We start from the raw sequence: 288,358 nt of genomic DNA on the forward strand, positions 1-288,358 counted from the left end.
AATCCTGAGTTCCACCCGGGCAGAGACGGCGGGAGGGGCAAACGCAAGAACCAAAGAAATCTGGTTGCCGGCAGCCTCAGGTCAGATTCTAAGGTGCCCCAGTCTCAAGACGCAGTTTGCCTTTTACCGAATTCAATAGGCCGGGTTTTCCCCGAGCGCGCAATCAGGTGGGCTGATCACAGCCCTTTACCGCCTCCCCACACTCCGCACTCCAGTTGGTTCCCCGCCCCCGACCGGTCGCTATCCTCAATTATCCTGTCGCCGTAGACCTCCTCCCCGGCCCCGAGAAGGGCCGCGGGAATCTACAGCACCTCTGACACCCCGAGCCGCCCAGGCTTTGCCCCTGCGCGGCGCGAACCGGCAAGCACCCGGACCCTGCCTTTCGGCCGGCCACACAGTGACACAGTCACACCCCAGCATCTGCTGGAAAAATCCTTCCCCGCAGCGGAGGAGCTTCCCAGTCCCACGCGCCCGGAGTCACACCGACTCCACAGTCACCCGCGGGGGGCCACAGCCGCGCGCCCCAGCTGCAACCCCGCGCGCGTCCCTCTGGGTCGCTGGGTCCGTCTCCAGCCATCAAATAAAATCAGCTAAGTCCCCACGTGTGACCGCCGGGCTCTCTTTACACCCGGGGAGGCCGCGGCCCCCACGCTCTGGGGCAGTCCCCAGCTGCTCTAATTCTCCAGCGGGGGCGTCCTCCTCTTCCTCTCAAGCAGACGGTGGTTGGGAGTCCGCGGCAGCAGCTACTACGGCCGCTTCCTCTACGTCGTGGTCCCCCACCCGGCCTCGCGCTTCAGTGACAGCGTCCAGCCGCCGCCGGCCTTTCAGTTTCTCCCTTCAGAAGAGAACTGTGTAGGGGCAACTCTTCCCTAGTTGGGGTCGGCCCAGCCCCCACCTCAGTCGCCCACCGCTCTCCCTGATGGCCCGCACCCCTTTCAAGCCGGTTCGTCCGGGTGGGGCGTACTTGCCCGGGGCTGACTTTCCGCGAGATGCTGTCCCCGCGGACCTGTGTTGCCCCCGTGTCTCTTACTCCTCCAGCCGCTCGCTTCGCGGAGCGCGTGGCGGGACCCGGGACTGGGTCCTCCGCGCCCCGGCTTTTACTTGGACTGCAGTACGTGGTGGAGCTGGGGGTGGCGGGCAGCGCGTAGGCCGGGGGCGTCTCGATGGCACCGCAGAGGGTCGCGGAGGGGCCGACAGCCACGTTCCGGGAGGACAAGCCCTGAGGCCTGAGCCTGCTGACCCTGGCTGGAGGCCCACCCACCATCCTCCCTCCCACCGCCTCAGCTCTGGCGCGCAGTCTCACACCCCTTTCTGGGGAAGCAAATGGTCCCTTCCAGGCGGGAGGCCATGTTGCTCTAATAAAGCTGGAGGGGCGGTGGCGTGGGGGGTAGCAGATGCCGCTGGCGGCGTGCGGGAGCCGGGTGCGAGCAGAGCGCAGCCGCTAGGGAGGCGCGGGGGAGGCGAGCCGGGGCCGGAGCCGGAGCCGGGGCCGGGGCCGGAGCAGGAGCCAGTGGTGGCGGAGAGCACACGCGCGCAGCCAAAGCCGGAGCCGCAGCCGCGATGGCCGTGGCCGTGGGGAGACCGTCTGTGAGTGCTGGGGCCTCGCTTCCCTCGCCCGCTGCTCCTCCGGCGCTGGGTGGTTCCCCACTTTCGGGCGGGTGCCGGGGGAGAGTCTGGGGGACCCGGGCGGGGGCTCCGGACTGTGACGGCTGTGGGTGTGGGTGTGGGTGTGTGCATGAATTTGGGCGCGCGTCTGGGACTGGGGAAGGCGAGGAACCCCCAGGGTCGGCTATTCCGTGATGCTACAGTGTATCGCCGCCTCGTTGCGCCCCGATTCCAGGGATGTGGGAGAAAAAGGACCCCTCTCCTATTTTCCCTTTAAAAGGATTCTTTTAGCCACGGTGTTTCTCGGCTGCTTCTCTTCCCCGCGCACACCTTTTCTCTCGTGACAGTCGGGAGAGGCGCCGGGTGCGGGGCTTTCCTCCCGGCTCCCGCGTGCAAGGGGCGACTGGGGCATGGGAATGGTTAGCCCAAACCCTGTGTGTCTCTCGGTTGTAGGAGCGGGTCAAACAGAAAGGGGTGGGATTTCCGTGGTGGTTTCCCGGGGCATTGTGAGATCCCGGACACCCTCAGGCACCCACTCGGGGGACCGGGCCCTGCCCAGGATGTGGACAAAGTTTTCAAAAGGCCCCCTTGTCGGGGTGGGTGGAGGTATTAAAATGCTCTGTGGCTGGAAGGCCGGGGGCGGCGTGCCGAGGGGGCGGGGACGGTAGGAAGAGGAAGGGAGGGCGGTGCGTGGAGAATCGGCGGCCCCTGCCCGGAGCGAGGGAGAGAGGCCGGGCGGTGCTCCCGCCCTGAGCTTGCGGGCGGGGCCGGGGCCGCGCCTCCCGGGGTGCGAGGCTGTGCGCTTCTCAGACCCGGCGGGACTGCCCGGCTGCGGTTTCAGTGCGGGCTCCGCGCGCCGCGGTGGGAGGCGGAGGGGAGGGAGGCGGCGGCGTTTCCTTTTGAGTGAAAGGACTAGAGCCGGGTGGGAAAGGCGGAGTCCTCTTTCTTTCTCTTTCCCCATTTCTTTGTCGAAGTTCAAAGTCCACTTTCGCCCCATCGGCTTTGGGGGCGCCTCCAGCGAGGTTCTTCTCGCTCTACCCACTCTTTTTCCTTTTCCTTTTCTTCCCCTTCCCACAACTGTATAGCTGCAGGTGGTGGCTTGAGAGATTTTATAGATATAGACGAAAGTCCTTCGGAGATACTGGAAGCACGGAACCCCCAGAAGTGCGGGCTGTGCTCGCAGCCTCCCGGCTCTTCCTCCTCACTCCTCCCCAGATACGGCCGCGGGCCCGCTCCCCCCGCTCCCCCCGCCCCCGCCGCCCCCGAGCAGTTCGCAGGGTTTCCCCGGGGGTTCTAACTCAGTTTGGTGCTTTGCAGCCGAGGTGTTTTCAGAGACCGTCTCCGTGGTCAGAAAATGTGCAGTGGTCATATTGAAGTCTAACTGTGGGTCTTTCCGGCGTTTTAAACTCTAATATTTAATGACATACTCAAGAATTCAGATCTCCTCTCGCACACAAATTATGCTCGTGATAATTAGTGGTCAGAGAGTGTTGTTACTGAGGGAATTTGTAGTCTCTGGGCTAAATTTCTTTTCTTTTTTTTTCTGGTGAGAAAATTGAGGTCCCGAGAGGTCAAGTTTATCTGGTTAAATCACCCCCCAAAATACTTATTTCCAGGGTACAGACTCAGATAACTGAAATAACATCTACTTTAGATAACTGGAGAGCATCTGGGAATGCAAATGTTGTGTGTGTGTGGGGGGGGGGTGTCTTTTTCAGGAATACCTATGGCTGGTACATTCTTGAGGCATGGGGGAGGTGGAAGAAATAATTTGCTGCACATTTTCTATAAATTAGTTAGTTCATATATGTCGGTTAAATAGGAACAGTATGTGGATTTAAGATTTAGTTGTGTGGTCATAATCATATCCAACACCAGGTCTGCCAACCAGATGTGAGCTTAATCCCACAGAATTCTTGTCTAAGACCTCTCATTCAAATAACAGGGGAGATTTTTTAAAGGGTGTGTACAGAAGAGGTAACTGCTTTCTCTGCACATTCCCTGTTGTCCCTGGAATTAAAATTAAATTACTTACAGTTGAAAAACAGAAGACTTTCTTTGAGTTGTGGTATGGGTAATCAGGAATTGACTACAAAGTTGAAAAGTCTTTTCATACATTTCCAAGGAATTGCTGCATTGTTTCACTTTGTTCACTGGGTTACTGCCTCAAGTGTGGTGTCTGCAATTTGTCTTCAAAACAATTCCAGTAAATGCAGATTCTCCAAACATAGCTCCAAAGGATCTCTGCTGCATCCTTCACAGTTAGAATTCTCTGCTCCTCCTGTTACCGTATCTACTGATTCGAACAAAAGAAAGAAAGGGTGTGGAGAGAAGAGAATCACTTCAAGGTTGATTTATGTGTGAGTGGAGTTTCCCTAGTTATTCCTTTAGCGTTGGATTTTTTAAAACATTGTTTAGGGAAACATGAGCACGTCTCCTTTCCCTACAAAAGGAGGGATGCTTCTCCCATCCAGACTGAAGGACAGTTCAATCAAGATAATTTGCCTTCAATTTTAGACGTTCTTGAGTTTGAACATCTTAATGTGATATTCCAGGTAAATATGATATGTTACTGGGCAAAAATCTTTACATGTCAAATGCAGTATTTACTATTTTATGAAGTGGTGATAGTAGTCCTCCCTTATCCACAGTTTCACTTTCTGAGATTTCAGTTACCCATGGTCAATCTCTGAAATGATTAAATGGAAAATTCCAGAAATAAACAATACATTTTAAATTACTCGCCATTCTGAGTAGCATGATGATGAGCCATTTGCTTAGTCCCACCCTGGGATGTGAATCATTCCTTTGTCCCCCTTTGTCTAGCGTATCTAGACTGTATATGCTCCTGCCCATTCAGTCACTTAGCAGCCTTGGGGGTTATCAGATCAACTGTTGGTAGCACAGGGCTTGCATGGAAGTCACCCTCATTTTGCTTAATAATGGCCTTCAAGCTCAAGATTAGTGATGCTGGCAATTGGGATATGCCAAAGAGAAACAATAAAGTAATTCCTTTAAGTGGAAAGGTAAAAATTCTTGACTTAATAAGGAAAAGACAAAAATCTTATGCGGAGGTTGCTAAGATTTATGGTAAGAATGAATCTTCTATCCGTGAAACTGTGAAGAAGGAAAGAGAAATTCATGCTAGTTTGCTGGGAGACCATATTTACATAACTTTTATCATAGTATATTCTTAGTCTATTTTATTATCAGTTATTATTGTTCATCTCTTCCTGTGTCTAATTTATAAATTAACCTGTATCATAGGCATATATGTATTACCCGAGGTTTCAGGCACCAAGGGTGTCTCGGAGGGTAACCCCTCAGAGAAGGGGGCGCCTAGTACATATCAGTTATTACCATTTAAACCTCAAGGCTAAATTCAGATGCTTCTTAAAAGGATTTGTTGTTGACTGGAAAACAAAAGCTTCCGTTTAGTGTGATACTGTTTATTTCCATTTAATCTCGAACCTCAGCATCTCCATTTTCCCATGGTTTTGGGGATTGGCTCTGAGAAGACCGTGAAGCGCATCTGCGGTTTCCAGAGTATAACTGGTGATCGGCAAGAGCATGTCTCCCCTAGGGATGTGTCCACATTTTGGATTGAGTTAGTATTTTTGCGTCCAAGTCCCAGGGTAGCTATTATCTTTATTTTAAAAGAGGATGATACTTTACTCTACCTGGGAATGAGGCTTTCTGTGGCTGATCCGCACTCTCTTAAAGTGTGGTGTTCCTCCAATCATGGAATTTAGGAGTTGAAAGAGACTTAGAGTTCATTTGGTTCAGTCTCTTCCTCTCTGCAGAAATCTTTCCTACTTTATCCCGGAGAAGGTATGGGTTTAAACTTTTCCAGTGGTGGAGATTCCTCTGTGATACGTCAAGAAGCACGTTTAATTGTTCTGTCTGTTGAGCCAAAAGAAATGGAAAACCAAGTTCATTCATTCGCTCAGTTAACACTATGGAGCACCTCCCACGTGCCAGGTGCTGGGGGTGTATCTGTGCACAAGAGAGAAATTCCCTTCTTACCTGGAGGTTTTATTTTCTGAGAGATTTACTGTCCGTGTGTATTAAAGTGACACACTTCAGTGGCATATGTAAGCCACTTAGGGATAAAGGGAATTAGGTCCCTATTGCTGAGTCGACAGTTATGATGCTGGTAAAGGATCTTATCTGTCTGAGGATCATTGTAGACTGTTCCTGAAGATGTGGTTTGTATTCAGCAGGAGTCAAGTAGGGACTGACAGTGAAATGTTATTTTCCTTTGTTGTGAAAGTGCCATGTCTCGAATTGAGGATGTGGCCCCCACCCGAAGGGTTCTGGCTGTTGTATCTGGAGAAAGATTAGTGGAGCTTAAAAAGGTCCAGGAGATGGCCATCCAAATGATAAAGCGGCTGCCATCTAGGGGAGACTGTTAAAGCTTAAAACTCCTTAATCGGTGATATAAATTATATGCACTGGGGCTCTATAAGCGTTTATTAAGGAATCCGAGAAGTGTGTGACGGGCAGTAATCTCTGCTTTTTAAATCATTTGAAAGCTGCAGATTATTTTTTTTATCTTTTAAAATATCTTCTTTAAAAATGAGGTGTCTACATCACAGTGAAATATAGACCTTAAAATTGATTAAAAGAATAAAACTACCCATATCACTAGCCTGATATAACAGCTCTTAGATTGCTAGTGTATTTTCATCAACTTTAGGAGGTTTACACCAGCGAGCTTAACCCATCTCAAATAAACTGCTACTTAGAAACCAAACTGTGTGCCTGGGTGGACCCTGTCTGACTGTTTGGACACTCATATAATGAAGGAAACAGAATCGAAGGGACCACTCTGTGTCTGTCCAGACAATGGAACAAATGATTTGGATGGCCTACTTTGATCGATTGCCGAAAGACCCAGTGTTTATACCCACTGATGATGCTACAGCTGATAATGACCTTAGAGCTTAGACTCCCCGTGGAGCAGGCTACAATCAGAGGTTTTTGTCTGTGTTTCTCTTTCTAGGACCTTAAACTTGGTTGGGGCAGCGGTGGGGGGTAGCAGCTGCTCTTGGAGTTTATCATTTATTGGGAACTGTCTTTCATAGCCACAGCCAGACCTGTCTCCATTGGGGTAAGGGAAGCCGAACCATGATTTAAACAAAGACCCAGCAGATCTGCAGCTTCTATCCTTTTCCCCAAGGAGACCTACTTTACAATATAATTGATACCCCCCTTTTTAAAATCCAGATTGACAGAAAACTCCCTTCCAGCTGAACAATACCTCTCCTGACCCACTCAGGCCTGCTGGCAGCCCATCAATGCAGCTGCTGTTGAACATAAAAACAGTACTTGGGCTAAGGTGACACAGACAGGCTTCTAAAAAGAATTTGCTGGGTGATCTAAAATCCAATTTGCATCTGTGGCATGGCCTGTGGTGAAAATCAGGCGTCTGTTCCCTGGTATAACCAGAGCCACGGCATTAGAGCCACCTTTTAAGGATCTGGGCCAATGAGTGTGTACTTGGCTCATGTCACAGGACTCAGGAAGGTGAGTTGTGTGGATGAATTCTGTCCACCTGCTGAGCTGTGACCATGTGGACAGTGTGATATGTTGATGGAAGGACGGGCCGCGGTGGAGAGGTGGGCTTCATGCTCCAAAAAGTATGTCTTTGGTACCCAAGAGGGAGCTTTGCTCCTGCCTTTCTTTTTCTTTGCATTTCGAAAATTGTAATAAAAATATATATAACATAAAATGTATTTCCCTGTTTTTGATAATTAAGTAACATTCCTTTGGGAAGAATTTGATTTTTTGACTTTTCTATTTTTTTTTCTTATAGACGAATCATAATGTAGGTAGTTTAGAAATTTAAGAAGAAAACAACCCTCAATAGCTTTATACATCGATCATCATTCTTGACTTTTTAATCCATCTGCTTTATCAGATATTTCTGTGCACTGTCTCTGTGCAGGTGCGGAGGTTATGAGGTTGAGTATTTGAGCTGCCATCACTGCTGCTGTCATCAGATTTCTCTGAAGGATGTGTAAGCAATAGAACTTAGGAAGGAAAGTAAGGTGGAAAAGTGTTCCAAGTCAAGGGAACAGCATATGCACAGCTCTGGAAGTGAGGCCGAGCCTCTGGAGGAAATCTGGTGTGGCTGTAACGTCGTGTTCAGGAGGGGGAGAGAGAGTGGACAGACATGCGGTGGGACGTGTGGGGAGAGAGCAGAATGTGGCGCGTTCTTTAAGATATACGCATATTTACCACACAGCTCTTTACACATTTTATATTCTGTCCCCCTTGTCCTTCAACTTAGGCTATGTCAGATTCTTGCAACTGATTGATAGAAAACCCTGAAAATCTGTCTAACATAATTCTTCAGGATTCAGGAGAGTAGAGGGGCGATGACAAAGGATAAGAGGAGTTGATTCCTTTCGTGGCCAAATGGGGCCCTTGAAGGATGGGGGAAGTGAAGACCGAGGATCTACACAGAGAGAAGGAGGACGGGTCCAGTGACGGCATCCCCAGCCAAGGTCTTCCTCTGCCAGGCTTCTGTGTTGAGTGCTGCCTCAAGATGTAGAACTAGAAGTTCTTGTGTTCTTAGACACTGAAGCAACAGATCCTCAAGGTTGGGGGTGAGGGGGAGAATGGCTGGATTCCTCCCACCTTGGACTGCAAATGCTAGTCATTATTGTCTATAAAGAAAATTTTAAATTCATTGGCTTCTATGAAAGTAGGAGAAAAGTCTGTTATAAGCCAGGGTTCTCTTAAGACTTAACACCTTTTTTATTTGTCTCATCCCTTTGTGTACTGTTACCAGGCCAATATAAATTTCAGCGGTCTTATGAAGGGTGCACATTAAATTTCCTCAGACCTGCTGTTGGAAGCCTTGACCAAAAACCTGTAGGTACGGGAAGTCTGCTCAGCGTCTTGGTTTTACATTTTTTTCTATGTCAGTTACTATCAAGACAATTATTTCAGTTTATCCTCAAAACATTCCTGAGAAGGAAATAACATAGAGAAGGAAACTGAGACACAAAAATGTTGTCACCTACCTACTTTGGTACAGCCAGTTAGTGGGAGAGATAGGCTTTAGAAGCAATGGCTCTGGAACTAGTTACATACAGACCTACCATCTGTATCTGTCAGTTGGTATAAGTTACGCTGAGGTAACAGATTGGCCCCAAGTTTTGGTGGCTTACACAGCAGTTTATTTCTCACTCAGTCCTCTGAGCTCTTTTCCATGCTGTATTGGCCTCATGACCCAGGCTGAGGGCACATCCTCTCTCTGGACATTGACAGTCTAGTGGCAGAGGAAAAAGAGACATGCTAAACCCTGAGCTGACTTTTCCAGCTTCTGTGGGTCACTTCCATACAAACTTCACTGGCCAAAGCAAATGGTCACTCAAATTCAAGAGGATGGAGGTGGATAATCAGTCTTCTACAAAGAGTGGCTCTGCCAGTCGCTTGGCCAAGCTTGAGGGCCATAGGATTGGGAAGTAAATCCTTCGCTAGGGAGGGGTAGGGAATATGTTGAATAGTAAGAGTTCACCATACCTTCCTAGTCAGTCTACCTACTATAGAGCCAGAGGTCTTTACTATTTTTTAAAATTGTCTCCCTGTTTGTAATGATTTTTCTCACTCTATTTGTCCTATTCTGATTTCAGCTAGACGTGGTAGAATGAGAGACAGAGAGACAGAGAGCGAGAGAGCGAGAGAGCGAGAGAGCGAGAGAGAGAGAGAGAGAGAGAGAGAGAGAGAGACTGAATGAATAGAAGGCAGAGTATGATTATTCCTGTTGTTTACTCACAATGAGCTTGCAGTAGCATCAGCACCAAGTAAGTGATGGGTGGTGACCTTCGGGAAGACCTTCTGTGCTGCTCGCTTTGGCCCCAGCTCTGGGACTGTACTCTCTGGGAAATGGTTTTGAGGCCATTAGGACTTCCAGCTGCGTGACAGAATTATTTCCCTTGGGATGTTTCCAAATCAGTGCTTTCCCAGCCCGTCTGTTCCTAAAGGCAGACGCATCAGATGGTACCCTTCTTTTCCGTGCTTTGTTTTCTCTCTACTGAGAGTCTGTAATATATAGCATTTTGGTCAAGAATGTGGGCTCTGGAGCCAGACTGCTGGGGTTCTAGGGTATCAGCTCTGCCATTTAAGCTCCTTTGGGGCCTTAGGCAAGTGACTTAACCTTGTGGACCTCACATTCCTCATCTGTAAAATAATAACAGTACCTTCCTCAAAGATTCACTGGATTAAATGAGTTAGGATACAAAGTGCTTACAATGATGCAGGAAATATTTGTCCTCCGTGACAGGGAAACAAATACTGATATACTAACGGCATTCTACCAAAGACAGGGCTCAAAACAGAACTGCCATCGCACCACACCCAGGAGGAAGTTAGCATTTGCCCCTTCTCCCCTCCCACATGTGAAATGCAGTCTTCCCTTTTTCTAGTCGCAGACCAAATATACTCTCTTCTCAAAGCCTCCACTCTTCAATTTTTTGAATTCCTGTTTTTGAATTCCTATAGCGGTGATATCCCCACCCCTGTCTTTTTCTTTAAGTTAATTTGGTTTTTAAATGAAAAGGGATCATCAAATATAATTGTGAATGTCATTTCCATCCGCAGTGCGAGTATGTTCTGCTAGCCTTGCACACATTCGTGTGTCCTCGGCCTCTATCACAGACTTCAGGGAGGGGACTGTTGTGTACCCCCTACTGATAAACATTTGGTTGGATGGATGGAAATTGATCCTTGGGATCAGTTGGATAAGACTTGTGCTGGCCCACATCTTCTCAGTCTACCTTTTGGTCTAGGTATTGCCATGCACATTTTAGGTCGGTGTCTACAGTTTTCTGCACCAGGCGTCTCTTCTGTCGCCACTTGGGTTCTGCTTCGCTCTTCTGACCTATGTGGATATCTGGATGTCCAAGGGAGTTACCATCCCGAGGGCCAACCCTAGACGGATGAGCTGGAAGCTGGTGGATAAATACTTCTCTCTTTGGTCACACAGTAGGAGACTTGCGATGCAGAGTCTGTATGGCTCCTCAGAGGGTCCCAAATGGGCTCCAGCCCCCAGGGGGGTAGCGCTGTAGCTACCATTAGGATGTCTGTGTGTCCTTTTCTGGTTCACGGGGCCCAGTCCCCACTCCCCACTCCCATCCCTCTGGATCGATTCCCAAAGTAGCTACACGCGTGCATGTCCTTGTCTCAGGCCCCTGCATGTTGGGGGACTGTAGGTGAGAACACCTCGTTTCCTGGTTTGGGACTCTTCTTTTACCTTATGCAAATAAGGGAGCATGAATGTAACTTTTGTAACATACCAAGTTTCTCTGGACATTAAAAAAATATGCTCAGAACAAACTGACCTTTTATCAGGTTTTTACAACTTACTGGAAGGCAGACTTAAATTGTTGTAAAAATTAGACTCAGAAAAGAAAAAGCTGGACACATCACCTAAACTTTTCAATAATTTTCATTTCTAGTTCTGTGGCATGGGACTCTCACATTCTCTCAGGATGGAAGTGCTTATTACTGAGTGCCTAGTGCCTAGTGCCTAGTTTGTTCTAGAACTTATTTAACTTACCCATTTCAAGTCAGTTATGTATTATATATCTTAGAAACTAGATGCAGAGAATATGGGGGGAAATATGTTTTTGATACATGAGCTATGAACTTGGGCCAAAGCTTAAAACTGTTTTGAGAAAAATCGGAGAAATTTTGGGACATACACTGTCTGCATAGATTAGAAAAAATGAGGTAATAAGTCTTGAAACAATATTAATTAACTAATAATAGTAAGCAATTTTAAGGGCCCAGATTAATTTAAATATTTGCCGGAGAGTTTTTAGGATAATTGTTCAAATCATCTGTTCACTTTGCATGAGCCTAGCCCAGAGGCAGCTTCTAATAGTGTAGCAGGGAACCTCAGAAACTGCATAAACCAAACTGATTCATTTGTCCAGTTCTCTCCAAATTTGTCACCTTTGCTCTACCCCTGAAAGTTTGGCTTGACTTTTTGTGGGGGTGGGTAATTTAAGACTATACCTCCGCCTGCTGGAATGATTTAATTGCTTATCTATTACATACCTCGTCCCTTTCAAATACTTTCCCATCCTTAGTCAACCTCTTAATCACTTCTCCCCTGGGGAATGTTGAATGGTCCTCAGTTGAAGCCCAGTTTTATCTCCGAGCCCTCTAAGCAAATCTTTTAGTTGTTGGTAATCAAATTTGCCCCATTCAGAAACCAAAATTCTAAGGTATTTTATGACCTTAAGGCTGACAAATTAATTCAGATAAGGTTTCAGCTATTGAAATGACTAAGAATTCATTTGCTGCCGCTAGCTGCTGTTCCAATGCTGGCTTTTAAACTGTGTGGAAGAGACCTGGCGTCTCAGTTGGATTTTATAACCCAGTCAAGGCTGTGGGTGATGAGGACTTTCGGGGACTTCGTGTAGGCATATTGTGGAGTTAGAGACACGGCTAAATACTGCTAAATCTCTTTCTTGAAGAATTTGTATTCTTAGTCCTGAAAGTGTTTTCCTCTTTCCCTTTCTTTAACTCAACAAGCATTGGGCGCTAGCCAGCACCATGCATGTGTGAAGATGTCTAAACCATAAGCCTTCTCCTTTGCCACCAAACCAAACTAGAACCAAATCTACTTTTGGGCACATGGATCTCCTTCTCACTAAGGTTCAAACTCTTGGAATAAGTCTTGAGTTCAGGCGTGAGTTACCAAGCCATGTTTGTCATTCTCACCGTGAGCCTAGCAGCCTTGTTCAAGATGGCGCATAATCAACCCATTGGATATTTTAGGGCCTTCAGTGTTTCTAGTGTGCTCCGTGTTGTTGGAATTACATAAGTATCAGACCTAGCTCCTCCTGTTAAGAAGCCGACAATTTAGGTGCGGAGAGAGGTCTGAGATTCAGATAATGCTCCACTGCTATGATGGAGAGGGTCTGGTCAGGCAGGCTCTTCTAACCACTGTTCTGCCCTCCCCTTTTTCTTAGTCAATATCGGGAACTTAATTCAGAATTTGGAGAGTAGGACCCATTTTATTTCCATTCTCTTCCTTTTTTACAATGTTATTTGAAGAGTACTATAAAGATAACCCCACTTTCTTTCCTCCTAAACTACAGTTAAAAAACGTATCCTTTTGGCTTACGGCTGGGATAAAAAGGGCACACAAAAGGAAATTGAAAAATTTTATCAGAATCTGGAGGGAATGTTTTCGAAATCTCTGCCAGATTAATATGTGCACTCCATTCCCTCTTCAAAGCATACGACGGCCCACAATATGCCAAATGCTTTTGACGAGAGAACTAGGACACATGCATTTCTGTACCCACCATGCTTACTGGATCAGTAAGCAAGTACCGGTGCTTATTGGGTCATTTGTTTCCAAACCTGCTTATGCCAGTTGTAGTAATCATCATAATTGCATAATTTAATATAATGTTATGTAAATTTATGAAATAGATGTACAAAAATAAAGTTGCTTCTAAATTAGATGCTTTGGAAAGATTTAATAAAGGTGAAAATTTTGCTACAATGAAACTGCTGTAAATATGGTAAGATAATTGTTAAAAGTTGGAGAAAATTTTTTGCAATGAAATTCTTTTAAATTCTGGCTCCACTTGAAAGAAACAAACTGGACATCATGGGTGATGCCTATGGGTTTCTGCTAGAAAGACACCTCCAATTGGAATTCCTCTGATCCATTACAATGAAAATAACATTGGACCTTTGTCAAAAAAGTGGTGAATGAATGTATGTTTATATGTTTTAAGGTGAAATAAAATGTGTAGGTTATACTATTGTTTTTAAAATCCCAGTCTTTAAATGCCTTTTTAGATAAATTATTCAACACCTGTTCCTAATAGCCTTGGGTAAAGGGACTTTGTCACAAAACAACCCTTCACGCCAATTTCTGCTCCCTTATTCCCATATTCTAATAATACATGGGTTCTCTGCCTGAGAAGCATTGTGTATAGATAGCTATCCCACACAGGTAGATGGGGAAAAAGAGGTTGAGAATTAACTGCTTTTTCCTGAATTGAGATACAAATGTTTCTGGGAGAGTTAACTCACTTGACATATTTAACTTATTTTATACCTGCTGTAAATGGTTATTAGGTGTTGTTCCCCCCCCACACACCGATTTCAAAGAGATGAAAGGATGCTAGAAACATTGCGTATTTCATCAGTTTCTCTTAGTCCAGAATATGATTTTGTATAGCAAAATAATCTCATTTTGGAAAGTCAAGGTTATTTTGTGATCTTTTACATTCTCTCTGAGGTATACACAAGGACACACACACACACACACACACACACACACACACACACTCACGAGGTGTTATTCAAGGATGGACTCAGTCGGTCTGGGAAAGAGAAACTGTTTCATTAGATGTAGATGAAAACTTGGGCCACAGCTTTCATAGTCAGCCTGCCTGGATATTTGTATTCATGTGCTTTGACTTTTTGGCTCAAGTGGTTCATTCCAGCTATCCTTAGATAATCTCCCATCAGCAATTGCATTTAATTTTTAATCCCAACTGTGAGAAAATTGAGTGTTAAAAAAAATAAGTAGAAAGTTGTTTTTCTATTCCAAAATAAAAGGAGTGGGAGGAGAAAACTTAACAAATTGGAAGCTGAAATGTGTGACTTCTCCATTTCTCAAACTAAAACTGGAATTATTTTTGAGGAGTTTTTTCTTGTCTTTAAATATATAGTTGGTACGTTCCTGCTAATTTGCACATTGGTTTGGCCCCTAAACTCATGGCACACCCTGCAGTGATGTCCTCACCGAAGTTGTGCGATCCACATACTTCCCGTGATTAGACTTCGGGGGGTGAAGTTGATCTTCACAATAACCGAGGTGCTTTGATTAGATGTTCTTCTTCACCCAACCCCTTCAGCACTTATTTGATCACCCACACTCAAGACTTGCCCAAGATGAAAAGTGCAGATCTCAGGCCAAGTCTTCTGACTATTGGGTATATCCTCTTCTGACCAAATGGAGAACAGCACTGTCAGATAGAACTTTTTGTGGTGACAGAAATGTTTTACTACTGCATTGCCACCAGCTGTATGTGGCTATTGAACACTTGAAATGTGGCTGATGCAACTATAGAATTAAGTGTTTTATCTTCTTTAATTTTAATTAATTTGTATTTAAATTTAAATAGTCACATGTGGCTGGGGGCTACCATATTGTATAGTGAAGCTTTAGGGATATAGTCTGGAAGTAGGTATAATCTGATCTCCTTCTTTCTCTCTCTCTCTCTCTCACTCTCTCTCTCTCTCTCATTTTTTAGACAAACTTTTTTTATTAAGGAAAATTCCAAACATACACAAGAGTAGAGAGAAGAAGGTATAGTGAACACTTCTATCATATGACCTAGTCCAATCTTTTAAAAAATGATTTTAGAAAAATTATTTTTCAATTACAGTTGACATACAATATTATATTAGTTTCAGGGTTACAACATAGTGATTAGACATTTATATTCTATACAGACTAATCACCTGGGAAGTCTAGTACCCATCTGACACATTACGTAGTTCTTACAGTATTATTAACTGTATTCCCTATGCTATATCCTACATTCCCACCCAACCCAAAGTTACGTCTTCTATTTCCCTTCTCTCCAACCTCCTGTCTTCACTTCCCCCTCTCCCCTCCATATTATTTTGAAGTAAATCCCGGGCACATTCTTATCTTACTTTGTTTTAAGAGCTAAGCTGGGGAGCTGGGGGAGGGAGCGGAATGGCATGAGGGAGAGGTACTCAGGGATCTTCAAATGTATTTGTGATTAAAATAAAGACTTGAAGTATAGTATATGGATGGTAAAAGATACGGTTTGACCATAAGTAGTGAGTACATAGATGAGTGATATTCTGTGTGCTTGAAATAGTTCATCGCCATCATCCTCATAATAAAAAGTCCAGCTTTTTATTATGTCCAGAGATGTAACGGTTACTGTGCCAGGCTTTGTTTATTTGTGCTTATATTGAATTTTGGGTTCATGGATAATTTAAACATTTAAACATTATCCATATGCAGTATTTATCATCGAGCTTTACTGAATGCCAGCAGTGCTATAGAGTTGTAGGAATTTTAAAGAGTAGAAAGCAAGCTGAGGATCATTTTTAGTCCAATCTCCTTGGAACACTTATTTCTGGAGAGTAGTAGCTGGATTTGAGCAGACACTGAGTTGCCCCGTGGTTTCTGCTCTACCGTCCGTGCCAGGTTGACGGACTGGCTGAGTTAAAACTTGGAGCTCTACGTCACTCCTACCTAGGTTTTAAAATGGCAGATTCTCATGACCTCTTTTAGAGCAGCGATGTTATTTCTAAGTCTACTTGTGGTATTATAAATATTCATGTTGGAGAGAAATGTTTTTATAATTAACCAGGATAAAGAAGTCATTTATGAAATGTTATCTTTTGGGCTGAGAATTTATGCCTGTTACTGGTGTAAATTATTATGGGAAATGCCTGTTTGTTTTCTGGATTTCTTTTTATAAAAGAAACTTTTGTAAGCACATTTTGGTCATGTGGACACACTGAGGGAAATAATGCTTGCACCATGATATTTAAAAATACTTTTAAAAATTTTTTTCATAACATAAAGCAAAATGGTTGCTGTGCTTTTGTGGTTGAATTTAGGAGCTAATAATGATTTTCTTCCTTATGATAGAGTGCAGAATACGTATATTCTAAATTTGGGACCCTATACTTAGGATCTCGGGTTCTAAGGGGAATGAATTTGTGATGGTAAAAGGATCTTGTATCATCAGAAAAGCTCCCAGGCCTTGGCTCAGCTATTTTATTGATGGAAAAGATAATATGCTTTAGAAGAAGAGCTATTACAAATTTCAGCAACATTCTGAACAATGGCAAACCTATAGTTGCAACAGGATGTTGTTTCTTTTCCGTGGCCAAATCTCCAGTAGTGTCTGCCCTTTGTGTTCCCTTGTCTTCTGTTAGCCGCAGTCCGAGGAGCCAGGGAAGAGCTCTGTGTAATCTTCTCACCTACATTGCAGTTTAGTTCCATTTGCTTTTATTCCATGGACCATGGAGATAGTGTACAGCTGGGTAACACCCTCCCTGTTAATACTACCAGGACTCAAGATTTATGCCAGTTTTGCTAATAATACTCCCTTGAAATGAGCCTTCTTAACTCCACTTGACAAGCAGTGTTTAAATCCATGGTGGGGCTGAGAACAAGATTTAGGAAGGTGTTTTGTCAAATCAGTTGCTCAGCCCTTTTTATACAGGGTACAGACAAGATACTATTAAGGCTTTTGAAATGACTATGACCTTATTAGGCAATGACAGCAATTCTTTTCAGCAAAGAGGGTACAAGATTAGTAAGAGTACCGTGTTTCTCCGGAAATAAGACCGGGTCTTATATTAAGTTTTGCTTCAAAAGACGCATTAGGGCTTATGTTCAGGGGATGTCATCCTGAAAAATCATGCTAGGGCTTATTTTCTGATTAGGTCTTATTTTCGGGGAAACATGGTAGCTGGGTTTTTCAATGTATTAAGCTTACAGATTTAGACAAAATTTAAATTTAGCCATAACATCTTGAAAACGAAAATAAAAAATTCATATCATCTAGATCTCAATTAATGCTTCCACTTTACTGCAGTTAGAAAAATGCTTAACTTGGTATAGCCATAACGTTAATAAGAGATAGAAGTTTCCCTTATGTAATCGCTTTAAGATAGTTCATGGTCGATGGTTTCTCACACGGCTTTGGAAGGCTTCAGCTGGGTTCTGGGTCTAACGAATTTTGGCATGGTAAGAGTTAGGAAGAGAAATCCAGAAACCATCTTTGACTTGGGTGAGCTTCATCATTTCGCTTATATATTTGAGGGAGAAAAATACCAAAAGGGACAGTGCTTAGATCTTCAAACTGCTGTAAATGGGCAAGCACAGGCCACATCTTGGCTCTTACTGGTGAAACGAGGACCTTCATGGTGCCATCGTTTTTAGTTTTTCAGGAGAAGATGGACATTTAGAGTTTGAAGTGAAATTTCCCCATCTGAAAATGCTGGCAACCAGATCAAATATTTTTAAAATACTGTGTGGGCCACATAAACATGTTTGTGGGTCGAGACTGCCAATTTGCAATCTGATTTCCATTGGAAATAATTCATTTATTTTTCTTGTATTTGAATAAAGAAACCATTAAAGGGTTTTTTGTTATTGTTTTTTTTGTATGCCTTTTAGAATGCTTTGACATTTGAACATTTAAAAGCTCTTTTTGTGCAAAATGTGCTTGTTTTTAAAATAGAAGTGAAGCAATTGCTTGAATTCTGAGATGAGAGTGTATAGATTGTTTAAGGGCAGCACCCAAACTTTTCAGTTGTTTCCTTTAACAGTACATCTCCAAACAGATTTGCGCTGTAGGAGATCAAACTGGGAGAAGTAGAACCAAAGTTGACTGTTGTATGGTGTGACTAGGACCCACAGAAGAGGAGCAGAGGAATTTTTGAGTGTGTGCTAGCCCGTGCAAATGTCCCTCTCCAAAAACATGTGCTATGTATATTGAAGGGGGCTGGATTTTTGTCTTTTTGGTTGAGGTCCAATAACAGTTAATGGCTATTCCTTACAGGCTGTGAAATTATTTATGAGCTGGCAGTAGGATGATATAAAATGCAAGTGGATATAGGTAGAATATGGTCTGTTACCCCAAATTGCAATAAATTGTTAGTGCTGGAGCTAGAGATCACCTGATCAAGGGCCTTCCTTTGCAATGAGGAAGCTGAGGCCTGAGGAGTTGAGCAAGGCTTAAATTTCTCATTAACCTTTTCCTGTCCAGCAGGAGCCCAGCACTCTCCTTTTTTTTCCTATTTTCTTCCTGTCTATAGAAAAATGTATTTTCTAGGAAAAATTCGTGATGTTTAGAGAGTCTTGGGAAAACAATAAAAGCAGATATTTAGTAAACAGACTATTTAGAAAACATCTTCCTAGGAGGTTGATTTAGCATTTTTCTAATTGTTAGAACATTTTTTATAGGTTAAATTTCTGTTTTTGTTTTTGTATGAGTTTTGATACCTTTTTTTCCAAAAGCCTACTCTTCCATAATGTTTTTAAGAAGCAAATACTGGTTAGATCTTCAACAGAAAAAATGTGGCAAAATTACCTTTAATTCTGCAGAATTTCCAAGTGGTAGGTTGAATTACACAAAGTAGTTGATTTCCACTGTTTCTGAACTACAAAAATGGTAGTTTTATGATTCAAAATACTAGCTTGAGCAAAAGGGTAGTAAGGAGTATTGGGGTTTCTTCCTATTCTTCTAAAGACATCCTTGGCATTTTATTTTATGTGGTCATTTGATCACTCAGGCTTTCTCAATTTATCCTGCTCAAACACTGTTATGCTGGAGCATTTTTACTGAGAAATGCGCACGTGGAACAGTCTTCCTTCCACGTGTTATGTTTGGCTTCAGAAGCCTAGCCTGGAAGAAAAGGAAGGCTACCGCCAAAGTCCAATGCTGGATTTGTTTCTACTTTTTCAGGCCAACAGAAGCAAGTCGGAATGGAAGTCTTGGTCAAAGCCCAATAGTTTGATATGCAGTTATATTAATATTACACCTTGTAATGAGAATCTGAAACTCTTGAAAACATTACCCTGTCATTGTAATTGAATCCTAATTCTGGTTTGGTAGTGGTGGCGGTGGTGATGGGGCACATGGGCCCACAGAAAGCAGTGTCGTAAACTTGAGATCTTTTCTTCTGCTAGTTTTCTAAATTGAACCTACTGAATATTGGCTTTGTCAAACAAACTTTTGTAGACGTGGCGTTTTCGTATTTTGGGGATTATAAAAATAAGAGACATTTGAGCTCAACTCTGACAGGGAAATGTTCATTTGAGAGATGTTATGACCTCCGAATCGTATTTCAGACCCCTAATCAAATAGAATACATCTTTTGACTTTAGGCATCAAGGGAATTCATAATAAAAATATGCATTCTCATTTTTCCTACAAAATTAGAAAAAAGAAATCTACCCAAAATCCAATTCATAGAAGAAAGCGAAACCCTACCAACTACGTGGTTCGTAAAGATCAGATTGTACTCCAGCTGAATAAATACAATTAAAGAGCCATCACAAACAGCTACTTGGCAATGGGAGCTTTCTGTACTACCTTGAACCAGAGGGTTAGTTAGAAATTCACTTCCGATATTTCAGGTCCCTTTTAACTATTAGTTTAAAATTCCAGTGCTTACTCCAGTTCTTAAGAAGCATTTCATAGTATTTGTGTACAAACTGTAGAACTAAAGGGCCTTTTTATTGGGCTAAAAGGCTTTCCAAAGGAGAAAAGTATTGGAGAGGCTGAATCTGTCTCCCCTCCCACTTAATATATTTCTGCAAAAATGTCCTTCCATCATCTGTTCTCTTCAAGATCAAAGCACACTTCTCCAATTCTCGCCATTCCCTGACTTGACACCTTTCTTTCCATAATGGCCATTCTGCTCCTTGCACGACCTGTGCTCGTCACAGTCACACTTCCGTTTCTGCACATCACTTTCTCCTGGCTTCTTCTCACTCTACACCTCCTCATCCTTCAACACTCTCCAGGTCTCTTAGCTTTCTCCTCACCAAAGCAGTTAGGAGGACTAGATTTCTGAATTCCCATTTATCTTAGGTTCCTGTAATGAACAGATATTTTGTTGTACCATGTTAGTTTTCATGCCTTATTCACTTTTGTTTCTTAAGTACAATAAAGAATAGTTCCTGGCAGCAAGGAGTTTCTCAATAAATGCTTCAAAAATAACTGCAGTTACAGGCCAAGGTTTCCGTCTATGTACTTAATCAGTAAAAATGACTGTGGCATAACATCCTAGAAGGAGAGTATGGAACAAACAAGAACTTAACAATCTGCTAAATTTTCCCCAGGATTTTTCAGTTATCATAATAGAATGGCTGAGCACATGACAGAGGGAGCTTTGGACAGCTGAGAAGTGACCACAACTGCCATGGGCTGAAGATTTCAGTGTTTTATTTCACCTGTTTCTTGTCTCAGCCCTGGGTTGCTCAGACCATTCCAACTAGAGTTGACAGGGCATAATGTAATTTACTCCTGCCCATGAGAAATACCGCAGTGTGACGGGGTCAGGCAGCTTCAGTCGTGGTATAGGTAATTAGTTCTCTCTGATGCTGTATTCAGGGCCTTCTTCTGGGCTTATTTTTCCTAATTATTGAAATTATATATATAGCAATGATTCCTGAAGCTATTCTGTGTGAAAATTAGGGTTGTGCTTTCAGTATTTTCATTTTCATTACTTATTACCTTTCACATAGCTGACATGCTTGGAGAAGGTTCTAGAAATAATAGTGTGAGAAGTGGTTATTCAAAGACATCTATGTCCTGTGGAAGTGAGGCTTTAGGATTCATGGGAAGACTAAGTTATTTACATTTTAAAAGTTAATATATGATATCTATATGTATATATTATGCAAACATACATAAATGCCTAGCAGAACTGACATTGAATTGATAGAGAGAAAATTAAAACATAAAATATTGTCTATTATGAAATTGCTTGATGTGGGAAATACCACACCAGGTGCTTTCTATTATCTCAGTTGAAACTGTAACAAACCTATGCTAGAGATATTATCCGCCCTTTACAATTGAAAAAAAGAGAGAGACTTAGAAGTAACCTGCCCCAAAGTTATTCAGCTCAAAAGCAGAGCTGAAATTTTTACTCCTGACTAACTTGTAGCCAGTGCTTACAATACTATTCCATGCTACTTTATTTTTTGTATTAATTACAGAGGGATTTTTTTCAAGTCTATCACTTAAGATATTGATATTTAAATATAAAATTTAAAAACAGCACCACAGATTTCATGCAGATCTGTCTGAAATGTGTGTTGGTGAACGGTAACACTAATTATTTTTAAAATTTAAATCACTATATGCAGTGTTCTGGAACAGAATATTATAGTGGTTGTTTTAGCTAAATATGTCTTAATTATGATCTTTGAATCTTGTCTGGAAAATTGTGTAACACAACTCTTGCGAATATGCCAAGACTTTTATGAGCTTCTTGGAAGTGGGTAGTTAGTGTTCACTTGAGAAAGTGGGGAAAGGAAACTACCTTAAAATGGACACAACGTTGGGGCTATTCAGTGATGTACTGGTCATTGTAAAAGATCAGAATGAACCAGTGAGAGGCTGCTTATGAAATGCCAGGTGATTGTCCCAGTGACTTTTCTGTTCAGCTTTTGAAATATGGGAACAGAAATTACTTTTCTAAAGTAATTCTGAAGTAAAGATGGCCGATGGCTCCACAAGATACAACTTCTATGTGGTTAAGATACCCAACTTACTGTAATTATAGTGAGGTTGGACATCTTTTCATATGGTTACTGGCAATTTGTATTTATTTCTCTGTGAGTAACCTACTCACATCCCTGCTCTCCCTCCCTCTACTCCCAGCTGGACTACTTCTTTCTATCTTATTGACATTCATTCTTCTCTCAGTCTGCTGTGTATCTCTACTTTTGTCTTTGGTGTCTTGCTATAGAGAAGCTTTAAATGTGCCATCTTAGTTCTGGTGTCTTTTTTTTGGAAAAGTAGTTCACTCTTCACTGCAGTTCATTTCATTAAGTTTTACAGCTGTTTTGTCTTTTGGTCAGTGATTTAAAGGAGACAAAGAATGTAGCAACTATTATGAAACAGAGTCCATTTCTCCTGTGGAAGATGTCCTGAACTAATAAATTTTGAAACAACTCAAAGAGGAGAAAGAAAGGAAAGAGCTTGGAACCCAGGACATGAAAAGGAACAGAGCTTAAAAATCCAGCCGTTTAGTGGGCCACAGGCATTTAATGCTTTGTGATCTGAAGAAACTTTTATGAGATAATTAACACCTAACTTGTAATCAGCATATGAGTACACACTGTGCTGGATGGAAGATAAACAAAGCGTTCCTTGGATTAGCAATTGGGTCTTTAACTGAGTTAGACATTTATTGTTTGGGGTTAGAGATCCCATTTTAACACTCATTTCAATTGGGTTATTTCCAGGTTTATAGATCAAAATAATGTTCTTTTATTGATAATAATAAGTGATAACGTTGAATGCTCACTATACAGCAGGTGCTGTGCCTAAGCGCTTTTTTTTTTTTTTTTTTTTTTTTTGCCTAAGCGCTTTATATGCATTCTGTCAACAAACTTAGGGGTAGGTGGTATTATTATGTCATTTTACAAATGAAAAACAGGCTCAATAAGATTAAATAACATGCGCAAAGTCACACACATAGTAAGTAAATGATACCAGGATTTCAATTTTTTCTGACCTCAGAGCCACCTAAATGTGACTGTTACACATTTTAAAAAATAAAATGTATCTGAGACGGTCCTGAGTGATGAGTTCTTGAAATCAGTGCCTATTCTGCTTTAAAATTAAGCATCTGCGGACATGCCCTGAGTTAGTTGGTCTTAATGGAAGTGAGAAGTTTTTGCAAGACTTTAGAGTTGAAATCCTTAAAACAAACAAACAAACAAACAAACAAACAAACAAAATCCTCTTCCCTCCTGGGGTCCTTGCTTTTCTACTCTGGCTTTGCTTCAGTCTGCCGGGCTGAGGAATGGGTCAGCCTCTTCTTCCAAGCTCTGGCCTTGCTCTCCAGCAGCCCTTCCTTCGGTCAGGTCACAGGTAATCCTGCATGTTGCTGTGTGGTGAGGGGATTAGATGGACCTTGTCAGTGAGTGTGTACATGAGACACACATGCGTGTGAGTATGAGACGGCCACACAAGCATGCATGAGGGAAGCAGCCTGCTTGCCTATGCTCAGAGCGGGACATCTCTCCAGGGCTCTGCCATCAACAGTGCAACTCCCCATCTCAGCACGTATTGTATTTCATCAGACCATCCCACACCTACCCTTCCACTTTAGTGAAAATGTGACACATGGCAAGCAAACAGGACAGAAACTAAAATGTGTTCATATGGAAAAAATGCTGAGGTGAATCACTGACATCGTGTTACAGTGGGTTAAAAGTCCAGGTTTTGTTACTTCCTTGCTCTGAGACCTTGGGCAAGTTTCTTTATATCTCTGTGACTTAATTTCTACATCTGTAAAATGAGGGTGATACTACCTATCTTGCAGGGTTGTGAGGGTGTAAACTTTAAGGCATGCAAAGCACTTAGAATACTGCCTGGCATATGAGTAGAAGCTTACGAATGTGAGCTAGTTCTGTATACATTTAAAGCGATAAGCTACTGTTCCGGATGGTGGTCCTGGTACTATTTCAGTGCACTTCACGGGCCTTTTTATATCATTATCTCTAACAGTTTTGGTGAATTGATATCACTTTTAGCTGCCTTTGTACATGAAGGCATTTCTGTGGTCTGTAGAGGAGTAGGGTTTGTTTGAGCCCCAGGATTACTGCTTCTGGGCTTTGGGTCTGTCCTTTTTCACCCTGGCCACCTTTCCTTTGATCACTCAGCTGTAGGCCTGTCCTTTAAACCTAAAGAATTAGGTTCTCTCTCTTTTCATGTTGGTGGTGTTCATAAGTTTTACCTGTGGCCGCTGAAATCTGGACTAACACATCCTGGGTGTCCTGTGTTGGACTTTTCTACTTCCTCTTCCTGTTCCCCTCTTCCTCCTTAGTTACCTTGTAGCTGTGGTGCTTGTTGACTGTTTACAGCTCAGGAACCCGTGGTGATACTCTGCCATGCCCTGTATGAGATACTTTGGAGGCGAAGTGAACGCCACTTGTGGTTTTTGTTGCTTGGGGTTTTCATAGATTGTCGAGAAGGAAAGACTTAAAGAAATCATGTCCTCCATCTAGCTCTTTCATTTTACAGAGAAGGAAGCCAAGACCCAGGAGAGTAAGTGACCTGCTTACATCCCACAGACTCAGACCTGGTGCCAAATCCCCTGACTTTTGCTTCTACCACCAATCCAAGGACAGCGGGCCTGAAACGGTCCGGATAGGTGGTTTGTCGGCACATCTTTGGTGGTTTCCCATTGCCCACCGGAGAAAACCCCAACTCCCCTGCCAGTCGCTTAGCTTATGTTTAGGACCCTAGTCACTGACTAATTTATGGTGAAAAACATCTTTTAACAGTTTTGGAGGTGGGTTATAGACGGAATGAATCAAGTTTAACAGGTTCTCAGGACAGGTGGATATTTATATGAGCCCCCCCTTTGCATAAAATATAAGCTCTTGTTCAAGGTTACTGTTGGTGCCGGCTGTGTGTGCACCTCTCGCCTGTGGACTAAAGAATGACCGTCGCCTTACAGACAAAACAGAAGACCATGTGAAAGCCCTCTGTGCCATCCCAAAGTGTTTACTATCACAGTGTCAGTTTGGGACATTTTTTGGTAGTTGGTAAACTTTATACCAACACAAAGTACTTCCCATAGCCATTGCCGTGGATTTTTTGTTGTAATTTAAATCCACTTCTATTATGAAGTTTTAAAAATACTTCCTTATTGACTCATTAAAAATATCAGTGATCTCATTACATGTCAATATAAATAACAGTTTTATGAAATATAACTACACTTTTCAAAATAAAAAAGTCAGGGAGATGAGATGCATTGTTTTACATTTTCACGAGTCTTTTTAAATGTCTGACTTAAGAGAAGATCGCTGGGTCTTCAGAGCTGCTTCTCATTCGCTCTGATGCTGATCCAGCCTCCCAGGTCGGTGGTTGGAAAAGGAGGGACTTGTGCAGCCCTGAAAGCTTCCCCAGGAGGTCCCAGGGAACCTCTGAGCTCACTTGAGAACTCCTTTAAAGTAACTCCTCGCGTTTGAATCCCCACTCATTTCCCCCACGGAGGAGCATTGAGTTTCCAGATAGATGACGTGGAGACAGACAGAAGCACTTGTTATTTTGATGTTAGAATTCTTAGTGACTGTGTGCTGACGGCAGTTTATAAGGTAACACTATAAAGACAAACAGGAAGATGATTTAATGCAAATTTGGGCTAGTGTTTGCCTCTGGTGGTGGGGTGGGCCTGAGGGAAAGGGATGCCATCAGGCAGGGTACTCGGGGCTTCAGAGCGTTCGGTAGTGTTCCGTTTCTTGGGCTGCGTGGTAGGTATGGTATATGGGTGTTTGTGCTGTTTTCTTTACATGGTAAAGGACATTACGACACTCATGGTTACAGAGAGCTCTGGTTTCTCCTATTAGGAGAAATAGTGAATCTTTTTCTATCCTCATTCAATCTTTTCTGCTTTTTTGGCTTGGAGCTCTTGAATCTTTTTAGGATTCAAATCCAAAACACCTGTTTGGATACATGAGTTACGGCTATATCCATCACAGTCATGTACTTGTGTTAGTATATAATCTAAGACTTGTGATTCTCTCACTGTTGCACGAAAAACCAAAATAGGAGACTCTCAAGCTCAAGGAAGGGGCTAGAATCATGAGATCTCTTGGGGTGGGGATGGCCTGGTGACAGTGACCTCCCACGGCTCTGAGCTTTCTGTGTCACATTGGTTCAGGCCCAGATGGGCTGGTTGGTTGTTTTGCTTTCTGCTAGACAATAGGCTGGTTTTGTGGTCTCAAAACTACATTAAGTAGTGCTTCTTGGACAGGGTAACCCACAATTTGATTTGCATTTGGATCCGGTCCTCTGTTGTGTCTTCTCATTTGGCTTAAGTATTTTATACTTCTGCTTTGATGACTGAATACTTCTGGTAAGGTTTTAGTTGAAGTCTGCTAGCCATTCCAATGTAGGTGCTGGCAACATGTCTTCTCTTCCCCCTTTGTGAGTGATGGAATCCCATCATTTAAGAGCTAGAGATTATTCATGTACCCTTCCTCCACCACCCCTCTCCTCTCATCTGTGTTACAGATGGTGAAATAAGCCCAACGAAATGGTAGTGCCTGTCATTTAAAGAAGAAATAGGGTTGGAAGCCCTGGAGGATTTTTAGCTATGGAATGTGATGGCTAAAGGAGCTTCGTATGTGTGTGTGCTTATTTGTTTTAAGGTGGATTAGTCCAGCTACACAATATAATATGGAATAAGGTGGAGGAAAGAGTATAGTACTCTTTAAAAAAATTATATTTGGTGGGAAGGAAATTTAGACCCTAGGAAGAAGCTCAGAAGGAAGCAACTACCAATTTTTATTAGAGGAGGAGAAAATGGTATTAAATAATATGTGACTTTAAATTTATTAAAGTTTGATTTTAGAATGCTTTGCCATTTGTTGCACTTGCAGAAATATTATTGCCTAGATAGATGACACTTGAATATGTTTTCCACATGCCTGAGTAAACTATTTGTAAGTGCCTCCTGGATTGTTAGGAAACCCAAAAACAAAAACAAAAAAATAAACAGGTATTTTGTGTTGGTGCCACAGAAGCTGGTGGTTTGAACGTCTGTTCCAAGTATCACGCTACAGAGAAGTACATGGAAAGGGACGTGAGTCCAATTCAAATGCCGTCAGAGATGCATTAAGTGAAACAACGTAGTGAGACAGCGAATTCCTCGCTCAGGGCAGGCTTCAGAAATTATGCATGTTAGTTTCCCTGAAGGTGAAAATATCACCAGCTTTAAAAGGTTCATTTTTTAATATGAGCTCAAAGAAAAGTGGATAATCACTAAATCAATAACTATTTTCTCTTTAGTTTAAACTTAAATATCTATAGTGCTAAACCTCTTTAGCCTTCTCTCCTAGGTAGGCTGAGGGAATGAAGCGAGGTGTTCTCTCATCCCAAAAGATGCATTTTTTATTTTAGAATAATTGAGTTGATAAAATGGCTTGCCAGATCCTTGCACATAATACTAGTAGAGAGAGGTACAGAAAATATTTCTTCTTCCCTAGCCCTTACTACCAAAAGTTTTTGTTTGTTTCTTTATTTTGGAATGCAGCCATATTGCTCCTCAGTGATCTATGAGAAGCAGAGGAGGAAGTGATAGGAATTTCTGATGTGGTAAGTCATGTGGTTTTAAGCAGTCAGGGCCGCTAACTGCGCCCTGTCTTCTCTCTGATGCATTTTCTTTCCATCTTCTGTGTGAGCTTTGGTTGATTTTTCTCTGCAACTGGTTTTCATAGCTTTGCCAGAGAGAACCAAGAAAGGAGGCTTGATCATCTTTTTACATGAGTGAATGTAGGCTGTAGGCTTCTCAACTTGAACCTGCAATCTGTAGGTTAGACTTGTTACTTCGGGGTGAGAAATACAAGAAATCCACTCCAGCAGTTGGTGATGGAAATGGATCTCTTCTCAGATTCTGCCTCCTCATGCTTTCTGCTTTCCCCACTCCCCGTATCACCCACCTTACTTTCCTTATGTGTTCCCACATGGTGGTGTAGGGCCTGTGTGCCTGGCAGCGCTGCCTCTCCTACTGTTTCTGACATGGGGAGACGGTGACCTCTGTACAGTAATGCACTCGTGTGGGTGTGTGGATGTCCCATGGTGGCCAACACACGATCACTTGGTAGTTTGTACAAGATTGGCTAGAAGTAGCTTTTTAGGCTCTCAGGCCTTCCGAATGTGCTGACAAGGGCTTTGAAGGCTGCCTGCCTGGCTTTGAATCACTGCTTATTTGCTGCATGGCTCTGAGCAGCTCAGTTTCTGAGTTTCAGTTACCTTGAACTATACAGTGGGAGTAATAATACACATCTCAGAGGTGGTGGTGAAAGATAAGTGAGTTCAATGTAAAGCACCCAGGATAGTGCCTGGAATGAATCTCTCTCTCTCTCTCTCTCTCTCTCTCTCTCTCTCTCTCTCTCTCTCTCTCTCTCTCTTCTCTCTCTCTCTCTCTCTCAGCCATGTGCAGCTTAGTGATGGGGATGGGTTCTGAGAAATACATCGTGAGGTGATTTCATTGCTGAGTAAACATCATAGATGCACTTACACAAAGCTAAATGGTATAGCCCACTGCACACCGAGGCCGTACGGTGTAGCTTACTGCTCTGCAGGCCAGGAAAAATCATTTTCCCTTTATCCTTCTGGGTTCTTAGCTGAGACATCCCTGTAACAAAAGATTAACAGGAGAAAAACGAAAGTTTAATAACATGTATACCTCTTGTGTACAAGGGAGAGATGCAGGAAAACTGAGGAACTCGTTAAAATGGCTGAAGCCAACCCCTTAAATACCATCTTTAGCTGAAGGCTAAAGAAGATGTTGGGGTGGGGAGTTCGGGGGGGTCAGTTATGGGAGGTTACCAGGAAAAGCAATAAGGGGAAGGTTGTTATGGAGATAAATGGTTGGCTTCGGCGCTGGTGAGTTTCTAGAGACAAGGTCATCCCTCCTTCTCCATGATACCAGGAGGGAGACACCCTCACAAGTGGAGATTTCTCATATAAATAGACATGTCTTCTACAAAGGGTAACTTCTGCTCGGTTTTTGGAACTTCTCCCGGGTCTGCTTTTTCCTGTTTTTTAATCAACCTAAAATAATCCTTATGACAAAGAGACATATTTGGGGGTGATAGCTTCTGTTCCCCTACAGCTCCTAGGCTACAAACCTGTACAGTACGTTACCATACTGAATATTGTAGGCGCTAAGACAGTGCAATGTCTATGACATCACTAGGCGGTGGGAATTTTCCGGTTCCATGATAATAGTATGGGACCACTGTCGTATACGCTGTCCGTCGTTGACTGAGGTGTTGTGTGGTACATGACTGTAAATTCATTAATACACACAACTGTCAGACTTCACACGTATGAATACATACGTACATACATTCATATGTATACAAATAACATCAGCAGAATAATTATTTCCTGGGATGTTTGACCTCTAACTAGGCACAGCTGGTTACCGCTAAGTATTGGGACAGGCTCATACCAAAGCGTGTGGCTAGAACATTCACGGCTCCATCTTTTCTATGTTACGAGCGCCCTCTTACACCTCATCTCCTCCATCAAGGTGTGTTTACACGTTGGACAGTTTAGCTCATAATGAATTCTCTCTCCGTATGGCACTTGTTTCTCACTGCGGGAGGAAGCGGGGAGACTTCACTCTGTGAGAACTGAGTCTCTCATTCATTCATCCTAAACATACAGCACTGGCTACCTGTGACATTACGGTAAGTGAAGTTCAAAGTAAGATGAGTAGGTAGGATTTGAGGAATAGAGTGAAGAAATAAAATGGAGTCGTTATCGTCAAGCTACTCAATTACTAAAATCAGGTAGGTTGAGGTATGAGGAAATGATTCTATTCTTGTTTTAACTAGCTTGAGAACTGGGTGAATGTCTGGATATGCATTCGATCTCCAGATAACCCTCCAATTACCCCCTGAAGGACGCACGTGTCCAGACCATCTGACATGACCAGATGTCTGGGTGGCCGTCCTCCAGACCACCTGGCACCTGTCACCCATACTGCCTGAGGTATGACTGACAACTGTCCTGGGCCAACCCTAGGACTAAGAATGCAGGACTGATTATTCTCAGAATGCGCTTTTTGCTATAAGAATTCTTAACTTTTCTTTCTTCTTTGGAACACTTCTGGGTTTTTGCCTAGGTGTGTTTGTTTCCCGTTTGCAAACCCGAAGACCCTTGAATTAATCTTTATCATTTCTAACCAAAACCTCCAGACTCTCTTTGAGTTTATTTGACAGGTTTCTGTCCTCAAGAAATTTACATTCTTCTAGGGACCTAAGTGTACTACTAGGTGCAGGATGTGACAAGTGGCCCAAATACTACAGTGAACATTTATAAAATAGAGAGCAATGGTGTCTAATTTTAGGGACTAGGGAAGGCTTAATGAAGAAGGTAGTATTTTGCCTGGAATTGTAAGAATGAGTAGGATTTAACAGGGAGAGTTGACGATGAAGGCATTCTCTGTGCAGAGGTGGGTGTACTTTGAAAAGTCAATTGTCCAGCTTAAGGTATGGGTGGTGATGGACTGGAATCTGGCAAAACTGGTTTGAATGCTGGCTCTGCCATTTAATTAGGCTTTGGTTTCTTCATCTATAAAATGGAGCCAATAATACCTACTTCACAGGGTTATAAGACTTCAATAGGAAGATATTTTAAAGGTCCAGGTATGGTGCTTGGCACAGAAGTGCCCAGTAAACTATTATTTATGTGATGGTTGTGGTGGAAGGAGTCAAGTATTGAAAGGCTTGAAGGGCAGACCAAGCATGGCGGTCTTGGGAAATCTTGTTCGTTTTTGCTAAACTGCACTTGGCACTGTGGTCTTCACATAAATGTTCAGTGATTGCTTTTTGGTTGAGTGATCAAGGGAAACATTCGATCCCTCTCTTTTTATTTCTATGGCTAAAGAAATGGTAGAGCCTGTTCCTACTTTTCCCTGCTCTAAAGAGTTTAACCTTCATTATTCAGGTACCCCAGGCAACTTTGAGTTGATGCTTTTAAAAGATACCAATTTACTTTCCACCTTGATTCCAGAGAAAGAGGTGAAATAGGAGGAATACTTGTTAATGTACTAGTCTCCATGAGGAGTGACCCTTCACTAATTTCTCTGTCCAAATATACCTGGTTTTACAGGGATTGTTCCTTGAATATTTGTGTAAGCGAGCAGTCAGATGACTCGCGACCGTCACACTGCCCTCCGAATTATTAATATCTGGGCTAAAGAGTGTGTCGGAAGTTGGACTGAGCAGGAATCCGGGGGGATAGTTGCCAAGCCTTATTTCCTTACATCGGTGGTTGCAGTTGCCACATTGCACAAAACCCACTCCTGGTAATAAGCAACCTAGTCTGTCGAGTTGGTGCAATTGTGGCCAAAGGGGTTTAACTCCGCGTAGCCATGATTACAGTAAGATATATGGTCTGACCCTCTGTATGTGGGACGGATTTGAGGCTTGGATTTTTCTCAAATCCAAATGGCCAAAGTTGTTCTTGTTTTTGCCAACGCAATTATCACTTATTTCCTCCTGCCCGTCCTTCATTTTTTCACTGGGGGAATGATAATTAGTCTAACGAACCATTTGGCTTTGGGAGAGTTAAATGGCAGCTCCTTGGGTCATTGCCTAAGACTTGCTAATTCTGTTCTTTCTTTCACCCTGGGTCTCACTTAGCTTTCTCAGTTTCTCCTTCCTACAAATGTATGAATTATAACAAAATCTCTTGCCAAGCTATATAATCTTTCAAATTTCAATTTCAGCTTAATGCTTCCCTGTAATCATGCTGTCAAAGGCTGTCAGGAACATATTCCCATTCACATAGCCCATAACTCTAAGCTAGGAGCATGGAGGTAGAACTGAACTCCATCTTATGAGAAGTCTGGGCTGCTGATCAAACCCCTTTGTGTTTTGTGGAAACGACATGCATGAAAATGTAACCTCTCTTGTTTGTTGCACATATTTCATCATCTATTTTTGAGAGCTGATGGGATTTTATCACAGATTGTTGTATATTACAGAGGTTTCCCAGTGTCCTACTTGGGCCCTACTTGATTATGCAGAAATACCAATGATAATAATGATACTGCCTCTTTAAGAGACAGTGGAAGGGTGGAGGGGACTGTGGGAACATTCTTTTGTGACAGCATGTGAAAAGAAGGTTTGTTTTGCATTAGCTGATCTAGAAAAGAAAGCCAGCGTCTAAAATCACCCATCAATAGGAAACATTTGAGAATAGAGGGAACTTGTAATATAGTCTCGGGTCTGCTTTCCTAAGCACACCAATGTATGTGAGAAAACCCCTACCCCAATTTTCTCTTACAGTTAGATGGAGGGTTCTGTGATGGGCAATTAATCTTCTGTAAGACAGAAAGTTGTCTGTTCTGCTAGTGGGAGCATTTCCTTTTTCTTTTTTTTTTTATAAGGGTTAACTGGTTCTATTTTTTGAGAAGAATGAGGTAAGGAAGAAATAAGAAAGCTGTAGCTTGATTAGAACGGCAGAAATTGTAGCCACAACTAATGGAGTCAGTCTATTAGGTTCTCTGCAAGATATGCATTTTTTGTTTTTTTTAATGCTGTGAAGAAAGTTTGCATCAAATAGCTTACCGTTTGGATTGTTGCCCAGGCTGGTAATCTGGGTTAAAACCTCGGCTGGAAAGCAATTCTATACGCTAGATCCTTTGGGCTGCTGCTCTGGTGGGGAGAGCTGTTCATGAGAGCACTGGGTAGTAGGACACAGAAAACTCTATCCTGACGTGACTGCACAGGGATTGCTCCTACATCTTGGCCTCTCTCAGCACTGCAGCACCCAGGGGCAAAGTCTGGGCTTGTGAGTGTTTAGTTGTGTATTGCTCTGCTTATATGGGTCATTGTCCCGCTTCACTTTACGGATTATTTCCAGTAAATTGAAATGTGAATCAGTTTTAAAGTCATATCTTCCACCCTTAATTATTCTTCAGTTTTTCCAGTCCATTGACTTCCGTGCCCTTTGGACCTCCTTCTTTTCCTGCTGTCTCTCTTGACAGACTCTCCTTCTTTCTCTCCTCCCATCAATATTCCTCCTCAGCAGCTACCCAAATCTGTTTCACCTTATCATGACCTGGCTCAGATCTGACTCCCTCTGAGAAAACCTTGCTTTTTTGCTATGGTCCCATTGTCTCACCCTGATCACCTCTGTACTATATTTCATCATCGAACATTTTGCATTTGTCTTCTGTTTTATCTCAGTGACTTTTCTCCCTAATAAGGCATGAGTTCCTCAAGAAGCTTTTGCATTTCCTAGAATTCTTGTTCCACAGGAGGCACCTAAATATTTGCAATTTACTTTATTGGAAGACTTCCAAAGGCAAAGTGACCTTTAGCTAGTTAAATTGTTAGCTGCCATATCAAATTTGGTATAAAACGAGGTACAAATGCCTTGGTAACTTGAGAGAGACCTTGTTTACTATGCTTTTATTAATTTCTGTCTTTTTTTTTTTTACCTGGAGACTTAGTCTTATTTGAGTTAAAAAATGCTAATATTGTATTCTAGCCTAAAGTTACCCAGGAGATTATAGCAATATTATAGTGTAAACTGTGGCGGGCAGAATCCTAATATGGCCAGAAGTATTAGCCCCCAGTACCCTAGCGCTTTATATCCTCTGAACTTGTGAATATGATGGGACAGTCACTCCTTGATTAGATTCTGTTCTGGCACAGTTGACTTCAGGATAGGATTATCCTGGCTGGATCTGGCCTCTTCAGTCCTTTAAAAGAGACTAGACTCTTCCTGAAGAAGAGATTTGATATGTGGGAGGGTCATGAGGGATTCTCGGCTTCCTTTGAAGATGAGGTGGCCATATAGCTAGGAACTGTGCATGACCTTTTGGAGCTGAGTGCAGCCTCTGGCTGACAGCCAGCAAGGAGAGGCAGACCTCAGTCCTGCAACTGCAAGGAATGAAATTCGGCCAACTACCTGAGTGAGCTTGAAGCAGAATTTTCCGCCAGAGCTTTCCGGTGAGAACTCAGCCTGGCCAGCGCCTTGGTCTCAGCCTTGCGATATCCTGAGTGCAGAACCCAGCCCTGCCCTGCCCAGACTTCTGACCTGTAGAACCAAGAAGAGCTAATGAATAGGTGTTGCAGCCACCTAGTTTATGGTCATTGGTTACGTGGCAATAGAAAATTAAAACATACCCCAAATTTATGTGTTTAACCTCTATTCTGTCATGATAGTGTCTCATCCAGGGCTGAGAGTAAGAGGCAGTGCAACTCTCATCTTAGGAAGGCTTGGTTATTTTGTCAGGATTGTTTAGTGGTATTTACAGAGTGATGTCAAATGTTAATTGGTATGTTTATTTCCTAAGAATGTATTTCCCAATGGCTTTGGCATTTGGGGTGTAGTCCTCCAATTTTCAGGTGCGAGAAATGTACCCCTGTACTCAAAGCTGTTCTCGATCGGTCTGGCTGAGGAACTGAATATGGTTCCGGGGGAGAAAGTGGCTGGTTGTGAGAGCAGCGTCCCTGGTACTTTTGTTTACGGCTGCCTTACAGCTAGTTGGGATTTTTTTCTTCTTTCTCAGAGATTATCATTACAAGTTTATTGCAGTCACTGAAAGCCCCTTCCATTTTCAGAAACGGACAGAAATAAACAGTATCTTTCAAAAAGGAAGTGGCTAATTTATATCCTGTGATAGAAATGGTGGCATAGGGAAGGAAATATCCCATCCATGTTTCATTATTTGCTGATTAATGCATTCGGTGAATAGAAATACATGAACTGAGCCCCAATATTTCTCAGACAGGAAGCACTGAGGAATTGATGTGTGACTGTGAGGAGGAGACTTACATAAAAAGTCGAGGAAAAGACTTCCAGCTGACAGAGGCTTTGACCACCTCCTATTCATCACTTTCGAAACAGCTTGTCTGAAAAATATACCGCACCATAAAGGCAGGGCAAAAAGGGATCAAAATGACCCAAATGAGCAACTGTGAGAATTTGGGTGGTTTTCTCCTGCAAGATAGGTGATATGTTTGAAATGGAGTCGAGTTCTTTGGGAGCCCACTGGCAACAGGTTTTTTAACTCATTAGTGACCTTCCTTCATGGCTGTGTCATTAGTTCTCCGAGGTGGCTGGCCCAGTGAAGGGCTTTCTCCATCCCCGTGATGTGGCGTGGTGTGGTGTGAGAGCCGCGGTAGGGTCTGTTTCTAATCGGATTGTGCCTTCATAAAGATTTCTTGCCTATTTGTCACATTGCTTCCCTCCCACCCCTGTCTTCTTCTGAGTACTGCAAAATTTGTAAGAGTCCCTGGAATGTACATGTGGGCCTTGTCATTCCCAAACATGAGAGTTCCTGCTCATCAGCACTTTGTAACATTAGGCTGTTACAGACATTAGTTGCTTGGACTCAAATAAAAAGACTGGTCTTTGGAAACTTAAGAAAATGTCTTTTGTGTTGTTGTTGTTGTTGTTGTTCATTCGTAGCATCCAATTAGATTTCACTTCTCAGTATTTATACTGACTGTTAGAAAAACATTCCGTCTGTTAGAAAAAAGTACTCCCACTTTTTTACAATTTTTGGATGTCATTCTTGGTATGGTGATTTGCTGAAAAGCTGTTTTACTAATAACCCCAAACCCTCCTCCTGCCTCCCCCACCCCCCAGGATCCGGGGTTGTAAGCAGCAGCTGGGGCACTGTTCACTTCAGATACCCATTTCTGGGGACTCCTTTTAAACAGTATGTTTTCCTCAGCGTTATGTGAGGAATCTAGTATCTGGTGGGACAAAGGTGAACTTGGATCAGACAAACCAGTGAGTTCTTGGAGGAAGTGTGGGCAGTTACTGTTTTCTGTGAAAGTGGGATGTAAAAAAGACGGAAGACAAAGCTAGGGGCATGGTTGGAAGAACAAAAACTGAAGCAGCAAGGTGTTTTCAGGCCTTGGGTATCAGGCTTCACTCAGAAGCCAATAGGAATTCTTATCTTCAAGGCCGGCCATGGGGAATGGGGGGGAATGGGGGGTAATGGAGAGACGGCGGGACCAGGCCCCTAGGTGCTGGGTGTTCGCGGTGGCTGTCTCTCCCTGCTCTGCACCGGGAAAGCAAGCCAGCCACTGCACCTGCCTCCTTAGCTGAGAACGGGGAGGTTGGAGACAAATTGACTTCTGGGAAACCATCACACTGGATATAAATTTTGGTGAGGTCTCATGAGGATAGTGTTAGGAAAAGAGGAATATACCCAACTTATGGGTTTTCCAGGCTCAGTAATATGGAAAGCAGCCGTTAGACTGGATGCACTTAGTATGTCAATTAAAAAGGTTGGATGGGAAAGGCAACTGAAAAAAGGTGTGCTGGACTGTCATTACATCTGGGCGCAGAGGAGAAAAGCTAACCCGGTACGGATGTCATCAAGAGCTCCTCACTGTCCGATTCAGACCACAGTGGCGGGAGTGAGATGATTAAACAGTGCGCCTCTTTTCCTTCGGCCAGAGGGCAGAGGTCTGTAAGTTTACGCAGAGTTTTAGCAATCTGAATGTAAATTGATGCTGTCCTACGGGACTCCAATACCTTGAAGTAAGTGCTGTTGCCATTTCACATAAGAAAATGGGAGGAAGGACAGATTTGCATTGAGAATGGGTGGGTTCCACTAAGGAGATGTTGGCTGAGAGCTCGCGCCATGGATGCAGGGAGCGGGGAGGGCTGCAGGTTATGACTGAGGGTTGTTAGCTGGGGGCTGGGCACGGAAGTCCTGGGCACAGATCCAGTCATTTAAGAAAAGTGTCACATGCACCGGGGATAGAGAACGATGCTGATTCTTGCAGCAGCACTGTGAGATAGTTTCTTTTCAAATGGACAGAACTGATGCTGAGTGTTACCTGACTTCTTTGGCCACACAGCTAAATAATGATAGAGCTGCCCGGAGTTCTCTGACTTTCTGTGTCAAGCACTCTCCACTCTACTCTTTTTTACTACTCTTACCACCATGACTTGGTTCTGTTGTTAGAAAAACTCATATTTTACTCATATATTTTATACTATCACTCACCTATTAACTGCAATAAAAATTGCTGGCTTCCCTCCTTTAAAACATTTATTAGTATTTATTTACTATTATTGTTATTAGCATTCCCTGATTTTTAAAATCTTTTATTTTCTATTAAAAAGTATGTGTGTTTTTTTTGGGGGGGCGGTAATAATTCAAAATTACAGAAATATAACAGTTAGGAAGTAAAATTTTCCAGTGAATGCCTAAGAAAACCCCCATACCACATTATTTTTGCAAGGATCTGGAAAAATAAAATTTTTTCTTTTGCTGGGAGTGTTTTGGAAAGAGTTACTGAGAGATGGCACTTGAAATTGGGGCAGTTACACAATATTAATCAAGATCTTTTCTGATTGTTTGGTGGTGTTTACGAGGGTGGCTCCCTGGGTTTGGCAGTCAGAGCTGATGTCCCTCGCTTTGTGATGTGGGGGCTGGCCCCGGGATACCCGTTCTTCTCCGTCCCAGCCTCCAGCTGGGCTGCACTCAAGTTCTTTCCTCATATGGTTTTCCTCCTAACTGTTCTCCTCTTCTTCCTGGCTCTCTCTATTCTGTTGCTTATGTGAGACAATTTCCTTGGGGGGTTTTCTTGGCTTCAGTCTTGGGATTTCATGGTATAGATGACAAGCAGAGTAGCAGATGCTGTCCAAGTCATCCTTAAAGACCATGATCCTCATTGGTAATGAGATGCTTCAGACATTTATGTTATGAAAGTTACCCCAGCAATGCCTAGCCTTGAAAACATTCTGATGCAGGCTTCATAGTTGTGGTTTGGGTTGATACTTTGCATTCCAGTGTTTTCCCTTTTGCATGGGAGCTAAGGGCGTTTCCCATCTTCCCACCAACTTAACTTTCTTTAAAAGAGAATGTGAAACCAGTAATACTCTCTAAAGATGTAGTTAGATAAGAGTATGTGTTTACAAAAATGATCAATCAGGCACTTGGGTAAAACTTACTTCTTGGACATTTTGTGAATCTAGAATTTCTCCAAATACTGGGAAGTGGCCAGTGGTCAGTTAAGGATTTCGTGTGAGAAATAGTGTATTCTTCTCTTTGCCTCTTTTCAGCATCTGAATTACTGAAAAAAGACCTCAAATAAAGACACAACCTAAGATAAAGCAGGGATATGTACCTCTTCTCCAAGTGGGCATCTTCTTTATGGGGAAAAGACAGAGAGCAAAGCGAGTATGCCCCATGGTTCCATCTCAGCTCCATTAAAATTGGACATTTGTTTTCTTAAGACTTGTGTTTTACTCATTTCTGTCTCCTCCCATCAGGCAGTGCTGCTGCTCAGAAAGACTCTTTGTTTTAATCTGAATATATAAAACCTGCGTATCACCTGTGCACAGAGCTATCTACTAAACTAATATCTGACAATGCTGCAGACTAATACACGTTTTTACATACTAGATAGGCTGGCAAATTCCCTGGCAGGATGGCCAGTTAATCACATGACTTATAAGGCTGCATTGCGTCCTGTACTTTGGATAGCTTATGATTACGCATATATACAGAGGGTGCCCAAAAAAGTGTACACATGTTAAGAAAGGAAAACTATTAAAACTGTAATACTCAATACATACCGATAACAAAAGATGAATACAAGTCACGTGTGAGTTCTGCAATTACAAGACGTGCTCACAGTGGTTACCATCAGCGTCCAGACCCTTCTGGTTACGGCGAACTACTGCTTGAGCAGCGCTGACCAATGTCAACTTGTGTACATTTTTTGGCCCCCCTGGGGTGTGTGACTACTTGATTAACATCTGTGTGTCCCACTAGACTATATGCTCCATAACTTAGTCGTGCTTTGTTTTCTCACCATCATCTCTTCAGCATTTATCCAGCACATGTTGGTATTCAATAAATATTTGTCGAATGAATGAAAGCATGAATATTTGCTTTTCTTCGTGAAGACAGATGATTAACTTACACAGAGGAGTTATTTCCTGTTTTGTTTTGAGGCTGTAAGTCCACTTTTCAAAAATCTTGTGGAAGGCTGCAGATAGAGAGGAAGGGAAAAGAATGTTTTTTTTTAAGCAGGGCGGTTGTCGAGGGTGGTTCATACCTTTTTTTTTCCTAACCAAGTCCTATTTGTTATAGTTAAGCAAAAATGAAAAGATCAGGTGTGCACACAGATTTCTATTAGGTTTGGAGTTTCCCAGGATAACTGATAGAAACTCCCTTTCATGGGTCATTGAAAAATTGAGCCATCTTGATCTGGCAAGAGAAAATACTACCAGGAATTTTGCACCCGTGTTGCCTTTCCTCAAGCAAAATGACAGATTTAGATTTATGCATCTCTGACTTCCAGATTCGGAAAACTTTGAATTAGCATTCGAACCAAAGACTTTGCTTAGAGGTCATTTGGTTAAATCTCCTCATTTTACAGATGAGAAAACATAAGCCTGGGAAGTAAGTGATTTGGATCGATATACTTATAAAATGAGGAGTTGAAGAGCATGTAATCACCACCTCTTGTCAACAAAAATGTCCAACTCTCTAAACGAATGCACAAAAGAAATTATCTTTTAAATTAAAAGATAATTAAAAATTTAAAGGGGCAAAAATCTTTCTAAAATTAAGTTGTAATGTCTGTCATTAAAGGTAAAAATTAAGTCCGATTGTTTTCAGCATATGTTAAAACACACGTCAACTTGGTAACACGCTCTGGCTTCCCCTGGCTGGTAAGTACGAGCTAACCGCACCTACTGAGGCCTCAGTTTTCAAAGTAAAGAAATGGGGTGGCGCTTTACTTTTGAGTGTGGTAAATAGAATCTATCTGGGTTCCATTGAAATTAGCCAGTGGGTTAATTTCAAGAGGCTATGTGGTGGATTAAAATAGAAGCAAAAGTGGAGATGGGGAATCCAGACTGGTTTCCGGCCAGGGAGGGGAGGATTCTTAGGCCTGCCAGCAGGAATGGGATTCTATGACTTTTCCCCCAGCTTTGTAAATGAGTTTCCTGTTTAGGGTGGATTTTCTTAGGCTAGAATCCTCATTCACTCTTCCACTTCCTTTTTGTTTCATTCTGTTCTTCCCTTTGTGATTTTTCTTTCTTGGCTACTCCCAGGGCTTTGCTGCTCAGCAGCTTCTCCTGGCATGTTCAGCAGCCATTGGAGAGCTCCTCATTCATTTCAGATTTTGAAGTTCTCGTTCAAAAGAACTTATTCTCTCTTCCTCCCACCTACCTTAGGGAAAGGAACCCCAGGTTTCCCGATGACCTGTTGAATGCTAGGCACTCTCACACATGCCATTTCCTTAGCTCCCCCCAACCACCCTGCCAAGTGTTCCATTTGTACTGATGGAGGAGCAGAGACCAAAGCAAGTAGGAAGCAAAATTGGGGTTTATACTCATGGCTGTCTGAGTGCAGGCCTTTTGCCAGCCTGCTTCTGGCTAAGCAAGAGTTGGAATTGTGGAATATATTTTAAAGCAGCATTCAGAATGTGGGTATGGGTACTCATTCTTTATATAACTTGTTTGATCATTATTTCAATAATGAAGTCAACTAGGCAGCTGGTGAAAAACTTGTTGATTATAAACTTCGGAGTATAAACATTCATAATAAAGTGACCCTTTGGGCATAGATGGCATTTATCTAAAAGGCTTCTGCGAGCTGGACTTTTGTTACCCTGGTAGATGGGGGGAGCTCCGGCCTTCCTAAATGGTGCTCCACTGAACTTCCCTAGACAGAAGGTACTTCTCCTCCATATCCTCCCAGGGTTCAAATCATGATGTTTATCACTTTTATCCTTAGTAGTAGTACATTTGCTTATGTCCTGTCTCTAGTGCTACACTGTAAATCTCCTAAGGGCAGAAAGAGTGTTTACAGACGAGGAACAAAAATAATGTATCTTGTTCCCTTAGTGTTTTGATCGGTGAGTATTTTTGAATGAACAGAAAAATAAATGTATCCATGTGGAGATGTCCTGGAAAGAGAAAAATGAGATTGTCAAGTTAAAGACTGGTTATCTTATACCGCAGAATTTAGTCATAACCCATTTCTAGATAGAGGGGGCCTAGAAATCATCTAAGTACAAACCCTAGAATAGACTGGCAAGTGGGAGACTAACTCAGATGAGGTCTTCTTACTTAGTGGCTCCATATTAACACGTTCATCTCAAAAAAGGGTGAAAACTAAGGCTTATGTTACTGCCTTCACGTGACATAGCTGCAAAAATCAGCGTCTTTTCATTGCCAGGACCAAGGAAAATATGTTTGGATCAACTTTGCCAGTTCTAATTCTTGACGTCCACCTTTTAGGGCTGCCAAGCAATTACAATTTTAGAGAATTCTTTTCTTTCTCTTTTAACATACTGGATTTTTATAATGCTGACCTCATGGTATGATCTGGGAATTTCGATTTTCACGAGGTCGCAGTGACTGCTCTGAGGGCCTCAGACTTGGTTGGACCCGACTTCCTAGGTTCCCGTTTCAGCTCCTCATCTAAGGAGCTGTGTGCCTTTGGGCAAGTTACCAAACTTCCGTGCCTCTGGTTTCTCATCTGTAAGTTGAAATTGGGTAAGACTAGGAACTACCTCATATAATTGTTAGGATAAGTGAACTAGTCCATTCATGTGGAGGGCTTTTCCAGAACATTGGAAAATGGTCAATTAATGTTAGCTATTGTGATGATGGTCGTGGAATACCAAATAGCTTTATCCAATTATTTCCTTTTATTGGTAAGAGGAATGCTTACTGAAACTTTCCCTGAGATTTTTATAATAAAGTCAATGATGGAGATACAATTTCAGTGGGATCTGGAAGGTTTGGATAGGTATACATTGGCCCTTCCAGATAAAGGAAATAGTATAAGTCAACTCTGATGGGGAGAATCCTGGGATTGCCCCAGGAAAGGTAAGTAACTCCGTTGAACTGCAGTGTAAGGTGCTCCCTGGGGACAAGAGGGTGATCCAGCAAGATTGGAGGTTTGGGTTTAGCCCAGAGCGGTTCTGAGATGGCAGGCTGGGGGTAGGGGATTAGGGCCTTGAAGTACCAACATCCCTTTGGCAGCCAGGTGGGGAGATGATGAGAGGGAATGGGATCGAGGCAAGGACACCATCTGCAAGGCCGTCGCGTTGTAGAAACAGAGAAGAGGATGTGGCATTGCCAGGGCATTAGAATCTGTGCAGGGACTTGTTGGGTCTCAAGCACAAAGTGCCATTAACAGGAGAATGGGGAACTCTGGAGTAGGGGGGAGTTTAGGATAAAGGGATATGGTTTCAGTTTGGTGAATGTCAGTTTGAGGTACAGATAGGACAACCCAAGAGAACTACCCGTTTGATAGAAATTCAGAACTGGAACGCAGGCAGAGGTCAGTTTCCGAGGTAAAGTTTCAGTCGATTCTGAGAGTGGTAAAGACGTGAGGACATATGAGATTCCCTGAGCCCACGCCTATAAACTCAAAAGAGACCCCACATTCTTCGGCTAGAGACAGCTAAGGACTGAAGCAATAAACATGGGACTATAAAATGCTGGAGGCTAGGAACTCGATTCAGCGGTTATTGTGAGTTAGAGCCTCTCCTCCCATTTTCTTTAGTGCTTCCCAGTTTTTAAGCCTGTTCATGGACCCAACGAGAAATTTCCTATGTCCCTTTTTCCCCCCGTCACATACTAACAGGCAATAACTCTCAGGATTCCTTTAATTCTGGGCAGAGAATTAGGCTAAGATTGTGAAATTTGAAAATGGCATTATAAAATTTACATATTTTATATTACAAAGTTAGAAGACAGTCTCGAAAGACGTAACTTCAAATTAAAAACATTTCAAGACCAAACTGTTTTATAACCCTTCATTTTGTATGTGGTTTTCAGTGGGTATAAAAATACTCAGTGGGTGTGTGGGTGGTTTCTCGTGTTTTGGAAATGGTGAGAATATGAGATGCTGAGCATTGGGTACTGGGATGAGAGCTGTAATTACCAACTTTGATTCTTTACCAGGATTGGCTCATGGGTAGATATCTGACTCTAAAAACCCAACAATCCAGAGCCCAAAGCAATAAATCTCGAGCCCCCTCCTGCCCTTGCCACCCCCCCCCCCCGAAATTAAAAGAATTGTTGTGGTAGAGAAGAGAGGGAACGTGCGATGATGGTCCTTTCGTGTCTTGTCTCCTTTCATGCCCATCGCTGACTGTTTAAGTCAGTGATGCGACTGAAATGAAGGCTGGTGTGGCTTCTCCTACCCTGCTACACAACAGCCACTGCACAGCTGTGATGGAAAGACTTCTAAATATAACCCAGACTCATTTCAAATCCTCCTCCCCCAAGTCTACCCGGATGTGGTAAACACCCTAAAAATACCTGCTCTCTGAGCCTTTGAGGTATCTGAAGAGGAAGGGGCAGGTAGTAGAAATAGGGCCCTGTGGTGTTTTGGGAGCCCTGGCCCGCTACCAGGACCGCGGCCCACCCGGGTCTGCTCCGGAAGCTGTTTGGTGAGCTGTCGACCGTGCCATCCTGTTCAAGGATAAGTGCCTCCTCTTGAGGCTCATATTCCCTGTTGGCAGGTTTCAAGGAAACTATTCATAGACGAGGCATCTGTTCTCTGTCCCATTGACCTCAAACCTGCAGCTGCCACCATGGTATTCAGGCAGTGTGATGATTTTTAGTCTTCTTTCACAGAATCAGAATTCTAGAGCTGGCAAGGACCTTAGACATTGTATTGTTCATAAAACATTCCGTTAAAATCACTGCACGTAGGGAGTCGCATTTCTCCGCCTATATAGTAACCATAGTGATTTGAAATGAAGTCTCAGTCCTCGCTTAAAAGAAATCACTCTCCTCATTATATAACACAGATAGGAGAATAATGAAAACAAGTATTTAAAAAAATAAGGAAGTGTTCCTGTGCAAAGTCGTTTTCTTTTTTATGAAAAAAAAAAGTAACTTTGAGGCTTTTTGTCTCACCCAGTCTTCAGTATTTTGAATAGAAAGTTCATTGGCAACATAGATAGCCAGAACGCCAGCAGTCTTGTTTTCAAGAAGGCTTTCAATATCTGGTTTCTGGAATCCCAAACCATAACTGTGGTACTGTAATTGAAGGACCGCAGGTGACCTCTGTTTTCCTGGGGGGAAAAATGTTTCACAGATTATTTCCAACACCCATCGGATGCCTTCAAAGTCATGGAGGCAGTCAGCACCATCTTATAAAGCAGCACGAATCACCCAACTTCTGAAATGTCTGATAACTACCTAACCCAGTCTCCTTCAGTAATCCTGAGAGGCTGGGCGAAGGGCCTGTGCCAGGAGCTGTGTAGGGCAGAGCAAGAAAGCCCCAAGAAGCCTGGACGGCTAATGGAGCAGATGGGACCAACTGATGTGCTGAGTCATTTTAAATATGTTACATTATGGTGGTTACAGAATTTCCATAATTGTTAACAAGTATGTATCCTCCACTGGGAGCTTCTCAAAGCTCCTTCCTGTATCTAGAAGAGTATTGTTTATTTATACTCTGGGTTGAAAGTAATTTGAAAGTTTTTCTTGAGTGTTCAAAGCTATCAGTGGTTGGCGTTTTTTTTGTCTCTTAATGCGTATCTGAACTAGCCACCTCTAGAAGCTCCATTTTCCCTGTGTCAGTACATGTATAACAAGGAATGAGGTACCTTGGGAGATAGTGTACTTTGGGACTCAGTGTGATGCTGTGGAAAGAGTGAGGCTTTGGAGTTGTTGTGTAGAACCTTCAGTTGTATAGAAGCCGAGGAGGGTGTGGGTACATGTTAAGAAGACCGGAAGGGAGAGAGTAATGTGCGTAACGTGTGATACCCAGGTGGCATAGTTCACGGATTCTCAAATGTTCTCCCTCTGAAATTCCAGAATGAAGAGCTTCGAAACTTGTCCCTTTCTGGCCATGTTGGATTTGACAGTCTTCCTGACCAGTTGGTCAACAAGTCTACTTCTCAAGGATTCTGTTTCAACATCCTGTGTGTTGGTAAGTGACTCGTCACTTGCTGCTGAGCAAGGAATCTGACCCTTAATTGGCAGGTGACGATCAGAGGGGGCACATTTTCAGAAAATAAGGGGAGTAGTATTTTTACTCTTTTTTCTTCTTCTTCTTTTTAATCAGTAAAGCAGGGCAGTAATACCCACTTTGGCACACAGTTACAAAGATTGAGACTTGTATTTGGGTAAATGCTTTGTTATATTTGTGGTGTTACTCAAATTGTTATTTTTATTTGTGTCACACAGTCAAGTAAATGGTCAGTTTAATACTGCTATTAAAACATGTATTTTAATTTTTGATGGGCGTAGTGATTTAGACCCTAAGTAGATTATAGAAGGTGAAAGAAGGAACTATGTGCACATGTAGTAGGATCACTCAAAAGCCTTTTAAGAATTTGTTTCTGGGGTCTCTGACTACAATGCAATAATAACCTCTATTGAAATCTTTTAAAAGAAGTTCTAGCCACAGTAAGTGAAATCTGAAATTAGTCTAACTATTTTAATAAACTTATAATGTCTTAAATTTTTGCTTTTAGAGCACAGAAGACAATTTTAAAATTCTGTTTCATGTTTGAAATCAATTTTTTGCCTGATTTGACAAATTAACCTTTTGTCCTTAAGTTGGAATCTAATATTGTCCTTAGTTTATTCCTGGCAGATAAATGGCAAAGGCCAAAGAGAGCTTTCTTTTTTGTGTCCTCAGTGTGTTTTATTCATGTCCTTTAAACATTACACATTAGCCTAGGCCGCTGGCATAGACATTTTTGTTCTCTCTACTCATATACCTTTCAAACTAACAGGAGGAAGGTAGAAAAGAAGGTAGAAAAAGAGGAAAATAGAAATTGAAATCCTTTGGTTTGGAGCAGCCTTGTCCCTGGAACAGATAATGGCCTTTCCATCACCCTCGCTGGCCCTCCTGATGAATGACCAGCTGACAGCAGTGAAGTGGTTTGGGCTGCATTGTTTTGTTGCCATTGCCCCCTGGGCATATACTTCTGAGACATCACTCTGAGATAGACCAAAAGAATTCTGTATTTCTGTATGTAGTCAAATGGACTATCCTTCCCCGAGGCTTGGTAGAATGTAGCAGACTAATGTCCGAGTAAAAATTAAATAAATTTAGAAAAGGTGTGTGTTCAATGTAAGAACTACCATTTTATTTGTTAGCTATTGGGGGGAGGGGCAGACATTTTCCTTTTTAAAAGTATTTGAATATACTGAATGTAGCTGCTGCACTGGACATTCATTAGCAGAAAGCCACAGTTGACTTGCACAGTAGACCAGCTCCTCTCTGGCATTACGTCTTTAGCAGTAGATAAGAGAGAAACATGACCAGGGCAGCCAGCTCTCATTCTTTCTGCTATTCCCTGCATGAAGCCATTTAAAATTCAGCAGGGGACCTCCTGAATGGCTGCTAGTTCTACAGAGTGGCATAAATAAGTTGTTTTTTTTCTCTTCCAGTAAGTGCTCATTGCAGAGCAGGGCAATTCTTCATTAGCGTAGCGATTTGTTGGCAATTTGTTGATTTTTCTATTGAAAAATGTGCTAAATTGTAGGCTAATTACTATTCTGGCTTCTCTTCCCTGCTTCTCCCAGCCCTGTCTCTAAAATGAACTTCAAGAATACGTGTGAGAGTTATGTCCTGGCCCCTGCCAGTAGGGGAAAGCTTTCCAGGGGGACTGGGCTGCTGGACCAGGGGTGTGCTGTGAAGTGGGTTACGTTGGCTCATTGGCTGACCCCTTGTATTAAATAGCACAGTTATGATGCTAGTTGTAATTCCTCACAAGCCACATCCATGCTGCCCTGTTGGATTTTAACAGCTACTATTCTGACTCTCCTGGGTAGGTGATGAGACATATGGTTCTTAGGTTTTTATTGTGGTTCCATTCTTAAACATTTAAAGTCACTGTTTCAAACTGACGAAAATAATACATATTTATGTTTATAAAAGGTATCCCCTCCCTTTTCCTATCTCACCCTCATTTCCATTCCACAGAAATAACACTGCAGAATCCTAGAAATGGTCTACATCTTTCTGTATCTGGAAATTATTTTTGGTGGCTTAAAACAACACCAATTTATTACCTTGCAGTCCTGTAGAAGTGTGTCTCACTGGGCAAAAATTAAGGCATCCACAGAGCTATGTTCCTTTCCAGAACCTCTAGGGGAATCTGTTTCCTTGCCTTTTCTAGCTGCTAGAGGCTGCCTGCCTTCCTTGGTTCTTGGACTCTTTCCTCCATCTTCCAAGCCAGCAACACTATCTGTCTCTGACTGTTCTTGTATTAGGAAATTTTCCACAGATAATTGGTGAAATCAAGTTTCAACTCCATTAAGACTCTTCCTCAACCCCCGAATACACTAAAAAATAACTATACTGAATCGTGTAATTAAGAGCAGCTGACCCTAGGAATTCAAAGAGTGTCTTCAGGGCTCTGTCTCTGCTTCTTGATCCTGCTTGCTTCTGCTTGGCTTCATGATCAGGCTTTTTCTTCATGGACGTAGTGCTGTCAATTTAGCAATCCCAAAGGAAAGAAGAAGCCGTTTCTGACAAATCTCACTGACTAGTCACAAGATGTGTCTGGTTGACCAGGCCTAAGTCATATGCCCACTCAGGTTTTCCGTGGGAGATTCCTTCTAAGAAAGAAGACTTGATCAGAAAGGAGCCTGGACATGGGAGAAGCACACACTGGACAGACCATAGCAGCTCTCTCACAGTTATATAAGTACTTTTTTGTTTTCAGTATAGCAAGCCAACAGGTTCTTTCCCATAACTCTTTGGAACTCTGGCTGGAGCCCGCATTAGCTCTTTGGGAGATGGGTATCAGCATTAAGTATTATGCATACTTATCCTTAGATGGTAGAGCACATCAAATCTTTTTACCATAAATATTTTACAGCAAAACATGTGTATAAGAAAACAACTCTCACTGTCAATTATTGGTCCATCTATTTCTAAACTAAGAGTCTATGAAAAAGCCTTCTAATTGATCAAAACATTTTGACAGCCAGTTAGAGGAGTAGGTGTCGTATTTAGCTTAAAACTATCCATGGTACTTGCTTTTCTCCTTGTCATCCTACTGTCCATTTGTAGTTTTTTACACAGTATGCATATGTGTGGTGTTTATAGCATCATTAATATATTTTCACGTGATAAACATGGAGGGAATTGAGGATTAAAAACTGTTATGATCCTAGTAAGGAAGCAGATGATGTTTATCAAAAAGGTCTTAGAATTATAATTTTTGTTTGTGGCTAGGCACATAGGTTGCAAACAGAGGGAACAAACCAGGGCAGAAACTAATCCTAGCATGAGCTTAGTCTAGTTTTAGAAGCACTGCAGTAAATGTCTGGTATTAGAACCCATCTCTGTTGAGTCCTGGAAAGAAAAGAAATAAAGAGTGAGACAGTAGTGTTCACTTAACCCGGAAGAGAATTCTTGATGCTAAATTGGGTACCAGAACACCCAGGAGTTTATAGTTCCCCCATTCTCCATCTTGTTTACAACACACTAAATCACCCCAAAGCTGCACTTTAGTTTAAATAAAGCCTTTTCTGTCTTGCCCATGCTGTATTTCTCCAGAGAATCTAAATTAGTATTCAGCCTTTCTTCACAATTTTCAATTTAAATATCTTTTTCATCCATTTCCCAAAATGACACTAGCTCTGCGAGAAACTTCAGCACTGATACAGCTGTACGTTGGTGCTTTGTGCACATGCAAAGATGGAAGAAATACTGCAACACCCCTGCTTCTGAAGAGGAACCTGTTCAATAATAGTGTTAAAGTACATTAATAATACATTTTGAAAAACAGAGATTTTAAAAATAACTCCGCCATAATTGTTTTGAGATGACAGAAGAGGAACAGAAGATAGACAAGTGTAAAAATCATTTTAGCCAAGCCTGTCATGTCAATAGAGACTGTAGGATTTTACAGTCAAATCTTAAACGTTGTTATCCCATCTTACTTTTCTAGGAAAGGATATAAAGTGGTTTACAAGGTGAAATGAATGAGTAAAGGAATAAAGATAAAATTAACCCCCAAAAATAAAGTGAATCCAGGGATAGAGTCAGAACTCAGAGCCATCAGGCAGGCCTGCCTGAAGCAATCAGTTCTATCAGGAATACATTGGTCTTTCAGCCAGGGGCTGGAGGGAATCCATTCATTCAACAGATATTTACTGAGCACATATTATATGCCAATTACAAGTTAAAAGTTTAATAATGACAGATTTATAGTATCTATAAAGTAGAAACAAAATAGTTGCTCCAGATGAAACACAGTTTCACCTAGATTTTCTGCCATGATTTTCCGGGATGAGATAAGGGTGAATGTCCCCACATCTAGGTCGAGGTTCCTGAGCATTTCCTAAGTCAGTGCAGTGAATCCATGCAATACCAGGTGTCACGTGCTGTTCTTTGAAGTCCTTCATGCATGCCGGTGGGATTCGCCAAAGCATGTTTCATCACAGGAATTCTCTGAGGAGTTAAAACAACACAGCTTAGGCACGTAGCTCTGTGGTTCTCTGGCTCCTTCCAAGAATAAAATCTCAAGTATTTAGAGGAGGGAGGCAGACGTTCCTACACAGTTACTTGGGTAATCATTCAACTAGTCAGTCTTAGAAATCAGGGTAAACGGTGCTGAATCATAGATCAGCTATTTGAGCAATCTACAGTTACCTTCTGATTAATAATAGTTTCTGTTTGCTTGTTGGTTTAATGTCCAACTTAGAGCTTGCAGATTAAATAAGCCTGAGAATAGAATGGAAGAGGTAGGACTGCTTTCCGGCTTTCCGGTGTGATGTGGGTGTCATGGTCACCAGCGCTGGCAGGAGCAAGACAAACAGAAGCCACAGACCACGCTTCAAGAGCAATTCTCTAATGATTCTAACAACCAAGGGTTAGGCAGGTGAATTTATAATAGAATAAACAACAAACTGAAAAACGAACTGAAATGGCAAATCTCAGTATAAATAGTCATCAGGATCATTTTCCTTCTCAATAAAGTTTTAATAAATGCCTACTCTGGGTCTGGCACTCTGCGAGGGCGTTCCGAAGGGCTTCAGAATTAGTGGTAGTCATTCATTTTCTCAAAATATTGTTATAGTTGTTTAGTTGGAATTGGAACCTATGGCTTTCAGTTACTCGGTTAGAAAGCAGCCCTTTTATTCTTATGGGTCCTCAAAAGTATAAAAAATACCCTTCTTTCTTTAGCCTCTTTCTGAGGCTAAACAGAGACCTCAAAAGCTAATGCATCAAAAAACTCCCCTAGTTCTATCATGACTTTTATTCCAAAAGCTGTTATTTTTACTGAACTGCTTTTGGTGAATCACACTGCTACTAGAGTAGCTGTGTCTAATTATGGCTCTTAAAAGCACAGAGTATAGAAAAGAAAAGTAAAGAACTCCAAAATTTAGAGGAACAGTGGTTTTTCCTACCCATTGATTAACCCTGTGCTATAAGTAGGGCCTGGAATGCTAATTGTTCATAATTTCCACCTTAATGTAAATGATAATTAAAATTACCTTGCCTTTAAAAAACCAAAAACCAAAAAACATGGTGTTCCTGATTCACATGTGCTTAACTAATTCTCAACTTAGCAAGATGAGATGGTAATTTCAGTCCAATACAGGTAACCTGGAATTCTTGCGAGGGACATTGAAGTCTTTATTGCTGTTTTTTGGGGGGGGAAGATGAAAGCTGAATGGATACAGAGAGACCTTTATAAGGTAATTCTGCTGTCATTCTTTGTCCATGGTCTGAAAATACATAAATCCTGAAAAGAAGTCTGCTGTACTTGAGAAAGTTACATATGTAGCAGGTACTTAAAATGACTGGAGTACTTACAGAATTGAATTGCCTATCAGATTCTAAGTATCTTGAGAACCCTGTTTTGTTTCTATATCCATTACATAGTAACTTTGTTTTGTTTAAAGTGTTTCTATATCCATTACATAGTAACTTTGTTTAAAGTTATTTTTATGTGAGCTTGTTGAGCTCTATTATGTTAGGAAGCAAAGACTAGTTGATTGATGGGCCTTTTTTTGGTAATATTCAGGAAGGAAGGAAGATAGGAAATAGTCTCAACTGCCACAGCCAGACTTCATGGAGATCTGCAATGATGTTCAGTATATTACAGAAGTTCAAGCTGTGTCTGTTGTCTGTTTTTATTCATCATTTTATCCCCAGCACCTGCGCTTGTCACATAAGAAATACTCAAGTATTATTAGTGAATGAATTTCAAATAGTAAGCTGTACTGTATATCTGTTCTGTTTCTACTATATTCCCTGCTAATGGTCTGTCAACAGCATGTCTGCGATTTACCTGAAGCCTTTGCTGCCTCATAGCTTCTGCTTATTCCCTTCTCTCTGTATATCTTTTTTTTTAATGCCATCACCTTGTGTGCAGACTGTATGTCTCTTTATTGAAACTCCTGAAGAGAGAAGTTCTGATTGGACATACAGGTCACTGTCCAGTATGGAGCACTTTCTCTGAGCATAGTAATCAGGCTTCCATGGGTGCCTTTCTCAGAGGCCAGCCCTGGTCAAGTTACCTGTGGTCACTAGCAAGGTCACAGGTATAAAGTATGGTCTTGCTCTTAAGAGGAGTGTGGTTATGTCAGGAGCTTAAAATATCATCCCTATAATAATAAGTTAGAGTCTGATTGGTCGTGTTCTAGGTCAGATTCTAGGTTATGGGAGAATACCACAGCAGGCTAGTTCATTGTTGTATTCCCAGAACTTGGCACCGAGTTTGGTACATGCCCTGTTTCCCCGAAAATAAGACCTAGCCAGACAATCAGTTCTAACGCATCTTTTGGAACAAAAATTAATATAAGACCTGGTATTATATTATTATATTATATTATGTTATTTTAGATTATGTTATTTTATATTATATTAGACTATTTACTGTAACACAAGACCAGGTCTAATATTATTTTACTATAAGACTTATTTTACTATAACCCTGAGTCTAATATTAATTTTTGCTCCAAAAGATGCATTAGAGCTGATTGTCTGGGTAGGTCTTATCTTTGGGGAAACACAGTAGTAGACACTTGAAAAATACTGGCTGAATGAAGGCTGATGAAAGGAAATTCTTTGATCTGAGAAGTATCAGAGGCCCAATGGGAAAGGTTAAAGAGTAAGGCAAACATACTTGAATAACTCTTCTCCTCTGAGTGAATCATTGTAAAGCATGTAAGGCTTCCGATTAGAGAAAGCTCAACTCCAAAAAGACTCCATCCCACTTCACTTTTGTACTATGTTGGAAAGCAATGAGTAATACAGACCTTCTAATTAGTAAGTGGATTTTGTCATTACAGAGGGAGAGTTGCCCTAAGGCTACAAATCCCAGAGCTGTTTTTTCCCCCCATGGAATTGTCACCATCCTAAAAGTCATTATACCAATCCTCTAGAAGAGAAACTGTTCCTGGGATTTGTTAAAAGGGCTGTAACATATTGATATGTTTAAATTAGCTGGAAATCTATTTGGGAAATTTTCCAGATTAAAAAAAAAAAAAGACATTCCTATGGGTGATCTTTGATTTCTACTCCCCTCTTTTCACCGTCACACATTCAATCAGTACCACTCCCACCACCAGGGACAAGGCTGGGTTCTTTTTCATTAGCAACTATTTTTGATTCAACATAAGAATTACAGTTAAGGAGAGTTTTGCTTGGCTTTTGAAGGTCTGGCTGAAGTTCTTTGTGGCTCCATATTTGGGTCTTACCATTTGAGGAATACAGTGATACTAGGTACCTGCTGCTCTGCTGTGCACTAATTGGGGCCTCAGTAAACATGTATTGACTTGAATTATCAACGTGAATTAATAAGTGTTGCAGGTCATTTAACGGGATTCAGTTGCATTGTCATAGACATCACCCTGAAACTGGGAAAACCAACAAGTGTTTGCCATCTTGACTCCAGATGAATAGGGAAAGAACATGGGGATACTATGGAAGATTTGCACAAATTCATAACTATAACTAAATGGAAAATGTTGGGCAGTTGGTTTTTTTCTGTAATAGTCAAGTCAGGACGCTTTGTTGGTTGAGTGTAGGTGTTAGAATCACACAAACTTGGGTTGGAACCCTGGGTCTGCCTCTTAACAGCATGACTTTAGCCAAGTTCCTTAACTTATCTAAGCCTCAGTGCACCACCTGTAAAATGGAGGCAACAGGAGCCCCTGTTTGTTTCTTGGAGGGGAGGAATAGGGTTGAAATGAGGTGATGCTCAGTGGAAGCTCTTGCCCCCGGGCCGGGCGCATAGTACGTACTCAGTAACATCAGCGGGTTTGTTATTATTGCTGTTACTGTCAAGAGTGTTGTTTTGAAAAAAGTAATTCTTTTTGACAACATTAGATATCAGCTAATTCAGTATAAATGGAATAAGTCTTTCTTTTTTTCCTAGTAATAGAAACTTAGTGATATACTTTAAGTAATGTACTTTCATACATCAACAATTAGGAGAGGAAGGGATACACTTTGTCTTTGTGATGTACACACTGACCCTAGGCAAGCTTACACGTTCTGTGTCTCTCACCGGAGGGAAAGGAGAGTATCTTGATCTGTACGTTCAAGATCTATTCTGCAAAATAGTTTCTGAAGTTCATTAAGACACTAACAGGGAGGTATTCGATAGATCACACATAGAAAAAAATTGACTCGTTCTCCTTTTGTGGAGGGACTTCTGGTGATGACTTTGTAAACAATTCTACAAAGGTGATTTTGCAAAGCTGCTGACGAAGTGCGCTGATAACTAAGAGGCATTGACACGTTCTCTGATTTCTCTCTTGTGGTCATGTAGGTGAGACGGGCATCGGCAAATCCACGTTAATGGACACTTTATTCAACACCAAATTTGAAAGTGACCCAGCTACTCATAATGAACCAGGGGTCCGGTTAAAAGCCAGAAGTTATGAGCTTCAGGAAAGCAATGTCCGGCTGAAGCTCACCATTGTGGACACTGTGGGATTTGGAGATCAGATCAATAAAGATGACAGGTATATCTTGGGATTCTGAGGGCATGTAAATGGATGAAGAGCTAGCAGGACTCATCCCCAGGAAATTCAAAGACTTCGTGTTCACTGGTGATGGGCGTGGTCCAACTCTATCGCTTAAATGATAAGACATTCTTGTTCTCTGAGAAATCTCCTTCAGGTCAGAATCAGCTAGTGTAATTGATTCCAGCTAGTGTGAGCAGAAAAGGAATTTGTTATGAGGAATAAGCTCAGGGATGGCATTTTTCCAGGATGGCCATGGAACCAGGTTTGGGGCTTTCCCATCAGGAAAATCTATCTAGAGAAACATACCTTCCCCCTCCCCCCATACTGCACAGTTAGCAGAAACCCCTGCCACCAACCACCTTATGTAGTTTTGGTATCTGTGACCCTGGGGGCAGGTCTCTATCTAGAACCTCCACCACCTCTGTCCCATGTAACTGACTGCCTTCACCATGGCTTGTGAGAAGAGCCCTTTTCCTTGTGTGGCTTTTGCCTTGTGTTGCTCCTAAAACCCCAAAGTGAAGAAAACTGTTATGAAAGATCTGTTGGAAAAATATTAGCTAATTTCTGGCTATTTTAAATATTACATTCATTCTTAAAATAAGTTTGATAAAGTGAAAATAAAACTATCACAGGCCCAAAGGTGATTTCCGAACGGGGCTTCCAGATACGTTTTTGAGCTGTGACAGCAATATGGGAATAAAACACCAAGTCAATAAATTATGGTGTTTGCTTAGGGTTCAGAAATGCCGTTAGTACCAGCGTTTTTTGTCTGTGTTTTCATTTGCCTCAAAACTGTGTATATTATATGCATGTGTTTTATAAAGAGGAGCTTGAACTATTTTTATCTAGAAATGTGTGTTGCCTATATATATATTTTAACCCTCTCAGATACATATGAGCACCATAGTAACGACAGAGAAATACTTAGTTCATTATGTAGCTGAGCACTGAGCTCTGTTTTATCTATAGAGCAATTTAAATGCTCTTTAATAAACATTGTCCTCTAATAACAGGAGCAATTGTTAGACCTAGTGAGAAAGATTTTATTTTGCATCTGGTCAAAATGCACTATCTGTACATTGTGTTGGGGTGGGGGACAGCTGAGCTCACACCCTGCAGCTGAGCAGTTGCTCTTAATTTCTGACCTCAATGCCAAGGAATGATGGAGAGGCTGTTTGTAATGCCAAGTAGAGTGGATGAAGAGAAAGCCCTGGTGATAAGAAAAAGTGCACAGGTGCATTGTGGGATACTGGGAGAGAGCTGGGGGCTCCACCATCGCCTGGTTATAGTACACACTTAGGGCAGGACGTGTCTCCATCTCTCTGACCCGCACAGGTTTCTCCCTGGGGTTATAGAAAGTCATGCTTAGATATTCCATGATTGGAGGGCAGCACCCGGACCTTTTAGGATCTCTTCCTTCAGGAATGAGAATCATCTTCCAGCATCTTGCCTCTCAGATTCCATGTGCTGTTCCAGCCCAGAGTCGTTGCCTGAGCACTGCCACTGACTTCTTGCCTGTCCCCTAAACGGGACTTTCCCTCAGGCTGGTGGGTTTGCACTTGCCAGCACTGGGCAAAGTGGCTAGTACACTGTTGAGCCTCCTCTTTGCAGCTGGAGGCTTCTTTAAGAAGTTATCTGACTCATTTGGGTCAGATAATAGTTTCCAAGGAGATTTAGAAGAGAGGAAGTGTGATACTAACCTAACCTAGATACCAAATATTTTTTTCTTCTGAAATTTCTTGACAGCTGTTGCATAAGCTCTTTAAATGGCATTTAGAACTCTGTGGCCCAGAAGGTCTGAGTGCCACTGTTGATTATAAACCCAAATGACTATTGTTTAAAATAGTTATTCGGATAGGCCCTGCATCCATCAAGAAATTGGAAGTGGGATATGCATTTTTGCATTGGTATGTAACCATATGGGAAGAGAGGGATGTGCTGTTTCTCTAAACCCATGATTATTTTACTACTTTGGGGATTAGGCAAACCTTTCTGCCATCGATGTAAGACTTTAAGAATGTCCCAGTTTGTTTATGTAGGCTTCGGACGTGTCAGCATTCCCACATCACTATCTGCCTGGGACCAGGCTAGCTAGAAGGAGGCAGGAAGAGAGATCTAGTAAGGTTTCCTGTTATGGTTAATAGCATGATTAACTCTTTGTGGTTTCCTTGTTTAGTTGTCTGTACTCTTCGGTGAAGAAAGAAAGGGGTCTGAAGAAGGGAAACTCAGTTTTACTATATAGAACTGGAAATTGAAGAATTAGTTAGCCCTACCCTTGGGAGGTGGGAGTTAGACTGTCAATGGCATATTATTAACTAACCTGATAATCAGCCCTGAAAAGCACAGATGATTGAAATCCACTGAGAGAGAATCCTCCAACTCACCAAATCTTCACCAAAATTATAAAAACGGAATTGAAGTGGACTGTTTTGTCTTTAAATTATAAGGTTTTTTTTTCACATTTTCTGGTAGAGGTAGTTGAGGCATAAGGAAAATTGACTTTGGCTAACAGTATAGAGAAGAATACGTGATAGGCATCTAGTCATGTGTAAAATGGAGAGTCAGTCCCTGAATGATGGCATTGGCTATTTTGCAAAAATAATCAGTGGGTAGCTTGAGTAGATAGAAAACATTGTATAAAATATTTTTTCCGTCAGTTTTAGGGTCAACCTTTGTCATTTTATTGTGTTATTGTTGTTTTAATGGCTGGAGATATATGAAAAAAAAATGAGTTGTGAGTAAAAGAGAATATCCCCATGCCTTAAAAGGAAATTATGTGAAAATGTAAGGGCTAGATATGATTCATTCCCCCCCCCACACCATTTATATGGCTACAATCCAGAGAAGTTTGAATTGGCTAAATAGAATATAAATAGGTGTCCTTTTCTTTAAGACTGGAAACTAGCAAAAGACAAAACAGGGATTAAGCACCCTTATCTTTATGCCTGTGAATATAGATAACAGGAAGTGGAAAGGAGTGGGAGTGAGGGACAGAGAATTTGTTTGAAAGATTGTGAAAGGGAGTACAAAGCCACTTGCTTGGTTTGTTATGCATTAAAAGGAAACTATTTCATCAACATAATCCAATCTTCCACATAGGCGATAGTGACTTTGGTGAAGAGTTCTCCTGGAATACAGTTTTTAATCAGTTTATAATAATACACAAAATGGATGGGATTTCATGTGTGAGAGGTACGGGGGAAGGAGATTTCTGGATTGAATCCCAGGTTTCTGTCTTGGCCAGCGGTGTGGATGGAGGTGCCATTCACTATGCTGATGAATCTGGGAATTTATGGGCTTGGGGGCAAGATGAAGAGTTTGATTTTGGACATATTTAGTTAGAAGAGCGAATGGAAATATCTGGTGAGCAGTTGGATGGAGGAATCTGAAGCTCAGGTGAAGGAAGTAGAGATCTGTGAATCATCATCAGGTAGATGGCAAGTGAAACAGGAATGAATGTGATTTTTTTTTTCAGGGAGACCACATACAGGGCAAAGAATGAGATCAAAAGATTGGCCAGGACTCCGTAACAGAGGCAGGAGGCCTGAGATGTAAGAGGAGAACGGTAGACTTCTTTGAATACATTGAACCCAGGGCCAAAAGCATTCTCACTTGGAGAAGGAGAGATGTCCTATCTCTTATAATCTTGGAGGGTCAGAATCCAAACTAGAGGCTGAAAGGGAAATTAATAGAAAGCGGAACATGCTTGGACTCCTGTTGGGGAGAAGGTGCTGGGAAGTTAAACACCAGGAACTAGGGAGAAAGGAATAACTGCTTGTGAGCTGCTTTTCCTCTCCCTGGGGCTCAGAGGGCTCTTGGGGAGGATGCGGATTCCCAAAACACATGCTCTGGTGTCAGGAGACGGAAGGACCAAGCCCCGATCAGGGCCTAGTGGCTTCATGGGAAGGGTCTGGTCCACTTCCCCACCTGGCGTGAGCTCAGGAGCAGAACAGTTGCCCTGGAATTGGGTGAGGGTAAAATTCCCTGTTTTGTTATTTTCTTCCTGTCTTTTAAAAAAGTCAGGATTGCTTATCTATTATTTGTTTATTATATTATATATTACTTTTATCTTCTAGGCCTTTACATATATTAGCTCACTTATTTGTCACAACAGCTCTCTGATATCGGTACTATTTTTGTTCTAGATTTACCTATGAGGAAACTGAGACACAGAGAGGTTTAGTAACTTGTCCAAAGTCACACGTCTAGTAAGTTGTAGAGCTAGATTTTGGTTTTAAGTGGTCTAGTTTGAATCTATGCTTCTAACCCATATCCTATATAACTATCCTATGATAATAATAATGATTGTTACTATTGTTATGTAATACCTGCCTATATTTTTAAATGGGAAAACAGCGAAGAATCTTATCACTTTCTCATCCTTTTCATTGGAATTTTGCTTGTCATGTTTTAGAACTTTATTATTGCTGAAGTACATTGTACTTTTTCTTTAAACCTTTAGAGATTTTGTCTGCTTTAAGTGAACCAATGGTGTGTCATAAATTACCAAGGAAAAATATCAAAAAACTTTTATCTGATGGCTTCGGTTTTAGTCATAAATTTTTTTTTTTGCTTTATTTTTATTTTGTCTTTTTGTTTGTTTTTTTCTCTTACAGTGTCAGCTGTCATCCTCCTTATGAAAGATTTGTAGTTCCCTTTCAAAGATTTTAGTTAATTTTATGGGCCTGGGAGTTGGATATTGGAAGGTTTTCGTTTTTCTTAATCATTCCTCAGCAAGGTAGTAAGTTTGGGGAGAATTAACCCATTGTATTCCTAATAGACCAGTCTCATTGCTGCTGACTCTAACTTCTCCTGAGCTGTCCCCTTGGAGACCTGTAAGAGTTCATGTCTTTTCCACAGTGACCTCATGTACTTAATCTCCAGAGAACATATGGTTTATTGAATATGTGTTCCCAATATGCTACTAATGATTGTGCTTAGGGTCAGTTAATAGAATTATGCATAATTATCCAAAAGAGATTTGAACTATGATTTAGTGAGAAGAGAGGATTATAAAGTTTACCTTCAAATCACAACATTTTGGAGTTGGAAAGAATCTTGAAGCTCCTACCGGTCCAGGCACTTCAGTTTATAGCTGAAGTTATGGGATGTGCTCAGGGCACGGAGAACCCCTAACACTGTGGAGGAATGGGGCAAAGGACACAGGAAGAGCTCCCAGCAGGATGTGCTGCCGTACCTTGAAATCACACACCAGTTTTATTCTGTGCACCAATGCCAATCAGTTGGTAGAAGCTGTCAAAATCATTTTGTTAGGATAGATTTTGAGGCTCAGCTTTGGCCCAGTAGGAAAGAGTCGTTTGAGAATATCCTCATGGGTGCCACGGGGAAGGGGCAGCGTGCTGCACATGTTTCTACTCTCCGTGTTGAAGGAAGAATGTTAGCCAGGAGAAGAGTAGGAAGAAGACTGCCTGGGTAGAGGGGCTAGCATGAGCTGAGGACTGGAGGCAGAGCTTGTTGTGCGTGGCGGGGACGGAAAGCGAAGGTGAGCCCGGGGCATGGGAGAGCGGAGCCTGGGGAAATGTTCTGGGACCTGAAGATGGAAGGCCTAGGATGCCGAGCAGCTTGGGCTTTGGCTCTTAGAGGAGAGGGCACGAATGAAATCTTCTTGGAAGATGGTACCATGCTGAACTGAGAAAGAGGTTTGAGACTAGGAACACGCTGACTTGAAAATGTGTTTCAGAGAACGTTCTTCCGCATTCTAGCTATAAGCCGATAGTGGAATATATCGACGCCCAGTTTGAGGCCTACTTGCAAGAGGAATTGAAGATCAAACGTTCTCTCTTCAACTACCACGACACCAGGATCCATGCGTGCCTCTACTTCATTGCACCTACTGGACATTCACTGAAGTCCCTGGACCTGGTCACCATGAAAAAGCTGGACAGTAAGGTACTCACTGTCACTCTGGTTACCCGCCACTCTCCTTGTGGAGCCTCTGTATCCAAAGGCCCCAATTTAGTCTCTGCTTTCAGTGTAATTTGGTGTTGTTTTGTTTTAAAGAGTGTTTTTTAGACCAGTATTAGATTCACAGCAAAATTAAGAGGAAGGTACAGAGAGTTCCCGTTATCCCCTGCCCCCACTCGTGTAGCTGCCCCAGTGACCACCATCCCCACCGGCGTAGTATGTTTGTTAGAGCTGATGAACCGACACTGACACGCCGTTATCCCCCAAAGTCAATAGTTTACAGTAGGGCTCACTCTGGTGGTGTACGTTCTGTGGGTTTGAATCGAGTGCAATGACATGTATCCATCGTAGCATCATGCAGAGTTTTTTCACTGCCCTAAAAATCTTCTCTGCTTTGCCTGTTCATCTCTCTATCCCTCCCCCCCAACCCTGTAATTTGTGTTTTCTGGTTTACAGAACCATAGGGTTTTAGCAATGTGAGAAAAATGCTTCAAAACCTCTCTGGATGTTAGGAGAAAATGAAACAAAACAGACAAACAAAACCATGCAGCTTCGTTACAAAGTATGTTTATTTCTTAAATTAGTATCAGTGTATGCTCTGATGAGGGTTAGGAATTATATAATGGAGACACCAGAACAGTCATCGGAAGGGTTAAATTTAGGGAGATTGAAATATAAATTCATGATTTGTTTATTTTCTTAAAAAGCTTTCTCTAAATCCTTTAAAAGGTTTGTCTTTAATTTGAAGTTTAGAATGAAAAAACATTAATTTTTTTTCTATGTGACAAGGATGGTCCAGCTTCTTAGATTTTACTATACCTGTATGTTCAAAAGAAGTAAAAAAGTCTTGTCTCAGTTTGACCTTTCCATATTGATAACCTCTGTTTCACCACATTGGAAGGAAGGGACTGATAAGTTTGATCACATTAGGTGATCTATTTTACAATTAATTTTATTTTCTAATTTGAGATAAATGGAAGATCATACGTTCTGAAATAGAGCAGCAGCAAATGGCAATGAGAACAACCACAAAACGAAGCTATGGTATTTTCTCCTAGATTCTAACCTCCTCTTGAGTTCAATAAAAAGTCTTATCCTTGGATGGCTTTGGTAGGTGTTATTTTTTGTCCGTACACCACTGTTTGAAAGATGCTTTCTCTCCAGAGGGACATAAAAGTGAAAGAACGCTGAGAAGCTCAGCCTGTCCCCAAGGCCTGTCTGATCCCGCACACAAAACACCTGCAGTGGGAGAAGCTGGGCCAGGCTCCTTGGGCTTCTAGCCCTGGTTTACAGAAAAATATTCTAACAGCCTGAAAGGATTACTGCCGCTACAGTACTGTGGGGAGAATACATAGAAACCCTTCTTCATCTCACTTGTTTCAGCCGCAGTTAGCCATCAGCGGAGGGGGTATCCTGGGCAGTGAGGCCCCTTCTCTGTGCTGTCATGTGCTGGAACGCAGAGCTGGGGAAGAGTGGAGAGGGAGGTGGCGTCCTCACCGAGGCCAAGTGTACAGACCAAGGCAGGCTAACTTCCATCATAGGATTCTGTTTAGTGCGGTTGATCGAAAAAGCAAAAGAAAATAAGGCCAAACGAACAGCTTTAAAAAAAAAAAAAAAGAAGTTGCCGCAAAGCAGGTTAAACTGCTTTCAAAGAACTGGGCTTGTTGTTGTTAGTGTTAGATAGCGTCTGACCACAGTTTTGTCAAAGGTTTGTTTATACAAGTACAGTGAAAAGTTAAGGCAAACATAATAATAATTTCAGAAAAGATTTGCAAGTACCTGCCACTGAGGAAACATAGACTTTAAATCTTAATTGCCTGGTTTGTCTATGGCTCTGGTCAAACTGGCCAAGAAATGATGACCCCCTGCCATTTTGTCTATGTGAATATTAACTGAATACTAAATGTGTACGAGAGGTAGGCAATCTAAACAAACTGGGAAGTTTTCTGTTCCTCAGGCCCTGATCCAAACATTTCCCCCCACCATCAGTGATGTGTTTTCAGTCTGCCACTTGCTGAAGGAAACCCAGGCATGAGGAGATTAGGAGTTGGTCAAGGAATAGATTTTTCTGTCAGGATGTCATCTCATTCTGGTTTATCAGGGGTTTTTGATTTGAATTTTGGGATAAAAGGAGAAGCAAAGGAATGCAGATGTGACCTGGAAAACCTCCCTAAAAACTCCTCTTTGGCTAAGACTGAGTTGTTCCCTTTTCACCTGAACTATGTAGAGAGTGTGGTCCCAGGTATTGAATGTCAGTAGCATCTTATGGAAACCTCTGTACCTACTAGGGAGTGGAAGAAAGTTGATCTTAAAAATGAATTTTAGGGTGGCCGGTTAGCTCAGTTGGTTAGAGTGTGGTGCTCTTAACAGCAAGGTTGCCAGTTTGATCCCCACATGGGCCACTGTGAGCTGCACCCTCCACAACTAGATTGAAACAACTACTTGACTTGGAGCTGATGGGTCCTGGAAACACACACTTAAATAAATAAAAGTTTAAAAAAAAAAAAAAAAGCAAGTCCCAAAGAAAGGGGACAGAAATGTCTTAAAAGAAACACAAAAAAAAACACAAAGAATTTTTAAAAATGTGTCCTGTGGACCACGCTGGTGGAAGCTGAGAGAAGAATGCCTGGCCTCAGGGTCTGGGGCCTGTGCTGGAGGACATCCTTGGCTCTCCTGGGCTTTCTGCCATTGTTACCAAACTCTGAGGGCTCCCTGCTGCTTGTAACCATGCTCTGAAAGTGAGCCTGGCCTTTGGCACTAGGTCTCGTTCTGGCACAAAGGAGTAATGTGATAGAAGCTGACTTTCAAAAGAATTAGTTGGTGTGATTGTGAAAAATTAGAAAGTAGGCGAAACCATTTTTGTTTTGGTTAATACTTAGATTCTTCACTTCTAGCAGTTTTCAGGTTTTCAGAAGAAAGAAAGGATGCTATCCTGTGTAGAGCTGAATATTCCTCTATTCCAACTAACAAATACTTCATTATTACAATGTTTGGAGCATGCAAAAATCAAGTTCCTAAAGTAGCTGGGAGGGGCATAAAAAGGAGTGGTTGGTTATTCAAAGAACACTCTTCATTGTTATTGCTATTTGTCATAGAGTAGGCACTTCCTTTTGCTCTGTGAAGAAAAACGAGGTAGCACAGGAGAGGAAACTACAAGTATGCTTTCAGTGCCAGATGGGAGGAAGTAGAAGTGTTCACAGATGGAACTAAAAGATTATCCCATGTCTTCTTAATTCTGCATCTTGGTAGAAAGCCCTATTTTTTAATATCATCTCAATTTTTAAGTGAAGTTTTACAATTTTTATTAGTCTGTCTGCTACATTCTATTCATTTGTCTAATTATTTTTCTTAATGTTGGAATTGTGTAAAAATGGAGGTGTTTGTTTTGTAGGTGAACATCATTCCAATAATTGCAAAAGCTGACACTATCGCCAAGAACGAGTTGCACAAATTCAAGAGTAAGATCATGAGTGAACTTGTCAGCAATGGAGTCCAGATATATCAGTTCCCCACAGATGAAGAAACAGTGGCGGAGATTAACGCAACAATGAGTGTAAGTCATCAAGTAAGAAAGGACCGTCAGTGATTTTCCTGAAAGCTTTTGTTAGTAGCAGCATTGTAGAGTGGCTAGAACACTGGACGGGGAATCTGACGTCGTCAGTGGAGTCACTATTTCAAGTCTCTTAAACACCCTACTCCTTAGTTTCCCCATCTATCAAATGGGAGAATTAACTAAGATGATTTCAAAGTTCCTTCCCACTCTAACAGTGATGATTTCTATAGCAAACCTTGTGGGAAGGGAATGCCATCCCAGCACTTTTTCATATAAAGCGGCTTAATGGAATTAGGTCTCTGCTTCTGTCAGTGTTGGCAGAAATATGTCTACCTGTCTCACTTTTGCTTAGGTGATTAGTTCCTGCCTTTTCCTTTTTAAAATTTTTCTCACCCTTTACTAAATCATTAGGTAAATTGGCAGTTGAGTGTATAATTTCCAATTTACAGGGAGGAACTGGTCAGGAGATAAATGATTAAAGCTTCAGCAGACTAAGCGTGCCTGTGATAGAAGCCTCCATCCAGCCAGTTGATATCCGAATCGTCCCCGCCGCTCCTTTTTGTATCTCAGAGCCGTGGCTCATCTCTGGGCCACAATAACTACATATCTTTTTTCATTTGGGAATGCACAACTTCTGTAAAAGCAGCCTTCTTTGCCCATAGTGGATGCCCAATGATGGTTTTTTGGAATTCCTAAAATTGTAAGTTGAGCTTCAGTGAAATGTAATTAGAAGTTATTCAATAGCTTGACCTTACCTGAATACATGCAAAAAAATGATTCAGAAGTGTGCTAGTGGTAGCAGAAATCAGTCTAAATTTTTTAATTTGTAGTAGGTTGAAGTATATTCTACTTTTGTTAGAAGATCTGATCATGAAAAGTTGTGTCTAATAAGCTATTGTTAAATGCACTGACACTTTAAAATTTAACAGCTTTCTTGAGATACAGTTGATATACTGACAATTCAGTGATTTCTAGTATATTCACAAAGTTGCACAACCATGGTCACAATCAATTGTAGAACATTTTCATCATCCCGTATGATGAAAAAAGAAAAGAAAAAAGAAAAGAAATCGTACACCTGTTAGCTGTTAATTCTCAAATCATCCCAGCCATAGGCAACCACTAATATACTTTCTTGTTTGTAGATATGCCAGTTCTGGACATTTCATATAAAGGGAGTCATACTGAGGTTCATCCACATAATTAAATAAATTGGTCAAAGCCATCTAGTTAATAGCAGCACTGAGATTTCAACCCAGCCCACTGGTCCCCAGTCTTATGTTGTTTGCTATCTAAATTTAGGAGATCAGAGTTACGCCACAAAACTGCTTCTGGTTTTTTCAGTCCAGCCTATGGACCTTGCTGTATAGGCTCTTTCCGTGTAGGGAGGAAATTAATCCCAATATGACTACGATTTTGGAAGCAAATGTAGCTTTCCCTCTCTTTAGGGCTGCTATTGTATGAATTTAAAATTTAGGGATCTCCATAATGCAGCGATAGTCCAGCTCCACTCTGCCTGGTCTGGTCATACTCTGAGCTGTGTGACCCAGTCTAGCTGTCATCCTCCTGTGGCTGGGACAGTAAACTGGAAGAAAGTGGAGAGCAGATTCTTCTTGGGAACTAGGCATTGAGGGGGTGTGAAAGGTTGCCTTAAAGGAGAGTGATGGAACTTTTTCAAAAGACAGAATGAAAACTAATGGGCAAAAGAGCAATGAGGGGTTTGGCCCAGTACTTACAACTTTGACCTCGGCTCCACCACAGCACAACGAATCCCTTACTGAAGTAATGAAAGGTGGACAACAGATTCTGTTTCAGCTCACTTAAGCGAGATACCGTGGAGGGATTCCCTATCCAGGACTGAACTGGATAATATGTAAGGTTTCTTCTACTTCTATAATTATCTGGTTCTGGGTATTGAAGGCTTCATAATAATAGTAGCACCTTCCATTTTTGACATTTAACGGAGCATTTACTGTGCACCAGGCACGGTTTGAGGCTTTATACTTAATCTTCACAATACTCCTGTGGGGAAGTACTATTGTTTCTACCTCACATGTGTGGAAACTGCAGCCTGGCACCTACGTAAGGTTGCGGCTGTTGGTAGTGGAGGTAGGATTTGAACACAGGCCCCTGGCTCAGCCGACACTCTCAGCTTCGTGCTCACTGCTCCCAAAGCAGAGCAGGGTGCTTATTCATCTAATTGTCAAAGACTCAGGCTCAGATGACATTTGTTTATTCTGCTGTAGCACTGCAATTTGGGTGTCAGTGTGGGATTCAGGAAGTACCATGACTGAATGTCGTCTAATTTTCTCTTTATGTCCCTTTCTATCCTTCTAAATCATTTTGCATCATCATGAAACTAAATTTGTGTTAACTTTCTTGGGAAGAAAATACCCATGAACCTTTGCTCTTTCTCTCTTTAACAGATTTATAAAACTGAAGATCTTTGACATTCCCAAATTAATCTTGCTCTTTATCAAGAAATTTTCTTTGCAGACAGTTCCTGGTGATTAAATTCCACATGATATGTGAAAAACAGACTTCACTAGTAGTTGCTTTTGTTACCCAGTTTGAGAGGAGAAAGCAGTTTCCTTGGTTGTTACCCCAAAAGGTTGGCTGGAAGGGCCTGTTGCACCTCAACTTCAGGAAACACATTTCAGTTCTAGACTTAGACTTTGAGAAAGAGATGTGCTTTCTATCCTTCCTGTGGAGTGTGAGATGAACTAGAAAATATGAATATCTTGAGTAACAGACAGCCTTGATCAGCCTAGGCTAAGAGTTATGCCAAGGTCTCTGTGGGAGGGGATTTGGCTTCAAAACATTCTCGTCTTTCTCGGCTTATCTGTAGTGGAAGAACACTGGACCAGGGAACCCTGAATAATAATTCTCAGAGCAGCCATTTCAAATCTTCATGTTCTTATATGTTATAGAAAAAAGATAGAATTACTGATACCCCCCAGAATGTAGCCATAGCTACCAAATAAACCAACGTGGAACAGTCAGTTGTCTTGAACACCATCTCTGTTTGAGATAAGTCTGGTGCATGGCTTGGGCCAGTAATATGGGCTACAGTGTATTTCTGCAATGATCAACTGTCTAAAGCAGTTGAATAGAAATATAATATGAATTCCATAAATAATTTAAAATTTTCTAGTAGCCACATTTAAAAAAATGAAAAGAAACATGAAGTTAATTTTAAGAACTTATTTGGCCCAATATATTCAATACATTATCATCATATCATAATCAATATAAAATTTGTTAATGAGATATTTTCATGGTAAGTCTTTGAAATCCAAAGTATATTTATAATTATAGCATATCCCAACTTGGGCGGGTACCAGTTACTCTGAACATACTTGAAAATCTTTCAATATAAAATAAGTATCAAAAAGATAATTTTACTTTTGCATCTACATTGACAAAACTGGTTCTCCTCTTTTTAGAAGATCTGACCTCGAGCAAAGTGAAATTCAGTTTCTTGATCCCACAAGCCCCACTTCAAGTTCTCTAGAGCCATATATCTTAGTGGCTATTGTATTTGCAGCCAAACCTCACTGTGTAGTTGCAAAGACCCATACAGTTTCCCCTGGTGTGTAACTCATACCAAATACTCAGAATTTGGTTGTGGGAGGGATAGAATACACGGAGCCCACCCCCACTGGACTGCCGAGACGCCTCCCTCTTCTCCCATTGCTGTTTTCTCTTGCCACTCAGTAGAGGCCCGCAGAAGTAGGGGAAGTACAGAGGCAGGTAGAGAACCAGTCTTTGCCAGAGCTGGAGAAGATAACTACAGCAGGTCTGCAAATGATTTCGTTCTGTTCAATGTCGTTTCCTTATAACATTGATTGGTTTCTGGCTGGGGTCACTGTCTGTGTGGAGTTTACATGTTCTCCCCATGTCTCCCGTGGGTTTTCTCTAGGAACTCTGTCCGGTTTCCTCTCATATCCCAAAGATGTGCCCATGAGGTGAATTGGTATGTCTGATTGTCTTAGTCTCAGTGTGGGTGGTGGTATGATGTGCCCTCCGATGGAAGGGTGTCCTGTCCAGGGTGGGGTCCACCTGGTGCTCTGAGCTGCGGGGAGGGGCTCTGGCCACCCTCGACCACGAGCTGGAATCAGCGGGTTAGAAAGTAATGATCTGACTTGTATTAATCTTTCTTAAATGTATGTATAGCTCTCATGTATTTTCATGTTTAATATTAGAAGTGTTTGGGGTCTTGAGAAGTTTGGTGATGTTTTTGTGACCAGAAATATGCCATAGGAACTTAACTCTTGGTTATATCGATTAGACTATAATTAAATGATTTCATTCTACAGTCGTTTCACTTAATGTTGCAGTTTCCAAGAACCTGTCATCAACGTTAAGTGAGGACTTATTGTACTCTCTGCCCTTGTTACTTGGCAGGTCCACCTGCCATTTGCAGTGGTCGGCAGCACTGAAGAGGTGAAGATTGGCAACAAGATGGCCAAGGCCAGGCAGTACCCCTGGGGTGTGGTGCAGGGTATGTGCACATCTTGGGGAAGGGAGTGGATCTTCGCCTTGAACCCCCGTGGTGACCAGCCATGTTTCCTCCCTCTACACCACGTTTGGGAGTCCGCAGTCATGGGCGGGCAGGTGGAAGGGAGCAGCGGGGTTGTAGCTCTGACAGTCGTGGATGTGGAGGAGAAACGGTGAGCAGGTAGGTAGGCAACAGAGAGAAGTGGCTGCAAAGCCCTAGTGCCAGCGAGGCAGCCCCTCCAGAATGTTGGCTTGTGCGGGAAATTCAGTCTAAATTCCTGATAGAAAAGAGTTCTTCCCTAGGAGTCTGAACCTGTTTCATCAGCAAAGTCTAAGAAAGCTGAAAAGAGTTTCTTGCAAACAAGAGGATATGTTTCTCCATTATCTCTTGAAAATTAGTTTTCCAATTAAATGTTACCTCAGTTGATATCTGAGAATTATGAGGATATCTGACCTATACTTAGCACTGTGGGACATGACCACAGTTGCTAACCTGAGAAGCTTTCCCTGTGCCACTTTGACCCTATTACCTGCCCTCACATGTTCTGAAGGCGGGTGTCCAATGCTATAGATTAAGTAGGATGGGTCCAGAAAATTCCTTCATTGGTTTGAGATACATCCGTCCTCCTTTTCCTTTGTTCTGACTAAAGGCAGTCAATCTGAAAAGTGAGAAGGAACAGTATCTTTGAGATGCCTAGGAAAATTATCATTTTTATGAATCTTAACCAATTTCTCTACAACAAGATGTTCTTTATCGTGGTGTTGACAAAATCGAAGGTGGTAGGATAACTCATATAAAAACTGCCTTGTACAGCTCCAGACAGCAGAAGCAGGCCTGGCTTTGGAGCCAGATGTCACTGTGTTGGAATGTAGCCTCTGCTCCCTCTGTGTGGGCAAAGCCATGATTCTGTGTGTACAGAGCCGGAGTCACGATGCCTGCTCGGCAGAATTACCATGCAGGCTGAAGACAGTGTTATGGAAGCTCCTCCCACAGTCCCCTGCGCTGAGCTGGCCATGGGCATTCATCAGCATCAGGGCAGTGGTGTCAGGAATCTGTCTTCATTAGGCAAGTAAAGTGAACCCAGTAAAGGGCGTTCAGATGGCATTCAGATTTCAGGAGCGATGTTGACAACATCTTGGAAACATCACTTCAGATTTTCAGGGACATGATTGCTGTTAGCCCTCCTCCCACTCCCCCCACCCCCAACTGCCCACCTCATCTCTTGCAGTTGAGAATGAAAACCACTGTGATTTTGTGAAACTTCGGGAGATGCTGATTCGTGTGAACATGGAAGATTTGCGAGAGCAGACTCACACCCGCCATTACGAATTGTATCGGCGCTGTAAGCTCGAGGAGATGGGGTTCAAGGACACTGACCCTGACAGCAAGCCCTTCAGGTATGAAGCCACCTAGCCATCAGGTGTTCCCCAGACAGCGGCAAGGGTGGTGTGTTGGTGCACCACAGAAATAAATGCCTGTTGGATTGGCGGGATCGGGAGAGAGGCAGCTGTTGGGGGGCCGGTAGTAACATATACGCGATAACCACTTTATTTGCCTTTATCTCAACTAGCCAGTGTAGTTCCTGCCATTATCATCATCCTCATTTTACAGATGAGGAAACTAATGCACTGAAAGTGCAAACAACCTGCCTAAGGTCCTACAAGTAGGAAGCGATGGGGGTGAGTTTGGAACCCCCTCAGAGGCACAGAACCTGGTCCAGGCATTTACAAAGGTGTGGCTGCTCCTTACAGTTTGCCTCATTCATTTTTGCCAAATAAGTTGGACTTCCCAAAGCTCTTCCTTTTTGAAGCACTCTTACTAGCTTCCAGTGGTTCAGTATTATTCTAACAACGAATGAATAGGAAAGGGGATAACTTATAGAAACTTTTTAATGGATTTTCCCACATCATTGATAAATAGAGATGAAGAGGCAAAATGTGAAGGGGAAAATATCAAAATTAATGTAGAATTAATGACCTAGCAAAGGCCCAGGCCCTCAGAGCCAGTGGTGGGAAAGGGTCGGCCAGGGCAGGGTACTTGACCTGTGAGCCGGAAGTGGTATGAGAGAGGATCGCTTTGCCCAGACAGCCCTCGCAGTTTCTTAATACAGATGTGAGGTGTGTCTGGGCTCAGTGCCTCTGTTGACTAGAGGCCACGGGTCCTTGGAAGATCCTGTTTTCCTCTTTTGTGGCTAGCCCTCTAACTCACTGAGGTGTGGGAGCTGCCAGGTCCTAACGCCTGAGGCGACCTGTGCGTGATGCAGCAGACTCTGACCCCTGGATCTGAGCTGCCATTGGGGTGGTAGGGGGTTTATTTTCTTAGAATTGCTTTAGAGATAGTTTGGTATAAAGTCTGGGCTGGTTTCCTGGTTACAGTACTACTGGGGAGTGCTGTGAGCATGTGTGAGAACATTGGTGAGCACAAATGGAGAACCTAACAGAAGCCTTCTAACCAAGAAGTTAACTTCTAGCTAAGTTCGCATCATTTAGCCCTGCCCTGGGGGCTTGTAAAACTGGCCCTCTTCATCCACATGAAATGCCACTTTCTGAGGCAAGGCAGGGATGCCTTTTTGTGCACACAGGTTTAACCAACTGAACCTTGAAATGCATTGATCAAAAAACAGTCCCTACAAAATCAGACCTACTCTGTGGTTATTAAACCTGATAAAAATAGTTTTTTTGCATGGGAGAGGCTATCTTTATTTTTCTCTTAGAGTTTGTTTTTTTTCTTTCTTTCATGCATAGAGATGGAACAAAAACACTGCAGTAAAATCAAACTCACTTGGCTCTCTCCCTCATTCAGCTCAGGCAGTGTTGAAGAGCACTGGGCAAGAGTCAGCAGTCTGGGTTGAGGCGTGGTGCTGCCATTACTCAACTCCTCAGCCTTCCTGGGCCTCAGTTTCTTCATCTGTAAAACGAGGAGTGGGGCTAGATCAGGGGACAGTCAGATTTAATACAAGGACTTTTTGTTTAATGGGCCAGATAGTAACCCAGCCAGAGCGCTATGCCTTCCTTGGACCCATTCCCTCACTATGCCCCTTTCTGGCTGGTCTTTGGGGTAGAAGAGGGGAGGGATATAGGGCATGAGTGGGCACTGGTCTTGGCCCTGCTTTTCTCCTCAGACACCATTGCCCTTTGCCCAACAGTCCCTGTCTGAACCGCTCCTACATCTCAGAATACCACCTTCTAGACTCTACCTGTGAGATGACAGAAAGTGCAGTTACCACTATTCTCTCAAGATCACACAGTTTTCAGGCCCATGAGGCTCATGTGTTTTTAGGAGCGTGTAGGCTTCGGTTCACCAGCCATGCAGAGCATGGCAGGGCAGTGGGAAGAGCTCCCATCTGAGCTAGATGGCCTGGGACCAAATCCCAGCTCTGTCACATCTTCATTATGTGAACTGAACAGATTACTAAGCACCTCTGTGTCCAAATTTCTCCATCTATAAAGTGGGAGGTGATGCTAATACCTACCTTATCAGGTTGTTGTAAGAATTAATGAATTCTCACCTGTAAATTGCTCCATAGACTCTGGTGTTATACTCTGGTGTGCCCTCCGCTGGTTGGTTCCAGGAGATTGTAGCAGAGAGAATTATGCTGCGTGAATTACCAGAATGAAGGGTGAACTAGACTCGTTTCCCTTCCCTTGACTTCCATGAGCAAAACCTGCCTTTACTAAGGAGGCTGTTCGGAGAAAATAAGAGATACTATCCTTAGTTTCAAACCATCCTAAAGCCTCATGAAAAACTGCATTTCTCACTTAGAAAAAGTTGTTAATAACTACAATTAAAAATTAAGTTGGCAAAATGAAAAGTAACAAAAGACAGCATCACTTTAGGTGTCTTTGAGTGGACAGTATGGAGTCAGTTCCTTCTGGACTGCTGTTCACTGACGGGAAGCATTAGCAAGGGTTTCTGGTGTCCCGTTTACAACTTGATTGGCAGCGGTGCCTGGGGTCCATGGTGCTGTGACTGCTGTGGTGGTTCTGAGTCATTTCTAAGGCGCTTACTGTAGTTGCGACTCCTTGGAATAAGGTTTTATTATTTCTTCCCTATACGTTGCTTATCATTTCCAGTGTCAGTTCAAAAGCTGGTTCACATCCTAGCTTTTTTTTTTGTGCACACAGTGATCTAATAAGGAGTAGTAGTAGTTGAGCCCCTTTTCCTGTTCTGGCCCAGGGTGTCAAACTGCTACCAGACTCCTGGCTGACGCCGCCTGGCCAGTGGCAATGCTGGTCCTCAGTCTTTCTCTAGGACGTGGGCTTTCCAACTTTGGGCTGCAGCCTTCACCATAAAGTATGTTCTACGTCATGATCTAGTGTACACATTTCATGAAGTAATACTTAACTCATATTGTTTGCACTGCACTATCTTATTGTCTGTCCTATTCTCTTACACTTTTTCTTTTAACATATTCGTTAAGACCCTTGATGGGGTCGTGACCCATTGTTTGAAAACATAGCTCCAGAAACTGGAGCCCAAGCCACGTGGTAGCTGGGACTAGAGATAGAAGAGCCATCTTGGGCGTTCCCAGTATGGTGGGAAGCATTACCCAAAGTACACTCTCTCTGGGGTTTTTTTTTTTTTTTTTTAAATTTCCATGATTAAAAAAATTGGGGGAGCTCTCAGTCAGTCAACTTAAACAGGCTCTTCAGTGAAGGACTTCTCTCAGCATTTGAGACAAGCAGTGGATGGCAAACCAGTTACAGCAAATCACCTGGGAAGCATTTAAAAAATACAGATTATCTTGCCTGAACCTTAATCAGCATCTCCAGGAGTGACGTTAGGAAATGTATTTAGTATCAAATCCACTGACACGTGCCCAGGCAGTCCTGATGTGCTGTTGGCTTTGGGAGCCACTGTGCACTGGGTCTCTCCTGAAGGGAGGTCTCACATGGCATTTTTCCCTTTACTCTTTGGACTCAGGAACCCCTTTTTTTGAAGATCTCGTGAACTAAGGATCTCTGAAACACATTTTGGGGAGTGTTTCTTGGTAATCTTTCTATAACGTGTTCCACTGCTTATTAGAAAGAAAAGGGAGATGTATTCATTATCCTGAAATGCTCAGAAACCGAATTTCCCCCCAAATTTCATAGAAGGGACAAGTCGTCTTCTGCCTTTGGCAATTCTGACCCAAATAATTGGTGATGGAGAGTGTGTTGGGAGTTAACAAGCAAAATAAAATTCATGAATTATTTTATCATTCGATTTGCAACATATTTCTGTATCTCTGTGGCTATATAGCTTAAATTTTCAAGTCCAAATATTGCTATTAATATTAGCCAACATTAACATTGGCCAAGCTTCTTTTAGTGTCATAATGTGAAAGCTAAATACACCTCTGGAAACTCAAAACACGTGATGTTTATGAACAGGTAGTGCTGATGCTTGTGAGGGCAGGAGAGCTTACTTTCAACCAACCAATAAAGGCGTTGATTATAAAAGTAGAAACAATCCTAATTAAGACACTTTCTCATTGTTTAGTTCTTTGTATACCTACATGCACATGCACTCCTACCACCTGAATGTCCCTTTTCTCCTCCTAAAAGGACAAGTCCGAATGTTGGGGGTGGTTCCATAGGTGCCATCCACCTGAGAGTCAGCAGTTCAGATGAATTTGGTCCACGAGTAAAGGTGGATAACCCTGCAGACTCGTGTTACTGAGACAACTCTCGTTCTAGGGAAACTGCAAGAGAGAAATAGAAATAGCACCTCATACGATATCCCCAAATGTGTCTCTCTTTGTATGGGTGTGGGTGTGTGTGTTCTTCAGTTGTGCTACCAAAGGTGATATTTTTGTAAATGTATTTGTTCTGATTTAGAGATGCTGAGTTGTGGCGTTTGATTAAGCTTTATAGACAATTAGGAGTAGAATGGGGTTTAAAATAAATATAAAACTCCTCCTTGCTCTACTTACAGGTCATAATAGAACTTGAAAAGTAGCAATTTTCTGTAACATCTTTATATGCACTGTTGTCTCTAGCTGGTTCACTGAGTGTGTTTTCTGAATTGGGGTCTGAGGGAACATGAGTGGGGGAGGGTAACATTTGATTAGCACTGAGTGCTTTTACTCACTTCGCCCCCATTTATTTCCCATACTCATTTCCCTAGAAGGTAAGTGTTACTGTACCCACATCCTCTCCGAAAGCACTGACGCTCAGCGGTGCCCTTGCCAAGATCAGTAAGTCAGTTGCTGGGGCCAGAATCCGAAGCCTGATCTGTCTGGCTCCAGTACCTATGCATTTTTCTCCCTACACAATACCACCTCTATCTGGACTGAGTCCGAGTTGTTCCGAGATTTGTGCCTACGAAGTCTAAAGTCCAAAGAACACACCAGGTGGCTGAGTGGGAGACATAGGTTTATTGAGACTTACAGACTGGGGAGACTGACCCGTGGCGGCCGGCTGAGTTGTAGATCCATACTTGGGCAGAGAAGAATCACGGTTCGATCGGTCCAGCAAGACAGAGCATTCCGTGGGAGCCATCATCCAGTAGGCCCTGCGGGCCTGCTGTCATACACAAGTGTCCCTAGGAGCCAGGAGACCTTGACTGTCTGCCGCGCATCTGCCTGTGGGCCCGCCCGGGCCCTACAACCTCCATCTTCTGAACTTCTGAATCGTATGTTCCGTGTCCGCCTGGTGTGCTGAGCTGGAGGATACCAGGCAGCCCAGCCCAGGCTTTCCCTGTGTGAATACGCACAGCCTAGAACGTGGCCCATAAGAGACATCCTGTCCCGGTAGTGCTGCTCTCTGCTCATTGCCTCATCTCTGGTTTTTGATGCTCTTGTCTTTCTGATCACTGCATAGCTAAAAAGAAGATGGTGCCATTTTATGTGTCTTTTAATATGGTAAGTGGCGGCCTTATCTGTTTTTTTGGAAGAGGATGTGTAGAAATTCTGTGAATTAGAATTTCTTATCATGCAACTTCATGACCCTGTCCTTGTTTGTGGCTTTTGAATAGCCTTCAGGAGACGTATGAAGCAAAAAGGAATGAATTTCTGGGAGAACTTCAGAAGAAAGAAGAAGAAATGAGACAAATGTTTGTGATGAGAGTGAAGGAGAAAGAAGCTGAACTTAAAGAGGCAGAGAAAGAGGTGAGCCATCTATCTGTCCTCCTTCAAGGAAGAGAAATAAGCAAGATGTTTTATTAATGCTTCACATTGTGTAGGACTCCATGCTGTCCTACATACTGTCTCCATACATTTACTCACATGTGTGGCATACTCACCTGGCAAGAAAAGTAGGTCATATATTTGTATCCCCATTTTATAGATGATAAAACTGAAAGTCATAAAGGTTAAGTGATTAATGCAGTCACATGCCTAGTTAGTAGCAAAGCTGAGACTGAAAACTAAATCTTAGGTCTCCAGAGCTGGTCCTATGTTCTTTGTAGCTCTGTATTTCCTTAATATACAAGTCTTAAAATGTGAGATTTGGGATTCTGGGACTATTATTATCTTAGTCTATCGGCCAACTCAGTGAGCTAAACAGTGGAGGGCTCGTCAGCACCATCTGATGGGCGGTGGTCTCTACGCCAGGTCTATGCTCACACTGCCGCCTTCGAGGCCATGCAATCTCTGCTCCATCATCCCTCCGACTCCGTCTTGTTCCCTATGGCCTGGCCAAGTTAACCGCTTCTTAGCAGTTCACGTGGATTTCCTCTATAACACTCATGCAGTTGAGAGAGAGTGTGTGTGTAATGTTTGCCTCTGAGGTAGATAATGGGTAACTCAAGTGCTTGACCTATAGCACAATACATTTCCAAGTGAAATGGTCTAAATAATTTCCTCACCATCCCCTTTTAATTTATCTGTATAATGACTACTGGAACTGAGAGGTTATTTAAATAGCTAAGCATTCAATACAGTTTTGCTGCAATGAAAGGAAAGTTGAGCCTTATTTGCTGTTGGCTTTAAGTACCAAGTGAATGCTGGGTAAAAATCTAGAATTACCTAGTAAGAATATTTTCCTTCCTCCCTTCTTTTCAGTTTTTGTTTCTGCATTGTGATAATTTTCTAAATTCAATTTATCAAGGGCCAGAAATTTCTTAACATATTATTTAAATACACACACATACACACACACACAGTCACTATGCATGTCTCTAAATAAATGTATATTATACATTTTATAAAGAACTACTCTTACCACTAGGCAGAATTTCTTATTAGAAACGTGGATGATTTTTATTTTCTTGTTTGAGCTTTTTGCAATGCATATGTATTTTATTATCAGAAAAAGTGTGCAAGGCTCTCCCTTTAGTCCCAAGGGGTCCAAGTCCCAAAGGAGTATGGGGTTGAAAACGACAGTCTTCCCATCTCTGCTTGGCTCCTCCAGGAGCACCAGACACCGCTACACTTCTGTGCTGGAAGCGCGTGGAGCAGCACGGCTCAGGTTTTGTTTTGAACAGATCCAAATAAGCCAATGCCCGGACACTTTTCATTGCTTTCACCAAGGTTGTTCTCTTCTTTTTCTCTCCAGCTCCACGAGAAGTTTGACCTCCTAAAGCGGACACACCAAGAGGAGAAGAAGAAAGTGGAAGACAAGAAGAAGGAGCTGGAGGAGGAGGTGAACAATTTCCAGAAGAAGAAAGCAGCGGCTCAGCTACTACAGTCCCAGGCCCAGCAGTCCGGGGCCCAGCAAACCAAGAAAGACAAGGATAAGAAAAAGTAAGCGGGTGTCAGCCCCATGGATGGGGGCCTTCTAACAATTTATTCCTCTTGCATGTATGTCTCTACTTTTCCCATTTACAGACTGGAAACTGGTCTGTTACCAGAAGGATAAAACCAAGTATTTCCTCTACAGTGCAGGGAAGATGCTAAAGGTTTTTGAAGTATTTCTAAAGGGTACACTAACATTAATTTATAAAACTTGACCACACGATCAAGCAGTCAGGACTGGAGTAACCTGTCGTCTCCAGTAGCGTCTTCTGCACCAGTACTAGGACTTTCGAGAAGAAAGTTTATTTCTCTTCACTACTCTTTGGAGACAGTCCTCATAACTCCTGGTAAAGAGCATCCTAAAATGATGATTGTTAAAATTATTTTTCTACTCTGTGTTATAATAAGCCTTATGATAAGCCAGTCATTGTTCCCAAATGAAAGATGTGAAAGAAGTGCCACTAGTTGTCCTCTAAATTCAACAAGAGGATGAATTGTTTTATTGTGAAAATGGAATCACAATCCCATCCAGTAAAGACACCCCTACGACTCTCCAGACACACCTATACATCTCCACCCCCCCCCACACACACACACTCACAAATACCACTTTAAAATATGGCCTTGATTTAATGTGCTGAAGGGTCAGGTTCTGCTCCTGTGTTGGTCACTTCCGATGTGGCTCCCCTGGCAGTTGCCTGAATCCATTGGGAGACTTGGGTTTCCATTAACATTCTCCTGGTAGCACTCCTGGTGCTGTGTCAAAGCACCGTAAAGACTAGAGAGCGCAGTTTTAGACAATTGCTGTTGGTTTGACAGGAAGCACAGTGGTGGGTAAGACACCTTTGAGGAAAGAAAACCTCTGTGGTGACCACATGGGGAGCTCACCGAGGCTGCACTCCTCTGTCTGTTGAACATGTCATGCTCTTAGGGTAGCAATAAGGCAGCTGAACATGACTCATCCTGAGGTGCTAAGGTTCTAGGGGGAAAACTGACAACTCAGTAAACAATGAAAATGTTGGTACTCAAGCAGGCAAAGAGTTGCATTCTTAAAAAACATAGCCGACAGGATTGCATCTGCACAGTAACTGAGACCTGTCACAGGGAAGTGAGCCCCAGTGTGGCATTCGCTTCGTCTGAGGGAACGCACAGGCTCACCCCTGAGGAATCCTGTTACATTGCCTGTGGGAGAAACCAAAATGCACTGCTACAGTGACACAGGGAGAAGAGGGTTAAATGATACTTTACGAACTTTACAAGCTCCAAGACAGCAGAAAATGTGTCAGAAAATGAGAGGCAAGGAACAGGCACATTTTCTAGGCAATCGAAAGTAGTTGGTGGAGGTGAGATGTGATTTTAATGGGGTTAGTCCAGACCCAAGTGATCAAAGGACTACAAGTGCTGAAAATGTAGTTATTCTGGATTAATTTTGAGAGTAACAATTTCTGAGATTATAACCTAGTTCAAGAAAACACTTTGTAGCTGCACAGGTTGGGAAAGCATCGGTCACTACTGGTGACGTTCTCCACGCAGAGATTCAGAGTGAGTGACTCCCCCACTGAAGACAAAATGAAAGCCATTTGGCATCAGACTCTTGTTGACATAAACTCACCCAAGATAAAAACAGGTGTGTGTGCGTGCGTGGGCACATCTCTAGGCATCAATGACACAGAAAAGGCTGCTGACTCACAGCGGAGGAAACCCAGAGTCAAGTTTTTCTTACCCGCAAGCGCTCGAATACATAAAGGTACATATTTTAGAACTGAAAATGTTGATAGAAGACCAGCAATGTTCCCAGGAGATTTCTTGTTGCTGGATGTGCCTTTAAGCAATAAAAATTCCCAGAGCCAATCAGTACTGTGCCTCCATTTTACAAAGTCTCTCTAGTGACAGATGTTCCTGTGGAGGGATGTTTTTCCTCGCCTGTTTGAACATTTTAGGTTATTTTCTTCCCTACTTTGGGCCTTAGCAATGTATAATGCTTTTCAAGTTATGTCAAGTATGTGTGAGTTCTGTTATAGCCTTATTTATACCTTCTCATTTTTTTATTAATGGAATTAGACTGAATTTGGTGCATAGTCACCTGGTTTTGTGCCTGGCAATGGCACATATTTTTTGGCAACTTCTTTTCCACACTTTCCCATTTGAACAGTGAAAACAATTGCCAGTTGGAGTCCTGAAGTATAAAAGTAAACAAAACAAAACAAACAAACAAAAAATCCCGCCACTCCTCTTACAGCCAGGGGAGTTTTGGTTAGAGAGGACCACAGAAAGACAGTAACCAGGGTAACCAGAACAGCACTTTGAAAATAAATGGGAGACTCTTCCCTCCTCACGTAGCTGGAGGAGATGCTGGAGTCACCATACATGCCACGTAGGCCTTGTTCTAGAGAGAAAATTAAAAAAAAAAAAAGACAGAGAGAGAAAGAGAGAGAGATGCTTATTTATTCGTCTGCTATGTTTCCACATCAGAGCTTAACTTAGTTTTTCTAATGGTTTTAAATTTTGTTTTTTTCTATTTTAATGACATGCTCTTTTTCTAATGTAGGTAAGGCTTTTATACTTCTCCTTGACCGGTAGTGTGGCATGAGAACATATAACATTTCCTAAGATTACAAAGTAGAACTAACCCTGGCACTGCCATTAGCTGGACCCCACCTCCTGCCATCTCTGGCCACCAAGTCACTTTCCTTGTTTGCGGCTACACCCCAGTGGAGGGAATGCCTGAGGGTGACTCGTTCCGTGGACAGCATTCATCTTTTTTGAACACTTTGCACAACTGCCAGCCAGCATTTGCTGGTTAAGATGCATCTATCCCAGAAGAAAGTTTTAAAAATCCAGCATTTAAAATTGTACCTGTCATCTGATAACTATAGTTTACACAATCATCCACTCATCTTTGAAAAAAAAATAAGTCTGTTTTTTGCTAAAGAATGAAGTTGCATATTTTGGACTTGTCTCCAGTTAGACATGTGGATGTCGGATTTGGCTCGGCCTTGAACCTAAAAGAGGGGGAAAGCTCCTGGCATTACTATAGCGATAACCACGTAATGATTGTCCTTTTTTCCCCTCCCCAAATAGATTAATAGCATGTCCTCCATCTGTATTCCAATCCCCAAGTTCATGGTTCCAAGTCATTTATCGTATATTTATTCTCTGACTCCGGCAGCTCAGAAATGGAAGATGCAACCCCTATTCAGTACCAATGAGATGACCAAATCTAATACAGAATGGTTTTGTGCTTTTGGAGAAAATAAAAATCAAACCAGAAATCCTTCCACTAGAACATGCAGTGGTTTCAAGAAGTCACTTGTGAATTCTCAGTTCCATGCAAACAGAAACTAACCACGTGTTCTTTAATTCAGTATTAAATAATGTTGCTTTTGCTTGTCATGTAGAAGAGCTTACTCAAATTTTTGGTTTTAATTTCTGTCAATTCCATAATCATTGCATGAGCATTTACCATCACCGAATGCTGGTGCTGGCGCTCCTAATTTTCCTTTCTTTTTTATTTATTATTATTTCTAACTTTTTTGTTTTGTTTTTTAACTTGCAGTGCAAGCTTCACATAAAGCCTGGCAAGCCAAGGATGGTTCCGCATTCACCTGCTTTTGCAGTAATATTGTATCTCTGCCATCTGTGTCCTTTTGTTTGGTTGGTTTTTTTACCCTCCCCCAGACACCAATAACTATTAACTCATTTTGCTGAATGTTGTTGGATGGTGGAAAATGATAGAACAAGGGAATAACAGCAAATGCTGTGTGCAGCTGGACTTTGTTTCTGGAAAGTAAATGGTTTGCCTTTTGTGCCTGTTCCTAGTGGCAGCAGGAAGCATGCCTGTTACTTGTATGTTGCTTTGGACTGAGGGAAGGAGGGGAAATTGCTACATGTATGTTTGACAGGAAAACTTCTCACCACCTCAGCAACTAAACTATAAACCCGAATAGTCATGACAACAACTTGCTTTTCTTGATTATTCATCTCCGTGATGGCAAGAGCCCTGAACTCACTCTATCTCTTCTCCACACCTGCCCCAAACCCAACGTAGCTCTCTATGTAGGCAGAACAGTAGGTAAGCTTTATATGATTTTTATACATGCATGGATCTATTATTATAACAACATTATTTGGCCTGGGTTGTAGGTCTATTCAGACTGACTGTCTCCTCTTATGGCTTTAAAAATGTTTCTGAATCCCTATCTCAAATTCTGGCCAAGTTGGATGTAATAAGAAAACTATGGTCGCCTTCACTTTTATCATTGCGACCTTGATCCTCTCACAGATACAAGTCTCAAAGGTTGAATAATACAACATTGCTTGGTAGAAAAATCTACTAAGGAGGATGGGCTTTCCATAATCTCCTTACTACTGACAATTAGCAATCTTTCAAAAACACCGAAATTTGCTCTCAGTGGGCTGAGAGGAAGGAGCTCATGACTGGTGCCAGGATATCAGTACTTCTAATAATATCTTTCAATAATCATGAGAAAAATTTTCAGAAATCCTTCAAATAGAGAATTGGTTGTAAAGTGTGCAGCACAAATTTGAGGGGACCATGTCAATTTCAGGTGAAAATGGGAAGGAACGTAACACAAACCCAAGTCTACGAAAACAGAAATGGAGCTTCACATCCAGCCTCCATGCATAGAGTCCTTTCAATACTGGCAATAAAGGAAAGAAGAAATAGAGTAATCCATTTTTCAAATCCAGTTGTCCTGAAGGAATTTCCTCACCTTTCCTCTCAACAGAGCTAGCTCCACCTGTCCTTTCTGTCCAAGGCCCGTCGCTCGAACAATGCAGATTAGGCTAACCCATACGTCAGGGCATAGACTACACCCCAATCTACGTGGGAAGGAGCGTATTTAATCTCTTTTCTGTACTCTTCTTTTGTGAGGCTTATTGACGTTCATCTTGATTTCCCCCCCCTCTACTAACAAGGTCTTCCTTGTTTCCTCTCTAACTCTGTAGTCTCTTGTTTCTTACACATACTTGAAAGACTGACATTTCTCATGGACCTGATACTTCTGCATTTCCTTCTGGCCTTCACTAGTCATACATGAAGTAAATGGGATAGAATACCTGTACCTCCCAACACACACAAACACATTTTTACAAAAATTAATAAATCTGTAGATGATTCCAGTAAAGATTTTTTTTTTTCCTTCACTTCATCCTCAAACATACTCTTACAGGAAAGAAGGAATGGTCTTCCATGAGCTAATTTAGGCTTAATTAGGCGAAGTAAGAAATCAGTTTCATTGAAGCTCAAACTAAGCCAAAACAGAAACAGCAAACGAAGAGCAGCGATAGTGGTATAAGGACAAGTTCAGTAACGGGACCAGGGTTTTTGTTTTTGCTGTTGTGTTTTGAATGATTCTAGTGTGACGCTAGCCATCAGCAGCCGAGTATGGCATGCTGATTTCTAACCACGGGCTAGGTTTGCTCAGACGCTGTGCACCATACAGAGCTTGAGTGCGTGTTGTGTGCTTATCCCAACCACTGCCTGTGTCAGCATTTTTGTGCCTTGAAACAGACAAGACTTTTAAATTCTAAAAACGCATCACTTTAAAATGTTCATTTTTAATGATTCCTAAAGCCTCTTTAAAGTGAGCTGAGCCATGAAAGGCATCCAGCTGACTTTCTGGTTCCAAGATTATTGATTAATTGGATTGATCTTTTTTCCATTAAATCTTTCACCGTCAAATAAATCGTATGGAGAGTCAGGGAATAAAACATCCAAAGAAATATCAAGCATATAGAAGCTTTTTTCAAATGCGTTGCTTCTGAACTTTTTTCTACCCCTGCTCCCGGCCCCGTTTAGTTTGTTATTGCTGCCCTTCTTTCTGTATCTGTGCCTTTTTTCACAGTAGTCCTTGGCTCTGCACGGAATAAATGATACCCTCCAATCTAATTGGATATGCTTTCGCCTTTGCATGTAAGTACGCTAGTAAGAAACCTTTGAGATCTTTGACTTTTTAAAATTAGAGAAATAACTGGGATAGATGGATTTGGTTTTTTTTTTTTTTGGAGGGGGGTAAGGAGGTAATGGTTTGAGTAGCTTTTGGTTTAAAAATAAAAATTACATATATTTAAAATGGCCACATTTATATCTTTTTCACAAGAAACACGTAAATTCAATTTTTCCTTGATCTCAGTGTGGAAGTGAAAAATTACCAACCCCAGTCTGTGTCCACACCACGTCATGGGTTTCACTGGGTGTTACAGAGGGTCCTTGGTTCTGACTGCTTCAATAAAGCTCGAATGAGAAACTACTATCTTCCACTGGATAAACTCAAGAGGAAAATCTTTTTATGCTAGGCTGCCTCTAGACTGCCGGATTTTTGTGGTCATCTTGGTTTAATGGGCTTGCGCTGGTGCTAACTGCTGGCAGTGATCTTTTTTTTTTCTTTGTTTTTCTTTTTGTGAGACAGCTCTAGCTGGCCTGGCCTCTCCCCACATTTTCGTTCAACCATAATGACCATCTTTTTGCTTCTTCCAGACTTAGATACCCATAACCCTTGTACTTGTACATGCAGTAGGATGTGATGGAAAAACATCGATGAGCAGTTATTGGCAGTTCAGAAACTATGTTTTCCAGCTTAGGCTCTTAATAAATTGGCCAAGGTTTTGTCCAGAAACGGCATCTCAACCAGGGGAACATTAATGTAAAACTAGACACAGGTTACTCATTATCTTCCTCCTCTGCTTTGTAATCTCCCCAGCAGTAACATGCTTCCTAACAAACAGACTTGGTTTCCTCACTGTCTTGACATATCCATAAGTGTTTCACATACGAACTGTTGAGTCAGATTTTTCAGCTGTTCCCAACCCACATCGTACTGTCTCTGTATGGTCCTGCCGAAACCGTCCATTCAGATCCCTTTGCTTTGCCATTTGCAAGTGTCTGAAATTGTTGAGTCTCCGCTGCCAGAAGTCTTGGTTCCATTGACAGGATACATACATGATAACCCGTTAGTGGAAATCATGGCCTACAAAGCCTAGATTATATGTAGGTATGAAGGGAATTTTTAAAATAAATTGAAAACGTAAGCTGTGAACAGCATTAGAACTTTGTCTATTTCTTAATTTCAAAATATGCTGATTTGCCTTAAACTGTAGTTGTAGATCATTGTCATTTTGCTGTTTGAAAATAACTAATGTGTTTCTAAAACTGTTGTGTAATCTACTTTTAGTAATGCAGAATTGTCATATATGTAAGCTGCATGTTAGACACGTGTCTTTTTTTAAAAACGAAAATAATTGTATTGATCTAAAGCATACCATTTTTTTTATTTTCAAGTATGAAAGTAATCACTGAGCAAACATGCTCAGTAATTTGGTGTCTGTTCAGGTAGGAAAGTGGTGGACAGGTAATCTATGCATATGTCACTAGTGCCAAGACAAAGTGGGGGAAAATATATTTTTACCCAAACATTGTGTGCCCTTTTGTGAGTTCTTTTTAATCACTGTTTGATATGCATATGTGCCCATGCTGATTATACTGGATAAAAGAATTAGGGAAGAAAGAGTCTCATGCTTTCCTGCCTTGTCTGGTAGTCTTGGAATGCTACCCTCTGGGCAGCACCAGTTTCTCCAAGATACTTACTTTGTGGCGTCCTGTACTTCACAGACTGTCTCTGCCACCTTTCTCCCCCACCCATTCCGATACCCTCTGTCCTGATTGGTGTCCCCGGCACCCCACTGCCCTACGTCCAGCCGAGGCGTCGTCGTCGTCTTCCCCAGACGCTGCTGCTGAGGAGTCAGCCCTGTAACTGACACACTGCTGTTCTTTCCCAGTTCGTTGTAGAAAAGCTACGTTTTTTTTTTCTTTTTTAAGCCTTTAAGAATCCAATTTGAATCTGAACCTTTCTTTTTTTCTCTTCTGTAGCTTCTTCTTTATGTAACCATCCTGTTGACAAGCCCTACTCTCTCCTAATGGACATAAAGCATTAGAAGAGCAGGAGCTGTCTGTTCACACGTGTTGGGGAAGAGTTACCTCATTTCCACCATCGCCTCCTTTTCTTTTACAGTCTGGGTCAAATATTGCACTGCTGTTTGTATCTGTTAATGTCTGTTTACAAACCACTCCCCATTTGTGGTTATTAACATAACTTATCACTACCAAAAAGAGTAGTATTTAGTACTACTACAAAGGAAATTGAGTGAAACAGAGAACTTGGGCCAAGACCCAAGATAGCCAGCCATGTGTTGGGATCCAAGAACTCCCAGACTGAAGACAGCACGTACCCTAATCTGAGGTGGCACCAACCACCCCCAGGGTCCACAAACTTGATGTCATGTTAACTCCAGACCTCTCTGTCCTATGAGTGACATTCTGAGCAGCCCCCTCAGGACCTTCAACCATCAATCAGGTCATAAGATCTGGGCAACATTTTCCTTCCTTTTTGTTAATTTTTGGGGTTGTTTTGGAGTTTGGGAATTTTTTTTTAAACATTTGGTATTGCATGAACAGAGATGGCTACATTTTTTATTTATTTGGAGTGTTCTATTGATACAATGTTTTTATTTTTCAGCTGACCATCTGCCTCTTGAGAGAGAGAAGTGGGCATCCTTCCTTTAAATTCAGGAACCATTGTTGTTTTGACTCTTTTTCTGTTACCTGCATCCTTTATATAGTTGTTTGGGGTTGTGGATTGTTTTGGAAAAAAGATATTTCCAGTTAGCCAGTTCTGTTTTATGTATTGGTTATTCAAACGTAATTTTGGTTATCAAAATTAAGCCAGTTTTAAGCTCAAGTGGAAGCTCAATGAAGTTTTAAGTCACAATTCTGTTTAAAATGCTCTCGTCATCTCAGACAGACACAACCAAAAAAATCCCTTTCCTGTCACTGGGGTTTTGACCTACCAGTCTTAAATCATGTTTAAAATGTGCCAGTTTTGGATAGATGACTTTTCTGCCTCTGGGACTCAATTTATATTTAAAGGTATCTTCAAATAACTTTCTGACCCATCCCTGCCTTTTTATTTATTGTGAAGCTCTGCTTTAGTTTGTGTCCAGAGTCGTGCTTAGACCATGGGAAACAAACCTCAAACAAGTACACATCCTGTGCCAGATAACAGGGTCATTAGCAATGGTTCTGTCCACACGGTCTTCTCAGGGTTACCACGTGGCTTTCTCCACTATGTCTGCAAAAATATCTAGGAATCACTTAACATACACCCACATACAAACACACACACTTCTGCCACTGGAGTTTGTGATTTCTAATGGGTCTGAAGGTTAATTTGGAGACTGGTTTTTGACAGGCTAGATTACTTTATCAGCAGTCACGTCTTAGGGGTGGTTTTCATAGTTAAGGGAGAGTTTTCAATTTCATTTCTATTTTAGAGCATGAACATGCATTTTAAGTTACCTTTTAATTTCATTACTTGTCTAGTCTTTGCTTATTTCCATCGTTTTTCAGCCACATAGAAGGTAGGTCACAAAAAAACTTCTGGTGGCATGAGTTGCATTTGGTGAAGATCCTTAGGAGTGTCCCCTCTATTTCATAATCGTCACATAGGCTTCTGTCAAAAGGTGAAATGATAAAGCAACCGTCCGTGCTTCTTGAATCATTTTTTTTCTCCCCCTGTCTTCCTCCTTCCTTCCCCCTTCCCCACCACTCTGGTTCAAGCCGTTGTTTCTCAATCTAGTTGTAGGACCCAGCTCCCTGGCCCATGCTGATATTATGAGCCTTGCGCTCCTCTCGCTGGCTGCCGGCCACTCACACTGGCCACCGGCCACTCATAGCGGCACACAGTAGCCCACGGCAGGTCATGCCAACCTCTGGCTGCTCACGGCAGCCCCGTTCCAGGGAGAGCTGTTTTTCACAATTTTAACTGTAGAGGGTGCAGCTCACTGGCCCATGTGGGAATCGAACTGACAGCCTTCGGCGTTAGGAGCACGGAGCTCCAACCGCCTGAGCCTCTGGGCCAGCCTGCCTCTTGAATCATTTGATTCTTGGAAAGAGGTTGTTTAGAGCATTTGGGCGAGCAAACTGGCAAGAGGCGTTCTTTACTTAGATACTGATTAAATGCAATGGTAAGTTTCATCTGAGCCATTAAATGATCAAAATATGGGTCATGAACCATCCCTTCCAGTATAGTATGTAAGGACAGAAATCTGCTAGTGATGTGACCAGTGTGGTTTGGGGAGCATGGGGGGAGTGGTTGAGTACTGACTCCTTAACTGATGCCACAGCGTGACAAATTATATCAATTAACCTATTGTGTGTGAAACTACTGTAATCATTAAGTATAATTGGATTTATTTTTAAACTCATTTTTAATATCAACTTTACCCTGTCACTCATTTTAAAAACAAATTCTGGATCAGGTCGTAGACATTTTTGGAGCAGTATTCAAAATGAAATTAGGCAGAATTATTTTCAGTAGATAAGGATGTAGTCTATTGCTGCTATTCCATTTCTTCCCCTTATTAGTCCCCAGGTCAGAGAAAGTGTAGCAGTAATCTGAATGGGGGGGACAGGCTGTTTTAAATAAGTGGGCCTCTGTTCAGGTACCTGGGGAAAGCTGACTGCGGTCAAATGCTCTGCCATCTCTGTTGACTCGGCATTTTACTTCAAGTGGTTCTCCTTTTCTCAAGTGTTGATAAAACTGGTAGGTTCTCAGGTTCTCCTGGCTGATCAACTAAGATATGAAAACATCCCAGGGCTAATTATCATCAATAATAAAAAATGACTTTTCCCAAGGCAGACTGGAAAAGAAAAGCAAGGAGAATTGAGCCATCTGAACCTCTTTCCATGGGTAACAGGCAACAGGCTTTTTATTTTGCATTCATTTAAAAAAAAATTACTTGATTTCAGATACAGACGCTGCCTTATTGCCACAGGTGTAGTCTAGATGATCTACTTGATTCTGGCACAGCGCTCGTAGGAAGGGAAGGTCCCATCTGCTCAGTGTGCACTGAGCTGGAGCAGATACAATTAGGTCCTCTTCCCATCAACTGTCTCTATGAAATGAAACTTCCTTCTTAGTTATGTTAGTTACGTATTTTTACCTATCATTGGCCCAGCTTATGGATAATTCTGGATATCTGAAAAACTAAGTACAGAATTTTACTGTCTTCACGTGACGTTTCTATATAAAGCCTTCTGCTTTGCTGATGACTGGCATCTTTCCACCCTGGAGACTGACAGTGCTGGCAACATGGCTCGCTTTGAATATCCTCGTACTTGAATTCTTAAGAGAGCGTGGCATTTAGTCCTTGTGACACCATCTGGCTTTCAGATCAATCTCTAACAAGCAACTGGCATCCGCGGGGCTGGTGAAAGGATTGACTGTTAATTCGGAGACTAACTGAGTCTAGGTGTGCACTCACCTCCCCTTCCAGCCTTCCGACTCTGACAGGTAGCTGTACAGGTATGTAAATGAGAGTATGCAGGTGAGTTACAGACGATTTCCCATCTGGCTCACGTCAGTTATATACTTGTAGTGTGGAGTTGAATGGCATTTCAGTTCACTGTGGAAACTGAAAATCATGGCACCTAGAGAAGAGGTAGAGGCTATTATAACGAGGTTGGGCCCTGTCCCACAAAGTATGTACGGGGCGAGGGTGCAGAATAACGTCCTACAAAGCTTGGTTCAACCGTGCATTCTCTGCACAAGGCTTTAGACCTCTGAAGAGTTGCAGTTCTAGCGCTCTTGTCCTTCATATCCATCCATCCACCTTCTCTCACTCACCCTTTCCTGCTCTTTCCCAATAAAAAAGTATTCACCAGGGCACGTACTTCACCAGGCCAACATGAGGCGCTGGTGACATAGCCATGAACTGTGAATTGCAATTGTCTTTGTGTGTATAACTCATAAGCACAGCACATTTTTGGAGTAAATGAAAAGGTAAGCCCTTTCTATGCTCAATTGCTGTAGATTGTAACCTGCAAAGCAGTCATCCCCCCCCCCCCCCCGCAAATTACTTTTCAGTGGTGGCTTATTTAAGGTTGCTTTTCATTCTGCAGTGTCCTCTTGCCTAACAAACTAAGCTGTTTCTGAGGAATGAGAAGCCAATCCACTGGGCCTGTGCTTTTCTACTGCCCTACTGTTGTGTAACACAATGAGGTCAACAATCTAGCAATTGATCTGCTATGGAAGTTGTACTTTTTAAGTCAGGACAAAGGGAGAGATTCTCATTTCATCCTTAACTCAGAAGCTCCCGGGAACTAGAGTTGTGAGCTCTTCTCAAATTTCTCAGATAAATACACTCTAGGTTACCTCTTATTACTCCTTTTCAATAATCAAGAGATGTCAAAGGGAGAGTTGTGCCTCTTACACATGGGTGTTGCATATTAGTATGTCGTAAAAACCACCACACTCAATGTGGCGGTGAGGGAAAGCTTTTAATTCTTTGACATTAAGCACTTCATCGTTTTTGACCTAATGACTGGTAAAATCCAACTAAAAGTGAAAGTGTCGAGGTTTTAATTTGTAATACTGCTTTGTTGTTTTTGGTGTGAATGAGACCACCTGCGCCATAACATGGCAGATCCTGCTCATTTTCCCAGTCCCGCATGCAGACCTCCTGTGCCTGACGTGAACCTGTAACTACAAATGATGCTGATGTATTGCTTAGCAACGAGATGAGCGTTCAACTCTTCATTCCCATAGAGTAAGCCCAAACCACCCAATTTTTCCCTGAAACTTAAAAAGATGCTTCATTTTCCTAGAAGCACCATCTAGTGGCCAAAGCTAAAAACAGTAACAAGCATAGGAGACATTCTATTAACAGTTTAAAAGCTAACTTCAAGAATTTTGGTGGCTTTAGAGTAACAATTACTTGTTAGGCAAAACTTCGAGATATCAAATATAAAGGGTAAAGATTTGAGATGAGGTAGAATTTGAACCTTGTTAAAAATTCGTTAACTATATGGCATTGGACAATCCTCTAACCCTCAACTTGTTAATGTATGCCAGGCTTGCTATCTCCCAGGGTGGCTGTGTGAACATTTGGCATGCACAGTATTTTCCTTTCCAGTTGAAAATGTACAAACTACCTTAAGGATGAAGATAAGCTCTCTCCCACGTTGGGCAAGCATCAGTAACTTAATCACATTTGAATTGAAAGGCCCTGTGCTGCTTTGGGTAGTAATGCTCAAGCACAGTTTACCATGTTTCCCCGTAAATAAGACCTAGCTGGACCATCAGTTCTAATGCGTCTTTTGGAGCAAAAATTAATATAAGATCCGGTCTTGGGGCAGCCAGGTGGCTGTTTATTAGACCATGAGCTCTGGACAACAAGGTTGCTGGTTTGATTCCCACATGGGCCAGTGAGCTGTACCCTCCACAACTAGATTGAAGGACGACTTGGAGCTGATGGGCCCTGGAAAAATACACCGTCTCCCAATAAAATTAAAAAAATAGTAATTGCGGTTTAAAAGGTTAAAAATAATTGCAAAAAAACTGCAATTACTAAAAAAATAAAATAGTAAAATAAGACCCAGTATTATATAAGACCGGGTCTTATGTTAATTTTTGCTCCAAAAGACGCATTAGAGTTGGTCCAGTTAGGTCTTATTTTCGGGGAAACACGGTAGTTTCAAAGTAAATTAAAAAGCTTGAAAATCCAGGCATGTAAAGAACGAGTACAGAGGACACACTTATGTGTAGGTTCTAACATAGAAAAGAAATAGGTTTTGGGAGGTGGGGGCAGGCACCAGTATCTTAATCCCCTCAATGGCGGGAGATGGAGGTTCAGATTCTCATCAGCTTGGCTGAGTGAAGAGCTACAGTCTAGCTTCCTTCAGAGCCAAAGGCATAGTGTCAGGAACATTGCTGATAAGTGTTGTAGCTGACATTTGGGGGCACTCCCTGTTCTAGACTACCCCCCCCCCCACTTTAAGACATCTGTAGAAAAATATTCAAGTCTCCAGATAACCAACTTCACACCAATCTTGCAGAGAATGAAGTTAGTATTTAGCTTTTAGTCTAATCTGCAAGATTTAGCGCGTGCATGGTCACCTTTTCTGTTGAATGGCTTAGGATAATTTAGGCCCTTGCCTTTGTGGGGCGCTTCATGGAATGACAGGTTGTCTAACCACCAGGAGGAAACAGACAATTGGGATCCTTGAAAGTCAAGTTTCCAAACCTTGAATAGTTTGTGATATGATGCCAAGATTTAAGTCAAGTAACTTGGGACAGGCTACTGAGAAGAGTTTCAGGCAAAGCAGGATCTAACTGAACAGCAGGCACATCCTTCATGAAAAGGTGCGCACTGTTCAAGAATTACTGTGCTTTCTGTTTCAGCCCGAGTTCAGGCTCCTCAGAGCCAAAGTTCTCCAAGAGCCCCAGTTAGCCCAGGCCCCAGGGCAGCGCTCAGGTCTGGTCTCCCAAAGTGCTATCACGTCACTGAACTGTGCGTTAAATGAGCTTTACTGAGGCGGGACTGCCAGCAGCCCAACCACCTCAATTCAGTTTCCCATGAAAAGAACACTATATTCCCAACTGGAAAGTTCAGAAAAACCTCAAGATCAATGAATTCAAATCCCTGTCCTAACTTCTGTTCACTCTGTAGCTCCTGAACTACAGATGAAGTATTCTGGCCCTAGACTCAATTGTATCACCAGCTTTTCACATAACAAAACTGTTCCTCATCTGCTAAATGGGTGGGAAGCAAGTGCCATTTACTTTATGGAAATGAACATACGGACTCCCTGAAGCTCCCACAACTGAGAATTAAGAAACAGAACCAGAGGAAGATTAGGATAAGCGGGATTTTTAAATATGTGTCTACAAAGCTAGTCTGCTACCCTCACTGTAAAACAGTTCATTATTTTCTCTTCCTTCTTCCCTTCACTTGTATGTAAGTAAAGGTTTTCCTTTTGATTGGATTGTTAGGTTGTAGGCAGGTAAAGGGAGCCAACTCTATCAAGAATTTCAAGAAAACTGACCTGAGAATACTCCGTTACAGCGGAACGAAACCAGTAAGTTAAAAATGCCAAGTTACCTGTGCCTGCACTCACACCGTTCCATTTAGATGAGAATTTACTGTTTGGAAGGTCCACAGTCCACCAGTGAGAAAACAAAGGAACAATCCGACTATGTCAAAACCTGCATCCCTCACATTTAATTCCATTCCTTTGTCTTCATGTTTTATTTTCTGTAAAGCACGTTCTTAGGATTTTTATCATTTCCCACAATTTAAACAGCAGTGCCTAAGCAATCAGGAACTTGCACCTCTTCACAAGCAGAAAAAAATGAGACACACAACAGTTCAGGACAACGTTTATTGCTACCAGAGGCTTTTATCATTAGCACATGGTTGGTTCTGATTGCAATACCTTATTCAGATGGCACAGGAAGCTCAGGATCGAGAAGTCAGTAAGAGAAATACAGACAGGCTCGGGAGACAGAGGGAATGACTTTTATCGAGAAAATCCTAATAGCTTAACATAAAACGAGGGCACTGAATTAAGTTATTACATGTTAGAGACCCAGATCATAGAGCTGCCCTAACATCTAGACCGGCCCTCCTACTGATTATAGTGTGAAAAGGAGCTGAGCAGTTACCCAAACAATAAAAAAATCAAATTTCACTTGTTACATGTTTCTTTGGTGAGCACCTGGATATATTAACTTTATCACAAATTTTAGTATAAATGCCAAAAATGCTTTCAAAAAATCTGAGTGTCCTAATTACATGCCACTTTTAACATTCAGTTCAAGATAAAAACAATTTTGTTTCCAAACTCTAGATATTGAAATAAGACAAACACAAAAATCAACGTGGTAATGTGAGTCCTTTTTATATTAACCACCTCTAATTCATATGGGGCAATTTTGAAGTACCCTTTCAGATTAATTTGAATTTGAATCATGGATTAAAACATGGCTGTCAAACTGAAATAATATGTTCACTAAATTGCTAAAAAACAATTTGAAGGGTTTCTTAATCAGTGGAAGTCAGGCTATAGATTGACATGCATAAAATTCATTTAAGTATTCAATGAAGAAGCGAAAGCAAGAGGAAAATTAAGTCAGGACACTGGGATTGGGTTTGCTAGCTAAGAATTTTCGGGGTTTTTTTGTTTTAAAAAGCACTGAATTTTTGACTTGGGGGCAATCTACCTTACATTTTAGCAGAGAAGTGTGGAACTGAAAAATATACAAAAAATTTTTTACTTTAAAAAAATTGTTGGATCTTTTGAATTTTACACTCTTTTGGTCTTTTAAGTGCTTAAATAATGTTGAATTATAATTAGCCACACAAGTAAATGGTTTTTCTATTCCTGGCTCACTTCACATCAGCCCGATAAGGTATATACCTTTATACAGCCTTCCCTGGTTTTCCACGTTCCCATCGCAGAGTAGTAACACCTGAAGCTACATGACAGACACAGGCTGCAAAGGTGGACACGGGGACGCATGCCCCTCCTGCCTTGATAAATCAGTGCCACACACAGAACCCACATTTTCTGAAGCATTATCTTCATTATAGAGCCGTTTGATTCCATCATAGAAGTCATCCACTTCCATTTCCTCTACTTTGCGTTTAGCAGAGGTGTGTTTGCACCCACTGGCAGCTGGGAGATGATGACAGAAGGCTGCTGTACTTCTGACTGGCACTTCTGGTTTGCTGTTGTCCTTGGAGAAATCTGGGCCTGGGACAGAGGAGGGATGTAATCTGAACACTCCTTTGTCACAGGTCACCAGGGTGTGCTTGAGGGGACGGTAGACATAAACGGAATTTAGAGGCAGGGAAGACTGCAGAGTAGAAAGGTGATGTGCCACAAGCTCCCGACAGTGGATCAACTGGGAGCTATCCATCTGGGCAGGGGAAAAAAGGGATGATTACTGTGGGCTGCTCTGTCATCCGCTGGCCATTTTCCCTCCCTGTGCCCCTTTTCTTTTTATCCACCCCCTATCGTCTACCTCAAACTCATCTATTCCTCCAGCCTTAGGAGTTATGTCCAAATCTGTATTGCTAATATAAATCTCTTTGGAACTTGAATTCTGTATTTGCATTTGTATGCCGAACATCTTCATGCAGGCAGAAACTCTTGTTCACTGCTACATACATGTCCAACGTTTGCTTTTGTTCCGTCTAGTCCCCCTGTGTAGGAGGACCTCCACCCCACGTATTCTGCCTCTTCTATCTAGTCTCTTCAGTGAAGACCAAAGTACAGATAAACACAAACTTCACTAAGAATTTAAGGAAGAAGCCAGAGGCAAGAAAAAATTTAAATAAGGGATGGGGAAGGCTGTCTGGCCTTTAGAATAAAACGGAAAATGAGAACTTTTGATAAATCCGGTTTTTGTAGAAGACAGAGGCCTGACAACACGAGGAAGAAATGTTTTTGCTTCATGGGGGTCACACTAATTCCATGTTATCCTTTACACTAGTTCAGTGCCCATCCTTTCTAAAGCCACCCTGCTCTCCTGCACACCCGAAGTCCAGGGTCAGCTGTTTCTGTATGAACTGGTCGTCAAACTTACCACGTTGTATTAGAACAATCTAGTTAAACATTTAGCTTTTCCATTATGGACTACAAGATCCTAAGAGGTAGGATTATTTCACATTCATTTTTATTCCTTAGGTTTCTAGCATAATCACTGTGCATGGAAGGCCTTTCAAATCTTACCTCTGGTAAAGAGTCTAATTATTCTAGTCTCTCTCTTCTCTCCCTGTAATTATAGCTGCAGTCAAAATACTCTTACTCTAGCGACACAGATTTCTCCCTTATTCAAATTTCTTAGTGCACCCCAATGCCTACCAGCAATAAGCTAGCTAACCTTGATAATAAGGCTCCACAATCTCACCCCAACCATCGTTTCCAGCCTTATCTCTAGCATATCTCAATTTGTGCTCCACATTGCTGCCAAATGGGCCTGCTCTCTATTCTGTACAATCCTTGCCCTTTCTCCTTTATCCTCGCTCACCCTTTTTCTACTTATTGAAGTTGTATTAACTATTCCTTCCCAGTTGGACTAACCGCCACCACCCTCCAGGAAACCTATCTTGACTGTTTAACTGTACAGGGATCACTTTCTAGTCTTGTGTATTTCATAAGCATTTTTGAACATTTCTTAACCAAGTCTTATTCACACGTATATAACCTGCAGCACACAGCATGACTATTTGCAATACCACAGAGAAAATAAAGGAAAACAACATGCTCTGCAAAAATACATTTGGTCACAAAATTATTTTTATCTCTAAATATATTCATTCTTGTAACTCAAAAAAACAGTGGAACAAAGCACACCGAAGAGGGATAGGGCTTCACAGTTAAGACGATTGATACCCTAGCCAGTACACTTCAAAAAGCCTACAAAAGAGGTAACAGAAATGAAAGACAGAAACTGGGAAGTGAAAAGAAGGCTATTATTTTAGGCAACTACAGAAGGCTATTAAAATTATATCTAAAAAGTACCTAATTTAATAAACTGTTCTTTAGCAAATGAATGATACTTAGTGACCTAGAAAAACAAAAGTATCACCACAAATATTCTAATGCCTTGGTCATTAGGCATAATACCACAGCAGAATCCTGGGAGAGAGGGGGGAAGGCATGTATTTCAAGTAAAAGATTATTTATGTCACTATAATCTTTCTCTGTGAAAAAAGTAAGTAAACAGGGAGTTAGTATTTTAGAGGTGAGGACTAGTGAAAAATGACAGAGCTAGAAAGACACTGGAGATTAAACACTGAAAGTTTAAAAGGAAGACATTCAAATAGGTTACTGATGGGAAGGGGGAACAGAATACAATGACGTAAGTGATAGGTTCAGATGGACCCACGTTCACTGGACAGCATGAAGCACTGAGAAAACCTCCCTCAGTAGACTGACCTTAGGCACCTTCAAGAAGAACTGGGAGACCCTGGTGAGCTGGGGCTGCTTCTCTAACTCCCTACTCTAATTTTAAGCGACACCACAGCAGGGATCATCAAATGTGACCACTGCCTGGCTAGTGACTAGCGAGCCCACTGCACTCATTTGGGCAGGGTTAGCATCCTGAGGTTATCAAGGTGGGCCACAGCAGCCAAAAAGAGGACGCCAGGAGTATAGCCACGGAAGTAGAGCAATGAGAGAAGGGGTAAGAAAAGGGTTTAGCTGTCCCAGAATCGTGGCCAACAGGCAGCACAAGAACAAGTAGGGTTGGGGGATGGTGGTGGGGAACTAGGAAGGCCAAGAGGAAGTTACCTTTCAAACCAGGGGACACTCGCTGTCCTGTACTTTGAAGTCCAGAGGGCATAGAGGCAGAGCTAGTGACAGTGGCCCCCTCACAGAATCAGGAACTCAAGAGGTTTAGAGAACTGCTAAGACCAAAAATCTCTAGTTTTGTAAACTTCCTTGTTTTTAACTATCTTCCCCATTATAACTGGAATACTACATGGGGCAGAGACCTTTTTTTTTTTTTTTGAATTACTGTCTCCTGGTGCCTAGATCACAGATTTCTCAATAAATGTTTCTGAATATAACTATTTATATATTATTTAAGAGAATGGAACAGTGGTTTTCAAACTATGTCCAAACAGCTTACGGAAGGAAAAAGGCCATGTTGAGCAGGACTCTGTACCCAACAGGTCTCTGCCCCAAGTATCCGGGATCGTGTGTGTACAAGGTTTTGTCGGGGGTGAGGGAGGGTTCTAGTTTTAAAAGAAACTCCGAAAAACACTGACTAGAAGCTTTCAAGTTGGTATGGAAAAAGCACTGGTTCTCTTTTGTTTTCTTACTACTAAGTAGTCCTGTGTGTCTCTGGGAAAGCCTCGAGTTCCCTGGACTGCAGGTATAAAATAAAGGAGTTGAATGAAATGATTTCTAAGATTCCTTCAAATTCCAAGTTTGTGATACTCCTTCAGTAAAGGGAGAAACACGTTTCAGTGAACATTTTCTTCTTAGTGAACACTTTCTTCTTCTAGCACCGGAAGACTTATGAGAGATCATCAGGTTCTCCAGCGTTTTTCTATAGAGAACAAGCCCTCAAAGCTACAGAATACACACGCTATTTACAACATTCTTATTACTGATGCTTCACAGTCTGTCCTTTCTCTGTAACAGTGATACTTTATATAGCAAGTTTTTTGTGTTCTAGCTTGGGAATAGGCATAGAGACCAAGTCAGGAGGCATTTAGAGATATGTCATCTGTACCAATAAGAAAATGAAAGATATAATGTAGGAAGTTTTCTATTAATGTCCCTTCCCCCACTTCCGGTCTAATGTAATGTAATGATTAATACTCAACTTCATTTTCCAAGACTCTAGGTGGGCAAAACAATACTAGCGACTATCTCCTAGGATTTGTTTTCATTATAGCACTTATTTCAATGGAAAGAAACACCTCTCAATTATTTCAACCTAAGATATGCTATTAAAAGAACATATATCTCTTACAAAGGAGAAATGACTGTGTTACATTAATGTCATATGTCCCAGGGATGTAGAAGAAACTGAACCACGCTAAAAACAGTGGACTAAAGCACAAAGAAGAGGGATGGGGCTCCATCTACCATGTTTCCATGAAAATAAGACCTAGCCAGGGCCAGCCCAGTGGCTCAGGTGGTTGGAGTGCTGTGCTCCTAACGCCAAGGTCACTGGTTTGATTCCCACATGGGCCAGTGAACTGCGCCTTCTACAGCTAAGATCGTGAACAACGGCTCTCTCTGGAGCTGGGCTGCCGTGAGCTGCTCTGGGCTGCTGTGGGATACCATGAGTGGCCGGCAACTGGTGAGAGCTGCCATGTCAGGACGACTGGTGACCAACTGCCTCAGCAGGGGGGAGCACAAGGCTCATAATAGCAGCATGGGCCGGGGAGCTGTGTCCTACAAAACGAGACTGAGAAACAACGGCTTGAACCAGAGTGGGGGAGGGGGAGTGGAAGAATGGGGGGTAAAAAAGACCTAACCGAACAATCAGCTCTAATGCGTCTTTTGGGGCAAAAATTAATATAAGGCTGGTCTTATATACATAAGACCGGGTCTTATATAACACAAGACCAAGTTTTATATTAATTTTTGCTCCAAAAGATGCATTAGAGCTGATTGTCCGGCTAAGTCTTATTTTAGGGGAAACAGTAATATATTGCCTTGATCATTATCCTTTTTATAAAAAGTCTCTCAGCCCTTTTCTGTTCACAAACGAGGGTATAAAATTCTCAGAGCTGAGAGGTATAGCACTAAGGTACTTCTTGTATGTCTGCTAACTATTATAGGCCGCATCTATAAGATCATCAATTATAACTATCTTACAAAACACCAAATTCAAGTATTATTCTCATTTTTCTTTCATAGTATTCTTTTATAAGTTTTATTAATTCAAACTGCAGCTCTTTGCTAAAATTAGTTCTTTTTATGTTACAAAATGTTTTAAGCTCAGAATTTAAGCCTTTTCTCTAAAATCCAATGAAACAAATCAGAATCACTAATGACAAATGAGAATAAACAGAGACAGATAAAGGGAAAGTAAATCCATAAATCTTCTATGGATTCAGATGGCAAAGTACAGTTTGCAGATTTAAACTTTTAAGTTCTATTTGCTGACAAGAACCAACAAGAATTCTCTCAAAGTAGTTGCTATCATATAATACCATTACTAACTTTCCATCTGAATGAGAATTTTTTCCTCTAAACCCTTATATATTATATAGATAGTTGATAAAAATTCAACTGACCCATAACATTTTACATCAATTTGCAAATACAAGTTATGGACTAATCTCAGGCAACTATAGGAACTACCAGGACCAAAACCTCTTTCAGAAAGATAGCTTCTACTTGCCAAATTCTGATACAAATACTTCACTTTCTAGTCAACACTAAATGACTGCTTATCTGAAAAGCAACTTCTTGCAATTTGTGTTTTTGACTTATCTTCTACATAATGAGTGAAGTATAGAAGTACTATAATGAAACCTACAAATGTAGCTAGGAAGGTTGTTCATACAAAACTAAAGAATATATTATTGAGAATCATACTAATTTTTCAAGATTCTTAAAGGTTTTAAGTAATATAAAAGGGTTGGAAAGAATCAAGAAAATATCTAAGCTTTACAAGAGAAAGGACAACTAGCCCGTAAATTTAAAGTGTACATTTACTTTACTCTTTACTTTTAAAAAGTTTGCCATTACAAGATTAGAAATGTGTCTTTTTTTATATTTATTTATTTTATTAGTTGAAATGTGTCTTAATTTTATAACTATCTGGTGAATCCTATGTATCTAATAAGAGATACACTTAAAATGAACACTAATTAAACTGACACCTACCTGTGCTTTCTGAAGCAGTTCAATTGTAAAAGGAAGCCAATCAGGAATGAGTTTCTCCATTTCCAAACTAACCATGGCCAAAGCCAGCATGGATCCTTTGAATTGCAGAAGTTGGTTGCAGGCCATACAGTGAAGTAGTTGCTTGGTGAGGACTGCCAAATGTTGAGATGGGCTCGCTTTGTGCAGACTAAACAGTAACTGAGGCCTAGTTGACACTGCAATGGCATGGAACTGGGGGGAGGGAAAGAAAAAAAAAATCACAAGATCATTCTGGTTTTACTGATTTGTTTACGCAAAGTATGTAACCTCAGGTATTACTCAATTTTTTAAGTTTGCAATTTGAGCTTCAGTGATTTGACATATATCCTAATTTCTCATTTTTCCTTGGCTAATTGCAGTAATTTCCCTTTTCCTAAAAATCAGAACGAAACAAATGAGCAGGCAATCTACTTTCCAAGTTAGGAAATAAGGAATAAATTTGGTATATTTGGTGAAAAGGACTACTTTTCAAATAAGACTTCAGGTATATTTACAATGTGAAGAAAATCCAATGGTGTGGCTGTGTGAAGATCCCAATTCAACTTATCCAGAATAATTCTCTCCATCCTCAGAATTTCAGATGAAGAACATCCACAGAAACTGTCTCTTGCCAACACCTTCAGTACTGGGATTCTCTATCCAAAGCAAAGGATAAGGGGGCAGGGAAGAAAGCACAGAAAAAAATAAACTCATTTTTAATTTTTGCTTTGGTAAACAAAAAGCAAATTAATGGAGAGAAATTCTCAAAAAGGAGACGTAACTAATCTTTAAAGGAAAATATTTACCTCATCCTCCTCCACAGTCTTGGCGGCTAGGAAAAAACAGCTGATTGCAATACAACTCAAGTATTTTGGGTGGGCCTAAAATTTTGAAGAGGGGGAAAAAGCAACTTCAGTAATTCTTCAAAAAGTTAAAAGTTTATTTTAAAAAACCAGATATGCAGATGACACAAGTATGCATACATTCAACAGAATTCAATTAATCAGATTCCCACCCATTGCTTTCTAAAATCAGAGCTAACTTTTAACTTTACAACCCTAACCATATTCTATGGAAATACTAGGATCATTCCATTACTGGAAGTTCAACCAATGCTAAGTAGCCAAAGATCATTTCTATCCAGCAGAGAAGAGCTTGATACTAGAAAACAATTTTTAATTTAATAAATAAAATCCCCCAAATAAAAAATGTGTGTATGTGTATTTTTTATTTTTAAGCTAGTTTTATTCCCTTTACATATCATATCAGTAAGATTAACATACTAGGTATTAGGGGAATTAAACAGAAAGAAGAGATATAAAAAGATTATTAATATATCTAAAATGCTTTAGAAATTATAGGATGAAAGCAGATGAGTAGAAATTTTCTAATTAAGTGTCCCACACACAAAAAATTATTTATTAAAGTTCCATGGTAAAAACAAAATGCTCCTAAATATATACAGAATCAATTAATGGAGAAAAAAGTTCTTAAGTTTGACACCCACAGGAGGGTTTGAATTTATTTACCCCTTTATCTACAAGACTGGCCCACTTTCTACCTTACTGATAGAATAAGGGTTTGCCAATCCAGCATCAGCATCCAGTTTTAAATAATCAGAACAATTTAGTCCAATTATATTGAGTGACATAGAGGTTAAGTTACGTAACACAGAGAAAACCTGTTCCAACATTTATTTTCTATTTAAATATTACATTCATTCCTGTGAAACTGGAGAAGCCTTCTGATAACTACAGTCCAGTATTGATTAATTAACTTATTTAGTAAACATGCCAAAGATCACTGCCGCAGTATAAGTGGCACACTGTCTAGGAATCTTACAATCCTCTATTTGTATGAGATAATAAAAGCTGGCTCAAGACTATTAATTTTAAAATAATCATTAATGCTAATAAAAACATTACAGTTTAGAAAGTACTTCCATAAATATCGTCATGTCTATTATGTCTTCCTTTTACAGCTGAGAAAAGTCTCAGAAGTTAAGGGACACCACACAAGTAATCTAGGAAGTGAGTCAGACTTGTTGCTAAGCTAGTTTTCTAGGCTCCCTTATTTCCCCAGGAATATAACACATCAAACCCAAAATCCAGAGGTAATCAGATTTCCTTACAAAGAACAGAGCCCAAGTGTTAACAACTTTGGGTAGGCAATAACCCCTAAATCAGGGGCACCAATAATAAATTTAGTAAAAAGAATCCCAATAGCAAGTGTGCGATGTTTTTTTAAAAAAAACAAACAGTAGTTCTCAGTCCTGAATATACATCAGGATGTATTCTTTAAATACAGACGCCCAGATATCACCTCCTAGAGATTCAGATTCATTGGGTCTGGGACAGGGCTCAGAGTCAACACTTTGAAAGAGCTTCATAGCACTTTATTGTGCAGTTAGGAGTGAGGCTCCATTCACTGTTGGAGCTCTTTCATGGTCCTCTTGAAGTGTCTTTATTTAAACTATGACTACATTCTGTGTTTCAATACAGACTATGCCTAAGTAAGAGTATCTGATGCTAATAACACGACAGGACCCATTAAGTAAGAAATATGAAAAAATGAGATTATACTTGGCTAAATTCTCTAACTGTTTTAGAAACTTGCCCTAATCTGAAATGTTTAGTATTAAGGTAAGTAACAATCTTTTTTGATAGAAGCTATAATAAGTTCATTAATAATTATTGAACAACATATAACCCGAGAAGGACTGACCTTAAACGCATCTTTATCTTTCTCTGTGAAAGGAAGGCTAGCTGTCGTAGGGGGCTAGAGAGGAGGGGGGGACTTGACACTGAGATAAAAGTGGGCATCTCAAATAACCCAGATTTCAGGCAATCAGTATCATTATAATGAAGGGTTCTTTAGGTCTCCTAAAAGCAGAAGTTTGAAACATAAAAAGGTAACTGAACAGCCATCCAAATTTTATGGCTTCTATTTTTTATACTGAATAACAAAGAGCAGAGCACCCTCAGCATTGAATTCATAGTTCTCCCAGTTTACATATTCCTAGATGTACAAAATGACAACTGAATTGCTTTTCTACTTTTTCATGCCTTGCCATTAAATAAATGCTGACTTTCTGTTTGCAATCTGTTGAAGGCCTACTGTGACTCATCTTGCATAATATAACCAATGATATACCAACAGGAATAATATAAAACTTATTCACATATTTGTATGCTACCAAATATACCAGTTAGTTTATGACAGTTCAGTTCATTTTGTTATGCTCCAAACGTAGATCTCTAGAAAGTATTTATACATTGTCCAGAAAAACCACACAATATTCAATAAATAGGAAGTGACAGAGAAAAATGTGCAATAGCTTATACTTCTCTAGCCTGATTGTCCACATCTAGAAGATGACTAAACAATGCTATATGGCTTGTACTAAAATCAGATAAAAAACTTCACAGGTTAAGTATAAAGTTACGAATACCTGTAGCAAAAAAATAAATAACAGACTACAATTAGAAACATTTCTGAAGATTTGAAGCAGTTGAAGACATCATGTCTTCTTGTAGATATATATATCATGTCCACGAAGATTTTCCACTTCTTTCCATTTTATAGAATGTTTACTAAGGGCACCTGGTTTAGCACATAAACCCTCACACAAGAGATTATGTTTAAGTGTATCCTGAAATAGTTACCTTTACGGTAGCTAAAAACCTGTCCAATAGACTGCTAGCCAGAGCAAACGTTTCTGGGTAAAGGTTGAACTGATACTTGAGTTTGGCCAGCCATTGAATTACTTCATCTCTTTGGGACGGAGAAACATTCTATAAGAGAACAATTGAAAGATAAAATTAAAAGAGAACAAGTAAAGTTTCAAGTTATCATCAAGAATATGGTTAGAACTCTCTCTTATAAAAGGTTAGTAAATGCTATGGAATACATGTTCATATGGTAAAAAATGTTTTAATGTTTACTCAAAACATATCAAATGAGATATATGAAGATAAAACTTTATGTACTGGTGTTAGTTAGCATTTAATATCAATATCCAATATTCTCATTCTTTATCAAATAAAACCTTCACTATGTGATCTCACCATTTATTTATACTTTAAATTGAGGTATTCAGGAAATATACCATTTTAAAGTTTATGTTACACTGTTATCAACTGATAGTAATTTTGGAATTAAGTTTTCCTAATTCTTGTGTATAAGAAAATATTGTGACTTTCTAAGGCAGCAAATAGCCATTAAACAATCTTAGGAAATATAAATAGACTATGATAACAAAATGAAAGCCCATTAAAAACAAAACTGAAGTCAACAGGAATAAACAAAAGACAAATTACACATTTAAAGAATACTGAAAGGGAAAATTCATCTGAACTAACTTAACCACTGGCGAGATTATTACACAAAAATAAAACGTTATTGTTGTTTTAATCTTGCTACATATTATTTTTAACTGCTGAGTGGAGGCTTAATTTTCAGAAGGTACACACTTTAAAGCAAGGATGATTCTGATACCTTTACTCTTGAGTTTCGCAGGCACCATAAAAATAAAACAAAACAAACCTAATAATACTTAATCTACTAATAGTAAATGAAACAGAGCCACATGAGTACTACCAGTACTTCTGTCAGGTAAACACAACAAAGTACAGAAATTACTCTGAGCAGTGGAAGAATATTTTCAGTGAAGGCTCTAAACAAGTAAAGGTTTAATCCAAGGTCTGCACTCAGAACCATTTATGTAAAACTTAAAAAATATATGACTTAGACCATTCTTTAGAAAATAGTGACCATAGTTTAAACCTTTTTCCTGATCAGTCAGGATCAACTTTATGAAATTATTAACAGTTCCTATCACAGAGGAGGGCATTAAGAGATATTAAAGCATGAAGTGCTATGGATCCTGACAATATATCTCCGCAAACAGGTATTTCAGTTGGAATTTCTTCTCTCCTTCCTTTTGGATTTTTTTAGTGTTGTGAGGAATACGACTTGCTCATTATAATCTCTGCCATTCCATGGGCTAATTTGTCTTCTCTTATTTTATTCCAAGTCTTCTGTCACTTTTTAGCTTTGGCACAACAAAGTAAAGTGTTTCTTTATATTGGCCAAACCAAATAATCACACGTATAATTTTTACATCTAACCCTAAACTCAGTTATAACTGGTATTTTATAGATTAACTGCCACACATTCACCTTCTGGTCAGTTCCTTTTGTCAAATAAAGACTGACCCTAGAATACTGCACAAGAAACACTGAGAAGAAAATGAGATAAAGATGGTTTACAACCTCTTAGGTTAACATCTCACCATTAAGCTAGTGTTAAGACTATGAACAACAATCTGAAAACATCTGGCAATCAACATTTAATTCAGTTCACATTAATAAACATTAAGTGCCTATCATATGACAGGTCCTGGGAATACAATGATGCATGAAAACTCCCCGTTTAAACTTCAAAACTTAAAGTCTCATGGTGAGGCAAACAACCAGAAAATGTGAAAAGCACTACAGGAAATGTTAAAACAGAGGTATGCACTGGGCGCTCGGGATATACCCTGGAAGAGCACTTGGCCCAGTGTTGGGAGTAGAGTGAAAGCTTAGAGGAGACAGCAACTAACTTGAATCCTAAAGTGAAACAGGGGAGGGAATAATAATTTGCACAGCAAGGAAAAGAACCACATTTTTGAGTCTGAACTTTACTCTGAAGGATAGGAATGATATCAACCTGGAGGCAATAAATAACCTATTGTTAAACTCCTCCAACTTCCAACTAAAACTAAGGTGGGTGGAAAAGATGCTAGAAACCATACTCTGAAACTCAGTGATACAATTCCACGAATCAAAAAGAAACATAGAGCGGTTCATGGGACTGAAGTTGTGAGCCTAACAGGTTCTGGGTGCAGAGGGTAGCAGGGAAATTTATGTCCTGCAGAGACTATTGTTCAGCATGACAGAGGACACTGGAGTTAGGCTACTATAGCCAGGAGTTGGATACTCCCTCTACAAAGAGTCTGAAAAAGGCAGTAAAACACTGCTACTTGAAGCTATGGCCTCTCCAGGAAGGTGACAGGAAGCAGACGCAGCCCTGCGGGTAGGCCCTGGGTAAAGCAGCTGTTAGTTAGCATGGTCATTGGTTCTACAATATCCCATTTTCCATATAGCCCTGTGCTGCTACTTTAAGATCTAGTACTTGACTAAGGGTCTCTAAAGGCCCCAAGTGAAGGCAGTCACAAAACTTCTAGATGAAGAAAGTTAAGCATTCAAGAGAAATAAAATTCCTACCAAGACGAGTTTATATCTAAAATGCCAAAACAAGTAAGAAAAATGTGAACTGAGCCATCCAAACAAATCAATGCAAGAAAATAAATTCACAAAAGGAGAGGTAGATGGTGATATAATCTAATGAAACTAGAGAGGCTTTTAGGGAGGCGAGAGAACAATGATCTAGAGCAGCAATGAGGAGCAAGAACACCATTAATTCCACCTTTAAGTCAGATGGGTATACGAACACAAACACCCCTAAATGACAGATTGTATTACATAATGTGACTATTTGGTGTCTCATTAAACAAAAACATAAACACAGAATTGTAAGAAGTGTCACAAAAGATGGGCGTAATGTGCTGTAAGTGTATATAACACAAGGGAACAGAGTTATATAGAGATTTCCATATTATAGTTATAACTAAGTGGTGTAAGTTACGTAAATCGCAAACAGAATACAAAAGGTACTCAAATGTTAGTATTGTCTTTTTCCACCTCTAAATGCTCTAATAATGCCAGAAAAAACAAATTTAAGAAATATTACATATAAATAATTCTTTTAAACCAATTCAATTAGTTACGAAAGAGATCATGACAATATCTTTGAACTTTAATATACCTGATGTTAAAATTTGAGAATAGGGACAAGAAAGCATTCCTGCATGGCTAGTATTATCATCAGTAGCCCACACTAACAATAACAAAAAAAAACATGCAAAAGCTAATAGTTTGAGAAGACTCACTCTTAGTAAAGTGATAATGATTGTAAGATCACTTTTTCAAATCAATTCAAACATGTACTAAAAAAGCAGTAGTATTTTCAGAATCGATTTATGAAAGTTGAATTCTGTGCCTAAGCAATGCCCTTCAGGAGGAAGGCAGGGAAGGAGGCCAGGTGGCCTACCTGCCTACCCACCTGCTAACGCCGACAGTATGACACGTCCTGGTCAGGGGATCTGTTTTCTCTTACAATGGATTGCTCAAATAGGGTTAGGATGGTTCATTGAACATTCACAACTATTCCCAAACAGAATCGATTCAACATGGGAAACCCCGGGTTTTATATTCTAAATGCTATTCTTCTGATCATTAAAAGACAAATCTTCTCCAACTTTAAACACTACAATGTTCACCATCACCTGAAAGAGGAAGTACAATCCCCCAGGTGTGGCATGTAAGTCCCTCTACGACCTAACGCCAGCGTCCCTCACCTTCCATCACTTTTGGCGCTGAAATTCATACTGGAAGAGTAGTACTTGTATTTATGGTTCTTCCTTGCTCCTACCATGCTATTTTACGTCACTGTTCCTTTGCTCATACTGTTCCCTCTGATTGGAATGTACTTCCCTCTCTCTTTTACCTGCCTTATTATGCATCCTTCATTATTTCAATGGTCACTCGCCACCAGATACTTTCCCTGATAACTCAAGTTAGGCTAAGTACCTCTCCCTGTGTCCCCACAGATCTCTTGTCACACCTGTTAAGTTCAACATTTTTTTTCTTAAATTACATTTCTGCTTTTGTCTATGATGGAGTAGGTAGCAGCAAACTTACACTCCAGCTGAAAACAACTAGAATAACTATTAACAACAAAAATCAAAACCTGTTTTAAAGGCACCAGAACCACTAGAACAACCAGACCTTAAGGAGCCAAGATTCTGGAGAGGAGGTAACGAGAACAGATGAGTCCACATTCTGCAGCAGCTTTTCCTTTAGGGCATTTGCCCATCCTGTGAGTATGGCAACAGGCTGAAGACGGGCAAAGAAACTAATAGGGCTTTTGGGAGTCTTACAAGGCTAGAGACAAAATCTGGAGACTTGAGGAGTCAAGAACCTAGTAGGGAGGATTAGGGCCAGAGATCTGAATGAATGTGACACTCAGTAGATTTTCCCCTTAACACATTTTCTGAGTGAACTTTTGAGGTTGGGAAGGATACAGATCTAAGAAGCTAAGCAGAAAACCTCTGAAAAACAAGAATGAGTTCAGCGCCTTTCAGGAACAAGGGGTCCTAGTGAGGACTTCGGCTCTCAGCTGGAATCCTTGGCTGCACTCTAGGAGTTGAGGCAAGCCCAAAGGTAGATGAAGTCAGACCCAACTGCAAACCAGCCTCCAATCAGCACAATCCCTCACTGGATTAGAGGTATTAATATCCTACTCAGTTTGCCCACTAGAGGGAACACTGAACCTTCCTGCGGAAAGGTAACTCTAGAGCAGGGTGTCCAAATTTTTTTCAACGTTTTTTACCAAGGGCCCTATGTGGTAAAATACACAAACAGCCGGGCCACTCACTCGAGGTGAAGTAAGGTACGTTTTGCCTCACCTGGTTTATTTAAGTGAACTAAATATATTTTTGGAATTTGCTGCGGGCCAATTAACAATGGATTGCAGACCGCAGTTGACCCGCGGGCCGCAGTTTTGACACCCCTGCTCTAGAGCCTCTACAATTTTCCATAATGTCCAGCATCCAATCAATAATTAGCAGGCATGACAAGAGAAAAAACTGAAATGATCGAAATCAAGAGAAAAAACGGAGGGGGACAAAAAGGTCTAGATCTTTGAGTTATCAGAAAAAGACTTAATATACAAGAAAATACAGGAAAAGAAGAAAAATAAAAACATGAAGAACTTCACTAGAGTAATGAAACCTATAAAAAAAATACAAAGGGAAATTCTAGAACTGAAAACAGCAAATTACACAAACAACAGAAGCAAATAATGAAAAAAATTAGAAAAGTTGGAAAAGACATGTATAGTTTAGAGACAACTGTGTTTCTCTTCCGCAAGGAATCAAGAAGAAAGGAAATCATGGTTAGAAGCAATAGTGGAAAGAGAGGCAGAGAAGCCCGTCCCTGAGAATGGCAGAAGAAAACAAAGGAATTAGAACTAGAATACAGAAATGTCGGCGGGGGTTACGCTAGCAAACAGCTCAAGCCCCTATAGCTCTTTAGTCCCATCCCTATCTTATTATCTCCTACCCCACCAGGCCAAGCCCACCCACATTTCGCAAGAATTAAGTATGGCTTCTAAAGGCAAATCCTTAAGTAGATCCCTCTTAGAAGTTGATACTGTTCTGTTTCCTGGTATCACCTCAGTAATATTTGTTAAATCACCTACAGAAACAGGCCAGATTAAATGACAATATAGCAATAACATGCTACAAACTTCTTAGAATATCACCTTCAAAGACCATGCTGTAAAAATACGTCATTGCTGGTTACATGCTGACTCAGGAGAAGGAGGAAAGGAATGGTTCTTAAGGGCAGCTGTTATAAAGCTTTGCAGCTTACTAGAATGTTGGAACATAAGGGCAGGAATTTCTGTTTTTCTGTTTTCCCCAATGCCTAGAATAGTGTATGGAATGTAGCACATACATAATAAACATGTACTGACTGAACAACTGAATCCCTAACTAAAAATGACACAAGCACATAAAAATAAAAAATGGAAAACAAAGAATAATGGGAAGAAAACTGCCTCAGGCCCCAAGTATAATTCTACTGGTACTTATTAGCTAGTCTTGAGCAAATTGGGACTACTGCCTATTTCAAAGGATAAAGTGAGATATTAAGTGTGATAGCACACATAAATGCTCCTAGCATAAAAGGTATTCATTCAAGTTAACAAATCCTCAATTTGCTAAAAGACAAATAAGTAACAGTACATGGAAAATATTTCTTCAGCTTGTGGGATAGAATGAAAGAAGCAGGCTAGAATTAGAAAAAGCAATAACCTATGAACAAAGGTTAACCTAAACCAGCACAGGAGGAACTTAGATATTTGCTATTCATTCACCTACACATATCAAAAATTTCTTGGCCACATTCTTTATCCCAAGCACAGTGCTAGGTAATAGGGATAAAAATATGTGGAAGACATCTTATACAGTAAGCTTTTGGAGTGAATAAACCTCATAGTTATTTGTAAAAAATAACTGATATAATAATAGAAGTATAAAAATTCCTAAAAGGCATATGACCAACAGTAATGGAGAGGTCAGTGGCTATCTTCCTAGAAGCTTCCAACACTGGCATTACCTTAGTAGTTTAAACTCCTTATATTCAAGAAAGATAGATCAATTTTTGTTCCCTAAAGACAATGATTTATGTAGAAATAAAAGTGACTTACTACTATTAGTACTGGATTATGAGGAAAGAAAACAGATATGTATTTTCCTAAAGCTATAACTTAGAAAACAAACAAACAAAAAAACAAGCAAACAATAACAGTTCATTCCTAGTTTCAATAAAAACAAGATGTTTCTCTAATAAAGAATACAGCATGCCTTCTATGGTATGTTTCTCCAGTACCTATCAAGATACTACTATATATTACAGTAGTACACACTTATTTCTAATAAAAGTCGTCTATCTAAAGTGAAGAGAAAAATCATTACCTGGTTTGTGGGCATTTTCGGCACATTTACCTTCCACATCTGGGCTTCCCTAGAGATTGCCATTTCCAACAGGAAATACAACCTCTGGTTTTCCAAAGGCCCTAGAAACTTCATGATATCCTTTGGATCTGCCTGCCTCCCAGCTTGATGTAGCTACCTACAAAATCAAATATAAAACAGTGTTCTTTATTTAATTATAGAATAAGTGTCACATTGCATAAATATGTTGGTTCTTATTAAGCAATTCATAAAACAAAGTAAGAATGTTACAAGGCAGTATAGGATTTTATAGCTCTTTAAAATACATATTAAAATGTTATAATAAGTTATCTAAAACATTCTCACTTTAAATTTGAAACTCAGTTATAAAGAGAACAAAAACACGGCCATATAACTGATAGAATATTTGGACTTTGATCAAAATGTTATTATATAAAAAAATTTTAAGTCATGAGTTTTTTATACTAGGAATTTTTAGAAGTAGTCCCAAATATTCCCCTTAAAATCTAATCAGTATGGGCTGTTAATCTTTTTCTTCATTAAAAAGTTACATCAATTATATTAAATCCTACCCATTCCCACTTAATCAGTATGAAACCATACCCCTAAGTATGAAATCATCTTTTTTCCATTTTAAAAGTTTATTTGGTTTTTTCATTAATACATTCTCATGGTTCAAAAATATGCATAACAAGCATAGAGTAAACAGAATCAAAGCATCTTGAAATGAGCTTCCAATACAGTGTCTGTCCACTAGCCTCACATGTGGCCATTTATATGAGAATTGAGTAAAGTTAAAATATTCAACGTGTTGTGTCCTCAGTCACAACAGCTCCTTTCAAGTGCTCAGCAGCTACGTGTAGCTAGTGGATGTTGCATTGGACAGTGCAGAAAAGGAACATTTGTATCAATGCAGAAGTTCTATTGAACAGCGTGATAAGAAAGCTCAACAGTAAGGTGACCAGCACTCCAATAGGAGCACAGGTCTAAAGAGCCACAGTCTAGATCTGTGAAAGGCAACTGCGAGTCCCAGAGAAATATCTCTGAGTTTTAAAAAAAGGAAATTACAGATTTGAGAGTTACAACTATGTGCAGAAAATTGGATCAAACTTATATAGAATCTGAAAAGGCTTAACTAGATTTGATGAAAGCTAAGGAACTGAAAAGGTAATTAACTTCAGAAAGTTTATGCAAGAAGGTAAATATAAAAACCACAGTATTTACATAGCAATAATAATGAAAATACTAAATAGGGATTTCAACAAATATTGGGACATGAAGGGTGTTGGGAGACCGTAGAATGAGAGCACATTTACATTCATAGTAGGAAAATCATAATTAGTATCTAAAACTAAAACATCAACAACAAAAAAGCAGTAAAGCAAGTTGTTTGAAAATATGACCTTGAATAACAAAAGAAACAGGGTATGAGCTGAGAGTAGTTAACCTCTAGGGAGTGAGAAAAGAGTAAGGAAGCCCTGCAGCAGGGGAATACTGTTTTTCATTATAAACTTCATATAACTATTTCACTTTTACAACTGTGTACCTGCATGTGTATGTGCTTCAGATTCATGGGCTTAAAAAAAATTAAATGTCTACAATTAACATGGGGAAAGTTCCAAATTTTTGATAAAAATGTAAAACTTGGTAAAAAAATAACAAACCTCTTCTTCAATTTCCACATCCTCCTACTCTAGCTACTTATCTTCTTTCCTGTACTATTCACATACTTCACCTACTTGCTACTCTATCTACTGCAGACTACCTCTAGTTAACTGGATTATGATTGATTTTTTTTTCTTCTTTAAACTTCTGAGTTTTTGCAAATTTTCTATGAGCACAGTGTACTTTGCATACTAAGCAGGAAAAAAGTAAATAACTTACAGAGGGGAAAAAAATAACTACCCTGACAGGCCCATTTCAAGTATTAATAATTTCTTCCAACTCTTGATTCTCTAATCTGGTGTGATTTCTCTCCCTCCTGAGAAAGCAGCTGCCCACTATCTCCCCTACTATAAATTCCTTTGTAGTCACATCTACCAATGTCATCTTTTTATCTATCACTCACTGTGCTCACAGCACAGTATCCTGATGAAATAGGGACTCAACCAATGGTTCCTTTCAATCTTTGGGGCCAAAAACAACCCAAAACAGAAGAAAACAAAACAAACCCAAATTTAATCTATCTTTAGCAAGCCAATCCTTCAAATGTTTGAAGGCTGCTAATGATAACACCAATTCGTCTTTTCTATAGCTGAAAAACTGTTCAAGGTTCCTCACATGACACAATTTTTGCTCTTCTAAATTAGCACCAGTTTAACTATTAATGGAGTCTAAGATCATTAGCTATATTTTTGGAGACCACACCACACTATCAATTCAGGTAGAATTTATGGTCAACTAAAAAACTCTTAAGGCTTTCTAAGTTACACTCTTAGGCAAACACCCCCTCCACCTGTCCCACCCAACTGTGTGTGGGGTTTTGATGCCTTTTTCATATATTCTTGTTTAGGATCTTAAATGTATTCTTTCTTTAAAAAGAAAAGTTATCTTATTAGATTTCATCTACTGTTACATTCTGCTGAGATGTTCTAAGATTCCAATTTTGTTGCCTTGGTACTTTTCTCAGATTCTCCACAATTAAATGAACAGACTCACTATAATTTCACCTAAAGCAGATATAAATATTAACCTTAGAAATAAATAATAACCTTAGAAATGAAGTATAAAATAGATGACCATCTGTCAAGAGATATTTAGAAGAAACACCTATATTGGATGAAGACTGAACTTCACATATTCTACGTTCTTCTAAACCTAACTTTAGCTTGTAATTTATTAACTTTTTTTGTCAGAACTTCAACCTTACTTCACTAATTATCTCTCTCTAACTGCATTAGCTAGCTACACCCAAGGTAGCTCACCAGGATTTCAGTCTTCTCAACACACTCCAATGGCTGGCTGCCCCAAGTGATGACTCTTTCCCTGCAAGGTTTTCTTTGAAGATTACTTTTAGGGGGAACAGAAGAGGAGATATAGGATACAATCATGTAAAGAAGAGTAATCTCAGGTTTAAAGGATTCCTGTTCTCCAATCTCCTACAATTAGCAGACTTTCAAATATTTAGATCCTTTATCAACCTTTTTAAAACAAAGAAATCTGGGTCAAAGAAGAAATCACAAGAGAAATGAGAAAATACTTTCAGATGAATGAAAAATACAACCTAACATACCAAAACATATTGGATGCAATGAAAGCAGTGTTTAGAGGGAAATTAAAACCTGTAAATGCTTATATTAAAAAAAGAGTTCAAATCAATGCCTTAATGTTCTACCTTAAGACACTGGAAAAAATAGAGCAAACTCTACCCAAAGCAAGCCAGAAGAAAACAATATTCGAGAGGAGATTAACAGAGAATAGAAAAATACAGAAAAATCTATAAAACCAAAAGTTGGTTCTTTGAAAAGATCAACAAAATTATCAAACCATTAGCTACACTGACCAAGAAAAAACAGAGGCTAAACTACTAAAATCAGGAATAAAAAGGGGACATGACTACCTATGTTACAGAAACAAAAGGGATTATAAAGGAATTTTATGAACTGTATACAAATAAACTGCACAACTGAGATGAAATAAACACCTAGAACCACAAACTACCAAAACTGACTTAAGAAACAGAAAAGCTGAATTACCCATGTAACTAAAAAGATTGAATTTGAATTAGTACACAAACTGTTATCAAAGAAAAGCCCATGCCCAAATGGCTTGCTTCACTGCTAAATTAACAGAAAAAGTAATACAAATTCTTCACAAACTCTTCCAAAAAGTAAAGAGGAGGAACACTTCTCAACTCATTTTATGTGGCCAGTTAGTAACCTGCTACCAAAACCAAACAAAGCAACAGCACTAGAAAACTATGCTCAGTATCTCTTCCAAATATAGACGCAGAACTCAACAAAATACTGGCAAATTGAATCCTGCAACATAAAAAGAATTATACACCATAGCCAAATGTGATTTAGCCCGGGAATGTAAAGATGGTTTAACATTCAGAAATGAATTAATATATAATGTACCATATCAACAGAAGAAAACAAAGGAATCATTCTTTGCTCACACTAGGGAAATGTAGGGAAATGTAGCATAGGAAAAAGTTCAAATTCTCTTAAATTTTAAAAGTTGAGATATAAATAATGCAAGTGAAAGACACTGTGGGGATATTCCAGATTAAATGAGGCTAGAGAAAAATGAAAGTGCAATATCTGACCCTAGACTGGATCCTGTACTGGAGGAGATAAATGCTATAAAGGTCATTAAATGGGTCGATTGACATAAAGGGAACATGGACAAAGGACAGAGGACAGGTTAAAGTAAATGCATCAATGTTAAATTTACTAACGTTGATAACTTTACTGTGATTCTGTAAGAGAATATCCCTATTCTTAGGAAATACACACTAAGAAATTTAGAAGGGTCATAATGTATGCAACTTATACACACACATATATGTATATATGGGGTGGGGAGGAATGACAAATGATTATATTATCAGAGTATTTTTTTACATTCCTTTTTTATGTTTCTAATAAGACACATATGACACACTGGAGAAAGCATTGGCTTGAGTTTTACTTCTTTTATTGACAGAACACAAGCCTATTTTCTAATGTATAAAACAGAATATTTAAGTTAGATGAATAATGAATCCTGCTAAGGAATAAAATACAAACACTTAAAATATAACTTTACTGTTTTAAATAGAAAGTTATAGTCGTATCTTGTTACTTTATGCCAATTGTTGATTACAGCCAGAATTTTGAGTGCACAGACAGAAAAGTCTTTAGGAACTAAAAACAAAAAAACTGTATTTTGGTTGGCATATTTCACACACTTCTAACTATGATAGTTCCACATTTCTCCTCTCATCCTTTCAATTGCTACTTCTACTTGTTTATCAAATAGCTTACTGTCTGAGTGAAGCTTATAAAATGCTTATTGTACAGCATAAACTATATTATAAATCTACAGACAGCTTTCTGGTCCTCTGAGGAAGTGTTGAAGTGCTAGGTATACAACAGAAAAAAACTTCATTAATATATTACCTCCTTGACTAAATTTATGCCCCTAAGCTAACAATGAACTACAGATACTTGTAATTCCAAAACAGGCTGCTCTTTTCCAATCTGTATGCCTTTCCATACACTGTTCTTTCAACTTGAAATGTCTTCTCTAGCTCACCTGTCCCTTCCTACAGAGTTGTCATTTACATCAATCTGAGAATGGTACCCTGCCTTCCTATATCTGTACTTGGACGTAAGTCTACTTTTGCATTTAATCGCTCAGTGATAATTATTTGTAGATGGCAAACACTCTGAGTTAACACTAGGCCTAATAAATAATAATAATAGCTCACACTTGTCAAGTGCCTAACAAAAGCAATGAGTGTTTTCTACTTGGCCAGGTATTGTTCAGAGTACTATGCCATGTTAACTCACTGAATCCTCATACAACCTTATGAAGTTGGTATTAGTATTATTAAGCCCGTTTTAAAAATGAAGAAACATGCACAGAAAAGTGAATATTTTTCATTTTCAAAGAATTATAAAATCAGAATAAAACATATACATACACTCTTAGCTTCCAATCTTGACCGAGAAACATTCTGGAGTTCCATCCTAACCTCCTGGAGTGTCACACTGCCACATAAAGTCAATTAACTGTGATGGCAAACCACCTCTGCTGCACCTTCCCAACGCCCGCTGAGTCTGCCAGTCTGCTCTCTACCAGTACTTAAGACAGCTTTCCTAGTCTGGAAGCTCAGGATGTCTCACCCACGTGCACCCGGATTAGAGAAGCTAAACCCTGTCCATTCCCTTCTACGTCGTCTGCCACCAAATGGCCTGGAAAAGCTAGGAAGCAGGTAACACCACCGTTACTCTTTCCAACAAATACGTTTTGGGGACAAAGACTGTACACACAGCGTGGGCACACAGTGCTAGGGTTTGACTTCTGGCCAGCGGACTCTGGGTTACCTAAGGAAGAAACTACTTCCTTTGGCGGAGCCTGTTTTCCTCGTCCGCACAGCGAGACTCCTGGACTACGTGCTGCGCTGAGTCCTTGAGGGTTCAACGAGTTGCGGACCCCTTAGAACACCAGCTGCCAGATAAGGCTCGACAGGCACCATTACCGTCCTGGGGCCCCACTGTGCTCCTCCAACGTCGCGTCCCCCACTACCAGAACAAAGGTGCTGAGCGCGGCAGGCCGGAATCTTCAGTCCGACGCCACCCTAGCTCCCCGACAGACGCCCGCCACTATTCTGCCGCCCAGCTGTGACTCCCGCCGGAACGACCTGCAACGGGACCTCGAGCTCGGCAGACGCCCTCGTGCCCTTCACAAAATCTCGCTCTTTTCCAACCCGCCCGTCAGGCGGCAACCCCGATCTCACCTCCCGTCCAGCCTCCCCACCCCTGGATAACGCGCCCCTTCGCCGAGTCCCCGCCGCGCTGGCGGGCCACCCCGGTCAGGCGGCGTCCCCTCCGTGTGGCCGAGCGACTCATCTTCCTGTCGCTCCCGCAGGCGCGCTCAAGCCTACGGGTGGGAGCGTGTCCCCTTCTTTGTGCGGGACACCGGCTCGGTGTGCTGGTCCCACAAAAAAGTCAGTCGCACACACAGAAACACGGGACCGACAGGGAAGTCGGCTGAGCCCCCTCCAACCGGGCAGGTGCGCGGCGGCACCGCGCGGAGGGGAAGCGCGGGCGGCAGGAAGGTTCCCCTCCGGGGCGGCCGCGCGGGGCGCGGATGCGCGGGGCGGGCCCGGGAGCGCGCGGCCCCGGCGCTTCCCCGTGGGCGGCGCGCGCGGGTCGCGGGGACGCGCGAGCCCCCCGCCCCGCTCGCTCACCTTCCCCTCCTCCTCCTCCTCCTCCTCCTCCTCCTCCTCCTCCTCCTCCTCCTCCTCCTCCTCCTCCTCCTCCTCCTCCTCCCAGGCAGAGCAGTAGGCTTCACAGCGGTGACGCGGGGTCATCCGGGAGCCCGTTACCACCTCATCCTCCTCAGCGCGCGGCGGCGGGGCGCGCAGGACGAGGACCGGGCCGACTGAGGAGGGAGAAGAGGGGAAAGCGGGCCGGGAGGCGCGGGCGCGGGACGCACGGCTGCAGCCGGGGGGTCAGCGAACTAGTTCCATGACGCCTGTGCAGCTGAGGCCGCCACCGCCAGTCCCGCTCCTCCAACCACCGCCACTTGTGCCCGGGTGGGGAGGGGGCTCCCTTTCGCCATAGGGCGGCGGGGGCCGGGGAGAGGCGGGGGGTGAGACCGGCTCTGCCCCTGCCCGGGGGATGCACCTCCGAGGGGAAATGGTGGAAGGGAGGAAGGGGGAAAAAGGAAAAAAGAAAAAAAAAAAAAAGGAAGGGGAAAGGGGAGAAAATAAGAAAAAGCGAGACAGAGGCGCTGCCGCGTCCGCTCGCGGGGAAGTCTAGGGAGGAGGGAGGAGGAACAAGTGCCGGCTTCCTCGGCTCCGCCCTCGCGGACCGATTCCTAGAGTAGTCAGCCTTGTAAACAACGCTGAGTCCGTCTCTCGCTCCGTTTCCTCCCCTCTGCCTTCCCCGGCCAGCGAACGTGCAGGGAGGTCCGGCCGAAAGGTGGGCTATGGGAGACGGGCTGGAGAAGCCTTTGACATTGGGGCGGAAGCACAGAGGACGTTTTCTGGGGGTTAGGAAAAGCCAAGGTGCGTGGACTCATTTCCTTGGTGGAGCGGAAGTGTCCGTGTGACTCGCGCGGTGACGTAAGCGCCCCGTCAGCTCCCGGGAAGAGGCGTGCGGCGGCCGGAGAGTGCGCTGCGCATGCGTGCCGGGGCCGACGGGCGGCTGAGCGGTTGGCTCGGGGGTGCTGGGCTGTCAGGATGCTGCTCCTCTGGCCGAAATCTAGAGCTACCTGCCCGGTTTTATCCAACCTACTTGTCTCTAGGGCTGGTAGGAGGATTTATTGGGAAAGGGCTGGTGATCTGCTGTGTAAAATCTTGTATCCTTTGTTGACCTCGCAAGAAATTAGGTGTTCTCTTCTTACCATTGACGTGTAAAAAGAATTGCGGTGTTTTCGCTGCCACGTCCTGGGTGCAGGGAGATTCCAAAGCGCTTTTAAAATAGGGAAATTGGGGGCTTGTATCCTTGAGCACCTTTTTGCTTAAGGCCTCTTTTAAAACGGTAAATTATACTGCTGACGGCCAGGAACCTGCTTGGTAACGCGCCAAGGGAATTGTATCCACGTAACCAACACATCTGAGTATTTCCGACCAGATTTTATTGCCAAGTCTTTAACGAGTGTGTGGTGATATATAAATGCGTTTTATTTGGGGGCTCTTTTACTCACCTATAGTAATTTTTGCTCGTCTTTTAATTGTTTTAATTATAAACACGTAGAATTACGGAAAGTTAAGAAATGTGTTGAGCTTTATTCGGGGGGGCCAGACCCAGTGCTAAGCTCTCCCGAACTGGAAGTAACCGAACTGGAAGTAACCGAGACAGAAATGACTCCTATCTTCATGGTATTTACAATCCAAACAGAGAATAAACATTCAGCTAATTATCACTATCTAAAATTACCCCATATATTGATTTGTTTACTTGTACATTGTATTCCCTCCATAGCATATAAAGGCTAGGATTGCACGGATCTTCCATGTTTTGTTTCACCCTGTCTCCCTACATGTAAAAGGCTCTCAGTATTTCATTACTGACTGAATAAACAATTATCAGTATCAAAAGTATTAAGATGGGACATTGCAGGCTGCTATGGAAACCTTAACCCCAGGTAGTTAGGGGTATCAGAGAAGGTTTCTTTGAGGAAGTGACATTTAAGATGAGATTTGAAACCACTGGGCAAAGAAGCAGGGAAGGAGTGATACAGGCATAGGAAACAACATGTGCAAAGGCTCTGAAGGTGACTCGGTCTAAAAATCTCTGAAAGAACTTGAGGGGGTGAGAGCGGAGGTCCCTAGAACCATAGGACAGAGCAGGGTATGAGAAGCCCAAGAAGGATTTTCAGTGGGTTGGTTGTATTCTGCTTTTTTTCACTTCGTGTAGCCTTTTTCCGTATTGCTATGTGGTCTTCTATATAACCAACATTCCTGCATAATACTCTTGAAAGTGTGGCATTTCTGCATACTGGTTTTGAGAGTATAGCATAATTACATAATTGGACCATGATTTTCAATCCAATAATAATATAAATGCCACTCCTAGATATGTAGCCAAGAGAAATGAAAACATGTCCACGCAAAAACTTGTACATGAATGTTTACAACAGCATTATTCATAATAGTCAAAGGGTGAAACAACACAAATATCCACCAACCGATGAATGCATAAATTAAATATGGTATATCTGTCTACATAATGGGATATTATTTGGCCATTTAAAAGGAGGTACTGATACGTGGGGTGACATGGATGAAACCTGACACCATATAATGTGCCGTCTTTGTTACTGGTTTCTTTTACTTACCATAATGATTTCATTTATATGAAATGTTCAGAATAGGCAAATCTGTAGAGACAGAAAGTAGATTAGTGGTTGTTTAGGACTGGGGGCAGAGATGGGATGGGGGATGATAGTTAAAGGGTGTTTGTTGGGTTTCTTTTGGAAGAAAATGTTCTAAAATCAATTGTGGTGATGGTTGCACAATTCTAAATACACTAAAATCCACTGAGTTGTACACTTCAAATGTTACCCAAAAAATGAAAAAAATACAATTAATATCTTCATGCATAACCTTTCTGGATTATTCCTGGGTGTAATGGTATTTACAGTTTTAAGGCTTTTGGTGACTACCAATTTACCAAATTGTTAGGCAGAGGGGTTGAACCAATTAAAATGTAACTGGGAATATTTAAGAGCTCCTACTTCATTATATACTTATCATGTTTGAAGTTTAGGTTTATTAAAACTGTCTTACTGCCTCTGAGATTGCCAGTGACAATTTAATCTACAATACTATAAGTATAATTACAAGCAATTAATAGGTGATAAGGAACAAGTTCCAGTTGTCCTAAAAAAAAAAAAAGGACATTCTTTTTCTTCACTATTCACTTATAAGACCTTACTTTTGATCGATATCTCTTTTTTCTTAGTAACTGTAATATTGCTTTTACAATGAATTGTAGTTGTAAACAATGGAAAGCCTTTGAAATTCCCTTGGAAGAAAATGAGGCATATAAAGAAAACATATTAATATCCATATATTGGTAAGGCATTCATATTTCTTCATTTAAAAAATTTTAGGAATGTTTCCCTTATGTCCTAATGAGTAAAAATAAACTACTTTTCTACATGGCATTTGAGAATAATAAGAACTAAAATATGTTTTTTATTCACTATGTACCATGTGTTACACTTCTATTGCATTCTTTCATTTTTATCCCCACAGCACTTTTCTACAGAAGGTATTTTTGTTGTCTCCATTTTGCAGAAGATAAACAGGTCAAGTAAATCCACAAGATTGGTCACACAGCTTGGAGAGGCACAGCCAGGATTCAAGCCCAGCTTGTCTGCCTCCAGAGTCAGGTGCGCTTTCAATCACTATCCTTTACTGCCTCACCCGGTGGGTATTTCTGGCTTGCGTTAAATCTTCGAACAAAAATACACATCCTAAGGTTATTTTTGGCCTGTCTTTAATCTTGGAACAAAAATTTTTTTAAAGGCATTTTTAACAAGTAGTTTATATTCGTTTCTAGAGAGTTGATTTTTGCTTGAAAAGAGGTTATTAGAATTTTTTAGACTGATTTTATTTCATGACTGGAATATTGAGTCTTGAAATATAAACATGCCTTGCTTCAGGTGCAGAATGGCAGAGTGAGGAAGCACCTGAGAAACAATGTGCTGTGATAATAAAGGCTCTGTTCTGAAATGCAAAAAAGGACAAATTGAGACCCCCTCCAGGAGTCTAAAACAAAAGAAAGGGAATCAAGTTGATGAGCACAAAGTCGTTCGTTTGCTTGCCTTAATCTTTCAAGAAAAATAATTAGAAATGTACTGCTTATATTTTTATGAGTATAGAAGACCAGGCTATTTAATCTTTAATAACAGAAATTTCTAGTCTTGTCTTAAATGGAATTTTTAGGGTAATGTTCCCAGCAGACAATTTATGAAGGTACTTGCAGGAGAAAAACTAAGGCCTACCGAAACAAAGGAAGTCATTTATTATCATTAAAATCATTTATCTTTCATATCTGCCAACACCTAAGGATCCTTCTTACAGCTCCCAAAATATATTTGTTTTCATTAGTTTCTACAGAGACAGAATGTAAGAGGATAAACGTCTCAAATACCTAGATATCAAGAGAAAAGGAGTCTCCATTCGCCAAATAATATAAAGACCTCCTACTTACTGAGTGGGGAGGAAGCACTCAGAGATAACAATTCAAAAATTCTAAAATAGGAAGTCTCAGCTACTTTCTAGACTTTGGCCAACTCCAAAAGAAAACTGGCTTTATGCTTCTCATATTTAGGTACTTACTTAGAAAAACCGTCACCAGGAGGGATCATTGGTCGCATGCTTTATTAAGAGGAGGCTCAGAAATCAAATAGCAGCTACCTACTGGAAATTTGTAAATCAAAAGTAGAAACATTTTGTTCCTTTTTTGGTGGTGTTAGAAGAAAAATATACCATTAAAAGAATACCGTTTACTCTTTCACAAACTTTTGCATCTTGAACCGTGAAATTTAGTAAATTCAGAAAAAAAAAATTCTTTTTATACATCTTATGTGATCAAACTACCGAACTATTTCTTGTCAAGCGTTTGTGGGGAAGGTGTGGAGAGAAATGTAAACATCTTCCGAAGTGTATTTTTAGTCTCTTCGCAACATACGTTTACTGTAGCCATTATTTCTTCTCAGTAAAGGAAAAGAATTATGTTTTGGGAATCAATTTAAATTATCCACAGTCAGGGTTTCCAAGACTTCCTTCTCACATAACTAAGCTGCTTTTATTACCAGTCAGTGATTTAGTAAATACGGAGCGTGCCAAAAAATATACATACACATTTTAAGAAAGGAAAACTGTGTTAAAATTGTAATACTCAATATATACCGATAACAAAAGATGAACTCAAGTCACATTTGACTTCTGCAATTACAAGAGGTGCTCAAAGTGGTTACCATCAGGGTCCACACACTTCTGATTACGGCGAACTACTGCTTGAGCAACATTGACAAAAGTGTCCACTTGTATCCATTTTTTTGGCATCCCCAGTATTTGACCCAGTGCCATGCTGGACTAGGCACTGTAAAGAGATTCTAAAGTGAATCATATATAGTCCTGTTTATAAGACACTTTCATTCATTCTTTAATTCAGCAACATTTACTAATTGTGTGACCATGAGCAATTTAATCAGCTTCCCTATAACCTGAACTCAGTTTCATCATCTGTAAAATGAGGGTAATAATATAGCTCCTAGGTTTTTATGAGGATTAAATAGGATAATATTTGCAAAAGGCTTAGAACAACATACAACACATAAGAAACACTAATTGTCACCTTAACTGTTATAAGAGTCCTTTATGTGCCAGGCTTACTTTGATTATTTTATTCCCACTTAATGCAGTTAAAGATGGGCCACCCTCAAGAAGCTCTCAGTCTTGCAAGTGAGACAAAACAAGCAAACATTGTTAATATAACATGAAAAGTTTTATAATACTAATGCTGAATGTTTTGGAGAAACCGAGAAAGGAGACGTTCTATGTGTTGGTCACAGAAGTCTTTTGTAGACTTGAACTAAATGTGGCGTTAATAATTTGCTGTATAACATATTGCCTCAAAACTTAGCTGTATAAGACAAGTTTTTAGTATCGCACAGTTTCTGAGGCTCAAGAACTGGAACTCAGCTAGGTGGTTCTGGTTCAGGGTCTCATGAGGTTAAAGTGAAGTTGTTGGCTGGAGCTGAAATCGTGAAGGAACTGGAGGAGCTGCTTCCAAGTTCAGTCATGTGGCTGTAGGCAGGAGGCTTCAGTTCCTTGCCTCTGGGACTTTCCATAGGGCTGCTGATGACCAGGCAGTTGGCTTTTCCATAACAAGTAATGAAAGAGCGAGAGAGAGAAACACCAGGATGGAAGTTGCAAGTCATTGAATCTGGGAAATGATGTACTCTCATTTCTGCCATATTTTATTCATTTTAAGCAACTCACTGAGTCCAGCCTATACTGAAGGGAGGAGAATTAAACTTGAAGGGAAGAACGTCAAAGATTTTTGTGAACATATTTTTAAAACCACCACAGGTATGAAAGGAAAAGTGAGGTTTAACTAAGTAGAAAGGAACAAATTTATGACAGGCAAGGGAGGAGCAGAAGCAGGAATTAGAGATACTAAATTACATGGCATATAATCTAGCATGGCTAGACAATTGGGGGGATTATTGTTAAAGCCCTTTTAAAGATGAGGAAACTGAGGCTTAGGGAGGTAAAGTAACTTTCCCGACATATATTATACAGTTAGGAAATGGCAGATCCAGGTCCTGAACCTATATTTCTGATTATAGAATCATGATCTTATCCCTACCTGTATTAGGCATGGTTTTCCAGAAAAATAGAAAAGGATGTGTCTATACATATCTATATCCATAGCTACATCTATATGGAGAGATGGAGGGAGATTTCTTTTAAGGAATTGACTCACATGATTATGGAGGCTTGGCAAGTCCAAAATCTGCAGAGTAGATTGACAGACTGGAGATGAAGGGAAGATTTGCAGTTTGCATCCAAAGGATATGTGCTGGCAGAATTCCTTCTTGCTTAGGGGAAGTCAATCTTTGTTAAGGCCTTCAACTGACTGGATGAGGCCCATCCACATGAAGGGTAATCTACTCAAAGTCCACCACTATAAATGTTAATTCTCATCTAATAGAACAGCTTCACAGAAACATGCAAAATAATTATAGACCAAATATCTGGGCACCATGGCCTAGCCAAGATAACATAAAATTAACCATCATACTACCTTATACAGTAGTGATCATTTGGGGTTCAGATTGCAAAGGTCTCTGAATGCCAGACTAAGCAGTTTGTAAATTGACGGAAGTTGACCAGTGGCTCTAAGAGACATGATTTTGAACATCTGATATTGGTCTTTCCATAGAATATTGTAACTCCTTTAAAGAATGTATCTTGGAATATTTGCCTATTGTGCTTGATCATCAATCCTGTTTTGACAAATAACAAATCTGGTTTTTATTAACATATTTTCTGCTTTCAATATTTTCCTTTGCAAGTTAACATATTTTTAGCAATTAGCCTTTCACATATTTCAAAACAGTGACTTTCACTACAAAAATGTTTTTCCCTATTGTTTATTCTCTCCTATTTGGATCTTTTTCTCTTAACTTTTTCTTTCACTTTGGTGCCTTATTTCAAGGCTTTCTATTAGCCATGCCTCCTACCAGTGTGAAATATGAAATTAAGAAGGAAGACAAAAATGTAAGTGGGAATTAAATAACCCAGTTTCTACAAACTGGACTTGTGGAAACAGCTGGACTTGGTGATTCCAAAGTAATAATTATTGTTTAGGCATCATTTCTTTGCAGATGGTACATAAAAGAAAAGCTGTTTCAACCTTCCTACTTCTCTTGGTAGCTTAAATAAATCAGGAAACTTTTAACATATTTCTTGGAGCCTCATAATTTAACTTTTAACATATTTCTTGGAGCCTCATAATTTAAAGTTGCTAGGGTTCCACCACCATCTGGGTCCCCACCGAGGACAAGACACAGTTAAGAGACAGCTGGAGTGTGTTGTGAGGCCGTTCAAAAGTGATCTGGATAAAAGTCTGTGAATACACCCTACCAGGAGAGAGAAGGAAGCAAAATCTAGAAAACCATACCACAAAAGGTACAACAAGGTGGAAAGGAAAGGAGAACTGGACTTGTAGCATAAATAGGAGCTGAGACATGATGGTAAAGCATAGATGAGTTTGGGAGCCAGTTCTATGGATATAGCCCATCTTCAGCTTTCCCTCTTAAGAACAGCAAGATATAATTTGTGAGTTTCAAAGCACCCGTGGGAGGGGTAACACCACTAGGTGGTTTAGTGAGTTCTATTAGGTGAGCAGATTTTGTGGGTGAAAGAAGACATCAGTGCAATGCAAAGGAAATGCTAGTTTCCTAAAAGGACATTTAATGTGTCTGTGCTACTCTGTGTTCCTTTCTCTCTTCAGTCCCGTCCCCCCCCCCCCCCCCCCCCGTGCGTTCCTTCTCCTCCCCCTCCCCCTACCCCCCGCTGATATATCTGTCATCCTACAAGCTCACTTTAGTGTGATTTCCATCTTTAGTGCCATAGGCAAAGGGCTTCATTAATAGCATGAAGGAATAAATGAAGGTTTTACCAAAACTAGCTTCTTTCATTTTCTAACATCAACACAAATATTATGTCAATGATATGGAGAAGATTTTGATAGTTTATCTTTTTGTCTTTAATAAAATTAAACCTAAATCATGTTGGAAAAATTGTTTCCCCATTTTATCTTGAAAGATTGCCTATGGAGGTATTCTATAAATTCTTGAAGTAATCCATTCCAAAGGAAAAAAATCTCCTTTTTTAGATTATGTTCCTTTGCATATTTCACAAAGCTATTCTTAATATGTTATTCATTTGAACTGTGTGACAGCACATACTAAGACCCAAAGATCCAACCATACAAAATACTCTTTGGATCAACGACAGAGAAAATGATCAGCTAATTTTGACTTAAATCTCACTTATACTTATAATCACTTACATTTAAAAGCAAAAAAAAACCCCAAAACCCAAAATCCACTACTCTGAAGTATATGATAATTTCCATTTTTGAACCCAATATGTCTTCTCCTGAATGCTTTAAGGATAAGGTTAGGTAAAGTGGAAAAATAATGTTGGAGAAATACTGTGAAAGGAATCAACCTATATGCTAAAGAATGCAGTATTCTACGGGACCACCCCTTCCTCCCTCAATATCAGATACTCTCCATCCTGCCTCTTAGAGAGGGCCACTGACCAATTTTTATAGGACCATTGAAACTTGCCCTCCTGACCACTATCAGGAATTTATCATATACATATAAATAATGAATATTAAAAGGCTGATCTGAATGCTAAGTTAGGTTTTTTTCACCCAAAGAATTGTTGACTAGAACAGGCTTCCTTTGACAGCTACTCCTACATACATTATAATACATGCACCATATTCCTTATTGTAGGAAGTTACGGCGAAGGTCATTGAAACTGGATCTTATCCATATGAATAAAACAAGGCTATCTATGTTACTAATATTGCTTTCATAGTTATACATAGTATTTTGCTATTTGTTTTTGCCTTTAAAATATATTACTGCTTTTGTTCCTAAAACTGTTCAAAAGCCAAATAGTTATTCACTAAGTACTCATAGTCACTGAATTCAAACTGAATTTATAAAAATGATAATGTCAAGTGGTATATGTTGACTTTTATTAGTTTGATATACATTAAACAGAACCAAGACAAAATGTAATTTCCTCTGCTAACAAAGCCAGGATCCTTTATCATAATCTTGAAATTATGCCTAATGTTAGAGGAGTTAAATTAGAGTAAAAGCAAACATTAGGAAAGATTTTCAGAAGATTTTTTTTGAGTAGAGGGCCTTCTTTGTATTGAGCCAACCATTTTACATTTAAAAATTCAGTGAAGTTTGCTGCAATCAATACATATTCTCATTTTCCACAGCGTGAGGGATATAAGCCAACAGGTAAGTGTTAATGACAATAGGAATTTCTGGCACTGAGCCCCCCCCCTTGTATAAATGCTGGCACCCCCAATCCTCCCAGCAGTCAAAGTTCCTCCTTTCCTTCTGTGGGTCCTAGAAGAGTTGACTCAATCTCTTTGATAGCCATTAAAAAATTCCATCTCTTTGTTCTCTGCCTGGTTGCTTTGCACAGCTGCCCTGCTGGCACTCTTCAGATGTTACTGACTTTGTCATGACACTGGGGGGTCACTGCCTCATTTGTACCTACCAGTCATCACTGTCCCCATTGCTGATGTTCAATTAGGTCCCTGACTGTCAATGTCTATGATGTTTTAGATAAAAGGGGAGTGGAGAGAAATGGGGAACCCTCTCTCTGCTGGTGTTACAATCCTTTCAATGAATTCCTAAACAGGGCAGTCTTGCTTTCTATTTTTATAAAGCTCACAGTGTTAAATCTTATGTTTAACACATAAGATTTAACACTTACGACATATTTCTTTATTGTTCTTAGCTCTTATGCTCTCGTCAACTTCTGTGGGACTGGGTCAGGTAATATTTAATGTGACACTACTTAACCAACCCCTGAAGTGTCTGGACGCTTTAACTTGTACCTACTCAGAGTTCCCTGCCTACTCTAGGTCACCCCAAAGAAATTAGGGGGCAGCCTCTGTCCCTCCCCTGTTTCCTTCCTATGGAGACTATTGTGAGTTCCAAAGTAATTTCTCTCTCTCTCTCTCTCTCTCTCTCTCTCTCTCTCTCTCGCTCTCTCTCTCGCTCTCGCTCTCGCTCTCGCTCTCGCTCTCGCTCTCGCTCTTTCTCTTTCTCTTTCTGTCTTTCTCTATCTCTCTTCCCCCCATTAGAGCCTCTAGTGGCCTTCTTTCTAAAGTGCGTAAGTAAAGAAAGCCCCCATGTTAAATGTAAGTTTTACTTTTTGAGAGAAAAATTCTGCCGGAAAAGAAGTACGAACATAAGATTTTATTCATAATTGACTTATAATTATTCATTAATAGAATTACTAATATAAATAATAATACAACTCTTCATTTAATATGGTTAAGAGATAAGGAAAAAGCATTACACCTGAAGATTACATTTGAAATCAGTCTTTATTATTTCATTTTCTAAGTTTTATTTTTCTTATCAGAAACGCTTCTGTATTTAGATCAACCAAATCAGTTTTCAGAATTAACTGGGTTTTTATAAACAGTTACTCAGTATCATTCAGTAGCTTTTTTTGTCAAGCCTCTTTTCTGAATAGAATCCTCAGAGAAGCTGCTGGGAAGAATCATTAACTGGGGTGAAGTATTCTGGCCATAGCAACATCATTCCATGTTGTATTTGTCAGTAAGTTCATGAAATTATGCCTTTTGAATAGGGTCTACTGAATAGGGAAGAATCCAAGAGGAGGCATTTTAAAAAGTGAATTTTAAGTAACTTTGAAATTCTTTATGACTCAGAGTGCAATCAATTCTCGAAGGCAATCAATTCTTTAAGCACAACATGGTACATTGTGTAGTACAGACAGACAGTGATAATATCAATTGGTTTGCAAGCCACCTTTGCTAGTAAAAGCTGGAGTTACGTGAGACTCTTTCTGATTCAACAAATACTTATTGAGCATTGACTGAGTACAAGTCCTTGGGCTGAATTATAATATCAAGACGACCACAAAACCAGGAGATAATGTTATAAACACAAGTACTCCTATTGGGAAATAAACAGTGATCAAAATTTTAAAGGAAAATTGGGAAAAACTATGCAAATATGTTGTGTAACAAAATTATAAATTTCTGTATACATCTGGAATGAAAATATTCATAAAGTCATAGAGTTCTAAATTCGGAGGACTTTTTCTTTTTTTAAAAATCTATTCCAATGTCAGACTGTGCTTGTGCTTAAAATTCTCCAGGATTGGACTAGACCAGATGGAAAGGAAGCAAATGCCCAATAGCACATAGGCTAATCTACCATTTTCCAGTGGTCTGGTATGAAATTTTTCTGACATAAGTAGAGCAAATGCTTTCTACTGCTTTTCTAATAACTAGGATCTTGGCCTTTCAGCTTTACTAGGTTTTATGTTCTTGGAGACCCCAAATTACGTCTTCCCCAAGGGAAAAACCAAAATGCTATCATCATCGAGAAACTCTTGTCTCTTGTCAACTATTTTGTGTTTTTATTCTCCTTATTTCCCCTTACATCAAATTTACAATTGTACCTCTCCTCACACTTTCCTAGGTATTCTTAGGAAATATTTAGAGTTTCCACTTTCCTAAGTATTCTTTAATGCTCTCCTTTATTCGAAGATCCTATTAAGATATTAGTGGATCTATCTCACCTCGCAGTCCTCTGTTGATTGCCCCTGGTATAGGTTCATTGTGCAGTGGTGTATCTATTGTCTAAACATGTTCTGTGCTCTTCTCCTATATTTATGTCAGATTCCGATAAACATGGAGAGTATCATCTGAAAGGTCTGCATAATGATGGCTTTGTTTAGGATACTGGCTAGGTGGCTGAAAGGATAGCCTGAAAAATACAGATACCAGAGTGGTGGCTCTATAACAGAGAACCCAGCTCTGTGCTTCTTGTTGCTTCCCATCCTTAGGGAGTTGGCTCCATTTTTGTGTCTGAAAATGGCTCCCCACCACATCCTGATTCCAGGCCCACTTGAAGGGAAAATAGTGAAGGAAGCGCCTGACCCATAAGTTGCATATATTACATCTGCTTACATTCCATTTATTATGCCATATTTGGATCTAGCTTAAACCATTATTAGTCTGGGAGATAACGGATATTTTGTGGACAATTCGCAAACTCTGCCACACACTTATACGATCCAGATCTCTTTAACAAAATGTTTTTGAAAAGCAACCGCTAGCAATTGGTGCTTTGGCTGATGCATTACTTCCATCCTAGTTCCCTTGAGATTCTTACTGGTATTTGGAGCAAGGGGTAGAAGTAGTAAGAACGCAAAAAAAAGCTTTTAGACCTGTCTCAGTCCATTGTACAGTGGTATACCTGCGCTGTCACAGCAAAAAGTGTAACCTCAGCATGGAGTGTCACAAAGAGCCAAATGATGACTCTGACCACCATACCCTGAATGTATAGTAACACTATAACATATTAAAGATTTAACTAATACAAGTAAAACTATGAAGCGGAATGTACCCCTTTCCTAGGTAGCTAAAATCTCAATAATTTGAATGCCCTTTATACTTTGCAGTGGAAAGTCTTCCTGTTTGGGGTCTTCATCAGCCTAGTTTCATGCCCTGTTGACCCTCAGATTCCTGCTTCTTTGATGCCCACCAGGCTGAGCTTCAACACTCTAATTGCATCCCACGGGAAGCCCTGCAGTCTTATGCACGTTCCACAGGATGTGTTTCCTTCCTTAACTGCTCGGAATGCTGTGACTGATAAGTACATCATTGTCTTGGTAGGGTTCTCTGCTGATGGGAACAGAAACACCCTCAACTCATCTCTATGCATGTAGGTGGAAGGATATTTATTGAAGGGATTTGGGGGATATCAGGGAATATAATTTCAGAATATAGAGTCCTATTTCGCAGAAAAGTGGAAAGTCATTCAAGAGCTACGCTTTCTAGGATCAGACGATCTCTCATCTCTGCTTCTCTGGGTATGTCCATTTGTTCCATCTCTAGCCCATCTATTTTTTGATCTTTCCAAGGCTTTTGAGGTTCACTCAATTCTCACCTAAGCCTTTGATTTGCCATGGTGTCATATTTGTCCCAATGCTTCCATAGCTGAGAGCTCCTCTGCACAGTGTGAACTGCCTCAATCTCTGTATTTTGGTCCAACCTCTGAAATGAGAAAATCTAATTGGCTTAGCCTGAGTCTGGGGTTTACCCCTGGTTCAATCAGTTGTAGCCAGGAAAGTGGAGTCACCTGAAACAAGCATGACCAAAGAGTAGAAGGCAGATTCTCTTAGAATAGGTTGTGAGTGGAAGATGACTGATATACCTAGTATAGACATAATCTTTGTATATTTTTAACCCCAGTCCAAATTTGGGCTGAGCAGAGTTAGCCCTGGAATAGTGTTACAGTTAAACATCTAGTTAGTTACAAAATACCATCTGACCAAATACCATAACTGGTACCAGGGGTGGATTCCCCAAAGGGCACTATAGGTCAGCCCCTCTCATGACCAGATAACTTGCTGCCTCTTGCATTCATCCACTCACGCTCAAGAATTGGCAGCTTCAGACTCTTCTACAGCAGTATTAGCTTCTGGAAATCTGGTGTATCTAAACCCCTGGATTCCTTCTTATTGTGGACATAGCTTCTTTACATCTCTTTTTGAAATCTTTCATGTTTTTCATCATATTCTTTTGAATTATGTGATCTGTGGGTATTATTTAGAAACAAAAATGTACATTACAAATTAACCTACAGCAGAAGTAGATTGAGGTTTCTGTGGAGCTTGAAGCTCATACAGTTTTAGAGACATTTTTAAAGCAAAAAAGAATATAAAATTATCAAGACAAACTTAAGGGGAAGTTGAGTCTCTATTTCAAATGAGAAAAGAAACACAACAGGTATCTTTTTAATAAATGGTTCTTAAATTTCATTGGGCAAAAAAATAGCATGGCAATCATATTAAAATACAGATTCTTAGACAAGGAGGCTTATTCTCACTACTTTTATGCAACATAGCACTGGAAGTTCTATCCAGAGCAGTTAGGCAAGAAAAAGAAATAAAAGGCATCCACATCATAAAGGAGGAAGTAAAATGGTCTCTATTTGCAGATGACATGATATTATATATAGAAAACCTAAAGACTCCACTAAAATCCCTGCTATCACTAATAAATTCAGTAAAGTTTTAAGATACAAAATCAATATACAAAAGTCAGTTGCATTTCTATACACTAACAATGAACTATTAGAGAAATTAAGAAAACAATCCCATTTATAATAGCATCAAAAAGAAAAAAATAATTAGGAATAAATTTAAATAAGAAGTGAAAGATCTATGCACTGAAAACTTTTAAAACATTGATGAAAGAAATTGAAGAAGACACAAGTAAATGGAAAGATATTCTGTATTGGACTACTGGAATAATTAATATTGTTAAAATCCCCATACTACCCAAAGCGATATACAAATTGAATGCAATCTCTATCAAAATTCCAAAGGTATTTTTCATTGAAATAGAACAAACAATCCTAAAATTTGTATAGAACCACAAAAAAAATCCCCGAATAGCCAAAGCAATTTTGAGAAAGAACAAAGCTGGAGACATCACACTTCCTGATTTCAAAATATATTACAAAGCTATAGTAATCAAAACAGTATGGTATTGGCATAAAAACAGGCACATAGATCAATGGAACAGAATGGAGAGCCCAGAAATAAACCTATGCATATATGGTTAATTCTTTTACAAAGGTGCCAAGAATATATGATGGGTAAAGGATAGTCTCTTCAATAAATGGTGTTGGAAAAACTGGATATTCACATGCAAAAGAATGAAACCAGACTCCTATCTAACACCATACACAAATGGATTAAATGGATCTATCAAAATGGATTAAAGACTTGAATGTAAGACCTGAAACTGTAAGAAGAAAATATAGAGGAAAATCTCTTTGACATTGGTCTTGGCAATGATTGTTTTGGCTCTGACACCAAAAGCAAAGGCAACAAAAGCAAAAATAAACAAGTGGAACTACATCAAATTAAAAAGCTGCACAGCAAAAAACCATCACCAAAATGAAAAGGCAACCTATGGAATGGGAGAAAATACTTGCAAAACACATATCTGATAAGAGGTTAATATACAAAATACAAAAGGAACTCAATAGCAGAACAAAACAAAACAAAACAACCACCTAATCCAATTGAAAAAATGAGCAAAGGACCTAAATAGACATTTTTCCTAAGAAGATGTACATATGGGCAACAGATACATGGAAAGGTGCCCAACATCGCTAATCACCAGGAGAATGCAAATCAAAACCACATGAGATATCACCTCATACCTGTTATGATATCTGTTATCAAAAAGACAAGATAACAAATGCTGGTGAGATGTGGAGAAAAGGGAACGCTTGTATGCTGTTAGTGAAAATGCAAATTGGTACAGCCACTATGGAAAGCAAAACGGAGGTTCCTCAAGAATTAAAAAAATATAATGACCATATGAGCTAGCAATCCCACTTCTGGGTATATATCCAAAGGAAACAAAATCATTATCTCGAACAGATATGTGTTCATTGCAGCATTATTCACAATAGCCACAGTATGGAAACAGCATAGTGTCCATCAACAGATGATGGTAAAGAAAATTATACCTACATATGTGTGTGTGTGTGTGTGTGTGTGTATACACAAAAAAAGTATACACATTTTTAGAAAGGAAAACTATTAAAATTGTAATGCTCAATATATACCAATAACAAAAGATAAATACAAGTCACGTTTGACTTCTGCAACCACAAGAGGTGCTCACAGTGGTTACCATCAGTGTAATTTTAATACAGTTTTTTCCTTTCTTAAAATATGTATACATTTTTTTTGCACCCTCTTTATATGGGAACGTTATTCAGTCTTAAAAATAAAGGAAATCCTGCCATTTGCAATAACATGGATGAACCTGGAGGGCCTTATGCTAAGTGAAATAAGCCAGACAGAGAACACAAACACTGCATGATGCCACTTATATGTGGAATCTTAAAAAAAAAAAAAAAAAAAAAAGTCCAAACCCGTAGAAACAGAAAGTAGAATGGTGGTTACCAGAGGCTAGGGTATGGGGGAAATGGGGAGAGGTTGGTAAAAGTATATAAACTTACAGTTATAAAATGGATAAGCTCTGAAGATCTAACATGTAACATGTTCACTATAGTTAATAATATTGTACTGTATAATTGAAATTTGCTGAGAGAGGAGTGTTCTCACCAAAAAAAAGTAAATATACGAGGTGATGGATGTGTGAATTAACTCGAGTGTGGGAATCTTTTCACAATGTATACATATACCAAATCACATTATATTTTAAATATATTACAATTTTGTCAATTATATCTCAAAAAGCTGGAAAAAAACCCACACGTAAAAAAAACGTGTTTGTAGGAGTGTTATTTGCTTCCGACATTGGGGGGGAAAAAGTCAGATTTCTGAATCTACTCCCAACCTAGTGAATCAGAATTTTTGAGGTGAGGTCTTGAATCTACCTTTTAGCACCTGCATTCTCAAGTAGATTGAATACCACATTTTGAGATAATATAAGTGACCACTATAGTGAATTAGTAAGACTTTATTGATTTTTTTGGTACATTAACTAAGGACTCCAATTATTATCAATGTATGAAAAAAAGAATACAGATTTTGTATGCAACGTTTAAGGGGAATTTGTCATCAACTTCTATTATTATTTACCTGTTTTACAACCAGAAAGAATAAGCCATTGAAGAGAAGGAAAATCAGAGGCTGCAAAAGATAATAATGACTATCATTATATTTCCCAGGATATTTACATTATTTGGGGGAGAAAATGCCCATGAATGTCATTTTTCTGTATCGTAAAATAAAAAATAAGCACATGAATATAAACATAATTTTTAAATGAGATTTACTTTTAAAAATTACTACAAATACCACAATGATTGTATTTTATAACAATTCTATATTTGTTTCACAAGTGCCTACGATGCATGTATAATGCATGCACACACACACAGATTTAATAATAGTGTAAATACACTTTGGTCAATCTTATTAGTTAAGAATACTATTTTGAGTGAGTTAATGGTCTTATCACATTAACTTATTGCTAATATAAAGTTCAAAACATACATATCCGAAGTAATTACCTACATATTTATTTGTGATAGAAAAAGCCAGTTAATGGAGTTTACTAAATTAAATCATAAAACTAATTTAACAGCCTAAATTGCTGTACCCAAGCAAAATCTCTGTGGAATTCACATTTACAATTAAAACATTCCTGAGTTACGAAAAAAAAAAAAAAGCCTGATTTTATAGCGTCAGGGAAATGCTGGTAAATAAATTTAGGGGACTTCCAGAGGTACTAGCTAGGTGGGGAAAACCATAGAATTATCCCCCTTTTCTCCTAATTGGAGCATAAAGTCTTGGGACATAGCCATACAATTTCTACTGCAGAAACTGTTTCCTCCTGAGGGTCCAGGTCCTGCTGGACATTGAAAATAAAGGGCAAAGGTATCACCTCAAGAGTTGGGAATCAGAAATCAGATTCTAAGGGGATTGGGAAGCATACGTCAGCCAAGGATACAGAGTTCTCTGGAACACAGCTTTCTTGGGACATGAGTCATGTTTATCTTAGAAACAAAACTTTCTAGCTCCAAACGGAAAGAAAAAAAATCGTTCTTACTTTATAAAAAAATGTCTCTCTGCCAGAATGTTAGGAAACAGCTGTGTTGGCCAAGCCCTGAGGCTCTGTGGCTCGCTTGCCAAGTTTCCCTGCTCCATCTGCTATCGGTGCCTCCCTGAGCCTGAGCCAGGCCCAGGTTCTCAGTTCCACCTTTGTGCTCACGAGGAGCACGTCTGGAGTGTAGGCTGCATTCTCCAGTGCGTTTGGTTACCTCCTCCAGGTAAATCAGTAGTCCCAAGAGAATCCTGGGGACACAGAAAGCATATTGTGCCAGATGAATGCAGCCCTGTTGTAGGTCTGCTTCAGAACCTGTCATTAGACAATGCCATAGCTCTCTGCTTCCTGGAAAGGTTGCTGAATGAGTTTTAAAGCTGTAACATGATTTACAACCTTATTAATTTTAGCTGCAAACTTGAGTACATACAGAATGCTCTGTTTAAACCACTAATAAACCTGTGCTGCACTGAGTGGGGTTGTGTTCATTTGTGCAGTTGCACTTTTCCATAGTGTTGTAAAGTTAAAATCTAGGCTCTCAGACAAAAATGTCCAAATGTGGTGCCTATTCCTGCAGGGCTTCTTTTGGACAGTACCCATATATTTGCCACTATCACTTTTAAAATTGGTTTCCAATAGAGTCTGAGGCTCTGGATCTAGAGTACTCTGAGACGTAGAAATGGAAGCACACAGCAGCCTTCATATAGAGCAGGGTTTCACAGCTTCAGCACTATTGATGTTTTGGGCTAATTCTTTGTTGAAAGAGTTGTCTTGCGTTTTGAAGGATGTTTAGCAGCATCTCTGGTTTCCTCTAGGCCTGAAGTTTGCTAAATGCTATAGCCCAGGCAGCAGTTGAGAACGGTTTTGTTTTGTTTTATATCCACTTTCAAGCAGAAAGCTGTCCCCTTCCCTTACATAGAATGCTTTGAGCCCATTTGCCCTTTAGGAGTTCTGATCTAATCACTGGCAACTTCTGAACCTGAGCTCTCAGCAGGATGGGAGATTCAACCCACCCGTTTACATTTCTACTTTTTATTCTATTCTGAGAGCCAACCCATATCCTTCTAATGAATTCATTTTACATTATTGATCTTCCCCGCCCTCCCCACCCAGTTCAGTAAATAGCACCTCCATTCTTCCAGTTACTCAGACCTGAAACTTTGCAGTCCTCTTTGATCCCTCATTGTTTTCACATCCTGTGCCACTGCGGATCCAGACAGACAGCACACCGAAGAAGTATGTGAGAAAAATTCAATATATGATTTACAAACGTGGTAAGGTTAAGGGAAACTAATAAGAAATGGTGAAGCACCAAGAGGTAGTCAGTGGCAAGCCATAACTACCTGTAATCTGGAAGAAGCCCCAGGAGGGGAGGTGTGGGGACAGAGCCAGGAGTGCAGTTTCCAGGCTCTGGCCTCACGTAGAAAGGTGCTGGCTCGGGTAGTAAATGGCCATCAACTGTGATCAGATGCCAGCAGCTGTGGCTAGTTGGCCGTCAGCTGTAACCAGTGAGCCATTGGCCACTGATATAACTGCTGTGGCTACGCTAGCAGGAAAGGAATGGGGGCTAGCGAGAAGATGGTGGCTGGCAAGCGTGGACTGCTGTTAGGCAGATTATGTAGATCCGGCTTCCTGTGTCTCCAGCCCAGCCGCCAGCGAGAATATATTAGGCTGACTCCTTTATCTATGGCTCCGCGGGTGTTCCCTTTTGGCCTCACCGTGTCCTGCGTTCTCATGTGGGGAGCCGGAGCTGAGACCCCGCAGGCCACCCTGCATGACAAATGGTGCAGCGAGCAGGATACGATGCTGGCCAAAGCTCTCCGAAGGGCAGTGGAGCAGTTTGTGCGTATCAAAGCTCAGTCTGAGGAAGACCAGGAGGAGCAGCTGCTGGAGAGCTCGATCCCCATGGAGGGGTGGAAAGATGTGGATGGTTCCCCAACCAGCAAAGGCCGGAGAAAGCGAAGGACATTACGGCCATGTGGGCTGAGAAGTGCTTGCTGAGGCAGCCCGGATGCAGGACTTAACAGTCCCAGGAGGAAACGCTTGCTGAGTCCTCCTTGGGAGATAAGGGTGAGGTCAAGGTTGTCCCTCACCCCCAGGACAGCCCTGGCAAATGACTATGGACTATGGGGAATTGCCTTCAATCCCTAATTTAATGGACCACGTGACTGGGAACATGCCACCATGTAGTAGAACTGGGGGATGTTTGCTTTTGTGTCTTGACTGGCCCCCATCGAGAATATGTAAGCACCTTGACTGAGCCGCTGTTGTTCCAGCACGGTACCCTGAGAGGCCCAGGAGAGTGTCAGTGACCTGAGAGGCGCTGGCTGTGCCCAGGAAGTCTGGCTGTGCCCAGAGAGAGTGGCAGTGCCCTGAGAGGCCCTGGCTGAGTCCAGGAAGTCTGGCTGTGCCCAGAGAGAGTGGCAGTGCCCTGAGAAACCCTGGCTGTGCCCGGGGAGACTGGTGGTACCCTAAGAAGCCCAGGAAGTCTGGCTGTGCCCAGAAGTACTGGTGGTGCCCTGAGAAACCCTGGCTGTGTCCGGGGAGACTGGTGGTACCCTAAGAAGCCCAGGAAGTCTGGCTGTGCCCAGAAGTACTGGTGGTGCCCTGAGAAACCCTGGCTGTACTCAAAAGAGCCTGGCTGTGTCCAGGATATTGCATTCACCTCCAGGCTCCTTGCACAGGGACTGTCGCGGAAGACGTTTGTCACGTAGATTGTGAGGCGAGACCCTGTAGGGGTGGAGTGTGGGGACAGAGCCCCAAAAAGCAGTTTCCAGGCTCTCGGCCTCACATAGAAAGGTGCTGGCTCGGGTAGTAAATGGCCATCAACTGTGATCAGATGGCCATCAGCTGTGGCTAGTTGGCTGTCAGCTGAAACCAGTGAGTCACTGGCCACTAATATACCTGCCATGGCTATGTTAGCAGAAAATGGGGGCTAGCAAGAAGATGGTGGCTGGCAAGCGCGGACTGCTGTTAGGACGGCGGGTTGCAGATTATGTAGGTCCTGCTTCCTTTTTCTCTAGCTCAGCTGCCAGCGAGAATATATTGGTTTGACTCCCCTATCTATGGCTCCATGGGTGTTCCCTTTTGGCCTCACAGTGTCCTGCGTTCTTATGTGGGGAGCAGGACCAGAGACCCCGCAGGAGACCCCGCACGACAGGAAGGTTTACCAGAACCAGCAAGAGCTGTAGTTACAGTAGAGAAGGGCAGCCATAGGCAAACTGTACCCTGGCAGGGAAGGAGTCAGGAGAACACACATGCTGGGCTTATTCTCCTCAGCCCTCCAATCTCCTTGTAGTTCCTTTCATTGTCTGAACTCAGCTAAAGGAGGACAGGAGAGTCCTCAGACTTCCGACCAGGCCGGCAGTGGGAAGTGGCAAAGAATGGGAAGTGGATCAAAGGGGCAATCAGAGAATCCTGAGGCACCTGCTTCAGCAAATCTGTCGGCTCCACCTTGAAATACGAGTTACATCCAGAATTCAACTCTCACTCACTACCTCCCTCATTAGCCTCTTCATCCAAACCACTGTTTCTCACCTGGACAATTGCATTAGCCTCCCGCCTCTATCCCTTTACCTACCTTTATTTTTTTAAAGCACTACGACTCCCTAAAATATATGATTTGTTTATTTGCTTATCATCTCTATTTCTCCACTGGCATGTAAATTCCATGAAACCATAAACGTAATCTGTTTCATTAATGCTATAAAATTCGTTATACATTGTAGGCAGTCAAGAAATATTGAATTAATTAATACATAAATTAATCTGATTTGGTTTCTGTTACTTATATGCAAAGAACCTTAGATGATTCAGGTACAATGTAATCTCATTTTGGTTTTTAAAACATTTATTTGTGCATGTTCAAAAATAGTAAAAGTAATTAGCACTGGAGAGTGGGATTTTGGGTCATTTTAATTTTCTCCTTTGATTTTAATACTTCTGAAATGTTCTACAATGACTATCTATGATCCTTGTAAGCAGATAAAATAAACACTTGTATTTTAAAGTACTAACATCTTCTAGAGAAGCTCGGCACTTCTTTTCCATCTTTTGGCGACCCTTCACTTTTCTCACAATGACATTCCCAAACGGTATTCAAACTCTTCTTAAACACTCCTGCTGGATCCATTCTCCATCTTCTCTAACCTGCTCTGTGCTCTAGGAAGCAGGTCCATGAGATCGCAACAGTATGGCTCCCTTGCTCGGCACCTTCCAGTTGGGTTCAGCTAATTGCTTTAGGTGAAATCTCGAGGGCAAGAGGAGAGTGAGTTCAGATTACTTATCCCCCCAGCTCCTTCTTTACCAGCTCCCTGCAGGTTGGTTCTGTCCCCTTCCCTAAAAGTGGTCCTCTCCAAACAGCTTTCCCTGTGTTCCAGAAAGTGCTCCTTTCGCTTCGTCAAGCCTATCGATGGTAATAGTTCTCCTATTACTAGTCCTGGGGAAATGTAACGTATGTTGTTCTTCCCAATCCTTGCTCACAACTCTATAAACTCTTCTTAAATTACCCAATTCAAGGGCTCCATATCTTTGCTCCCAAGGCCCCGTGCTAAGCACACAACCCCATCCTCTTCCATTCAATTTCCCTGTGCTTCGTTGTCGTGTTTCTGTAGTCTCCTTCAGTTTAGGACAGTTCCTCACCCTTCCTTGACTTCCATCTCCTTGATCCTTTTAAAGATTGTAAGTTAGTTCTTTTGTAAAATACCCCACACTGTGGATTTGTTGGATGTTTCCTCATGGATGGATTCAAGTCATGCATCTTTGATAGGTTACAGAGCAATGCTGTGTTCTCATTGTCTCCTATCAGGTAATTCGTGATTCTAATTTGTCCCATCGTTGGTGATGTTAACTTGGATCACTCGCTTATGGTGGTGTCTGCCAGGCTTTTCCACTGCACAGTTACTCTTTTCCCGCCTTATAATTAAAACAATAATACATGCATACATTCATAAATAAATATTTTGTAGGGAGATACTTGGAGACTACATAAGTGTCATTCCTTTTCAAATGGTCAGTTAATCTATTTGTTTATATCATGTGGGTGAATATGGACTAATGCTCTTCTAGTTCAGTCAATGACTTATATGTCCTCTTTGAGATGTTCCCATTATTCTCTAAAGTTACCCTTACTTTCTGGCATAAGATGCTCCAACCTTATCGTACATTCTTAACCCTAACCCTGGAATCAGCTATTTCTTCAAAGAGCTCTGGTTTTAGCAGAGAAAAATATTTATAAACCAACATCTGGGCACTAGTGGGCTCATTTCTATTTGGGTGACACTGCTCCCAGGTCCTCAGAATGGACATGTGTACATATAATACTTACATTTATATCTATGCTTATTTTTATCTTCTCTATTTCTTTGTATTGAAAGCCACACCGATACCCGCAATTCTAAGCCAATACCTCATTCTTATTGTCTCCCTTTCTGCAATTTTAACTTGTTTTTTTCACAGTGAGAAAGCTGACTCCCCTGTCCTCAATATATTTCCTTATTTGATCAATTCCTCGTATGTAACCAGTTCTAACTGCCACTACTCTCTCACCCTTGCCCTCCTCACCTTGATTGGGCTATGACACCCAGCCCTGGGCTACTCCTCTACCTGCCCAGATGCTTTCCTCTCATTGCTGGGCTCTTGCATCCTGAGCTGAGAAGCTCCCCTGCAGAGATGCCTCTAGCACTCCAGTGAGAGTCTGCCATCCCATGTGAGCTCCCATGGCTCTTCCCTTACCCATGGGGACACCTATCTAGCTGAGCCCCAGTCTAATGGGATTTGGATTGAATTGCTCAGGAAGTAAACAACTGAATGAAAGAGAGCAAGAGGAGGAAAGGGAAAGAGAAGGAGAAGAGCATTTCTAATTTTTTAAAAATATATATTATCAACAACATTCCTTTTTGTACTTGAATCTTCATCATTAATTCAGATTATTTTCTGGGATAGATTCCCAGAAATGGAGTTCCTGGGTCAAATGTTATAAACCAAATAATGTGTCTTAATTTTTACTCCCACCAGCAGTACATGACAGTGTTTTATCCGAGACAGCTTTGGATATTATATTTAATTAAAAATTTTTTTGTTAATTTTATAGATGAAAATAATGTATTGTTTCATTTTCTGTTTCTTTGATTGCTGAGGTTGAACATTTTTCCATTTGTTTATTTAGCCATTTTTAGCTTCTCTTGCATAAATTATTTATTTTCTTGTCCATTTACATTTTGGAATTTTAGTATTTTTGTTAGATCAATATATTAATGATATCAACACTTAGTCATATTCACTACAAAGCAGATTAGTTTTTAAACCACAATTAGCTTCCTCTGACCACCCTTTACGTTTGTACTTGTCTTTTTCTGCTGCCAATCAATATCTTCTCAGGTAAACGCAAACTAAGGGTAATATTATTCTAAGAAAACAAAATTAGGAAACTAAATGGCTTGTTATAAAAAGCCATTTAAATAAATGGTGTACTTTTTAAAAACAAACTGTAATTTGTGGATCATTCTTACTTGTTTCGTGAAAAGGCTGTGTATGCAAAGTGGCCTCCAAATGCCCTACCGTGTTCCCCCCAAAATAAGACGGAGTCTTATTCTAAGGTTTGCTCCTAAAGACGCATGAGGGCTTATGTTCAGGGGATATCATCCTGAAAAATCACGCTAGGGCTTATTTTCCAGGTTGGTCTTATTTTCCGGGAAACACGGTAGGAGCTAGAGGCCAAAAAATGAAGCAGACAAGTCCAGCTTGTCGGTTTAAAGAATTTTAATAGGGAACGTACCCGAACATGCAGAAATGCAGTTCTGGGCAATAGCAGGACCAAATGGACCCCCACACTGTTCACCCTCCTGCCACACACCTGTTTTATACCCACTAAGGAATGGACCTACATAGTCGGAAAGGAATGCAGGACTAATACAGGGGGAACAAAGGGACCACACACTGGGGGACTCTGGTGCCAGAACAGTTAAAAGATAGATAACACTGACAGTGCCTTGCCCAGGAGGAAGGAGTAAATGGTGGAGGAAGGATTAATGGCAGTTCGTGATTCATGTGGAGCCTCTGTACACGTTCCAGAGTCCACTTGGGGATAAGCGGTAGGGGTTGGGTTCAGGTGGGTTAGTTTTAAAGTGGAGTCAGCTTTTCAAGATGGAGCCAGTTCTATTGCACAGTATCTTTTTTACTCTCCATTAGTTTGATAGATTTATCTAATTTTGTCCAACTTTTTCACTTTATCTAATTTAAGGCTATGGTGTTAGTAATGTTATATATTGGTGAAGAACTTTTCATCATGTATCTCTTTTATCATATATATGTGTGTGTGTATATATATGTATAAATATCTTAAAGTTTAATATAGTGACATCAGCTTTTGGGGGGTTGGTATTTGCATGCTATAAATTTCCAAACTTTTATTTTCAACCTTTCAATATTCTTATATTTTAGGTATGTCTCCTGTTGTGAGTCCTGACTCTGGCAGGAAATAAGTAGGCAGTGCACTCAAAATGTTAACTGACGAGAGTTTAATGAAGAAATTCTTCAGAGAGGTGCGGACAGCATTAAGGGAACCAATAAAAGATGGTGAAATATTCAGGAACTGGAAACAGGAAAAAGCGTTTACACCCTAGTCCTGAATTGTCAAACAGAGGGAGCAGTGTTACTAGAACCCAGTCTGAGCTGTTGCTAGGAGACAGGGCACCTGTAGGATCTGTGGTCTTAGAGGTAACACAACCACTGAAAAGCTCTGGCCCAGTAGGGAGCAAAACAGGAGGAATTAATAGCCCTATTTCTCTCCTCTCCCACCCTGTGATCGCCTGCCACTATCTGCTATTGGCCAAATGCAACCAGAAGCAAAGGACGTCAGGGGTTGCAGAGCATAGAGCTGGGCCCATAGCTAGGCTGAGAAGAGTGGAGAAAAGCCCTCACACGTGTAAACAACTCAGCTGGATTTTGTTGTTATCCAGTCTGATAGTTTCCTTTTTTTTTTTTTTTTTTTTTTTTTTTTGTTGAGAGCCCGCTGGCCCATGTGGGAATCCAACCGGCAGCCTTCGGAGTTAGGAGCATGGAGCTCCAACCGCCTGAGCCACCGGGCCGGCCCTCTTTTTTTTTTTTTTTTTTTTTTTTTAATGGAATGTTTAGCTCGTTTACTCACATTTATTGAGATTACTAGTGTAATTTATTTCTAAGATATTATTTTATGTCCCACATTTCCTATGCTTCTTTTCCTATCATGACTGCTATTTGATTATTTGAGCAATTTTTTTTGTCCTATCCATTCCCTGCCTATTATTTTACTGGCTACTTTATAAATTTATCATATAGTGTCTAACTTTCTCTTAAACAATAGGAGGATCATTGGAACAGTTTTGCTGTAATTACCCCTCTCCTGACTTGTATGCAATTGTTCTGGGGTATTTTTAACACAATAAGATATTGCTGTTCTTTTATATCTAAATATGATGTATTTAGATATAAATATATGTTTATAATATGTAGTCAATATTTATTTAGTTTTATCTACTTTCTTTGCTCACCATTCATCCTTGAATTTAGGCATTCCACCTTGAATCACGTTCCTGCTTTTAATCTTTTGGAACATCCTCTGTTAAGATCTATTGGTAATAAACTCTTCTTGCATTTTCTTGTTTCTGAAAATGCCTTTATTTCACCCTTATTATTGAATGACATTTTGTTAGGTATATAATTTTAGGTTGACATCTTTGGAGATATTATTCTACTGCCTTAAGGCTTTCATATATTTTTTGAGGTCTGATGTCAGCGTAATTGTTACTCCTTGGACGGATAGATTTTAAAATATTTCCTTTGTTTCTGAATTGCTGCAGTTTCATTGTGATATGTCTAGATGTGGATTTCCTCTTACATAGCCTGTTTCTGATTCATGGATGATTCTAAAACTGTCAACTGGTGTCTTTCAATGGTTCATAAAAATTATCAGATTTTATCTCTTCAAATATTGCTTTTACCTCATTCTCCCTTGTCCATGTTGAACTCTTAGTAGGTATATTATTAGATTTTTCTCTCCATCCTCCATGTTGTTTAATCTCTCTTTTCCATTTCTTGACTCTTTGTGCTGCATTCTGCATGATTTCCTCAGGTCTATCTTCCAGTTCACGATTTTTTTTCTTTAACTGTGGCCAATCTGATATTTAGCTTGTTCATTACACTTTAGCTTTTAATCCTTATAGTTTTCATTTGTAGAAATTCCGATTCGTTCTTTTTCAGATCTGCTTAGTTATTTTTATAGTCTTCCATATTCATATTTTTAAACCTTTCTTTTATTCCTTTGGACATATTGGGCATATTTATTCTATTTCTACGCTAATACCTGAAGGTTTGTGGGTCTGATTCTTCTGTTTCTGGCAGCTGTTGCATAAAATGCCTTCTTTCTTTATGAATTTTATGCATTTTGTGATTCTTGTGCTGCTTTTCTTGTACCTTTATCTGGGGATATACTTTGAGGCCTGAAAAAAATGTTCTTTCAGAATTTGCATTTGCTTCTGGATGGCGAATTCTGTGTTCTAAAGATGGTGACAACAATATCTCCATCCTGTATGTTCTTCTTCCAATGTGACTTTGACACTCCTCCCATTGACAAACGGGGTCTATGTTTCTGCTCCTTGAATCTGGGAGGGCTTGTGACTAGAGTGGAGGTGATTCAATGTGATTTCCAAGTCTGGGAGATAAAAGGCAATATAGTTCCCCTCTGGTTCATTTGGGATGGTTTGCACTTGGAACCAGCCACCACATTGTGAGAAAGCCCATGCAGCCACATAGAAAGGCCATATGTAGGTATTCTTGCCAATAGCCTCAGCTAAAGTCCTAGCCAACAGCCTACACCAATGACCAGATATGCAGGTAAGCTAGCTTACAGAAAATTGCTGCTTCCAGCCCCTGAATCTTCGCAGATAGGCATCAGACACCGTGGAGCAAAGACAAGTTGTCTCTGTAGTTCACTTTCCAATTCTGGACCCACAGAATCCATGATATAATAATATTCCTGCTATTTTATGACACTGAGTTTGGGAGAACATGGGTTCTTAATCAGCAATCAATAACCAGAATACTTCTGCTCTGTACCTAAGGATAAGACAAACCTGAGACTACCTGAAATTAAATTTTAGGCTTTAGCGTTTGGGGGGGCAACAAAAGTAGTATAAATTTAGGCTACAAACCTGCTTAGGGCTGGTGTGTAGCTATGAATTATTATGAGAGGTTTTGTTCCCCCCCCCCCCAATGGCATGGTTTATGAGTGGCACTGTGCCTCCTGGTCCCAGGGTTTGGCGGTACGAGTAGAAGACAGGTTTATATGTAGCTCATGCTTACACTAAGTATCTCTTTGGTTGGGAGAAGCTTTCTTAGATTCCTTACTTTGGGTAGATCTCGGGTTTAACTCCCTGCTCTCTTCTCCCTGTGAATTAAAGAAAAAAACAAAAACACAATTAAAAAACTGAGGCTTAAGTTTGATAGTGCCCTCAAAAGGGAAAACAAGTTTCATTGCTCCCTTTATTAAGTTTCTGGCTTGTATGTATATCTTCTTTTTCCCCCTTTTAGCTCTTTGATGCATTTAAAAAGATGCTTTGCATGTTATATATAGAATTTTTGGTGGTTGTCAGCAGGTGGCTGGGTCAGGACCCCGTGAAGGACTGAATTGTGTTCCTCCCAAAATTTATATGTTGAAGTCTTAACCCACAGTACCTTGAAATGTGACTGTATTTGAAGATAATGTGTTTAAATAGGTGACTAAGTTAAAATGAGCCATTAGAGTGGTCTATTCCAATATGACTAGTGTTCTTTTTAGAAGATGAAATTAGGAAACAGACATGTAAAACGAGAAGATGATGTGAAGACACAGGGAGAAGATGGCCATCTCCAAGCCAAGGAGAAAGGCCTCAGGAAAACCCAACCCTGCCTACACCTTGATCTCAGACTTCTAGCCTCCAGAACAGTGAGAAAATAAATGTTTGCTGTTTAAGCCACCCAGTACATGGTACTTCATTATGACAGCCCTAACAAACTAAAACAGGAACTCCCTGCCCATTCATTTGCTTGGTTAATCAGTAGTTATGAACACCATTAATACCAATTTACAAAGGTACTGGCTATTCAATTTGTATTTTTTGCAACTTCTGTGTTTCTTTTGACTTCTCTCTTGCTGTCTCCCTTTTGACCATTTTATTGTTCTTTAACACTCATAAGCAACATGAGAGAGGAATATAGCGGCAATGAAATCTCAGTTCTTTGGTTGTATCTCCTAGTTAACACCTTAGGTTATTAATGTGATGTTGGAGTAAAGGAAACTTTAGGCTAAGTCAAGTTTTTGCATAACTATGTATTATTCCATGTGATTCTAAACATTGTAACAATGCAGCCTCTTGTTGTATGGGTTATATATATAATACTACATAGGTCAAGATATAATCTATGTTTAAAAAACAAGGTCAACTGAGTACATTTTAAAGATCTTACTGACTTGATTCAATGATTCATGAATCAGGCATCATGCAATCTAGCAGACAGAAAGGAGCTCTGAGGAGCTGTACAAAATGAAAAACTTTTCTAGGCAGAAGGGAGCAGAAACAGGAAAGTTATACTAAACAAAAAAGCAAATTGGTTATGGTAAGATCACTTTCCTTTAGGGGATGACAGGAGTCTATCAGGCAAATTACCTAACTAGTGCTGATTTGGCGATTCCTGATTGACTGGTTTAAGATTCCATTTCTGGGAGAGCTGAAACTGGAATTACGTTAAGTCTTGGTTTAGTGATTTGGGGCTTAGCATAAGTAACTCAATTTGGGGCCTATTGTCTGTTTTTTTGCATCTACAATATATTGCATGTTGCCCAAAATTTATGAAGATTTTAAGCTACTCAAATAACACAGAAATTTAAAGTTGCAACAGGGAAACCATCAGTGTGCTTATATTCAGTAGTTATACATTAAGATATATAAAATTAAAAAGAAAAAAACACCCGTTAGTTTATCTAACCTTTGGAATTTTAGTTCCAAAAATAAATACTTAGAAAACCTGGAAGAAACATTATTGTTATTCAAATCAGTTAACCTAGACACTGAATCAATTTTCCTCAATGGAAATCTTATGAAGTCTTTTCTAAAAATTTCAAATTATTTTTGGAGATAATAAGATGTAATACAGAAACAGATGGAGAATCCAAAAAAAAATACTTGTTTTATCAAAATAAGTTGAAATTGGGTTCAAATACCAAGTAAGTTACAGTTTCTGTTCTTTCAGATCAATTTAACTTCATTATATTTACTCAGGTTTAATGAAAGAGTCCTCACAACATATATGTAATATTGTCATTTACAAGAAGCATATATTTGGTCATTCAGGTGAACAAAATATATTTCTTATGTATATTTGGTCTTCATCCACCGTTTCCAGCTCACAGATCCCAAAGAGTGACAAAGGTATCTTTTGTTATGCTAATGAGGTGACTTTTGGAAAGCACCTAAGGATGGGGGCCAGTTGCCAATGGAGCCAACCATGTGATTAGAGGATTGGAAATTTCAGTCCCACCCCCTGACTTCCAGGTGGGCAGGAAAACTGGAAGTTGAACCAATCATCAATGGTCAATGATTTCATCAATCATGCCTATGTAATAAAGCATCCATAAAACCCCAAAAAGACAGGGTTTTTAGAGAGCTTCTGGGTTGGTGAGCACATGGAGATTTGGGGAGAGTGGTGTACTACAAAAGGGCATGGAAGCTACACACCCTTTCCCCATTCCTTGCCCTGTGCATCTCTTCCTGGCTGTTCCTGGGTTATATCTTTTTATACTAAACTGGTGATCCAGTAAGTAAAACATTCCTCTGAGTTTTATGAGCTACGCTAGCAAATTAATCGAACCCTCTCTGAGGCATTTTAGAGGCTAAAAAAAGAGAGGGTTTGGATAGGGTGTGTGATATATGTATGGAAAGGAACTAAATCTCAATGGTGAGAGTCTCATGCTTGAGAAGGGACAAGCCAGCAGAAACCAACCTTCCCTTCCCCAAACCTATTCACTATCCAGCTGTACCATGGTGTGATAGATAGGGCAGTAGAATTCGCATTCTGGCCCTGCCACTGTGTAACGATGGGGATTGCGCAGTTTTCTCCCATGGGCCTCAGTTTCTAGAGAGGAGGATCTGATTTCTACTTAGTCTCTGAGAGGAGAATAGACAACAATGTAGGAAATTTTTTGAAATAGTTCAGATTTATCCTTTGAAGTTACGAACTTTCTGTTTACTTCCTTCCAAAAGTATGCCTTTACCTTTTTATTCCCGCCTCCTAACTCCAGCTTTCCCTCCCACTTCACACATTTAGTTATCCACACACACAGTGAGAACACACACATGCAGAGACATTCAGAAATTTTCTCCCTAAGTCAGTTTCCAAAGCCCCTCTTTTCTTTCCCCGAGTCCAACCTCCCTCAGCTCTAGTGGAATCTAGTGGAATTTTCATGAGGTAAATATTGGGTATAATTTGTGGTTATAAAAAAGCCTTTATTAATCCATAATTTAATCCAGATATAATTTATGAGCAAACATTTTAATTAGGCTATTAATTCCATTAGAGTATTGGGGTTTATATACCCTCTGCAATAAGATCGTTGTACTTTCCTGGTCGGTCCTTATTCCCTAGTTTTCTATGATTTAATGCATTTGGTTACATGGTTTCAATACCAAGATATTTTGGGCAACTTATCTCCATTCCTTCAAGAAATTAGGGGGCTTTCTTGGACATGATCCAGCTCTCCACTCTGTGGGCATTCATGGTTAGGTGGTTATAAACAGGAATAAAGGCTGGATGAAACCTAAAGGAGAATTAAAGAGGCATTTGGAGGAGCCCTGTGCCCCCTCTATTGAGGGAGCAATGTCCCTTTGTGAGTAACCTCATCAGCTTTCACCCCTCTTGCCTATCCTCTATGCATGTACACACGCAGAATGAGGTCAGTTTTCCCGTGTGCATCAAAGTGGATGAGCAAAGACAAGCTTATCATACCTTTTCTCTGACCACAGCATAGTGTGCAAGCCCAGCACCTTAGGATTCAAAGATTCCAGGAATATGTTCTGTAAACATAAAAAGAGAAGTATGAGCGATATGGCTAATCTGAAGTAAAACAGACTATTTTAAGGATTTACTATTCTCCTTTCCCCAAACTGGAGGCTTTGGTAAGTTCAGTGACTTCACTTGGGCATCCAGAAGAGAGCATAAGGCTGAGGTCTCTGGGTTTTCAATCGACTCTTCCCACCACAAGACCAAATTTCCTTTGTCTCCTATTGTTCTGCAGAGAAGAACGTAAAACCTAAGCAGTGGGGGGTGGGGGTGATCACAAGGACTTGAAGGAAAACACGTTGATATTACTTAGCAAGACAAAATCTGAATTTGGATGGTTCTGTTAAGAAATTGCTTTGTAAATTCAATAGGAGGCTCTCAATGTGTAATTTAAATGAAAGAAACAATTTGGTAAAAACCTATCATCTGCTGGGTACCATGATAAGTGCCAGGAATACAAAGAATGCACAAAATGAAGTTCCCACTGAAGAACAATGAGGAGTTGTGTAGCAGACGTTGCTGCCCAGCCCAAATCCCCTGTGTAGGCGGGGGCAGCCCTCTTTCAGCAGCTGTGAGTGCCTTGGCTAAGAGCTCGTACCTGAGACTTTCTCTAGAGACTAAGTGGAGCCCTTTCCTGGAGACTGCTGAGAGGTTATACTCTTCCTCCCCAAGGGTAACCAAGGGATGACTCATTTCCACTCTTCTATATTCTTCCCCAAACTTTTACTTGCGGCCCTATCCTTACTCAGCTCTTTCCTATCCTGCTTATTCTCCTCGCAGGTTTTTCCTCAAGAGCATTCACTCAATAAAGTACATATGCTAGAGCCCCTTTCTTAGGCTCTGCTTCTACAAAACCCAACCTAAGACAACTGGTGTTGCTTTAGGTTACTGAGCAGTTCCTTAGATGCATTGTCTAGGATAGGATTTGTAACAATATGCAGGTCTATAAGCTTTAACAGACCCTAACATTTTCTATTATCTATAGGACATTTAACATGCTATCCCCACGTTCCTTCTATTTTTCTTCTAAAGATTAAACAATCTAGTTTTTCAATGTGGGCTTTTAGTTAATATTTTTTGGCACTTAAGAGATATTCTTTGGGAATGGAATAACATAATAGCACAGTAAATATGTATGTATCTTTCTGTGAATGATATGTGTTTCAGCACTTTCCTACAGTTGTATGATCATTAAAATCCATTTCAGTCAAAAAACGTTTTCCCACAATCCTTACAGAATAGTAGAATACAAACTCTTAGGGGGTAATGGGTAGTCTTATTGTAGAGGCCATAATTCTCAGCAAAGCTCTAGTAAGATGCTGGAAGTGTCAGCTATTGTACTGTGTTCCTTACTCATGTATCTCAACAAGTCAGCTCATGACTGCATGATAAAGAACAATGCCAATGCAAACCTTATCAAAATTAATTGTTTTATTATAATACCAGTTTTTATGGTGGACAAGTCCCGCTGTCCGTTCTCCTGTCTCACACACTGGTCCCTCGAAGCAATCATAGTCTCATTTTTGATTCTCTTATGATTCTCTTTTGATTCTCTTAAGGCATAGATATTTCACTACCAACATCTTAAATATTAATAAATTAGGCTAATTTATTAGAGACACGATCAAAACATTAGAGCCATCTCCAAAATATGCCTCTCCTCTCACTCTGCACAAGAAATGATCATTTAAAGACAAAGACAGGGCAGTGTTGAAGGAAAAATTATTCAAGACGTGGTGACAGTAAGGCAGACTAATCAAGGGGGAGCACCTCAATGGGGTTTTGTAGTGGGGTAGAAAGATCTGACTCAACTCAGATTCCAGCAAGAACAAGTGGGGATTTGTAGCCAAGGAAGAGGGTAGGGATCAGTGGATGGAAAATTACTCAGGGAAAAGGACGGGTTTTGCTAGCACTAGACTCCACAGAATTCTTGCTGAAGGCAGGCCGGAGTGATAAGATATCAAGGGTGGGGGATTTTTGCTAAACTGTGTAGCAGGATTCCTCCTCAAATGGATTCTACAAGGACAGAGAGGGAAGCACCGGTCTGGCCTGATCCAACAGAGAGCTCACAGGAGCCGGTGTAAAATTAGGTCAAGTAGAGAGAGTCTTTGTCAGTAGTAACTAAGAGTCAACGGAGGTTATAAATTCAGTGGAATAATAATTAACCTTTAGTATGGCCAATTGCTATTCTAAGAGCTTTATGATATTAATTTGTTTAATCTTCATAATAATCATATAAGTAGATAATATTATTATCCCCATTTTACAGGTGAGGAAACTGAGGCATAGATAGCTTAAACAACTTTCCCAGAGTCTCCCAACTGTTGATTGAAGGATTTAAACTTAGGAAGTCTGGTTAGTGAATCCATTGTCTAACCAGTAAGACATATGGCCTTTTTGTGCAAGAGCTATGGAGAATTAAAGCCTAAGATCTGGGTAGAGGTTTTTTAGCTGAGAGTGAGCTGGAATGTCTGACAGAATAATTTATAACCTCATCTCACTAGTTAGTGTACCATAGTTACAGACAGAATTTTAGATTAAGCAGGTCAGTTTCTGCAGCATCTTAAATGAAAAGGGAACTGAAAGGACTGTTCATACTTATTAAAATGCATGTAAACATCAGTGTTTTCTTAAAACAAAAACCAATTCTTACTAGACAATTGTATATTTGCATGCTAAGAGGAGAGAAATTGGAAATTTCAGAAAACTCTCATCGTTGAAAACTCTCTTAGGGCACATTAAAAACTGGATTTGTTCATTCTTTATGCTTTTAGAATGTGTTGCACAAATGCAGACTCCTTAGGATTTTGCATTTAGTGCCTTTGGTTTATAATGTTATTTATTAGGCAAAGAATACAGTATGATGGCTACTATGTGAAAACTCAGAGACAGCAGTTACAAAGTAGGTCTGGAAAACAAGATTGCCAGTTTGGAAAGGAAAGAGAAGGAAAGGTCAAGTCCCACATTTTAAATGAGATGGGTTGCAGGGTAAGTAGTACAGTGGTAGAGCTCCTTTCTTAAAGTATCTTTGTTTTTTTCAAATTGGCTGAAGTTTGTTGCTATCATCAGAACCCCTCCTCTAAAATAGGAAATTGTGTCTAATAAACATTACTCTTTTTTGGAATGGTTAACAGTGTCAGACCATGAAAGCTCTAACACAGGTGAGTTTTCCAGCTGTTCTCATAGAGCAACAGACTGTAACATGGAACAGATTTTGCTTGAGTGAAAGGAAAGGAACAGGTCTGTCATATGGTGTACTGCATGGGGGATGATCGTGTCTGGTACAAAGTGGGCTCTGAGAAGCACAGGTACATGGTAGGGGGAGGCCAGCAAAGGGAAAGATTTCTCAAAACTCATTCTGACATCATTGCTAGGGGGGAGCAGCAGATTTTTGTGGGTTTTTTGAGGGTGGTAAATCTGGAATGTCCTTTTGCAAGGTCACAAGATGGAGCTTCATCCATTTTGGATCACTTAAATGTTGTTTTGCCTAACTTGGTGTATATATGTAGTAGACATCTTTTGGAATTAGCCAACTATTAATAAACAGCCTCCTAACCCCTCCTTTACCTAACTGCCCCAATCTGCTGATCCCAGGTGATAAGATCAACCACTGCCTAATCCCCATATTATTACTCCATCATCATTCCCATTTTATGGGTTTCTTAACTCTGCCTTTCATCTGCAGTTCACTGTACTAACGATAAATATTTGACCCAAGCTGGACCAATCAGACCACTTTCCTCATGAATTTGGAATGGAGGTGGATGAGGAGTAAAGGGAAGGAAGAAAGGAGGGAAGGAGGAGATTGATTCAATTTCCCTGTGAGGTAGCCTGGTGACCTGCAAACTCAGAAATTGTGTGGAGCCTTATTCCTTATTCTGCCAGACAAAGAGGAAAACAGAGGAAGCTAGGGTACGGTGGACAGAAGGAAGCAAAGGTTAGAGAAACAGACACAGAGGAGATGTAAGTGTGGCTATTTCTGAGGTTGAGCATTTCTTTATGCTTCCATGAGATACCTCTGTAGACTTATAATAAATTCTCCTTGTTTGCTTAATTTAATTCAGCTGCATTTATTTTTGTAACTAAGAGAATCCCAACTGGGTACACCCTTTTCTCTTATCACCCTACTGCTATGTAGTTCAATTGTTTTTCTCTTTTTGAACCAAGAAGAAAAAGCAACAAGTTCTTCAACTACACATTTCCCTCTGGCCTGTGGCCTCTGTGTTTTATGTGTCTTATGGCTCACGGAACAGGAAAATCATGTCAACTTTGTGAGTTCCCATTGCACCTGATGTGTGGGAGCATGGTTGGTACATATGCTTAAATCAAGAAAGACAGTTAAAATTGAGACAATTACAAATAAAATGACAAACCAGAGAAATCCAAAACACTAATTAGAAAAAATTTATGCATCCCTATGTTTATTGCAGTGCTATGCACAATAGCCAAGACATGGAAACAACGGAAATGCCCATCGGTAGATGACTGGATTAAGAAACTGTGGTACATTTATACGATGGAGTATTACACAGCCATAAAGAAGACTGAAATCTTACCATTTGCAACGATATGGATGGACCTAGAGAACATTATGCTAAGTGAAATGAGTCAGACGGAGAAAGACAAATACCATATGATCTCACTTATTTGTGGACGCTAAAGAAAAGAATAAGTGAACAAACTAATCAGAAACAGTCTCAGAGACATAGAGGAAAAACTGAAGATTGCTACATGGGGAAGGGTGGGGATGAGGGAGAAAGTGAGGGGATTAGAAAGCACAATTGGTAACCACAGGATTGCCACCGGGATACGAAAGACAGTTTGAGGAATATAATCAATAATGTAGAAATTTTATAGGGTATCTGATGGACACTTGTCTTAGTAAGGAGACCACTTCATGGACAGTGTAGATGCCTGACCACTGCAGTGTACACCTGACGCTGAAGCTGAACAATAATGAATGTCAACTATAATTTTATATATATATGTAGTCACAGGATGTAGAGTACAGTATAAGGAATAGAGACAGTGGAACTGTAACAGCTGTATACGATGTCAGAGGGGTAGTAGATTGGGGGTGGGGGATTATCACTTTGTGAGGGGTATGAATGTCTAACTATTACATTGTTTTGTACACTGAAACTAATAACAAAAAATATATAAATATAAATAAAATAAAATGACAAAAAATTGAGATAATGATGCAAAAACACCTAGCATGATGCCTTCCCAAGTAGTTAGGAGTTAATTAGGCTCTGTTGGATACCAGGAACAAAGACTCACTCAAGTTACTTCAAAACAACAACAACAACAACAACAACAACAAACAGTGGGTTTTTGGAAGGTTATCCATAGACAAAGGAATCTCAGCTAAGAGATGAGGTCTGACAGGCAGGACAACTCTAAGAAACGGATTTTCTGTTACAGTTAGCCTTGCAGTAGCAGGAGTTTGTTGACCATCATGGTGACTTGGTTCCTCTTTGTCTCGGCTTTTACTGTTTCTGCCTCTACTGACCAACTTGCTTACACTCTCTTCAGCCCCCTTTCTCTACCTCATTGTTTTTCCTAACTCATTGTGTCTCATTTCTTGTAACGTCAGCTTATTGTAACTTTTGTATGCTTGTGAGCTATTATAGCCCTGACTACCCGGTTTCCTATCTGTGTGTCATTTTCTCTCCTAGCTTCTATGTCACCTACATTTAACAGATTCTTCCTTTATTTCTCCCTTTTTCCCTTCCTCCCTCCCTTCTTCCTTTCCTCCCACTTGCCCTCCCTCCTTCAAACCCTCCCTCACTCCTTTCATTCCTTCTTTTTAAATTTCCCCTTTTAAATTTTGGAGACAAAGAGTCTGATTTCTCAGTTAATCTCTGTTTCAGAAGAGCTCTTTCATTCATGTCCTCATAATATCCCGGTTTCTATGCGCCTCTATATTGGATGTCTTCAGTCCAATGTTATAGCTGCAGGGTAACAGGGATGATAGGTGTTATGAAAGAGCCATATGGTCTCATGGTAAATCATGGCCGTCTAGAGCTGCCTCCTCAAAAGGGACTATGGACATGATACATTTGTTTCATATAGCTCTCAATAAGTCTTTTCTTTTTTCCTTTTCTTCCTCTCTTTCCTTCTTTCTTTACAGCCTAGTAACTTGCCGAAACATCTTTCCAGAAATGTTCAATCTTTCACATTTGTATGGTCCTTATAGGTATGCAAATTTCCCAAAAGAGGATGTGTGGCTGGATATTTTTTCAGTTGTCTTGTGCAGCACTTCTCAAAATGTGGTCCATAGACCCCTGGGGAGATCCTCTCTGGAGTCTGTGAGGCCGAAATTCTTTTTATTGTAATACTAAAATGGTACAATCTTATAACACTGTTTCTGTGTGCTGACATTTACTCTAATGGTGTGAAGCCATGTGGTTAAAATGGAATCTCAGTATGACTCAATACAGTGGCACCAAATTGTACTCTTAGGAGTTACTGTGTTTTCTTACTACCATGCACTTGCAGTCAAAACCAAACCACAGAGGGTCAAAAGCCAGTTTGCCTTAAGAATGTCCTGGATGAGGTGCTCAAATGGAGACAGTTGATTAATCAGAGGCTGTGATTTTTCCATGTGGATATAGTAGAAGCACAATATGGCAAGTAAGTGATGAAATTAATGTGTGAAGGATTCTGAGCTGGATAGGGAAGAAAGTAGGAATATGAAGAGGCTGGTGGATAATAAAACACAAAAACTCATAAATAGAAAACAAAAACTCATAGACACAGACAATAGTTTAGTGGTTACCAGAGGGTAAGAGGGGAGGGAGGTGTTAGATGATGGTAAAGGGAATCAAATATATGATGATGGAAGGAGAAATGCCTCTGGGTGGTGAACACACACTGGGATTTATAGATGATGTAATACAGAATTGTACACCTGAAATCTATGTAACTTTACTAACAATTGTCACCCCAATAAACTTTAAAAAAATTAATAAAAAATAATAGAAAAAAAAAAAGAATGTCCTGGATGGAGCAGTAAAATTACTAATTTAATTAAATCTTGACACTCGATTATGCATTTTTTAAGTATTGTATGTAAGCAAATGAAAAATATGTATAAACACTTTGGCTGCACACTGAGAAGTACAATATTTGTCTTGAGTCAAAGGAGCACCTGTGTGATTGTTTGAGATACATGCTGAATTAGCTGCTTTTCTCATGGAACATCATTTTTTACTTGAAAAAATGGCTGACAGAAAATGATGATTATTTAGATCTGAACATGGAGAAGACAAACATTTTATTTAAAGATTCATGAAGGGAAACTGTTACTTCAAGGAAACAACTGACAGTGTTTATTGTCAATGAGAAAAATTGGAGTGAAAATTAGGATTTGGGGAAACTTGTATCCACCACTGTGAGCTTGATAGTTTCCCAAGAGTTTTAAGGACTTTACTGGTGAGAGTGGTGGTGATATTAGTGAATATAATTTTTAACATTATATAATGAAGTATGTCAGCATTTGGAAGATTTGCGTAACTCAGTGAAGCAATACTTTCCAAATCACCAATGTTTTATGTCATGGAATCATGGTAGGTAAAAGATCTACTCAAAATGCAAGATAGGCCAATGGACTTTATTGGAATAGAGTTTAAAAGTTCAGTATATGGTTTCAGATTCCACATTATAACTAACCTTTAAGAAACTGCCACTTTTTGAGTTTTAGTGTAATATTAAAGAAAAATATCCACAATTGTCTAAAATGGCTACTAAAATATACACTCCTCTCTTTTCTAATAACATATCTGTGTGGGACCAGATTTTCTTCATATGCTGTACTTAAAACAGCATATCACAACAGAATGATGTAGAAGGAAATAGGAGAATCCAGTTGTCTTCTACTAACCCAGACATTAAAAGGTTTGCCAAAATATAAAACAATGGTTCTCTTCTCACTAATTGTTTTTTGTTTTGTTTTGGAAAATATAATTAGGTTTTATAAAAAAATGATATTTATGTTACGTAGTGAGGTTATTGTTATTTTTAATAGTACAAATAAATAACAAATTTTAAGAATTTCTCAGTTCTCATTCCTAATACTAGAAATATTTATAGATATAATCCACATAAACTAAAATTCTTTCAGGTCTTCAATATTTATTAATAAGGCAATGGTGTGTTGGAACTGGCTGATACTGGCTCATGAGAGCGATTGTGTGGATCTCTTTCCAGCTCTGTGTTCAATGACATCAGGTTGATGAGCACACTCAAATGTGATATATATTACCTTTAAATCTAAAAGGTCCATCTAGTGCCTCTCCTTTTAGTGGAAGACTGTGAAAAGTGCGGCAATTTATCTTTCACTTTGGAGGAGATATCTTGAGATGTTCCATACCATGTGATTCCCAGGAACTTCCTATGGGCAATGAGTCCCTGACTTTTCATGGGGTTTATCTCCTATTCTCTGGTTCACATATGTCTTATGAAATCATAGAAAATAGTATCTCCTGTTCAGTTCCTGATCAACAATCAAATAGGAAATTGATGGTGAAGCCACTATGAAAAACTGTATGGAGGTATCTCAAAAAATTGAAATGGAACTACCTTATGACCCAGCAATTCCACTTTTGGGTATCTATCCAGAGAAACCCAAAACACTAATTTGAAAAAAATATATGCACCCCCACGTTTATTTCAATGCTATTCACAATAGCCAAGACACATGGAAACAACTGAAATGCCCATCGATAGACAACTGGATAAAGAAACTGTGGTACATTTATACAATGGAATATTACTTGGCCATAAAGAAGAATGAAATCTTACCATTTGCAATGACATGGATTGACCTAGAGAATATTATGCTAAGTGAAATAAGTCAGATGGAGAAAGACAAACACCATACAATCTCACTTATATGTGGAATCTAAAGAACAGAATAAATGAGCAAACTAAACAGAAACAGACTCACAGATACAGAGAAACTGATGGTTGCTAGATGGGAGGTGGGGTGGGGAATGAGGGACAAGTTAAAGGGATTAGAAAGGACAATTTAGTAGTCACAATGTTGCCATGTGGATATGACAGGCAGTTTGGGGAATATAATCAATAATATTGTAAAGATTTTGTAGGGTGTCAGATGGGCATTTGTTTTACTAGGGAGACCACTTCATGGAGGGTGTAGATGCCTGACCACTGCGCTGCACACCTGAAGCTGAAGCTGAATAATTTTGAAGGTCAACTATAATCAAATATATATACACATGTGAGTATAGTCATGGGATGTGGAATACAGCACAGGGAATAGAGTCAATGGAATTGTAACAGCTATATACGATTTCAGTGGGGTAATAGATTGGGGGAGAGGGGTTACCACTTTGTGAGGGGTGTAAATGTCTTAACTATTACATTGTTTCATACACCTGAAACTAATTTTTTTAAAAAAGAAATTATTACAACAAACCTATATATGAAAGGAAATACATTGTTTGGTCTGAAATATAATACGAGTGTATATTTTAGAGTCATTGAAACCCAATGATCAAGTTCCCTCAGTTGCATTAACAAATAAACAGGTGTTTGATTTCCAGTACTTGTGCAACTGGTTGGGATAAGATCAGAAGTTACCATGATTCAGTGGCTCCTGGGAACACACAGTGCTATGTATTAATACTTATGGAGAAATAAAACAATACTACTTGATTTACATTACTATTGTTCTATGTGTCATGGCGATACACCAAAAATTTTATACTTTTCAACTGTCTGTCACTTAAAAAACAAAACAAAACAAAAAACAGGAATCACATAAAGAGTTAGCATCATTTGGAGCCAGAATTGTCCCATACAGCTGTCTGGTTTCCCTGGCATGTTGCTGATCTGAATTTAGGTCATTAACATTTTGGAGACGTCTGACCTCAAGGGCTGTAGGGGAAAGTGAGTTAAGCCTGTGAGCGGTAGCACATGACTTTTCTCCATGGTGACCCACTTTTTCAAAGTGAAAAACATGGAAAAAAGACAGCTGGGTGGAGACAGCCAAAGGCATTTGGTTTCAGAAATGGGTGATAAGGAAGTACAGAGTACAGATTTTCAAGGACAGGGTGATACAAAAACTAAAGCAAAGAGAAAAAAAATAGGTCATATGATTTAAGTGTCCTTGTAAGGAATAAACAGGCAATGATAATTCTTATCCAAATATTGTATGAGTGCAATACTCATCAGACTGTAGATGCTGATCCATGGGCTTTGCAATAATGTTCTTCGCATGTGAAATTTGTTTATATAGTTTGTGTCCAGGTTGGTTCACCCAGTTACCTAATAAGGACAAAGGTCAGTTTTCACATTGGTCAGTCAGCTCTATATAGAGAAAAGATTTGTTCCTTTGCCGTAGCTATGTGCTATTCAATTCAGGTCTCTTCCAAGTTTGGTAAAATCTATTATTATTATTATTATTGGATGAATGAATTAAAGCAATATTTCTCCTGATAGGGGTAATGAGTAACAATAAGAAATAATAGTTACCCTTACCAAACCCTTAGCGTCTACTCTGTGCTTAAGCTTTCTATATGTATTGTCTCATTTAATTCTCATAAAGTGCCATTTTCAGGTAAGGAAATAGGCTTCAAAAAGGTAAGTAGCTTGCCGTATAAGCCATACAGATATTAAATAATAAAGCTGGAATTTGAACCAATAGTAATAATAATAGTAAACATCTGTTCAGTATTTTATACTAAGTTTACTAATGGCCTTTATATACAGTTTTCCCCTTAATCTTCCCAAACAGTCTTGTGAGATAGTCAGGATGTGGGAATGCAGGCTTTGAGAGGTCATTTAGCTGTCAGGTATCAAGGATCGTATTCAAAACTGTGTGCTGGTTCCAGATTTCAGGGTCTTTCAACTATTAGACAGCTGAGGTCAGGTACATGTGTATTTATTGTGAAGTTAAAGTCTGTACTGTACAAAATGAAATGCAGATTTCATAATTATCCAGATTTTTTAGGCCCTTCAGGGCCCTACCTCTCCATTTATGCCTATTAAAATTAAACCCCTAAATAAATATCATCAATAAAAAATATATAATATTTTAAGTATGAGACCCATTATAATATCTTATATTGGTATTAAACCTTTTCTCATTGGTATATAATACCTTATCGCATTAGAAAACCTAATGAGATAAGTAGCAGAGAATATAATAACAATATATTCTCAAAATATAAAAATTTTGAGAATAAGTAGAGAAGCTTTTGAGATAAGTAGCAGAGAATATAATAACAATATATTCTCAAAATATAAAAATTTTGAGAATAAGTAGAGAAGCTTTTGAGATAAGTAGCAGAGAATATAATAACAATATATTCTCTGCTACTTATCTCAAAAGCTTATATTCTCTGCTACTTATCTCATTAGGTTTTCTAACTGATGGAACACAACTTCTCTGCAATTGAAGTATCTGAAAAGAATTTTTTCCTAATAATTCTCAAAATTATTAGATAACAAATACATTTGTCTACTCTTTTTAATGTATTATTATTTAGTAACTACTTAAATTTTAGATGAAAATGAGGTATTTGACTCATAAGAAATTACTTCATTCTCTTATTAGAACTATAATTTAAATTTTTATATTTTGCTGGTTTAAAAATATGTTTAAATTGCACAAATACACTATTTGTAGCTTTAAAAGTCTCAAAGTTTGTCTTGACATTGCTTTGACAGATGAACAAAAGGTTTATATTTTTAAACAAAGGTGGTTTTAAATTGGTGGGTGAAGTAGAAGGATGAAAATCTGTTACAGATAGAGAAAAGGAAAATTAAGGGTTTCAAGTAATTACTGAAGCTCTATTTCTGCTTAGATAGATGCATATTTAAGCTCACTTTAAACTATGTATTTTTAATTTGATTTCTACACAAATTGACAATTGAGAATTTTAATCAGTGTTTCCAAATGAAGAGCTTCTGAAGTTAATTATTATGTTCAAATGACTGTTTTAAAACCCATTTTATTCTCAGATGCAAATATCTAAGGAAGTACATACACTCATACACACATGCACACACATGCACACACATACTACCTGCATATGTGTGTGTGTAAGAAAAACTTTTTTCAGAATGTCTGATTGTAACTGAAAAAATGTGATTTCCTTGCTCCCACTTCCTGTGTTAATAAACAAGTATTATGTATTTACGTGTTTCTTTGTGTGTGCATGTGTCTAAATATATGTTTATGTATGTATGTATTAATTTCTTTTTAAAAAGCAAAGCCTTTACTTATATATGGAAATAATAATTATATGTTTAAGTACAGTATAGTCTTTAACTGTATTGAATATATTCTTCAAAATCAAGCAACCAAAGGATTTTTACTGAGCATCTGCTCTGCATTTAGCTTTACATAAAGAGGAAGATACAGCAGTATGTCATTCTGGCCCTTGTTTAGAAGTATCATGAAAACAGGTAGGGGTTGGCCGGTTAGCTCAGTTGGTTAGAGCGTGGTGCTAATCACACCAAAGCTGTAGATGTAGCAAGAACCCTCACTGAGAGCTGATGAAAGTGGAAATTGGTTCAAGTGCTCTGGAAACTGATTAATGTTATTATTTCTCAGTCTGGTTGAAGATGCTCAGGCTCTGAGACCCAGAAGTTCTATTTCGAGGTATCTACGACAGAGAAACTCTTGGATATGTGCAAAAAAAGATGGGGGAAACACGAATTGTAGCATTTTTTGTAATAGTGATAAACTGGAAAGACTCCCAAAGTCCATCCACAGTAGGATGAACATATGAAGTGTGATATTTTCATACATTGGAACACTACATAGCAATAAAAATGTCTCTGGCTATCGGCAAACATGGAAGAAGTTCCAAAATGTAATGTTAAGTGGTGCAGGGCAGTAAACGCTGCGAGCACCCAGTATTCTCAGGCAGCTCCCATTCAGGTCCTCTCCCCCAAAAGGAAACAAACCATAATGTTGAAAAAGAGAAGTCACAGAAAAATACATTCAATGTGATTCCACTTACATAAAATCCAAACACTACACAGTGTATTACTCACGGATACATGGAATCTATTTTTAAAAGAAAAGGAATGATTAACTGAAAATTTGGTACTGGAGCTACTTGTAGGGAGAGAAACTGGGGGATGTGATCTGAGGAAGTTTCAAAGGTGTATGCTATAAACTATATAGTAGGTGGTGGATATATAATCACATGTTTTATCAATAGTCTTTAAATTGTACATGTACTATATATGTACTCACTTGTATGTATATTTCACAATACAATTTCTAAAAAGTATATCGGAAAAGAGACCAGAAGATATCACATCACCCCAACAAGATTAGTTATGTTAGACAGTTTGGTTATAGGTGATTCCTTTGTCCACATTTTCTGTATGTGTTTTTATTATTTTCATAATTAAAACAATCCATGGGGGGAAGTGGCAATATAATGACTTAACCTAAATAAGTGACAAAATACAACGAAGTAGTTTTAGTTAGGAAATGAATTTCACAAATATCTGAGATACACGTGTTAAAAGGACATCCTCAGGATGGACGTTCTACCAACATGTACTCTTGAGTGTTCTTAGGGCAGAAGCTGCTCAATTTTAAAAAATGAATATAACATCTGGGTTCAAGGGAAAAGACAGTCACATAGTAGAAGCAACTTTTTTCTTTTAGAAGCAACCAAGAACCACCTCCTCTGTACAGATTTCCCTAATCGCTCTCCCTCTCCTGAGATGACTCTTCTCTCCCCATTTTACTGTTATACTTTGTACACAGTCCTGTGGTTTCACAGATATAGTTATATTGTTATTTGTTGACTCAGCTCTTCTCCACTAGGCACTGAACTCCTGTGGGCAGGGTCTAACTATAGTCACTTTGTATCTCCTATTTTCACCACTGTGTCTCAAATAGAGTAGCTGCCCAGTCAATGTTTATTAAACTGAACAAAAGAAGCAGCAAGGGTTTCAAAAGGCAATGTGTGCTACATTTATAAAATACATGGCTACAGAAACCTGAATATTCTAGGAAGCTAATCTTCATGCAGAGTGACTCAATACGTTTCTATAATGTTTAAGTATAAGCTCTAGAGATATTATTATGTCCATCATAAAAAGCTGACAAACGTTGCACAACACAATAAGCACAATAAATTGGTAACTTTTGGGTACTTGCCAAGAGAAGTATCTTCCACACATGGTATTTGTGCCACCCTCCCCATCTCCACCCTCCTGTCCACTTGCAGACTGTAGAGCTCTAACTTGCTATTTTTGGCTGTGAGAGATCACTAGGCCTTGACTTCCACTTAGCACGCTAAGTGGAAGTCAATTGGCTGGTCCAATTGGAGAGCAGGCCCAGCCATGTAGGGCAATCAGAGTATTTCCTGATTACAATCTTCTGTTATAAAGACAAAAAAAAATAAAAAATGCTTCTATGTCATAAGATGGAAAACAGCTCAAATATCTGCAAAATGGCCTTTATCAGGTTCAATAAGTAAACAGCACCAATTTCCCTCAGGCACCTAAGTAATTGCAAACTACTGGTATGACACTCACATGATGTTTCAAAAGTCTTTAAGACATTTCTTTGTGCTATCTAAAGAAAGGCAGAAAAGAAAGAGCCCCCCTCCCCCCCCTCCTTATTCCCCCTATTGCTTTCCTGGGCTGAAACAATTGGCCTACTTTGTTAGAAACCTGTAAATCCCAAACTTCAGGGCAAAGGCAGTTAATCCTGGCAGGCCTGGTCTCTAGCTGGACAATTTCTTTTCAGATTAGTTTGATAGAGACAAATCAGATTTCTTAAAAAGTATATTCACTTTCTATAGAAGAAAAAAAAAAGAAAAACATTCACATAAAAGTATGCAGCTTATTGATGAAATATCCTAATGAAACAACCAAGTCCAAATTGCCTTGGTTTAGGCTAAAGTACAGATGCAACCATTTTGAGGGAATTTAATAGAAATAATAGCCGAATGGATCAAGCTTATGTCCAGTTTGGAGTTTTGTTTTCCTTCATCTTCCTGAACACCAGAATCACAGAGGTTAAGAGTGTGGGTCCTAGGAACCCTTGTGCACTGTTGGTGGGATTGCAGATTGGTTGGTGCAGCCACTATGGAAATCAGTATGGAGGTATATCAAAAAACTGAAAATGGAACTACCTTATAACCCAGCAATTCCACTCGTAGGTATTTATCCAGAGAAATCCAAAACTCTAATTCGAGAAAATATATGCACCCTTATGTTTATTGCAGCACTATACACAATAGCCAAGACATGGAAACAAACGAAATGGCCATCGGTAGATGACTGGATTAAGAAACTGTGGTACATTTATACAATGGAGTATTACACAGCCATAAAGAAGAATGGAATCTTACCATTTGCAACAATATGTATGGACCTAGAGAACATTATGCTAAGTGAAATAAATCATACAGAGAAAGACAAATACCGTATGATCTTACTTATATGTGGAATCTAAAGAAAAGAATAAATGAATAAACTAATCAGAAATAGTCTCAGAGACATAGAGGAAAAACTGCGGGTTGCTAGATGGGGGGGTGGGCACAAGGGGGAAGGTGAGGAGAAAGCATAGTTAGTAACCACAAGATTGCCATGGGGATAAGAAAGTCAATTTGGGTAATGTAATCAATAATGTAGTAAAGACTTGGTAGGGTATCCGATGGAGACTTGTCCCATTAGGGAGACCACCTCAGGGATGTTGTAGATGCCTGATCACTGCACTGTACACCTGAAGCTGAACAATAATGAATGTCAACTACAATTTTATATAGAGAGTTACAAGAAGTGGAGTACAGCATTAGGAACAGAGGCAGTGGAAATGTAATGGCTGCATGCAATGTCAGAGGGGTAGTAGAGGGGGGAGGGGGTTACTGTGTGAGGGATATAAATGATAAATGTCTAACTATTACATTGTTTTGTACACCTGAGACTAATAAAAAAAGTTAAAATAAATAAATAAAGGCATTCATTCATTTAAAAAAAGAATGTGGGTCCTAGAGTCAGATTGTCTGCTATTAAATAAATGCTGATTCCACCACTATTTGTCTGTGGGATCAACTTAAACACTCTGCATCTGTGCAACAGTACTTACCACTTATGTGTTTTATGGGCATTAAATTATGTCAATATATATAAATCACTTAGTACAGTGCTTGACAGTTAATTACTGATTACTAAGTGTGGATTTATTGTGAAACTAATAAAATTTAGTTTCAGGGCACCTCACTTGTACATGTTCCTTCTGAAGTCTCAGGATGGGACCTGGGAGAGTGTTTTTTTCTTGCATTTTGCAAAAGTAAGACATTTTAACTGCAATCAGTTGTGGCTGCCATTTCTCTGCATGTCAAATTGCATTATACCATTTCCCCTTATGTTTGGAGGTGCTTGAATGTCCATCTGTATTTTTGGGATCTGGCTAAAGGGAAGTTGAGTTTGGGGACATACCATTTTAACTGAAATTTGGAGACACAATTTGGGATGTTTCAGTAAAACAACTGAGGAATTATAGACTCTTAATTTGGATGTAAAAGGAAGGTGCATTCCTTTGTCATCTATAAGTGCTTTTATTAGAGAAGAGAAAATTCTGATAAAAAATTAATGAGATATGAAATAAAAGTGATAAAAATGCATGATGAAATCAATGGAATGTGTTTGGACATCAAGAAATAAATTGTAACAGATTTTTGTCCTAGATCATTCTAAAGCAGGGATTCCTTAAAAGGAGGAGAAATTTTTAGTAGAACTAATAGGTAGATTCTTAGATTCTTTGATACCCTCGTTAGTGGAGAGAAAGGAATCATAATATCATTTGGAAAAAAATCAAAATTTCTTGCTGATTTGATACAAAATACTGACATTGACAAAGACAAATAAAACTCGAAATATGCTTCTGCAATAAAGAAACAGACAACTAGCTATCTAATGAATATGGCCAGTTTTCACTGATGTCCTGAATTTTTAGAGCTCATACATGAAAAAAAACTTGGCAAAGATATTTTCAAATCAGACATCAACCCTAAAATATAATATATTACTAAGAAGTTGTAAAACTGAAACAAATATTTTTAAATATTAACAATTAAAAAATTTGATCAGCCATCCTAGAGGAATGATTAAATTAAAAGACTTCTTTATAGAAAAATATTACAATATTGCTATCTTATGAAGAGGTGATCAGAGAGTTTCCAACCAAAAATACTGGCATAAAGTTGTATAGGCACGTGTCAGCCAGTTTATCAGTAAAAAACATCATGGCATTTCCTAGATATTTAATGTTTGTGAAGTGTAAGATTTTATTTTCCAGAGATGATCCCTGCATATCTCCCATCCTGAGCCTTGAATCTGAGCAGACATGCTACTTTGGCAGAAGTAATGCTGAATAAGGCGAATGATGGCTCCCCACAAATGTCCATCTCCTAATCTCCAGAACCTACGAATATGTAATGTTACACAGTGAGGGGGAATTAAAATTGCAGATGCAATTAAGGTTGTTAATCAGATGACCTTGAGATGGAGAAATTATCCTGGATTTGCTGGGTGAGCCCAATGTAATCACAAGGATCTTTACAAGTGGAAAAAGGAAGGCAGAAGAGTCACAGTTGAGAAAGGTTTGAAGAGTTATGATGCTGGGTTTGCTGCTGAAGGAAGGAGGCATGAGTGAAGGAATGTGGTGGTCTCTAGAACTGGAAAGGTAAGGAAATGTACCTTCCATAGAACTTCCAAATGGAATGCAGGCCTGCCGACACTTTACTTTCAGCCCAGTGAAACCCGTTTCAAGCTTCTGATCCCTAGAAGTAAAAGAGAGTAAATCTGTGTCATTTTAAGCCACTAAATTTGTAGTCATTTGTTATAATAGTCATATGAAATTAGCATAGAAGCTATGTGACTGCAAAAAGGTGGTTCATAAAAGGAGATACAGTGGTCACTGGTTTTCTTTGATCCTCGTCAACATGCCATGCAGAAGTGGAAAGATCATGTGGAGAGGCCACATACGTAGGGTCTGGCCAACAGCCTCAGCTGAGGTCCCAGCCCATGGAGAGCATCATCTCCAGACATGTGAGTGAGTGAGCCACAAGATGACTCTAGCCCCAGCCACCATCTGAGTGCAGCTTCATGAAAGACCCTGAGCAAGGACTGCTTACCGTAGCTGAGCTCAGCCAACCACTCAACTGTGAGTGACGATAAGAAAATTATTGTCATTTAAGCCACTAAGTTTTAGGTGATTCATTACACAACAATAGATCATTGGAACAGTGAATATACGTCAACTTTTAAAAATTTACAATTTTTCTTGATTTGCCTCATTTAAAATTAAATAGTCACGTTTATATCTAGTTTTGTGTTTGTAAATTCTACTCTTTTTTTCTAGAGAGAATTGCTTCAATATTAAAGCTGCAATCACCTTCAACCCCTTCCCTGCCCCCAAATCTAGTTCTGCTCCTGCATCTAACCAATTTCTTGCTCAGAATGTGGTTGAAAAACATAATAATATATATAATTAAACAGTCCTGAGGATCTGTAAAATAAAGCAATTTTTCTTTTCAAAAGTTAAAAAAACTTCAATTTGGACGCACTTAAAAATGTTAACAAAAGCAAAATTTAAGCTTATGTTACTTATACATATCACTTCAAATGTCAATTGCCTTTTCATTTGACGTCAAAATAAGAGATAATTACTTTCCCAGAAAAAAAAAATTCTTCAGAAATAAGATGATATATTCAACAGATGTCTCCTAAATGATTCTTTGTCCACAGTGTCAACTTCTCATAGCACTGTGATGTCAAGAAAAGACAGGAAATATGCGATTTAGGTTATGGTCCTTGGAACACATCATGAAAGAAGAATGTGTTATGTAAATAATAGTGTACAATATCCCAGAATGTAGTCTGGGCCACTTAAAATATATTTGCTTTGGGACAGACCCACCATTTTGAGATAATCAGATCATATTTCAGGAATCACCATAATCTCAGTTGCACTTTCCTCAGCCAGTCTTTTCACACCATATCAAAGATACTACATTTATTTCGTTGACTTTTAGTGTAACAGAAAGAATTCTGGATACTGAAGTCATGAGTTGGGCCACATGAGCATTGAGTTCTCCTGTTTCAGAGATAGTTTGCACAAAGGTAATGTACTTGCAGGCTAGTAGAACTTGGAGAAGCTAACCTGGCTGAGTGAAAAAACGCCTGCTCTGGTCATTCATTTGGTCTCTACAGTGAGGATAATTCCCACAATTCCAAAGCTGAACACATCAATATGTGAGAATTAACTGTATTGTGAATAACCACTAACCCTTGCATAGATAAACAAACACTCCCTGGGAAAAATAATGACATATTTTTTCATTATCAACAACAGCAATAAAATATCTATATAGTAAATAAATTGTAAAATGTTGGATTTGCTAATTTCAGATTTGAGGTCTTGTCCAGGAGAAGGTCAGAAAGGAGACTATATGAGATGGTCACTGATTACTTGAAGAATGGGATTAATTTTGCATGTAAATTGCCTCATTCTTTCAAGTTCAAATTTTTAAAATGAGCTCTTAGTTGAAAAATCTGCATCACTTCAAGGTGGCACTCTGGGTTAGGTTATGCCTTCCCTGCTGCTCTCTCTCTGACAAGCATTCCTGTCTGCTGTGCAGATTCTGCTAGCAAGGGTTCATCTAAGTAGGATGAACCCTTACTGACAGAAAACAGCCTAGGCAGGGAGCCAGAAATTGAGGGGAAGAGGGAGTAGGACATGACGTCACCTTCACCAATCTTGATCCAGAGGTTCTTTCCTTTCTGGGTTGATGCACCAGACTCCTTTGAGAGGTCAGGATGATCCCTTCTTTTCTCTTCTTGAAGTCACAGCACTGTGAGAGTCCTAATGGCCTACGTGTACACAGAAGGTGCCAAAAAAATGCATACACATTTTAAGAAAGGAAAAAGCAGTATTCAAATTGTAATAATATATACCGATAACAAAAGATGAATACCAGTCATGTGTATACATTTTTTTGGCACCCCCAGTATAAGTAAAAGTGCTTTTACAAATGTTTGTATTTAATCTTTACATGTGAAGTAGAAACAACTACCCCTTAAGGCCCCCCCCACATTTGTTTGTTTGCTTGCTTTTTCAGATTAGAAAGCGGAGGCTCAAAGCAATTCAAATTATTCAAGCTATTCAAGGCACTATCTCTAGTAAAGATGAAAGCTGGAACGCAGCGTCAGGCATTCAGATCCCTGAGCTACAGCTTTTGCCCGTTACATCTCAGAGGTACCAGGGGGTATTTGGGGACTGTGTTTTTTACCTGTTTTTGTACCCCCGAGGCCTACTACCATGCCTGGCATCTAGTGCGTACTCATTAAATGTCTGTTGAATAGAAAGCTAGGATTTGTCGTCTAAAGCTATCATCTGCGAGGAGGAAGATGGTCTCTGGAAAATTATGAGGGAATTTTGGTGCCTTTCTTACAAAGGTCAGGGAAGTCCGAGTCTAAAGCATTTAGGGAAGCACTGTAGCAGCAGCTTGGGGAATGCCCTATTTTCTTTTCAAGGTAGAAGCACAAGTGTGGTAGGTTTGCAGCACGCTCCTCAGAGTCCAATCCTTGCTGAATGAAGGCATTGTTTTCTCGGTGGGTGTGCCGCTGCTTATTTCATGCTCTGTGCCCACCTTCTAGTTTCACAGTCTCAGATGTCACTGAAGACAACAGGTTCCCTGTCAGGCCTTACAGGAGTCATTGGAGGCAGAGTATCACTCAATCCTACTGGGCCCCTATCATAGTACTGTAGAAGACCAAGTATCTTATAATGAAACAAATCCCCTCAAAGTCCTTTTTGGAGACTGCCAAGTTTCTGATTCCCTATTTTGTATATGTGCATGATGCATGAAAGTTGCCCTGGAGAAAGCTTAGAAAAGGCTGAAAGGTAGCTGATAGGTAAAGGCTGATTAGCCTAGGGGAGAATGTCTATTTAATAAATAACACCTAGAACTGCAGCAAAGTGATAAAGACAGACAAATAGAGCCTAGAGAAAGACTGTCATTAAAAATGTTAAAAATAAAGGATGTATTAACAAACCAACCAACCAGCAGGGTAAAATGAGAAAACTTGCATCATGTTTTACCCCAGAATACCACCATTTTTAAAAGGAGGTAATTTTTTTTTGGGGAAAAAAAAAGGATGATGTAACTACTGGACCAATATTTTCTAATGATTGCTTTCTTTTATCTTAAAAAGATAAGTGGACAAACATGGATAAAGGGTTCCATATTGGACAATTTGATTATCTTCTGTACTGAACGGGGCCTGCCAGGATCAGGAAATTCAACACCATTCGCAAAGCCTTCTCTTCTTTACTCTTGAGAGAACTGCTCACCATTCAAAAGGCTGTTTACAGATACATAAAATACTACTTATGAAATATGTACTATACTTTTTTTATAACTTTATAACAGTTAGTGAACCAAGCAAAGGACAATTTCTCCATCTCTTCCTTTTTGTCTTGTATCTTCTTTATTATTTTTAAAAAATCTTCTACCACATAATTTTACATTTCCTCTTTCATATCACCTATTTTATATCTTATGTTCGTTTTCTACCTTTGCCTTCCTACTTGAAAAAAGGTCCCCAATCTTCTTCATGTTTCCATCACAAACTTTCCCTCATGGTGTATGTTTTTCATCTAGCTGCTTCCTGTCCCTCTCTGGACTCTGTCCACCGAGCCTCTTTGTACAATGTACAATGAACTGTCATCTATGTAATTCTAATCTTAGCTCTATTTTTCCATGTTAGTTGCAGCCTCATTTATGTTTTTCAGCATACATTTCTAGCAAGAGATTTATGTCAAATAAGTTTTAAGAATGTTTAAAAGATCAAACAAGCATTGACTAGAATGATACAACCTGTAAATCACTTAAAAGTGGTCTGTTAATGTAATTTTATTTTCCAAAACCCTGAACAAGGCCACACCTCTCTGAAATAGGAGGATTAGCTCTTTGAGCTCCCCTCCCCCATGGCTCTGTGCTCCAGATGCCTGCGTCTAGTCTCAGCTAATACGCAAAGGGATCTATTTCAAAAATTCCTTTGCTGCTCTGGAAAGAAGAGAAAGCTGCTGCTAAAGCTATGTTATGTGCCTTCTCGCATTTTACAAGTGACAAAACAATTCACACACACAAAAAACATACTGAAGAGCAGAAAAGAGAAATCTGTTCCTAGGGGCTATCTGATTTAGATTAGAACTCAGAGAATGTTCTGTTTACTGATTTGTGTGTCTGGCTGATGGCGGTGGGGAAGTGAGGAGGGAGAAAGTAAGAAAGTTAACTATAAATGTGGAAGGGGAGTCTCCTACATCCCGCAAAGACATTCCGTGTGAAAATTTCTCCAGCCTAAGGACTCCTTTGCTTTGCTTTCTGCCCCGCCCCAGGAGAGGTGTCACCTTTTCATAATAACACTAATTAAAGTGGACGACAAATGATAATTTATGGGTGACCAAGGATCAAGCCTCTTGGACGGAGTCTTCATTAAAACAACGGCACAATTATAACCTCTGGGGTACACTATCATAATTATTAGACGTTTATGTGCCCTCGTCAATGTGCATCAGTATATATATTTTTTAAGTCCCTTCAGTGAACATTTATTTTTTATTACGGAAAAATGTCCAAGTACACACCAGTAGAAAAACCCTCTTGTACCCATTCCCCACCGTCAACATCTCAACTTTTTGCAATCTTGTTTCAACTATCCTCTCCATGTTTTCCCCCTCTTGGTCGGGAAAACTTGAAAGCACATGGCAAAGATGACAGCATTTTACTCGTAGAGATTTCAGCAAGCATCCTGAACATTTTATAACAACTAGATTTACTATCGTAAAATGGACCCTCAAGACAAAATAAAAAAAGGAACGCAGGAAACTCTCCCGTGGTGGAAGGGACTGTCAAAGGTTATCTATGGTAGCTGTTCTGGCTCTGATGAGAACCAAGCACGGCACTCCTCCGGGACCGGTGGAGGTGGAGGTGGCGGGGGTGGAGGTGGGGCCGGGGGCCCGGGGGTAGGACTACATCCCGGGGACAGGTCCGTAAATTCCTTCAAAGCGCCCCCCCACCAGGCATGCGCAATCCAGGCACCAGCGTTGCTAAGGCCCCAAGGAAGATAGAGGCACAGGATACGGCTGAAGCCAATCAGAGGGCTCAAAGACTAACCAGTTAGCCAATCCACACCCGAGAGTGAAAGCCGTCCTCCGAATTCTGCTCGCCCCCATCAGTATCCAATCGGAGAGCCGGCTACTTTGGGCGGATTTTTCAAAACAGAGAAAACAAAACAAATCAGGGACCTTTAAAAGGTGCAAAGCGACCAGAAACGATCTCCTTCCGCCCCTCAACCCTATCATTCCCTGTCCTTTCCCCTCGGGGTCAATCGCAGAACAAAGCCGACGCCCAGATTCCACCCTCTGCCTGCCAGCGAGAGCGAGGAGGAGTGGCTCCATGAAGTGACACCGAGCTGAGGAGGCTACAAAACCGGCTGGGGACCGCGACGAGAGACGGAACTCTTTTTCAAAGGCTGTTGCGGCGGCGAAGGATCCCTCCGCGGGGAGTCACGTGTCCCGCCCCCTTGGGGGTGTCGAAACTCAAAACAAAAACAAGGGGTTTGGTGGGGCCTCGGTGGTAGCCGGGGCGGCGGTGCCGGTGGAGGCGCTGGGCTGGAGGGGCCGGCGCCGCGCTCCAGCGGAGGGGGGCGCGCAGGGAGCGGGATGGAGCCCGGGCTGTGAGGCGGGGGCGGGGGCGAGGCGTCGGATGCTGGTCCCGGGGGACCGCTGAGGCGGCGGGTCCTCGACCTCGGAGACAGGTCCGGACGCCCCCGCCGCGCCCAGTCCCCTCCGGGCCGCGACGGCGCGGGCGCCGGGGGAGGCGCGTCTCCGGCACGGTGAGTGGGCCCACCCGGGATCGCGGGGTTTCTTTGTTCACGGTCAGGACTTGGGGGTGGGGATGGCGATCCAGTGCCGCCCCTCGGCGTCTGGAGCGACTCCGGACTTGCCCTCAGCCCCAGCTTCGGGGCGGTGGGCGCCGGGACTGGAGGAGATGCTGGTGGGATGGACGGAGCGCCGACGAGGCTCAAGACAATTCTTTGCCCCCCGCCCCCATTTTGCCACGGTTCCCGGGGTGGTGCTTCTTGAATTGACAGCCCGGGGACTCCGCACAGTTGCGGAACCGGCATCAGGGGTTGGACGGGGGTGGTCTGGACCCTGATCTTCTGCCCCTCACTGGGTGGGCCGCGCCACCCCTCCGCTCTCCCGGCCCGGGGTCTGTCGTTCGGGGACATCCGGAGTAGGTGCTGCCGGGGCGGATGGGGAAGGCTGGGGGCTGGGCTCCTGGGAGAGGGGCTCCGGGAGCCGGGCTCCGGGAGGGGCGGGGCGGGGCGGGGCCCCGGAGTCTCCTCCCCCCGGCTCTTTGTTCAGTCGCGAGACTTTCCCTCCCTTCCTCCCTATTGTGCAAAGCCCGCACCCCTGGAACCCGCTGCAGTCGTTGGCCCCGGTGCTTTCCACCGGGCAGAAGTCCCTTTCCCCGCAGCTTCAGGTGGGGCGGGCCCTCGGGACACCGCCGCCCGCCGCCCGGGGAGGTTTCCTGTTTGTGCAACGGCGGGGAAGCTGGGGCTGGCGGGTCTGACCCAGAGCTGGCCCGCGGACGTGACCGCGGCTCCTCCCCCTGCCACACCTCCCGGGGGGGGGGGTCGCCCTGGGACGGGACTGAGCCCCGCACCCGCTCCTCGCCCGGGTGTGCGGGGGCGCCCCTCGCGGGAGGGATTGGCAGCCGCTCTTTTCTGCCCTCTTTTCCCCTCCCACGCCTCCCCCAGGATGCGCTCTTAACTTTGGTGTCTTTGCTGCAGATGAAGGATTTGGGGGCGGGTCGTGAAGAGGTCCAGCTCTTCGGATTGTTGAACCTCTACCTAGAACAAGAACAGAGATTCCAACCTCGAGAAAAGGGGTTGAGCTTGATCGAGGCTACCTCGGAGGTGAGTTTCCAGAAAAGATAAATTGCTCAAACAGCTGATAGGACTTGGGGAAGATATAGCTTTTTTTTTTTTTTTCAGTTGAATCAAAACTAAAGGCTCCCAAGTTTCTTAAGACCAAAATTGGTTTTCCTGGAGTAGGAAGAGAAATCTTAATACTGGGTCAAGCTTTAAGAATGAGAGTGATAACTAAATCTAGAGAAGTGTTTCTTCCAAGGTGGCATCCCAGTGCAGCTTCTGGGTGGGAGAGTCCCTGGGAATTGAGCAGTTCATTTGTGGAAATACCCTCTGCCTGTGAAAAATTTATTGTAGGCTCTTAAATGATTACAAACAAACAACCCCTCACCCCCCAAACGAGCAAGGAACCCTCTATGTCCATTACAGGGGAACTGAATTATGTTTGCTATAACCCACTGGCAACAATTCACTTTATATCGAATTGCCAAAGCTCTTTTATGATGCATATTTTTAAAAAGCAATGACATATACACGTTTTGTGTCTGAAAAAGTAGAGCACTTTAGTTAGGTGATATAATTCTTTCCTACGTATTCTTGAAGATTAAGGAAAAGATTATTTGAATCAGTGTATTATCTGTTTAGTTCTAAGAAAATCATAAACTTTGGCTCTTGGTTTTTATTGCAGAATGATAACACTTTGTGTTCAAGACTGAGAAATGCCAAAGTAGAAGACTTAAGGAGTTTAACTAACTTTTTTGGATCTTGCACTGAAACTTTTGTCCTGGCGGTCAATATTTTGGACAGATTCTTGGCTCTTATGAAGGTATTTAATCATTTTTATAAATACATCTTCATTTTTCTATACCCAGTGCCTAGTACAATGTGTATCATAGAAGGATTCAACAAATATTTGGCAAATGAATATAATTATGTCACTATACATAAGTACTTTTAATAATTGGATTTGTGATCTTGAGTGCTAGATTAAGAGACTACAAAATTAAATGTATTGTTGTATTTTAAGTTAGGTTTTGTTGTACCTGTTACATACCTTCTCTTTGAAGATGTGACAAAATGAAGACTACTGTTTTTTAGGTATTCTCTATAGATGTATACAGTCCTCAAAATAAGGTTTTCATATTTTCATCTCCCATCATGATTTTGTGGGAGGCTAGATGTTTTAAATACTGAAACATAAGTGGAAGTATAGCAGTCTGTTAAAGGTGACCTACTGCCTTCCCTATGAGAAGTCTTTTCAAAGCAGGGAGCCACAGTCTTATTAACAATTACTAGCAACTGTTACAAAAATGTGGTGATTCTTCTGCCAATAGGATTGATGTCAGCTGCTGGGTCAGTTTTCAAGGCGCTGAAAAGAAAAGGGCAGCCATCTGTCCATGGCAGTTTTTACATACGCTCCAGTCTGGACAACTTATGCAATATTTCTCTTGGGCAAATTTGCATTAAAGTATGGGATGATTCTTAAACATAAAAAGATAAGAAGATAAAAAACAAGTAGATAAAAAGAACGTATTGTTCTTATATCCAAAGTAATATATTTTCTAGGTGTTGAAAACTTTGTTATTTTGGGGGAGATGGTACTACTGTATTATGAATTTCATAAGTTTGAAATTCAAAATATATTCAGTTTAGAAACCTAGATTTTGAACTTGAATTTAAAATTATTTTTACCTGCATTTAAATTAAGTAATTTAAATGCTCAAAATGCCTTTTTTTTCAAAGGGAGGTTAAAACAGTTTAAATTGTGATAATGATTAAGTATAATTGTGGGTGAGGATAAACACAGGGAAGCCACTTGATTGAGTTCTGCCTTAAAAGGAAGGGCATTATGACAATATTATTTTAAGTGTCTGCTTGCTAAATCAAAGTGACAATTGTTAGAAGAAGCCTTTTGTTTTTGTTTTCTAGGTGAAACCTAAACATTTGTCTTGCATTGGAGTCTGTTGTTTTTTGCTGGCTGCTAGAATAGTTGAAGAAGAATGCAATATTCCATCCACTCATGATGTAATCCGGATTAGTCAATGTAAATGTACTGCTTCAGACATAAAACGGATGGAAAAAATAATTTCAGAAAAATTGCACTATGAATTGGAAGCTACTACTGCCTTAAACTTTTTGCACTTATACCATACTATTGTACTTTGTCATACTTCAGAAAGGTCAGTGGGATTCAAAATAAAAATTTTGTACTTTTGTATTGCTATAGCTAACAGTGAAGAATTGGAATGCCAACAAAACATATTTTTATCGTCTCCAAACTTTCAACTTTTAATGGCAAGACTTTAAAATCTTTAAATCTTTGCAAATTTAATAAATATCTTGTCCTTTCTTTTCGTCACATAGGAAAGAAATACTGAGCCTTGATAAACTAGAAGCTCAACTGAAAGCTTGCAACTGCCGACTTACTTTTTCAAAAGCAAAAGTAAGTCAATTTCTTGCTTATCTATGTCTCAGTTTCTATTTTGAATTAAAAAATATATATTTATTTTTCTGACTTTTTTTTCTTGTAGCCATCTGTATTAGCCTTGTGCCTTCTCAATTTGGAAGTAGAAACTTTGCAATCTATTGAATTACTGGAAATTCTCCTGCTTGTGAAAAAACATTCCAAGGTAAATATCTTCAGTTCTACTGTTTAAAGCAAGTTTCCTTCCTAATATTTTATGTTTTTCCCTGTGGTGACTTAAAAATTAAGTAACACTTTATGGGGCTCTTAACTTTTAGACTCATTTTTTTCTTGTATCTCAAGTGTTAAAGTTTTCAAAATGCAGCCTTGCCCCAGACAGTATCAAGCTGGAAGGGAAAGCAGTCGCTTAGCCTAGCTTCTTTCTGCATTCTGCTGTAGTATTCTTTCTAGTTGGTAATACAGTTGTCTACGTTACCCCATGCACACTGCATACTAGGAAGTAGACTTAGTAAATACGCTAATGGTGTTCCATTACAGCCTCAGGGCTGAATCATCCCATTAGTAGCATTGCCAGAATAACATCAGCTATGTTTTTCTTTTTAAACCCCTCAGGGCAGCCCAGTAAGTTTTTGTAATGGTAAAGAGGTATAAAACAACAAAAGGCCCAGTCCTTTTTCTTAAACTAATAGTTTAGATGGAGATTTATGGGGCTTAACATGAGGTGGTGTGTTGTCATTTATTATTCTGTGTCTGAGTGCCACATAATACTGAACATAGGGAGTAGTTTTGGGTTTTGTTAGCAGAGAAATGAGGCAAACTATGAGAGAGGCATAGACTATGACTGAGAGCCTGGTTGAATCAAAAGTATCTTAGACAATGAAAGTTTGGGCAGCAGAGGCTTATGGCCAGGATGCTGGTGTACTAGAAGGGTTTGGGAATTATTTTAGGGTAGGCTTGTAGATAGATATTCTATCTAGGTGATAGTCACAAGCAGTAGTGAGGATATCCAACTTAAACAGTGGTTTTCGAAGCCAAGCATGGAAATAGGGCAAGGAGTCACAAATGTCCAAGATTTGGACCTAGTGATGGAGAGAATATTGGTACCATTGAGGAAAATTTGAGAGAATTTAATTGTGATCAAAGAAGTATGATTTTACCTTCTGGGTAGGTAGATGTCTAGCAGATACTTGGCAGTCTGGAATAAAAACTCAGAAGATAAATCATAGTTGGAGATCAAGAATTGAAATTTTTCTGAGGAAATAATAGTTGAAACCGTAAGAAACCTGTGAGAGTCCTTTGCGTAGAGATTAGTTGAAATTCTGGGTTTTGGGGGAACGGCAGTTTCCCCAGTAGGAGCCAAGTAAGGGAAGGTCTCCTAGAAAAATAAGAGCGCTTGGGAAGTCATGTTGAGAAGAGGTTTTCAAGAAGGATGTCATCAAGAGAATTGAATTTTGGTAAGAGGTGCAGTATAATGAGAATTGAAGGAGGTCACTGGATACCCGGGAGGTGATGTCAGTAGAGAGAGAAGGGAGTGATAGAAACCAGAATGCAAGGGGGTCAGACGTAGCTGGATTAGGTGGAAATGGAGGCCACTGGGATAAAAAATTATCCTCTGTTCGTGGTGAAAGTATTTGTACTTTGTTTTTAATAGGTAACTTCTAGGTTTCATTTGAATCGTGAATGTATTAGTTTCAGTCCACCTTTTATAACAATGTTATCTGGAAACATCTTCAATGAAATGTGATTCCTTGAAATAAATTGGGGCACTCCCTAGTGGTGCAGGAACTACCCCTGTTTGGGGGAAATTCCTCTTACACTGCTAACTTCTCCATTAATGTATGTCTGGTATCTTAATAGAAATGCACATTTTTGGCAATCCAAACAGTGCTCTCTTACATTAAATTCCTTTGCATTGGGACTATTAAAGAATATCGTTGATGATTGATTTATTACCAGACCAAGTGTTTTTAGGTCAGTGTGTTTTCTTAATAGGCAAAATTTTCTGTGTATTGAATCCTGTGAATTTTTTTATACCTATGGTGCACCTCTCCTAAACTAGTAGTTACCCAATTTTGCCTGCACACTAGAATCACCTGGAGAGCTTTAGGAATTCTTGATGCTTAGGTCACGTCCCATGTCGATTAAATAAGAATAGCGACGTATGGGTGGGAGTCAGGTATCAGCATTTTTTTTAAGGAGCACAGGGTGATTTCAAGGTGCAGTAAGCTTTGGGAACCACTGTTGTAACCTCTTCTTTAAACTATTTTTTTTTTCAGGTTAATGACACCGAGTTCATTTACTGGAGGGAGTTAGTTTCTAAATGCCTAGCCGAATATTCTTCTCCTGAATGTTGCAAACCAGATCTTAAGAAATTGGTTTGGATTGTTTCTAGACGCACAGCCCAGAACCTCCACAATAGCTATTATAGTGTCCCAGAGCTGCCAACGATACCAGAGGGGGGTTGTTTTGATGAAAGTGAAAGGTAAGCAGGTTCCTTGACTAATTAGACTTCCACAAACTAAGTATTACTGATTTCATGCTCAAAATAGAACCTGGAATTATTATAAGGCATCGGAGAAAACCCCTACTCTAGTAGCATCATTTTTTCAGGTGAGAAAATTAACCTGAACTAGTTAATTATTAAAATAGGTAATCATTTAATAAATTATTAAAAAAAGAAAAAGAAAAAAGAAAGAAAGCCAAAACACCATGCTATACATTACATCTCCAGAATTTATAACTGGAAGTTTGTACCTTTTGACCACTTTTCATCAGTCACCTCCTTTGTGGCAACTACCAGTCTATTCTCTGCATCTATGAGTTCTATTTTTTGAGTTGTTTTGTTTTTAGATTGCATATGTAAATGAGATCATACAGTATTTGTCTTTCCTCTGACTGATGTTTTATTCCTCTCCTGTTAAAAAACTCGTTGTTTCCCACCTCTGCTCTTTGAAATGCAGTTTAGTTTAAAAAAGAAAAAAAAAAAAGTGAAACAGTATTCTGGGCTTTTCAATGTTAGTATGAATTTCTAATGTACATGGAAAGAAACTATGAGTGAGTTAAATGCTTGGAAAATAAAGGGAACCACCACCACTAATGTGCCAGGTGTTTGTAGATATTTTTCCAGTTTTGTAAAATGCTATTGTCTTATTCAGAGTTAATTTTTGTTTGTAAAATGAGTTATACTGTTTTACTAAATTAGATTATTTTATACTATAGGGATAAAGAACCAGAAGTTCCATTTTCGTAGCTTATTGGTTTCTTGCATTGATTCTTGAAAATATCATGATGCAATTATTAATGTAAGAAAGAGCAAAACCATGTGATAGGAGAAATGTCTTCAGTCTGCATTTATTGGACTTAAAATACTTAGAATACATTTAGTTGCTGATAGTTTTTAATTGGTCCAAGAATAATAATTTGGCAAATAGTAATTTGTTTAAACCTCTTAAAATCTGTATTTTCTAAAGAGATTACAATAGACTTCACTTTAGGAAGTTCTTATAAGTTAAATTTTCTCTCTGTAAAGCTTTAATTTTGAATATAAAAATCCTGAGACCAGACATACTTGTTAAGCAGTTTTATTTTGCCTGTAACACATTTAAATGTATTCTAAATAATGGAATCTTCTTCTTTGTCTCTTTTTTCCTTTCAGTGAGGACTCTTGTGAAGATATGAGTTGTGGAGAAGAGAGTCTTAGCAGCTCTCCTCCCAGTGATCAAGAGAGCACTTTCTTTTTCAACTTTAAAGTGGCACAGAAATTGTGCTTTCCATCTTAGAAATCTGATTGTTTTGTGTCAGAATTTAAAGTGTGTGTACAGGTGTCAAAGCAATAAATGGGGGAGTAGGTAGTTTTCTGGTTCAACCCCCATCTAGGCAGGAAGTGCATAGACTGGAATACCTACCTTCTATTTATTATTCAGATCAGATCTGGCTTATTTTCATATTTAATCCTAAGCCATCAAATGGGTTAGTGCCTATGAAACAATTAACAGTACTTTAGACATTGGCACTTTATTTTTCTCGTTGATCTTTAGCTACTTGGGGGAGGAGGGAAGGTGCTGATACCTTCAATTTATTACTTTTCAAGAAATTTTAAAGATGAATAGTGTAGCTAGTCTTAAACTTTTTATAAAGCCTTCAGGTGTCTTTATTTAAACAGATTGGGAGTGTGCAAGTGCTTCCTTAGCAGGGACAATGGATAATCCTTCAATGGTTTATCTCAGATTTCCCCCTCCCCCCATTCTCAGAACAGAGAATATACTCTTCAATGTCAAACATCTTTTTTGTTTTTGTTTTTCAAATGATCACTTACTATGTGATGCAGACCATAAACTTAGGCATAATACTGCCATTTCTGTGAATGTTAGTATGTAATGTGTTAGTTGAGGTTTCTGTCAAAGCAGAAATAATCAACAGACTACGGTTGTTAGATAGTTGCATTCCTAATGCCTAAGTATTGTCAGACTATAGTATTATTTCAATGTTATAAAACAATCCATGATCTGCTAGTTTTGCATGCGTCTGTATGAAAGCAGTGCAGGAAGTTGAACAGAACTGGGTAACTATGGCATTGATAAATGATGATCTAGTAGCACATTTTATCTCATTTTCTTACTTTAAAAAAAGTCTGCATGATTACGTTTTATTTCCTTTGTAGTTCACATTTCAAAAATAGTGGTATTAGTATATGGGTGCCAAGATTGAATATGAAGTTAAAAAAAATTAAGTGTATGTAGTATTTTAGTTTTAAGCTTATCTGTGTGGTGGTACAGCCATAAGAGTAGGGATTTATAAACTCTGTACACATGAAGTTTGGTACAGGGAATTTTTTTAACTTTATAAACTGTATATAAAAATGTAAATCTTAAAAAATGTACATAAAAATACTGTATTTTTTTACCTTGTGTGATAGTCTAGTCATTGCATGTAAATATAATTTATTGTGTATTCTGTATTATAAACCCTACATTGATGACTTACTTTTTTAATGGTAAGTCAACATCCATTGTATGTTTTCTGAAGTGGATCTTTTTGAAGTAATAATAGATTACAACTCAAAATAAAAATATTCATCGTACTCCTTGTTTGCAATCACATCCCAAAAATGCTTGCCATATTTCAATGGGAAAGCTTAAAGTGAGGCTGTATTTTCTCCAGTGGAAGCCCTCTGTCTGGTTATTAGAAGTCCTCTAGGTAATATTTCCTCACCACAGTTTGGCCCATAGCCTTGGAGATACCAAAAGCGAATCTGTCATTTGAGAATTGACCTCTCTCTGGGGTGGATTCATATTAAACAAAATGACTATTAATTCATAGTGTAGGCGACAGGTAATTAAGTTGACCAGAATACTCAGGTTGGCCAATCAGTACAATCTCTGCAGACAAGCCAAATTCTAATCAGAAAATTGCTTGGTGGGGTGGCTGGTTAGCTTGGTTGGTTAGAGCGTGGTGTTAATAACACCAAGGTTGCTGGTTCGATCCCCACATGGGCCACTGTGCCCTCCTTAAAAAAAAAGAAAGTTGCTTGGTGAATAAGCACTTCAGGGGTATTGGTTCTGACTGGATCCTGCCAGCCTCTGGCTCTGTGGACCTATTTTTCCAAGCCTTTGGCTTCTTTCCCAAGTGGTGGGGATTTTTTTTGTTTGTTTTTTGGCATAGTTTTCCCATCTAGTTTGATCTTAAAGACCTTTGTTTTCCCTGGTTGGTTAGAAAATCAGATATACTGAATGTGGTTTTCATGTAATAAATATCTCTTCTCCCCTGGAGATACGGGCAAGTTTTCTAACTCTCCCAGTGGAGAATCTCTGCTTCAGGATGACCCTTCCTCACTTATTAAATAATTATGGTAAATAGTAGACAATATATTCTGCTTTCAGATTTTGATTTGTTGACATGTGAAAGTTACTTGTGGCTTTCCAAATCTGGACAGTTCCTCCAGCGTTTTACTGCTTTTCTTACTAGACCTTCTTTCTGCATGAATTGGCCCACACGTGGCTTCATCTCTTCCCCTTTCTTGTTTTCAGTACATTTAGTCTAGACATCTTTACCTTGTTCCCAACCTGTTCATTCACAACTGGCCATCCTACTTGGAGGTTTCTGATGAACCCCAAACCTGCTCTTCCTGTATACCTATCTTGGTGAAAAGATATTCCATCTACCGTGTTTCCCCAAAAATAAGACCTAGCCAATCCGCTCTAATGCTTTTTTTGGAGCAAAAGTTAATATAAGACTCAGTATATTATATTATTATAATATTAAAAATCCTGTCATATAAGATCCAGTCTTATTTTACTATAAGGTCCAGTCTTATTTTATTTTATATAAGTAAAATAAGTAAATACTTATTTTATACTTATTACTTATTTTATATATACCTATTTATTATTTTATATTGTATAAGTATAAAATATACTTATATTAATAAGTATAAATACTTATTATTTTATATTATATACTTATTTTATATAAATCCAGTTGTATTTTACTACAGTCTTATAGTAAAATAAGACTGGATCTTGCATTAATTTTTGCTCCAAAAGACACATTAGAGCTGATTGTCCGGCTAGGTCTTATTTTCTGGGAAACCCGGCACTCAAATTGGAAACTTAGGTGATATTTTCATCTCCCACCTTTTTGCTGGAGGTCACCATTTATCATTGATACGGTTTCATTTATACTGTGTAACTGCTTTGTCTCCTCTTTTCTGCTACTGGCCTCGTTCAGACCTGCAGTCTTTATCAGCAGGGTTACTACAATCTTAGTGATTTTTCAGCCTCCAGGCTTGCTCCTGAGCCCCTTGCCACCTGGATATCCTTTTGAAATATGCAAATGTGGTATGTCTCTCCTGAAAAATTGTTCAATAGACACCTCAATCAGGATAAAGTTTATCATGACATACAAGTTTTTCCCTAATCAGAACACTACACCTGTCTCTGGCTTTTTTTTTCCCTTGCCATTTCCTAGAGCTAGGAAATGTGTGTTAAGCAAGTAATTCTGGCAGTTATGTAGAAAATGGACTGGAGCAGGTAGAGCTGACGAGGGAGACTGGTCAGGAGTCCTACAAAAACCCAAGAGGTGATGAAGGGCAGTGGGGATGAGGAAGAGGAGGGAAGTGACAGGCATCATCCATTCTCCATAGGCATTATCAGGAGACTCAGACAAAAGAAGTCCAGGAGCCTGGTAATGCCCGCCTCAGGCTGTTCAACCAGGTGGCTTTCCCAGGACTGATGAATAAAATTGAGATTTCAGCCTCCTGCCCCATTCAGAGCAGAGTGAGGAGATGGCTACCATTTTGGTAGCTTTTTGACTTGCAAGAGATTTGGCTTTCCAGGTTTTGATTCTGCAATTTCCCAGGATGTGGTATGTATACTTTGCTGTTTTTGCCATTGTGCATGGCTGAAGTATCACTTACTCTGCCTAGTCTCTGGTCTCCACCGATTTGACTTTCAGAAAGTGAGACTAGACAAATAACGTTATAATCACCGGTCACACTCAATACTCAGGTAGTTAACTATAGACGTATTGGTTGCAGAATACTTCTCGCAACATTTTAAACCATTTTCTTTTTCTAGGATCTGACTGTTCCCTCCAATTCCTTTCAATACAATACTGAGTTTTTAGATATGGTCCCCGCTGCCTTCCACTTTCCCTTGTACACATGCAAATTGTCAGCTTATTTAGGTAACCTACTTACCAGAGTCTTATATGGACAAAGACCATGTACTTTGCATTTGTCACTTTTGAGCTCATTTTTTCTAATTATTTGTACAGGAAATGGTCAACATCTTACTGCCTTTGTGTTCAGCAAATCAGATTGTGTGGTAGATAGTTTTCCCAATATCCAATGAGCCTTCCCATTTCTGGGCACACATGCTGCTTTTCCCATTAAGAGGATGAGTCTATAACACTTGAATTTCAGTTGGCCTTGTGCCTGGCTTTGGCTATTAAAGTGCAGTGGAAGAAGTTCAGTGCATATCCAAGCCTAGGCTTTAAGAGGACTGGCAGCTTCCTTTTATCCCTCTTGGAAGCCAGCCAGCATGCTGCAAAGAAGCTCAGCTTGGATTTCTGAAAAGATGAGAGGTGATGTAAAGAGAGGGTCCTGAGGATGAAGAGGCCATCTTGGATGTTCCAGCCTCAGCTAAGCTTCTGGGTGAATGAGTTTGCATGAGTATCCTCAGCTACACCACAAAGAGCAGAGGAACCACCCAGTGGGTCGCAGTCAACGTAGAGACTCATGAAAAATAATAAGTCATTGTTCTAGGCCACTAGATTTTGGGGTGGTTTGTTACACAGCAATAGATAGCTGAGAAAGTTTGCTTGTTATTTATAGTCAAACGGTGGTTATATCTGAGAGGTAAGATTATAGGTGACTTTTTTTTCTAATGATGCTTGTCTGTAGTTTCCATTTTTTCCTCCTAAAATTGATTTGAATTATTAGTGTATTAACAGAATAACGAATGAACTTTTAGAAACACTGATTATATACTTCCTTTGATTAAAATCCTTAATGGTTTCCCATTGCTCCCTAGCATCAAGTTCAAACCCCTTACCATACCTTACAAGAGCCTACTTGATTTGGTCCCTGCTCCCTTCTCAACCTTCTCAACCTTCTCTCATGGCATCCACATACACACACTTTCCAGCTCAATTGTATTAGGTTGGTGCAAAAGTAATTGCGGTTTAAAAGGTTAAAAATAATTGCAAAAACTGCAATTACTTTTGCACCAACCTAATATTTCAGCTCCGCCAACTCACCACACTTTTGCTCACTTCAGTGCCTTCATGCACTGTTTCACCTACCAGGAACCTTCCTTGTCATACTCCTTAAGTAAACTCCTACTTAATCACTTTAGCAGTCACTTCATTCACTCATTCATTCACCCACCAGCTACTGTGTTTCCCAGAAAATAACACCTAGCTGAACCGTCAGCTCTAATGTGTCTTATGGAGCAAAAATTAATATAAGACTCAGTATTATATTTATTATATTATATTATATTATACTCGGTCTTATATTAATTTTTGCTCCAAAAGATGCATTAGAGCCATTGGTCCGGCTAGGTCTTATTTCAGAGAAACACAGTATTTGAATGCCTCTTCTGTGCCAGGGACCATACTAAGTGTTTGATACATAAAACCAAACACAATGCACAATGTCCCCGATGTCGTGCAAGTAACATTCTAATGGTGGAACCATTAGAACCAAATAATTCACAGCAAATAACATAATTTTTAAGATTGTGATGAGTTTTTTCCAAAGAAATCTTTCTGGAACTCCCTGACTTTCCTCTTCTTGTTAGTGCTGCATGTTTCCATAAAACTCTATATTTTTCTTATCCTAGCAATTAATACCTTGTTTGTCTCCCTTGTCTGCTTACCTTACCTGTCTGCCCTGGGAAGGCAGGGGCTGCTTGTCATGTTCATTGTTGAATTCCCAGCACCCCACATAATATCTGGCCCAAACTCCTCCTCTCCTGCGGTTACTGGTAAGTGGTTTACTGACCACTTAATATGTTTCAGGCACTTTACATGAATTATTTAATCCTCACCACAAGACAAATACTGCTATTAGTTCCATTTACATATGAGGAAACTAAGGATTAGAGAAGTACTTTGACGCATATCTAGTAGGTAGCAGGGCTATAATTCAAACCAAGTCTGTCTGGCAAACCTTACACTTAACCACAATGCTAAACTACTACCCAAACGTTGATGGTACTCATTAAATGTTTGTAGAATGAATGAAATAAGTTCTTGTAAAGAATATTCTAGGGCTGGCCCAGTGGCTCAGGCGGTTAGAGCTCCATGCTTCTAACGCGAAGGCTGCCGGTTCGATTCCCACATGGGCCAGTGGGCTCTCAATCACAAGGTTGCCGGTTTGACTCCTCGACTCCTGCAAGGGATGGTGGGCTCTGTCCCCTGCAACTAAGACTGAACACGGCACCTTGAGCTGAGCTGCCTCCCGGATGGCTCAGTTGATTGGAGCACGTCCTCTCAACCACAAGATTGCCAGTTCAACTCCCGGAATCCCATAAGGGATGGTGGGCTGCGCCCTCTGCAACTAACAATGGCAACTGGACCTGGAGCTGAACTGCGCCCTCCACAACTAAGACTGAAAGGACAACTTGAAGCTGAATGGCACCCTCCACAACTAAGATTGAAAGGACAACAACTTGACTTGGAAAAAGTCCTGGAAGTGCACACTGTTCCCCAATAAAGTCCTGTTCCCCTTCCACAATAAAAAAAAAAAAAAGAACCTTTTTTTTAAAAAAAAAAAGAATATTCTACTCATAATATCAGTAAAACGAACTACAGTATTCTGTTGTTCAATTTTTAAGTGCTTTCACCTATAGAAAAGAACAGTGGCTAAGATTTAGATTTAGAGTTAAAATTTGTCTTTGCTATCTGTCACCATGTATGAAAATTAACTCAAAATGGATTAAAGACCAAAACATAAGACCTGACACAATAAACTACATAGAAGAAAACATAGGTACTAAACGTATGGACCTTGAGTTCAAAGAGCATTTTATGAATTTGACTCCAAAGGCAAGGGAAATAAAAGCTGAAATAAACGAATGGGACTATATCAAACTGAAAAGCTTCTGCACAGCAAAAGAAACCATCAACAAAATAAAGAGGCAACCAACTGAATGGGAAAAGATTTTTGCAAACAATGCCTCCAATAAGGGGCTAATATCCAAAATATATAAGGAACTCATACAACTCAACAACAACAGCAAAAAACAATCTAATTAAAAAATGGGCAGAGGACCTGAAGAGACATTTCTGCAAAAAGGACATACAAATGGCCAAAAGACATATGAAAAAATGCTCAACATCGCTAATCATCAGAGAAATGCAAATAAAAACCACAATGACATATCACCTCACCCCAGTCAGAATGGCTTTCATCAACAAGACAAATAGTAACAAGTGTTGGAGAGGCTTTGGAGAAAAAGGAACCCTCATACACTGTTGGTGGGAATGCAGATTGGTGCAACCTTTATGGAAGGCAGTGTGGAGGTTCCTCAAAAAAATTACGAATAGAATTACCATATGACCCAGCAATCCCTCTCCTATGTATCTACCCAAAAAATCTGAAAACATTTATCCATAAAGACACATGTGCTCCAATGTTCATTGCAGCTATGTTTACGGTGGCCAAGACATGGAAACAACCAAAGTGTCCTTCAATAGATGAATGGATAAAGAAGTTGTGGTATATATACACAATGAAATACTCTTCTGCCATGAGAAAAGATGAAATAGTACCATTTGCTACAACATGGATGGATCTTGAGAGTAATAATGCTAAGCGAAATGAGTCAGACAGAAAACCGCATGATTTCACTGATATGTGGTATATAAAACTGAAAACAACAAAAGAACAAGACAAAACAAACGAAGAAACAAAAACTCATAGACACAGACAATAGTTCAGTGGTTACCAGAGTGGGGTGGTACATGAGGGTAAAGGGAATCAAATATGGTGATGGAAGAAGAACTGACTCTGCATGGTGAACACACAATGTGATGTATAGATGATGTATTACAGAATTGTACACCTTAAATCTACGTAACTTCACTAACAAATGTCACCCCAATTAACTTTAATTAAATTTAAAAAAATTATATTTAATCACCCAGGAGTCACATATGGTAATGTACAAATTCAAGGCAGTATAGTGGTAGAAAAGATGAAGCCTCGTCAAAAGCTGGGGATTTTAATTTGCCCTGGAAACTTCTTCATACTCAGGCTTGTGAGCCCTTCCCAACCCCTGTATGTCTAGTTCCTTTTATACTTATGTTATAGTTTATATGTTATCATTATCTTGGGTTCCAAGGCCCATAGTCATTTGGTTTTAATGAGGGTGGGACTTTGTAACAATAGAGGACTGTTGTCAAAGGCTTGCTAGCTCTTTGCCTGTTTCACTATTATCCAAGGTAGCAATCATCTTCTACTTACTCATTGGCTGTTCTGGGATTTTTCCAGTAATTATTTCATGTGTCTGTGGTTCATCCCCTTGCCTGAATTCTGAGCTTCTCATGAGAAGAGATTGTATGTTCTGCTTCCTTTATATCCTTCAAGGTGCCTAGCATACGTTGGGTAAAAACACGTGTCAACTTTTTCTACATGTATCACACCTGACAGTGTCTTTTTCATTCCTGTTTGCAATGATTCATAGTGCATAAAGGTGAACTTCCGTGCATGCAAGAATGAATTCACCCTCTCCAATGTTAGGATTCCAAATCATTGCTAGGGAGGACAGGGGCCCATAGCTCATGGCTACATTCATGCTCCTTATTCAAGAGTAAGATACAGTGATGAGGAACACAGGCTGTCAGGGTTTGATCCTGGTTTGGCCACTCACTATCTGACCTGACTGGCTGTTAACTAAAGTGTTTGTGCCTCATTTTCTTCGTCTGTATAAAGGGGTCAATAACATTAGCTACCTGTGATGGATACAGAAATGTGTTACCAGATGCCAGGCTGCTGGGGTGCTTTTGGTACACAGCCTTCAGCTGACAGCTCCCTCAGGACTGCCCACCCAGAGAGCAGCCTGACCCAAGGTCATGCCCGGCCCGGGAAGCCCACATCTAATGACCTATTGAGGTAGAAGGAAGTATAAAGGCTTGGTCACTTTGGTTCAACCCAGGACAACTGCGCTGGATTGTTTTGGTTCCAGAGCTCCCCTTGGGGTTGGCGGAGGCTGCTCCTGGGCCTGCGTTGTGGCTCCATTCACTCCACCCAACCTTGCTTCCTTCCCCTCCCTGCCATAGGTGTTGATCCAACGGCGCTTCTTAATGAACATCCTGTCCCTAAACTACTTCTCAGAATCTGCTTTGACAATACCACCTGCAACACTGCCTTGTAGGGTTACTGTGCGTACTGAATGACATGACAATACATGATAAAGAATTTGGAACAAGGCCTGGTATGCACCCAGTAAATACTGGCTATAATAATTATTACCTCACTTTTGTCCCTACCTTCTTACTTCCCTGCTGAGATAAGGCTCAGTTATTTATTCAACTATTATTAAGCTACTGTGATGTATTGAGTTTTATTTTAGGCGCTGAGGATGCAAAAGGAATCAAAGCACAGGTCTTATGACTGAGGGGCTCATACTGTAAAGGGAGAGGCAGACATATCAATTACTATGGCAATGTATGAAGCACAGTAATAGAAATATGTCCGAGGCCCCGTGTTAGTATTCTGGCCCTGCCTCTGCATGGATTCTCTAATCTTCCAGGTGGAACTAAAAGACCCATTGGTGTGATTTCAGGGAGGTCCTCATGGCCCATCCTCTTCCCAGTACTCCTCCATCCTTGTTTCCTCCAGCTCATTCTGTCATTCCCATTTCGAGAAAGACTTTTCTTTAGCTAAAGATTTTGAATCTGGTAAAAATGCAGATATCTCCCACAGGGTTTACACCTTCATGGAATTCAGAAACTGCAGTTGGAGTCAGAGGTTGAGCACCTGTTCGCTGTGAGTATAGTTTTGGACAAGCCACATTGTTATTTAGGGTACCCTAGGAAGCAGATCCTGAGATGAAGTCAGAAATGCAATAGGTTTGTTGGGGGTGATGCCTGTGAATGAGCAAGTAGGGGGGAGGGGAGAAGCACCGGGAGCGCTGCGACTGTGACGCAGATCTGACCACCTGGGACCTGGGAGCACAAGGTGCCCATTAGAAGAGCCCCGTGCTGGGTGCAACGGCCAGGCCAGCAGCCCACTCACTGCTCAGGGGCTGGTTGAGGATTATTCAAGAAGAGCATGGCTTCAGCTGGGAGGCCGAGGTGCCTCCTGGAAGGGCTGCAGCTGGAGGCTGATGGTTCCTGCCCTCCTTGCAGCTGAATGGCAGGTGTTCTCTGGGGGCAGATCTGTGGGGTACAGCTCCAAGGTGCTCCACCCCATAACTTCTCTGAGAATGAGAGTTTTAGTTTGAAAAAGGGAGATATTGAGAACTGCCAAAACTCTTGGCAAGAACACTCTATTCAAACCCCTGCACAAAGAGTCTTGACCAAACTGTCACGACTTCTAGCAGCCTAAGGGGGTTATCTCTGGGACAACCCAGCGCCCTTAGGAGTTCCTGTCTGGAAAAGCTCAGGGCTGTCAACAGAATTTACTGTTTGTTCTAGCCAATACCTGACCTCTCTTTCCAAGAGCATTTACTAAAAAGGGCTTACAATTGTGAAACCTTTTTCTGTCCCTTAGAGATGTATACATATTTCCTATAACTCAGGAGTATCTTTCTCGAGGATCTGAAAGCCATTCCTTTGAAATATAATCATCAGAAAGAATAGGGCCACTGTTTCCCAGTCTCTGTGTGAAGATGGAATCCTAACTTCCCTAATTGCCAGCTAGTAGACACAGCTGGCCTATCACTTTTACACACCAACTCTTTCACTGCGTCTTCACTTGCTTCTCCTCCCTTCATCCTCTTCTCCCTTTAAAATGTCGGAATCAAAACAAACAAACAAACAAACAAACAAAAACAAAAAAACAAAAAAGAACATCCGAAACTCTTTTTCCTCCTGGTCTTTGACAATCCGAAGACCTGCTTTTCTTACCCCCAGGGCTGTGAGGGCTGAACATGCTAATAAAGAAAACAAAAGTATTTTGTAAACTGTGAAGCTTTTTACAAATACAAGTGGTTGTCAGTGTGAAGGCATTGCACATATTTTCCTGAGAGAGGGTTTTGAAAAATACATTGAAATATATTTTTTTGTTAATATATCTCCTTTCTAAATATGTAAACAGTGTAGTGAAGGTGGATAATGCCTACAACGCTGCCTGTCAGAGATACTACTGTTTATGGAATGATTTTTATCATTTCATTCTTTTCAGGCAAGTAAAAACACATTTTGTTTTACATAAATGTGACCCTACTCTGTACTCTATTATAATCCACCTTTCTCATTTAACAATATACTGGGGTATATGTCAGTGTCAGTTGATATGATCTATGTCCTTTTTTTAATGGCTGTAGAGTGTTTCATTGAATGATTATGTAATAATTTATTTAAGAGCCCCTTCTAATGGATACTTACATTGTTTCCAATGGTTCAGTATTTTTAATAAAAGCAGCAATAAACATTCTTGTACATACATTTTTGCCTACCCATACAATAATTTCTTTAGGATACATTTCTAGAAGTGAAATTCCTGGGTCTATTCTAAGGGAATATATATTCAAAATTTATATATTTTTGACCTGCTCTCCTGAAAGGATATATTGATTTATACTCACATCAGTAATGCATGCCAATGACAGTTTCCTTATTTCTGCTGCAGAGGATGTTGCTGAGGATGGGAGAGAAGGACTCAGAAAAAGCAAATGGGATCATGAAATTCCTAAAAATCTCAGAGGAAGTTGTCACTAAAGGGGCTAAGGGAGAAGCATAGACTGAAAGTAACCTGCTGCCTGCCTTCCATTTGGTCCCAGGGCCACTCATCCTAAGGTACTAGAATGCCGGGAGTCCTTTTCATAGGATGTGGCAGGCAAGCAACTGTAGCTGCTCCCATGGGCGTGGGCAGGCAAAAGCCTCTCTGCACAAAGTTGGAGAAAGCCCTGCCTGCAGCTATACCAGCCTGGCCCAAGCTCTTGTCCCATCTTGTACATTAAAGAGGAGCAAGATTGACGTGTCCCACGAAGGAAAGGTGTTCAAAGGCTAGACAAGCTGCCAACTCTCAGAAGTCGTGCTGTGCCTGAACTTGGGGCCTGGCTCCAGAAGCAGACATTTATCTTGGTTGCTCCAGGGAAACCTTTCATGCTATTTTTGGGTGGGGCATCGGAGCGGGGGAAGGAGGTGAATGACAGGGAGTCACATTTTACCTGCCTCCATTCCTGTGTGGTACCAACTGCCAGGGCTCTTCCCTTTCTCGCTCTCCTTTCCCCTTATTAATTTTTCTTAAATTGAAAAGATTTGAGTGTATAACTTTTATCCTAAATTTAAAATCCAAATCTAAAGCTCATCCACTATGTGTTCATTCTAATGCCACAACTGTCTTCATGATATATGTTACCTGCCAGCTGTTGTCACAGGGGTTTGCATTTTCCACATAGTTTCAGAGCTAGTGCCTTTTTCCTTTGCCTCTACATGAAGCAGCGTTAGGACACAATGGTGCAGCTGCTGGACAGCTGTTGTCTGAGCTTAGGGCATGAGCCTTGTCTGAGGTTCAATGACATAGCTCCTTTATGCCATTTCCAGGACTCTGAGTTCTGAGAATAGACAGGGCTGGCTTAAGCAAGAAGTGAAATGGTCCTACAAGGGGTGCTTCTCCTTTGGGGAGCAGAGAAAACTGTGTGTTTGCGTTCCCAGGGCCAGCCCCAGCAGGTTCTCAGGACTGCTTCCCCTTCCTTTCTGAATGCTGTTAGAAGAACATGAAAAAAGATGGCACAGAGGGAAGCAGACCTAATTATCCACTTCCTCAAATCATTAGTACCCACTATGGTTTGTTTAAATCAACAAGATTGTCCACTTTTGAAGGGCAAAAAAACCTCCCATAGTAAAAACCATGTAATTATGGTCAATAGATACTGTTTTTATCAACTTGCAGAAGCTAGAAAAGGTCCCCAAATGCTAAAGAGTGAAGCTGGCTGGACAGTAGGGCAGAGCACGTGGACAACACTTTCATGGAGTCACCAGACTTTGAGGTCAGACCCTCAGCTCTGCAGGCCCAGAGCTAGAGTCTAATGCATGGACTAGAACAGTCATTGAATGGAAGGAAATGGGGGCACCCACTAATTAATCTATAGTAGAGGATTTCCCTTCCTTGTCTCTATAATGTTAATGTCAGCCAACAAAAACATGCCCGTCTTTGCTGTTAACATAGACGGGAAACTAATTGCAATCAGAGAGTTCACTGGAATGGACTGGGAACAAGTAGTGGGTTTGGTTCTGCACATAGTTCCATCCAGACATGATGACACGGTGCATCAGCTTGCTTCGGTTTTCTCCAGTTAATGTAATGGGACTTGGTTTGTTTTTTACTCTCCTCAGTCATTCATTTCCATTGCTACTACAGAGAGTTAATATCATCCATTACATTTTGATCTGATCATACATAGTACAGAAGATTGTCATTCCTCTATAGGAACTTTATATCTTTTCTCGAAGCCCTGAAGGCCCTTAAGCAATCATTTCAAAACCTACTCTGCCATTCCACATTCCAGAAGTGCTTTGGTATTAAGTCTTGGGAATTTGGTAGTATTATTTTTCCAGTAGACTTTATAGTGTATTTATAGAATTGTAATGTTAAAGATAGTTCAGAATTTCCATATACACCAAGCTTTTCCTTTCTTTCTTTTTTTTTCTTTTAGTACTAAATGTAGAAGATACAAAGACAGACATTTTTTATGCCTGGTTTTCTTCCTTTACTGATAGCAAAGACACATACACACAAAATCCCCCCAAAACGAAAGGGTTCAGGAATAGGGAACACACAGGACTCATAGGAACGTAAAACATCCTGTGGAGGGAGAAGAAGGAAGGAAAGGAAGCTGCAAGGAGAAAAGATGAAAAAAAGGGGGTGCGGTGGGGATTAAAGTATGGAAGGAGAAAAATTAGCTGTGGAAGACGGTAAGACCAGGCAAATTCAATGTGAGCGAGGTGTCGGAAAGAGCCTGGGTGGGGAGTAAGGAATCTTGGATTTTAGTCCCATATCTGTCAAAGCTGACTGCTCTGGAATAAAACTTTCCTCTTTATAAAATGAGGGGGTTGGGCTAAGTAACTTTTTGAGGTCCATTGTAGCTTTGCCATTCTCATCCTAAAACTTAGAAGAAAATGATAAAGCAATTCAAGAGTCTCGTCTTCTGGGAAAGCATTTCTTAAAACCTGGACTACAGGACTGTCATAATTCCTAGTTGTAATCTTTTTAAAGATTACGTCCAGCCTGTGATCCAGTTAAGTCTGTGTTAAGCTTTGGGTTACATCCAGTCAAGTCTGTCTTGAGCTTTGTTCATTTTTACTTAAAAGAATAGAACCGATAAATGATTGTATAAATAATTATCGTGGGGAAATGGAATTATAAGCATTCATGAATAGGAATGAGCACATTCAGCACAAACACAATCTCAAATCAAGACAAGGATAACGACCTTAACACAGACATACTTGGGAATATGCTGCAAGTGTGCCTCGTGCAGAAATAGTCGCATTTGGGCAACGCCATTATTTTTCAAGCCCTGGTGAGAGAGAGAGAAGCCATCTCAGGCAGGCAGTCCTATCAGCAGAGGGGATTTGAAGGTGGCACCAGACAGTGATAAGCAGCATAGATTGACAAAAAATAGCCACATTCATAATTAATATCCAGTGCATTAGAGAAGCTATACTGGTCTTAAAAATCTCTGCAGTTGTGTCCCATGGAGGGTGGAAAGCTTAAAATATTTAGGTTGTAGAAAAGCTCTGATGAGTGATTTGTTTTTCTTTTGGCTTACATCTCACCTCTCCTGACTTTTTTCTAGCTTCATTTAACTTAACAATAGCTTCCATGAACTTCTTGGGTGGTTGCCTATATGTCTTCTTCATTGTTGTAGCCCAGCACCTACAGGGATCCTGTCACATAGTAGCGACTTAATAAATGAAGGTTGAATGAACAAATAAACAAATGAAGCTACTTGAAGGTTCCTCAGAAGAAATTATGCTCTAGAACTGATGCTATTTCAAAGAACTAGAGCAGCACTGTATACAAAGTAAAAGGGAGTGGCAGTGAGGTTTCTTCAGCACTTCGAGAATTGAAATTGTAAAGTCAACACAGGATGGAAGAGAGCAGGTATTTGGAGAATTTTCCTTAAGGATAATACTAAACAAGTAAACAAATGAAGAAAAAAGAAAACAGAATGTCTTCTGGGCCCCAAGGTGGGGGAAAATAGGGCTTGGCTATATAGTATTTCATGTTGGAATCAACGTGAAGCATAAACCAACAGGACAAGGGATGATTTGAACGGAAACAGAAAACAGGAGTCAGAAAATCAGAAATCAACTTTGCCAGTGTTTACCAGTGTAGGCTGGGGGTGTCGATGTCCTTTCTGAAATAAGAGAGAAAAACACCCACTTTAGGAATATCCTCACAGTGAAAATGGATTAGTCAGAGTAGCCTAGCTTGTTCTGATCCTATATTCTTTTAGCACAAATATTTGATTTCCATGGAGATTTCTTTGTAGGAAACAGTTATGCTGATGTAGCCCTTTGCTATAAATCCAACTCCTCTAGAAAGCAGATGCTGAGGTGGAGTTAGGAGGACAGCGATTTATTGGGGGTGGAGGTGGGTAATGGCCGTGGAATATAAAGGGGGAGGACATAGGCTTGGGCAGGAAAAGTCTTCAGACTACAATGCAGATCTGACACCTATTGAAAGGAAAAGGGAAGGAAGCAGAATTGGGCAAGTAGAGCTTCAGACTGTGCTGTGGATCTGAACAAGTCTCTACCAACTCAATAGGGAGTTCTGGAACAAAGGATAGAGGAGTCCTGCATTGGGCAGACACGGCCAGACCCTAGTACTCCCAGCTGGTACAGTATAGTGGCTGGGGGCTACCTAGGAAGAGCGTGGCCTCACCTTACACACATGGTATATCCTGAAGGCACTGCAGCTAGAAACTGTCAGCCCACTGCCCTCCTTAAAGCTGAATAGTGAGCTCGCTTGAAGAAGATCTGTGTGACACACTCCCACAGCTGCCGTACTACCCAAAGCCACTTCCAAATCTCTTATTTCACGGTGACTCTCACTATAGAACAGTGGCTGAAGAGTTAGATGCTTGCTTTTCCAGCCTCCCCATTGGAATGATCACATGACCCCGTTCTGGCCAATGAGGCTTCTGGGAAGCTAACTGGGTAAAAAGACAAAGCCTTATAAAAAGAAAGTATTTTCCCCTGCCCAACCAGCTATTTGTTTTATGATTTTGAATACAGTATTGATGTCTGGGGTGGCAGTCATCTTGTTCCCATGAGGCCATAAGCAAATATGCTAAAGGATGTAGTTCCTTGATAACTTTGATAAGACTCTTTTTGTTGTATAAACCATAATTTTTTATGGTTTAATCGCTTGTTTTCCCCCGCCCCCCCGTTACTTGAAGCTAACTGATACACACATTGCCTGGTTCCCATAACTTATAGCATATATATGAAAATTTCCATATGATAGATCTTAACATAAATTATTAGGTTGGCATTCTGCTTTACATATCAATTTATTATTACTTTGGTTAGAGTTAATCAGTCCTGGTGAAATCAGTATTCACTGAATACACTGAAAAAATAGTTGTAAGATCTGAAAAACTAAAGTAAACCTGGAAAAGGGTGACAGTGTGTATTCACTTAGTATCCTTCCTTTGCTTGGGCTTTCCAATCTTAGCAAGAGGTCTCACATTTATTCAAATCCAGGGTAAACTAAGGCAATAGGTCCCAGTTAGCACCAATTTTTAAAACACTAAAAGCCTGAAATCTGTAACCTATTTGATTGGTTTCTCTGCAGTGAAGCAATGGAAGAGATCCTGTACTTTTAGGTGCACCATCAGCTTTGATTACTTATAGTCTGTGGGACAACAATGGATTATACAGACCATGAAAGCCAGTGGGCACTGTCTAGGGAGACGTCTAGTGGATGCAATTTTTTTTTTAATAGAAGACTCTTAAACATTGTGTCAGCCTTCTTCCATTAACGTATTAGCACCCATGAGCAAATTCATTAATTGTCATATTGGGAGACAGAGTCATGGGAAAAGGATACAGAATAGTTAGATTTTAAACATGGTTGAAGAAAGTATGGGGTGAGAATACTGTATTGCTGGGCTGCAGTAGAGGGAATCCTGGATATCTGTCCCCTCTGTGTGAGGGCCCTGGACCCCTGAGAAGTCTGAGAAACATTGTTTAGAAGCAAAAATGGACTGTTTTGAAATTAGGATAATTTGAAAAGGGTTTCATGAAAGGACTATTTTCAAAGGCGAAGGTAGAGTGTAGGAAAATCACAAGGGGTAGTGGCATGAGCCAGAGCATAAACAGCAAAGCTGTAATGAAAATAGGCCCAAAGAGATGAAAGGAGGCTATATTTTTTCTGGAACCCAAAAAGAGAGTTGTGTAGAAAACTTGAGAGATGATCTGTGCCTTTGGTTGAGGGGGCATAGCTCACCTGAGGGTGGAAATCAGGGGAATAAACTCCTGACTTGACACTCCTTCCTCTTTCCAATCTCTGCAAGGGCTCCCCATTGGCCTAGCCAGAAGCCAGAGAGCACAGAGCCCTGTTGATGTGGTCCATCAATTCTGTTTGTGAGTACAGAGCACAATGAGAAGAGCCAAGTGTGGATCTGAAAGACAAGGAGAAGATACCCTATTCTTTTCTTTATTTATCCCTTTGCAGATATGGTGCTGAACATCTCCAGGACGAAGACAAGGAAGAAAGCAGTAAGGAAACTGGGTCTGGGTCATCTGCAGATGGTGTAACTTGTTCTTTAAAAATTGAGATATTCTGAAAACACAAATAAGTAAAATCTTCAGGCTTTCAGGAAAGACTTGGATTCAGCAGGCTGTCCCAGGAGTGTTGAGGAGGGTGTTTGGAAATATACCTTTGGCTGGTGTTGAAGGAAGAAGAATTCTCATTTCAACTAGTTAAGTGATTATTTCATACAAGAGATAACGTAATGGAAAGATACATGGAAATGAGTATTCAAGTGTTGAAGAAAAAAGAAAATCGGACCAAGTAGGAAGAAGAGGTGGGCAGTGGGTGGGCATGTACTGAGGGAAGCAAAGCTTTCTAGAAACCCTCAGTTTATGACTCATTGCCTAGAACTTTGTCACATGGGTGGTGGGCACCCCTAGCTGTGAGGGAATCTGGGGAAGCAAGTGTTTCTACCTGGCATACAGATGCTCTGAACCAAGTCAAGTTTCTGGTAGAAGACAGAAAAGGGAAGAAACACTGGGCATGCAAGTAGCAGTGTCCACCATCTTATAGAAAAACCAAGACTCAAAGATGTGAAGGAAGGAATATATCCCCAAATTCATAGTTAGTAAATGATGGAGCAGGGATTCAAATTCTGTTCTTTTTTACTCCAAAGCAAATGCTTTTTTCCACTGGGCTACAGAGTTGTAATGGAAGGTTGATTCTGGCTTCTTACTTTAACATATAGCATGAGAGAACTGGTACTTACTATTTATTAGATACTGGTACTTACTAATGGACTGGTATTTATTCTATAGGTAATGGTGACTGTGGACACATGGACTAGAAAAAAAACCCGGATATTTTTAGATGAATTTTTCTCATCTGGAGTTAGGAAAACTGGATATCTGTCCCAGTTTTCCCACTGACTTAGGATTTAGATAAGTCACTTACTTTTCTGTGTGACGTTTTCTTACTGTCTATAACATGGAACTTTCTCAAAACTCACTGATGGTGTAAAATGTAATGACAATAGTAACACATGCTTTAAGATCCATAGATAAAGTGTTTTAAGGAAAAGTCTAAGACACGCCACACCAGCAATTTTGACCGTGGTGCTCATCAAGAACATTCCAGACTCGGGCAGACCATCACTCTTACTGAATGAAGTAACAGTGAGATAAAATACTACCAAAATCTAAGTGCCCAGAAAAACCAGTTAGGAACATGAGCCACAGAGAATAACAATGCTCCCTCTTCCTTTTCTTTTTGGAAAGAAGCCTGTGCTTTTTCTGAGCACCTGGACCTGAAGTAGGCCTGCAGAGAGAGGATCAAGTGCGGAGATGAGCTGCTGCAGGGATCACTGCAGGCGATCTCTTCTAACATATGGTGTTCCAAGGAAGCTCTGTGGGACTCCAAAGCTGCCACTGTTAGTAGTCTCATATCAAAGAGAAAATGTGGAAAATACAACTGGCAGCAGCTATTGTGATATGTAAGGCAGTAGGAATTGGGGCTGAAAATCAAGGGAGACTTGTGACAATAGATTCATAGTATTTTGTTGCCGGTAGCAACCTAGTTTCAACAAACACCTCAATTTGTAGGTTTTGATTTAAATGCTTAAAGTGAATAAATGTATTCAGGGTAGCTGTTGAGATTATTTGGAAATAAAGTTTGCCTGAGCTTAAATTCTGAATTCTAACTGTGCACTTTGGGAAAGTTACTTTATCTTTCTAATCTATTTCCTTGCCTGTAAGCATAGTAATAAAAGCTTTCTTGGGCTACTTTAGTCAGGCAAGGTAACTCACATAAAGCCCTTGGCACACAGTATGTACTCCATAAATTCTAGCCCTTATTTAGTATGTGTTTATAAACTTGAAGAATTATTTAGCCATAGTTTCTATATTCAGGCAGGCATAAGTCTTCTCACATGCCCACATTTCCTCTTCTGTGTCAGAGACAAAATGGAAGGAGTTGGCTTGATAGATGATGAAAATACCTAAAAGTTGGAGTCAGACAGACCAGATTTGAGTCCTGCTCTCTTTTCTAACATTGTCCCCTTCATTCAGTCACTGTAACTCTCTGAAGCCCAGTTTCTTCTCTGTGCAACTAAGAAATGTGCATTTCTTCCTGGACCCTTGTGTTTGGCAGCCCAGTACCAATCTTGAGGTATACTCAATCTCTTCATCAACTTCCACAAGAAATCCATTCACACTGAGCATATCATGATTTCTTTCTTTATTCTGAATGTGGGTTTGTAATTCATACAGAGATATCACAGAGAGTGCCCACAATTTCATTTGAAAAATTTCCATTAGATTTGTCTCTTCTCCCAATTCTTCCTTTCTGGTTCTCAGACATTGTCTTCTTCTTCCTCTTAAATTTACCCCAAGAATTCACTCAATCCCATTCTTCTTCCTTTATTATCCAGAGGATGGTGCTTCCTGCAAGAAACCCAGATGCCAGCCTATTGCTCTCTTCTTCGTCACAACGGATTCAGCAAAGGATCTCTCTTTAGAATTAATTCTCTTGCCAGCTGCTCAGAAGATAAATTTTTCTCTGATCATTATTCTTGACAGGCTTAACCTTTAGAATGCTGTCAATGATTCTGGTCTTGGAGAGAAACTGTTGGATATTTCCCATTTGCTCCTTCCCAACCCCTCCCCACTCTGCTCTGTGCCCTGGTGGGGAGACCATGTTGATTGCATCATTTGTTCCCTTGCTGTCTGGCTTCTGGTTGGTTTGGCCAGTGAGAGGCTGTATCAGGAGGCTGGAGAATGGGAGGTGAGTGACTTTTTTTTAATCCCTTTGCTTCCATCATGTCAGGTCATTGCAGGCTGGATGAAGGCCACTTCCTGAAGGCCACGCTTCTTGTTGGTTGCTCCTCCCCTGCAGTCTCTCTCTCTCTCTCTCTCTCTCTCTCTCTCTCTCTCTCTCTCTCTCTCTCTCTCTCTCTCGGTTCTAGGAGCTACACTCTACTTGCACTTTCAGGCTCCTGCTGTAGCTGGTCTCAGGAATACTTCATTTTCTCTTATGGGTTTCCCTTACTTTGTATACACAACTTTATAAATAGTCCCCTTAGTAAATGCTCCTCAATTATACCATTTGAGTGTATGTTTTGTTTCTAGATACAGCAACCTAGGCATTTATTCATCCCTTCTGTCCTTCATTCCCTCAAATATCATGGTTGGGCAATGATTTCAGGCTAGGAACTATTCTATGGACTGGGACACAAGGTGGATAAGAAGATGTATTTTCCATGAGCTTGACTTTGGTGAGGGAAACAGACAAGTGAACAGATGGTGATGGTGGAGTTGTGAGGAGAGATGTGTCAGTATTTTTACTCTGAGAGGACACGAGGGAGGTTCTTAACTCACTTTGGGGAGTCTAGCAGAGAAACACTTTCTGAAGAAGACAAAACTTGTGTCTATTCTTGAAGAATAAGTGGGCATTAGCCAGGTGGATTGGAAGGGTGAAAAAGAGAGGAGGATGAACTAGAGGAGGGGCCAGCTTTGGAAAAATGTTAGAAGGACCAACTGGAGGGGGCCAGAGTACAGATGGCACTTGAGTGATTGATGGAAGACTGGATCAGTCAGTAAATGACCTGACTCCTCTCCTCTCCTCTCCTCTCCTCTCCTCTCCTCTCCTCTCCCTCTCCCTCTCCCTCTCCCTCTCCCTCTCCCTCTCCCTCTCCCTCTCCCTCTGCCCCCACATGGCAGGAATTTTATCTTTATCCTGAATGTGATAGGAAACTGGAGAAGGCTTTTGTGTTTTAGAAAGACCTCTCTGGACGCAGTGTGGACAATAGTCTACAGAGTGGGACTCTGAAGGTAGTTAAGACAGTTGGGAGAGTAAAGCAAAAGAACAGGTAAGAAATAAGGGCTTAAACTAGGGTAGTAGCAGAGTAGATGCTGGGGAGGGAAAGACTCAAGAGAAAGTCTACTTGAGTAGGCTCCTTACAAAAGTACTTGCAGCTGCCTTCTCACTTTTTGATAGGGCATATAGAAATATAGGCAAGGCAAGGAACTGAAAAGTTCTAGGTCTGTTTATAAGCTAAATTACACTTGTACATTCTGAAGTCCACAACCATATTAATGTTGTAAAAGATCAAATAAATACCATGATATATCTGTATATGTGATACCACCAGCCCCATCCAAGTAATAAGTGACAAATCCAAGTTTCCAAAGGACAGACCACCAACACAGAGTTCTTCCTACTGTGCTGGCGAGGATGGTATTCCCCTGGCTGCGTTTGTTCTTCAAAGAACAGGCCCAGGAATCAGGCAGACATCAGAAGGTGGTGCAAGGGGCAGTAAGTTCTGGTGAATTAGTCCCATTCAGAATCTGAGTTAAGAAAACTGAAACTAGAATTGTTTTTTACATGATCCCTATTTCCCCTCCCTGTCTTCTCCTCCAGCGACTCAGGTTTTTGGGTGGTGGTGCGGAAATGAGACAGAAGAGAAAAACAATGGATAGGATTAGGATTCTGTAGCAGTTTGCCTTGGCTCAAATATAAATCAGAACTGAAATAAAGCTGTTGAAATAAAAATTGGACTGCTTTCCCCACACCTGTTCTCTCTGCCTCCACCCCTAAGGCTAGTTCTTATGGCAGGAAGAGTATTTTTGTCTTTCTTCTCTTGTAGGTTTCAGGGATGTCTCATTGGAAAAAAGAATCATAAGGTCATGACAAGTTGTTACTGGCTCTGCTAGCCCCATACAGCCCTTTAGGCTCACTTTCCTGAGAACCCCAATGGCAGCACTTGGTGCTTAAGAGCAGGGCCTTGAAATTTGAACCACCTGGGGTTAAATCCTGGTTCTGCCTCTTGCTAGACATGTAACCTGAGGAAAGTTGCTTAATTCCTCCGAATCTGAGTTTTTTCATTTATAAATGGGAATGTCAATATTTGTATCTCGGGGGTTAAGAGTGGATTAAGTGAGCCAACGTATGTAGATTACCTGGCTCAGAGTAGGGACTCAAAGAATAGTAACTTTTAATATTTGAACAGCAAATTAGAGATGGGGTGGTCAAATTAGGCACCCAAGCTGGGCCTCTACTTTTGTGGTTGCCATCTCTGTAGGCTGGGGGCAGTGGGAGTCTTTAAGAACATGGCCTTAGGCTTGCATTGGCTTTTGCCTTGAAGAATGATGATTAATTCCAGAATGTTGGCTGGCTTCTCCACAGTGAGGATTGTCATGCATCTAGTTTTGATCTAGACTATCTGGGATTTGAGCTTTCTGTCCAGGAAATCAACTGAGAAAACACTGGGATAAATATGTGGGGGAGGGAGCTTCTCTAATTTGATAAGCTTTTCTTTTACAAATGCTATTGTATGACTTCCAGAGGAATATTCTCATTGACTTTCTGGCCTGCAGAAGCAAGTGCTACCATTCCAATTGGCTCTTGGACAAGAATTTGGTATTGTTCCCAATTCGTTCCGGCATTATTTACACCTTTGCAATGCACAGTAAAGCTGACCATTTCCCTTTCATGAGGTACCTTTTTGCGGGGGACTGCCCCGCACTCATGTCCCTTTTCTTCCTCCTTCCTTTCTAATAACGGAAGAGGCAATTCAGTGCACCGGCTAAAAGCAAGTATTCTAGAGTCCAACTACTTGGACTTGAATCAAGCTCTAATTCTTACAGGCTGTGTTGCCTTGGGCCAATGATTCATCCTCCTGTGGCTTAGAGACCTCATGTGGAATATAAAGACTAATTAATAATGGGATTGTTGTGAGGATTAAGTGAGTCAATATGTATAACATGTAGAACATATCTGAGTAATAGCAAGTGGGTTTGTGTCAGGAACTATTCTAGATGCTTTTCATTCATGTTATCAATCAATCCTCACAACAATCTTATGAGTAAATACAATGTTTTATCCCCATTTCACAGATGAGGAAGGTGAAGCTCACAGAGGTTAACTAGTGTGAGATCACATAGTAAGCAATAGAGTTGAGAATTAACCTCAGGTTTTTCTATCTACCTCCAAAGTCTGTGTTCTTAACTACTACTTATCCTGTCTCCCATCGTAGCTGTTGTGTTTTGTTTTTTGTTTTTTAGGTGTTGGTTTTGTAAAATACATTATTCTCCAGCATATTTGGCATTTTTGTTGATGCTATCTGGACACCTTAGAAGAGGAGCTCCTTTCTCCTGATTACAGCTATGTGAATACTCAAGATGGAATGGCTGGCTGGAATTAATAAATTCCCAGGAAGCGCTGGTAGCAATCACAGGAATAAATAAGTCAATTTGTTCCTGGTTGCTTATTCCCTCATTGCCTTAACACGTTTACCTGTCAGCTCGATTTCAGCTGCCCTCTCAGTCCCCAGTCATCCTCCTGGCAGCCATTTTCCAAGCGGCTATTGGATTATCTCGCTAAAAATGCTGCTTCTCAAACTTTTGCTCTAAATTACTCCTAACAATGGAAAAATGCTTCCAGCAAGTCTGGGGGTGGGGGCATAGTTTAAAACAGTTCACCATAAGCATAAAATTTCTTTGAAGGTTTACAATTTATCTTAAAAATTCATGCAGATTTCATAATTATTTCCTTTTCTTGTTATTTTTCCTTTTAAATGAATATTTTATTTAGGAACAATTTTAGATTTACAGAAAAGTTACAGGGATAGTAGAGAGTTCCCTATTACCTTTACCCAGTTTCCCCTAATGTTAACACCTTATATGTCGGTGGTATGTTTGCCAAAACTAAAAGATCAACATTTATATAGTACTATAAACTCTAAACTTTATTTGGATTTCACCAATTTTTCCTCTAATATCTTTTCTGTTCCAGGATTCCACCTAGGGTACTGCATTGCATTTAGTTAGATCTCATTCTCTTGTGGTCTGTGACAGTTTCTCAATCTCTTTTTTTCGTGACTTTGATGAACCATTTTGAAGAGTACTGGTCAGGATTTTGTGAAATGTCCCTCAATTTGCTTTTGTCTAGTGTTTTTCTCATGATTAGATTGGCCTTATGGGCTTTGAGGAAGAATACCGTGGGGTCCAGTGCTCTTATCACGTCATATCAGGGATACAGAACAGCAACATGACTTATCACTGGTGATGTTCACCTGAATCACTTGGTCTTCACAGTGTTTGCCAGGTTTCTTCACTGTAAAATTATTTCACCCTTTCTCTATTCTGTTCTTTAGAAGAATGAGTCACTAAGTCCAGACCACACTCAAAGGGAGGTGAACGAAACTCCACTTCCTGGATGGGGAAGTACGGACATATACTATGTGAAGTTTTTCTGTAAAGAAGAGTGGTCTCTTCTCCCCTATTTATTAAATATGTGATTTATTTAGATCAGTTTGGATCCTACTCTCTTGACATAAAACAATGCTTTGGCCCCCGCATCCACAAGTGGAATTGACTTTCCAGAAGCATGTGTATCCTGAGGTGTCCCAGACACCAAGCATGCAGTTTGATAAGCACAGACAAAACCCAAGCCGCACTCGCTCATTTCCTTGCTTCCTTTGAATCATAGGCTTTAATAATACTTGTGAAAGAAAGAATAAATGAATGACCCACACAGGTGAGCAATAAAGATCATCAGTTTTGTCTGAGGGTAAACTGATACCAGTATCTGACCGAATATAGGCACACCTCAGAGATATTGTCGGTTCGGTTCCAGACCACCGGAATACAATGAGTATCACAGTAAAGTGAGTCCTCACCTTTTTGCTGGTGGAGGGTCTTCCCTTCAGTTTGTAAAAAACACTAAACCTGTGAAGCGCAATCAAGCGAAGCACAATAAATCGAGGTGTGCTTATAGCTACCCATAAGTCTCCTTTTGAAATTCCTTAAGGCACACTAAAAATCTTCCATAGCTATTAAGACTAAGTGCTAGATGGGAAGTTGATTCAGCCACTTTTTGAAGATGACTCTAAACTATTCCCTCAAAATATGTCTTTAACAACTCAGAAGACTTGACACAACATAGTAAAAAAGCAGGCCAGGGGAGCAGTGCCTCTTTAAAATAGGAAGCTTAAAAAGAAGGCCCTTGGGCAACGAGGCATCCAGAGGCTTGTTTCCACCTGCCAAAAGTCAGGGACCAATTGTAGAGCTGAAGTAGCTCCTGGTCATTCTCATTGGTCTGAACCCAAGAAGAAGGAGGGGCTTTGGGTATAAAAAAGAGGAAGGCTGTGAGAAGGCTGTTGATTGTTCTGTTGGTGCTGGCTGTGGGCTGGGCAGTGGATGATGTAGTCGAAAGTTTTACGGGCATTCTCGTGCTACAAATTTCTCTGATGGCGAGGAGGGGTGGGTGGGTGGAAAGAACCAAAGTTTTCATAGATCACAAGGGAAATTTTGGTTAGCTTACTTTAGAAGTGAAAGGTGAACAAAATAGAAGGCAAAGGGAATCTAAACAGACTGAGGAACTAGAAAGAAAGGAAACCCGTGTTGTGTGCAGACAGAAAATAGGAGGTCCCTGCAACTTCCTGAAATCACTTTATCAGGCCTGTCTTCTTTCTAGAAATACAGAGAAAAAAGTTTCTAACTATTGGGGTTTCTAAAGGGCGTTCTTAAGCTTAAGATCAAATCTTGAATTTTCTTCTCTCATGCTCAAATCTTTCTGAGAACTCTCCTGCTTTTTATTGACTTCTGTTAGCCTCTAGCATAAAAGATACTTCAGCAAAAATCACTCTTCTAGCTAACTTACTGCAGTTTTATAAACCCCCTTTAAAAGAAATACACAAGTTTAGAGCTTAAAACAAACTTTTATTTTGCTTTCTTCATGAAAAGTTTCTAAACGTCTACTTTCTAGCCTTCAGCTGGAATCCTAAAATCTCTGTTGGAGACAAGCTCCTATCTAGAGTCATGGCAGAAAATGAGGAAAAACTAGCTTTTCTCCTCCCTGCTTCAGAGATTAAAGGTTGGATCAGCTTGGGTGAAAACATTGGAGAAAAGCATGTACTGTTTTTGAATTAGGCTTCTTTGAAGGAGGGAAATTTCCTTTATGATAGTGAAGAAAAAACTAAAATGAACTTCAAGCATCTTGGGCCCTCTTACCAGGGAGTTAAGCTCTTAACCAAATTCCTCTGAAAAGCAGCTGTCTAATATGAAGATAATATAAAATCTGTGGGCTGAAGCTAACCTTCCATCTGGATGTGGAGGTGGGGGGGGGGAATTTATTACCTCACTTTGGGCTCTACATTTGGTGTCAGATTTGCTCATCTGAAAGCACTTTTCTGAAGGTGAAGGTTCCGGAGAAACTTTTGCAGTTGGGATAGTGAAGAAACTTCATCTAGTTAGATGCTGGTTACCCAGAGCACCGAGGATGGTGAGGCTTCTTGTGCTTAATGAGAGAGAAATGTCTGACATAGGGAAAGGGGATAATGTGGCATCTTTGTGACACACATTGAGAGCATACTATGTGATGGATGTTTGTTATCCTGACTGATGATTTCACAAGGGTTCAATTTGCTATGTATAGTTTGCTATGACTACAGTTTCTGTATGTCAACTATATAAACAAAGATGTTTCTTTTAAAAAACACACTATACCCAACCTGTGTGGGGACCGAGTCCCAGAGAGCAGTTCCCAGGCTCTCGGCCCCACGTGGAAAGGTGCTGGCTCGGCTATTAGATGGCCATCAGCTGTGGCTGGTTGGCCGTCAGCTGTTACCAGTTGGCCGTTGGCCACTGGTATGGCTGCTGTGGCTGCGTTGGGGTATTGGTTGGCAGAGAAGTGGATGGCGGATTGCGGTTAGCAAGTGGATTGTGGATCGTGTTGATCCTACTTCCTGTGTCTCGCCTGGCCACAAATGAGACTGGGGTGCAGGAAGACCACTTGTTGGGGTACTGGTGGATGTTGGCTTTTGTGTCTTGACCAGCTGCCATCGAGAATACAGTGTTATGACTCCCCTATCTATGGCTCCATTGGTGTTCCTTTTTGACCTCACCATATCCTGCGTTCTTGTGCAGGGAGTGGGAGCTGAGTCCCTGCATTCCACCTGCATTAAGAAAAACCAGGAAGGGCTGGCCTGGTGGCTCAATTGGTTGGACCGCTGTGCTTCTAATGCCGATGTCACCCGTTGGATTCTCGCACCAGCCAGTGAGCTGCGCCCTCTACAGCTAAGATTGTGAACAACAGCTCTCCCTGGAGCTGGGCTGCTGTGAGCAGCTGGAGGTTGGCGTGAGCTGCTGTGTGCTGTCATGGGCCACCATGTGCTGCCATGAGCCACTGGTGGCCAGCATGAGTGGCCGGCAGCCAACGTGAGCAGCTGTGGGTTGCTGTGGGCTGCCGTGGGCTACCGTGAGTGGCCGGCAGCTCGAGAGAGCTGCCATGAGCGGCCAACCGATGACTGGTGACCGACTGCCTCAGCCGGGGGGAGTGCAAGGCTCATAACACCAGCATGGGCCAGGGAGCTATGTCCTACACAACTAGACTGAAACAAGGGCTTAAACCGGAGTGGGGGGAGGAAGTGGAAGAAAAGGAGGGTAAAAAAAAAAGAAACACCCAGGAAAAGTGAAGTAAAAGTACAAGAGTCAGGACATGCAAGTTTGTCCACCCCCATCCCATCAGTGGGGAGTTATTTTGTTACACTGTACTTGTGAAAGAAGCAGGATTGAAAGAGAAGAGCAAAGAATTTGGCTTCATGTAGATACCCTGCTCAAAAGATGCATAGTTCTGGGCCACAGTGTTCGACATGGAATTACTTGACACATGAGACTTGGGATCTTGAGAGTCCCTGCTAATGGTTATAACTAGAACTGGGATGTTGGGGCATGTGGTGTGGGACTCATCATTCTGTAGGATGAAGCCCAGGGGCAGCAATGAGTGACTCTGCTTCTCCATGGCTGCCTAACAACACTAAAAACAAATTTTCTGATTAGTCATCCTATAGTGTTCTCACCTGTAACTGTGTTGCTTTACTGATAGCAAAACTTTGCTTCCAGGAATTCCAAAAGACGGTGTACTAGTGGCTTAATTCTGTCAACCAGGAACTTGGTTAAATTTAAGTGAAGTCTAAAATAATAATGCATGGTATCCTTTGTGTACTAAACCCCTCTCCATTTCTGTAAATTTGTTCAACCACTATAAAAATGAAGGAAAATAAAATAAAGCCAACCTACATATACAACTTTACTTCAAATCTACAAGATACCCCAATGGATTATTGGGTAAAGAAAACAGCATTCTATTGAGAAGTCAGTACTAACAGTGGAGACACTGAAAAGTTCACCTTTCCTACTTTAGAAACAATTGCAGGGCAAAACAATTGCCATCTACTTGTACCCGCGTAATCAATTAAGGGACCCAGCTGCAGGTGAATCTTATAAAACTGGTGGCTAAATGTAGTTGGTGTTACTGCACAGGCTTCTGGAGAGCCAGCCACATGGCTCTTGCTATCAAACTATGGTGTGATGGGTTAGGAGACAAGTTTATAACTAAAACCATAATTGGAGAGGTGGGAGAAAAGGTGGAATAATAAGAAGCTTAATTGCAAACTTTGTTTTAGAACAAGACATGGGATAGGGAAGGATCCAACTCTGCCAGTGGGAATCTGGCCATGCCTTAGGCCATTGCCTGTGTGGATACCTCTGAACTTTGGTCTCAAGTGCTGTCTATCTGCTTTCTGTCCACTGGGCATAGTTCAGCCTGAACCTCTTCTTACATTTTTCTCTTAAAACTTGTCTGACTAGCTCTTGACAGTTCAAACCCTGACTAACCCCTTAGGGTGGCCTTAACTGAAATTCCTCAGTTGTGTGCCAAGGCCACTTTGGATTCATTCTGCAGCTTTCTGCTTAGAATCCAGTGTTCACCTAGAGCCTCTCAATAGAGTCCAGTGGCTATTTTCTGGTTGTAGCCATGTATATATTTCTTAGCACCAAATCTACCTAAAACTATGGTCAAAGTATATCTTAATCGTAATATGCTACTCAGACAAGTACTAAGCAATGAAAACGGGGTAGCAGGAAAACTGTCAAGGGTGAGGGAATTCAATGATAGAAGTTGGAACCAGGTGAACTAAAACCTGTGTCTCTGGGAGAAGCTGTTCATTTCTTTGGAGGGATTTGTTAAAGGTAGCTGTCCGTGATTATGACTCCCACCATCCCCACAAATCTACTTGTAGGGGAGCCAATATTAAGATATAACTCAAGCCTGTCTTTTGAATTTTTTGAGTGTGTGTATGTGTGGAATATTCTTACATAACAAAAAGAAAAAGCTTGCTGTAGGAGCAGCAGGGGAGAAGGTATGCAGAACCCCTTCTCTGGCCTACTGCCCCAATAGGCCCAGAGAATATCTGAGGCGCTGGGGAACACAGTTTGAAAGTGTTTCAATACTTGATCTGATTGATGACGATGCTCACCTGTTGCCACGCAGCAGCTGAACCGTTTGTCTCCTCGTACCTGCCCCCAAAGAAAGAGTCTGTGAGACGGATCCTTTCAGGGACTTTGCTAAAACCTTTGTTTGTACCTTATGCCTCCCTGTTTGGCCCCTGAAAGATGACTGGACAGTCAATGACGAGTAAGATTCCTCACGGAAGGAACAACTCAAGCCAGGCGCAGTCGAGTGGGGACCAGCAGGAGAACCCACGGGGTTCACAGAGGTGGGCACAGCCCCCCACCTTCCCTAGGCTAAGGAAAGCCTCTGCCTCTGTGGCTGCATTCCTTCCCAAAACCTGCAAGGGAAGTGATTCAATGATGTGCTCTCCATCTGTTCATATGCATATAGGTTTTTGTCCCTTGGGGAAATTGAGACTTAGGGTCCAGCTGCCTTCAAGCAAGGGTGATTGACTTGAATCGGTTTCCTATTATGATATATAGGATTCATAGATCTTGAGATTGACAAGCTTTATCTCCTTTACTTCCTCACCGAAGTAATAAAAGCTGATGTGAGGCCTGATTCGGGGCTTCCAGTCCTTGAGATTGGGGGTCCCTTGGTCTGCTTAAACTCTATTCATGGCTACTACCTTTTCTTAATCCTGCACCGCCCTCCTCGCTCCCCACAATTCTCGTGGCGCGGAACGCGACACACCTATTAGTTATTAAAAACCAGTCCCTATTAAGATCTCAAGCTTGCAGCTGTGGTTACAGCATTATCTTCTCCAGGTTCTCAGGCTGCCTCTAGGAAAACTCCTTATCTAGCCCTAATCTATCTTCTTGTGGCAAATTTAAGCTGACGTAGAAGTGATCACTCTGGGTCTTACAGCCTCTATGATGGCTGATCTTCAGTGGGATGGAGGTGAAGTTGGAGAGGAATGCTCAGTGGGGAGCTCGGGCCTTCACTATGGTTTGAATCCTTTGATCCATAAAGCAATTTGCCTGCAAACAACCCTTTCAGGCATCTGATTTTGTTTAACTGGAATGGCTGACATTTTCCCTCTCTGGGGGAACCAGTCCTTTAGAAGCCTGTGGGTGCAAGCCAGAGTCACCCGAGGTTATCCAGATCAGGCAGGTGCCCTTTCCCCCACCTCCCAAAGAGAGCCATGGTCATGAGACCAGTGACTGGAGCAAGTGACTGGCTGGTAGCAAACAAGACTCCTTGCAGCTTGCTTTTTATGTGAGACTTGTGACGGTGACTATTATTGTCAACACCCCTGTGCTCAGCATCCTCGGAAGGGAGGCCTTGTTCTCCTGTAGGAGCCTGCAGCATAGCTTCAGAGGAAACACAAACCTAGCTGTGACAAGGTGCTTAATCAATGGCAGTGCATAACTCCCTAAGGAAAGGGGGAGGGAAAGCTGCAGGGAATTCCAACTGACTTTCAAGTCTGGCTGCTTTTCTTTGAAGTAACTTTAAAAATGATGCTGGAATGGACCTCATCTTTGGCCTAAACTTTTCATTGTAATGCCCTTTTATGTCTAAATTTTGGTGTCTAATCCGGGCACAATCTTACTCTAGGTGACAGAAAGTGCTTGAGAAGAACTTACTAAATATGGAGGAGAATGTTCAGCTTCAGCTTCAGGTGTGCAGTGCAGTGATCAGGCATCTACACCATCCCTGAGGTGGTCTCCCTAATGAGACAAGTGTCCATTGGATACCCTACAAAATCTTTACAACATTATCGATTACATTCCCAAAATTAAACAATAATCAATGTCAACTACAATTATACACATATTTACAAGAAGTGGAGTACAGCATTAGGAATAGAGACAGTGGAAATATAATGGCTGTATGCGATGTCAGAGGGGTAGTGGATGGGGGCGGGGGGTTATCACTGAGAAATATAAACGATAAATGTCTATTACATTGTTTTGTACATTTGAAACTAATTTAAAAGTTAAAAAAATTAAATTACAAAAAAATTTTGGAGGAGAATGGAGTTTCTCTTCCATAGCAGGAAAGCCCTGCAGATGACCGTGAAATGTGCTCTCACTTCCCTAATGCGATGGCCTGGTGGAAGCAAGGCTTAGTTTTTGAGATGAAGTTTGGAAAAACCCAGGATGGCTTTTGGTCTGTGCTACTGCTGGTGAGGTTTCTGAAGCAGTTTGGCAAAATTTTAGAGGATGTTTTAGATTTCGGCATAGTCAACTAAAGGGCAAGCAACAGTTGTCTGAAGAGATCTAATTTCGTCTAATTCTTTTCTTTCTATTTAATATCATCTTTGGGTCTGGGGTCTAACAACTCCCAGGTAGGTGAGATGTGGTCTGAACTGAAAAACTTGGTGATCTTTAGGTCTCTGTAATCAAGTTTTTCATCCCTAAGAACCTCAGCTTCTACCTGAAAACATTTGCGGAAAGCTTCTAGATCAGAGTTCTCTGCACATTGTCTTTACAGAGAACTTATAGGAAACTAGAGGATGGTGCTATTTAAGAAACCCATCATGCAAAACTAATACAAGCTGCTTATGTAATTTTAGGTGCTATAGTAGCCCCATTTAAAAAAAACACACACAAGTGGAACTTAATATTAACCTAAAGATAAAACGTTTATCATTTCAACATTCAAGAAGAACTACCGAGACATTTTCAGTAGTCTGAAGTCTGGTATGCATTTTAAACTTAGAGCACATCTCAATTCAGACTAGCCCCATATCAAGTGTTCATTGGCTAGTAGCTGTCATGTTGGACTAGATAAAAGAAAAGGTAACTTTGGGGCCTACTATTCCTCTTAAACATTTATTTGCTATCTGTGTTAGAGAGCTGTTGGTCTAAAATGACTTGCTCTAAAATGACTTGCATAGAAGGTAGTTTCAGTATCCCTGTCAGCTGAGTGCAAACCTTTCAAAAGGGAAATTGCCATGAACCATAACGTTGAAACCGTTTAAGCTATTTACTTGAACTTTGTCAGAATGACTGCCTTTCTGTTTCACACAATCCTACATCAGCAATATGGCTATCTTCCACACCCCTAGCAATCACTTGATTTGATTATTGCTGGAAAACTGTCCTGGAATTTTCTCTGCCACGTATACCTAAACCTCACATCCTAAAGCTTAGTTTAGTACTTCATGGCTGTCCTAAGTACAGGACACTGGAAAAATACCACGAGTAGCTCTTTAAGTGTTTTCCAAATTGAGTTAGAAAGTATCTTAAAGATCAAGTATTTAAGCACTTAGTATCTACCTTGCCAGGACCTCACTCCACCCCCTACTCCTCCAAAACACATACCAGCGTTTCCTCCTGGTGGGACAGAACTATGCCTCTTCCTGTTGCTACACTCAACTTAGGTTCAGGGTGCTTTTTCAACGATGTGCTGCTATGTTAAGGAGGCCTCTCCCAAGCCATATATAGAGCTGCGTAGTGCCTGACTAGGACCTGAGATGACCATGTGCCTGTAGAAGGACCCGTGTAAATGAATATCAAACTGAGTGAAGCCTCCTTTAGAGGGTAGGTGGGGGGATCCTTGTCTTTATAGCACAACGCCTGACTCAACACCTCTTTCTAGGTAAACTGATTCAGCCTGGATTGGAATTTAGAACAACGGGGTTGACTTTCCCCAGGTGTTTATATTCACTAGATGCTTTGCCAAGGGGGAGCCTTTGTCTTGGAAGTAGGATGGGGGAGAAGAGAGGAGTGTCTGTTCCTTGAACCTGCTTCAGAGGGCTGTGGTGAGGCTGAGGTCATGAGAGATTGAGCCCTAGGCCCAAGCTGGGCTGCCGTATAGGGCCACGGTGTATGATGCAGTAGGGAAGATTTGAGCTAACAATTTGGATTTTTGACACTACTGTGATCTCCTTTATAGTCCTAGGGGGCGGAAACATGAGCAAACTGGGGTTTCCTACTTCATGGGCACAACATCCCAAATAAGGCGTAATGCAAAGCTTTTCGTGGGAGCTGTCTGAGCAGCTATAGAACAAGCAGAGTCGATATGCTCTATGCCTGTGTTAATCAAGGGACTACTTCATTGCTAGAAGCTATCTACTTGCTATGACTGCAAGTCCCCTAGTGATGCTGGCCAGCAGGAGCCCCAAGGTTGGGGAATGGGTGCCTAGGAGCTGTCTGTACAGATGTTGATGGTCCAGGTGGCCACCAGTGAGATATATGGGGTGGCTGAGCGGGCATGTGCAGCATCAGTCTGATCCTCAGGAACTTGCCAGCGTTGGGAGGGGACAGGCATGCTGGTGGTGTTTTCAAGAGGTGAGGTACAGACTTTAAAACCTAGACCTCATGTTGACTGCATGCACATATGCACCTTGTCACATCTTGGATAGAATGCCCAGCCACCTTCCATCTGCAACAAATCTTCAGAGGTCTAATGATCATTAGGTCCATGGAGAAGTCATCTGGACATAATAGCTTTTGTTAACTCATACACAGCTAGGCAGGAGCGTGATTCAGCTACTAGTAGCAAAACAATAAAATTCATTGACTTGGAGTTATTAAAATGGTTTTGAATAACTATTGCTACATTATTTGGCAGTATTACTATAAAATCACTGATTTGGTTGCTTTGTACCTTGAATGTCATCACTATTAAGAATTCTTAAGCCTGTAAGATGCCTATACTTCATAGCTGAGAAAGCTGAAATCCCATTTACCTTGTCACACACTGATAAACTCCATTTGACCTGGAATCTCGGGGGTTTTCCTCTCTGTGCTGGGCGATGCCGGATTGTTTCTTGTTGAGATTCTTTACTACCTTTACTATCAACACAAGTATTGGTTGCTGTGGCTTTGTCTGCGTCAGTTTTTAAATTATGTACGATACTTAAGACGCTTTCTGAGTGAATTCTTAACCAGTTAGCTTACCTAATGGACTGGGCCAACTTGTGACTCAGAATTCATTGTGATGCAAGGCTGTTTCCTTCACCTTGCTGTTTCCTTCAGCATTTAGGCTCTTAGGCAACTAATCCCTCATGGTAACTGGAAGGGGTCCTACAACCCGATGCCTTGACAACTTACCTCTGAGAAGTTACTGTTCTTACTGGCAGCACTTCCTTTGTGTATTCCTTTAAAAAATTATCTGGAAAAGTTCAAATCTCAACAAAATAAGTGGCCTTCTCAACCCAATCTTTAGACAGACTGAGTGCTATTTCCCAAGCTAAGCTTTGGTCACTACTTCAGCAATAAAACAAACAAACAAAAAAACATCCAGTCTAAGATGTCTGCAAATACCAATTATGGTCTTGAGCTAATGTAATGTGATTACTTTGAAAGATGAAATCCAAGAGTGTAGCCAGAGACATGTGACGTAATGATGAAGGCAGTTCTTACACATGTACTCTCATGTAACCGCCCTCGCCTATTGAAACAACCTGTCTTGATGTAAATGCCTAAACCCAGCAATAGACAAAGGGCCTAGGCATGCGGAAACTGATGAGTATCTGACTTTGATTCAACACTAGGCAGGCTGAAAGAAACTTAACCTGCTGCACTCCGACTGTCAAACAAATACCCAGCTTGTCACCTCAGGGAGTGCTAACAGATGAAATCCAGTCAATATTTTGCTTTGTCCAAGAATCTATGGGATTTGGGCAAATGGGTAATGACCTCGTTTGGTAATACATTTCTTCAAATAGATACTTTAAATCATAGCCATCATTCACAGGGCTTTTTCTTTTTCACTGACTTTCTTACTGAGGTAATAATTTGATAAACTAAGTTTCAGGTGTCCAACCACAGGGCTTTTTCTTGGAGTTTATAAACCTGGAAGCTGGAAATTGCGTTTATAGGGCTTATATTCAATTATGATCAGGTACTAAACGAACTGCCTGAACTTTTGTAACTTGATTGGTATTGGTGTGTTCCTGTGGTTCTCCGGAAACACTAACTTGAATGAACAGCTCCATCTGTTAGATCAGAAGGGGCATTTAGAAGTTTTCTGAAGTGTTAGCTATTGCGTGTCTTCCTGATTTCCACCCATCCCCATTGTGTGGTATTGGGTGTATTTTAGATTTTTTTTTTTTTAAGTTTCCCACATCTCTCACAGGGGTGAGGGAGATTTATCAGGTCAATAGATGACACAGGTTCCCTGATGAACTGGGAAGTAGGATTACTGAGATAATGCCATGGGCACCCCAAACAAGCTGTGCAGTGATAATGTTCTGAATATCACATGAGAGGCTTTTCAGGTGGAGGAAGCCAGGTTTATCTCTGTTCGGTATACTTCCTAATAAATTCCCCATTGAAGGCAGCTTTTTTTCAAGTTTCTTTCTACTAGTTTGTTTTCACATAACGAAGTTATCCTACTTTAGTGGTCCACTCAAAGTAGAGATCTTTTTAAAAACAAACCTAGATAACTTTTGTTTGGGTTCTCTTTAGTATTTTCTGGGTTTCATTCTCTTGTTTATACTAGTCATACTCTTGCCTAACTTATATCACGTTTCCCCTTACCTCTCTTGACCATTTATGTTCATACTGTACTCCTTATCCTTAATACATTTTAACCACTTAGCTTTGATTTCTAGTGGATATTGATGGTTCTGGCTCCCCTTTCCTTATGTCATTTTTAGTGTCTATACATTGTTAGTGTATATACATGTTCATTGCTTAAATATCTAGGACCACAGTGATGGTTATGTGAACAATAAAGGTTATAACTAACTCTATAAAACATGAATATGGACAAGAAATAGTAACAACTGTAGCTAAGAGTTTATACTATTGCTCTGAATGCTTTAAATATACTGGTTGCTTTATTCCTTAGTAAATACTTTATAGGGTGGTTTCATTATTTCATAGAGGGGGGAAATAACAGGGCCAGAAGTTAAGTCAATTTCTCAGTCCCTCAACTAAAATACTTAAACTAAAATGAATAATTTCCTATCTGTACAATTATACTGACCTTAGAATGACCTGTTACGATTATAGATTATAGAGCAAATGTTTCACCTAATGCTTAATATTGTTCTTATGGGTTAAGTATCATAAACACCTAACCAAATCTTTAAAGTAAACCAAACCCACATATAATCAGGTAGATGTCATTTCTACCTTGCTCAGCGGAAAATTAGATGGCTTAGGGGAATAACAGTCACTTCCTGTATCACAAAGTCTTATTTGCTTACCCAGCTCTTGTACACTGACTCAAATGTCTTGTACACTGACTCAAATGTCAACTCTGGGTAACATGGGGCCTCTACCATTATGTGTAATGGAAGCGTTTGGTGTGGTAAGGTGACTGGTTAAGTGTCGTGAGCTTAGTCATGTACACATTTGCGTCAGACTAGATGACCAAATAGACATAAAAGGGTAAAATGTCATAAAAACGTAGAACATGTCTTGCTGTCTCTTCCTTTTTTTTTTTTTTGTGGCTCAACTCCCATCTACTAGATCTGAGCTGTTTCAGTATAAACCAGTTAAGGGCTGCTGTTTGTCGTACATGATTAATACATGCATATACTTAATTCTACTTAATAGTAAATCTAGATTCACTTAACAGAATATTTATCTGATTCAGTGAAGCAATCAGTACCCATCACTTGATAAACTAGGACTGATGTAGAAATCTTACTGACTGATGTAGAAATATTACTCTGATGTATTACAACAGTTTCTACTTCCACTGACTTCCCAAGAAAGCATTTAAGTACTGGCTCACTGCCAGATAAATGAATCTCAACTACTCAGTCCTAGGTAGTTATCAACTTTTATAGGTAATGTGTAGAGACTAACTTCCCAGAGTCTCACTTATAAGAGGTACTGGGATTTTGAACTTCAGGTTCCTTTAAAAAATTATCTGGAAAAGTTAGTATCTTCCAAAGCCAGATACTAGTTCTACATGAAGAGGTGATGGGATGTTTATGGTAATGCCTCTCTCATACCCTGACTCACCTTACTGTCTGTCCATTGCTTCTTCTCTACTTCTTTATGAATGGGTGATTAATACCTTGCACTTTGTTTCCCAAATAACAAACCCAGTTGTTTCACTCATCGACCTTGTCTTCTAGCTTGCTTATTCAACTATTCACACTTCAGTCCTATGAAGATTGTTCTGTGTCTTCATAGGGACCTCCAGTCTGTTGACCCTCCTTTACTTTATTTCAATATTCCAGTTGCTGGCTCTATTTCCTTGTTAGCTTGTTTTCTTTCCCAAGTAATCTTATAGCTCTATTTGTTATGCCTTTCTTATCCGGCATGAATCAAAGTATCTACTCTGTTCTAAAATTGGAAAGGCAGAGCTTGGGTGAATTAATAAACTTAATAATTAAGTAATAGTAATTAAGTCATAAAGAATTAATACGGTAGATTCATGCCTTAAACTCATCACTGACTTGATTCTCCCTACTGCCAAACACTTGCAGAGGGGAAGAGGGGGAGAAACCAGAAAAACAGAGTTTTTGGACAATCTTAAGCTTAGACTTCTCTTAAACAGGTGACTTTTGCCTTGTTCTCATAACAAAAACTTCCTTTTGGCCTTCAAAGATTATAAATAAGTTGGTAAAACATGCATTAATAACCACAAATCGATGTAGCAGGAGTTGAAATTTGTGTTTTGGTCTTATTCTCACCTGTTCTTCTATACTAAATTCACCAACTTAAGTAGGTGCCATACTCTAAGATGGGATCTTCCCACCGACATCTTGCTGAATCAGTCTCTGGTTTCTGACTGCTATAGGCGAGGCTAAGTCCGGGGACTGTCCTAGCAGCAGGACATACAGAACCCTTAAGACAATGAGACTCAATGTGACAAACTCCCCAAAATAGTCCAAGAAACATAAGGCCTCTGAACATGACAAAGTTCCAAAACTATGTTGGATGACTTGTCCTAATAATGAGGGCTTTGGTGACTGTATTTCTAACTAGCTCAGCAGAGACCCATGGCTCCCCTTTCTTGGAAGATTGTATGAAATTAAGAAATAGTTTAACTTCTAGTGGACTCCAACTAAAAATGTTTCCTGTATCTGTCACTGTATAAATCAAATTCCTCTAAAAAGTGACAATATCCACACTTTCAGCCCAAATATTCTAATTCAGGCAAGTTAGCAAAAGCAATCATGGTTTCACAACTTAAAGCTTTCCTGTTTTCCTACAGTTACTAAGTGCCCCCTGTTGGAGGATGAGTTAAAAGCCCTAATTGGTGGTTGTGCCCTAAAATGATCAAGGAGCAAGATCCTGTGTGTAATCCCTGAATAGAAACCAAGGATCCACAAACGTGAAGCCATGACATTGGACCCCATTAGGTCATCTCCCTGATGGCTTTGCTTTGATATGTATTTGCCACAGTCTTCACTGTTGGGGACCTTTCCTTGTTTGGGTCTCTTATCCAGGTTGATGATCGTGGGGTTGATATTTACCAATATCATCCCTCCATTTCTCCCACCAAAGGCTATTTGCTTTGTTCTCATTTGCTTAAGACAGGCAGAACTAAAAATTTGGGGCCTGTTGGGGCCCTGAACACTGGCTGCTGATTGATCTTGGAAGAAAAAAAAAAAGAACTTTTCCTCCCAATAATACCTTCCTATTTTTAGGTGGAAGTTTTAGGACATGGGGGGAGGGGGCTAATGAGATGACACAAATAAAATTGTTAATCTTCTAGGCAGTATTAATCATTTCTATGAGTTTATAAGGGTGGGGTGGCCCTGACCAGTGCATTTTGGAATATCCGAGTAGGACTAGTTTCTAAGCTGTCATGGGCCAACACTTCATAAAATACAGTAAAATGAATCATAAAAATAAAAGCCAGATTCTATTAGGCAATAGACATGACACTAGATTTCGATAAATATCAGAACAAAAGGGGAGGAAATATAAATTCTACATTCATTAGAATAACAGGTGAGTCAAAGAATTATAATTGTCGAATGATAGGTTAGTATTATCAAGAATGGGAAGTATAATTTACTGCATTAAATGTTCTTATGCAGAATGAATACTGATAATAGTACTTGAAGCACTCAATTTTTAATGTGACAAGTGAGTTTGCCTTTTAATTTATTGAATCTAAGTTGGATTGACAGTGCTGCTACTCACAAGGAATAACATAGAGTACTGTTTTGTTTTAATAATTCTCCTAATAGGGAGACTAGGCTTATATAGGTATGTTGATCAGAATGGAAGAAGCCATCACAGCAGGCTCTGGAGATATTTAACTTAGACAAAATAAATCACAGAAGGCTGTATTTAAAAAACGCACCTTCACTCTTCCATCGCTAGACAGTTACAGTTAAAGCTATGGTTATCTTTCTGCAAAATGGATTCCTGGTCTGCTTTTCCTTACAAACCAGGCTATCATTCCCTAAGCCCATACTATGTGAGAATTCTGGAGATAGATGCTGCTTTTCAATGGGATAGTCTGAGTTTTGCAGGCAGGTGACATAATTTAGTGATTAGAACACAAGACTTGGCAGCCAAGCTTGAGCTGGAGTTCTCGATCTTCTGCCTTCTGGCTGTATAACCTATGGCAAATCGGTCATCGTCACCAAGCTTCAGTTGTCTGGTTAGAAATAGATAGTAGGGCTGTTGGAAACAAAGTATGCAGAGGAAATTTTGCATAGGATGAGGAAATAGTTGGATTATTTCAGAAGTTGGGAGAGGTATTTTTTGGCCTGATATAGGATTCAGTCTGCAACTATAATTGTCTAAGATAAAGCTCTTGGATAGTAAAAGGAATGGAAGTGACAAAGAATGGCTAAAATCCAGAGCCTGTACAAAAGGGGAATGTTTATAACATGTTCACAAAATTAAAACAATGAGTGTCCCATAGCTGAGTAGTTAGCACACTTTCCAATCACTTTCAGTCATGGCCCACACGGAAAATGATTGTATAACATACACGAGGGGTTTGGGGAAGCTAGATGAAGCTGCTCGTGGCTGCAGGCCCCAGCCCTCCTGAGGAATGAGAGATCTGTATCATATTCCTATCAGCATAACCCACTGCCCTGTGGCTTCATAGGTAGGAAGTTCTGCTCAAGGGTTCTGTTCTATGTGGAGAAAATGTCCCTGAAGATGGAAAAAACTTGCTAGAAAAAAGCAGTACATATCAGACTATATTATGAACACGAAGGAAACTTGGAGGTTAAAGTCATTCTTAAACATAAAGAATCAGTGCTAATAGGAAGGCAGGGTTGGGCAGGAAATCTTCCCTCTGTGCAGCTAACTCAGGAGCTACAGCCAATTCTATTTCTTATGGTGTAATGGTCCCTCAAGCTTTGTCAGATCTGCTACTGGTCCTATGCTGAAACTTATACATTTTTAGTGACTGATTCCTGTTTTGCCTGCTTTTCTAAGCTCCCATGTCGAACACCAGCCCCAGGAACTGGATCCCTGCTAGATCCCCAAGTCTTGCAGGGCTGTGGCAAAGCATGACGCAATCTCGTGCATTGTCTGTCTCGGAGGCACAGCTGCCCTGTGTAGCGTCCATGTCTGACCAACCCTGGTACAGCTTGTTCTACCACTGAACTTGACCATGAATCAGTTCTGACCTGGGCAGGAAGCTGCTTCTGGGGGTTCATTTTGATCATCTATAAAATAAGGATACAGGGTGGTATTAGATCTAAATTCTCAACTCAAAATTGGACTGACTTTGCGGTTTCTTTGTGTGACTTAACATCAGGGAAAGAAAGTAAATGGAAACATAACAGGTAATGTTATGACCTTGTAATGTACCATCTTGTTATAATGAAGAGTCATAACTTGTAATTCTACCTTGCTCAGGGGTCTATGATCAAACAGTGGTTATGAATTGTAACTGAAAGGCATGCCCAGACATGGGCTCTGGGACCTTTCTCGTGTGTGCCTTTCTGGTATAAGGACAGCTATGACTGGATCTCTTCTATGTTGGCTTTTTCTAAATTGTGCTTTGAAGATAGGTTTCAACATTGAAGTGTGGAAAAACCCTGCATACAATTATGGTCAATATCAGAATTGACACCTGAGACTAAGCTGGCCAAAGTTCCCTAGGTCCTTCTGGTGAGGGGATGCCTTGTGTTCCCCTCTGGGGAACCGGGGCTAGACTGGGGCTAGAGAAAGGACACAGCATTAGTTATCCTCACGGGGTCTGTCTTACTCTAGCTGGCTCCTGAAAGGCAAGGAGCTGAGGGCTGCCTGAATAAATTCTTGTCTCACTGCTTTTACAGGGGAAAAAAGGACATGAGACTCCTGGACTAACTGGGAAGTGAAATAGTGAAATACTAGACACTTGGGAGCTGGGGAAGACGGAGGCAGTGGCCAGTCGTTTGCATGGTGCCAGAAGACCATGTAGAATTGAGGAGAAAGCAGTGAAATGGCGGGAAGAAGGCTTATTACATCTTTACATGCCATGACATGACCAAATGATACAGTAGGCATAAAGCTCCCAGTAGCATTATCTAGTAGGTTTATATTAATATTAAGAGAGCGAAAAGAGTGTAGGGATCTGTAATGTGACCAGTAGGGTTTCTAGTATTGGATCACCATAGAAGTAATTGTTGGTCAAATGAAAAAACAAACAAAAAAGCAACTCAAATATAAGTTTTGTTGCAATGTTTTGCAAGAGTCAGCTTAGTTCCTTGAAGAACAAATTCAATTAAAAGATGATCCTTTGTTGGTGGGTAAAGTCAGCTTTGCTCTTCCAGAATCCATTGGAATGTGTACCGAGAGTACCTTAAAGAGGTCCCTTGGAATGGGCAGTGGAATTGGGCGAGTGAGTTAGAATACTGCTTTTTAAAAAACATGTGGCTCACAGGATGGCTTTTCTGTCCCTGTGAAATAGAATTTCTATTCTCTTGGAAATACTAGGAAGGTTATTTTCTAGTTTCTGCTTTTCTCCCTATTTTCTTACTCAGTCTCTTTCCAATCCTAGCATTCCTTCCAGTCCATTTTGGAGGGGAGAAAAATCCTATAATCCCACAATTCATGACAGTTAAACAATGTTGGAAGTCACCATGAAAACACAAGATGAGTGAAAAACATTCGATCTTTCCCAAAACCCACACTTAAAGTACATAAATTAAAAACAAATCAAACTCAAGTTGTATAAATTAAATGTGTACAACTTTTTGTATGTCTATAATACCTCAATAAAGTGGTTTTAAGAAAATCATGCTTTTTGGCTTAATCCTACTGAGATAAGAATATTAATAATTTGCATGCAATGAATATAGTTTCCTAAATACAATAGATGAATTATTTTCTATACACATATAACTATATTATGTATTTACAACTCAGAAGTAACATTGAAAAATTTTAAGCAGCAAAAGTATACAAAATAGCTACAACTGGAAAGAATACCAGAAAACGCCCTGTGTCTTTACCAGAGACTCACCATATATATATATATATATATCTCAGGTTAAGAAACTTTGAAATATGTTTTGTATATTAAGAATGTGTTTTGGGGAGTGGAGAGAAGAACAGCTTTCCCTTTGGCTTAAAATACTCAACACTTTGAAGTCATTAAACTTAGATGTAGAAGGCGGCAGCCCCTAACAAAGTCAGAATTCTGAGGTGGGAAATCCCTTCACAATGCTCAGCTCAGGTTCCCACTTTAAAAGAACAGCTGAGGTCACTCAGGGTCATCATTTGGTAGTGTAAACAACTTTTTTCATCTAAATTAACCAGAATGAATGGTAACTTGTGAAATGCGATTCCATTTTACAATGCGAGTCTCTGTACCCCAATCCACGAAGAAGCAGGACTGTTGTGAGTCTAAGAGTAACATCTGCAATCCACCAGCCTGTTGTGTACCCTGTAAGCAGGAAGCATAGAGGTTGTGGAACGGCTTAGATTTTAGTTGTCACTGGTACCAAGGAGTTGATTATAGTTTCCTTTCTACCATTAATTATAGTCATAGCTGTATGCTTTTTCCTAGCATTGTCATTTCATTGGAAGCTTTTCATTAACACCTTTATGAACACATTTGGGCACAATACATGTTGTCTTGCAGGTGTAGGGTTGGACAGTGGCAGGCAGGTAGCAAGAAGAGTGCACACACTCTCCCTTGTTTTTCAGAAACCCAGGTTTGCCCAGAACAAATCTTGTAGGTAAACCTAACTCTGTGTGTGCAAGGAGACTTTGCCCATGGACTACATGGCACCTGACACCAGAGGCCTCTCCACTCCTTCCACCTTTCCAGTCCTGGCTGCACTTCTGGCCCAGGAGACAAACACAGCTTCCGGGGCAGAAGTTGTCATGACAACATTGTCCACTCCCCCAAGGAGAGCAGTAGACCCTTCAGCAGTAGACCCTTCAAAGGCAGGGGTCCCTTCTCAGAGGGAGCAGTCACTTCAGGGGGATCAGAACTTTCCAGAGTCACTTTCCCCCTTTGATTTTCTTTGTGATCTTCCTCAGACTCTTGGCCTCCTTTGCTGTGACAGGAATGTCCTTTTGATTAGGGTAAGCATATTTGATTAGGCTAAGCAGAGTCTTCTTATATGCATCTAATTTCAGGCCTTTGGTGCCCAGTTTTAATTGATGGCACCAGGCTCCCATGATATCTCAGTGAATGTTGACTGGTGGCAGTTCAGAAGAATGAAGGAATTGGTCTCTTAAGTCTAACTCTTTCATTGCCTTAATGCTATCTTTTGTAGACAGGAGGTGTGGTCATCTTTCATAGATCGTTTTCTCTGATCCCTCTGAGGTTCTTTGTATACTTGGTTCACTTGTAGCCAGCTGTTGCTCTTTGGCTTCTACTGACACAGGTTTGAATTTGCAAGGTATATTCTCCCCACCCCTGACTTCTTTGCGTAGATCCACTGGAAGATTTCTTCCATTCTTTTATTCTTTACCTCTTCTAAAGAAATATTTCCCAGAGGAATGCTAATACATCCTTTCAATGGTTTATTCTTCCCTTATTATCCAAGGGAAGAACAATTGCGTTAATGAGACTGGGAACAATTCATGGGATATATGTAGCTGAATCCTTCTCTTTAGACTTTAGAGCTGTCTGTTCTCTTCAGTTCGTGTGAAAAAATGTGAAATCAAGCAGGCCTTCTCCACCTATGTCAGAAGGTTCATTCAGCCTGATTCAGGGGGACTATTTCTTCCAAACTTGGTTTTCTGATCCAGTGTAACTAACAAAGGTAGTATGAATCTATGACTTTGGCTAGTTTTCAATTTGCTCAGAACTACCTCAGGAAAGGGAGATGAGTGGCACCTCAAATACCAGCCTGGGATCTGAATTGATGCCATGACAAGATAGCTTAGAGAGGCATATCAGCTACAAATTGCTGCTGGTCTCCTATCCATGGCTCCACATTGGTATGCAGAAGAGTTGTGGCCAGACTCTGGGTTTTCAAGGCTCCCAGGTGCTCCTGACAATTTGTGGCTCCAACAGAGCAGCAGGGTCAGGCTCTACTTCATGGTGGGGATACAATTATTCCAGGCAGTTACTGTAAAGTTGGGATTAGATGGACCTGGAACTCAGCCAGTTCCTTTGGCATGTGAAAGTGAGTCGAGTGTTCTTGGGCAATAGTCTGTCAGGTTCTTGTAATGTGTTCTTGCATAGAAATTCTGGATAAGCATGTCTTCCCAGATACACTGGTTTGGGAACATGGTGGTCCTGGCTTCCCAGGATAGATAAGCATCTAACTCTATAATCTCCTGGGAGAACAGGCTATGACGTCTGTTGGGTCTGGTCTGATAAGGTCTTGGGGTATTGAAAAGCTTTATGTGCCATAGTGTGAGTTGAAGATGGTGTTGGTGTTCCTTCCCCATGCTAAATTTAGTTCTTACGCATCTGTCAAAAGTGAACTCATAATAGCAGAGTCTACATCAGGGGTTGTTTGGAGGAAAGGCCCTCCGTAAGGTATTAGAGGCTTGGGTTTCTGCCATAAGAGGGAATATCAATTGGGTGGGATAAATTGAGGGCAGAAATAAAAAACCTTTAAAAATATTTCTGCTGTGGCCAAGTCTGGGCAGGAGAGATTAGAGTGGCAAGATGTCTATTGCTGGCACGTTGGACATCCACAGGTGGTAGTAGCTAGACTGGCTCTGGTAAAAGCAAGTACATAATGTGGAGCCCATATTTGGTCTCTGTCTCTGCCCAGTAGCCACTTCATTCACGTATCTGCTGTTCCAAATACTGTGTGACTAAAAGATTGGCGAATGTCAGGTGGCAGTCATTGTATCTAATTGGCTATTTAGTACCTCTTCTGTGGTGAATCCTTTCTGGTGTGTGTTAATGTGGGCCAATCCTTCTATATCCATCTTCATTCCTCTACTGAATATTGTTGTCCCTGATGTTTCAGTCTTCTTCCTTTTAGGCTGCTAACCAGATGGTAAGGCCTTTCCCATTGCCCATATTTTAATGTATGGTCTCACCTCAGGCCCCTTCTCCATACAAAATAGATGACCCAGATGTACTGCTCGAAACCTCTCTTACTTGGGAGCCAGGGTTAATACTTGGTTGAAGTTGACATAGTTTAGTCATTCTTCAGTACCCATTCAGTTTATTCATGGGCCAGAAAATAGAATTAAACAGATGTATATGGACCACCAACCTTTTTGCTTGAATCTTAAGCATAAAACTAAACTTGGCCATCCCCCATGCACTACTTTTGACTTAATATGTTGGCTGGGGTGGGGACAATTTCAGAAACTCACAATTTGCCTTATCCACTGTGATAACTGTTACTTTACATGCCAAGGATCTCATGTGGGGTATTCTAAATGCCAAGTAGATTAATCTCAACTACACACTCAGACAGGGTTAATAACTTCTGGGTGTATTCCCAGATCTATTGGACCAGTTGTCAGCTAAAGATCAGCTAGGACTCCATTTATGACCTGACTCCCCTCCCTACCACATGTCTACACTTTAATGTGGGATCATGATACTTGGGTCTGAAGATATCAATGTCAACTGAGATCCTACTTTTGATAGTTCTAGTTCTCGAATACCCCATTTTAGTGTATATTAATGTGAATAAAGAGCTATAGTAATAAGAGATTGCTTCCAAGAACTCTGCCTGCCCAACTGATCTGGTCCCCAGCTGTACCTCTAGAGCTCCTGGCACCAGAATCTCTGCTTCTGGGGGCATAGAAACTAAGAACAACATGAATAAGGCCTGATCTTATCTTGCAATGAATAATCCTAATGGGTAAAAGATAACTGTAGTGGAATGAGTTTAATGTGGTGATGACAATAGATCATCTAGCTAATAGTAAAGAAGAGGCACCAAAGTCAGTAATGGGGGTAGGGTCAGGGAAAGAAAGCCCTGAAATAAATCTAGAGAAGTATTTGCCAAGATGAAAAGAAAGCGGTCTAGGACAAAGTGTCTTTCACCTAGGCAAAAAGAACAAAGCTTAAGGAGAGCTGCAAGCAGCTTGGTATTACCAGTACCAAGCTGAGAAGAGGAGCAGATTCTCGTAAGATATGAGTGTTAATGCTTACCTAAAAGATAAGGGAAGACATTGGGTGGTTTTAGGCAAGGGGGTGTTATGGTCAGACTAGCATCTTCAACATTATAGCAACATTTCAAGTAGAAAAGTGACTGTTGGAACTAGAATGAGTGTTATAACAGTGGGTAGTAGGAGATCACAGGTAGCTTCCGGCTTTCCGGTATGGGCATTCCTGAGCATAGTGGTACCATTGGCTGAAGGGAAGAGCTTAGAATGCTAGAGTTTAGAAGGAAAGAAAATTATTGTCCTCCATGCAGTTCCAACCTGCACTGTTCAAGGGTCAACTGTATATTAACATGTTAACACTGAGTATCTCTGGGTAGTAAAATCAGTGATTTTTAGTTTTGGTCATGTTTTACTCTCTAAAATTTCTACAATCAGCATATATTGTCTTTATAGTAAAAAGAAATAAAGATTGCTTGAAAAAGAAAAAAAAAATTATTGTTCTACTTGATCTTACGATTTAGATTCAATAAAGTCCAGCTCACAAGGGTGGTTTCAATGATCAGATTTTGCTTGGTTGTAGCGTCCTGCATGACAAGAGTTATGGGAAGCATCTTTCTCATCAGCTTGTAAAGGTTCTAAAACTGACCAAATTAATTGCCACATAGCACAGATGGTTACTGGGAGAGAAACTCCTTTATGATATAATCCACGGAGTTCTGTACCAACTTTTCCCCATGTTTTTAAATCTAACGTCCCTAAATTTGGGAACCAAGGACAATAAGTTTCAATTACTTTGAGAAGCTCCTCTAATTTCTGATCTGACACTCGAGCTCCTCCAGCTTTAAGAAGGTGTTTAAGCAAACAAATATAAGACCTATATTGGCTATTAACATTTCCCATTATGTATAGAGAAAAGGATAGAGAGGAAGAAGACTTTCACTCTGAATGGATTCAGATGCCCGTCTGGCTGCGTCCTTCTCAGGACTTTAAAGTCTGTCTTGGTTATGCTGCACCCGAATAAACTCCGGACCTGGTTAACGCCGTCAGGCGCTAAGTCACCATTTTGCCTTATGACTGGACCACGGAATCGCAGATTAAAGCTCAAGCAAGCTCCGTAGCCGTAGCCATGGAACTATAATCACACATTCACACATTCACTCTCTTGCACATACAAAGAGACAAATTTCCCTTTTACCTTGGTTAAATTCTCTGGGACTTACCCTACCAGCAGTAGTTGCCGTGACCTCTCTCAGGCCCCATGCCGTGAAACCTCTTTGAATTTCGACTGGGAGTTGAACTTCCTTCTTGAGCTGCACAAATGAGCCCCAGAATCGGGCCCCAAGTTGGGCGGCAGATGTCACGTCCTGCACGATAAGAGCTGTGGGAAGCAAGAATGACAGCACAGGGTTAAGAAAGACAGTAGCCAAGAGTAGAGTGCAAGCAGGGCCAAGGGACTCAAGCCTCAAGGACTGAGCCCTGAGCCAACGCATAGCTTTTATTAGTTAACAAATGAGGAAGTAAAGCTTGTTAATCTCGAAGACTGTGAGTTACATGCCTGCTGACTGTTTTCTGAAAGTCCCCATTGTGCTCCATCATGTACTGTGCCTTCACACACAAGCATAACCCCAGGGGATGGCATCACCATCTATTGAAGGGGAGGGGCCGATATCATTCCATTGGGTCTCAGACTGCTGAGACATCCCCTCAAAGGAACTTTATCGATATCTTTCCATCGAGTCTGTTTGCTGAGGCACTCCCTTGTGAACTCCTGGGAAAGGCACGGGGGAACAAACGGTTCTGCAGCTGTAAGGCAACACGTAGTGTCATGTTCAAGACTAAATCTCTACTAGAGCCCAGTAGTATAATTCATGATCTGTCTCTCAAATGGAGAGTAGTTCTGCAGAAGATGTGGCCTTATTTGGGAATCCTAGGGGGTCTACATTGTATAAGTACTTGCCTATTAGGTTTTCCCAGAAATTGATAGAGAATCTTTATGCATCATAAATACCTCTAGAACCACTGGGTCTGCTAGAGAAAGGCACATGCAGGGCACCTTAGACTACAGCCTAGACTTGCTACTAGAACCATAGCACTTCTCTAGGTATGGACAGTTTTCTCAGGATGAACTCTTTGTAGGGTGCTCTGTCTTTCATGAAGAAAACTCTTCAAGAACTTCCCATTAGTTTCTTGATGTTACTTTTTACCATTGGATGCCCCAAGGTACCTGCTTTCCTTTTACCAGATTCAACTTCAATGGACTGAGGGCCATAGAGACCTGCCTTTGTGTTGGTGCTTACTCGGGCACACTATCAGCTCTGTTTGTTAAAGCTCTGGTAGGCTAGTGAGATGGCTTTGGGGACAGGCCTACTCCAGGATGAAGATAGGCATCACTCAGCCCTTTTTATCATGTTGAGTAGTTGAGTTCTACTAAGCTCAGTGCAGCAGAGCCTAGTTCAGGGAACTGCTAAAGGACTGGCCACCTCCATGGTCTTGGGGGTGTCCAGCATTAACAGGGAGAATGCTAGAGTGGACTAGGTTAAAATAAGGGCAAAAATAACAGGGTTAGGACTCCCAAACGTCTTGGCTGTGGCCAGAGTCAAGGTAGGAGAGCCCTTAAATCCTTCATGACCAGTAAGTTCCCTGTGCCCTCAAAGGGACTGTTCTACACCAGCATTATGGTGCTCCATGAGTGGATTTCATCACTCTGTATCAGGTAGGATCAAGTGAGTAAAATGGAGCCTATTCTAGGGAGTTCAATAGAGGGGATTTGTCAGTAGTTAGCAATAGCAAAGGTTTCAAAAGCTGAAAGAAGAAACAGCTTTCTTTTTTTGAAAGGGGTCAATAAGTTCACCTAGAGAGACTTTGCAGGCACTAGGGAATGCGTGAGGCTTCCTTCTGAACACCTGAAATGCCACATAAGCAGCATCTTGAAACTAAAGAGCCCTGACAACCTTATTAAATGTAAACAGGGAGAACATCCAAAGAACAGTGAAAATTAAGGTGAACTCCATGTGTAGCCAAACTTCTCCAGGAAGCTATAGATCACCAGCAATACTTATGCTGACATAGGCACAGAAATGTTGGTAAAATAAAAGGAGACTGTGCCAGGACACTGTTCCATTCCAACTGCAGCAGTGGGAAATTCTTCTTAAAGTACCTAGCTTGCTCTATTGCTTTGCCTTGTATATCTTGTGCTCACCTCTGCCTCAGGACACTGTCTTTTCTGTTCTTCACTCTTCAACTAGACATGAACATATTTGGATCTGATACTTAAATCACTGGCTAGTCTGATTTTTCTTGGAAGATCCTTGTAGGAAAAAAAATGGCCTACTTGTCACATTACTTGTATAATTTCTGTCAACCGTGTTACCTACAGGGAGAATTGAAGAATCCTCAAATTTATTATTGTGAAGTACCTGACATGGGAGCCTGTCCATATTAGGGAAAGTGACTCTGGATTGGAGCCTACAAAATTTTAGAGGTTATTCTTCAAAACATGCAGACAGACTAAGCTAGACTTGCTGCGAAGCTTTCTCAAGGCCTCAAGCTTTTAGGTTACTTGGCAAATTGAAGTAGTACATCTAATTGTGGTGTATGTTGCCTCCCAAATCAGAAAAGGCCAATTTAGCATTGGCACCCTTTTAGCAGGCCATGTTCAGTGGCTGGATAACAAAGAATTCTTCACTTAAACCATTCAAGCTTACCACTGAGTATTACCAACATGTGCACCTGCAGCACCTCCATCTGGGCCTGCACCATGGGGTTCAAGGCTTATCCCACTTGTCTTTCTGCTTTTTAGCAGCATAGCTCTCACGAGAGACCTAGACTGGTTGGTGATGCTGGCTCCTCATAATGATTCTGCCTCTTGGGTTTGACTCTAGCCGATAAGACAGAGGTGAACCTGACATTCTGAGGCCATCTCTTTACAGAGCTAGTTGATTGAGGTGTTGTCTATTCCTTAGTAAAATCTAATTTCCATGAACACTGTTCATACTTCAATAAATCCCTGAAGACACTGGACAACTGTCTCATGACAGCCTCCTTAATACATGGGGAAGTGATGGGATGCTCCTCATAAGCCTCTTAATGTTCTCAGGTTCCAGGTGGTTCACAAGGGGTGTTCGGTCAAGACTCATACCAGCTGTGGTTCAAGCCTTGCCTATAGGGCCTTTGTGGCAAGGTCATTAGGTACTGGCACAGAGCTATTGGTCTACACGTGCTAATATAAATCATTATTGATGGCCGTGAAAGTGATAACATACTTACCTTCCTTGTTAATGAGTCCTTAAGTTTCTTGTTTCTAAAATGTTGAAATTAGAGCCTTAAAATTTTTTTCTTATGGTTGTTGCAGATAACTTTTGAAGAGGGAATTCACAGAAAAATAAAATTTACCTCTTTAAATGAAAAGTTGAAGTGACTTGTTCAAGACAACAGCAATGGATAGGATTGAAAAAAATCCATGTCTGTAATTCCATAGTGCTTTTTGCCCACCCTTCAGTGTGTATAGTTTATGCTTCCAGTTTATGCCCACACCTGTCCTCAAATATCATGAAGACAGCTACAAGTGATTATACAGTAATTTATGAACAATCACGTGACTTTTGTATTGCTTATTTTTTTGTATTTTATTTTTTATTTATTTATTTTATTTTACTAATCCCTTCACCTTTCCCCTTATCCCCAACCCCCCCCCCCCCGCTCCTGCCCATCTAACAACTCTCGGTTTTTTCTTTGTGCCCTCAAAACTGTCTCTGATTAGTTCATTCACATATTCTTTTCTTTAGATTCCGCATATAAGTGAGATCATATGGTACTTGTCTTTCTCTTTCTGACTTATTTCACTTAACATAATGTTCTCTAGATCCATCCATGTTGCTGCAAATGATAAGATTTCTTTCTTCTTTATGGCTGCGTAATACTCCATTGTATAAATGTACCACAGCTTCTTAATCCAGTCATCGACCGATGGGCATTTCGGTTGTTTCCATATCTTGGCTATTGTGTAAAGTGCTGCAATAAACATAGGAGTGCATACTGATTTTTGAATTGGAGTTTTGGATTTCTCTGGGTAGATGCCTAGGAGTGGAATTACTGGATCATAGGGTAGTTCCATTTTCAGATTCCTGAGATACCTCCATACTGTTTTCCATAGTGGCTGCACTAATCTGCAATCCCACCAACAGTGCACTAGCGTTCCCTTTTCTCCACATCCACGCCAGCATTTGTTGTTTGTTGATTTATTGATGATAGCCATTTTGACTGGAGTGAGGTGGTATCTCATTGTGGTTTTTATTTGCATTTCTCTGATGGTTAGTGAGGGTTGAGCATTTCTTCATATGTCTTCTTGCCTTCTGTATGTCCTTTTTAGAAAAATGTCTCCTCAAGTCCTCTGCCCATTTTTTAATTGGGTTGTTTGTTTTTTTGGAGTTGAGTTGAGTAAGTTTTTTATAGATTTGTGATATTAATCCCTTATCAGATATATCATTGGCAAATATCTTTTCCCATACAGTAGGATCCCTTTTTGTTTTATTGATGGTTTCCTTTGCTGTGAAAAAACTTTTTAGTTTGATGTAATCCCACATGTTTATTTTTTCTCTTACTTTCCTCGCGCGAGGGGATATGTCAGTGAAAATCTTACTCCGGGTAATGTCCATGAAGTTTCTTCCTATATTTTCTTCTAGATATTTTATGGTTTCAGATCTTACATTTAGGTCTTTAAGCCATTTTGAATTTATTTTTGTATATGGTATAAGTAGGTGGTCCAGCTTCATTTTCTTGTATGTGTCTGTCCAGGTTTCCCAACACCACTTATTGAACAGACTGTCTTTACCCCATCGTACATTCTTGCTTCCATTGTCATAGATTAGATGGGCATATAGGCATGGATTTACTTCTGGACTCTCTATTCTGTTCCATTGATCTATGTGTCTATTTTTATGCCAGTACCATGCTGTTTTGATTACTGTAGCCTTGTAGTATAGTTTGAAACCAGGTATTGTTATGCCTCCCACTTTGTTCTTATTTCTCAAGATTGCTGAGGCTATCCGGGGTCTTTTATGGTCCCATATAAATTTCAGGATTATATGTTCTATTTCTGTGAAAAACGTCGTTGGTAGTTTGATAGGAATTGCGTTGAATATGTATATTGCCTTAGGCAGTATGGACATTTTAACTATATTAATTCTTCCTATCCATGAACATGGAATATGTTTCCATCTATTTATGTCTTCTTTCATTTCTTCAGTGTCGTATAATTTTCTGAGTACAGATCTTTTACATCTTTGGTTAGATTTATTCCCAGATATTTTATAGTCTTTGGAGCAATTGTAAATGGAATTGTTTTTTTAATTTCTCCTTCTGATATTTTATCATTGGTGTATACAAATGCAACTGATTTCTGAATATTAATTTTATATCCTGCTACTTTACTAAATTCATCTATCAGTTCTAATAGTTTCTTGGTGGAGTTTTTAGGGTTCTCTCTATATAGTATCATATCATCTGCATATAGTGATAATTTTACTTCCTCCTTACCAATTTGGATGCCTTTTATTTCTTTCTCTTGTCTGATTGCTGTGGCTAGAACTTCCAGCACTATGTTGAATAGAAGTGGAGAAAGTGGGCAACCTTGTCTTGTTCCTGATCTTAGGGGGAATGGTTTTAGCTTTTCCCTATTGAGTACGATGTTAGCTGTGGGTTTGTCATATATGGCCTTTATTATGTTAAGATATGATCCCTCTATTCCCACTTTCTTAAGGGTTTTTATCATAAAAGGTTGCTGTATTTTATCAAATGCTTTTTCTGCATCTATTGATATGATCATGTGATTTTTATTTTTCATTTTGTTAATGTGGTGTATCACATTGATTGATTTACGGATGTTGAACCACCCCTGCATACCAGGGATGAATCCCACTTGATCATGGTGTATGATCTTTTTAATGTATTGCTGAATTCTGTTCGCTAATATTTTGTTGAGAATTTTTGCATCTATGTTCATTAGAGATATCGGCCTGTAGTTTTCTTTTTTTGTGGTGTCTTTGTCTGCTTTTGGGATCAGGGTGATAGTGGCTTCGTAAAAAGTGTTTGGAAATCTTCCTTCCTTCTGGATTTTTTGGAAGAGCTTGAGGAGAATAGGTGATAGTTCTTTTTTGAACGTTTTGAAAAATTCACCTGTAAAGCCATTTGGTCCAGGGCTTTTGTTTGTTGGGAGATTATTGATTACTGATTCAATTTCCCTGGTGGTAATCAGACTGTTCAGGCTTTCTGTTTCTTCTTGAGTTAGCCTTGGAAGGTTGTGCGCCTTTAGAAAATTGTCCATTTCTTCTAGATTGTCAAATTTGTTGGCATATAGTTGTTCATAGTAATTTCTTAAAATTTTTTGTATTTCTGTGGTGTCTGTTGTCACTTCTCCTCTTTCATTTCTGATTTTATTAATTTGGGTCCTCTCTCTCCTTTTTTTAATGAGTCTGGCTAAAGGTTTGTCAATTTTGTTTATCTTCTCGAAGAACCAACTCTTGGATTCATTGATCTTTTGTATTGTTTTTCTGGTTTCTATTTCATTTATTTCTGCTCTGATCCTTATTATCTCCTTCCTTGTGCTCCCTTTGGGCTTATTTTGCTGTTCTTTTTCCAGATCCCTTAAGTGTGAAGATAAACTGTTGATTAGTGATGTTTCTTGTTTCTTTAGGTAGGCCTGCAGTGCTATGAACTTCCCTCTTAGGACTGCTTTCGCAGCATCCCATAGATTTTGGGTCGTCGTGTTCTCATTCTCATTTGTCTCGAGATATCTTTTGATTTCTTCTTTGATCTGCTGCTTGACCCATTCATTATTTAGTAACATGTTATTCAGCTTCCATGAATTGGTGTGTCTTCCTGTTTTTTTTCCCCTGTAGTTCATTTCTAATTTCATAGCACTGTGGTCAGAGAAGACAATTGGTATGATTTCAATTTTCTTAAATTTATCAAGGCTTGTTTTGTGTCCTAACATATGATCTATCTTGGAAAATGTTCCATGTGCACTTGAGAAGAACGTGTATTCTGCAGCATTGGGGTGAAATGCTCTGAAAATATCAATTAAATCCAACTGCTCCAAAGTATCATTTCAGGCTGTTGTTTCCATATTGATTTTCTGTCTGGAGGACCTGTCCCTTGTTGTCAGAGGTGTGTTGAAGTCCCCTACTATGATAGTGTTGCTGTTGATCTCTGTCTTTATGTCCATCAGTACCTGTTTTATATATTTAGGTGCGCCTATGTTAGGTGCATAGATGTTTACTAGGGTTATGTCCTCTTGTCGGATTGATCCCTTTATTATTATATAGTGCCCATCTTTGTCTTTTAATATGTTCTTCATTTTAAAGTCTATTTTGTCAGATATAAGTATTGCAACTCAAGCTTTTTTCTCGCTTCCATTTGCATGAAATATCTTACTCCAACCTTTCACTTTCAGCCTGTGTGTGTCTTTTGATCTGAGATGAGTCTCTTGTATACAGCATATACAAGGGTCTTGCTTCCTTATCCACTCAGCCACCCTATGTCTCTTGATTGGAGCATTTAATCCATTTACATTTAAAGTGATTATTGATAGGTACATAGTTATTGCCATTTTTAAATTTGTAGTAAATTGTTTTCATCTTTCTTCTATTTACAGAAGTCCTTTTAGTATTTCTTGCAATGCTGGCTTGGTTGTAATAAATTCTTTCAGTTTGTTCTTTTCTGGGAAGCTCTTTATCTCTTCATCAACTTTAAATGATAGCCTTGCTGGATAAAGCAATCTAGGTTGTAGGCCTTTGTGTTCCATCACTTTGAGTATCTCCTGCCCCTCCCTCCTGGCCTTCAATGTTTCTGTAGAAAAGTCATTTGATAGCCTTATGGGAGTTCCCTTGTACGTAACCTTCTGCCTTTCTCTTGCTGCTTTTAAGATTCTCTCTTTGTCTTTAAGCTTTGCCATTTTAACTATAATGTGTCTTGATGTGGGCCTGTTTGGGTTTATCCTGGTTGGAACTCTCTGCACTTCCTGGGCTTGTATGTTGGTTTCCTTCATCAGGTTAGGAAAGTTTTCGGACATTATTACCTCAAATATGTTCTCAATCCCTTGCTTCTTCTCTTCGCCTTCTGGTATTCCTATGATGTGCATGTTGTTGCGCTTGATGTTATCCCAGAGGTCTCTTAACCCATCTTCATTGTTTTTTATTTTCTCTTTCTGTTGTTCAGTTTGAGTGATCTCTGCTAACTTGTCTTCTAAGTCGCTGATTCGATCCTCTGCTTCATCTAACCTGCTGGTCATTCCTTCAAGTGAGTTCTTAATTTCGGTAATTGTGTTCTTTAGTTCTAGCTGGTTGTTCGTTAAGATTTCTACATCCTTTTTTAGTTCTAACTGGTTGTTCTTTATGATTTCTATATCCTTCTTTATGTCTTCTCTAAGCTCCTTAAACATTCTTATCACCAGTGTCCTGAACTCTGTCTCTGACATGTTGGTTACCTCTGCTTCATTTGGTTCCAGTTGTGGAGGTTTCTTCTGTTCTTTTATTTGGGACATGTTTCTTTGTCTCCCCATTCTGACTGACTCTCTGTGCTTGCTTTGATGTATTAGGAAGATCCCCTAGAGCTCTTAGTTCTTGCTGGGTTATCTTATGTAGTATGTGTCCTTAATATTTGACTTGGACTACTTCGTTCTTCTCCTCTGCATGTGCTCCACAGGTGGTTCGTGTGTTTAGTATATTGTCCTGTTCAAGAAGAACTTTAATTGCTTTTTGCTTGTGAGTAGGTGGGTTTAACTCCTAGGCCGTCTAGTTGTGAAACTTGGCTCTGCCCACCGCAGGGTGTTCTGCTGGGTGAAGGTTGGCCACTTAAATGAGGTTTGGCGTCTATGGGCTCTTGTGCCTTCAGAGAATTCCCTCTGGGTGTGTGACTTGTTGGTCAAACCCAGTAGTACTCTGGTTTGGTCTAGAGTTGGCTTCTGGATATGTTGAATCTTGTGCCTCTTAAGCTGGGCCCTGTTAGGGCAGTTTCAGCACAAATCAAGTTACCAAGTACAACAACAACAACAAAGAAAACAGATCAAGTACATTCACATGTAAAATACAACCGACAATCCCCACTCAACATGAGCAAATATATCAAAGAAATAAAGGCAGAACAAAGCAAATCACAACAAGCAGAAAAAAAGAAAAGAGAAAAAAAAAACCAAGCAAAGCAAAACAGAGAGCAGCACCAGTCTTGGCTTAAGCCCACCAAGTAATCTCCAGGTTGTCCTCCGCTGTGCCAAAGAGTTCCCTGCCTATTGCGTAGGCAGCGCTGGTCACCTGGTGCCCAGAGTGAATTTGGGAGTGTAGATTTAAATGCGAGGGGCTGAGGGGTCTGGATGACAGTTTTCAGAGAGACCGTGCAGTTTCTGTCCTTTCCTGCACAAATGCACACTGAGAGTAGCTCCACCAGCCCTGTGCCCAGTACTCCTGAGTCTTAGGGCCCTCCTTCCGTGGGTGTGTGGGAGGGGGCGGGCTGGAGATCGCTAAGCTGCTGAAAGCTGGGAGCTGCGACTGCCCCTTACTGCTGAACTCAGGGAGTGCTTCCGCGGTTGCTCTTGCCCCGCCCCAGGCCAGCCAGAGAGGGTGGGGGCTGGGGATGGAGGGGTCTTCTCTCTCCCAGGCCAGCCACGTCCCACTCCTCCCGCAGGCCCGAAAAGGTAGTGGCTGGGGTTGTGGGAGTCTCCTCTCTCCTCTTCCAGTGAAAATCCCCTCCTCCCAGCCTCTTCTGAAGGTCAGAGCTGGCTGCCAATCTTCCCAGCGCCTGAGCACAGATGCCCCTCTGTAATCTGACACTACTCCTCAGTTCAGGGGTCAGTTTAAGTCTCTGGAAGGGCTGGGGGGAGGATTCGAAAAGCGCAGTGAGGGGCCCAGGTGTGGCGTCTGAGTTCTTTGTCTGCCCTAGGGCCCACGAGCTGCCCGCCCTGGCGGGAGTGATCAGCTGTGGGACGCAGGGAAAGAGCCCACCTCCTGGACCCTGCGCTCTCCACTGCACCTTGGGCTCCCGTGGGACTCTAGAGCCCCGGGTGCTGCCTGCCGCTGCTGCTTTGGGCATGCTGCAGGGCTGCGGCTCTACCGTGGGGGGGTGGGGAGAGAGCGGAGCGTTTCCTCTTGCCCTCCTCGCTCCTCCCCTGCTTGCCCAAATAGCGCACCCCAAAGCAAACCTTCCACGAGTCTCCGCTCCGTCCAGCGGTTGCCGTCCGGCCTGGGCTCTTCCAGGAGTCTGCGCTCCGTCCTGGGCGCCGCGGCAGTCGCCAGCTGGCCGTGGGGGGGGGAGCGCGCTTCCACCTCGCTGTCCTGCCTCCTCCCCTGCTCACAATCAGCGCCCACCTTCAGGTAATTCCTCCACGAGTCTCCCCGCTGTTCTGCGTAATGAGCAAAGGACTCCTCGGTGTTTTATGTCTCCCTGTGTCTTTAGAGCTGTGGTTTACCGCCACTGCCGCAGCCGCTGCCGGCCTGGTTCCACCACGAGACCACGCGTTTCCACTCTGCTCCTTTCCTTCTTCCTCTGCTCGCCCAATTTGCGCACCTTCAAGTAATCCTTCCACGAGTCTCTTAGGAGTCTCTTAGCTGTTCTGCGTGATGAGCAAAGAGTTGTTTGATGGGTTATATGTCCCGTTTGTAATAAGATCCGGAGGAGAAGTCAGAAAATGTGCCCCGCTGCCGCCATTCCTATGACGTCACCTCTTGTATTGCATTTTTGAGTACCTTAGTGTGGACTTCTCTAAAAGAAGGTTCTGAGGTAAGGATTTAAGTGACTTATCTGAGAGATGGTCACAGAAAACAAATGAAGGAGTATGGAAAGTGACAGCAGATTGAGTAAAGCCAGCAAGGGCACACTGAGTGGGTAACTGCTATAGACAACTGGGGCACAGCCCACTGGGGACTTAGGGACCATGAAATCATGTGTTTCAGAATTGTTCTTCAGAGTGATGGGGAAGTTAAAGTACTTATCACACAATTACTGTCTTCCTGTTCACTTGCTGATGGTTGTCGCTGCAAGCAGGCTATCCAGTAAACAGGCTGAGAAAGTTCACGTGGTGCTGGAGAAAACCCTTGGGTAGAGAATCAGAGCTGTGGGTGCCTAAGGTAGAAAGCTGATGGTAAGTGGTGGAACTGTACTTCAGCTGCAGACTCACTTGGCCAAGGAGATACAGGATAAAGTTTCAAGAAAGCTGATCATCCATGCCTTGCCTTGCCTTGCTTTGTCTTGCCTTTGAGTATAGTCAGTTACTGGTGTGTCAAGATGGTTGCTGGCCACAATCTCTGTAATAACAGTGTTGGTTGGAAGTTGTATTCTGTGCTTCTGTAGTTGGTCCCAAGGATGTAATTGACATTATTTATCTCCTCTAACACTCATTATAGATTCCCCTTATTCTCGGCCAGAATTTATGCAGGACTAGATTTCTAGCCTGGTGGAACACTCACTTTCATACCTCCTATCTGAGCCCCTAGTTACCTTAACTATCAGGCCATGGTTGCTGTAGTTTGCCCGTTCTCCCTGAGCATCATGACACTCTCTTGTGATTGACTTCTAGACATAATAATTCCTGCCAACATTTAATAGCAGGTACCCAAACTCACAATGATCAGGATTAATGATGCTTGTCAGTAAAGCAAACCCTTACCTTTGCTGCTGGGGTACTGGTTTGAGTCCAAATGATCAAAAACTTGCTTAACTCTAGGTTTATTGGAACTCTGTGTCTTCTGGAAGCTCTCCCCAATCCCTCAAAGAAGACCACATATAATCACTCAGAGCATCAAGCACAACTTTTCATGGATCATTGGGAGTGAGGGCGAGAGGGGCTAAACTGACTTCTACTGTTTTGTCGTCGATACATATAACACATGGGTTTGGGAACAAAGCACCATTTAGTAGCCATTGGTTCAACTTGTAGAGGGCATTCTGGAGGACAGTGTCCAAGATCCATAGGCTGTTACTAAGCTGTCAACTTAGGTTGTAGGAATGCCTTCCTGAAGACCCATCAGTAAGGCCATCAGCTTCTAGGGATAGTGGCTCACAACCTGAGCCTGTTGCAGAGCCCTCTCTTCAGGGCCCCATTCAAGATTGGGAGTTTTCAGTCAGGTTTCAGCCAGAGAAGCAGAACCAGTAGAATGTATATGTGTACATATGCATATGTTATATAGTATAAATGTTACATAGATATAAAAGGAATTGGCTTATGTGACTGCAGGGGCTGGCTAAGCAAGTCTGGAATCACTAGGGCAGGCAGTCAAGATGAAAAGATCACAGGCAGGCTGAGAACTAAACGGTTTAGAACAAAGCTATTGCCCACAGGAAATCAGGAAAGGAAAATCATAACCAAGATGGAACCCATGGGCACAGGTGAAGCTACTGTCCACATGTGGAATTTTTTTGGGGGAAAGCTACAGCCCTGATCTTAAGGTGATGCAACTGATGACCTCAGGCTCATGAGATTGTTGAAGACACTTCCTTAACGTCAACTGCTTATGGGCTTTACTTACATCTGCAAGATACCTTCACAACAACATGTAGTGTCTGAATAAGTGAGGACTATGGTCTGCCCCTGTCAACACCCCCCAAAAAGCCATCTCAGCTGATAAATGCATTGGTATAGCATTTCTAAAGGAAAATATCACCTTAAATGTGTCAAATGGATTAGCAAAGTGGGAGAAACAACCTTAAAACAGCAGAATCACTGACAAAAAGCACAAAAGTACAAATATTGTGGCACTAAACATACCACATTGTAACGCCAGGTGTAATGCAGGAGCTCAGCTCCTGGCAGGTGAACGTTGGACACAGTGAAGCCGAAAGAGGACAATGGAGCCATAGAGAGAGGGTTCATACTATAGTTACATTCTCGAGTCAGCCGGGAGAGTCACAGGAAGCCAGCATCTGTACTTGCTGGAGCAGCCCCAATAGCTTTATAGCTGATGGCCAACAGGTTAAAGCCGATGGTCGACTGGTTACATAAGTGCTTACATAGGGATGTGTCCTGTGCATGTGTGGGTTACATAACCGAGCCAGTACTTTTCCATGTGGGGCCGAGAACCTGGTTCTACTGCTCTCTTGGACCCGGTCCCAACACAAAGGAATCCACTTTAAATTTTGAGGGGGTTTGTGAAGAAACCTAATATCCATTAAAAGTTGAAGAGGTTTAGTTATCCAATATCTGGAACACTTGCGTTAGTGGGCTTTTCACTGATCTTAAAATGTGCTATTTTTGGACTTTAAGTATGAATGTAAATACTATATATAGGCCTCATACATTTGTACAACTTCAAGTTTTTATTACTTCCTTACATGAGCCATTCATTGATATGCAAATCATTTCCTTGTGATTTGAAACTTTTTCTGATGGATGAGTTGCCTTTGAAACTTTTTCTGATGGATGAGTTGCCTTTTCAATTACCAAATTGGCAAGTACTATCTACACTGATCCAAATCAGAGTTGTTTGTATAAGGGACTCTTTGAGACTATTTCTGGGGTAGTATGGATCGAGGGGTTGGGCATTTGGGGAGATGTCCATTGAGGGCAGCACTCGGGCTCATTAAATGGTGTCCTTGCTTGTGAGTCTGAAGCTCTTTGAGCAGAAGGTGGTCATGATGGTAATTATGGAGCTTCCCATTGCTGAATGAGCTATCAGCTTAGAACTGCTGGGAAGTGCAGAGTCAGTGGAGCTAGACATGCCTTAGGAAAAACTCGAGCTCAATAGGCCTTTCTCTGTATGCCAGGTTCTTGGTACAGGTTGTTGAGTCCTAATAGAAAGAAGGTAGGAGGTTCCTATTGCTTACGTAACACGTAACAAAGGGGTTTAAAATAGCAGATTATAATCTGGGAAGTCAAATGTGAAATGCATCTCACTAAAGTGAAGATGTAGGCAGAGCTGCATTCTCTTCTGAAGGTTCTAGATGGGAGATTCAACCCACTTTCTTGACTTCTTCAGCTACTATAGACTGCCTATATACCTTGGTTATGGCCCCCTTCCTTCTAAAACAAGTGATGGCTAGCTGAGCCTTCCTTACATTGTATCACTCTGGCACTGACCCTTCTGCCTCCCTTTAGCACGTTTAAGGACTATTATGATTATACTAGTCCCACTGGGATAATCTTCTAGTCTATGGTCAGGTGATTAGCAACCTTAATTCCACCTGCAATCTTAATTTCCTCCTTGCCATGTAACCATAATATATTCACAGGTTCTGGGAGTTGGCATGTAGACATTTTGGGTGCTATTATTCTATCTACTACAGAAGGATATCAGAAGCGATCTCCACCTGTAAAGGGGCAGATGCTCATGAAAGGTGTCATGTGAGTGCAGTCTACAATGTTGGTGCTGCCCATGGTGATACATGGTGGGCACTAGCACCCCTCTAAAGATAGCTAGCTGGCTTAGAGCTCGGTCTGGCTCTGAGGGTAGTAGTCAGACATCTGCTACAGTCAGGTTCAGGCGGAGTTCTACAACTGAAGAACCTCCTGTTGAAACATCACCAAGAGTGTGTGGGCCTATGGAGCACCCATCACACTAGTGTTTGTGCAGGTTGTGGCCTCTGAGGCTGATAGCATCTTTAGCACCTCACCCAGGTAAATCAGCAGTGTGTGACTGTCTGCTTGGTCTGGACATGGTTTAGTAGAAAAGCCCTCTGTATTCTGTTTTTCTTAGGCTATAGTGATGTAAACAGAAGGCTTGAGTGTGAGGTCACACTCAGGCAGTCCGGGTGAGGAGTCGGGGAGAAGTAGCAGGAAGTTACTCCCTCTTATTTTCTGCCATGGGCCTTCTGATAAGCCTGAGTCCATGGTGTGGGCTTTGTACTGGCATACATGATCCTTAGGCAATATTATGTTACCTGGAAACTGAGCTATGCTGTGACTGGCCTTACTGGGTCAAGTGTCTGAGGTCAGTTGAAACAAAGTACGGGTGATAGCATAATGAGTTCCTCTTCTGAGCTGGGGCTTTCTGGGCAGGCACTTCAAAGGTGATCTCTTGGAGGGTAGAAGGGGGAGGGAGTATGTTGTGCCTCGTGCTGGGCCTAGTCTCCAGCACCCAGTGTCCACTTATGTTGGTCTATAGGTCGTTGTGGCACTTGTGGTTTCTTTGCCTCAAAGAAAGTTACTAAGCAATGAGAGTAGGGATTTATGTGCCCTTGGAGCAGAGTTGGAACCTACTACTCTAAACTTGGGCCTTTCTAATTAGGTTCACAACCTCCATGAGTATTCGTTATTGGTTGGCTAATGTAGCAGTCACACCCTGCACCCCTTTATTTTCGGCCTTAAAGAGCTGTGTAAACTAAATCTATTGCTACATTTAGCTTCCAAAGAGCCAAGAAAAGTGAGAATTAAGACCCAAACATAACTACTGAATGGCTTCTTCGAAAGTCATTTCTTAGTTGAAATAGAAAAGGCTTCAGTTATTTTCTATATCTGTGCCTGCAGTATGCTTGTGATGCTGGTTATTATTATGCCCAAATTAAAAGCATGTTGGCAATTCCTCATTCAAAAGATGATAGAAGAGAGGATGGAAAAGTGTGGGTGCTTAAAGACACCACTGAGCAGCAGAACTATCAATAATGGTTCATCTCCTGACTTGCTGTATGTGGAAAACTATCCTTGATCTCTTTAAGCCAAATTGGTATTCTTCTATGTAAAACCAAATGCATAACTTAACTAAAAAATCATTGTGGGTGAAACAGATTATGGGTTTCAAATCTTTCCATAATTCACTTCTAAAGAAGCTTCCATAGAGTCCAAAAAAGGAAAAGGAGGAACAAGATCAAGTCTCCTGCTTTAATTCCTCAATACAGCTTTCCTAACAGCTAAGACTTTCCTTTGCAGATGAAGGCAAAAAGCAGACATACAGGCCTAGAATGCCTAAATCTATCTTACGCTAAGGTGGGCAAAAATCCTACCTCCTTTCTCTTCCTAACATGACCTCAACTCTTGAGCTCCAGTTAAATGTCAGTTACTTGAGCTACTTTGACTGTTTCTACCTGAGCATAACCTTCATCCCAATTAAGATTTAACTCTTGCTTAGTCAGGGTTTTCGAAAAAGCAGACCCAGAGAAAAGGATTTGGGTGTCAGTAACTCACTGAGGAGGTATTTCTTGGAAGTGCAGTGAGTTTAGGGAAGTGACACAGGGAGGGCAGTTACAACAATAAACTGTATTATTGGTGACCACTGTGACAACTTGGGCCAATTCTCCTGAGGACCCACTGGTGGGATAGTTCTGGAGAATGATCTATGTAGACTGCCAGGGGGCAGAGGACCAACTCCTTCCCCTCACCAATTGGGAGTTCTCACTGGGGAACTCACCCCCAACACTCTGGGCAAGCTGGTCCTGTGGCAGAGCACTAGCAGAGACAGAAAGCAACTGGCTTGCGGAACTATTGGCAGGTGATTTTGGATGGGCTGAGTAAATAAGCAAGAGGAGCTAGGTATCTGCTCAGTCTACGTCATAAACATTTGGATCTGCTTGTGCCCCATATTGAGTTCACTTGTCTTGACTGATTACCATCTTGAATCAAGCTTAAGTAAACGTAAAATAAGATGATTAGTGTGACAAGTTACTGTCCTGAAACTAATCCTTAGTAATGTAATGGATATTCATTTCCCTCTTTACTCATTCTAGATTCCCCTTTGCCTCTATCAATAGTTTGGATCAGAATGCTTAACCACGAAGGTGTCCAGACCATAATAAGTCTGGGCACCTGGTTACCTTGTTCTTGTCAGGTTGTTATTGCTGCAATAATTGTATTTTGTCATCCACGATGGTACTAAGAGGCACCCTATCAACCTCACAAGTCTAGTCATAGTCCTTCATTTTTTAGCAGAAACCTATTTTTTTAATTTATTTTTTATGATGCTCAGGGTCAATGACCCTTGCCATATCAGTAATTCCTCCCTTTGCCTGCTGCCATGTATCTTGCATGACCAATTGTAGCTTTGTTTTCTGGAACCCATTCTATATTTACGGTGGAAGCCTTACTCTCCTGGGGATCAGACCCTCTAATCCTTCAGGGCCTGCAGTTATAGGGACAGGAAGCACCCTTCCCTAAGTGGATGTTGGGTAGTATGGCTCCTGTGACCATTACACCCTATTAATTATAGATAGTATTGTAGCTCTTTGGGGCAAAATACTAGATAATGGCTATCTTTTTCACCTTAAAGTATAACTTGATGTGTGTGGTAATGATATTGGAGATATTTAAGGTTTGATTTTACTCCACCTAAAACATACCAAATTAGTCCAAGACACAAAAACACTAAGATGCTGGATAATGGACAGCCAACATGGGGAAGCTGGTAGTGAAGGCTGCTAAGCTTAGCTGGTCCCTGTTATGTCTGAGGTTGCTTCCCAAAGTTCCGTCCCCCCTAGTCTGGGCTTATCTTAGATGACCACCTGACCAGATGGTGCAAATATCTTCCTGAGGCCTTTCATCTCCTCCAGGAAGTGGTGGTCCAGGTAATTATAGGGATGGGCATATCTGGGGTATATGGATCCATGAGGGCAAAGTTCAGATCTTTGGCATACAGGATGTGACTCCATTTATTCTGGGAAGAGGGTGCAGCAGATGGACTCATTTAGCAACTCCAGGATGTCTTTGGAATCTTTGGTATCTTCACAACTTTCTTCTACTAGATCCCATAGAAAGTGGCTCATGCCTTCTAGTGTCACATCCTTGCAGTCAAAATAGAAGTCCAGTAGAGGGTGCTCAGATACAAACTGACCAGGTGGTTGGCAGCATCTTCTGGGTTGATGGTACCACCTTGGCGTACATGGAAGCTTGTGGTGAGAGGCAGGTGTTGTCTGTGAAAGATTTACCTGGGTCAGTGTCTGGCCAGGAGTGTTGAATGGGTGGTAAGCTTGGCTCTGTAGAAATAGACCCTAAGATGAGAGTTTGTGAGTGAGGATATACAATCAAGTAAAACTCCATAGGGTAGCAGAGATGTAGGAGGGGCAAGGGAGGTGAAGCAAAGGTGTGATATCAAGTTGAGTCCTACAGATGACAAACATAGGTCAATATGGCAGAGGACCGCTGGACACAATATAGGTCATACTTCAGTTCCAATCAAGGGAAAAGGAACTAAAGTATTGATACCATCTCACTCATCCCTTTTGGACTAAAGCTTCCAACTGGGGGGACATCAATTTCCAGGTCCTTGGGTCCTCAGGCCCTCTTCATGGAGTCCCTTCCTCTCTTTGCCCCCACAACAAAGACACAAGCGATGACTGTGTTGGCTGTCAAATCATCAGGAGCTATTATGTCTGAAATAGGGAAGGGGCTAAGGAGGGTTGGACTTATCAGTGTCTTCCTCTAATAGGTTTCCCTGAAGCCTGAAACTCTAAAGAGGAACATCCAGTCTAATTTCAAACACTCCTAAATCAAGAAGTATAGCATTTTTTGTTTTGGTGATCTGAGTTGTCATGAATCTTAAATGAGACCAACTGTGTTAGTTTTAGTTTGAACTTTTCAGAAACAGACTATGAGAGACTTGTATAGAAGTGATTAAAGAAGTATTCCCAGGAGAAAACAGTGAAGAAAGGGGAGGCAGGATAGGAGTTAGTAGGTAAGCCAAGGATGACTGATCTCTGGAACAATCCTGTGCATTACGTTATTCACTTGGATCTCATGGAGGAAAACTAAACTACACTCATGGGAATGGGGCTTTCAAAGTTGTATGTCGGATGGTCAATAGTCACTATACCCTTATTCGGAGAGAAGTAGAACCCTTCAGGCACGTCTGGATCTTTGGGTGTACTTGTGAAACAGGTCAAATGATCCAAGGGCAGTGACCTGGAAGAGATGCGAAGGCTGCCCCTGCAGGTCACATGAGAGGCCCAGCTGAGAGGATACACAGAAAATGGTAAAAGGGAACTTGAGGGGATATGGGCATGACCGCAACATGGTAATGATATTGTGGTTAGAGGAAGAGGACAAAATAGGAGGGAGGGAAGGCTCTTTGGCCTCCTTCATGCCATACCTTTCTACATGCCTCTCCCAGGAATGTGACTCCTCATTGTGTGCATGTTTGCCTTTGGGCTTAATCACAAGACGAACAACATGTGAAATCTCTTGCCATGTTCTTACAAGACCCAATGCAGGATCTTCTGGAATGTGCTAAAGTTTCGACAAGGGGCATGCTGAGAAGTTTCTAGAGGGAGCCCATTGCTGGGGAGCCACCCAGAGGCTGAGCTAGGTCATTACAGGGGAGCGGTAGACAAGTGATTAGTATAGAAACACTTCTTCCTGGTACTTGCTATGCACTGTGTATCTAATACTAATTCCTGGCGGGGACAAGAATCTCGATATTGGCATCTTACCAGTCATTTCGGTTGTTCTAAGCTTGTCCTCTAGTGGATTCTAAGGAAGGGCTTGTTGGAGCAGTATTCTGAGTCCTATGTATTAACAATAGCTTGTAGACATATTTGTAAAAGTTCATTGTTTTATAAAATCTTTGGATCATATTTTTTTCCTTAATAATAGTTATTATAGTGTCTTCTGGCTTAGTGTTGCTGTTGACTTGTTTTTTTTGCTAAAATGCCCTGAAGGTTTTGCTCTTTGAAGTCCATGTATTGGCCATTTGGAGTAGATTTTTCTGTCAATTTTGGTGTTGATTGAGCAATCAGGGTCATTTTGGTTCTGCCCAAGTGGTGGGAACAATACCGTGCAGGGGACTGATAAAAGAAAACAAGGTAGGTATAATGAAGATAATATAAAAAGTAACGTGGTTTTTTTCTGCCATTTCGACTTTTGGTATGCCTTGTAATTTTTTAATGATAGACATCATGTACTGGGGAAAAGAAATTGCTGTAAATAGGACTTGGGTATTGTCCTGAGGTGTGGGAGAAGCATTCCATATTATTAGGTCTCAGGGTTTCAGCAATCCTATTCCTTGGAACTACCAAGTTCACACATGTTTATCAGCTGTTTTTCAATCCCTCTAGGTTGTAGGTGGGTCATGATGGCTAGAGTGGAGTTGGGTATTTCTCTTTCAGGCCAGTTAGGCTCTGATAATACCCCAGCCAGCCAGGGTCTGGTGCATTAGTTTTCCCTGACTACAGGCTTTGTTAATAAGAACATAATGTTGTGGGATATTTCAAATGGTTCCTCTTCTCCCTTGGCTGGAAACAGGAGGGGAATTGTCTCAGATTCTTACTGCGGGCACCTAGTTGAGCTCCTGGAGGTAAATGCCATGTCATTGTGAGGGTTCCTTATGGCTGGGTCCCCCTGGAGTTCTTTAGTCTCAGACTTGTCTGCAGTCAACTTCCAGAAATTGGTCAAGTACAGTTCAGGTTCCCCCCACCCCCCCGCAGTTCCCCTTTGTGAATCTCTGCTTCAATAAACAAACTCCCTGAATTCACCTGTCTCTCCAATTTAGGGAGCAGCAGTTTGCTCTCTTTTCTCCCTAGTATGGATTCAGGAAGAGTTGTTTTTTTCCCCCATCTGTTCAGATTTCCACTTGTTAGGACAGTGGTGACTTTCAAGCCCATATTTGTGGAACTGGAAACCAAAGTCTTCTCTTCTGCTGTTTAGAATACCACCTGCTCGCCCTCTATAACCAAAACAGTCTGAGATCTGGGTCCTTAGAAGAACTTAAACCTTGACATGGAAGCCACGTAAGAATGAAAGAGGTGATAGCTAGGTGCCTTAAAACATTTGATATCAGAAGCTAGTCTGAGTAGAGCCCTGTCTGCTATGACATGATAGGACTAAATGTTCTTGTTCTCTTTGGTGGGGGATCTGAGAAGGATCAAAGGAGCTCAGCTTTGAAGCCACATCAACACTGTGTAAAATTTTTGACAGTGTTACATGGGAAGAGGCATCTCTTTCTCTGAAGCAGGTTAGAGAATCTCAGGCATCATCACCACCTGATGGTGCGGATGTGGGAGGTGACTGTGCTGGGTGGTTAGGGGGAAGTTCTCCTTCCTTGTTCTCAGTGGACAACACGGTCTGAGGCCTCAGTGCGACTCAAGGCTCTGCTCTCAGAGGATACAGAGCAAATTCCTTGGTCCCGGCAAGGGGGTAGAAGAATGGAGGAAGAGTCCTTGGCTGTGAGCATTATCTGCTTTGTGGCTCCCTTTACTTCTGCTCAAACTACTGCCACTTGCCTGACTTCACTGTAGTCGTGGCCCTTATTTCTGCTACTCGGACCCTCCTGGTTTGAAGATAGATCTGTCGATATTAGTGCAGGGCATGAAATGTACTTGTTGGTACCTCCATCACTAAAGTGATGAATAAAGAGATTAAAATCTCATGTCTTTTCCAAACTGGTTCTGGAGTCATTTCCATAATCAGATGTTTCTTTACCCCAAAATCTCAACTACTGGGCTAGGTCAGCATGGATTGTATTTGGCATAAGGCAGAGACCTGGTGAAAATTTAGGATCGCTAAGACTCTATCAGAGTCAGGTAACTAACGCTGGAAGTTTTGGGGACTTATGGTTTCTAGGGTCATGAGCCAACGTTGGGGGAAAACTGGAGATTTCTTGTATTAGGTAGAATCCTACGATAAGCATATGCCAAGACAGAATTGGATTTGTAAGAATTTTTTGAAGGAAACTTCTCTAAGGGAAAAGAGAAGGAGCCTTGTGGTGGGAGAGCCTTCATCCTACAAGTAGGGAAGGAAACATGGTAGCTATTAGTCTCAGACTTCGATGAAGTCATATAAGAGGTTTCGGTAGGCTGATAGGGAGTCTTTTACTCAAAGTGGCTTGAGAAGAGAGGTCCTATGTCTTGTATAAATAGACGTTCCTTAGTCTTCCTGCCATGGGGCATGAGCTGGGCCCGTCAATCAATTCCATTGTCCATCACAGGAGATCTGAGGGAAGCTCTTTCCTGTGGTCTGTGGGGCTCTTCCTTATTTCTACTATTGGTGCCTCTTGATGTGGACATGGATTTACAGATAATGGAGGGGAGCATGAAATGTAAGAAGCTTAGAAAACAGGTTGAGATCTCTGGGTCCCCCAGAGAGGGTTTAAAACTCACTTATGTCTGAGGCAGGCTTTAAATCTTCGAGTTCTAAGCTCTAGAGCCCATGGGGTGGAGATAATCAGCTGGTTAAATAGTTCTTGACCCCAGCTTCCCTTGAAATTGGTAAATTCTACCAATTACCTCTATGCCTGAGTTTCATGTATCATAGGTTTCAACTCAGTAAGTCTCTGAAAACTGGTCCAGTGGCTTTCTGTCCAGTTGGAAACTTACTAGAAATGTGATACACTCACTGTTTTGCCCTGGATGTATTGCAGAATCTGTTTGTTAGTCCTTTGGTAGGGGTGATGTGAAGTAGGGGAGTACTCACAGTAACTATTAGAGTATACCCACGATTTCTTAGCTGTCTAAGCAGCTGTTGCTTAAGTAAAATACCCTCATCTATGGTCACCTCCAAAATAGTTCAAAAAGCTAAACTTTGTGGTTTTGAGTAGACATACCAATATTAAAGATCTAGATATTTTTTTGTTGCCCCTTATCCTTAATCAGGGAAGTCAACTTGATGGGTCTCAATGGATAGTAACTAATGTCTAAGCTAGACCTGGACTTTCAGAGTGGAAATGCCTCATTAGAAAGGAGTTGTGAACTTGGGAGGCTAATCATCTTACTCTGGGATCGAGTGTCAGAGAAGAGACTTGTCAGATCTTTCCTCAACATTTATTCCCATATTTTCTGCTACATATACCCCTGACTTTTTTTTAGAAAATTTTTCCTCAGTTTCCCACTATCCTTGGCTATCCTCAGCCATAGGCCTGACTTCAGCTTATTAGGGTATTCTATTTCCCTACCAACATACCCATGATGATAGTGACCAGTTCAGGGATGGGCATGCTATCCAATTATCCATTAAAACCCAAGGAGATATTACTGAAAAGGAGCAACTTATTTTCCAGAAGACCATTTGGAAGAAATATATCAAAGCTACAAGATAAAGTACTTGCTGTCATAAAGTAGGATCTGGAACTTCCCAGAAGTTAGAGCCTCTTGAACCAGTCTCACTTGGAGACACCAATTTTAGACTTTGCAGTTTGTGCCCATGTATTCCCATCTTAAGACAATATAGTTTGGGTTTTCTGTTACTTGCAACCAAAAGAGTCCTAACAGTTCAATGTACCCCTTCAATTGTCGGTTTGTCTTAGAAGGGCACAGAGTTTATCTCCCCTTTCAGATCAATAATGCTCTGTATTTCTAATGAGTCTTCATGAGAAGTCTGCCTTCCATGTTCTTGTTATTCAGGAACCAACCTAACCCCGACAGAAAAAATCAAGTCTGTATTCTGTGTAGAGGCAAGTCTGCACCTAAAAGCTAGACAGCACTTCTGTTGACCCCTTCACCTGGTTCATTTGACCAGAGGATCAAAAAAGCACGTTAGACTGTTTGAGTTGATCTTTATCTGTGAGGGAAATGCTTTAGGAGTTGAAACCATGAGGTTTCTGAGTCCATAGGACATTGCTATACATAATTCCCTAAGACCTATGCCTCATAAGATGTGGGTGGTCCTGAGTTGCTCTCCCTTCCTGGTTGGAAGTGCAGGTGGGGAAATCAGACAAAGCCCAAAGGTGACCTGTGGGGTAGACCAACCGAGACTGAGTTCAGCACTTTGGCCAGGAGATGGCAGCACTCGATCATACAGTGGAGCTCTGTTTCCGAGACACTTCGGTTGAGTTGGGAGTCCCACTAGGCTTTTTGAGAGGGCTTTCCAAGTAGAAAGAACCAGCAGTGATGGGAGATGATCCTAAGGGACATCCCAGGTATACAGTCCTGGATAGAAGGGAGGTTTTGAGAAAGAGAATGTGTTAGGCTAAAGGGAAAATGGATCTCAAGCAGGTAAGGAAAAGCTGAAGCTGTTTAGCAGGAAGAATACCTCAGTGGGGAAAACAGACTCTAAAGGCTAACCCAGAGCCAAGTGCCCCAGAGAAGCAGAGTTAGCTCTTGTCATGTATCAGTGACACACACCTAGGTAAGTGGACTGAGTGTCAAAATAGTGGAGGATAACACGACTTCCTACCTATAGGATAGGAAATGGTTCCTATTCTATAAACATACTGTTTCTATTCTCAAGCAGCATGGTTCCTATTCTATAAACACGCTGTCCTTTTGTGCACAGAGAAAATACACCAGAAAGAACAAGTGTATGGCTAAGTGTGTCTTCTATGAGTTCACCATTCAGGATGTTTTATCGCATACAACTCTTCCCTGGACGTATAACTCTTTCCTGTCTAGGCCTCTAGGACTCATCTCATTTTTCTCCTTATATGGGGAAGATAAGGAATAAAGCACAGTAAGTTAAACAATGTGAACATTAGATGTGGACTTTGTGGGAAACAGCAGAAAAGATCTTAGCTCGTTGCCATTCACCCCTTCACTCAGGTGCAGCTGAATTTGCGGGTGTGCACCCATGGGTTCATTTTAGTGGACTGTCAATTTGCATAATGAGTCTTGGACAGAAATATTTTTACCCCTTGTTAAAAGAAATTGCAAAAGGTGAGTTCAGATTGAACTTTGATTCCAAAAAACCTTTTTTTAGCCCTTTTCTAGATGGTGGAAAATTAAGAATACTAGTTAAAATGCTCTGCATTAGTCAAGGCAGTTCTTACAGAATTCTATGGTTTCTACCACCTTGGGTGCTATAGTCTGAATTCCCATTTAGAAGTTACAGGTAAACATCTTAAGGTAATGCAGCTTGGTGTTGGACTAGGTGTAGGTGCCAGTTCTCCGCCTTGGTCTAATGTACTTCATACATACCGGTAAACTTGCTTGAGCATCTGCATTTTTTCAAGTCTCACGGAAGACATAGAGACACAGTTTCAATATCCCTCTGAGGGCTGGTGGGAATGCTCTTGTCTGGTAGCTCTACTCTCTCTACGTGTGGCTCTTTGTTGGGATCCTTCCTGGCATTAGGTCCACAGAGGCGCTGGCATGTGTATGTTCCTTCCGAGTTGTTCCACAGTGGCCTGAAATGTCTGGCCTGTGTACACTTCTGCAGTCAGTAATTGGGTGTGGACTGATGGGAAGAGCGTGCCTTTGCATTGATTCCAACCCTGATGAAGATGACAGCTGGAGGCTGCTGACAGCACTCCCATCAGCCGCCGCAGACAGCCCTTCCTCGAAGTGGGAGATAGTCATGTATTTCCAGTGACGGTGTGAACCTCACTATCCTTTTTAGTTTCTGGCCTGCTTGTGTGCACGGATGGGCTCAGCACAGATTTCCTCATTAGGGCCTGCCTGTCCTACCGAGCCCCCCAAATGGAATCTGAGTTCTAGTTACTGGATACTTGGCAAATGAGACAGAAACCATGGGGTACTAGAGTTGGTTCTATTCTAAGTAGGATGTGAAATTGTGCAGAAAAGCAGGATACTACCAACTCCATTCTTTTAACCTATTGAAATTAGGGAATCAAGAAACTACTGCAGGAGAATCAGATTCCTAGGAGCCCAATTTTCAGGGCTATTTTAGAGGACATGTACTTGGAATGGTCTCTTAAATGTCACTTATGTAGCTTGTACAAATTGGCTATGCTAATTTAATTCAACATGCTGTGCTATTCTTAGTACTAGAAGGTTAAGGCGACAGAAGGTTTTTCTCTGCCTTTGGCCAAAGGTAGGTCCAGACTTAAGGACCTTTGAGCATAGGTCACTCTTAAATCTTGACACTCTGTAACTTGCCCCTTGGATGAAAAGCCAATCCAAGGAAGAACAACTAAGCCAAAATATTCCCAGTTCCTGGAGCAGAGTTTTGCTTGGTTCCTTGTCTCAGTTTCTTCAATTTGGTGGGGTATTCTACAGGCAGGAGCAATTCTGTGCTGGTGTCCTCACAGGTACAAATGGGAGAGAATACTAAGTGGCTCTGCTCGATGGGGGGGAAGGGGGACGGCAGGATTTTAACCCTTTGTTTGCCGGAGACTTCAGAGAAAGGAATAGAAGGAAGAGCCTACAGAGACTACATGGGCTGTGTGTAGATACCAGAGTGATCTCTTAGGCTTCACTTAAAAGATCTTTTTTATGACTTTCAACAGTAGCTTACCACACAGTGAAATCTGCTCCTGAGTTGATAATGCGGTTGTAATGGGCAGTGGGATTCTGGGAAGCTGCCTGTTCAAGTAGTGTGAAAAAACCAACTCTTGGCCCATGTCCTGAATCATTTTATCTCAAGCACGATCTTTAGGCTCTGTCCCTTCATAGATGAATAATTTCATGCTGTTCCAAGTAATGTCCAAACTTGGAGGTCTCCAAGGTATGGCACAGAGTAAATAGGCCAAGAAGCAACATGTAAGACATGGAATGATGGGATCTAGTGACTGAGAGAAAGTATAGCCCATGTGGTGTAGGCAGCCTGTGAGATGGCCTCCAAATAATCCTCACTTCTGGTATTCATGCCATTGGGGCATTGCCCTGATCTCTCTCCCCTTTTCTTTCCTTTATATCCTTCTCTTGAGCTATGAGGAACTAAAGGTTTCCACCAACCATGTGAGTGAGCTTGGAAGGAGGCATTCTGTGATTTGCTGGCGAACTTGGTAGCAGATCCCCCTCTCACCCATGGAGCCTCAAATAAGAATGCACCCCTGACTACCTTGATGGTAATCTCAACAGACCTTCATTCGGGCATGTGGCTAAGCGGTGCCTGCATCCCTAACCATCAGGAACTGGGAGGCAATAAATGTTAGAAGCTTTATGTTGCTAAGTTTGGGGTTATTTATTAGGCAGCAATAGAAAAGTATTCTATGGCTGAGTAAGCAGCTGCTACTTAGCTTGGGTCAAATGTTGCCATGCAGGAGTGACAGCAGTACTGTTCGCCCATGAATAACTTTATCCCAAAGCGGGAAGGGTAGTTTTTGTGTGAAACTTTACTTTGTAGAGTAGAGGTCACATGGTGGTAGGCTAAGTCTAGTCTCTAGACATAGTTTGACATATTCAGCATTTTTAACAAAGTGATTTCATGTTCTTATGCTTCTACCTTTTCATGGGAGGCCACGTGATTACATGAAGCCCTGAAATTTGCTGAGAATATGAGATTGCTAAAGTGCCCCCCTGCATATTTTTCACTGTTGGGGTTGTGGGTCAGGGAGTTAAGGCTTGGATCAGGGAGTGTGATACCTTCAGCTTTGGTTTTTCTCAGGATTGCTTTGGCTCTTCAGGATCTTTTGTGGTTCCATACAAATTTGATATTTTTTTATTTCTTTGAGAAATGCCATTAGGATTTTGATGGGATTGCATTAAACCTGTATATTGCTTTGGGTAATATCTTGCTACATTCTTTACATTTGTAAGACTCTTCTCCAAAATGGATATTCTGATGTATAAGGTTTGAGCTTTGATGGAAGAGTTGCCACATTTATTACATTTATAATAGTTCTCTGGAAACTGAGTGCTCAGATGTTTAAGATTTGAGCCTTGGTTAAAGTTTGTCCTAGACTCTTTGCATTCGGAAGTTTTCTCTCCATTGTAAATACTCGGGTGAATTTTTAGGACTGAGTCCTCACTAGAGGCCTCCCTGATATTATAGATGTAAAGTTGTTCCAAATAATCTATTCTCAGATACTTATTGAGCAATGATAGGTGGTTGAAGAGCCTTCCATATTTTTCAAAATTATACACTTTTGAACAAGCAGGGATTATTTAGTGAAATAATAATGAACCCTTGGTAAAGGGCCTCTCAGATTAATCCCGTTTAGAATGTTTTTTATTTTTCAATCTCTGAAGTTCAGAAATATTGGACAGTTTAATTCAATACTATATTAGAAATGGTTTGAATGATTATGTGTAGCATGAACCAGGTGACTTTCCCCTTTCCACTAGGTGATTTCCTACACTTCCTCTCAGAGAACATGTATGTTTAAAACACCGATGTGGGTCTTTGCTTATAGAAACACATTGTTTTGCAGAAGCAACTGACTAAAAGTACATTTTCCTCCAAGACATCTTCTTGATTCCTTTTGTCAGTGAGATACTTATTATGGGTAGTTGTCCCAGTTTGGATGTGTCCCTTATGCAATCTGTTCTGCCCTTCATAGTCCCTGTTACCTTCCCAGTTTATCATTAAGGGAGAATTCTCGTGGCCACAGCTTCCACACCTTCCCAATAGAATGAATCTTCTGTGCCTGGCTTTGGCAACAAGCATTGGGTGCCATGTGAAGATATAGCTGGGTGTACAGATAGTCTCTTCTTTCTCTTCATATCCCAGGGCTCTTTCCTTTGCTCCAAAAAGGTAATTAGGTCTGGCATAGAGACATCAAGACCCAAGGAGACCAAGTTTTATAGCTCTCTAACATCACATCCCTGTACAAATCCTGCTGAGCCTGAGAGAATTCTCCTCCTGAGAGAATTCTTGGCCACATCCCTGAATGTCAACAGTTCCTGACACTTGCCATTTCCTTGTTTTCCTCCTCTTTCTCTGGTTTCTTTCTCAGGTGATGTTATGCAGAGAAATCATAGCTATGTGAGAATATGCCTTGAAAGGCATCAGCAGATCTTCACCTGCTATCCCTACATCCAAAGGCAGAAAAATGTTGAAATGTACAAAGGACCACCCTTTCCCTAATTTGCCACAGGAGAGATTCAGGAATAATGAACTGCTATGTGGAGACCAAATTGTGAGTTTTTCCTTCCCTGTCTTTAGGTGCCCTCCCCTCCTACAGAAGTTCTAAGATTCTGCTCCAGCATGCAAAACGTGGGCTTTAACGACCTCCTCCTTCCAAGATTCCTGTAGAGCAGACCCCATTAGCTCTCCTTGGAGCTTCAGATAAGCTGTTTTTGAGAGTGCATTCTGGGTAGAAGAAACCAGCAGTGATGGACTACTTGTTCCTTAGGGATATCCCAGTTATACAGCCCTGGATGGAGGGAGTTTTGGGGAAAAGATAATGGGTTAAGTGAAAAGGAAAATGAATTTCTGCAGGTGATGCAAACCAGAAGCTGTTTAGTGGTAAAAAGAAAGAGGAGCTGTCGGGGAAACAGATTCTTGAGGTGGGATTTGGTGGTGCCTTTCCAAGTTCTCCACATGCAGTGAGTGACCTAGTGCCTGGACCACCCTTTCTAGTGTGCGGCCATTTTTTTCACTTGGATATGCTCAGCACAGCTTTCCTCCTGAGGGCCACTACGCTTCCCACTGAGCCCCTGTATATTCTGAGCTGTAGTTCCTGCATGCTTGGCAAGTGAGACAAAAGCCATGGAGGGGGGATAGAGTTAGTTCTATTCTAACTAGGATATGAAAGTGTACAGAGGGACAACTATTCTTTTAACTTTCAACCTATCTAGCAACTTTTTAAAGTGTGAGCTCTGTAACTTGTCCAAATAGACTAAAATAGTTTAACATGCTATTTCCCATGTCCCAGATGGTTTGGCCTCCATAGAAGACTTGTTTTCTCTGTCCTGGTGAAATGGTTCAAGTCCTAGGACTTTTGGGAGAAAACCATCTGCAATGGTTACTTTCTGTATTTGCCACTTTGAAAAGCCTGCCCAATGAAGAAAAATCGCTAGGATTTGCTCCAGTGCCTGGAGGGGAGGTCGTCAGGCCACTTGTGCAGGTCCACATGTGGGAGATTGCTTTAGGCTGTTGCAGTCCTGTTGCATCCTGCACAACACAAGCCGTGGGAAGGCGAGGGAGGCGGCGAGGGTTAAACTATAATAAAGAGACAAAGACTCAAATACAGTTAAACCACAGAGGACCAAGGGACTCACAGCCTTAAGAGACTGGAGCCCCCGGGTCACCGTGGGTATTTATTGATTTTTTACAATAGAAATCACCTGATTAGGGGCAGGGTCTGCGAAACTCTTACACCATACAATAATCATTCATTCCAAATCCCATAATCGTCCCAAAGCAACCGATGCATACCATCCCCCAAATGACCAAGGTGTGGTGCATACAATCCCTGGGGGAACAAGTCTCACAAGATAAGATTATTCCATGAGCCAAACAGGAGGGGCGAGATGCTATTGTTCTAATGGGTCCATTACACCTGAGGGTAAAGGACAATAGTTGAGGCATGTGTCAGCAGCTTTCAGAAGAGGAGGGGCACAGCTACCTCCTAACTTTACATTAGCTCATGGGGGTCCTAGGGGGGTCCCGTCTGGCTTAAGTCGTTCCTCCCATGAGGAAACTTACTCGTCTTTGACTGCAGACCCTGCCTACAAGGATCAAACATGGAGACTTAGGGTAACATAAACTCAACCCCAATGAGGGACAATCCCACAGGGTCATCTTCCACTAAGGAAAGACTGGGGAGGACAGACTGCTAGGTTGCTGTGTGACTACACAGTCCTGTGCTGGTCTTCTTATAGGCACACATGGGAGAGAATCTAATGTGACTCTGCTTATGAGCAGCCAGGACTTGAACTCTTTGCTTCCCTCATTATAACGTAAGTCTTTGACTTTGATCCTGGGCACTCAGCAGAAGTTAAGATGAGGAGGAAGAGCTGACAAGGGCTCCTATTCCCTGGACAATAGTGTAAGCATGGGGACCCGTCAGGGGCCATGTGGGGTCTGTAGAGGTTCCAGTGACTCCTTAAGGGTGGATGTCTTAGGTGAAGCCAGTGATGCTTTATAGTAGCAGCTTCATGGACATGGAGATCTTAGTTCATGATGACATGGTAAAGGGCGGGGGCAGTCTGGTAAGCTGTGTGTTGATGCAATGTGGAAAAACCAACTCCTGGCACATCTCCTGAGGAACATCGGCCCACATGTTTTCCACTGTTCTCTTTAACTTTGAATTATTTAACTCCCTGTAGTCCACCAACAGGATATAGCCTATTTGGACCCGGTTAGCATGGGTGTCTTAATATGCTAAAAAACGTTGTCACTGTCTTTTAAAAATGGGAGTGGGAAAGGGGAGAGAAGTAGGTATGATAAGAGGGTCTTCCAGGGAGCAGATAAGAATGACAAAAGTAACAGGTGTGCCAGGGACCTGCTAGGCCTTGCAGAGCCTGAGAGGGCCACCCTCTGTCCCACCACAGAGATCATCCTTCTGATACTCGGGAATTGTTCTCTTAGCACAGGAGCTGCCTCCTATTAGCTTTGAGGGCAGCTCTATTCAATAAAGAGTTTGCTTTGATCTCTTAATTCTGCTATATGCCTTCCTGTGTCTTTGAATTTTGTTATGTTCATCATGTACATAAATTACTGGAAAAATTTAGCCTTTTCCTACCCTTTCCCCCAGCCGTCTGATTCCCCTCCCTAGAAGAAACCACCTTTTTTCCCTTCTTTCTAGAGATTTTAGGCATACACCTAAATTTTCATGAACTAGAATCATACTCTAAACCTTACATTCTGAAACCCTTTAAATTCTGAAATGGATCTCATTTTGCTAACATGGGGGTGTTGCCAGGGCTGCATTCTTTTGAGGAGGATCTAGATGGAAGATTCAGACTTCCTGACTTCCCCAGGTACACTGGCTGCCTGTGTTCCTTGGCTCATGGTCCCATTCCATCTACAACCAGCGATGGCTGGTTGAGTCTTTCTACATCCCATCACTGTGACATTGACTCCTCTGCCTCTCTTCTGTGCTCAAGTATTCTCACGATTACATTCTCCAACTGGGAACATCCAGGATAATTTCCCTATTCTATGTCGTGAGCAGCTTAGTAAGCTTAATTTCATCTGCAGTCTTTAAGTCCCCCATACCATGTAACCTAATGTATTCACCGCTTCTTGGAGTCAGAATGTAGACCTCTTCAGAGACCTTTATTCATACCACAGCAGGGACTGGGAAGAAATCACCACCTGGAAAGGGGCAGGTGCTCATGAAAGGAGCCATTGAGTGTGGGCCACTGTGTTGATGCTGGCCATGGGATATACACTAGTCACTCCCATTTGATAGACGGGAACACTAAAGGCACTTGGTGCTCATTGGCTGTGGAGGCTGACAGGGACAGATCTGAGAACCAGTGGGTTCTGGCTACTTTTGGGGAAAATGTCATTATTTTCTTCTGATCGTCTTTTACTTTTTGATCTGTGAGTTCACCTTGGGGTTTCCATAAGCTGCCTACCTCTTCTAATGTCTGGTTGCAACTTCAGGGGCTGTTAGACTTGTTACTTTTTACCACTGTGTCTAGATTCAGAACAATAGGACTTAAGGACAGGTGCTTAGATTCCTCCCCTGTGGCCTGACCATGGTTCTCTCCTTAGCGTTCTACACTTCAGCATTCATGTCTTTGTGGACTCTGTGGTTTCTACCCTTATATCAGATTTGTCTTTTGAGCTTCAGTGTTTAATAGCTGTTTTCTTTTTAATGAAGCTGCAAGACTAGTCACTTAGACATATGAGGCATAAAACAGACAGGTCAGATATAGCATGCCTAAATGCTTTTCTACTATTTGTAGGAGAAAATATAAAGTCCTGCTTTCTCTTTCTAAAACAACGTCTACACTTTAGCCTCACTCGATTAAAAAATATCTGGGTTAAAACTTATTTTCAAGTAAAATCAGCCATTTGAGATTCAGTCCTTTGCTTTGGGTTCCCCAAAAAGCAACCCTGAGACAAGATTTGGGTGCAAGTATTATACTGGGGAGATGATTCCATGAAGCACAGTGAGGGAGTTCGGGAAGTGAGACAGGGAAGGCAGGGAAGGCACTAAAAATACGTTAGTGAGTAGGTGGCTATTCTGGGCAACTTGGGTCATTTCTCCTAAGGACCCTCTGGTGGGTCAGTTTTGAGGAATAATTGAGGTAGACTTCTAAAAGGTAGGCTACCCATTCTGTCTCTTTACTGGCTGAGGGTTCTTCTTACGGCACTCATTCCAGGACTCACGCAGGTAAGCATGGCCCTTGTTGGAACACAGGGAGACACAAGCACCCATTGGCATGCGAAACTGTCTGTGGGTGATCTTTGGTGGCCTGAGCAAATATGTAAGAGGAGCCGAATGTCTGCTCAATCTACTACTCACACGTTTGGATCCACTTGTGCCCATATTGACTTCACTTGTTTTGTCTTGACTGATAACCATCTTGAAGACTGAACCTTTTCAAAGAAACTTACAACCAGGTGATTAGTGTGACAAACTACTGTCCTCACAGCTGCAACAAGTGCCTAAACAGTAATGGGTGCTCATCATCTCCCTCTTTAACTACTCAACCTAGATTTCCCTTTATCTTCTGCCAATTGTTCTGCTGCTCTAGTTGCTGACTAAGCAGAAATACCCAGACCTACATCCACTAGGGGTCCGAGCACCTCGTTACCTAGCTCTTGTCAGGACATTGATGCTACTATAAGTGTACTTGTCACCAACAGGTGTTGCTAAGAGGCACCCAGTCAACCCCCCAAGTGTAGACCTACTCCCCAATTTTGTAGCAGAAACCAATTTCTTCATTATTTATGCTTAGGGTCAATGACTCCTGCCATCATAGTAATTGTTCCCTTTGCCTGCTTGTTATTGGTAAGAGGTGCTTAGAGTGACCAATGGTAGCTTTAGATTCTCTGGAACCCATTTTAGATACATGACTTTGAAGCCCAAGCCCCAGAGTATAACTTAGTCTAGTGCTCCCCTATGGAAACTGGATGGAGAAGACAGTGAAAGGGATTCTTCTAGAGATCACTCTTCCTTTGCTTACCTATCAACCTATGCTGCTTTGCTATTCTTTGTTTCGCCTGGAGTACGTCCTTAGTTACTGCTATGCAAATCTCCCATGGTCTTTTGTTGAGATCTTAAACAAAACCCACTACATGTCGTGAATTTCAAGAAAGACCAGATAACTTCATAGCACTCCAGTTTTAGGGAACTGCTTCTTGATTTAACAGTGTTTGGAATGACGAGACTAGGGGAGGGTTTTCTTTTTCTTTTTAGCTCCCGGCTTCAGGGAAACCTTCTATCAGGCTGTCGCTGTTGAGCTTGTCACCACCCTCCCCTGCACTTACGTGCAGCTGAATGTTGTTGTGCACCCAAAGGTCCTTTTAGTGCATTTGCAATTTGCCTAGTGAGTCTTGGGCAGAAGCGTCCTGCCCATGATAAATTACAAATGGTGAGTCTAGATCATGAGGAATGTCTATATTTTACTTGGCCAAAAACTTTGAGATTTTGGCTCTTACAGAAAAGCTGGGAAATTATAAGATAGAAAATTAAAGTGCTCTGTATTAGTCAAGGCTCTTCTTATAATCCTATATGATTTTTACCAACGTGGGGCTATGGTCTGAATGTTACCACATCTGGAAATTATAGTTAAGCATCTGCGCAAGGGAATTCAGTTCAGTGTTGAACAAAGTGCAAAAGCTCAGTTCTCTGACTTCGTTTGGCATAAGACATCATCAAGTTGACATGTGCGGAGAATGCATCTGTGTTTTTCAGGTCTCATGGAACATGGAACATTAGTTTCAATTGAATGCAGACTGGAGGGAACATACGTATCTGGCTAACTCACTTCCCTCTGCTCGTGGGGCCCTGTGTTGGGATTCTCCCTGGAATTACAGAACATGTAAAGCCAGTTCTTAACTCTATCTAGACTATTGGTGGTCCTTAGTGGGCTGTGCTCTCCCCTAACTCTAGGAGGAAGAAACAATTTAGTTTCTTAGATGTTTGCGCGTTGGGGTTGGATAGATGAGACACATAGAATCCTTAGGTAAGGAGCTAAACTAGGCAGGAAACCATGTCAGGATAAAATTACTGGCATCTAGGGCTATAAAGAACTGTCCGAGTTGGTAGTAACTAGAAACTTGAGGAGTCTGGAAACCATGGCATGTCATCGAGGTGCCAGAACTGTGCCAATCTCTTCATTGGAGAGCAGTCAGTTGAGAAGGACTTTGTCATGAAGATGGGTGGGCATCCTGGACAAGATGGAGTAGAAGTATATTCTTCCTGCCCTTTTGCCTAGTGTTGCAGGCTGGGTTTTTCATAATTAATATTGAGGTAGAGTTTGGCATGAAGAGCCCTTATTAGAGACAAAATCCTGTAAAAGGGATGGGAAAGGAGACTGGATTAGGATGCAGTTGCACTTTACTGCAATGTAGGCAGGCATAACAATGTATGGCCAGGCCCCGGGAGAATTAGCCTGTGTGTGTATGGCCCATTGGAGTGCCATGGTGGCCTGAATTGGCTGGCATTTTGTTTTTTATTAGTTTCAGGTATACAAAACAATGTTATAGTTAGACATTTATACCCCTCACAAAGTGATAACCCTTCTCCCCTGAGCTACTACCCCTCTGACATTGTATGTAACTGTTACAATTCCACTGACTATATTCCCTATGCTGTAGTACACATTTTGTGCCTATATATGTTAAATTATAGTTGACATTATTATTCAGCTTCAGTTTCAGGTGTACACTGCAGTGGTCAGGCATCTACACTGTCTATGAAGTGGTCTCCCTGATAAGACTAGTGTCCATCGGATACCGTACAAAATCTTTACCACATTATTGATTATATTCCCCAAACTGTCTTTCGTATCCCCGTGGCAATCCTGTGGTTACCAATTTGTGCTTCCTAATCCCCTCACCTTCTCCCCAACCCCCTACCATCTAGCAACCTTCAGTTTTTTCTCTATATCTCTGAGACTGTTTCTGTTTACTTTGCTTATTTATTCAGTTCTTTAGATTTCACATATAAGTAAGATCATATGGTCATATTTGTCTTTCTCTGTCTGACTTATTTCACTTAGCATAATGTTCTCTAGGTCCATCCATATTGTTGCAAATGGTAAGATTTCATTCTTCTTTATGGCTGAGTAATACTCTATTGTATAAATGTACCAAAATTTCTTAATCCAGTCATCTACCGATGGGCATTTCAGTTGTTTCCATGTCTTGGCTATTTTGAATTAGCCAAAATTTTATGAATCAGCATTTTGGATTTTTCTGGATAGATATTTAAGAATGGAATTGCTGGGTCATAAGGTAATTCCATTTCCAGTTTTTTGAGATACCTCCATACTGATTTCCTTAGTGACTGCACCAATCTGCAATCCCACCAACAGTGTACAAGCATTCCCTTTTCTTCACATCCACGCCAACACATGTTGTTTGTTGATTTATTGATGATAGCCATTCTGACCGGAGTGAGGTGATATCTCATTGTGGTTGTTATTTGCATTTCTCTAATGATTAGTGGGGTTAAGCATTTTTTCATATGTCTGTTGTTGCTGGCCTTTTGATGCCTCTGTTGTCTGTAGTGAATGGGTATTGCTAAAGGAAGGGAATGCCTGGTAACAGAGATAAACCCTAAGGAGGGGACAGCTGGAGGCTGCTGGTAGCATTTCTAGCAGCTGGAGCAACAAACCCTTCCTTGTGGGGAGATTGATGGCTTTCCAAGTCCTCCATATCCAGTGACTTCTTGAACTTGACTTTCCTTTCTAGTGTCTGTCCTTTCTTTACATGTGGAAGTGCTCAACTTAATGTTGTCTATATGTTTCCTGCTGAGGGCCAAAAGGCCCTCAGCAGGGCCTTTTGGAGACTTTACAGAGTCTCCAAAAGGGAATCTCATTTTAATTACTGGATGCCTGGCAAGTGAGACAGAAGCCATGGAGAGCAAGAGTTAGTTATATTCTAAGTAGGATGTGAAAATTTACAGAGGGACAACTATTCTTTTAACTTCCATTCTTTCGTCCTACCTAGAAACCAAGGTAGGAGAATATAGTTCATCTGTCTAAATATCAGGAACGGTTTATAGCACATATTTTAGGAATAGTCTGTATGTCTCTAGTGTGACTTCTGTAACTTGTACAAAATAAGACAGTTCAATATGCAATTTTCCATGTCCCAGATAGTGTGGAGCCCATGAAAGATTTGTTTTCTCTGTTCTAGTCAAAGAGTTCAAGGTCCCAGGACCTTTGAGAGAAGGCAATCTGCAATGGTTACCCTCTGTATCTGCCCCTTCGAAATCCAATGAAGAAAAAAGTCTAGAATTTATCCCAGGGCCTGGAGAGAAGCTGCTTCGGCTACTTGCCAGGTTCTCAGGTTGGGCTGTCCTATAGGCTGTTGCAGTCCAGTGCTGGTCATCTTAGAGGCACAAAAAGGGGGAAGAATTCAAAGTGGCTTTACCCACGAGGAGTGAGGACTTGAGCCTCACGGTAAAATAAGTCTTCAACTTTGAGCTTGAGAAGAATCAGAAGAGAAGAGAAGAAAGGGTTCCTTTTGGGCTCCTATTGCCTGAAACAGTAGTCCTACTTCCTAGTATAAGCACGGGGGCCTGTTGGGGCCCTGTGGGCTGTGTGGAGGTACCCCTGATCACTTACAGGAGTATCTATAAGTGAAGCCAGACATGCTCTATAGTAGCAGCCTCACGGACACGGAAATCCGCTCCTGGTTCATAACGACCTGGTAGAGCCTGGGGCAGTCTGGGAAGCTGTGTGTTACTGTGATGTGGACAAACCAACCCCTGGCCCATTTGCTGGGTATTGCCAGTCCACATCTTTATCCACGCTGTCCCTTCCTTCTGATGAACACTTCTTGTAGTCCATCAACAGGACAAAGCCTATTCAGACCTAGAGAACGAATGGTTGCCTTAAGATGCTAGGAAATCTTGGCATTGTCTTTTGAAAATGGGATTGGGAAGTTGGGAGAAGTGGGTATACTAAGAGGGTCTTCCAGGGAGCAGACCAGGATGAGAAAGTAGCAGGCGTGCCAGGGCTTTGCTAGGCTTGCAGAGCCTGAGACGGCCACCCTCTGTCCCACCAGGGATCCTCCTCCTGATACTGGGGAACTGTTGTCTTAGCACAGGAGCTGCCTTCTGATTGCTTGAGGGTAGTGCTGTCCAAAAGAGACATCCTGTGAGTCACAGATGTTATTTTAAATAGTCTAATAGCCACAATAAAAAAAGAAGAGATAAAATTTTTTAAATCTTGGTTGTTTTAGAATTGCATTCAGTTTTAGCTATTCCCATTTGCTAGTTGTAATTGTGATATTCATTTAGAAACTTCTCACCTGGGTAGCCATTCTCTGTGTACTTACAAGGGAACTGCCTTACAGGCTTTCTAAGGATCAGCTGTAAATTTTCCAACTCTTAAGGAACTTGGTATATGTTCTAAAAGTTACAGGGAACTTGAAGTGCACCCATTTTCCAGTGGGAAAAAGTTTTTTGGCCATGAAGAGGTAGCATTTATTTTAGGCTGAATGTGAATGAACAGTTGTGGATTCTTATGCCACTTGGCTGAGGAAAAATAGTGACTCTGTGGAGGAAATGTGTTCTAGATGTAATAGCAGGGGCTGGATATGGTGTGGTGCCAGTCAGTGTCCAAACAGTGAGCACAGCCAGAATATTGGTCGCATTCCCAGATGTGAGGGCACTTAGTTCCCTACCCAGTGGGAAAGGACTCTGGAATGGCATGTTCTTGACTGTTCACCTCCATGGAAAAAGAGTGGAAAGAAAGCCAGCCCGCAGAGGGTGAGTGTAAATGTGTTTACATGAAGTACCAGTTTCACCATGGGTGGGGTCCGTGCAGAATGTATTCAGGGAAGTCTTATTGTTCTAGATCTAGAGTTCTTCAGGTTTATATGGCTTTGGAACAGAATGGAAGTATGTTTGACTAATGGTTCATTGCTGGATGACCCAGAGGAAACCTTATTCTCTGCCTCATGTTGGTGGGGAGGATTTTGAATGAGGTCTAATCTTGAGTTGAAAGCTAGTGATGGACTGTCCCAAAGTGGACCCACCCCATAGTCCCTACCCTCCTTCCCCCCCATGTTAGGTGTAAACTATAGATATGAAGATCCATGTGCTCACAATGAGACAGTTCTAGAAGTTAAGCTTCTTGTACTATTCTCAACTCATGGTTTTACTGCTAGGACTACTTATGCCTTTGCTGGAGTAGAGCTAATGCCAGCCTGCCAGTTTGTTTTTAAACCTTGTTTAGTTTAAAGACTGCTAGACTTGGTAGCAACAGGTAAGGATGGGGTGGTCCCAGTGGAGTAGGAGAAGCACAGCAGCTTCTCTAGCCTTGTGACCATCCCCTGATGCTCTCTGCCCAAAAGGATTAGGACCATTTGAGCCAGACGTCCTTCTGGGTTCCAGGGGCCATCTGTGAAGGAAACAGGTGTCTCCTCACTGGCTGAAAGGCACAGCTTAATTTGAAGTGTTGGCTTTTGCCTTGTGTAATACATGCTCCCAGTTCCTGCTAAGATGTCTTTGTGCTAGGATTTTGGACACTTGTGTGATAGTCCAACGTTTACCACCAACTTATTCTAAGTCTTGGAAAATCTCTATACAAGATAATGAGCAATTTACAAAAGACCACTCTGGCTTAGTTACCGCCTTACTTTCCCCCACCTTTTCTGTCCTTCTCTAGAGTCTTGGCTTTGCTAATCTTCTTCAACTTCATTCATATTGAGCCAAGAGCAAAAGAAAAAAAAAAAGGCCACTTGGGGCATTTATAGATATGGTTCTCGTGTGTCTTCGTTTTTCCTTGCTCAAAGGGTGAGGCTGCTTATCATCATTTAGATGTCAGCTGGAGTGTTGCTGCCTTAGCTTAGGTGCCTCACTTCAATCCTTGCTCTCTGCCCTATGTTTTCCCTCACTTACATTTTCTTACTATTTGGGACCACATATTTACCTTCCCCCATCAGACTGAGAAGTTGTCATGAGGACAGATCATATCTCTCCAGGACACTCAAGTTTGTAACGTGTAGCTCTGTGTTTGAAACATATTCATTTGCTGAACTAGCAGAGAAGGCATTAGATAACATCCTTGCTGGTCTTGATAAGGATTTTGGACATTATCTTATATGCAATAGAAAAGCTATTGAAGTTTTGAGTGTAGATGGGTGACAAAGGTATGTTTGATATGATCCAACTTCATTTTAAAAATTATTCTTGGCATTTTACAGAAAAGAAAAATGGACCGACTTGTGAGTCCTGGTATGAGTAGGTGGTGGCTTGGACCAGTGTGACAGAATTGAAAATGGAGAAAATAGACTAGTTAGAGGAAAGTTTAAGAGGCATAATCAACGGGAGGTGATGGCTGGGTGTGGGAAAAGTTATTCACAGAACTCCTTGGATTCTGAGCAGGGATTCTGTGTGAATAGTGGTGTCATTTACTAGTATAAAGCATGATGGAAGGGATCTGATCTTTATGTCCAGAGACATCTATTCTCAAAAGTGCAATCACATGGGAATGGAGACTGTCTAGCATGAAAGATCAGCTGTGTAGGCCCTTATCAATTGTCATAAACGTAACTAAAATCCTATTGGTTAATCTGCCAGTATTCTATTCAGTTCCTCAGGGATGTCTTCCCCAGCTCTGTAATGAGATTGGCCCCTCTTATTCTCTAGAAGGTCTCTGGAGTTTAGGTACCCTATTTCATCACCTAGCAGGCTAGCAACTGGTATATTATTGTGCAAATTTTCAATACCTTGTATTTGTCTACTTCTGAAAGATTATCCTACAAAAGTAGAATGGCAGGCTCAAAATTGAGGTGTACTTTCCTTCTCTTTTCTGCTAATTGCCATTATACTTATATTAGCAACAGGAATGCCTGTCTTTCTGAATCTTCTCCGATTCTAGGTGGCATCTCCTAATCCTTGCTACCCTGAAAGCTGAAAAAGAAGAGAATATTTCTTTGCTTACTTGTAAATTTGAGTGTAATTCATATGCTCAATGGCTACTTGTTTCCTTATAACTTACCTATGTCTGTCTGTACTCATTATCTTTAAGTATTTTATTTGTAAAATTTTTGAATATTGGGAATATTAAACCTGAGTCTGTTATCACATTTTTTTTCTTTACCAGATTGCCTTGAACTCCTAATTTTCATCATATACTTTTTGCATCTTTTGAATTTTGTGTTATTTACATATATACCAATTATACTCACTGATAAAATTTGGTCTCCTTTCTGTCCCTAGCACTCATGATTCCTCTTTCTAAAAGAAACTGTTTTGTTTCCTGCCAGAAGTTCTATGCATATATTTAATTTTCTACCAAGTAAAATCGTAGTACAAACATTATTTAATACCTTAGCACTCTCAAAATAATTTACAATTCTTGCCAATATGTCTTAACACTCTCAAAATAATTTACAATTCTTGCCAAATATGTCTTATTTCCCTGTCGGTTACATACAGAGTTACCTGTCTCACTTTGGGTTCTGGAACCTGAGATTAGATGTTTAGTACCTTTTTTATGGTGGATACTTCATAGGTAATAATGTGTGTTACAAAATAGTATGGTCTTTGGTAGCTCACTTGACAAACAAATATTTAGTCTGTTGGCTGTTTCGCACCTCTGTATAAAAATTTCTAGTATAATTTGAGATTTTCCTTTCCCGTATAAATGCTGTCACAATAAGAAGAGTTTAGACCACTGGGCCAACTTCTACAGAAGTAAATCTTGGTTGCATCTGATCGGATCTAGCCCTCCAGAGTTCACCAGGTGCTCTTATTGTCAAACCAAGCTCAAACTCATGTCTGAAGTCAAGGCCTTGTTTGGGCATCTGCCTAAACATACCAAAGTCTTAAACTACTAACTCTTGTAATACTATGGTGTAAGTGAAAATAATTATATACCTTGGTTAAACCAATTATCCAAATAAGGTAATATAATATAAGCAACTGGTTTTGAAATTTATAAAAATTGTTAAGCAAGAAATTTATCACTTTTATAGATAAACTAAGCTAGAGCAATTCAGAAGCTTTCTGCAACTGTAACTTCGGTTTGGAACCATGGATGTGGTGAACATTTGTACTTAAATGGATCTGAGTTCAGGTCCCACCTTTACTTAACTGCCATGTGACTCTGAGGGAGTTTATTTTTCTGAGGGAGTTTTATTTCCTAATCTATCAGGCATCGTACCCAATCTACAAAATAGTTACAGGGAGCAAGAGAATGTACAAGAAAGCATTTAGAATACAATGAACTATATTCATTTCTCAAAAGTGGATACACTTTTAAAGAAAGAATGGCAGAAACATTTGTTTGTAGAGCAAAACTTGCTGGATTCCTTCAATTAATTGGGGGATCCCCTTGACTTGTGGTCGAACAAAAGAGATCCCAAAGTGAGGCAGGTCCCTAATTACATGCTGGAAGACTTTAAATACTAATAGTCTCAAACCACCACATTCTCATACTATAGTGTGTGTGTTCTATCACTGGCATTCTATAATGAAATAATATGGAAAAAGCCACCACCTTTATCTTCTGGTTTAAAGCTAAACCCAGCCATGAAAACTATACAAATAATGCTGCTGTGCACACAAAAGCTATTTGTACCTGGTTAAATAAGGAGAAATGGAAAAGGACAACAAATATTGCAAAACGTAGTCATTCAATAATCTGTTAATGCAAGACTAGAGTGAATCAAAAATCTTCTTATTCACTGGCACCCTAATTCAAAATGATACTGCTTCCTTTCTCCTTACACTCCCTCCGCCCCATCCTACCTTGTTTCCTTCAGAGTACTTATCCCTGCCTGACTGTCTCATTAGAATGTTAGAACGCAAACTCCATGAGGGCAGGGGCGTGACTTTACTGCTGTCTCCCTCAGTGCCTGGCATCACACTTGCCTGACACACAGTAGATGCTTGATATTTGAGGGCTAAAAAAAAAAAATACTTTTCCTCCCACCTAAGTTCTTCTAGCTGGGTTAACAACCAAATTAACAGACAGATTAACAGGAGAAAATCAAAATTTTATATATGTGCATGGAGAATTCAGATAAGCTTGAAAATTCCAAAAACAGTGAGGCAACATTGGGTATATATGACATTTTGGACAAAGGAGAAAAGGAGGCAGATGGGATATTAGATGTGAGACGTGAGAATGAGCAATTTATAGGTAGTTGAGGAAGAATGGAACACACATGGCAGGTAACTGCTTGCTGGCAACTCAGAAACAATGGGACACGGGGTCCCCAGCTAACAGGCCCCTGCCTGAAGCCCTCCTATTTACCATTCTTCATTCAAATTAGGTTAAAGCAACATCCTAAAATCTCCTTTACAGGTTTTTCTATCTGAAACTGTTGGGCGGGAAAGAGGAGGGTCAAAGGTTCTTTCTGAGTCTTTTATTTCCTAATAAGTAGCTTAAAAATCAATATCCCAAAAGGCAGCTTCAGGGTGGTAGGGTCTTGGTTCCCTTGTCTACACTGCTTATTAAATGCAGCGGGCAGGGAGACAATTACATGGACTATTAGAAAAGGAATTTTTGTATTTCTGAGATTCTTCACTTAGGTTCCCTAGAAAATAGATCCTGCGACAAAATTTAGGCATGTTAATTTACTGAAGGGAGATATGTGCAACCCTAGGGCAGCAAGAATGAGTCAGGAGAAGGAGCGCAAGTGCAAGGTGTTAGGTTACTTGGGCTGATCACAACTTGATGAGAATACACACAGCAGCTTGCCATTTTGCAGGCCAAATGAAAACACTATATTGAGCCATCACATTATACACATAAAATTATAGTTGGCATTCATTAATGTCCAGCCTGTGGTGTACAATGCCATGACCAAGCATCCACAGCATCCCTGAGGTGGTCTCCCAAACAGGACACATGTCCATCGGACACCCAACAAAATCCCCAAACACTATTGAATAAGTTCCCCAAAGTAATTCTCAAAAAACCCTGAGGCCATCCTGTGGTCACCAGCCGCCCCCCAATCCCTTCACCCTTCCCCCCATCCCCAACCCCCTCCCCCCCGCCCATCTAACAACTCTCGGTTTTTTGTGTCCCCAAAACTGTTTCTGATTAGATGGCTCGGTGTGAGGTCGGGGTGGTAGTGGATGAGGGGAGGGGGGTTCACGGTGTGAGGGATGTAAAAATAAAATAAAATAAAATAAATAAAAAATAAAAAATAAAAAAAAATAAAACAGGAACACGTCAAAAAAATAAAATAAAAAAAATAAAATAAAATAAGAAAAAAAAAACACTATATTGAAACATTTTTTTTGAAGGGGAGTATACTTAAAATTTCTCATTGTTATAGTGGACGGCTCAATTTCTCCTTAATTTCTCAATTAGGTTATGTTGGAAACTTTAAGCCTCTGTGAATCTAATACTCTTAAAATTTATTTTTGGTAAATTAAAACTTGTTAAGGCAATGGCTTTACCTCAGGTAATTAATTTTGTCTTTATTTTTAACTATAGTAGCTATTTTGTTGATACATTCCTAGTATCTATTTTTTCATCCTTTTACTTTAAAAATTAAAGGATCAAACTCTTAAATATCATTTGTAAACATTTAAAAAATCCATTCCGGACAATCTTGTTCTCTACCTAGAAATCCTAGAAATCACAAGTGTCAATCTCTAACATTCTACTTGGTGCTTTCTGTTCTGCTTTAATTCTGTTTTCCCTGAGTTTCAGAAAAAGGGAAAGCAAAAAAAACGTGCTTTGTTACCAAACTGGTTATGCTTTTCTTGATCACTTAGAACCTCTCTCACAGCTTGGGTTCTCCTGAAGTCATTGCTGAGATGAAATTTGGGGATAAATTGTCTACGAGGAATCTTCACCTTACAGACATTTTGGAAGGGGAAAGAGACAGAGAACTAGGTAGACAGAAATTGAATTGTGATGCAGGCTGGATACTAATGTTCATTAGTGTTCCACATCAGAAGACAATGCTGGCTGCCCTGGGAGGGTGTGACCTTAGGTGAAGGAGTTCTCTTGCAGCTGTCACTTAGGGGCTGTCTGCTAACAGTACTTCCTAGCTTAGAAGCAAGCCCTTCTTTGAAAGGGGATCTGGATGAAGAATCTCCAAGTCTATCATAATGTCTGCCAAAGTATGATGGCTCTGGAGGGAGAGACCGTGAATTATCTGCCAGCTTCCACTTACCTCTCATTTCCTATTGGAGACAGAGGGCATAAAAAAGGGCCTGTCAATTCTTTGGAATGCAGGTTACCTTATGGCTTACCTCAGCTCTAGGGGTTTCAGAAGAGTTAGGATCTTGTAGATTATTTGGCCTTTTTTCATTGTTAAAATGAGGGAAACCTTCTCTTATGGCTTTCTACGTCGTAAGTGAAAGCAAAACTCCTGCCATGCTTAAAATTTTTTCTTTGAACAGAAACAAAGTTTATTGAAAAGCAACACATAAGGGAAAGGATTGAATAGGAAAACAAAACCATAATTCAACCCTTTAATTTTTAAAGAAAGTTCCCTATAATTCTACTGAATGCCATTGAATTACAGGGGGGAATTTTGACTATTTAGTAAATTCTGCCAGTATCACACAAACAGGGAGTTTAAGGGGACAGAAACTGCATATGTGACTTCTCCACAGTGCTAGGGTGGGATAGTACTTTCTGGAGGCCAGATCTTGGTCATATCTTATTTCTGAGGTGGAACTTCTGGGTAGTCTCATCTACTGTGTATACATAGTGCTTCTCTGAGGGATTCCTCTGCTGTGTACTAAGGTTTGACTTTTCTCTGAATCCTCAGCCACACTCCATCCACATGACTTGTCCCTCGAGCATGTTCTTTGGTGTAGGATGAACTGTTATTACTACATTGGTGTGTGGAGAACCCCAAGGTGGTGTGGACTGGATAAGGCTACGTAGTTTTGGTGCTCAGGGAATGAAGGATTCATGTTGTGGACCTGAGACTCAATTCTAGGGAGTATGGTACAGCTTCATTAAGGATACACACATCAGGAGTTCCTATTCCCCTGCTCACACTCCTGTGCCGGCCAGATACTACCTCCATGACTTTTAGATGTGAACTATGTTTTAATTGAGGTTCGGGTATAATTGCCATAGGGAAGCAGCTAGAAAGATAAACCAATGCATGGAGACTTCCCCAGGTGGGGAGTATAGAGCTGGGTGGCAGCCTAGGAGTAAGGGACTCTGATGTGAGAGTGGGGACTCGTACTAAGGCTGCGTTCTTACTGATACACATGGCTTCCTTTTCATTTGTTTTCCAAACAAAATTTAGCCAGGATTCTCTAGATTTTCCATCCTATTTCTGCCCATTATTTCCTTATCAATATACATCCCTGGTTACTTAAGACCTGGGCCCTAAAATGCCAGAAACCCTGATGTTGCAAGTTTCAACCAAGAAGTATTTTAATTATCTCTTCCTAGCTTGTCGCATTAGGAATGAACTTTTCTACCTAGATTCTGAATTATATATGCCAGACAGACTGACTGGAAGCAAACTGTTGGGAGCAGCAATCAGTGATGAACCTCAAGTGTGCTACATTTACTTTCTGGGGTACACCAAGAATGCAAGGCTCTGACCATCAATATCCAGGGCCAAATCTCAGGATTGTTTTCAGTGAGCAACTCTGTTTCCTCTAGGGAAAGAGGTTTATTTTCTGCTTACTATAAAATGGTGGCTACCCCAAAGTTAAGTGTTCTTGGTTGCAATGCAAACTTACTGCCTGTAACATCTACCAAGGCCCTGCCGCATCTTTCCCATGGGACTTAGGGAGGCGTGGGGACATGGCACCGATATGCTCATGTTGCTTGTTGTGCTATGAATAATAAAATTCTTTGGGTCTCACCTGCCGTGTTTCCCCGAAAATAAGACCTAGCCGGACAATCAGCTCTAATGCGTCTTTTGGAGCAAAAATTAATATAATGCCCAGTATTATGTTATATTATTTTATATTTTACATTTTATATTATATTATATTATATTATATTATATTATATTATATTATATTATATTATATTATATTATATTATATTATATTATATTATATTATATTATATTATATTATATTATACACGGTCTTATAGTACAATAAGATCAGGTTTTATTTCAATTTTTGCTCCAAAAGATGCATTAGAGCTGATTGTTCTGCTAGGTCTTATTTTTGGGGAAACACGGTAGGAGTTCGTCCCTTGCCAAACTCCATGAAACACTAACAGCTATTTATTTTATTAGCTTGCAAGTAGGGTAAAATTCCAAATCCTGATGGAAACATGCCTGGACTTAGAAAAATGATGTCCAACAGAAAATAGGCAATCTATTCTAAGTAAATATTGACATGAGAAAGTGGCATACATGGGATGTGAGAAACTGATGTGACATTGGAAAAAGAAACATTTGTCATGAAAAAATGAGAATAGTACAAAAATGAATCTTGGAATGTATAACCGTTGTGCTTTGTGAAAGGGGCGTTCGATGGATGTTTGTTGGCTCTAAGTAAGTTTAGTGGTGGTCAGTTAGGGAACCATCAGGACAGTATTAGCTTCAGCTCTAGGTTTGTGGTGACATCAGAAGTCTGGATAGAATGTCTGTAACAGAAGCCCTTGAACTTTGGACACTGGTGCCTAATTTAGGGTCCTCGAACTTTCGGGGAAATGGTAGTAATGGGAGTTTGTGAGCCATGATTTTAGCATTTCAAAACAGCTAAATGTACTAATTTTCCTGCATAGCTTTTTTTTTCTTAATTAAAATGTATTGGGGTGACAATTGTTAGTAAAATTACATAGATTTCAGGTGTACAATTCTGTAATACATTATCTGTATCTCACATTGTGTTTTTACCACCCAGAGTCACTTCTCTTTCTATTAGACCCCATTTACCCTCTTTTAGAAACCACCTCCCCTGTTACTCTCTGGTAACCCCTAAAGTATTGTCTATGTCTAAGAGTTTTTGTTCCTTCATTTCTTTGTCTTGTGCTTTTGTTGTTTTCAGTTTTAGATACAACATATCAGTGAAATCATATGGTTCTCTACTTTTTCTGACTTATTTCGCTTAGCCATTATAATCTCAGGATCCATCCATTTTGTCACAAGTGGTACTATTTCATCTTTTCTTACCACCAAATAGTATTCCATTGTGTATATGTACCACAACTTCTTTATCCATTCATCTATCGAAGGACATTTTGGTTGTTTCCATGTCTTGGCCACCATAAATAAACCTGCAATGAACATTGGAGCACACATGTCTTCATGGATAAATGTTTTCAGATCTCCTGGGGTAGATACCCAGGAGAGGGATTGCTGGGTCATATGGTAATTCTATTCTTAAATTTTGAGGAACCTCCACACTGCCTTCCATAGCGGCTGCACCAGTCTGCATTCCCACCAACAGTGTATGAGGGTTCCTTTTTCTCTACAGCCTCTCCCACACTTGTTACTATTTGTCTTGTTGATGAAAGCCATTCTGACTGGGGTGAGGTGATATCTCATTGTGTTTTTTTTTTTTTTGCATTTCTCTGATGATTAGTGATGTTGAGCATTTTTCATATGGACTGCATAGCTTTTTGACATGTAAATGAAATTATCAAGTTTCTTTGCTTTTGATTAGTTTCTTGAATAGATGTGAGAACACTGATTCTCTTGTGTTACTTACAAGTTCTGCTTGGCAGGAAAAATGTTTCTATTCCCATTTAAAGTTTAAATGTTGATGGCAGATATGTAAAAACTGTGTCTAAAAGGATAGTGAATAAATACCAGGGGTCCCTGAACTGGGGGAAACTCTTTGGGAGCTTTGGGATTGGTCTGATAGTGTGATGTGGCATGCCTGATCCAAGCTGGATGTCACCTTGCGTTTTTGTGGAGAAGGCAAGTGCAGCTTGGTGAGTAATCAGTGCTTTTTGTGTCTCGAATAAGAGTAACCTCCTGCTTTCATGATTCATGGTTTTTTATGGTTTCAAAAGCTCTTGCTTTTGGTTGCTGTATGCTGCAAAGCACAGACTCAGTCAAGTAATTTCAAATGATAGAATTAGTGTGTGACTAGGTGCATAGTCATATGAAGTATGACTAGAAATCAGGAGCCTATCATGACTCTCTGACCTGGGGGTTGTCAACCTTTTTCTGAAAGGGACGGGGGTACACACTTCAGGCTTTGCAGGCCATACAATCTTTGTCTCAACTACTCCACTCTGTTATGGTGGGAAAGCAGCCATAGACAACATATAGCAAATGAGTGTGGTTGTATTCCAATAAAACTTAAATAAGAGGTGGGTTGGACTTGGTCCATGGGTGTTAATTTGTCAACCCCTACTACAGATCTACCTCATGATCTTTTAGATCTTTAACTGCCTCCTTCTCTTGGTGTTTCTCAGTATAAATACATGAGATGTCTGATCAAGCTCACCTTTCTGTGCCAGGATGTATTAGTTTACTGGCAATCCTGTAAATCAATCACCCTTGATTTAGTTTCAGTCAAAATTTAATGTAGTAAACAGAAAATGCTCCAGGTAATTCAAGTAGGAATGTAATACAAAGAATTAGGTAATGACAAAGTATTTAGAAGGGCCCCACAAACTTGAAATTGGGGTCTAGCTAGCACTGGACTATTTTCAAAGTTGTACCACCATAGTAGTGATCAGAGGTCAGAAGCAGTTGGTGTGTCAACCATCATTGCTTATATATATAGCATAATCCTCCCCTGTAGTTTCTTAACACCCACTCACAACCTATATACTCATAACATTCCCAACAACCATAATCACTTGTTTCTGTCTAACGAAATAGGAACCCAGAATTTGACTCCAAAGGCAATGGAAGTAAAAACTAAAATAAACAAATGGGATTATATGAAACTGAAAAGCTTCTGCACAGCAAAAGAAACTATTGACAAAATAATGAGACAACCAACTGAATGGGAGAAGATTTTCGCAAACAGTTCCTCTGATAAGGGGCTAATATCCAAAATATACAAGGAACTCATGAAACTCAACAACAAAAAAACAAACAACTCAATTGAAAAATGGACAGAGGACCTGAAGAGACATTTCTCCAAAGAGGATATACAAATGGCAAATAGACATATGAAAAAATGCTCAACATCGCTAATCATCAGAGAAATGCAAATGAAAACCACAATGAGATATCACCTCACCTCAGTCAGAATGGCTTTCATCAACAAAACAAATAGTAACAAGTGTTGGAGAGGCTGTGGAGAAAAAGGAACTCTCATACACTGTTGGTGGGAATGCAGACTGGTGCAGCCACTATGGAAGGCAGTGTGGAGGTTCCTCAAGAAATTACGAATAGAATTACCATGTGACCCAGCAATCGCTCTCCTGGGTATCTATCCCAAAAATATAAAAGCATTTCTCTATAGAGACACGTGTATGCCAATGTTCATTGCAGCTTTGTTTACGGTGGCCAAGACATGGAAACAACCAAAATGTCCTTCGATAGATGAATGGATAAAGAAGTTGTGGTACATATACACAATGGAATACTATTCGGCGTTAAGGAAAGATGATATAGGAACATTTGTGACAACATGGATGGATCTCGAGAGAATAATGCTAAGTGAAACAAGTCAGACAGAAAAAGCAGAGAACCCTATGATTTCACTGATATGTGGTATATAAACCAAAAAGAACAAGACAAACAAATGAGAAACAAAAACTCATAGACACAGACAATAATTTAGTGGTTACCAGAGGGTAAGGGGGTGGGGGGTGGGTGATGAGGGTAAGGGGGATCAAATATATGGTGATGGAAGGAGAACTGACTCTGGGTGGTGAACACACAATGGGATTTATAGACGATGTAATACAGAATTGTACACCTGAAATCTATGTAAATTTACTAACAATTGTCACCCCAATAAAATTAATTAAAAAAAAAAATAGGAACCCAGAAGTATTCACTCTTTCCCCAAAAAGGGAGCTACAAATTCCCATTGTGTAGCAGTAGCCCTGTTTCTCCTTAATAATCAGGGATATTATGAGCATGTGACAAAGGAACTCATTTAAAAAGTTTAATGCAATACTGTATTGTATCCTGTACTTGTAGGTGCCCATTCAAGAAAACAGAAACCATACCAGTTATTTGAACAGAATTTAATTAAAAGAATTGATTTAACAGATACTGATGGACTTAAAAGACAAAAGAAAAACATGAAACTAACATAGATACAGTAACTGAAAAAAATAGCTTTTGTCTCTAGGGTAGGCCTCTGAAATACATTTTTGATTACATAGGTTCAACGATGCTCTCATTGGCTGTCCATCTATTTCATCATTAGTAAGGCTGTGGTTTATTAGCTATTGCTAGAGATCCTATGGGTCAGGGCCCTGATAGTCAATGCAGCTCTACTGCCTCTCATAGTAATTACATCCACCTTGCTTCTGACAGTTAAATAGTGACATATTGCTGCTGCTATTCTAGGACCCTACATTACTCACTGATAACAGAAAACCCAGTTCTGTAGCAGGGCTCCCTTTGCTCATCAACCTTGGCCTACACAGGACAGCCAATGCTGAAGATTCCAGAGCTCTCCCTGCTAGCACAATTCTTATTTCTCAGTGAAGTGTGTATCTTTCAGGCCCTCTTGGGGAAATAATTGCATGTTGGATTCTCTAGTCTTATATAATAACTCCATTATAGTTTACCCTAATCTGAACCTTTGACTATTTCCTCAGTTCTCAGTAAATAAGGTGGAAATATCAGGAATACTTGGGCAATCTTTTTCATTCTTATATGGTGCCCTGTGAGGGTGGCTCCTTTAACTTTGATAGGGTGTCCAGGTTCCCCTTTAAGGAATGACTTGTCCCTGCTACTGGGGATGCTGTCAGTATATGGTCTCCAGCTGTCTGCTCTATCAAAGTTTGCCCTAGCTGCAGAGACACATCCCTCAAAGGTATGCCCTTCCACATCTAGAGGTCAATTGTATTAGAAGTATAAAGGCCCAGCCATTTTGGTCTGTGGGATGAATCTAATGAGCTGTATATCCTCCAGAACTTTCTATGGAATTGGCTGAGGTTTTTATCAGGTCGCCCCTGCAGTTTGACTTTTTCCTCTCACTAACTCTAGTACTTACCCCTCCCTTCCAAAAGTATTTATCCCCATTAAGTACCCTGCATACCAAATCCTTTCTCAACATCTGTCTGAAGAATCCAGCCTGAGACAGTTGGTGACAAAAGTGGTCCAATTATTACATAGCCTTTTTGGTAGTGAATTAAGATGGTATACTGGTAGAGGGAAATGCACCAGATGATGTAATACATAGTATGTTTGAAAAGTATCAGAGAAATAGTCCTTTTTCTGATTTTGGCTAAGCTCCATTGACATTGAGAGCCTGAGTGTCAACACGGCTTCCCTATTAGAGTAGGGAAATATTGGGGTCAGGGACATTATCCTGGACAATCTGATGAGCCTAAGTCAATTAGTCAAAGGCTTTAAGAGCAGAGCTGAGGCTTCTCTGATGAAGAAATTTTACCTGTGCCTGAGTTTTAACCTGCCGTTCCTGAAAACCTTCCTTCTGGACTTTCGACTTGCTTAGCAAGCCTCTGCAATGGCAAACTAGCCATTATCCTTTCCCTCCTTTCTGACCTAAACCCCAAAGTGGTATACTTATTTCTCTATTTCTTTCCCACTTTTCATCCTCTACATTCTACACTCTACACTCTGGCTCAACATCATACAACAAATTACAAACCTTCAATTTGTCCAGTCATGAATGGATACTTTTCATTTATATGGCATTGAAGAGACTTCTCCCTGATTATTCTATGATGGTAATTTTATGTGCTAACCTGGCTAGGCTACAATTCCAAATTATTCAGTAAAAATAACTTATCTAGGTGTTGTCATAAAGATAACTTACAGATGTGATTAAATCCATAATTGGTTGATTTTAAGAGACATTATCCTGGACAATCTGATGATCCTAATTAAGTTAGTTGAAAGGCTTTAGGGGCAGAGCTGAGGCTTCTCCAATGAAGAAATTGTTCCTGAGGACAGCAGTTTCAGCTGTGCCTGAGTTTCAGCCTGCCCTTCCTGAAAGCCTTCCTTATGGATTTTGATCACACGTAGCCAGCCCCCATAATGGCAAACTAGCACCACTGAATACTCTTAAATATATATAGAAGCTGACATTTATGAGAACATGGATGGAGTTTGAGATTATTATGCTAAGCAAAATAAGTCAGATACAAAAAGTCAAGAACCATATGACTTCACTCACACGTGGGATATAAAATTGAATGCAACAAAGGAACAAGACAAAGAAACAAAACCTCATAGACATAGACAATAGTGGTTACCAGAGGGAAAGGGGTGAGGGAGGTGGTAGAAGAGGGAAAAGGGGATCAAATATATGGTGATAGGAGAACAGACTCTGATGTAATATCGATGTATAATGTGTTATAGAAATGTACACTTGAAACCTATGTAAACTTACTAACAAATGTCACCCCAATAAATAAATTTTTAAAAAGGTGAGGTTCTGGATTAGTATGTATTTGCAACTATAACACATTTTTGTCAAATTAAGAAGTATACTGCAGTTGGTTGATGCTTCTGCCTGCCCTGGAGAAAAGGGGAAAGAAAACAATAAGCTCAAGGTTTCAAATTCCCAGCCAAAGCTTTGTATAAAAAAAAGTGAAAACTTTCATCTGTCCTAAAAGAAACCTTCATCTGCTGTGGTTACAGGGCCAAGACTTCTGAAAACCAAACCCAGAGTCATATCCTATGAGTAGCTGAATCCCAATGCAAATGTAATTCCCACCTCAGAGTGTCTTCTTTTAACATGAGTGCATTGATAAGGAATGGGATCTTGAACATTGGAATGGAGACATTTGGGCAGATCCCAACATACTGGAGACATCAAAATCCTAAATTCTGCTCTCTTCTTTGCCAGTGGAAGAAGCCCTTCCACAGCCCTGCCTAAAGAGGTTAGTACTTCTTTGTTTGAGGTACTTTCCTTGCCTTGCCTAGGCACTGCTGATTCTCCTTAGGACTTAGCCCTGCCACCTCTCTTTGTTTCTAAATCTAGAAACGGACCAGACTTGAGACCCAGGAGCTCCCAAAAGGTGAGGTACAAAGTGTGACCCATGAGGAGGTATGCTCCACACACACCTAGCTGCATGTTTTCCAGTTGCTACTTTAGGGAGTATGTGGGAATGGATCTTAAGGGTATGGGATCATGATGGAAAGAATATAAAGTTGGACCAGATTGAATCTATTGATATGGATTGACTAAGCATAGATTTTTTGGGTTCAATGTGTTAGCCTGAGGCATTCAAAAGGGTTCTAGCAGTTTATCTAAAACAGATTGAAAGGTAGCCTAGACTAAATGAAGTTTAAATGCCAGAATTGCCTTGGTATACTATAGAGGAAGATATCCAAAAGCATAGGGATGTTGGAATGTTGCGTAGATTTCATGTACGACGTGTTCACCCACCCCAAAAGGGTCCAGAGGACACAATTTTCAAAATTGTGAGGGAAGCCTCAGCAACTTCTCTGTAAATCAGAAATTACAATGGGAACTGCTATCACAGAACTGGTAACTCAAAATGCAATGTGGGTAATGGGATACTGGGGTGGTAGTGGCTAACTGGCAGCACTTAATCACCAAAGACAAGGGGGTCATAGTTACCATAATGCACAGTAGAGCCAAAGCAGTAATCAGAATAATCTGAATTATAGAGACCTATGATGCTGATTTGTGGATGATGAGGCCCCTAGATAAGAAATAGGTGGGCAGTGTAGTAAATTTTTTATCTGTATAAGCAGAGGTCTGCTAAATGGTAAAATCTAACTTAAAAAAAAAGGAACAGCCCCTCAATTTCTAACCTGGACCAATTTTACAGACCCAGAATCTCATAAACGAAGGGGAATCTTGGTCTATTTAAGGAGTGACTCTCCTACACTGCCAAAATTGTATACTTTTAATCTTTGTCTCAGCATTCCCAAAATGGACCTATGACCATTTATCAGTGTGACTGCATTGGGGAAGAAATGATCAGACTTCTCGGGGTTTACTAGACACTGGCTCTGAACAGACACTATTTCCTGGAGATCCAAAATGTCATTGTGGTCTACCAGTCACAATTGGGGCTTATGGAGGTAAGGTAACAGGTTTTTACCTCAAGATACATTTCATGGTGGATCCAGTGGGTCCCAAACCCATCACGTGGTTATTTTCTCAGTTCTAGAACATGTAACTGGAATAGTAACACTCATCGATGGGCAGAATCCCCACATTAGTTCCTTGCCCTGTGGACTGAGGGTTTTTACGGTAGAAAAGGCCAGGTGGAGCCAACTAGTATTGCCTCTACCTACAACAGTAGTAAACCAAAGGTAATACCATATACTTAGTGAAGGTAAGTACCATTATCAAGGACTTGAAAAAGGCAGGGATGGTGATTCCTACCACGTCTCTATTCAACTTGCCTATTTGGCTTGTGCAGAAAAACAGATGGATCTTGGAGATTGATTGTCCATGATTTTATAAACTTAGTCAGGTGGTGACTCAAAATGCACCTATTGTTACAGATTGATTTCATAGGTTGGGAAAATTAGCACACACTCTCATACCTAATATGCAGTTATTGATCTGGCAAATGCATTTTACTCTACACCTTTTAGTAAAAACCACCAGAAGCAGTTTGCTTTCAGATAGTAAGGCCAGCCATATGCTTTCACTGTTCTTAAAGTCTCAGCTCTAGAGGGTATTAATCCTATGTCATAATTTAGTCCACAGGGACTTTTCTTCCATGAGACATTATACTGGTTCATTATATTAATAATATTATGCTGACTGGATCTGGTGATTAGGAAGTGGTAACTACTCTAGACATATTGGTAATACATTTGCATTTTAGAGAGAATAAATGCCACAAAAGGTCGTGGACCTTCCACTTAAGTGAGTCCAGTGGTATGGAGTATGTGGAGATATGTCTTCTAAGGTGAAAGAGAAGTGGTTGTACCTGACCTTCCTACCACCGTAAAAAGCAGCATAGTGCCAAATGGGCGCTTTTGGATTTGGGCAGCAATATATTCGTCATTGGCATATGTTACTCCAGCACATTTGGTGACCTGAAAAGCTGCTAGTTTTGAGATGGGGCCCAGAACAAGAGAAGACTGCAAAAGGTCCAGACTGGTATGCAAATTCTCTGCCACTGGCCATATGATCCAGCAGATCAATGGTGCTTGAAGTGTCACTGGCTTGAAGTGTCATCCTCTTTGGAGCCTTTGGTAGGCCTTCATAGGTGAATCACAACAGACATTTAGGATTGTGGAGCAAAGCTCTGCCGCCCTCTGGATAATCTCATTTTGAGAAATAATTTCTGATGGGCAGCTCAGGTCATGTGGTAGCTTGGTGATACATGGTTACGCATTCAGTCTCTTGTAGGGCCCCTAGCAGATCAAGAGCTGAGTGTGGTCTGACCCATCCAGCCACGAAGTTGTGTGTGCACAACAACACTCCATTAACAAACAAAAGTGGGATATATGAGATCAGTCTTGAGCAGACCCTGAAGGCACAACTGACCTGAGGAATTGGTCCAAATGTCCAGAGCTCCTATTCCTTCTATGCTATCTTCTTTCTCCCAGCCATACCTATGGTCCCATGGAGATTTCCTTATGATCAGTTGACTGCGGAAAAGAAAATTCATAGTTCTTGATATGATATATACATCAAAGGTGGACAGCTGCAGCATTCCAGCCCCTTTCTGGTACAAAGGATAGTAGTGAAGGAAAATCTTCCCAGTGGGAAGAACTTTGCACACTGTACCTGGTTGTTCACTTTGCTTGGAAGAAGACATGGTTAGAGGTAAGAGTCTATATGGATTTATAAGCTGTGGCCAATGATTTAACTGGATTGTCAGGGCTATGGAAAAAATAATGATAAGAAAATTGGAGACAAAGTGGTCTGGGGCAGAGGTATGTGGACAAACTTCTCTGAATGGTCAGAGAATATGCAGTGGCCTTCTGAAGATTCAATTATAGCACCAGCTGGTGGTACTACCTTGCAAAGTTGGTATCTGGGGAGATGTCTTTCAGAATGATGTATATGTTCTAAATCAATGTTCATTATATGTTGTTATTTCTCCTGTAGCCAGGTTTCATGGGTCCAGGGATTATGGGATGGAAATGGGATTCCCTCTACTTACTATTACTGCTAGTGATCCACTATTAAAGTTTTTGTTACTCAGTCCCATTCTTTCAAAGAAAGAAATGATTCTACCAGGAGAAACGAGTCCACTGACCTGAAAGTTGAGACTGCCACCAGCCATTTTAGGCTCCTCATGCCTCTGAAATAACAGGTAAAAAAGTACTGTACTGACTGGGGTGATTGTTCCTGACTACCAAGGGGAAATTCGATTGTAATTATGTAATAGATATGGAAGAATATGTCTGGAATACAGGGGACTCCATAGGGTGTCTCTTAGTACCACCATGTCCTGTAACTTGTCAATAGAATACGACAAAAATGGCCCAGATTCTTCAGGAATGAAGATTTGTGTCACCCCACAAGACAAAGAACCATGACCAGTGGAAATACTTACTGAGGACAAAGGGAATATGAAAAGGGTATTTGAAGAAGATAGCTGTAAGTAACAGCTATGACCATGTGAAAAACTACAGAAACAAAGACATAATTATGAGTATTTTTTATTTTGTTATGAATGTTTGCATATAAACCAAGTATTCTTTGTTTTTCTCTTATCCTCTATAATCTAAGAACAGTCAACTGTATATCACAGTATTTAAGTTATGGGATTTCAAAGAAGAAAAATGAACTTCACCAAAGGACTTTTACATCTTCTGGGGAAAAGGTTAGTGTGTTTTCAGTTGTAAATAGAAGAGTTGTATCATGTTAGACAGAAGTCTGACTTGCTATTTGGGGGTTAAGCATGATTCCTTTGAATCTCTACTAATTTTTTTTCAGCTTTACTGAGATATAACTGACACATAACATTATGTAAGGTCAAGGTATACAACATGCTGATTTGATACATGTATATATTGAAAAGGATTACCACCATAGCATTAGCTAACATTGCCATCATTTTACATAACTAACCAGTTTTTTTATGTGTGGTGAAATACTTAAGATTTCCTCTCTTAACAACTTTAAAGTATATAATGTAGTATTAATTATAATCATCATGCATATATTATATTCTTAGAACTTACTCATCTTATAACTGGAAGTTTGGAGCCTTTGACCAACATCTTTCCATTTTTCCCACCCCCTGGTAAAAACCACTCCACTCACGGTTTCTATGAGTTTGGCTTTTTTAGATTCCATTATTTAAGTGATAACATACAGATTTTGTCTTTCTCTGTCTGACTTATTTCACTTAGCATAATGACCTCAAGTTTTATCCATGTTGTGGATCATGTCAGAATTTCCTTTTCATGGTGAATAACGCTCTGGGGTGTGTATGTGTGTTTGTGTGTGAGACATTCTTCATTTATCCATTGATGGTCATGTAGGTTTTCCATGTCTTGGCTACTGTGAATAATGTTGCAATTAACATGGGAGTATAGATACTGCGTCAAGATCCTGTTTTCATTTCCTTTGCATGCTGAATTTAATGAATTGTTTAGTTCTAGCAGTTTTTTGGTAGAGTGTTTAGGATTTTCTCTAAGATATCATTATAATAAAAAAACAAGTTTTTCTTCTTTTTCCAATTTGGATGCCTTTTATTTCTTCATTTTTGTCTGATTGCTGTGGCTAGGACTTTCAGTTGTATGTTGAATACGAGTGGTGAGAATGGGCACACTTGTCTTGTTCCTGATCTTAGAGGAAAAGCTTTCATCCTTTCACCATTGTTTGCTGTGGGTTTGTCATGTATGGCCTTTGTTGCATTGAGGGATGTTCCTTCTAAACCCAATTTGGCAGAGAGAGAGAGAGAGAGAGGATGTTGTATTTTATTAAATGCTTTTTCTGAATCTATTGAAATGATCTTATGATTTTAAAAAATCTTTCATTCTATATATGTGCTGTATCACAAGAATCACTTATTGATTCTTTTACATTGAATCATTTGTGCATCTCAGGGATAAATCCCACTTGATCACAGTGAATGATAGTTTTAATGTGATCTTAAATTCTCTTTGTTAACATTTTGTTGAGAATTTAAAAATCTATATTAATCAGGGATATTGGTCTGTGGTTCTCCTTTGGCAGTGCCTTTGTCTGGCTTTGGTATAAGGGTAATGCTGGCCTTCTAAAATGAGTTGGAAAGTCTGCCCTCTTCAGTTTTTTGGAAGAGTTTGAGGATTGGTGTTAATTTTTCTTTAAATGCTTGATAGAATTCACATGTGGAGCCATCTATTCCTGGGCTTTTCTGTGTTGCAGATTTTTGATTACTAATTCAATCTCCTTTCTTGTTATTGGTCTGTTCATATTTTCTATTTCTTCCTGATTCAATCTTGGTAGGTTGTATGTTTCTAGGAATCTATCCATGTCTTATAGGTTATTTTTTGGCATATAATTGTTCATGATAGTCTCTCATGATCCTTTGTATTTTTATGGTATCAATTGTAATGTCTACTTTCATTTCTAATTTTATTTGAATTATCTTTTTTCCAACTTAGTCTAGCTAAAGGTTTGTCAATTTTGTTTATCTTTTAGTTTCATTTATATTTTCTATCATTGTTTTAGTGTCTATTTCATTTATTTCTGCTCTGATCTTTATTACCTTCCTCCACTGACGTTGGGCTTAGTTTATTTTTCTAATTACTTAAGGTGAAAAATGAGGTTGTTCATTTGAGATCTTTTTCTTTAATGTAGGCATTTATTGCTATAAACTTTCTCTTAGAATTGCTTTTGCAGCCTCCCATAGGTTTCAATGTTATGCTTCCATTCATTTTAAAACATTTCTGGATTTTCCTTTTGATTTCCTGTTTGACCCACTGGTTGTTCAGGAGTGTGTTGTTTAATCTTGACGTATCTGTGAATTTTTCAGCTTTTCTCCTGTTACTGATGTTTAGTTTCATACCTCTTGGTCAAAAAAGATACTTGGTATAATTTCAGTCTTTTTAAATTTGCCAAGACTTGTTTCATAACCTCTAATGTTATCCTGGAGAATGTTCATGTGCATTTGAATGTATTATTCTGCTTCTGTTAGATGGAATGTTCTGTACATGTCTGTTCTATTTGGTCTAAAATATGGTTCAAGTCCAATGTTTTCTTGATTTTCTGTTTGGATGATTTACCCATTATTGAAAGTGGGGTATTGAAGTTGCCTACCACTATTTTATTATATATGTCTCCCTTCAGATCTGTTAGTATTTGTTTAATATATTTATATACTTCAATGTTGGTTATGTATATATTTATGACTTGTTTTTGATGAATTATCTCCCTGATCATTATATAATGACCATTTTTTAGCTGCACAAGTGATTTTACTTATTAGTTAATACAAGTTTGCATTAAATGCATTATCAGACAAAACAACCTCTGAGACTATAAAAAAACAGAGCCAAAATTATGTGGCACTTCTGATACTTCCATGAATTTCAACTTAGCTATTTACTTCCATGAATTTCAACTTAGCTATTTTTTTCCCAAACATAAAACGAAAAGATACAAGTTATTTATAAAAAGACATGTAATTTTGTTACAGTTTTTAGCTTAAAGTCTATTTTATCTGATGAGCATAGCTATCTCTTCTCTCTTTTGATATCTACTTGCATGAAATATGTTTTTCCATCCATTCACTTTGAGCTTATGTGTGTCCTTAAAGCTGAAGTCTCTTGTAGGCAGCATATAGTTGTGTCTGTCTTTTAAATCCATCTAGCCACTCTTTACCTTTTGATTGGAGAATCAAGTCCATTAACATTTAGAGTAATTGATAAGTAAGAGCTTGGTAATGCCATCTTATTGTTTTCTGACTGTATTATAGTTTCATTTTTCTTTTTCTCCTTTCATGCTGCCTTCCTTGGTGAATTGATAATTTTTT

General features: G+C 40.7%; 3 protein-coding genes and 1 pseudogene across 19 annotated transcripts; 2 read left to right on the forward strand and 2 right to left on the reverse strand.

Annotated features, from left to right (window-relative positions):
- Positions 1–1,313: 1,313 nt before the first annotated feature.
- Positions 1,314–85,456, forward strand: SEPTIN11 (septin 11). 9 transcript variants are annotated; one of them, XM_081060097.1, is made up of 11 exons: positions 1,314–1,587; positions 44,721–44,835; positions 53,657–53,852; positions 59,579–59,765; positions 63,172–63,333; positions 67,741–67,837; positions 69,063–69,231; positions 74,792–74,924; positions 76,312–76,499; positions 82,358–82,425; positions 84,379–85,456. In XM_081060097.1, exons 1-10 carry the CDS (start codon positions 1,561–1,563, stop codon positions 82,380–82,382), a joined length of 1,299 nt encoding a protein of 432 aa, XP_080916223.1. In that variant the 5' UTR covers positions 1,314–1,560; the 3' UTR covers positions 82,383–82,425; positions 84,379–85,456. The 9 variants fall into 9 exon arrangements, with proteins under 9 accessions (XP_080916223.1, XP_080916224.1, XP_080916226.1 ...); XM_081060098.1 differs by having other exon boundaries at positions 85,025–85,456; XM_081060100.1 differs by having other exon boundaries at positions 82,361–82,425.
- Positions 85,457–91,710: 6,254 nt separating this feature from the next.
- Positions 91,711–115,064, reverse strand: CCNI (cyclin I). Its single transcript, XM_081060869.1, is given in 8 exon segments — positions 91,711–93,268; positions 98,710–98,940; positions 99,243–99,383; positions 99,534–99,608; positions 102,393–102,521; positions 109,373–109,474; positions 109,476–109,529; positions 115,005–115,064. Coding segments are annotated over 8 exon segments (1,221 nt in total). The 5' UTR covers positions 115,050–115,064; the 3' UTR covers positions 91,711–92,824.
- Positions 115,065–116,406: 1,342 nt separating this feature from the next.
- On the forward strand, positions 116,407–180,998 carry CCNG2 (cyclin G2). 8 transcript variants are annotated; one of them, XM_081061008.1, is made up of 11 exons: positions 116,407–117,009; positions 119,793–119,929; positions 168,675–168,811; positions 171,955–172,455; positions 173,416–173,541; positions 174,182–174,319; positions 175,423–175,673; positions 175,858–175,936; positions 176,025–176,123; positions 178,195–178,400; positions 179,574–180,998. In XM_081061008.1, the coding sequence occupies exons 5-11, from the start codon at positions 173,416–173,418 to the stop codon at positions 179,695–179,697; spliced, it is 1,023 nt and encodes a 340-aa protein (XP_080917134.1). In that variant the 5' UTR covers positions 116,407–117,009; positions 119,793–119,929; positions 168,675–168,811; positions 171,955–172,455; the 3' UTR covers positions 179,698–180,998. The 8 variants fall into 8 exon arrangements, with proteins under 8 accessions (XP_080917134.1, XP_080917138.1, XP_080917140.1 ...); XM_081061012.1 differs by having other exon boundaries at positions 119,835–119,929; XM_081061014.1 differs by having other exon boundaries at positions 119,835–119,929; positions 171,955–172,125.
- A 42,425-nt stretch (positions 180,999–223,423) lies between these two features.
- On the reverse strand, positions 223,424–224,038 carry LOC308499330 (developmental pluripotency-associated protein 4-like; annotated as a pseudogene). Its single transcript has one exon. The product of its transcript is annotated as a developmental pluripotency-associated protein 4-like (transcript).
- Between the last annotated feature and the right edge of the window lie 64,320 nt (positions 224,039–288,358).

The sequence above is a fragment of the Rhinolophus hipposideros genome, assembly GCF_964194185.1.
Source record: "Rhinolophus hipposideros genome assembly, chromosome: 1".
NCBI classification, from domain to species: Eukaryota; Metazoa; Chordata; class Mammalia; order Chiroptera; family Rhinolophidae; genus Rhinolophus; species Rhinolophus hipposideros.

Excerpts from the sequence above, each read along its gene's own strand:
- SEPTIN11 (XM_081060097.1), top strand. The coding sequence starts at position 1,561 with ATGGCCGTGGCCGTGGGGAGACCGTCT. Across the intron at positions 69,232-74,791 it reads CCTGACAGCAAGCCCTTCAG|CCTTCAGGAGACGTATGAAG; the intron begins GTATGAAGCCAC and ends GCTTTTGAATAG. Across the intron at positions 76,500-82,357 it reads AAAGACAAGGATAAGAAAAA|TAGTCCTTGGCTCTGCACGG; the intron begins GTAAGCGGGTGT and ends CTTTTTTCACAG.
- CCNG2 (XM_081061008.1), top strand. The coding sequence starts at position 173,416 with ATGAAGGATTTGGGGGCGGGTCGTGAAGAGGTCCAGCTCTTCGGATTG. Across the intron at positions 175,937-176,024 it reads TTACTTTTTCAAAAGCAAAA|CCATCTGTATTAGCCTTGTG; the intron begins GTAAGTCAATTT and ends TTTTTCTTGTAG. Across the intron at positions 178,401-179,573 it reads TGTTTTGATGAAAGTGAAAG|TGAGGACTCTTGTGAAGATA; the intron begins GTAAGCAGGTTC and ends TTTTCCTTTCAG.